Source organism: Globicephala melas, chromosome 6 (genome assembly GCF_963455315.2).
Source record: "Globicephala melas chromosome 6, mGloMel1.2, whole genome shotgun sequence".
Lineage (NCBI taxonomy): Eukaryota > Metazoa > Chordata > Mammalia > Artiodactyla > Delphinidae > Globicephala > Globicephala melas.
This window is the reverse complement of record NC_083319.1, coordinates 50273621-50561978: the sequence shown is the minus strand read 5'-3', so window position 1 is coordinate 50561978 and position 288358 is coordinate 50273621. Positions and strand designations below refer to the sequence as shown.

Here is a 288358-nt window from a genome sequence, read left to right as displayed (position 1 = left end):
GCCTTCCGACCTGATTCAGTCTGCCCTCTGTGCCTGATGTACAACTGTCATCCTGAGAACTTCCTTTACCTTTGTCTCCGGTATTGGCTCCCCTGCTTCATAGTTCTCAAATCTTCCTCTTTTGGGAATTGTTCCCTTGTTTTTGTGGAGCACATCCTCCAGTATCTTTTTGAGAAAAGCACTCGTGGGGAGCAAATTTTTTGAGTTCGTTTATGTCTGAAAATGTCTTTATGCTTAGCTCACTCACATAACAGTTTGGCAGGCTGTAGGATTTTATTATGGAAATAGTTTTCCTTTAGGTTTTTAAAGGCATTATTCCATTGCCTCAGGCTCCCCAGGTTTTTACTGAGAAGTTCAAAGTCATTCTGCTTCCTGATCCTTTATATGTGACCTATTGTTTTCCCAATATGAAAGTTTAAAGATCTTCACTTTGTCCTAATAAAGTATGTTGGAGTGGGTCTTATTTTTATTAATTGTAAGGTATATCCAATGGACCTTTTCACTCTGCACACTCATGTCTTTCAGGTCTAGGAAATTTTCTTTTTTTTCTTTTACTTTTTTTGTTTTGGTTTGGTTTTTTCCTTTTTTGTTTTGTTTTGTTTTTAGATCTAGGACATTTTCTTTTTTTTAATTGAAGTATAGTTGATTTACAACATTGAGTTGGTTTCAGGTGTACAGCACAGCGATTCAGCCATATATACACACACACACACACACACACATATACATGCACATTTTCAGATTCTTTTTCAGATTCTTTTCTCAGATTCTTATATTCAATATCTTATAATAATAGGTTATAAGATATTGAATATAGTTCCCTGTGCTATACAGTAAATCCTTGAGGTATTTTATATATAGTGGTGTGAATCTATTAATATCATATTCCTAATTTATCCCTCCTGACCCCTTTCCCCTTTGGTAAACATAAGTTTGTTTTCTATGTCTGTGAGTCTATTTCTATTTTACAAATAAGTTCGTTTGTATTTTTTTTTATATTTCATGTATAACTGATATCATATGGTATTTGTCTTTCTCTGTCTGACTTCACTTAGTATGATAATCTCTAGGTCCAAACATGTTGCCGCAAATGGCATTATTTCCTTTTTTATGGCTAAGTAATATTCCATTGCATATATGTTCTACATCTTCTTTATCCATTCATCTGTCGATGGACACTTAGGTTGCTTCCATGTCTTGGCTATTGTAAATAGTGCTGCTGTGAACACTGGGGTGCACATATCTTTTGAATTAAAGTTTTCATCTTTTCCAGGTAATATGCCCAGGAGTAGGATAGCTGGATCCTGTGGTAACTCTAGTTTTAGTTTTTTAAGGAACCTCCATACTCTTTGCCATCGCGCCTGCACCAATTTACATTCCCACCAACAGTGTAGGAAGATTTCGTTTCTAGGACATTTTCTTGATGATTTCCTTGCCTCTGTTTTCTCTCTTCTCTCTGTATTTCCTCATTTGAAAATCAGAACTGCTGGGCTGGCCTTCTGTGTTTCTCTTGTTTTTCTCTGTCTCCCATCTCTTTGTTTCTTTGCTCTGTTTTTGTGTGTGTGAGATTTCCTCAACTTTTCATCCAGCCCTATTACTGAGTCATTTCTACTATTGTATTTTTACTCCCCAAGACCTGTGTCTTGTCTTTATTGTTTTTTAGGTATCATATTCTTTTGTTTCATAGTTACAGTTACTTACCTGAGGATATGAGAGATAGTTGCGATGTGGATGTTTTGGCATTTTCTTCTCCATGCATGATCTCAGTTTCCCTCCAATTAGGTTTTTTTCCTGTATTTTCCATCTCTAGCTTTTAAAATAGTGACTTTTCTCAGATTTATGGTAATCTTCGGTTGTCTGTTCATACTTAAAAGGGTACCACTACGAGTCTATAGAAACAGAAAGTGGATTAGTTGTCACCTAGTGCTGAGGGAATTGGGGAAAATGGAGTGTCCTGCTCATAAGTACAATTTTCTTTTGGAGGTGATGAAAATCTTCTAATACTGGTTGCGGTGATAGTTGCACAACTCTGAATATACTAAAAACGTTGGATTATATACTTTAAATGGATCAATTGTATGGTGTGTGTATAATATCACAATAAAACCATTTCAGACAAAAAGTGGGACACTAACAAGATAATGAAAAGCTCCATGTGTGTGGCTGGGGCTTGTCATCTGTGGTTTTCACTGTACAGTGATCTGGCTGAATTGTTTACTTGGGGGAACCTCTGATAGTCGGTATCTTTCTCTTCTTGGGTTGATGAGATTCCCCAGGAACGACTCCACCAATCTCTCCAGCCTGGAGGATAAAGGCTGGCTGCCAGCATTCTGGGACCTGAGTGAGGGAAGAAGGCCGCCTCTGAATCGAGCAAGCTAACACCCACCTAATCTCCTCATTTCCAGAATGATCTCTAGCCCGCCATGGTGCCTGATGGCCCCTGGTCCAGAGACCCTCTATTCTACCCACTGTAGAGAATCAGTCTCCATTTGTGTGTGTTTGCATGTGTGCCAGGATTGAGAAAGGGCAGTTGCCCCATGGTAGGGAGTGGGAGAGATGATCTGCCTGCTTCTTTTTTTTTTTTTCGGCTGCATTGGGTCTTCATTTCTGTGCGCCCTTGGTTGTGGTGCACGGGCCTCTCACTGCGGCGTGCTGGCTTCAGTAATTGTGGCGAGTGGGCTTAGTTGCCCCGTGGCATGTGGGATCTTCCCGGACCAGGGAACGAACCAGTGTCCCCTGCATTGGCAGGCGGATTCTTAATCACTGAGCCACCAGGGAAGTCCCAATCTGCCTGCTTCTTAAACGTACTTATCTTAGTTGCCCCCCACCACATACACACACATATACACACTTTCAGAGACCCCTGGTGCTTCTGTTTCCTAAGCTTTGGGGGATTCTGTGAATCAGGTTGGCTCTAGGCTTTTTTTCTCAATTTCATGAGTTCCTATGGAGGAAGCAAAGGTGGAAATGTGTTTACACCATTTTTACCTGAACACAGATACAATTTTGCCTTCTCCAATTTTTCAGGAATGTAACAATATGTAGTATTGAGATTACTTTATTATTTAAAATTCTGATTTGGGGGAAAAAACATAGAATAAACTGTTGATTCTGGACAAAATACTCTTGTTTTATGCAGAATCCAAAGATTTGATGATATTTCTCTGCTATCAAAGGAGGATATATTATTTTTCATATGCAAATAGAAAAACCAATCCTCTCTGAATTCAGAGAACCAGTTAAGTGCATTCAAAATTATTAGGCTTGTGTTAAACTGATTTAAGATAAATAGATGAAGTAAGCTTCTCCTCAAATCATGAAGCATTTCTTTACCTTAGCAAGTGAGCAAGGTTCTCAAATTCTGACTGCCTCATAAAGATTAGATGGATTTTATTGTTAATTTTCCATAGATAAAATTAGATGTTTAATACTTGCCTTAAATACTCTCACGTTGTTATTTGATTTGAAGAGGATCATTCAGCCCATCTAGACTGAATCTGGAGCTCAGGGTATTAAAATGATGGAAAAGACACTGGCCAAGCTTACCATCCTCTATGATACTTGACCTTGAGGTCGGGGCTGACTTAATTCCTCTTTGCATTTCTGGTACCTAGAATTGTACTTGGTATCTAGTTAACATTTCTTGAAGCTTATCACGTGAATAAGAGAGGGCAACATTCATAGTCAAAAGCACAACTGTGTCATATATATTGACAACTTCAAGACAATTGTAAATTGTACCTCCAACTAAACATTTCAGTGTAATACAACCTTGGGCCAAGTTCTGCTTGATAATAACCATGATCTCTACTATTATCACAGTCTCTAAAACCTTACGATTCTGTTTCTCAACCTAAAATACCATCCTTTTACTTTTAAAAAGAACCTTTATCTTGCTGTATTGAAACTTATATTTAATTTAGATTATTATGCAAAACCACTTGACCTTTCCAAAGCATCACAGCCATTCAGGACTGACTACATAATTCGTGGGATCTCCTGCAAAATAAAAATGTGGGCCCCTTGTTCAAAAATTATTAATAGTTTCAGGATAGCAACTTCAGGGCATTAAACCAAACAAGCGGTCCCTCTAAGGATGACATGCTGACCATTTCTGGAAGGAGTATACTTCTGATGTTTCTTCCAATAAAAGTTTACTTTGGTTCAGTTGTTACAGGGCTGACACTCCCCTGCTCAGTGACCTTTCCTATGAGAGCAGTTGGGGCATTCATTATACAGTCTTTGCCTGAAACTCTGCATTTCAGATGCATGCTGGCGTTCAGTCACATAGCTATTACACTTCGGACTTCAGTTCCTTAGACTGCACACTTCCCACCGTGGGCGTTCAGTAATTGTTGGTGATAATTTTCAGGTGCTTCCTTTGTGCTCTGACAGTAGCTTTCCATGGGTGAAATTCTTCCAGCCAAATTAAAGTAAAATGCAAGATCTGATCCCCAGGGGGAAAAGAACTTGAATAAAAATATGTCTTCTATTTCTCAGCTCCTGGCAGTTGGTAGAGCTACTTATTTTCCCCCATCACACTTGTTTGTCAGTTCAGTGTGTCTGACCACCTGCTATTCATATCAGAAGGAAATGAAACCAATGGCATTTTTCTTTCCCAGTGGCAGTCTTGAAACTTCCTTCTCTTTTGCCAGTAAGCCATCATTCTTCTTAAGAGACTGCTTTTATACTCAGGCATGTCCGAGTATTGACTTGTTGGTTTTGAACCTTGAATCTGATAGGCACTTAGAAATGTATGCGGTTCCACCTTCACCCATAGGGGCACTTTACATGAACCCAGTGGACTAAATGTCTCTTAAGGGTTTACCAAAGGATGATTGTGATCCCGTTAAGAGAAGTAAAGGTCCTAAGGGAAGTAAAGAGCTAATATTTATTGATCACGAGTAAACATTCGATCTTTGCTATCTCGGAAGAGGGGCATGTATTAATATGTTGACTTTGGATAAATTGGCATCGCAGTTCTGTGGTTGCCTTGCTGTGAAGGATGCTCCCTTGGATCCGCCCCAAAATAAGCAGTACCTGACGCAGGGCTAGCCGGACTCCCCACACAGTGCAGGAAGCTGATGGGGCTGGCATGTGGAAGCAGGCTGAGAGCTCCCCTTCCCAAGGCAGAGAGTCAAAACCCATGCCTAGAAGTTACAAAGACACAATTGTTCTCTAGAAGGAAGAGTTTATAGTGTGGTTAGAGAAGAGATAGGCTACCTCTGAAAATGCTAAACCTCTCGCTGGAGCTGAATGACCATCTGGGAGAGCTGCTGGGGAGGGGAGAGAAATATCACGTGGCTTTCTTAGCTAGAACGCCTTTTGGTTTCCTTGTAACCTTGCAGTTCTGGGTTTCTCTTAAGGTAACTCCCAAGAGAAGAATGCTTGATTGTAACCAATACAGAGCCTTACGGGAGGAAAGTCTAACCCATCTTTGCCCTTTCTTATGAATAGGGAGAAGCCAGGCCAGCAAGCATGTGGCCTGAAATAGGCCTAGGGCTTACTCTGCACACACCTGGCATGGCATGCCTCCTTTGAGGAAGCTGTAACATTATATAGCCATAATTTGCAGTCTGGAGGGGTAAGCTAGCGTAGAGACTTTTGAATTAGAATGCCAGTCTGCCGTTCAGCAGCTACGTGACTTAACCTCCCAGGCCTCAATCTCCTCACCTGTGATAAGAGAATAATGATATCTTCCTATAAGATTATTGTGAGGATAAGATGAGAAAATATGTATGACTATCTAGTGCCTAGAATGTAACATGTACTCAAATATCCAGTTTTTTAGTAAGATAGCCCTTCAGACCTTCTTGTAGACACACTGCATGCTCAGTAGTATGCCCAACTAACACCATTAGAGGACGCCTGAACTCTCCTGGGTCCCCAAGGATGAATGATTCCATATTCTGTCTACATTACCGCAGGACCTCCAACCAGGAAGCTGGTTCCACCAGTGATAACCAGTGGATTGCTTCTAACTGGTGATAACCAGTGGACTGGTTCCAACCAGTGCCTGTGAAGATATGACTTGAAAGTACAAGGTGAAGTACAAAGGAGCAGAGAGTATCCCTGGAAAGGCTAATGTTGGAGCAGAGTTTACTTCACCGTTGCCACCTCTGATGGTCAGCCTAGTTCTGAAAGACCCAGCCTTTCAATGTGAATTAATACCATTCATGGGCTAGGAATGGTTTAAGGAAAGTAACCCAGTTCTGAACCCCTGTACAAAGTTTGTCCAATAAGTGAATGACGAAGTGAATGAGGTCAGTCTTCAACCTTTGAATTAACTGTAAAATGATGCCAGAGCTCAATATTTACTGAGGATTAGAAGATTCAACCTAGTCCCTCAGTGGTTCCATAGATAAGCCATCCAAAGATACAGATATCTATCCTTCTGTATTAAAAAAGAAAAAGTAATTGGTGTTCAAACAGCAAAACGACGGGGATATGTCAGAGGGCATGGGAGCCAACGGAAAGAATTCTCAACGGGTGAAACTGGAACAAGTCGAGCAATAAAATAACATAGTATTGAATTATAAACCAAAGAATAAATAAATATACAAGTCCATACTGATATTGCTGTGTGATTGAATAAATAAATAAATGGGGGAGAAGAAACAAATCTCCCATCAGAAGAATTCCAAATAATTATGTAGCTACCCTGCCCTCAAAGAGGTGGAGCCTAACTCCCCATCCCTTAAGTGTGAGCTCTACCTAGCAGCTTGCTTCCAAAGAACACAGTATGGGAAGGGAGGTAGGGGTAACTTTACAGTGAAGCAACCTGGTGTTTACCAGGCCAGGTAATCAAGGTTAACATCATCAGGGATCAGTCATGTTAATACTTTACACCCTTGATACGATATGATGAGAATGGTACTTTACCTCTGTGATCTTCCTCCCAAAAGCCTATCATTACTGTCTAACCATGAGAAAGACATCTGCCAAACCCAAATCGTGGGACATTCTACAAGACACCTAATAAGTACTCCTCAAAACTGTCAAGGTCTTCAAAAACAGGGAAAGTTTAAGAAACCGTCACAGTCTATAAGCTTATAGCCCAAGGAGATATGATGATTAAATGTAATGTGATATCCTGATGGGGTCCTGGAACAGAAAAAGAGCATTAAGGAAAACTTACAAAATCTAAATAGAGTATGGACTTTAGTTTTTTGTTGTTTTTTTTTAAGTGGTTGGTGTTTCTTCCCGCAAAGTGACATCACCAAAACCTACACGACAATCATTCATTATAACAGCATTTCTTATAATGTGAGTGTTGGGGATCACGTTTTAAAACTACCTGTGAGGCTTTACTTGAAATGCGGTGTACTCGGCATACGTGTTGTACACACAAGGACACAGGTAATCTGTTGAATGGTGTAGGTCTTTTTGCAGCCACACTTAACTGTGATTAACGTTTTATGCAGATTATATTTTAACCTGCCTTGGAACCTCGACCCATGTAAGGCTGGTATGGATACCTTTGGCTTTTATAGCTCAAATTTCCCAGTTTCCAGAATTTGGAGTTGGGTCAAAGAAATTTTCCATGCGTTTGTGTCCGGGGTAAGGAAAAGTTTCTTGCTTATATTTAACTGCCCATAGTTGACATACAGACAGCCGTAATTTCTCTATGTCCCAAATATAGGAAACCAGGCTGTGTCTCTCCTGAGGGAAAGGTACATGTAGTCAGACCATGTTCCATTCACTGCAGGCTTAGGAAACTTTACTCAGAGATCGTTGCCTTGGCAACACGTGTCATCGTCATCACTCTAAGGCACTCTTTTTACATCAACTCCAGCCTTTTCCACTGTCGAGGAGACAAAAATCAAAGCAAGAAAGGCGTATGATTTCTTTGATACTGGTTCTGTGCACACTATTGGCTTTTATATCTTGATACCGTTCCTCAAAAACAATCAGCCCATCTCTTCCTGAGAAAATGTTAATATTTTCTGTGAACTCATATGCTGTTTGCATTGATTTTGTTTTCATGACTGTCCCTGGATAAACGTGTGGAAGTTGGTCCAAGTTTCAGATGAGTCAAATGCAGTGTAGAAATAAACTACTTCCTCACTTATTGTAGCTGGTCTTTTTCATAGGGACCTGTATGCCACTTAATAAATTACCTCTCTCCTGTGAGATTATATAGTTCCTTGATGCCCCAATTGAAGAATTTTCTGTCAGCATCCTTATTTAGGGTGACAATAGTGGGTAAAATACATTGCTTTAGGAGAATAGAACGCCACAGGGCTGTGTTCTCAAATATTACGGCACATGTAACAATTCTGGAAATAATAATCAGATAGGGTTCTTTGCTTGCAAGCAAGAGAAGCTGACATTGCAACAGGAATAAAAGCTGGCATTACACTGGGAAAATAGCAGTTAGTTCACATAATGTAGAGAAAAGGCTAAACTGTCAAGTGAAGGGAAGAATATGAAATGTGACAGGGGATTCATTCATTCATTGAGCAATATTTGCTGAGCATCTACAATGTCCCAGGAACTCTGTCCATGGTGAGGATATAGCAGGGAATCTGTCATGCTCTTGCTTCCACTGAGCTTGCTTTCTGAGGATGTCAGACCCACAGACAGCTTCACATTTGCCTGCTGCTGGTGTTATTACTGAGCTCCTATAGTTTTCATCCATCATTCCTCCAAGATTCAGATCCCTTAGAGTGTCCAATGAGCATAGGTTAGTCAAAGACACCCTCACGGGGTGAGGTGCTGTCATGTACATTCTCCACAGGACCACATGGAATGAGGGAAGGCTAGTTCTCCAAAGGCTGAGTGGGCTGCCCTTACCAGCAGAGGAAAGGAGTGCTGGGTGGGCAAAAAGAGAAATCCACTCTAATTTAATACTACTACTGTGAAGAAAGCAATGAGCAGGCTCAGATGTGGCTTAGAATCCTGGCTAAGGCCACTTATAACTAAATAAGTATAACCTTGTGTATGTTTTCATAACCTCTCTAAAGGTCCCTTTTTTTTATCTGTATAAAAATAATCCCTACCTCATAGAATTGTGTTTTTTGTTGCTATTTTTCTCGGATGCCCTCTCAAGGCCCTTTACAATCACTACCCACTTCCTCCTTCCCAAACCTCACCACCCGCCTGACTTCTAATGCTGTTTGTTAGTTTTGCCTGATTTGGGACATTATATAAATAGAATCATACCATGTACTCTTTTGTATCCAGCTTCTTTGCTCCATATTATTATGTTTGTGGGTTTCATCCATGTTGTTTGGTGTGGCTATATTTATTAATTTTCATTGCTGAATAGTATCCATTGTGTACCAATATTTGTTTATTGATAATAGACATTTGTGTTGATTCTGGTTTAGGGCTACTATATAAAGCTCCTAAGGATATTCTCCTACATGACTTTTGGTATCACATGCATGCATTTTTAGGGGGTGTATACCTAGGATTGGAATTGCTGGGTCGATAAGTATGCTTTTCTTCAAATCGTTTTCACCGTACACTGCCCCCAGCAAAGTATAGCAGTTTTAGTTGCATCACAACCTTGCCAGTGCTTGGCATTATCATAGAATCATTTTGATGTTTAAATCTGGATCACATTTAATAGCCAGTTGAGAGCTTGTTGTGATAGTTGCTTAATAAAGTTGTATATTCACGCAGTTGTGAAATATACATAGCGTCTATAGATATTTCCCATGCTTTTCTAACAAATAATATTTCAGTACATTCTGCAGGTAAGGTTTTCATCTTAGCACGGAAGTCCTTACTGGGTTGGATAATGTGTTAGACAGTCCTTACTGGGTTGGACCCTTTTTTGCATGTGTTGATGGTAAAGCTTTGTTTGGTAAAGTGTCACATTCACTTCAAAGTGGGCATTCTGCCCCAGCTCCCAACTGTGTCTCATGAACGATGTTATTGGTGAAACTGCCAGGCACTGAATCTCTCTAAGCTGTTCACTGCTCTCTTCCCTGTTCAAAACCAAGACAGGCATCAGTCTTGCCTGGGTCGTGCTGGGGTTTTAATCTGCAGTGGCAGGTAGGGTAAGGGAGATCATACACTTACTAGCCTGCCAAACCTGGGTCTTCGGGCACAGTACTTAGCTTCTCAGGACCTCCTTTGCTTCAGGTATGAAACTGTGTTGATAATACCCACTTTGATAGGTTGGTAACATTGTAAATGAGATAATATATAGAAAGGGCCAGGTTCAGTGTCTCGATAAGGGGCAACTATTACTATTCTTAGGGGTGGTGGTTTTTGTGGTTGTTTAATCTCAGGCACGATATGCTTAAAAGTGCAGAATTTTTTAATTGGACAGTGTCGAAAAAGACCACAGACTCAGCATTTTAAAGTAAGACTTAGCCATTTGAAGAACTACACTGCCAGAGGTAGAAGAATACTCACCAGCCAAGGGGCTGGGACCACCATACCCTGTCTTCCTAACATATCAACATTATAAGATATCTTTTGTACCTGGGCATATCCTACACCTCCCACAACAGCCCCTTCTGGGAATTGCTTTATGAGCTACTAGAAAAGAGAGCCTTGTTCTCACAAGTAAACAAGCTTCAATAGGGAAAACTGAGAATACACATTTGAAAGAAGGTCAAGTGTACATTTGGAAACTAGAGGAATCACAGTGTGTGTTCACGAGAACAAAGAGGCGTGTGACATTGAAAATCTGTAAGAGGGTCTTAACGGTTGTTCAAGGGAGTTACATGGAGGATATATTTGTTGCGTTTTAATTTTTAATTCTATCATGGGACATGAAATGCTTTTGATTATGGAGGTTGACTTCCTCATTTAAAAAAACTGGCCATTATTTAGCCCAACACTTTTACTTTAAAAATTAGGAAACTAGGGACTTCCCTGGTGGGCAGTGGTTAAGAATCCGCCTGCCGGGCTTCCCTGGTGGCGCAGTGGTTGAGAGTCTGCCTGGCGATGCAGGGGACACGGGTTTGCGGCCCGGTCCGGGTAGATCCCGCATGCCGCGGAGCGGCTGGGCCCGTGAGCCATGGCCGCTGAGCCTGCGCGTCCGGAGCCTGTGCTCCGCAACGGGAGAGGCCACAACAGTGAGAGGCCCACGTACCGCCAAAAAAAAAACAAAAAAAACAAAAAATCCGCCTGCCAATGCGGAGTCGATCCCTGGTCCAGGAAGATCCCACATGCCACGGACCAACTAAGCCCGTGCGCCACAACTACTGAGCCTGCGCTCTAGAGCCCATGAGCCAGAACTACTGAAGCCCGTGTACCTAGAGCCCGTGCTCCGCAACAAGAGAAGCCACCGCAATGAGAAGCCCGTGCACCACAGAGAAGAATAGCCCCCGCTCGCCACAACTAGAGAAAGCCTGCACGCAGCAATGAAGTCCCCATGCAGCCAAAAATAAATAAATAAATATTTTTTAGAAAATAAATAAAAATTAGGAAACTAAGGTAAATAGAGGTGACATTACTTATTCAGCATCACTCAGCGCACAAGATAGGTAGTAGCAGAATCAAGAGCAGAATCTAGGTCCTTCAACTCTGAATCCAGTGACCTTTCCACTGATCCTTTCTTAAATATTATGAGGGTTGAGGCTGACTTTCCAAAACCATTGCCCGGTGAAGTCTAAATTTATTTAAAGGAGCATTTGTTTTCCCTGAAATTGTTTTTCACTGAAACTCTGTTCCATCTAGAATTATAGCCGGGGTTAATTATAGGTTGTCAAGACCAGATACTGTGTCAAGTCTTTTAGATGCTTATTCATTATGTACTTGGAACAGGACTGGCCTACGCTTTCACGATTACCGCTGGTGTTTGGTTGTTCCTGGCAATTAGTAGGAAATTGTCCTACACAGGCAGTATTGCATCAAGGGGATCATCTGAGATCATCTTTCCTGCAATGTGAAGAAAAGCGTTGGGTAAACAAAGTAGGTCATTAATACCAAGATAGATGAACTTTTGTTCATCCAAATGTTGTAGATTTTATTCCCTAAATATATATTATCTTCCCTACAAGAAGGTATACACTCTTTTCTAGCTCTCAGTTTGTAGAACTAAAAGGAGTGGGCTCTCACTCTTCAAAGTTGAAATGTTCATGCAATTGTATTTTTAATGTCTGTTGATTAAGAAATTGCATATGGATGTATAGATTTGATTATTCTGAAATCCCACCAGGCTCTATTGTTCACTGACTGGTAACATTTTTTTTTAACATCTTTATTGGAATATAATTGCTTTACAATGTTGTGTTAGTTTCTGCTGTATAACAAAGTGAATCAGATATATGTATACATATATCCCCATATCCCCTCCCTCTTCTGTCTCCCTCCCACCCTCCCTATCCCACCCCTCTAGGTGGTCACAAAGCATGACTGGTAACATTTTGCCAGCAGCCATAGTGATTCCGATGGAAGCAGCAACTCCAATAGATTGTGTCCAAAATGTCTCCTAAGGTTTTCCTTTAGCGTTTGTCCAGCTGTGTGCTGGAGCCCGCTCCTTCTGGCTCTTGAGAGTCAACTGTGAAATTTTGCAAGCCAGTTGTTAAGCACAGCCATTATTAGAAATTAAATTACATAAACTAACAACTAAATGAGTTATATTTTTTAAAAGATAATACTCAAAGGTCATCCCTTCCTAATTACTTCACTATATACCTACTGTTATTTGCCCTTGAGGTTGTTTATGTACACTGGATCTGTATCATGGGAATGCTAGGTAGTCTTCTATGGTGCATTCCATTCCAGCTCCTCATTCAGCGACATCACATTGGTAAACTGAAGCAGAAGTATTTATTCCACGGCAATTGTCAAGCGCTATAAGTCAGGGCTAGATTTATTGTTTTGTTAATCATCTCTTTTTAAACCTTCAGAGTGTGTCATATCTATAGCCATTGTATTGTCAATAGCATAACATATTGAGGAAGTAATTTTCCATTATTTGAAAACTGTTTTTCCACTCATCAGAAAAGTAGCTCATATCATTGACAAATGAGTGAAGTTCTGACGAGTGTCTTTATTTTATTTTTGTCTTATTAATGTAAAGGAAAATACCAACCAACATCATGTTAGAACTACACAGTCATCTGCTGCAATCATAAGTTGGCTGTGGAGGCAGTTCTACCAAACTCAACAAAAGCATTCTATGACAATCAATTGGTTATATGGAATTGACAGTAAAGACTATTGCATGTTTTATTATTTTTTGTATATTGTGTGCTACACATTCTTTGCCAGTAAAATTTATAGTAAACATATATATACACAGACATTTTTCCCAAAATTCTAGTTGTTAAACACTTCCCAGTACACCACTCCTTATATGCCACTGAAGTCCATAAAATGTCTCTTATAATTCTCTTCAGTGATAATATTAATAAGAGCTAAAATGTATTCAACACGAGCGACAGACTTTATAAGAGTTACGTCACTGAATCCTATATATATTGCTAGAGGCAAGGGGCCAACGAGGAGGTAAATTCAGGCACCTCCAGCTTTAGTGGAGAAGAGGATGTTCCAAGGGCAAGAAGCGTGGGAGACACTTGCATATAAATTACTCACGTCAGCCTTGTGTTAAACAAGGAAAGTTATCATATAGATAAAGAACAGTCTCAGAGAGATGGAGTAACTGCCTAAGTGGCAGCTACGTAACACTGGTTAGAAGGGGAAACCACGAGGGGAGAACCAAAGCTTTCAGGTGCCTCTTCCTAAATCAACTCACGTGTCGTATAACTACGTCATCTAAGGAAATGCTGTGGAGGGCTCTGAATGGTAAATACTTTGAGAACATTTTTATTAATAGCCATTGAGAAATTTTACATTAATAGGATGTAGACATGCATATGAAAGATAGGCATTATCCAAAATTAATAGCCTAAATCAAACTCCAAAAATGGATAATTTAGACTTCTCCAGAGTAGGTAGAATAAATGGGAAAGGGTATAATTTCAGTGACAACTTTTAAACATTAATATTTGTATTTACAGATTGCTAAGCACATTTACACATATCAAAGAGTCAGGTATGTGAACAGTGTAAAATAATGGGTAGCCTTTTTTATGGTGTTTTACAAAGTGCCTAATCATTTATTAGATGACTTATATGTTTTTTCTGGAAGGTAGGATTTCTTGAGCGTGACACCTGGTAAATGGCTACATATCTGACCCCAGTAAAGTCAATGGTATTCAGAGCTCCTGAACACCAGCCAGGTCCAGCCTACAGAACTGGACGCTGACCCCTGCAGGCACTCTCAACCGCAGCTGCAGAGCAGAGCCAGCATTGAACCTCGAAGGCATGGGGCAAGGCCCTTCAGCAGTGACCAACATCTTCCTCATGCTTTGCCAGGCTCCCCAGGATGGGCCGTTCTGGTCCTTAGTCATTCGTAGACGCATACCACACCATGTCTGGACTGCATGTCCCACTGCCTTACCATTCTGTTAAGCCAGTATTTCTTTTTTCTTTTTAGGTTTTAGTGTTTATTTATGACAACCTGATATATTAACTTGAATGCCTATGACCATTTCTCTAAAATACTAGTTTCCCAAAAATTACATAGGAAATAATACATATGCAAAGTTTTATCGTGCTGAATACATTTGGAACTTATATTTCCTGTTCTTATTTTGCATAGGTTATTACAAACTGTTCTCCCCCAGAACTCTTATTTTTACAGTATATACTTTTAATAAAAATGGCATATGTTTAAGGTGTAAAACATGATGAGTTGCTATACATAGTGAAATGGTTACTGTAGTCAAGCTGATTAATATATCCATCTCCTCACATAGTTACTTTTTTTTTTTTTTGAGACTAGGAATTGGTTTTATTAACTCGAAGTTAGCTTGTTTCTTCACTAGATTATGGACTCTTAAAGGTAGGGACTATGTTTTGTGTCTGTTTTAGTTGGTTTGGTTTGATTTTGTTTGTTTTTAAGATCTACTCTGTCTGCATCTTTCAGACACACAGTACAGTATTGTTAACTACAGTCACCATGCTGTCCATTCCATCCCCAGGACTTATTTTATCTTATAACTGGAAGTTTGTGTGTGTGTGTGTGTGTGTGTGTGCGCGCGCGTGCGTGCGTGCGTGCGTGTGTGTGTGTGTGTGTGTGGTGAGAGCACCTGAAATCTCCTCATGTAAATGAGATCATGCAGTATTTTTCTTCCTGTGTCTATAAGGCAGTATTTCTTAAACTACAGGTTCTAGAACCACCTGCTTCAGAAACAGCAAGTGGGTAAAAATTCAGCTTCCTGAGCCTGTGAATTCTAATGCATGGTTGTACGAGAACCACTATTGAAGCTAATGGGGTGTCCTGACTGTTGATTCTAAAGCACCTAGTTTTATTCCTTAACTTAAAAGAAGGGTTTTGGTGTATAAAAGGACCACTGCGAGAGAGAATTAAAGCTGAGCCATGATTTGGAAGCCAGAACAATTCCCAGTTCTTCTCAGAGATGCCAATACTCTATTCCCACCCATCTCAGCCAGCCACCTCCCATCCTTGGCAAACTAGGGCTCTGTGCGATTTCTCTCTCCTTAAGCTCCTTCTGTTCCTAATGACTCCAGACAGGGTGTTGACCTGTCCAGCAGAGACCAGTAGTTTCTGTGACATTTTCCGATTATTCCAGTCAGAGCTTATAATTAGTTTGGCCGTGGCCCGGCCACATGTGAGAAACCTTCAAGTCATTATGCACCTCTTTGAAGCTAGCAGGCCCACTAAAATTCAATTCTGCTAATGGTTTTCTGATAGCCCTGAACAGTGATAATTACAGTGTACATCTGTGAGAGCAAAGCTGCCTTGTAATCTGTTCTCGTATTATTTTTTTCCAGCAGCTTCTGCAGACTTGATAGTAATTTGGATTTTGAGTAAATGATGCCACTTATGTGCTGAGGTGGTCATTTCCACCCAGTGCATGTTTAGGACATTGACATGAGGAGGACCTGAGTGGAGTCCGAAAGCTAAGGCACAAACACTATCTGGATATTCCTGGTAGGCTCAACAAATGTTTGGGAGATTTTCCTGGAGTGCCTTACTTTTTAAAAACAGGAAATGTAGTGTTTAGCAAAGAAAAGGAATAGTACGTTTTTCAGGTACCCAAATTATAAATTTCCTGAAGGTTAAGTTTACTGATGTTATGGGCTAAGGAAAGGAAGGGAAAGTTAGTGAGCCCCAGCCCACTGGCCAAGGCAGGGTTTTCCTTTAAGCATTTATACCACCTGTACTAGTTTGCTGGGGTGGCCGTAACAAAGTACCACACGCCGGGTGGCTTGTCTCGCTGTTCAGGAGGCCAGGAATCTGAGATGTTGACGGCGCTGCTTCCTTCTGAGGACTGTGGGGATGAATCTGTTTCATGCTTGTCACCTGGCTTCTGGTGATTTCCTGGCAATCTTTGGCATTCCTTGGCGTACAGAGGCATCACCTGGTCTCTGCCTTTATCGTGACATGGCATTCTCCCTGTGTGCATGTCTGTGTTCAAATGTCCCCTTTTTATAACAACACTAGTCATACTGCAGTAGGGCCCACCCTACTCCAGTATGACCTCATCTTAACTAATTACATCTGCAATGACCCTATTCCCAAATAAGGTCACATTCTGAGGTACTGAGGGCTAAGTTGTCAAAATACAACTTTTAAGGGGATACAATTTAACCTAGAGCACCATCTCTCTCAATAAGGATTTCTTTTTCTGGAATCTTTTTCCCCAGTCCTGCTAGGAAGTAAGTGTAAAGAGATTGCAGAGTATCTGACTACAAACCACCATCCGTGGGAGTCATGTCATTGAGGTACAGTGTAGGGGGTAAGGGTGCTGTGGTTCGGAATTATTTGTTCACTTTATCTTAAACCCTTATTGGTTCCATTGGCTTACACAGCACGGGCATTTCCATTTCACTGTATTCCTGATAGGCTGCTCTGACCTCAGACTTGGTTTTCTGGGGAAGTTGAAAGAGGGCCAACTAGGCTAAGGATCAAAGCTTTTGAAAGCTGGAAGGACCTTTCCAAGTTCAAAGCCCTGATTTTTACAAAGGAGGAAACCGGGGCTCAGGGCAGTTAAACGGCTTACCCACACCACACACACCACACTTAGTGCCAAGTTAGTACCAGAAGTCAGCTACCCTGCCTCTTGTTCTAGCTTATTCTTCCACATACCATGGAGGCCATGGGTCCCCTGTGATTTAAAAGGTCCCAGTTCCTGTTGCCTTTGTGGTGCTTTTCTCTAGCTAGAGTACTGTTTTCAGTGCATGCCACTTATCTGAGGGTGTTTGCATGTTTATATTTGATAATAATGATATATATATAGTCATTTTCCTCTTTTTAACATCTATCATCTCACCAACTTTTTTGAAAGCTCCTTAAGCCAGTGACTCAGCCATGTGAGAACTGTTTACCAACTTATTTTTCACTTTCAGCACAGTACCTGGATGAAGTAGGCACTCAGTATACATTTGAATGGATGGCTTATAGTTTTGTGAGTAGAAAAGCAGATACTGTTTTTTCATGCAGACAGTTCATTGTTGAAATATAATTTGTGTACAGTAAAATGCACAAATTTTAAGCGTATAGTTTCGTAAATTTTGACAAAAATGTGTACACTCCATTAACCATCACCCAGATCGAGATAAAGAATATTCCCCTCATACCAGAAGTTCCCTTCTGTGCCTTCCTAGTCATGACCCCCCAAGGTCAAGGAGACATTCCCCTTTGTTTTCTCCTGGAAGCTGAATAGTTTTAGCTTTCACATTTTGTCTGTGATCCATCTCAAATTAATTTTTGTGTATGGGGGTATCAGAGTTCCTCTTGCTGTTCTCTAATATCTATTCCTGCCTGTCTTAAGTCAGATAATCAAGACTTATTTATAGTAATAGATTTGTCATTTGGAAACAGATTTATATATGTCCTTTTTTCTTTTATATCATTAAACCATTGTTGCTGGGGATATCTTAGGAACATAGCAAAGGGTGAATTTTTTGCAGTGGTTGGACACTTGAGGGAATATGTGTGGCATTGCTCCAGAGTCAGGCCTGGGTTCAAATCCAGTGCCACCATTTATTAACTGTGGTTAGATACGTTAGCCTTAAAACTCACATGTACAAAATAAATAGGAAGAGACCCAACCTAACAGGGCGATCTTTATTGTTTTAATCTTTATTGGAGCATAGTTGATTTACAGTGTGGTGTTAGTTTCAGGTGTACAGCAAAGTGAATCAGTTATACATACACATATATCCACTCTTTTTTTCTTTTAGATTCTTTTCCCATATAGACCATTACAGAGTACTGAGTAGAGTTCCCTGTGCTGTACAGTAGGTTCTTATTAGTCTATTTTATATATAGTACTGTGTATATGTCAATCCCAGTCTCCCAATTTATCCCTCCCCCAACCTTATCCCCCTGGTAACCATAAGTTTGTTTTCTACATCCAAGACTCTACTTCTGTTCTGTAAAGAAGTTTATTTGTACCTTTTTTTTTTTTAGATTCCACATATAAGTGATATCATATGACATTTGTCTTTCTCTGTCTGCCTTACCTCACTCAGTATTACAATCCATCCATGTTGCTGCAAATGGCATTATTTTGTTCTTTTTTATGGCTAATATTCCATTGTATGTATGTACCACATCTTCTTTATCCATTCCTCTGTTGATGGACATTTAAGTTGCTTCCACGTCCTGGCTATTGTAAATAGAGCTGCAATGAAAACTGGGGTGCCTGTATCTTTTCAAAGTACAGTTTTCTCCAGGTATATGCCCAGCAGTGGGATTGCTGGGTCGTATGGTAGTTCTAGTTTTAGTTTTTTTAAGGAACCTCCATACTGTTCTCCATAGTGGCTGTTCCAATTTACATTCCCACCAACAGTGTAGAAGGGTTCCCTTTTCTCTACACCCTCTCCAGCATTTATTGTTTGTAGATTTTTTGATGATGGCCATAGTGACCGGTGTGAGGTGATACCTCTTTGTAGTTTTGATTTGCATTTCTCTAATGATTAGTGATATTGAGCATCTTTTCATGTGCTTTTTTGGTCATCGTATCAGGAGGATCTTTGGTGATTAAATGAAATAATGTCTGTAATGCAATCATCACAGTATAAACATCACCGTCAATGAGGACTGCTAGCTTTATTTTTTTTCGATATCTTTATTGGAGTATAATTGCTTTACAATGGTGTGTTAGTTTCTGCTTTATAACAAAGTGAATCAGCTATACATACACATATATCCCCATATCTCCTCTCTCTTGCATCTCCCTCCCACCCTCCCTATCCCACCCCTCCAGGTGGTCACAAACCACCTAGCTGATCTTGCTGTGCTATGCGGCTGCTTCCCACTAGCTATCTGTTTTACGTTTGGTAGTGTATATATGTCCATGCCACTCTCTCACTTTGTCACGGCTTACCCTTCCCCCTCCCCATATCCTCAAGTCCATTCTCTAGTAGGTCTGTGTCTTTATTCCCATCTTACCCCTAGGTTCTTCATGACTTTTTTTTTTTTAACATCTTTATTGGAGTATAATTGCTTTACAATGGTGTGTTAGTTTCTGCTTTATAACGAAGTGAATCAGTTATGCATATACATATGTCCCCATATCTCTTCCCTCTTGCGTCTCCCTGCCTCCCACCCTCCCTATCCCACCCCTCTAGGTGGTCACAAAGCACCAAGCTGATCTCCCTGTGCTGTGCGGCTGCTTCCCACTAGCTATCTGTTTTATATTTGGTAGTATATATGTCCATGCCGCTCTCTCACTTCGTCCCAAATGTGTGTGGGAGGATGTTGAAAAGAAAAATAAATCTCCTAGAGATATATGGTGGAAAAGTTCCCTGAACTTGGATGGGGGTTCCTTTTTGAAAGCATTCTCCCTCCAGCCACCACCCACACACGTACACACGTTTTCCTCAGACGGAGGGCCCTGACCTCCTTCCTCTGCTTGCTTCTGAAGCTGCTGGTCGCAGGAGCTCAGTTGCTGCCAGCTCTCTCAGCAGCTGTGGCTTCCGGTCCCCAGAATTAATAGACCTGGCAGCACACTGTTTGCCTCTCTCTTCGCCTGCCAGTTCAAAGTGCTACTCTTTGTGTTCTGTCTACAACAGTGTTTGTGCCTCAGGTGTCACTTACGCAGGGAGAGACGAGGGTTAAACCCAAGTGTTAGACCCATAAGGCAGCCATTGCTCAATTCCAAAGAGAGAGCCTGCCGCTCTGCTTGCCTTTATTAGAAACAGGCAGCCTCCTTGTCTAAAAACAGCCAAAGTGGGAAAGCATGGAAGTGGCTGAAAAGGAGAGAAGACAGAAAGAAAGCATCAGATCTTTCTGAAAGCCTCCTATCTGGCAGGGTAAGTTAGGAAAGTGAGCGGTAAAGCATTCTGGATGCAGTGACCATGGCCAAGGGCTTCCCACTTCTCTGGGTCCATACTTGGCGGGAGGGGCGTGGTGGTGGTGGTGGGGGTCTTGCAGATGTGCCTGTACACTCAACCAAGGAGCTTGGCGTGAAGGAGATGCTCATCCTGGCACAGGCATGAGACTCGCTGCAGGCCGACACTATCCCAGCTGCAAATAGGCACCCTGGTGCCAGGGCTTCAGAACTCCAGACCCTAGAGCAGCCTCCACCCCCAAGCCACCCCAGCCAGAGGTGAGCTTTTCCAAGAGGGGCATGTGGCCTTGCCTTGATCATCACATCAGAAGTGCCTGAGTCATGCTGGGGTGGGCCTGCCCATACGCAGAGTGTGTCTCTAGGACTGAACAAGTATTTGTAGCCTTTAAGTGAGACTGGGCTATACTTGTCGATTTTCTCTGCAAGTAGAGCTTTCCTGTCCACATTTGTTATCATCAGTGTTCCGGTAGCTAAACTTAGACTAGCAGAAAAAGAATTCTTTCCAAAGTGTTATGATAAATCTGTCTATGCCAGCAGACCTCCTCAAACAAACACCCCCTCCCCCCACCCCCAGGAAACAAGCAGAGTCCCGGAGGTAGAAGTCATAGTGATACTGCAGGTAGTTTATACAGAAGAGCATTACCCTCTGTCTGCCTTTCTTTCACTTGCATGTTCTGGCTTGGTCCTCTCGATGGCCCTGGGAGGTGGGCTGGACGGGGACTGCCGTTCTCACTTTCAGAGGAGGAACCAGGACCTCAGGGTCATGACTTGCCCAGCGTTGTAACTCATAATCCGAGAAGCAGGGCTTGTCTTCAGGCCTCCACACTTAGTCCAGATGCTCCCTGGGTTTTACCCACATGGCATTCAGTCCATTTCTAAAGGGCAAAAACCTCCAACCATGAAGCAGACTAAAACGTGGTAGGAATTTGAGCAAAAGTTTAAAAAAAAAAAAAAAAACACACAGAGATTCCAGTTAACCTTGATGATGGGAACATTTTTCTTGCATGGCCCAGCAATCATGATTTTGAATCCAGAGAGGGAAATGTAACCCTAACACACTGTTGGCCAGGCATTAACAACATTTACATAGTCATAATAATATTAAACTCTGTGTATTGATTTTCTAATTTTAGAATCAGTCCATGGACAAGCAGGAAAAATTGGTTATAGCTACAAGATAAGAATAAAGGAATATAAGTATGACTAGCCAAGACAAAGTAAAGATTTTTAAAGATCTTTTTAAAGTGTATCTAATACAGAGTGAGAGAGGAAAGCAGGGACAAAGAGTAAATAATATGGGAAATTAAAGATATATGGTTTGTGGTTGATGGACTAGAAAAAGTTAAGTATATGATTTACAGTTACACAATAAATAAAATATAAATAGCAAATGTTGGGAGGAAGTACGAAGTAGGGGTAGGCAAACATCCTTTATATTGAATCAATAGATGCTGCCTTGAGTTGAGAATATATTTTATTCCCTGATTCATCAAAAGATATGAAGGGAACCACCAGAAGGGCTAAAAAGAGAAATGGTGAAAGGTGCCGCCTTTGGGGAGATGACTGGGGTGCAGGTGAGAGCAGGAGGTTGTTTATTTCATCATAAGTCATCTGTATTGTATGATACATTATGATGTTACTTTGACCAAAAAGAAATTAAGGCAGTGAGAGGATGACTTTCCAAAGACAGAAACTGTGCTTTTAAAAGACAAAAACCCTATGTTCTCTGAGCAAATGCCTTCAGGAGAATTAGCTATAAAACACTCATTAGGTCTGCAAACAGAAATCAGAGTGTTCCAGGCTACTAAATGACTGATGTCTGTTTTCAGCAGTCCAGCCAGGCTAATGCTCTCCAATGAAGCCAAACTAATGTTGCTGGTAACAGAAAGGAGCATTTTTGTAAATGACAGAGAAGCCTGCGTGGCATCAGAGAACCATTAATGTCAGCTCCCAGAGGGAGCTAGGAGGACAATAACATTCCCCCTCCTTGTACTGCTCTTACCTGTGACAAGTTTGTGATGTGTGCAGAGACCAGAGCACAGAGCAGCTGAAAAATATTGGCAGTTCCTCTGCTTTTACAAGGGAGGAACAGAACTAGATAGATTAACGGTTTCCTGAGCGCCTTGTTGCAAATTAGGTGCAATTAGCCCTCAGACAGTCTCAATTGAGGGAACTGTGGCAAAACTTGATGGTGCAGAACCCAGGCAGCCAGCCAGACTTTTAAACCCATTCACGTAAAATTGCTTCTAGACATGGATCTTCCCAAGCTGCAAGGCTGAGGAATGGCAGGCCCTCTGACTGGATCGCTGGGTTTGGAAGGCATTCTACCCAAGAGAGATGCTCTCACTTAAAAGTGACCCTTAAAACGGAATCTGGAAAACTCTCAGCCAGAGAAATTAGAAATTGATTCCAAATAGGCTTGTGCCCAGGAAATCAACAGTGAGTAAGAAAACAGGGCAATAGCAAGAATATTTCCCAGTGTCAGAACTGAAGAGAAATGAACATGAAATTGATCAGTGACATAAACATTTAAGTGAAAATCCCGTTTTAAAAAAATTTATTTATTTTTGGCTGCATTGGGTCTTCATTGCTGTGCGTGGGCTTTCTCTAGTTGAGGCGAGCGGGGGCTACTCTTCGTTGAAGTGCGTGGGCTTCTCATTGTGGTGGCTTCTCTTGTTGCCGAGCACGGGCTCTAGGCACACGGGCTTCAGTAGTTGTGGCACATGGGCTCAGTAGTTGTGGCTCGCAGGCTGTAGAGCACAGGCTCAGTAGTTGTGGCGCACCGGCTTAGTTGCTCCATGGCATGTGGGATCTTCCCGGACCAGAGATCGAACCCGTGTCCCCTGCATTGGCAGGCGGATTCTTAACCACTGCGCCACCAGGGAAGTCCCGAAAATCCCTTTTAGAACATATCTTACCTTTCTACTTGGGGCCTCTTCAAAGAAGGAGGAATTTGCTGTCAGCTAGGGATGCCTTTATTTAGGTTGGATGGTTTATTCTTACATTACCTCCCTACTCTTTTAATAATTGCTCTTCATTAATTTTTTAAGTAGCAATGACATACACATTCAAAGTATAGTATAAAGGTTCTTAAAGCCCAGATAATACTTTATGTCCTATGTGAATCATTTTCCTGTATAACCTTTACTAACCTCTTTGCTAAAAATAACATAACGGAATGTTAAACTGAAATATTTTTACTATCAGTTTCACCAGAGACCCAAAACAAAAGCAAGGTGTGAGACTGCAGGACATGCAAAGGAAGTGGTCAAAAACCGTTAGCTGACCACCACCTCCAGTCCCTAAAAGAAGTTAGAGAAGCCAAGAAGAGTTGGCAGTTTGAGTGTGATATTTGGAGAGAGCTGTCAGGGAGTGGGGGTGCCTGTCCCAGCCCAGGGAAAGGGACTTCAGTGGGGCTTCAGAGGGCTTGCTAGTGTGTCGCATGGAGTATAGGAGACCTGGATGTGTCCCCTAGTGTCTGACTCATGCCTGAGACCCCAAAATCTCCAATGGCAGAGCCCGGAAAGTACGCTGCTTGGAAATGGTCTATGCCACTCACTCACTTCTCTCCCTTCTGTGCTTTATTTTTCTCCTTGGTGCTTTTGACCAACATAATATGTGTTTTAGGTATTTTTCTCGTTATCTGTTCTCCTCAGTGCTATGTAAGTTCCATGAGGCAGAGATCTCTGTTTATTTTAATCTCTGCTGCATCCTGGCACCTAGAATACAATGTGCAACAATGGCTGTTTGTGTTGTACATTCGTTATCACTCATCACTCCAACAATCCTGCATGTTTGGTATTATTATTCTCATTTTACATGTGGGAAACTGGAGTTCAGAGGGGTTAAGAAACTCATCCAGTATCACACACACAGCTAAGAGGAAGAGCCAGAATTCAAAGCCAGTCATCTGATTCCAAAGTTCATGCTCTGCCTGGAATGCCTTATCTGCTCAGGTATCTGTTTCCCTAGGGTGTATTCTCATTCTTTCTTGGGCAGTAGGTAGGACCTAATCTAAGAGTTTTAGGGAAGTAAAATGCCAGTTCTGTACTCTGATCTCACTCAGTACATACTGAATAATGAAGATAACAAATATTTTTTAAAGATTAATCAACTGATTATATAGCTTTTGCTATTTTTTTTAACATCTTTATTGGAGTATAATTGCTTTACAATGGTGTGTTAGTTTCTGCTTTACAACAAAGTGAATCAGTTATACATATACATATATCCCCATATCTCTTCCCTCTTGCGTCTCCCTCCCTCCCACCCTCCCTATCCCACCCCTCTAGGTGGTCACAAACCACCTAGCTGGTCTCCCTGTGCCATGCAGCTGCTTCCCACTAGCTATCCACCCTACGTTTGGTAGTGTATATATGTCCATGCCACTCTCTCACTTTGTCACAGCTTACCCTTCCCCCTCCTCATATCCTCAAGTCCATGTTCTAGTAGGTCTGTGTCTTTATTCCCGTCCTAACCCTAGGCTCTTCATGACTTTTTTTTTTCTTAAATTCCATATATATGTGTTAGCATACAGTATTTGTTTTTCTCCTTCTGACTTACTTCACTCTGTATGACAGACTCCAGCTCCATCCACCTCACTACAAATAACTCAATTTTGTTTCTTTTTATGGCTGAGTAATATTCCATTGTATATAATGTCAGATTATTCTGAGTGCATTTAATGGGACTTTATAAATGCCTGATTATTTATATAGAGCTATATATTTATATGTCATTTTGTTTTAAGTATTAAAACATTGGAAGCTTAAATAGCTTTGTTGTTCTTGTGAACTATTAGATATTTATTATTTTTAATAATGAATATTAATTACTTTTTTAAACTGTGGTAAAATATACATAACTTAAAATTTACCATCTTAACCATCTTTAAGTGTACAGTTCAACAGTGTTAAGTACATTCACATTGTTGTGCAACCAATCTCCAGAACCTTTTCATCTTGCAAAACGGAAACTCTGTACCCATTAAACAACTCCCCATTTCCTCCCTCCCCTCAGCCCCCGCAACCACCCTTCTACTTTCTTATCTCTGTGCATTTGACTACTTACATGAGGAAGTAGGTGGAATGATACCACCTATAGGCTACTGTGAAAAATGCTGCTGTGAACATGGGTATATTAGTTTTAGGGTTACCATAACAAAGTACCACAGACTGAGTGGCTTGAACAACAGAAATGTATTTTCTCACAGTTCTGGAGGCTAGAGGTCTGAGATCACTGTGTCAGCAAGGTTGGTTTACTCTGAGGCCTCTCTGCTTGACTTGTAGACGGCCGTCTGCTCCCGCTATCTTCACAGGGTCTTTTCTCTGTCTGTGTCCTAATCTCCTCCCCTTCTTATAAGGACACCAGTCATATTGGATTAGAGCCACCCCAATGATCTCACTTAACCTTAATCACCTCTTTAAAGAGCCTATGTCCAAATACAGACACATTCTGAAGTACTGGGGGTTAAGAGTTCAAGATATAAATGGAGGGTTGGGGGAGGCACACATTCCAGCCCATAACACTGGGGGAACAGAAATGAGATTGCCGGCTCATATGGTAACTCTTAACTTTTTGAGAAAGATAGATATGTGGCTTAGAAAGCATACTCTACCTACTTACTTTTCCTCAAACCTTTCTGGCCATCATAACTCTTCTCAAACAGAAGATCTCCACAGCTCATATCAAGCTCACAACAATCCTGCATGTTTGGTATTATTATTCTCATTTATCCTCAGATCCTGCATTTGTTTATTATTATTCTCAAATCTTTATTAGTATTCTCAAATGTTTATTATTCTCAAATCCTGCATTTGTTTTTGCTGGTTTATATGATGATTTTCAAGCTCCCTAGGTACATTGGCCTCAGCTCCCTCAACTTCTGCAGTGGCAAATTTCTAAAATTTCATCACAGATGACCATAGAAAAAGTGTTTAATTGGAAAACAAAGTTTATATCCCAGCTCTATTCAACTGCAGTGTGACCTTGGGCGAATTACTGTGCCTCCTCAGGCCTTAAGTCCCCTCATCAGCGGAGTAGGGATGTTGGGCTGACACATACACAGAGGGGCCAGGCAGAGGTGATGCAGATGGGTAGAACAGGCCAGGTGTGACGCTGAAGAGAGCAGTGGGGACCCTGGGGAACCAGAAAGGACGTGCCGCAACCTCATCGCTACTCAGAAATGTGGGCTCAGAGTTGCCTGCTCTTCTCGTTTCTCATAAGAAGCTGTGGAAAACTGGGTTTGGTAGGAATTTCCTGTTTCTTAATTTAGCAATCATTCAAATTAAAAAAAATCTCCTTGGGCCCAAAACACACTTCTCCCAGCCAGACTGGGTCTGTGGGCCAGCAATCTGCACCTTCTAGGCAAAGCATCCTCCAGGATAAAGGTCCCCTTACCTCTGCTCGTGCTTCAGCAGCACTGGCCCTGTGACACTGCAGATGGTCAGGCTTCCCCAGCCTGCACGCAGCAGCTCTCCACCTCAGGCCTTGAAATCGCAGAGCCCAACTCTCTCATGTCAGGTCAACTAGAATTTTTTTCTCTATTAGGAAAAAGAAGATGTTTTCTGAATGACCGGCAAATAAATCGGGGGTTTATTCAAAACAGATAATTCTAAAATGTATGTAACCTAAAAATATCTATTCCATCACATTTCTGATATTTCTAATACTATGTACTGAGAGATCAAGCTTAGAATCATGACCCTTGGTGGGAATATACGTTGGTGCAGCCACTATGGAGAGCAGTATGGAGGTTCTTTAAAAAGCTAAAAATAGAGTTATGTGGTACATATGATTCAGCAGTCCCTCTCCTGGGCATATATCCAGAAAAGACAAAAACTCAGTTCGAAAAGATGCATGCAACAATGTTCATAGCAGCACTATTTACAATAGCCAGGACATGGAAGCAACCTAAATGTCCACTGACAGATGAATGGATAAAAAAGATGTGGTGTGTATATATGTGTATTATGTATGTATGTATGTATACACACACACACAATGCAATATTACTCAGCCATAAAAAGAATGAAATAATGCTATTTGCAGCAATATGGATGGACCTAGAGATTATCCTACTAAATGAAGTCAGACAAAGACAAATATCATATGATATCGCTTATATGTGGAATCTAAAATATGACACAAATGAACTTATCTACCAAACAGAAACAGACTCATAGACATAGAGAACAGACTTGTGGTTGCCAAAGGGGAGGGGGGGAGGGAGAGGGATGGACTGGGAGTTTGGGGTTGGTAGATGCAAACTATTACATTTAGAATGGATAAACAACAAGGTCCTGATATATAGCACAGAGAATTATATTCAATATCCTGTGATAAGACATAATGGAAAATAATATAAAAAAGAATGTGTATATGTGTATAACTGAGTCACTTTGCTGTACAGCAGAGATTGGTACAACATTGTAAAACAACTATTCTTCAATATAAAAAAAAGAATCATGACCCTTAGGTACCTCATGAAACTTTTTTAAAACTTTATTAATATATATTTCACATACTACAAAATTCACCCATTTACAGTATACAGTTTTGTGAGTTTAGTATATTCACAAAGTTGTGTAACTGTTACCAGAACCTAAATTTAGAGTGTTTTCAATGCTTTAAAAAGAAACCCCACACCCAATAGTAGTCACTCCCTATTGCCCCCTCACCCCTGCCCCTGGCAGCCACTAACCTCCTTCTATCTTATAGATTTGCTTCTTCCGTACCTTTCACCTAAATGGAATCATACCACATGTGGTCCTTTACGACCAGCTTCTTTCACTTAACCGTGTTTTCACGATTCACACATGTTGTTGCGTATATCAGCGCTTTGTTATTTTTTGTTGCAAAATAATATTCCATTGTATGAATTATTTATCCATTCATCAGTTGGTGGACATTTGGATTATTTTCACATGTTGGCTATTATGAGTAATGCTGCTGTGAACATTCATGTTCAAGTTTTTGTGTAGGCATATATTTTCATTTTCCTTACGTATATACCAAGGAGTGGAGTTGTTGGGTCATATGGTTTTGAAGATACACAAAACTGTTTTCCAAAGTAGCTGCATCATTTTACGTGCTCATCAGCAACGTAAGAGGGCTCTCACTTCTTCACATCCACCCCAACACTTTATCATCTGTCTTTTTTATTATAGCCGGCCTAGTGGGTGCGAAGTGGTATCTCATTGTGGTTTTGATTTGCATCCCCCTAATGAGTAATGATGTTGAGCATCTTTCCATGGGTTTATTGGCCTTTTGTATATCTTTTTTGGAGAAATGTCTATTCACATCCTTTGCTCATTTTTAATTGGGTTATTTGCCTTTTTGGTTTTTTACTGCAAGTGTTCTTTATATAATCTGGATATAAGTTCCTATGAGCCTCACTTCTGTCCCCCAAATTTAAGGATGCTCAGAATATTCTGCTTACTAAGATAGGAATTATTCTAATACATGTGAGAAACAGTGTAAATAACAGGAGGTTTGTGGGTTTTTTTAAATATGCTTGTTTGATTTTATCAAAGTTGGCCATATGCTACTGAGGAAATCTGGTATTTTTTTCTGTAATCATATTGTATCTTAGCTAAAAGAATCGATAAATGTACCTATTAAACCCCAAAGAATACTCTAATTTTTTTTTCTATTTTAATTTAGTCTTAACCATGCTAGTGGCTCACTCATCATCTCCAAAAATAAAACAAATATTAGATTGAAAAATAACTTGCAAAATGGATTTACTCTTAGGGAGGTGAACTCTGGATCACAAAAGGAAAAGAAAAAGAGAAGGATTACTTTTTGCTGTATTTTATGCTACATGTGGTGCTATTAAAAAATTAAATTTAAAAAGAAAAAGCACTTCTAGAATATTCTTGGTTATACCCTTAATCTTAGGATGGAAATCATTAAAAATCATAAGGAAAACCTTAGACAAAAAGAGGTAAACTTAGATTTGAATCTCATCAAATAAATTATATGTTTACAAAATAACCCAGAAGACAGTAGAGATTTTTTTAATTGTATCAAATGTGAACCATACATAATTTCCGACCACTTTGTTTCTTGCTTTGCTGTTTAAGTAGATAAAGCATTCATCTCTCTCATAAGGCTTAACCAGGCTGAACTGTTCTCTACACACGGGATTAGCAAGTGGCATCTTAGCAGTTAAAAGGCAAAAGCCAATTAAAACCCATCACTGCATCCTTGCTCTTGATCCAGAAAATAACCGGAGCAATGTTCATTACCACACAGTGCCTCTCCAAACAGCATCCCTTGAAACCTGATGGTTTACTTAACCCAAGAAATCTGTGAAGGTTTACAATATAAAGTCATCAGCTCAATGGAAAAAGGCCACATTCACCCTGCTCTTTAAAATCAATCAAAACAGACTCTGTTTCCCACATCGTATAACCCATCTTGGGTTTTTGAAAAGCAAGAGGACTTTTTACCTGTGTCCAGAATTTAAAGAGAAAATATATCAAGCCAAGGTGAAGCGGCTTTCATCTCTGAATGTCCACATTCTCAAATATCACCAAATGGAAGACCTATGGGAGATCCCCCCTTCTCATTCCTCTTACTACTAGTCTGGATTCTTACAATTTTGCATTATATGTTATATAAATGAACCTGATTTAATAAGATCCACACAATTCTTTTGACGATTTTTTTTAATATTGAAAACCTCAGAATTTCTATTTCATGTATCTTCAGTTAATAGGTAAACATGTACACAAGTAGAATTATGTGTAGTCCCCAGACTAGGGGAGGGCAATAGTCCTCAGTAGTCGCCTGTCCAGCTGGGAAGCTCAGACAGAAAGCCCAGAGGATGACTTAGATGGAGAGTTTTCAGTGGGGTGAGCTCAGAGCTCAGCCCGAAGGGGTGGCAGCCCTGGTGATGGGGAGTGAGCGAGGAGGCCAGTCTTCTGCACTCGGGCTCTCAGCCCTAGTGCCCGCTGCCAGGTTTGTCCCATGTGGCCAACAGCCAGCCCCCTAGCCCACCTCTTCTAATATCAACGTCACACTCTTCCACCATTGCTTGTAGATATTTTGTTCCTGCAAAGCCATCACGTGGAAATTTCCACAGGTTAAAAACATAACTAATTTTTATTTCAGTGGGGGAAAGATTGTACATTCCTTCCGTCCTTCCTTCCTTCAATCCTACAAGCCCAGGAGGTTGGGCTTTCACCAGCCCCCCATGCTCCTTTGAGAACCATGGATGTAATTGAACCTTTCATGCCAAAAAGAAAAAAAACAATAGAAATCATCACTGCTAATGAGGCACAAGGTTATCTTCTATAAACTAGCAAAGCATCAGTACTGTTGAGAGAAGAATTTAAACAGTGAGAGCTAACTGTTCAGAGTCAGAGATGATTGGTGGGCCTCTAAATTCCCAGCAGTCCACGCTCACAAGGCGTGGAGCCCACAGATCACCTTTCAGAAGTGTGAAGTGTCTCACGCGCTGAAGTAGACAGAGAAAAGGCACTGGCAGTAAAGCCAAATCCTTGAAACTCAAGTGAGCATCTCTCTAGGTATAACCATATTTCCTTCAAATGCCCTAAATTTGTTTTCTTGCCCCAAAGCTTTCCCACCTCAGCCACCACTTTGGAGAAGTCCTTTGATTTTTTTCTGAAGGTCACATGCTCATCATTCTTCTTTATTTTTCCAGTAAAGGGTTACCTTCCAGTTCAACCTTTACCTTGGAAGAGGGGACCATATACTTGGCTTCTGAGCCAAATGCTCTGGAAATGCAGGATGATAATGCCTCCGTGCTTGATGTCTATTTAGTAAGTAATTTCTGGTTTCTTCCCCTTCCCCTCCTGGTTTACAAATGGGCCTGGGCCATGGCTCACACAAGAACAAGTTCTGTGAGATCAGACATGCTTGGGTTTTAAAAGAAATAATAGCACCCTGTCACTTCTACAAATGGTGTGTCTTTTTACAAGCCATGTCGTCCCACAGTTCCTGTAGAACAGCACACAAAAGAGTATCTAGCATAAAATCCTAAATCACTGTATGTGACGAGAACAAATCCCCTACTGTTGAAGCCAAGTGGGGCGCCTCAGTGTCACTGCCCACAGAGTTATGTCTTCTTTTATTTATTTATTTATTTTGGGCTGTGTTGGGTCTTCGTTTCTGTGCAAGGGCTTTCTCTAGTTGTGGCAAGCGGGGGCCACTCTTCATCGCGGTGCGCGGGCCTCTCACTATTGTGGCCTCTCTTGTTGCGGAGCACAGGCTCCAGACGCGCAGGCTCAGTAGTTGTGACTCACGGGCTTAGTTGCTCCGCGGCATGTGGGATCCTCCCAGACCAGGGCTCAAACCTGTGTCCCCTGCATTAGCAGGCAGACTCTCAACCACTGCGCCACCAGGGAAGCCCGAGTTATGTCTTCTTTGACTCAACTGTATCCACTTGTGTGTGAATCTTCTTCGCCTTGGGCTTACTCCCTTGATAAATTGGTAGCCTAAGACGCACAGAACCAGGTTATGAGAAGAACCTGAATTCAGTGCCAAATGATCTTGACTCACTCCCTCCCTCAGTTGTCACCAGCTGTGTGATCTGGGCAGAAACTTCTCGTTACCGAATTAAGTCATATGGACTGTGCCCAGGCCCTACCTTGGCTAAGGCCCTCTGCCTCAGCTAGGAAACGTTCTTTTTCCATTCGGGTTCGTGTAGCCAAATAATGAAGCTGAGATCAATGCGGCACAAGCTTGATTCAATGGCCAAAAAATGGAGAAGTGAGAACTTAGTTCACAGATCAGCTTCTCACCCACGTGGTGAAAAGGATTGTATTTTAAAGAGTAAAGACAAAGGGAGGAGGAGTGAGGCTAATGGTGGAGAGGCATGTGCGTTAGTCCACCTGGGAAGGGGCAGGGCTTTTCGAGGGAGTGGGGTGCCACTCTCTTTTTATCCTTTTTTGGTCCTTAATCTCCGGTCGTGGCCACCAGTAGGTGTATCATTGAATTTGCTAATGTAGTAAAATCAGTGTATAGTGAGACTCAGGGTCTGTCGGAGGTCAGATTTGGCGCCATCTTGGTCCCTGCTGGTTCCATCTGATGTTTTTGTCTGTCTCTCCCTATAACTTCCTTTCTTATCTCCAGACCCTGTGACTTAAAGATTTATGTTAACTCCTGCCAAAGGTGGGGAGTTGGCGGGTTTTGAGCAAGGACCTGGTGCAGCTCTGGCAACACTCTACGTGTCCTTATCGGCCAAAGGAGGGAACTAACACCTGCCCTCCCTACCTCACAAGGCTGCTTGGAGGATTGTGAGTGATCACGTATGGGAACACCCTTTAGTGCGCCTCAAGCTGTCTGTGGAGGCTTAACTGAATTGTTAGCTGAGGCCCAGAAAGATACCCCGATGGTCTGGACTGCAAAAGAGGAGACTGAGTATTTTCCTTACAAAGTACATCTCACGCTCATTCTGCACGCCCCTTCCACCTGCACAGAGTCTCGTGAAACGGGCAAGTGCTGATTCCGAGTTTGCTACTTTTGAAAGCTTTGCCGAGCCTGAGCAAACACTCTCCGTCACTCTCCATGTGCAGGCTCGACCTTGGGCATCAACACCACTCGGTGCGTGTCTACAGCAGCACATCTCCACGCCCCCATCCTCTGCTTCCCCGTATCCCCTAGCCTCGCACTGTATCTCCTCAAGTGTACTCAGCAGGACATCAGCCCCAAAGTGCTACTCCTCAGCCCAAAGCCTTGCAGCGTCTTCCCACCTCTCCCAGCGCACCATCCAAAGTCCTCAAGGCCCTATGCCTGTCTGGTCTCCCCCGCCTCTCTAACCTCCTGCCTTACTCTGTGCTTGCAAACGCTGTTCCGGTCACACTGGCCTCCTGGGCATTCCTCCCACAGACCAAGCACATTTCTGCCTCAGGACCTTACTGTTTCCATCTGGACACTTTTTCTCAGCTGTCCCGTGCTTGCTTCCTCCCTCCCTTCAGGTCTCAGCCCAAACATCTCTTTCTCAGATGAGCTTTCCTTGATTCCCTGTATAAAAGAGCAACCTCCTCCCCACCAACCATTGTGAGAGGATTTTTTTGTTTTTACATCGTAAATATCCCAGTTGTGGTACACGGTCTTTTTGCACTGAACAATACTCCTCCCCACACTGCCTTCACTTTTTTAAAAAAGTAGGTTATGGGCTTCCCTGGTGGCGCAGTGGTTGAGAGTCCGCCTGCCGATGCAGGGGACGCAGGTTCGTGCCCCGGTTCGGGAAGATCCCACGTGCCGCAGAGCGGCTGGGCCCATGAGCCATGGCCGCTGAGCCTGCGCGTCCGGAGTCTGTGCTCCGCAGCGGGAGAGGCCGCAGCGGTGAGAGGCACGCATACCGCAAAAAACAAACAAACAAAAAAAGTAGGTTATACTGCAAAATCCTTGCAGAAGAGTTGGCTCCCCTCCACAACCACGAAGATAGGGAATTAACTAGGAAAAAATATACGGTATTTTTAAATTTTTCATCCGGAAGTAGAAATCAGGAAAGCTGAAAGACCAGGTGAAATCTCATCTTCCTGAGCTGAGGGCTCATGCCACTTGCGCGTATCTTTACAAAAAACCAGATTTGCACCAACCAGGGGCCTGTGATACTCCTGCGTGGAATGTAAAACCACAAGGTAGTTAAATGGCAATGCTGGCGCCTGTTCCTTATCTGTTATCCCCTATTCCTTTGGTAGAAAAGTTATCTTATTCATTGTTTTGGTTGTTCCTCCTTGGTACTATCAGTTTCATTTCTAAGAATGTTGCTATTTATTTGGTTTTATTAGTGTCTAACTTTATTGGGTTTTTTAAATGTCTATTTGAAATTGAAAAGCAAAGCACTTCAGAAAAGGATCATGCTTCCTCAGAAACCATAGGGAAAAGCCACAGCATTTAACTGTTGCTTGTATTGAGAGCATTTGAGGACCGATTAGAAATATCATGGGCCTTTAGAACCGAAAGAGATAGCGGTGGTGGTTAGCTGGCTTGTGTGGTCAGCTGAGCAGTCTTCCTAGCACAGCGTTTGTTGTGATTCAGAAGCATTGGAGGACAGGAGAGGAGAGGGAAGTCGGGCTGTAGGAGGGTAACAAGACAGTAGAAACTTTTCTCACCAAGCTTGGAGAAAAACTGATCTAGTTTCATCTTATTTTATAGCTAATAACAATAAGCTGTGAAATATTTTGGGCATTTTCTTTATTTTACTGGCGTATAGTTGATTTACAATATTGTGTTAATTTCTGCTGTATAGCAAAGTGATTCGGTTATACATATATACATTCTTTTTTATATTCTTTACCATTATGGTTTATCATAGGATATTGAATATAGCTCTCTGTGCTATACAGTAGGACCTTGTTGGTTATACATTCTCTATATAATAGTTTGCATCTGCTAATCCCAAGCTCCCAACCCATGCCTACCCCACCCCCCTTCCCCCTTGGCAACCACAAGTCTGTTTTCTATGTCTGAGTCTGTTTCTGTTTGGTAGATTTTGTGCTTTTATTTTGTTTTTTTATTGAAGTATAGTTGACTTACAATATATTATTTTAGCTTCAGGTAATTTGATACTTTTATAGATTATACTCCATATATATTGATAGTTATAAATACTGGCTGTATTCTACATTACATACATCCTTGTAACTTGTTTATTTTATACTTAGTAGTGTGTAACTCTAAATTCCCTTCACCTATCTTGCCCCTCTCGCCACCCCTCTCCCCTCTGGAACCAACAATTTGTTCTCTGTATTTATGAGTCTGGTTTTGTTTTGTTTTATTCATTCCTTTATTTTTTTAGATTCCACATACAAGTGAAAACATATAATATTTGTCTTTCTCTGTATGATTTATGTCACTAAGCATAATACCCTCCGGGTCAGTCCATGTTGTTGGAAAATTACAAAATTCTCATTCTTTTTTATGGCTGAGTAATATTCCATTGTGTGTGTGTGTGTGTGTGTGTGTGTGTGTGAGACATCTTCTTTATCCATTCATCTATTGATGGGCATTTAGGTTGCTTCCATAACTTGGCTATTGAAAATGATGCTGTAATGAACATAGGGGTGTGTATCTTTTTGAATTAGTGTTTTCATTTTTTTCTGGATATATACCTAGGAGTGGAATTGCTGAATCATATGGTAATTCTATTTTTAATTTTTTGAGGAATCTTCATACTGTTTTCCATAGTGGCTGTACCAATTTACATTTCCACCAACAGTGTACTAGGGTTCCCTTTTCTCTACATCCTCATAACACTCATTATTTGTTGTCTTTTTGATAATAGCCATTCTGACAGGTGTGAGGTGATATCTCACTGTGGTTTTGATTTGCATTTTAGTGATGTTGAGCATCTTTTCATGTGCCTGTTGGCCATCTGTATGTCTTCATTGGAAAAATGTTTGTTCAGGTCCTCTGCCTGTTTTTTAATCAGGCTGTTTATATATATAACGTTGAGTTATATGAGCTCTTTATACATTTTGGATATTGACCCATTATCAGACACATCATTTGCAAATATCTTCTCCCATTCAGTAGGTTGCCTTTTTGTAGCATAGGATTTTGAACAATAATTAGAATGGCCAATATGAGTGCTTACCATATGCAGGCACTATCCCAGTGCTCTTCTTACGCTAGCTCTTTCATTAAGGTGTGTGTTATATTTGTCTCCATTCATGCAGATAAGGAACCTGAGGCTTAACTGATCAGCTCTCAGAGCTAGTAAATGGCAGAGCCAAAATTCAAATCCAGCTCCTACCTACGCCCCCTATCACTGTAGTGTTAACCATGAAGCACCGTATCACTGTAGTTGTTACTGATTGATTGACGTGTCCATCTCATTGGAATCATGCTCCTCATGAAGGTGAGAGATGGATCCAAAAAAGAAGTGAGGGCTTCCCTGGTGGCGCAGTGGTTGAGAGTCCACCTGCCGAAGCAGGGGACGCGGGTTCGTGCCCCGGTCCGGGAAGATCCCACATGCCGCAGAGCGGCTGGGCCCGTGAGCCATGGCCACTAAGCCTGTGCGTCCGGAGCCTGTGCTCTGCAACAGGAGAGGCCACAACAGTGAGAAGCCCGCGTACCACAAAAAAAAAAAAAAAAAAAAAAAAAGAGTACTTTTTATAAAATTCCACTTTCATCTTGGTTTCCTTTCTATTTTTTCAAGTTTTAGTGCCATAGTTCTTAAACTTTTTAATCTCTGAATCCCTTTACATTCTAAAAATTGAGGATCCCAAATAGCTTTTGTGTGTGGGGGTTATATCTATCAATATTTTATATTTTTAAAATGCGAAAATTTTAAAATACTCATTCATTTAAAATAGTAACTATTAAAATGTTACATAAATTTTTATGAAAATAACTTTTCCAGGACAAAAATAAGCTTAGTGAGAAGAGTGGCATTATTTTTCTTTTTTGCAGTCCCTATTGTCTGAAGAAGCTGGATTCTCATATCAGCTTCTACCTACATTGGTCTGGCATGCTCTGGCACACGACTGTATTCAACTGGGCACCCATGAGAGGGAATGAGAATGAAAGGGTAAATCACATCTTAGTATTAATAGGAAAATAGTTTGACCTCATGGACCCCCCGAAATGGTCCCCCACACCATTGTTCCAGTACTTTAACTTAGTCGTTTCAACTCTTGCAGAATCAAATAAGACAAGAATTAATTAGAAATAGGCACCAGGATACTATGCTTATCTCTGCCTCTCATTAATCACTGACCTTGAATTAATCAACCTTTTTGGTCCTCAGTTTTCTCATCTATGAAATGGATCATTAAGTCACCTCTTAAGACCCCTTCTAGGTCTGACTGGCCATGACTTACTCTAAATTACAAGGAGTTGTAGAAATAAGGTTTTTCCCAGAAGAGCTATAGCTGTTTCTTCAAATTTCACTGTTTCATCACATATTCTACCATCAACCGTCACAGTATTTAATTTTTGTGGCAATGCATCTAGAAAGTTCTGCACCATTAACTTGTAATTCCAGGGTGTGTTTTCATGCTGGAGATTTTTATTTAGCATGCTCTTCCAATCTTAAAGGATACAGCTCATTGCCTTCCCTTCAATATTTTCATTTGCCTCCACACTGTGAAAGAGTGGATGGCAAAGAAAAGCATCAGAAGGGAAAACCAATCTTGCCTACACCTTTGTCTCTCCTTCCTCTTGACCTGATTAGAATCCTCTTAATCGCAGCCATCCTTACTGCAAGGGCAGTTGAAGGCTTCTGTGGTGACATTATATTGGGTGTTATAACCAAACATAGATTTCTCTTGTAATGTTTCTTCTCCTTTAAGAACTGGTAGTTGTAACTAATCCCCTAGTGCTACTGTTTGCATACGAATGGACAATACTGTTTATATCACTGTAATATATGATTTAAACTCAAGTGATTTATGCATACCAGATAACATATGAAATTTCCTTATTGAAGATCCACCCGCATTATGTGCATTATGTGCATATAAATTAGGACAGCTATCCTGCTTTTTCTGATAATTTGACATGAAATTAAAAGGACAGATTACCTTAAAAGGCTGCTAATTGTTCCAGCACCCTTATTGAAGCATTTGGTTCAGGTTCCATGTTCCTAGTTATTGCTTGGAAAAGGCCATTCACCTTCACGCTGTAGTTCCAGGCTATCTGATTCATTTTCAAATATTCAGATCATCGTGTTTTTGAAGATGATTTTATCCAATGACCAAAGCGGTGTTTCCATTGAGTTTTGAGTTGATGACACAGATTAGGGTATTTAAAAGACTACAGCAGAGAGAAGCAGGCTCTTGCTTTTAAATGGGCAATCATGCCATCTTCATAATAGGGCTAGATTCCACTTTTTGAATAGTCCGATATTCTAAGGCACTGATCACGACAGCTTATTTTTTCAGTTCCTCAGGCGACTCCTTTACCTGATGTAGAATGCAATTTGGTGTTAACGGAAAGAGGAACAAGCAACAAAGGCAGTGCAGCTGAAAAATGTCATGGGTGAGCGTGTCCTTTTTTTATGACTAGCTGAGAATGGATGGGTAAGTGGGAGATAATGGAATTGCTTTTTTAAATAATATAGACGTTTGAAAGAGGGCTGCCACATTTTCTCACTTCTGTTATTTAGGTCTTGAGGTTATGCCCTTTTCTTTTTACACTTTTCCATATTAACAGCCTCTCAATAATATGTCCTTTCATCCCGATATGCGTTTCTTGCAAGGTGGCTGAAGTACAGAAATAGCTGTGGGCAAAGAAACAGCTAAGCCATTTTTGTAGCCGTGCCGGTATTGGAGATCAGTGCTCTGATGTGCAGTTGCTGGACAGTTTTGTTATTAAATGTGTCTTTACGGTGCTTAATAATACTCTTTCATCGTGGGATGGAGGGTGGCAGAGAAGTGAAAATGATTGTGAATTAACAGCTTACCAGACTATTATGTATGAAAAAAAGCCCGAAAAAGAGAAGAAAAACACTTTGAATTAGCTCACGGGGGTCCTAGGAAATTCAGTGGAACTTTTTGGCAAGAGAAACTGCCTTTCTGGACTTGACTCTGCTGGCATGGACGTTAATGACTCGTATGTGAAGAATCGGGTCTCTTGAATCCCTCCTTGCATGAGCCAGCATTGGCTGCTGCCGAAGATGTTTATTTGAAACAGTGGCATTTCTATCGCTTCTCAGCAGAGAGCTACAGTCCCCACCAAACAAAGATGCTGCTCGAGTTTTTGGCAGATTTCAGTGAGACCAAAACAGGAAGAGAAGAAGCAAAGGCTGCCTTTGGGCTTGTAAGGCATTTCACCAGAATGCCATTTTCTTTCACCATATGACCACATCGTTGAGAAATGAAGAAATTTCAGAAATAACAAAATAGGGCCCTTTTTTTTATCTCTAGGAAGGCTTGACCCTCTTAAGTCACTGACCAAATAATATTTCTAAGACATGTGGAAAAGCTGAAAAAATGGATCCAACTTCCTGCACCCCGTGGCGCCTAGAGGGATTCCTGTCCTGCAACAAGAGTGATGCCAGCTTCAAGTTAATGAGGCAACCCGCTGGGCCGGATTAGGAGGTCACTGTCGGATTTTTTTCTTTTTTTTTAACAAACAGGATTAAACTGCTGTTTAAGGATTAGCTTAGGGAATTGGAGTTATAAACACATACTGGCTTTTCAGTTATATTAGGCCCACAGTTAACAATTAAATGACAGCATACAGGGCTATGGTAGATTCTTTTCTGTTTTGTCCTAGCTTTACAGTGAATCCTGGCCTCACAGGCCAGGTGATTTCCACCTTTCTCAAGGCCAGTTCTGCTCTTGCGCTTGGCTGGGTCTATTCATCCAGGCCCTCCTTGGGTGGCACCATTATTCTTCTTTCTTTACCTCCTAACACCAGCCTCTCTCTCCTTCCCCCGCTCCCTCCACACTTTGCTGCTTTTGTTTCTGATTTTGATTTCCATCTTCTCCATCGTCATAGGAAGCCAGTGTTTGTTTGCTAGGCTCCTGAGCCTTCAGAAAACACAAAAACAATTCACAAGGAACCAGATTAGGAACCAATGAGAACTTTAGGGAAAGCAAGTTTAAATCACACCTGTGGACCTTGTAGCCGGGCTGTCCTCCTTCATGCCATTCGCTCTCCTGGGACCTGAGAAGGAATGGGAAAATTGGGTAGAAGGGAGGATGCATAAATACTGTCCAGTTAGTAAAGAATAAGGCCTCCCCAAGTGTGATGGATGGTATGAGGATGACTAGGGAGTGGAGATGAGGGCCTGGCTTCCCTTTGGTTTGTCTTTGCCTGTGCTCCTAGGGCTGCCGTGACAAAGTACCCCAGGCTGGGAGGCTTAAACAACAGAAATTTGTCTCCCAGTCTGGAGGCCAGAAATCTGAGGTCAAGGTGTTGGCGGGGTCCTGGTACCTGTGAAGGCTCTAGGAGATGATCCTTCCTTGCTTCTTCCAACCTCTGGTGGTCCACGTGGTCCTCAGCATTGTTTGACTTGCAACACTAATCCCTGCCCCAGTTCACACTGCCTACCTGTGACTTTGTGCCTCTGTGTATCCTCTCTTCTTGTGAGAACACCAGTCACTGGATTTAGGGCCCACCGTAATCCAGGATGAACTCATCTTAACTAATTACATCTGCAAAGACCATATTTCTGAATAAGATCACATTGCAAAGGTTCCAGGTGTACGTGAATTTTCAGGGGACACTATTCAACTACACCGCCTTACCGAGGACATGTGACTTGCCGAGGACATGTGAAAGGGCACACACGCTCTTTACCACGCTTGGCCCCGTTTTTTCATTCACTTCCGGTCTCCCTGGCTTAGTCACTGTGAGGTTGGGTAGATGTTTCCAAATTATTGTGGACTCCTCGCAAAAGGGTGTCAGGTAAACGAATGTATTAACTGATACAGTCACCTGTTGGGGACATACTGTGTATTAGAAATAAAATCCCTGAGGGTGGACCAGGGCAATGGTATTTTTAAAAGCTCCCCACACATACAGGGCTGAGACCCAGTCAGCCTGTTGACAGGGTCCTTCAGCTCTGAGCATCCTATAATTCTTCTGTGCTAGATGAAAGGGAAATCTGTTATCACTTCCCTAAGGGCCCTCCTAAGATGGCTGGCCAGTTAGCTTTGCTTTACATCGGAGGAAAAATGAACTTGATTCTAAGGTGAACCTTAATCACATTCAAGTTTCTGAACTGGGCTTGGGACTGCGTTCCTGCAGCAGACCCTACTGCCACCTAGTGGTAGGAAGGCGCCTCTGACCAACCAGGATAAGGAGCTTTTGAGGTCCTTGAATTGAACGCTGCTATTAAGTGCGAGTGTGAGGCTCAGCGGGCTGTCTCCACTCCGTGTACTTTACGGTAGCCTCCCACTGCTGTGCACGCACGTTTGGCAGGGGCCCATCCTTCAAACGGCAAAGGCAGCTCCCTCAACCTTGCAAGTTGAACTAGAGGCTGCAATTACAATCAGGCACAGAAATGAAGGTGCTAATCTTCCCTAGGATCCCATCGTGCCCTTCTCATCCATTAAGGCCAGTTCCACTTGAGCCTCTTTGAAAAGGCCCTATGGCAGTTTGGGGATTCAACCCAGAAAATGCTTCTTTCTGCTGCTTAGGCAGCAACTTTAATGAAGTATCAAAAAATATGGAGTGAAAAAAACCTTTTCTTCACTTTCAATCTTTGACAGGTTGTCCCCTTACAGCCACTCCACCCCCCAGGTAACTGTAGCTTTGGTGGTAGCCCCCAGTGGAGGATAGGATTAAGTACAAAAAAATTCAAATATGGATCCTTATTTTTTTAAAAAAAACTTTCTAAATCCCAGTAATGGCTACTGTATTTGTTTCCTAGGGCTGCCATTACAAAATATCACAAACCGGGTGGCATAAACAACAGAAGTGTATTGTCTCACAGTTCTGGAAGCTAGAAGTCCGAGATCAAGGTGTTGGCAGGGTTGATTCCTTCTGAGGGCTGTAAGGGAAGCTTCCCTCCTTGGCTTGTTGATGGCCGTCTTCTCCCTGTGTCTTCCTTCTGTGTGTCTTGTCTCTGTGTCCAAATTTCCCCTTTTTATAAGCATACCAGTCCTATTGAATCAGAGCCTACCCTAAGGACCTTATTTTAACTTCCTTACTTCTGTAAAGACTGTATCTCCAAATAAGATCACATTCTGAAGTACTAGGGGTTAGAGCTTCAACATATGAATGCAGGGTGTCAGGGGCAGGCGGGTGGGTGGGGAGGCACAATTCAATCCATGCCGGCTACCGTGTGTTTTTGTAAAGAAAAATGGTACCAAGAAAAGTGCTGAGAGGGGCGTCTTGGTAGGGGTGCAGCTTCTGGTTCCTACACTCTAGCCTGTGGCTGGGGGCCTCTGGCATCTCACCCTTTCCTTCTACACAGGGAGAGAGAAGCCAGTGGCCTCATCCCAAGGCAGTGCTCCTTTTTGAACGAAACCAGTACCATATTCCTCTCCCTACACTACCCAGAGTGAATGTGGTTGCAGCCCCAGGGCTGCATGATATATTAGATAACAAGGTGACCGTTTGGATTTACAATTAGCAGAAGTCACTCTCATGCAGGGAAGTCCACTGTAGAATTGTCAGCCCACATAAATCACTGATTTCCTCCAGCTTTTCTTAGGTCTTTAGAAAACAAATTAATCAGGCAGGGAACTGTATTAAAATACTGCTGCTGCACTAACAGTTTTGAACTGAGAGGCCATAATCCTAAATACATCCCACGAGGCATCTGAAATCAGTGCCAGCTTTTTCTTGGGTCTGTTCTCCTCTTATCAGTAATCTATCTGCTGGTTGGTGTGGAACGCTTTGATAGGGCATTTGAAGGTTGGCAGGAGGCCTGGTGCTCCATGTGCTGCCAACACCTCAGAATTCAACAAACATTCTACCAGATAGGCACAACATGGTAGTTTTCATCCAAATTGCACATACTCTTCAAGGTTGTTCCAAGTCCCACCTTCTGCCTCAAGGCTTCTTTTTTTTCCTGTACGCGGGCCTCTCACTGCTGTGGCCTCTCCCATTGCGGAGCACAGGCTCCGGACGCGCAGGCTCAGCGGCCATGGCTCACGGGCCCAGCCGCTCTGCGGCATGTGGGCTCTTCCGGGACCGGGGCACAAACCCGTGTCCCCTGCATCGGCAGGCGGACTCTCAACCACTGCGCCACCAGGGAAGCCCCTCAAGGCTTCTTAATTAAGGTCCTGTAGTCTCTGGTTCTTGGGAAAGAATAATTTCACCACTGATTCTGAATCTAAATATTTTTTTAAGTGCAAAGGTAGGAAATTTAGACCTAAGTTTCCTTCCAGCTATAAAACCCCATAGCGGTGTGATTGGACTCCATATATATAGACTGTGTCCTGATTTCTGTAGCATTAGTGTTATGTATTTGTTCACCTCCTTAAAAAAAATGGTGCGCTTTTGGACACCAGCAACTGTTGTTCAAAGAGAAATCCCCTATTCCAATCTATTTCCAAGTGATTGTGCCTTGTGAAGTACCCCCAATATGAGGTAGATACGAATGTGATAAAAAGTAAATATAGAGCCTTATGTTAAAAAAAAAAAAAGGTTTCCAGAGAACATGGTGGCTGCTTGGTGTCTGAAGCATCTCTGGTGAGCCCAGAGATGGAGGGGACTCCAGACCCAAAGGGATGATTAGGGTGGGGCGTTGTGAAGCCTTTACATGTGTTTGTGGTGATGCTGTGAGTTTAGACTAAAATGAGGGGAGTGAGGCAGGATGAGCTGGTGCGCCCTCATGGCAACAGATAGAACACTGGCCAAAAGAACAATATGAACTAGAAAGGAAAACAGTGGGGCTGGGGAAAACGGGCTCAGTATAGGAAAAGGAAATAAGGGACTTGCCACCTACAATAGCCTGGAGAGAAATCAATATTTTCCTCAAGGGTATTTTGGCAAAGAATTTCAACTTGAATTCAAAATGAGGCTGCCCTTGGACACCAGAGAGGAAAAGATCCTGCTTCTGTGGGACCCTGGAGCTGAACTCTGAGGCAGTTGTAGTTTAAAAAGAACATTGCCCCCGAGGGTCAGGAGCTCATGGAACAAGGATACCCCAGGGACTATTTAGCGTGGTCATCTTAGCCAGTCTGACTGTCCTGAAGTTCTGCTTTGTTTCAGCTCTGTCCTTAAATCCCCTCACAGCACATTCCAGATATTATGAAATTCTATTGGCTAAATATGTCTTTTAAACAGTAGGTTGAGGGTATATATGTGTGTATATCTTTTAGGGAAAAGGTTGAAAAAAAGGGAGGGTTGGAAATGAGCCTAGAAATGAGACCTTGGAAGAGAAACTTCTCGTCTTTGATGCCCTCTGCACCTGGCTCTAAAAGTCAACTTAGACCCTCCAACTTAGCCCATCTTGAAGTGATCTATACTTTGGGGGTCCCCTGGGGCAATCTGGCTCCCAAAAAGTGCAGTCCACCCTCCCAGAGGGCTTTGTGGTTAGCAAACAAACTGCTTTTGCTTTGCTATGTTCCCTTATTTCTCTGGGTCTGTGTTTTAAATCATTTTATTGAAAAGGCTTTGAAGTCTTTGACCACATGTGTGCATTACTGTGTAGTTTCAATCACCGAATTAAGTACTTGAGTTTAAGTGGAAATAAAAATACAAGCCTCTCACACACCCACACACTTACTCACATATGTGGATAAACAATGCTAAGGATTAAGGCCACAGAAATACCTAAAACCTCTACTCCTTTCATGCCAACTGTTATCACACCTTTACCTTCAGGTCCCAGAATTTAAAATATATCATGCATTCTCAAAGCATCACATGCTTAGGAAGAGACACTGGCATCTGTGTGGATGTATGATCGCGTGCAGTCAGACTGGCTAAGGTGACCACACTAAAGAGTCCCTGGGGTATCCTTGTTCCATGAGCTCCTGACACTCAGGGGCAATGTTCTTTTAAAACACAGCAGTTGGGCTTCCCTGGTGGCACAGTGGTTGAGAGTCCACCTGCCGATGCAGGGGACACGGGTTCGTGCCCCGGAGCGGCTGGGCCCGTGAGCCATGGCCGCTGAGCCTGCGCGTCCGGAGCTTGTGTTCCGCATTGGGAGAGGCCACAGCAGTGAGAGGCCCGCATACAGAAAAAAAAAAACAAAACAGCAGTTATTAGGCATTGAGGGAACTTACCTCAACATAATAACAGCCATATATGGAAAACCCACAGCCAACATCGTTCTCCATGGTGAAAAACTGAAACCATTTCCTCTAAGATCACAAACAAGACAAGGTTGTCCCCTCTCACCACTATTATTTCAACATAGTTTTGGAAGTTTTAACCACAGCAATCAGAGAAGAAATAAAAGGAATCCAAATCGGAAAAGAAGTAAAAGCTGTCACTGTTTGCAGATGACATCGTATTATACGTAGAGAATCCTAAAGATGCTACCAGAAAACTACTAGAGCTAATCAATGAGTTTGGTAAAGTAGCAGGATACACAATTAATACACAGAAATCTCTTGCATTCCTATACACTAATGATGAAAAATCTGAAAGAGAAATTAAGGGAACACGCCCACTTAGCATTGCAACAAAAAGAATAAAATACCTAGGAATAAACCTACCTAGGGAGACAAAAGACCTGTATGCAGAAAACTATAAGACACTGATGAAAGAAATTAAAGATGATACAAACAGATGGAGAGATATACCATGGTCTTGGATTGGAAGAATCAACATTGTGAAAATGACTGTACTACCCAAAGAAATCTACAGATTCAATGCAATCCCTATCAATCTACCACTGGCATTTTTCACAGAACTAGAACAAAAAATTTCACAATTTGTATGGAAACACAAAAGACCCCGAATAGCCAAAGCAATCTTGAAAACGAAAAATGGAGCTGGAGGAATCAGGCTCCCAGACTTCAGACTATACTACAAAGCTGCAGTAATCAAGACAGTATGGTACTGGCACAAAAACAGAAACATACATCAATGGAACAGGATAGAAAGCCCAGAGATAAACCCACACACCTATGGTCACCTTATTTTTGATAAAGGAGGCAAGAATATACAATGGAGAAAAGACAGCCTTTTCAATAGGTGCTGGGAAAACTGGGCGCCTACATGTAAAGAATGAAATTAGAACACTCCCTAACACCATACACAAAAATAAACTCAGAATGGATTAAAGACCTAAATGTAAGGCCAGACACTATAAAACTCTTAGAGGAAAACATAGGCAGAACACTCTATGACATAAATCACAGCAAGATCCTTTTAGACCCACCTCCTAGACAAATGGAAATAAAAACAAAAATAAACAAATGGGACCTAATGAAACTGAAAAGCTCTTGCACAGCAAAGGAAACCATAAACAAGACGAAAAGACAACCCTCAGAATGGGAGAAAATATTTGCCAATGAAGCAACTAACAAAGGATTAATCTCCAAAATTTACATGGAGCTCATGCAGCTCAATATCAAAATAACAACTCAATCCAAAAATGGACAGAAGACCTAAATAGACATTTCTCCGAAGAAGATATACTGATTGCCAACAAACACATGAAAAGATGCTCAACACCACTAATCATTAGAGAAATGCAAATCAAAACTACAATGAGGTACCACCTCACACCGGTCAGAATGGCTATCATCAAAAATTCTGCAAACAGTAAATGCTGGAGAGAGTGTGGAGAAAAGGGAACCCTCTTGCACTACTGGTGGGAATGTAAATTGATACAGCCACTATGGAGTACGCAGGTTCCTTAAAAAACTAAAAATAGAATTACCATACGACCCAGCAATCCCACTACTGGGCATATTCCCTGAGAAAACCATAATTCAAAAAGAGTCATGTACCACAATGTTCATTACAGCTCTATTTACAATAGCCAGGACATGGAAGAAACCTAAATGTCCATCAACAGATGAATGGATAAAGAAGATGTGGCACATATATAGAACGGAATATTACTCAGCCATAAAAAGAAATGAAATTGAGGTATTTGTAGTGAGGTGGATGGACCTAGGGTCTGTAATACAGAGTGAAGTAAGTCAGAAAGAGAAAAACAAATTCCGTATGCTAACATATATATATATATGGAATCTAAACAAGAAAACAAATGATTCTGAAGAACCTAGGGGCAGGACAGAAATAAAGTCACATTGAAAATGGACTTGAGGACACGGGGAGGGGAAAGGGTAAGCTGGGACGAAGTGAGAGAGTAGCATGGACATATATACACTACCAAATGTAAAATAGATAGCTAGTGGGAAGCAGCCGCATAGCACAGGGAGGTCAGCTTGGTGCTTTGTGACCACCTAGAGGGGTGGGATAGGGAGGGTGGGAGGGAGACGCAAGAGGGAAGAGATATAGGGATATATGTATATTTATAGCCGATTCAATTTGTTATAAAGCAGACACTAACACACCATTGTAAAGCAGTTATACTCCAATAAAGATGTTTGAATAAATAAATAAACGAACAAACACACACAGCAGTTCAGTTGGTGATAGAACTGAAATGTTCTGCCATCCCTTACCTGAGATATGGCTAGGTTCTCTCGCCAAAGCACCAGTTCCCATTTCTGTTTCTAAATCCATCAGGTCAGGAGAGGGTTGAGTCTCAGCACCTCAGAAGTTGCTGGCGTTCAGGGCACTAACACCTGAAGAACCCATCTTCATGTTGGGGAGGTGGAGGGGATTCTACATGCACCATATTTTGAAGAATAAACTCAAGCTATGAGTTTCCTCCCAGGGTAGACAGACAGCTGACACCTTGTCTCTTCACTGATGGCTAATATAGGACTTGTGGATTATAATTTGAAGAAAGGAAAATTATTGCACTCTTAATACCAAATAATGGATAATAAAATTGCCTTCTGGAGCCAGCTCACTGTGGCCAAGTTTACAAGCAGGGAGATGCTGTGCTTTCAAGTTCCACAGAAGACTTAAAGACCTGTCAGGAAAAAAAAAAAAAAGACCTGTCAGGCCACCTCATTTTATTAGGGTTATAAATGGACACTTTCGGGTAACCAAACATGTCCTCCCAGGATTACAACATGGATATAGAATTGGCAGTTCTCACCCAACTTTGACATTCTTGTACCCTGGGGGTGAGAGTGCTTAACAAAGTTTATAGAAACTTCTACAAGACCCTCAGTTTTCAAAAAACTTGATTCCAACGGGACAAGAAATAAGATGATGGAGTAGAGGACTTGAGCTCACCTTCTCTCACAAAAACACCAAAATCGCAACTAACTGCTGAACAACCATCAACAAAAAAAGACTTGAATCTAGCAAAAAAGATATTCTACACCCAAAGACAAAGAAGAAGCTACAATGAGATGGTAGGAGGGGCACATTCACAATAAAATCAAATCCCATACTGGTGGGTGACCCACAAAAATAATTATATCACAGAGGTTCTCTCACAGGAGTGAGAGTTCTGAGCCTCATGGCAGGCTTCCCAGACTGGGGTTCTGGCATTGGGAAGAGGAGCCCCCAGAGCATTTGGCTTTGAAGGCCAGCAGAGCTTAAGTGCAGGAGCTCCACAGGACTGGGAGAAACAGACTCCACTCTTGGAAGGCATGCAGAGGTTTCACATGAACTGGGACCCAGGGCAAAGCACTGACTCCATAAGAGCCTGGGCCGGGTCTTGGAGGGTCTCCTGGGGATGTGGGGGTCGGCTGTGCTCACTGCAGGGGCAAGGACAATCGTGGTGCACGCCCCAGGGAATACTCATTGGCTTGAGTTCTCCTGGAGGTCGCCATTTTGGCACTGAGACGTGGCCCCACCCAACAGCCTGCAGGCTCCAATGCCGGAATGCCTCAGACCAAACAACAAACAGGGTGGGAACACAGCCCCACCCATCAGCAGACAGGCTGCCTAAAGTCATCCTGAGCCAACAGCCACCTGTAAACACACCCCTTGATGTGACCCTGCCCATTCAGAGGGACAAGACCCAGCTCCACCCACCAGTGGGCAGGCACCAGTCCCTCCCACCAAGAAGCCTGCACAAGCTTCTGGGCCAAATTCACACACCAGGGTGTAGACACCAGAACCAAGAAGAATTACAGTCCTGCAGCCTGAGGAACAGAGACCACAAACACAGAAAGTTAGACAAAATGAGACAGCAGGGAAATATGTGCCAGACGAAGGAACAAGATAAAACCCCAGAAGAACAACTAAGTGAAGTGGAGATAGGCAATCTACCTGAAAAATAATTCAGAGTAATGATAGTAAATAATGATTCAAGATCTCAGAAAAAGATTGGAGGCACAGACCAAGAGGATACAAGAAATGTTTAATAAAGAGCTAGAAGTTTAAAGAACAAAACAGATGAAAAATACAATAACTGAAATGAAAAATACACTAGAAGGAATCAATAGCAGAATAAAAGAGGCAGAAGAATGAATAAGTGAGCTGGAAGACAGAATGGTGAAAATCACTGCTTCAAAACAGAACAAAGAAAAAAGAATGAAAAGAAATGAGGACAGTCTCAGAGGCCTCTGGGACAACATTAAATGCACCAACATTTCTCCTTCTGGGACTCCTATAATGCGAGAGAAAGAGGGCCTGAGAAAATATTTGAAGAGATAATAGCCAACAACTTCCCTAACATGGGAAAGGAAACAGCCACCCAAGTCCAGGAAGCACAGAGTCCCACATAGGATAAACCCAAGGAGGAACGTGCCAAGACGCATATTAATCAAACTGACAAAAAGACAATGAGAAAGCATTGAAACCAACAAGGTAAAAGCAACAAATAATATACGAGGGAATCCCCATAAGGTTATCAGCTGGTTTTTCAGCAGAAACTCTGCAGGTCAGAAGGGAATGGCATGATGTTTTTAGAGTGACAAAAAGGAAAAACGTTCAACCAAGAATACTCTACCCACCAAGGCTCTTGTTCAGATTTGACAGAGAAATCAAAAGCTTTACAAGCAAAGGTAAGAGAATTCAGCACCACCAAACCAGCTTTACAACAAATACTAAAGGAACTTCTCTAGATGGAAAAGAAAAGGCCATGACTAGAAACAAGAAAATTACAAATGAAAAAGCTCACCGGTAAAGGCAATCATATGGTAAAGGTAGGAAATCATCCACACACAAATATTATATAAAAATCAGCAATCATGAGAAGAGAAGGTACAAGTGTAGCATATTGGAAATGCATTTAAAAATAAGAGACCAGCAACTGAAAACAGTCTTGTGTGGCTGTGGCTGTGGCTGTGGCTGTGGCTGTGGCTGTGGCTGTGGCTGTGGCTGTGGGTGTGTGTGTGTATAGACTGCTATATCAAAACCTCATGGTAACCACAAACCGAAAATCAACAATAGATACACAAAAAAGAAAAAGGAATCTAAACACAGCACTAAAGTTAGACATCAAATTACAAGAGAGGAGAACAAAAGAGGAAGGGAAGAAAAAGACCTACAAAAACAAATCCAAAACAATTAACAAGATGGCAGTCAGAACACACATATTGATAATTACCTGAAAAGTAAATGGATTAAATGCTCCAACCAAAAGACATAGACTGGCTGAATGGATACAAAAACAAGATCCATATATATTCTGTCTACAAGAGACCCACCTCAGATCTAGGGACACATGTAGACTGCAAGTGAGGGGATGGAAAAAGGTATTCCATGCACATGGAAATCAAAAGAAACCTAGAGTAGCAATACTCATATCAGACCAAAGAGACTTTAAAATAAAGCCTATTACAAGAAACAAAGAAGGACACTACAGAATGATCAAGAATCAATCCAAGAAGATATAACAATTGTAAATATATATGCACCCAACAAAGAAGCACCTCAATATATAAGGCAAATACTAACAGCCATAAAAGGAGAAATCAACAGTAACACAATAATAGTGGGGGACTTTAACACCCCACTTTCATCAATGGACAGATCAGCCAGACAGAAGATCAATAAGGAAACACAGGCCTTACACATTAAATCAGAGGGACTTAACCGATATTTATAGAACACTCGATCCAAACGCAGCAGAATACACATTCTTCTCAAGTGCACATGGAATGTTCTCCAGGATAAATCACATGCTGGGCCGCAAAGCAAGTCTCAGTAAATTTAAGAAAATTGAAGTTGTATCAAGTATCTTTTCTGACCACAACACTATGAGATTAGAAATCAACTACAAGAAAAAAACTAAAAAACACAAACACATGGAGCTTAAACAATATGCTACTAAACAACCAGTGGATCACTGAGGAAATGAAAAAATACCTAGAGACAAATGAAAATGAAAGCATGACTATCCAAAACCTAAGGGATGCAGCAAAAGCAGTTCTAAGAGGGAAGTTTATGGCAATACAATCTTAGGAAACAAGAAAAATCACAAACAACCTATTCTTACACATAAAGCAACTAGAGAAAGAGGAAAAAACAAACCCAAAAGGCAGTAGAAGGAAAGATATAAAGATCAGAGCATAAATAAATGAAACAGCAAAGATCAATGAAGCTAAAAGCTGGTTCCTTGAAAAGATAAACAAAGTTGACAAACCTTTAGCCAGACTCATCAAGAAAAAAAAGGGAGCAGACTCAAATCAATAAAATTAGAAATGAAAAAAGTTACAATTGACACCACAGAAACACAAAGGATAACAGACTACTACAAGCAACCATATGCTAATAAAATAGACAACCTAGAAGAAATGGACAAATTCTTAGAAAGGTACAATCTTCCAAGACAGAACCAGGAAGAAATAGAAAATATGAACAGTCCAGTCACAAGTAATGAGATTGAAACTGTGATTTTAAAACTTCCAACGAACAAAAGTCCAGAAGCAGCTGGCTTCATGGGTGAATTCTATCAAACATTTAGAGGAGACTTAAACCTATCCTTCTGAAACTATTCCAAAAAACTGCAGAGGAAGGAACACTCCCAAACTCAGGCCAACATCACCCTGATACCAAAACCAGTCAAAGGATACAACAACAACAACAACAAAAGAAAATTACAGGCCAATATCACTGATGCACATAGACGCAAAAATCCTCAACAAAATACTAGCAAACCGAATCCAACAATACATTAAAAGGATCATACACCATGATCAAGTGGGGTTTATCCCAGGGATGCAAGGATTCTTCAATATATGCAGATCAATCAGTGTGATACACCACGTTAACAAATTGAATAATAAAAATCATATGATCATCTAAATAGATGCAGAACAAGCTTTTGACAAAATTCAGTACTGGTTTCTGATTAAAAACTCTCCAGAAAGTGGGCATAAAGAGAACGTACCTCAACATAAGAAAAGCCATAGATGACAAACCCACAGCTAACATCATACTCAGTGGTGAAAAGCTGAAAGCATTTCCTCTAAGATCAGGAACAAGACAAGGATGTCCACTCTTGCCCCTTTTATTCAACAAAGTTTTGGAAGTCCTAGCCACAGTAATCAGAGAAGAAAAAGAAATAAAAGGAATCCAAATTGGAAAAGAAGAAGTAAAACTGTCACTGTTTGCAGATGACAGGATAGTATACACAGATAATCCTAAAGATGCTACCAGAAAACTACTAGAGCTCATCAATGAATTCGGTAAAGTGGCAGGATACAAAATTAATGCACAGAAATCTGTTGCATTTCTATACACTAGCAATGAAAGATCAGAAAGAGAAATTAAGGAAACAATCCCATTTACCTTAGCATCAAAAAGAATGAAATACCTAGGAATAAACCTACCTAAGGAGGCAGAAGACCTGTACTCTGAAAACTGTAAGATGCTGATGAAAGAAATTGAAGATGACACAAACAGCTGGAAAGATATACCATGTTTTTGGATTGGAAAAATCAATATTGTCAAAATGACTGTAATACCAAGGCAATCTACAGATTCAGTGCAATCCCTGTCAAATTGCCAATGGCATTTTTCACAGAACTAGAACAAAAAAAATCTTAAAATTTGTATGGAGACACAAGAGACCTCGAATAGCCAAAGCAATCTTGAGAAAGAAATATGGAGCTGGAGGCATCAGGCTCCCTGACTTCAGACTTTACTACAAAGCTGTAGTCATCACAACAATATGGTACTGGCACAAAAACAGAAATATAGCTCAATAGAACAGGATAGAAAGTAACAGTGTGAACATGTTTCAGATGAGAGTGAGCAGTCTCAACTATAAAACAACAAAAGGTACAACTCACAATAGGCTCAAATTACGAGATGTAATACTTTTAAACAGAATCCTCTTTGATATAGTTTCTTTCCTAATAATTTTCAGTCATTTCAAACTGTTTACTCAAGTATTTTCAGCCTCCAAATGAATGTGTTGGGCCACACAATCTCTGTGATCCCAACTGCAACCTTCTTAACTACTATTTTGGAGACACTACTATTGCCAGGCACTAAATGATATGTACAGAATTTGTGTATATCATGTATGTGTGTCTATTTGTACAGATACTATTTCCTCATAGAAAAGTTTATCACTTATAAAGTAGGGTTTATTACTCCCATTTAACAGATAAATAAGGTGCAAAGATGATTAACTAACTTGCATAATGTCCTGTAGCTGTAATAATTAGAGAGAATCAATAGATTTAAGCCATTGTGTCTGACTGACCATGGTACTGCTTCCCCGTATATATCTTGGTACAGCTGTCAGGGGTTGAATTAGCTGCCTCTGAGCTTAAGTGGCTACCATTTTAGGTCCAGTATTTGCTGGACATATTTTTTCCTCCCCAGCCACAGGGATAGTGTGTAAAAATGCACACAGCATTCATGAGTTCCAGACCATGTTCAAGTTGCTCTGATTGGCTTCAGGCCTGATATACCACAGCACATCCCCAAAGCCCTGTGCACTTGGAGGGCAGGAGTGTGTCTTAGCCTGCGCTGTTCCCTTCAGAGTCCCTAGCACTAAGCTGTGATGTGGTAAGCGCTTGATAGATCTTGGTGTAATTTACATGTTGCAGGTCCAGGGAAGCAGATGTTCCTCACTGCAAAAGAATCAATTCCAGACCTAATGCCCTCCCATTTCTACCTGCATGTTTTCCAGGCACAAGTCATTGGAAGAAAGAATGAACTTGTTCGCAATCATGAGGCGCCATTATAAATTGATGCGAAAACTTAGTCTTACATCTGCTTTCTTTTTTTCTCCCCCAGTAAGTGAAAATGGTGACCACATAAGCAGATGGATGAGGCAGGAACACGGTTGTGGGAGAGAAGTTTCTCCACTCCACAATTTCCCAAAGGAAACTGGGCTGAGCCCCACTACACACAGAGTCATCATCAACTGGACTTGGAGCCTGCGAGATGTCAGGGGAGCCTCGGCTGAGAGGCTGATCGGCAGATGTGATGTGAAAAATACCACACTCTTCTGTCATTTGCTGTTGCTTGCTGAACTGTGAAGAACTGCATGAACTCTATTTAAGCTGCTTTCTATACCATTGCCAATCACCTTTTTGGACTTGGAAGTGCTATTTTACTATTGACACTTGCATTGTTTCATTTTGCATGCATCCAGTGATTATCCATAAGCAACATATGTAATCTGCTTATATATTTTTAAAAAATCTATCCATGCAAAATGGTAACGTCTGAATTATGCTCTTTTTCAAAGTTATAATCAGCCCATGTCATTAAAAGTTTAAATTGGTTTCATATAAAGATCAGTGTAATAGGTCTGCATATACTTTATAGAAAATTAGCTTCTATAAAGATTTTTTCACTGTTTACTAGTGAAATGAGAAAAGCAAAGCTATTTATAAAAGGCCTTATGTCGTGTACATACATTGTCTTTGAAATATTTGTGATTTAGTTTATTGCTTGTAAAAGAGATTATATAATTTATTTAGTAAATACTATTGTAAACTATAGTTTTATTGAGAGAAATAAAATATTTTGTTCTCAATTGTGGTATTATATTAATTCAGGTGGTTTATGGTCTTTACATTTCTTTCTTTTGTTAATAAAAAAGAAGTAACTTAGATACCCATCATTTTTACATATTCTGGAATCCTAAATAAACTGACTCTCGTGATTGATGAAAATGGAGAGAAAATTACCCGGGCCCTGAGAAAAGACTCAATAGCAGATTCTGCTCAACTTGTTCAAGAGACTTTCCCAAATGTCCTGGTGTGTTAGTCAGCTTTCACTATGTTATGTTGTGGTGACAAACAATCCCCAAATCTCTGGATTGGGATCCAGAGCAACCCGTCTAGGACATGCCATGTTTATGGCAGAAGAAAAAATGTGATAGTGGAACCATGGGAGCTCATAAAGCTTCTGCTTAAACATGGTTTACAGAACTCACAATCCACTGACCAAAGCAAATGACATTGACAAGTCTGTCGTCAAAGTGTTGGGAAGTGTACTTTTCACATAGGCATAGACTCAGCAGAGAGGGGCAATGAATATTTAAGCAGTTAATACATCTATAGTATCACATGAGTGTCCCAAGCAGCAGCAGGTTAAGAGATTGCATAATCATACACTGCAGAAAAAATCATTAGAAAACAAAAAGACATTCCAGATGAGTAAGATGCTCAGTGTAAAATACTTCAAGTTAAAGCAAGCTGGTGCTCATAAACAAACATAATATTAGCTTTTGTAAATACAGCTTGGAGCCATGGTGACTCAGTATAAGTATTAATTTCATCTGCAGAGTTGGTGCTGGGAATTTATCCTGGGTTGGGCTGTCAATGGGAAATTTTACTGAAGTGGATCGTGGAGGATTCTTCGCCTCTCTCTGCCTGGTATCCATATGTGCTAGCAGATGCCCGATCTTACTATAGGGGTTTACTTAGCTGCAGTCCTGCTCTTCCCCCTCCCATTTGTATCCATTTATCTAAGCAGGGGTCCTTAAGCCCAGGACCCATTGATTCTTAGGAGGGTCACAGATGGATATTAATAGGGCCATGAAATAATATACACAAGTTGGGTATGCCTTTGTGTATATGGGGGCTTTTTTCATGAAGAGAAAGACAATAATTTCCATCAAATTCACAGTGGCTTTGACCCAAGAACTGTTGAGAACCACTATTTTAAGGCTTAACTCAAATGCTATTTCAATGCCATGAAGCTGTCCATGATGCCCAATCCTGTCTCCCCACCACGACCGTCACCCTTGACCAGTCTGCGGTCAACTCACCTGTCTCAGAAAACCTCAACACTTTGTACCTTCTTTTAAAAATTGAGGTATAATTTACATATAATAGAGTGCACAACTATTAATTGTATGGTGCAATGATGTTTTACATATATACACACACCCTTGTAAGCAGCACCTAGAACAAGAGATAGAGTATTTCCAGCTAACCTACAGGTTCTTTCATGCCCCCTCCCCATCAATACCTTTGGTAGGATTGATGCCTTCCCATCAATGCCCCAAAGGTAACCATTATTATTATTTCTATCATCATGGATTAGTTTTGCCAGTTCTTGAACTTCATATAGAGTAATAGAGTATGTCCTCTTTATCTAGCTTTTTGGTGTTATGTTGTTCAACACTGTATGAGAACCATTCATTTCATTGTATACAGTGAAAGCTCATTCTTTTTCATTGCTGAGTAGTATTCTGCCATATGATTATCCCACAATTTTCTACCCTACTGCTGACTGACATTTCGGTAGCTTCCAATTTGGGGCCATAAGCATGCGCACTGAAAGATAAATAATGAGTCCCTAGACCTCTTCCTCCACACAGTTCCTAGATGCATACAGCTTGACTTCTAGCACCCATACTGGGTGTGGAAGAATTTTCTCTGAAAAAACTATCACTACCAGGAAGTAGATGACCATACGCTAATTTGCCTAAGATAGTCTGAGTTTATGCCGGACACTCAGGCATGATAACAGTATATACTTTCCCTCTCAAAAATGTTCCACTTTTACCACAAATTATATAGTTACCTTACCGAGGGGGAAAGCTTAAAGGTAATAACACTGGAGATTTCCCTAACAACTGACTCAGCCAAGGCACCCTACAGTGAAGTTCCACTACACCCCCCACAGCCAGTGCTCACTCACATTTTAGTCCCCACTCAACGCACAGCCAACCAAATATCACAAGACATCTAAGGATATTCTCTAAAATGAGACTGAAATATACAAACAGAAAACTGCCGCTGGGGTAAACAAGGACTGCAAGAAGTAAACTTCAGAACAAAAATTACCATACATCTTCAAAGATAGTAAATTATACAGCATCCATGAAGCATGATCAGGATGCTGTGACAAAAATGAACATTCTTACAGATGGCCAAAAAGCACATCAAAAGATGCTCAACATTACTAATCATTAGAGAAATGCAAATCAAAACTGCAATGAGCTATCACCTCACACAGGGCAGAATGGCCATCATCAAAAAAATCTACAGGGCTTCCCTGGTGGTACAGTGGTTAAGAATCCTCCTGCCAATGCAGGGGACACAGGATCAAGCCCTGGTCTGGGAAGATCCCACATGCCACAGAGCAACTAAGCCCGTGTGCCACAACTACTGAGCCTGTGCTCTAGAGCCCGCGAGCCACAACTACTGAAGCCCGTGTGCCTAGAGACCGTGCTCTGCAACAAGAGAGGCCACCGCAATGAGAAGCCTGTGCACCGCAACAAAGAGTAGCCCACGCTCACCGCAACTAGAGAAAGCCCACGCGCAGCAACAAAGACCCAACGCAGCCAGAAATAATTAAATAAATTTTTTTAAAATACTTAAAAAAAATTTTTTTTAATCTACAAACAATGCTGGAGAGGGTGTGGAGAAAAGGGAGCCCTCCTATACTGTTGGTGAGAATGTAAATTGGTACAGCCACTGTGGAGAACAGTATGGAGGTTCCTTTAAAAACTAAAAATAGAACTACCATATGATCTAGCAATCCCACTCCTCAGCATATACCTGAAGAAAATCATAATTTGAAAAGATATATGCACCCCAATGTTCACTGTAGCACTATTTACAATAGCCAGGACATGGAAGCAACCTAAATGTCCATTGACAGAGGAATGGATAAAGATGTGGTATATATATATAATAGAATATTACTTATCCATAAAAAAGAACAAAATGATGCCATTTGCAGCAACATGAATGGACCTAGAGATTGTCAGACTGGGTGAAGTCAGTCAGACAGAGAAAGACAAATATCATCTGATATCGCTTATATGTGGAATCTAAAAAAAGGTTACAAGTGAACTTATTTACAAAACAGAAATAGAGTCACAGATGTAGCAAACAAACTTACAATTAACAGTGGGTAAGTGGGGGGAGGGATAAGTTGGGAAATTGGAATTGACATATACACACTACTATACATAAAATAGATAACTAATAAGGACCTAATTTATAGCACAGGAAACTCTACTCAATACTCTGTAACGGCTTATATGGGAAAAGAATCTAAAAAAGAGTGGCTATCCTTTACATCATGTTGGAGTTAGTATTTTTGAAAACTTTGGGGACAAGAATGTGGAGGTGATACACATCAAGTTAGAAAATGAAAAAAAGGAACACAGATGACCAATTCTTCCTCTCCCCATTTCTAACCTTATAAGAACCCATACTAATTTTTTATGTGCTAGCTTCTTTACATACAGTATATCATTTAATAGGCACAGTGGTCTTGAGCAAACATAATAACCTGTATTATATATAAATAATAGAATGTATAAAGCACCTCAAAAATTTTGTAATTAAAAAAATTAAAAATTGGATATGTGTATATGTATGGCTGATTCACTTTCCTGTACACGTGAAACTAACAAACACAACATTGTAAATCAACTATACTCCAATAAAAACTTTAATAGATAAATAAATAAATACAGGGAGTCTAGCCAACCTTAAGAGCCCACACTTCTAACTACTATACTATATAACCTTGTATATGTAGCAACCTACATATGTATATAACCTATATATGTTATATAACCTCATATATGAAGGTTCTATGCAGACAAAATGATCACTGTGACAAAGGGAGAGATTTATGCAGGGAAAACGTAGAAAACAAAAAAAGATAGTTGCACTTTATATAAGAACTTAGAGCTGCATGTGTTAAATGAGAATAAGAAAGTATGAAAACAGTAGGTGTTAAATAAAATTACAAGACTACATATTGAACTGATACATCTTGGCATGCTAATAAACCCATGGAAAAAGATCTAGGATTAACTAGGATTAGTGTAGCAGTTAAGAAAAATGAGATAGCATACCCAAATTTTTGCATAAGTAGATGGAATTAAATGCAAAAATAATCAGTAAGAATAGCATCTATGCATTGAAAACACATTCAAGGACATGTGTTATGCTTCACCAAACAAAACAAGGCATTTCCATAATGTAAGCATCACAGAGGCATTTATTTAGTCTGTTAGTAAATACTAACTAGGGATATCAATACTTATAGAATTTTCTTTTAATTTGTTTTATTTAAGTTAATTTTCTTATACATGAAACAAAAATTAAATTGTAACGTTCAAAATTTTTGTGCAGTGCATTTGCATTGCTAAATTTTATGGATCAAAATATTCCAGAAATCATACAAATTTAACTTTCTGTTTCCAGTTTTATAACAAAGAAAATGATAATTTATAATATTCATTGTTTGGGGCAGACAGATAATGATTTCAATATATATTTTAGTTTTTAAGTGATTAAATAAATATATGGAAAAAGAATGAACATTCTGAAAACATAAAAGAGCTCTTGGAAATTAAAAGCATGGTGGCAGAAATTAGGATCTAACTGAGAGAGTGGTTAGGAGATAAGATTCAAGATACATCCCAAAAAGATTAAAAATAGGTGAAACGAAATAAGAAAACTTGAAGACCATTCCACTAGAACCAATATCCAAATAATAGGACTTCCAGAAAGAGAAAATAGAGACAATGGATGTAAGAAAAGCCTCAAACAAATGTCAGGAAAATTTCCCAGAGCTAAAGGATGTGAGTTTCCAGATTGAAAGAGACTCTGAGCACCCAGAACAATGGATGAAAATGAACCTTACCATGCAATTTCAGACCACCAACGATGATGACAAGATTCTACAATCTTTCAGAGTAAAATTAATTTTATATAAAGGCTCAAGGCTCAAAATTGTATCAAATTTCTCAACAGCATACGGTAGCTAGAAACCAATGGAACTATGCCTTCAAAATTCTGAGAGAAAGGTATTGCTAACCTATAATTCTATACCCTGTGTATTAGTCAGTGTTCTCTAGAGAAACAGAATAGTAGAGACATAGACATGGATAACAGATTTATTTTAAGAAATTGGCTCAGACAACTGTGGGGAAAGACAATTCTGAATTTCACAGGGCAGGTTGTCAGGCTGGAAACTCAGGCATGGGTTAATAGAGCAATCCTGAGGCAGAATTTCTTCTTTTCGAGGACACTTCAGTTTTTGCTATAAGGCCTTCACTTGATTGGATCAGGCCCACACATGTTATTATGGGTAATCTCCTTTACTTAAAGTCAACAGATTAAAGATCTCAATTACATCTATAAAATTTTTTCACAGCAATACCTATATTAGTTTTTGATTAAATAACTGGGTGCTCTACCCTAGCCAAGTTGATACATAAAATTAATGATCACACCCTGGAAAACCAATTAAAAGTGAGGGTAGAATAAAATTATCTATGAAAAATTCATTTCCATCTTCCCTTTATCTAGAAACTCCCCAAAGATGCGTTTAACCAAAATGAGATAGTAAATCAAGAAACAGAAAGCCATGAAATAGAAGGCCATTGGATCCAGAAATCAAGAGATCCAACGCAAGAGGAAGGAATCGCCAGGATGAACATAAAGGGAAATCCCAACATGGCAACAATGGAGGAGATCTATAAATAAATCACTCCAGATTGGAGTAGGTCAGATGGCTCTAGACACAACTTCTCCAAGAAGGTAAAGATACCCAAAAGACTTATAAAGTAAGGACAGAAAATTAACTCTAGGTATACTGTATCTGAGCCTGGAGCAGGGGGCAAAGGGGTAGGGGTGGGGAAGGTTATTAACAGAAAAAAAAAAAACAAAACTGGTGAAATCTGAATAAAGTCTGAAATTTAGTTAATAGTATTATACAAAAGACAACACTGAGTTTGGAAAAATAATATTAGCATCTTATGTAAGTATGACTCAAGAGAAACTGGGTAAATGGTATATAGAAACTCTGTCCTCGGGAATGCCCTGGTAGTCCAGTGGTTAGGACTCGGTGTTTTCACTGCCACGGCCTGGGTTTGATCCCTGGTTGGAGAACTAAGATCCCACAAGCCATATGTGGTGCTGGGAACACTGGACAGCTACATGTAAAAGAATGAAATTAGAACACTCCCTAACACTATACACAATAGTAAACTCAAAATGGATTAAAGACCTAAATGTAAGACCAGTCACTATAAAACTCTTAGAGGAAAACATAGGAAGAACACTCTTTGAGATAAACCACAGCAAGATCCTTTTTGATCCACCTCCTAGAGAAATGGAAATAAAAGCACAAATAAACAAATGGGATCTAATGAAACTTAAAAGCTTTTGCACAGCAAAGGAAACCATAAACAAGACGAAAAGACAACCCTCAGCATGGGAGAAAATATTGGCAAACGAATCAACAGACAAAGGATTAATCTCCAAAATATACAAACAGCTCATGCAGCTCAATATCAAAAAATCAAACAACCCAATACAAAAATGGGCAGAAGACCTAAATAGACCTTTCTCCAAAGAAGACATACAGATGGCCAAGAGGCACATGAAAAGATGCTCAACATCACTAACTACTAGAGAAATGAAAATCAAAACTACAATGAGGTATCACCTCACACTGGTTAGACAGGGCATCATCAGAAAATATACAAACAATAAATGCTGGAGAGGGTGTGGTGAAAAGGGAACCCTCTTGCACTGTTGGTGGGAATGCAGATTGATACAGCCACTATGGAGAACAGTATGGAGGTTCCTGAAAAAACTAAAAATAGAATTACCATACGACCCAGCAATCCCACTACTGGGCATATACCCAGAGAAAACCATAATTCAAAAAGACACATTCACCCCAATATTCATTGCAGCAGTATTTACAATAGCCAGGTCATGGAAGCAACCTAAATGTCCATTGACAGATGAATGGATAAAGATGTGGAATATATATACAATGGAATATTACTCAGCCATAAAAAGGAACAAAATTAGGTCATTTGTAGAGACGTGGATGGACCTAGAGACTGGCATACAGAGTGAAGCAAGTCAGAAAGAGAAAAACAAATATCGTTTATTAACGCATATATGTGGAATCTAGAAAAGTGGTACAGATGAACCAGTTTGCAAGGAAGAAATAGACACACAGATGTAGAGAACAAATGTATGGACACCAAGGTAGGGGAAGGGGGAGTGGGATGAATTGGGAGATTGGGATTGACATATATACACTAATATGTATAAAATAGATAACTAATGAGAACCTGCTGTATAGCACAGGGAACTCTACTTCATTTTGCTGTACAGTAGAAACTAACACAACATTGTAAAACAACTATGCCCCAATTAAGAAAAAGAAGAAGAAAAAGAAAGAAACTCTGTTCTGTCTTTGCAAATTTTCTGTAAATCTGATATTATTTTCAAAGAAGTTTATTAAAACTGAAAAAGAAATGAGCAAGAGATTTAAACAGACACTTCAAAGAAAATATATGATTGGCAAATAAGAACAAGAAAAGATGCTCAACATCATCAGTCATTAGGGAAATGCAAATTAAAACTATAATGACATGCTACTACACATATATTAAGATGGCTAAATTTTTGTAATTGACAATATCAAGTGCTGATGAGAATGCAAGGCAATTCTAACTGCCATACTTTGCTGTTGGGAATGCAAATGGTACAGCCACTAGGGACAAATGTGTCAGTTTCTAATAAAAAACATACCCTTATCATATGACTCAGCAATTCAACTCCTGGTATTTACCTTAGAAAATTGAAAACTTAGGTTTGCATAAACATTTGTACATGGATGCTCATAACAGCTTTATTAACAATCACCAAAAACTGAAAACAACCCAAATGTCCCACAATGGGTGAATGGATAAACAAACTGTGGCTCATTCACACAATGAAATGATACACAGCGATAAAAAAGAAAAGAACTATTGACACACTCAAAAATATGGATGAATCTAAAAGGCATTATGCTGAGTGAAAGAACCTAGACTCTACAGGTCACTTACTGTATGAATTCATTTATATGACATTCTAGAAAAGGCAAAATGATGGGGTTAGAGAACAGGTCAGTGACTGCCAACTAAAATAGGGGAAGCATGAGGCAATTTGGAGGGCAAAAGAACTGTCCTCTATCTTGATTATGGTTGTGGTTACACAAAATTACATATGTGTTAAATCTCATAGAATTGTTCACCAAAAGAAAAAATTAAATTTTACCGTATGTAATTTTTTAACCAGTTAATTTTAAAACATACGTAAAATAGACTATTAAAACTCTTAGATGGCAGAAACTAACACACCATTGTAAAGCAATTATACCCCAATAAAGATGTTAAAAAACAAAACAAAACAAACTCTTAGATGTTGTCTCATGGTAACCACAAAGCAAAAACCTACAGTAGATACACAAATAATAAAGAGAAAGGAATCTAAATATACCACTTAGAAAATCATTAAATCACAAAAGAAGAGAGCAAAAGAAAGAAACAAAGGAAATATAAAACAGCCAGAAAACAATTTTTAAATGGCAATAAGTCTGTATCTATCAACAGTTACTTTAAATGTAAATGACCTAATTTCTCCAGTCAAAAGAGGTAGTATGGTTGAATGGATTAAAAAATGATAATAAGGCCCAACTATATGCTCCCTTTAAGAGACTCACTTCAACTCTAAGGATACACAGACTGAAAGTGAAAGATGAAAAGAAAAATATTCCATGCAAATGGAAACTGAAAGAAAGCTGGGGTAGCTATACTTATATCAGAAAAAAACATAGACTTTAAGATAAAGATTGTAATAAGAGACAAAGAAGGTTATCATGTGATGATAAAGGGGTCAATCCAACAAGAGGATACAACATTTGTAACTATTTATGCACCCAACATAGGACTACCTAAATATATAAAGTAAATATTAACACATTATTGACTGGGGGATTTTTGCAGAAACAAACACCTGTGGCCGTAATACGTCTCCAGCAAAAATGTGTTAACAGACCTAAAGGGAGAAATAGCAATACAATAATAGAAGAGCACTTCAACACCTCACTTTTATCGATGGGTAGATCATAAAGACAGAAAATCTATAAAGAAACACTGGACTTAAACTACATATAAGACCAGACAGACTTGACATTTTCAGATCATTCTATCCAAAAGCAGCAGAATACACATTTTTCTCAAGTGTACAGGGAACATTCTCCAAGATATGTCATATGTTAGGCCACAAAACAAGTCAATAATTTTAAGAAGATTGAAAAAAGTCATGCATCTTTCCTGACCACAATGGTATGAAAATAGAAATCAATGACAAGAAGAAAATTAGAAAATTCTCAAATACATGGAGATTAAACAACATGCTCCTGAACAACAAATGGGTCAAAGAAGAAATGAAGAGAAATCAAAAAAATATCTAGAGACAAATGAAAATGGAAATACAACATATCAAATCTTATGGCATGCAGCAAAAGCAGTTCTAAGAGAGAAATTCATAGTGATAAATGCCTACGTTAAGAAACAAGAAAGGGCTTCCCTGGTGGCTCAGTGGTGGAGAATCTGCCTGCCTGTGCAGGGGACACGGGTTTGAGCCCTGGTCTGGGAAGATCCCACATGCCGCGGAGCAACTAGGCCCATGAGCCACAACTACTGAGCCTGCGCGTCTGAAGCCTGTGCTCCGCAACAAGAGAGGCCACGATAGTGAGAGGTCCACGCACCGCGATGAAGAGTGGCCCCCCCTTGCCGCAACTAGAGAAAGCCCTCACACAGAAATGAAGACCCAACACAGTCAAAAATAATTAATTAATTAATTAATTTTAAAAAGAAACAAGAAAGAGGGACTTCCCTGGTTGCACAGTGGTTAAGAATCCGCCTGCCAATGCAGGGGACGTGGGTTCAAGTCCCGGTCCGGGAAGATCCCACAGGCTGCAGAGCAACTAAGCCTGTGCACCACAACTACTGAGCCTGCGCTCTAGAGCCCATGAGCCACAACTACTGAGCCTACGTGCCACAACTACTGAAGCCTGTGAACCTACAGCCCATGCTCTGCAACAAGAGAAGCCACCACAATGAGAAGCCTGCACACTGCAACGAAGAGTAGCCCCCACTTAGTGCAACTACAGAAAGCCCGTGAGCAGCAATGAAGACCCAGCACAGCCAAAAATAAATAGAAAAATAAATAAATTTATTTTAAACAAAAGAAACAAGAAAGACCTTAAACAACCTAACTATACATCTTAAGGAACTAGAAAATTAAAAACTAAGCCCAAGTTAGTAGTAGGAAGGCAATAACAAAGATCAGGGGGAAAAAAATGAATGAAATAGAGACAAGGAAGACAATAGAAAAGATCAATGAAAGCAAAAGCTGGTTTTCTGAAACAATAAACAAAGTAGACAAACCTTTAGTTCAACTTTCCAAGAAAAAAGAGGAGTCAAAAAAATAGATAAAATAGGAAATGAAAGGTATTACAACTGATACCACAGAAACACAAAGGATCATAAGAGACTAGTATGAACAATTGTATGCCAACAAATTCGACAACCTAGAAGAAATGGATAAATTGCTAGAAACCTACAACCTACCAAGACTGAATCATTAAGGAATAGAAAATATGAACAGACCAATTACTAAGAAGATTCAATCAGTATCCAAAAACTGCCCAACAAAAGTCCAGGCTTTCATTCGCTGGCTTCACTGGTGAATTTGACCAAACACTTAAAGAATTGATACCAATCCTTCCCAAACTTCCCAAATGTTAGCAAGGATGTGAAGAAAAGGGAACCCTTGAACACTGTTGGTGGGAATGTAAATTGGTGCAGCCACTATGGAAAACAGTATGGAGGTTGCTCAGAAAATTAAAAATAGAATTACCATATGATCCAGCAACTCCAATCCTGGTTATATATTCAGAAAAATCAAAAACACTAATTCAAAAATATACATACACCCCAATGTTCATAGAAGCATTATTTACAATAGCCAAAACATGGAAGCAACCCAAGTGCACATCAACATATGATTAGATTAAGAAGATGTGAGACATAAGATAGATAGATAGACACAGATATAGATATACAGATATAGATATATATCATGAAAAAGAATGAAATACTGCCATTTGTAGTAACATGGTTGGACCCAAAGATTATGCTTAGTCAAATAAGTCATACAGAAAAAGACAAATACCATATGATATCATTTATATGTGGAATCTAAAAAATAATACAAATGAATGTATATACAAAACAGAAACAGAGTCACAGACATAGAAAACAAACTTGTGGTTACCAAAGGGGAGAAAGAAGTGGGGAGGGACAAATTACGCATATGGGATAAACAGATACAAACTACTATATATAAAATAGATAAGCAACAAGGATTTACTGTATAGCACAGGAAACTATACCCATTATCTGTAATTACTTATAATGGAATATAATCTGATAAATATTGAATCACTATGCTGTACACCTGAAACACTGTATTTTAAAGCAACTATACTTCAAATTTAAAAAATCAAAAAAAGAAAAAAATCAAAGACAATGAAAGAATTCTGAAGAGAAGTTACATACAAGGGAAGTCCTGTAAGATTATTGGCAAATTTCTCCACAAAAGCTTTTTAGACCAGGAGATAATGGGATGATATATTCAAAATACTGAAGAAAAAAAACTGTGAACAAAAAAATCTATACCTAGTAAAACTGTCCTTCAAAAATAAAGGAGAGATAAAGACTTTCCCAAACAAACAAAAGCTGAGGGAGTTTATCCTCATTATACCTGTCTTATAAGAAATGCTAAAAGGGAGTCCTTTGAGTGGAAATAAAAGGACTTTAACATCATAAAAATTTAAGAAGGCAACCTAAAACTCACTAGTATGGTAAATATATAGTCAAAGTTAGATTCTATAATATTGTATGGTGGTGTGTAATTCACTTACTACTCTAATTTAAAAGTTAAAAAAATGTAAAAACCAACAAGGACCTACTGTATAGCACAGGGAACTCTGCTCAATATTATGGAGCAATCTAAATGGAAAAAGAATTTGAAAAAGGATAGATACATGGGGCTTCCCTAGTGGCGCAGTGGTTGAGAGTCCTCCTGCCGATGCAGGGGACACGGGTTCGTGCCCCGGTCCAGGAAGATCCCACATGCTGCGGAGCCGCTGGGCCCGTGAGCCATGGCCGCTGAGCCTGCGCGTCCGGAGCCTGTGCTCCGCAACGGGAGAGGCCACAACAGTGAGAGGCCTGTGTACCGCAAAAAAACAAACAAACAAACAAACAAAAAAAGGATGCATGTATATGTATAACTGAATCACTTTGCTGTACACCTGAAACTCTCACAAGATTGTTAATCAACTATACTCCAATATAAAATAAAAAGTTTAAAAAAAATGTAAAAATAACCATACCTACAACAGTCTGTAGTTAGTTATATAATAGAAAACAATATGATCATTAATGATCTAAAATGTGATGGGGAGGAGAAGTAAAATTGGAAAGTTAAGGAACTCTATTGAAGTTAAGTTTTTATCAGTTTAAAATAGGATGTTAGGGCTTCCCTGGTGGTGCAGTGGTTAAGAATCTGCCTGCCAATGCAGGGGACACAGGTCCGATCCCTGCTCTGTTGCGTGGGCTTCTCATTGCAGTGGCTTCTCTTGTTGCGGAGCACAGGTTCTAGGTACATGGGCTTCAGTAGTTGTGGCATGCAAGCTCAGTAGTTGTGGCTCACTGGCTCTAGAGTGCAGGCTCAGTAGTTGTGGCACACGGGCTTAGATGCTCCGCGGCATGTGGGATCTTCCCAGACCAGGTCCAGATGGCTTCACTGGTGTATTTTACCAACATTTAAGGAACTGATGCCAATACTTTTCAAACTCTCCCCCCAAAATCAAAGAGGTGGAAATACTCCCAAACTCATTTTATGAGGTCAACATCACCCTGATACCAAAGCCAGGAAAGGACACTACCAGAAAAGAAAACTATAGGCCAATATCCCTGGTGAATATAGATGCAAATATTCTCAGCAAACTACTAGCAAACTGAATTCAGCAGCGTATTAAAAGGATAATACACAATGATCAAGAGGGATTTACCCCTGGGATTGAAAGATTGTTCAACATACACAAAATCAGTGAGATAAATCACCATAATAGAATGAAAGAAACAAATCATATGATCATCTGAATAGACAGAGAAAATGCATTTCACAAAATTCTAAACCCTTTCATGATAAAAATTCTTGACAAATTAGGTATAGAAGAAATAGACCTCAACATAATAAAGACCATATATGACAAGGCCACAGCTAACATCATACTTGATATGGAAAGGTTAAAAGCTTTTCCTCTACATCAGGAATAGGACAAGGGTGCCCACTCTAACCACTCCTATTCAACATGGTACTGAAAGTCCTGTCCAGAGCAATCAGGCAAGAAATAGAAATAAAAGGCATCAGAATTCGAAAGGAAGAAGTAAAACTGTCTCTGTTTGCAGGTGACATGATTTTATATATAGAAAATCCTAATTATTACACCAAAAAAAAAAAAAACTGTTAGATCTAACCTACAAATTCAGTGAAGTTACAGGATACAAAACTAACCTACAAAAATTAGTAGCATTTCCATGCACTAATCACAAATTATCTTAAAAGGAAATTTTTTAATGATCCCATTTACAATAGCATCAAACAGAATAAAATAGAGACCCATCCAGCTGGTAACAGAATTCAGGTCACAGTGATTAGTTACCATAACAGGAGGAAAACCAAAGGTCAGGCAGTTCATTTCTGAAGAGACCAGAGCCCACAGCTAACCCCAGATGTTGAGCATGAGGTGGGGGCAGAGACAGCCCTTCTGACCAGCTGCAAAATAATCTCTGAAAAAGCTGGGTTCAAGATGGCAGGGTAGAAGGACATGCTCTCACTCCCTCTTTTGAGAACACCAGAATCAAAACTGCTGAACAATCATCGACAGGAAGACACTGGAACTCACCAAAAAAGATACCCCACATGCAAAGACAAAGGAGAAGCTACAATGAGATGGTAGGAGGGGGCACTATCAAAATAAAATCAAATCCCATAGCTGCTGGGTGGGTGACTCACAAACTGGAGAACACTTATACCACAGAAGTCCACCCACTGGAGTGAAGGTTCTGAGCCACACGTCAGGCTTCCCAACCTGGGGGTCTGGCAACAGGAGGAGGAATTCCTAGAGAATCAGACTTTGAAGGCTAGCGGGATTTGATTGCAGGACTTCAGCAGGACTGGGGGAAACAGAGATTCCACTTTTGGAGGGCACACACAAAGTAGTGTGAGCATTGGGACCCAGGGGAAGGAGCAGTGGCCCCATAGGAGACTGAACCAGGCCTACCTGCTAGTGTTGGAGGGTCACCTGCAGAGGTGGGGGGCAGCTGTGGCTCACCAAGGGACAAGAACACTGGCAGCAGAAGTTCTGGGAAGTACTCCTTGGAGTCAGCCCCCCCCAGAGTCCGCCATTAGCCCCACCAAAGAGCCCGGGTAGGCTCCAGTATTGGGTTGCCTCAGGCCAAACAACCAACAGGGGGGGAACACAGCCCCATCCATCAGCAAACAAGTGGATTAAAGTTTTACTGAGCTCTGCCCACCAGAGCAACAGCCAGTTCTACCCACCACCAGTCCCTCCCATCAGGAAACTTGCACAAGCCTATTAAATAGCCTCATCCAGCAGAGGGCAGACAGCAGAAGCAAGAAGAACTACAGTCCTGCAGCCTGGGAAATGAAAACCACATTCACAGAAAGACAAAATGAAAAGGCAGAGGGCTATGTACCAGATGAAGGAACAAGATAAAACCCCAGAAAAACAACTAAATGAAATGGAGATAGGCAAGCTTCCAGAAAAAGAATTCAGAATAATGGTAGTGAAGATGATCCAGGACCTCGGAAAAAGAATGGAGGCAAAGCTCGAGAAGATGCAAGAAATGTTTAACAAAGATCTAGAACAATTAAAGAAGAAATAGAGATGAACAATACAAAAACTGAAATGAAAAATACATTAGAAGGAATCAATAGCAGAATAACTGAGGCAGAAGAACGGATAAGTGACCTGGAAGACAGAATGGTGGAATTCACTGCTGTGGAACAGAATAAAGAAAAAAGAAGGAAAAGAAATTAAGACAGCATAAGAGACTTCTGGGACAACATTCAATGCAACAGTATTCGCATCATAGGGGTCACAGAAGGAGAAGAGAGAGAGAAAGGACCCAAGAAAATATTTGAAGAGATTATAGTCGAAAAATTCCTGAACATGGGAAAAGAAATAGCCACCCAAGTCCAGGAAGTGCAGAGAGTTGATACAGGATAAACCCAAAGGGAAACATACCGAGACACATAGTAATCAAATTGGCAAAAATTAAAGACAAAGAAAAATTACTGAAAGCAGCAAGGGAAAAATGACAAATAACATACAGGGGAACTCCCATAAAGATAATAGCTGATTTCTCAGCAAAAACTCTACAAGCCAGAAGGGAGTGGCATGATATACTTAAAGTGATGAAAGGGAAGAACCTACAACCAAGATTAGTCTACCCAGTTAGGATCTCATTCAGATTCAATGGAGAAATCAACAGCTTTACAGACAAGCAAAAGCTAAGAGAATTCAGCACCAGCAAACCACCTCTACAACAAAGGCTAAAGGAACTTCTTTAAGTGGGAAACATAATAGAAGAAAAGGACCTACAAAAACAAACCCAAAACAATTAAGAAAATGGTAATAGGAACATACATAATGATAATTACCTTAAATGTAAATGGATTAAATGCTCCAACCAAAAGACACAGGCTTGCTGAATGGATACAAAAACAAGGCGCATATATATGCTGTCTAAAAGAGACCCACCTCAGACCTAGGAACACATACAGACTGAAAGTGAGGGAATGGAAAAAGGTAGTCCATGCAAATGGAAATCAAAAGAAAGCTGGAGTAGCAATACTCATATCAGATAAAATAGATTTTAAAATAAAGAATGAAAAAATAAATAAATAAAATAAAGAATGTTACAAGAGACAAGAAAGGACACTACGTAATGATCAAGGGATCAATCCAAGAAGAAGATATAACAATTATAAATATATATGCACCCAACATAGGAGCACCTCAATACATAAGGCAACTGCTAACAGCTATAAAACAAGAAATCGAGAGTAACACAATAATAGTGGGGGACTTTAACACCTCACTTACACCAATGGACAGATCATCCAAACAGAAAATTAATAAGGAAACACAGCTTTAAATGACATGGTAGACCAGATAGATTTAATTGTTATTTATAGGACATTCCATCCAAAAACAGCAGATTACACTTTTTTCCCAACTGCACTCAGAACATTCTCCAGGATAGATCACATCTTGGGTGACAAATCAAGCCTCAGTAAATTTAAGAAAACTGAAATCATATCAAGCATCTTTTCTGACCACAACGCTATGAGATTAGAAATCAATTACAGGGAAAAAAACGTAAAAAACACAAACACATGGAGGCTAAACAATACGTTACTAAATAACGAAGAGATCACTGAAGAAATCAAAGAGGAAATCAAAAAAATACCTAGAGACAAATGACAATGAAAACACGATGACCCAAAACCTATGGGATGCAGCAAAAGGAGTTCTACGAGGGAAGTTTATAGCTATACAAGCCTACCTCAAGAAACAAGAAAAACCTCAAATAAACAATCTAATCTTACACCTAAAGGAACTAGAGAAAGAACAAACAAAACCCAAAGTTAGCAGAAGGAAAGAAATCATAAAGATCAGAGCAGAAAAAAATGAAATAGAAACAAAACAATAACAAAGATCAATAAAACTAAAAGATGGTTCTTTTTTTTTTTTTTTTTTTTTTTTGCAGTACGCGGGCCTCTCACTGTTGTGGCCTCTCCCATTGTGGAGCACAGGCTCCAGACGCGCAGGCTCAGTGGCCATGGCTCACGGGCCCAGCAGCTCCGTGGCATGTGGGATCTTCCCGGACCGGGGCACAAACCTGTGTCCCCTGCATTGGCAGGAGGACTCTCAACCACTGCACCACCAGGGAAGCCCTAAAAGCTAGTTCTTTGAGAAGTTAACCAAAATTGATAAACCATTATCCAGACTCATCAAGAAAAAGAGGGAGAAGACTCAAATCAATAAAGTTTGAAATGAAAAAGGAGAAGTTACAACAGACACCACAGAAATACAAAGCATACTAAGAGACGACTACAAGCAACTCTATGCCAATAAAATGGACAACCTGGAAGAAATGGAGAAATTCTTAGAAAAGCACAAGCATCCAAGACTGAACCCAGAAGAAATAGAAAATATGAACAGACCAATCACAAGTAATGAAATTGAAACTATGATTAAAAATCTTCCAACAAACAAAAGCCCAGGATCAGATGGCTTCACAGGAGAATTCTATCAAACATTTAGAGAAGAGTTAAGACCCATCCTTCTCAACCTCTTCCAAAAAATTGCAGAGGAAGGAAAACTCCCAAACTCATTCTATGAGGCCACCATCACCCTGATACCAAAACCAGACAAAGATATTACAAAAAAAGAAAATTACATACCAATATCACTGATGAATATACATGCAAAAATCCTCAACAAAATACTAGCAAACAGAATCCAACAACACATGAAAAGGACCATTCACCATGATCAAGTGGGATTTATCCCAAAGATGCAAGGATTCTTCAATATATGCAAATCAATCAATGTGATACACCATATTAACAAATTGAAGAATAAAAATATATGATCATCTCAATAGATGCAGAAAAAGCTTTTGACAAAATTCAACACCCGTTTATGATAAAAACTTTCCAGAAAGTGGGCATAGAGGGAACCTACTTCAACATAATAAAGGCCCTATACGACAAACCCACAGCAAACATCATTCTCAATGGTGAAAAACTAAAAGCATTTCCTCTAAGATCAGGAACAAGACAAGGATGTCCACTCTCACCACTATTATTCAACATAGTTTTGGAAGTCCTAGCCAAGACAATCAGAGAAGAAAAAGAAATAAAAGGAATACAAATTGGAAAAGAAGAAGTAAAACTGTCACTGTCTGCAGATGACATGATATTATATATAGAGAATCCTAAAGATGCCACCAGAAAACTACTAGAGCTAATCAATGAATTTGGCAAAGTGGCAGGATACAAAATTAATGCACAGACATCTCTTGCATTCCTATACACTAATGATGAAAAATCTGAAAGAGAAATTAAGGAAACACTCCCATTTACCATTGTAACAAAAAGAATAAAATACGTAGGAATAAACCCACCTAGGGAGACGAAAGACCTGTATGCAGAAAACTATAAGACACTGATGAAAGAAATTAAAGATGATACAATCAGATGGAGAGATATACCATGTTCTTCGATTGGAAGAATCAATATTGTGAAAATGATTATACTACCCAAAGCAATCTACAGATTCAATGCAATCCCTATCAAATTACCAATGGCATTTTTTACAGAACTAGAACAAAAAATCTTAAAATTTGTATGGAGACACAAAAGACCCCGAATACCCAAAGCAGTCTTGAGGGAAAAAAACAGAGCTGGAGGAATCAGACTCCCTGACTTCAGACTATACTACAAAGCTACAGTAATCAAAACAATATGGTGCTGGCACAAAACCAGAAATATAGATCAATGGTACAGGATAGAAAACCCAGAGATAAACCCATGCACCTATGGTCAACTAATCTATGACAAAGGAGGCAAGGGTATACAATGGAGAAAAGACAGCTTCTTTAATAAGTGATGCTGGGAAAACTGGACAGGTACATGTAAAAGAATAAAATTAGAACACTTCCTAACACCATACACAAAAATAAGCTCAAAATGGATTAGAGACCTAAATGTAAGACTGGGAACTATAGAACTCTTAGAGGAAAACATAGGAAGAACACTCTTTGACATAAATCACAGCAAGATATTTTTTGATCCACCTCCTAGAATAATGGAAATAAAAACAAAAATAAACAAATGGAACCTAATGAAACTTCAAAGCTTTTGCACAGCAAAGGAAACAATAAACAAGACAAAAAGACAACCCTCAGAATGGGAGAAAATATTTGCAAATGAATCATCAGACAAAGGATTAATCTCCAAAATATATAAACAGCTCAGGCAGCTCAATATTAAAAAAACAAACAACCCAATACAAAAATGGGCAGAAGACCTAAATAGACTTTCTCCAAAGAAGACATACAGATGGCCAAGAAGCACATGCAAAGCTGCTCAACATCACTAATTATTAGAGACATGCAAATCAAAACTACAATGAGGTATCACTTCACACCAGTTAGAATGGACATCATCAGAAAATCTACAAACAACAAATGCTGGAGAGAGTGTGGAGAAAAGGGAACCCTCTTGCACTGTTGGTGCAACATTCCCTCTGTTGGGAATGTAAATTAATACAGCCACTATGGAGAATAGTATGGAGGTTCCTTAAAGAACTAAAAATAGAATTACCATACGACCCAGCAATCCCGCTACTGGTCATATACCCAGAGAAAACCATAATTCAAAAAGACACATGCACCCCAGTTTTCATTGCAGCACTATTTACAATATCCAGGTAATGGAAACAACCTAAATGCCCATCGATAGACAAATGGATAAAGAAGAAGTGGTACATATATACAGTGGAATATTACTCAGCTAAAAAGGAATGAACTTGGGTCATTGGTTGAGACGTGGATGCATCTAGAGACTGTCATACAGAGTGAAGTAAGTCAGAAAGAGAAAAACAAATATCGTATATTAACATATGTGTGGAACCTAGAAAATGGTAGTGATGAACCAGTTTGCAGAGCAGCAAGTGAGACACAGAAGTAGGGAAAAAATGTATGTACATCAAGGGGGGAAAGAGGCAGGGGTGGGGGTTGTGGTGTGATGAATTGGGAGATTGGGATTGACATGTATATACTGATGTGTATAAAATGGATGACTAATAAGAAAATATAAATAAATTAAACATAAAAAAAGAACCTAGGGGCAGGACAGGAATAGAGATGCAGACGTAGAGAATGGACTTGAGGACACAGAGAGGGGGAAGGGTAAGCTGGGACAAAGTGAGAGAGTGCATGGACTTATATATACTACCAAATGTAAAATAGATAGGTAGTGGGGAGAAGCCTCTTAGCACGTGGAGATCAGCTCAGTGCTTAGTGACCACCTAGAGGGGTGGGGTGGGGTGGGGAGAGGGAGATGCAAGAGGGAGGAGATATGGGGATATATAAATAAATAAATATTTTAAACAAATAAAATACCTAGGAATAGATTGAACCAAGGAGGTAAAAGATCTCTACTCTGAAAACTACAAGACATTGATGAAAGAAATCAAAGGTGGCTCAAATAAATGGAAAGGTATCCCATGTTCATGGATGGGAAGGGTTAATATAGTTAAAGTGTCCATATTACCCAAATCCAAATGCAATCCCTATCAAGATTCCAATGGCATTTTTTTAAAGTGGAAAACACAATCCTAAAATTTATATGGAACCACAAAACCCTGAATAGCCAAAGCAATCCTGAGAAAGAAGAATAAAGCTGGAGGCATCATGCTTCCTGATTTCAAGCTATATTATAAAGCTGTAGTAATTAAAACAGTATGGTACTGGCACAAAAACAGACACATAGGCCAATGGAACAGAATCGAGAGCCCAAAAATAAACTCATGCATATATATTCAACTTGGACAAAGGAGCCAAGAATACTCTTTGGAGAAAGACAGTCTCTTCAATAATTGGTGCTGAGAAAACTGGATATTCATGTGTAAAAGAATGAAACTAGACCCCTGTCTTACACCACCCAAGAAAAGCTAACTCAAAATGGATCAAAGACTTAAGTATAATACCATAAAACTCCAAGAAAAAAAAACAGGGAAGGGCTTCCCTGGTGGCGCAGTGGTTGAGAGTCCGCCTGCTGATGCAGGGGATGCGGGTTCGTGCCCGGGAAGATCCCACATGCCGCGGAGCGGCTGGGCCCATGAGCCATGGCCTCTGAGCCTGCGCGTCCGGAGCCTGCGCTCCGCAACGGGAGAGGCCACAACAGTGAGAGGCCTGTGTACCGCAAAAAAAAAAACAAAAAAAATATGATTCAACGATCCCACTTCTGGGCATATATCCAGAGGAAATGAATACAGGATATCAAGGAGATATATGAACTCCCATGTTTATTGCAGCATTATTCACAATAGCCAAGGTAAGGAAACAACCTAAGATCCATCGATAGATGAACGGATTAAGAAGATGTGGTACATATATACAATGGAATACTGTTCAGCCATGAGAAAGAAAGAAATCTTGCTATTAGTGACAATATGAATTTGCCTTGAGGACATTATGCTAACTGAAATAAGTCAGAGAAAGATAAACACTGTGTGATATCACTAGCATGTGGAATCTAAAAAAGTCTAACTTGTAAAAACAGAGCGTAGAATGACGGCTACCAGAGGCTGGGGGTGGGGGGGATTGGGAAACAGTAGAGATGTTGTTTAGATGTACAAAATAATCCTGGAGATCTAATGTGCAATATAGTGATTAAACATAAAGATATTGTATTGTAGATAAACTTGATAAGAGACTAGATCTTAAGTATACCCACCACAAAAAAATTGATAATTATGTGACATGATAAAGGTATTAGCTAATGTTACACTTATTACCATTGTATCAAGTCAACATGTTGTATACCTGAAATTTACATAATCTCAATTATATCTCAATTAAAACAGTAAAAATTAAAAGCTTCTGTACAGCAAAGGAAACCATTAATAAAATGAAAAGGCAACCCACAGAATGGGAGAACACATTCGTAAATCATGTATCTGTTAAGAGATTAATATGCAAAATACATAAGGAACTCATACAAGTGAATAACCAAAAAAATCTGATTTTAAAAATGGGCAGAGGGGGCTTCCCTGGTGGTGCAGTGGTTGAGAGTCCGCCTGCCAATGCAGGGGATACGGGTTCGTGCCCCAGTCCGGGAAGATCCCACATGCCGTGGAGCAGCTGGGCCCGTGAGCCATGGCCGCTGAGCCTGCGCGTCCGGAGCCTGTGCTCCGCAATGGGAGAGGCCACAGCAGTGAGAGGCCCGCGTACCGCAAAAAAAAAAAAAAAAAAAAATTAAAAAAAAAAAAAATGGGCAGAGGAACTGAATAGTTATCTTCCAAAGATATACAAAAGGCCATCAGGTACATGAAAAGTTGCTCAACATCATTAATCATCAGGAAAATGAAAATCAAAACTACAATGAGATACCACCTCATACATGTTAGAATAGCTATTCTAAAAATACAAGTGATAACAAATGCTGGCAAGGATGTATGGAAAAGGGAACCCATGTTCATGGATCAGCGGAATTAATATTGTTTAAATAGCCATACTACCCAAAGCCATCTACAGATCCAACACAATCCCCATCAAAATAACAAAGGCATTCTTCACAGACATAGAAGAAACCATCCTAAATTTTGTGTGGAACAACAAAAGACCTTGAATAGCCAAAGCAATGCTGAGAAAAAAGAACAAAACCAGATGTATCACACTCTCTGATTTCAAACGACATTGCACAGCCATAGTAATAAAACAGTATAATATACACTGGCACAAAAATTGACATATAGACCCGTGGAAAAGAATAGAGAGCTCAGAATTCAATCCTGGCATATATGGTCAATTAATATTCAACAAGGGAGCCAAGAATACCCTATGGGGGAAAGGATAGTCTCTTCAACAAATGGTGCTAGAAAAACTGGAGAAATACATGCAGAACAATGAAATTGAACCCCTGTCTCACCTCAGTCACAAAAATTAACTCAAAATGGATCAAAGATTTAAACATAAGACTAGATACCATAAAACTCCTGTAGAAAACATAGGGAAGAAGCTCATCGATGTCGGTCTTGACAAGGATTTTTTGAACGTAACACCAAAAGCACAAACATCAAAAGCAAAAATTAACACATGGGACCACACCAAACACAAATCTTCTGCATAGCCAAGACACTACTAACAAAATGAAAAGGCAGCCTTCAGAATGGAAGAAAATTTTTGCAAGTCATATATTGGGTAAGGGTTAATATCCAAAATATATAAAGAACTAACATAATAACAACAACAAAAAAGCTTTTATTTTAAAATGGGCAGAAGAACTAAATAGTCATTTCTCCAAAGAGGCTGTCAAAATGGCCAACAGGCATATGAGAAGGTGCTCAACATCACTAATCATCAAAAACTGCAATTCAAAACAACTATAAGAGGGACTTCCCTAGCAGTGCAGTGGTTAAGACTCTGCACTTCCAATGCAGGAGGTGTGGGTTCGATCCCTGGTGGGGGAACTAAGATCCCACATGCTGCACGGTGTGGCCAAAAAAAAAAAAAAAAGGATCAGTTAACAAAACAACTCACCTCACACCTTTTAGAATGGCTATCATGAAGAAGACAAGTGACCACAGGTGCTGAAGAGGATGTGGTGAAAAGGAAACTCTTATACACTGTTGATGGGAATGTAAATTGGTCCAACCACTGTGGAAAACAATATGGAAGTTCCTCAAAAAATTAAAAATAGACCTACCACACAATCCAGCAATTCCAATACTCCTGGGAATATACCCAAAGGAAATGAAAACCCAAAGATGTGATATATACACAATGTAGTATTATTTAGCCATGAGAAAGGAGGATATCCGGCTTTCTTGTGACAACATGGATGGACCTTAAGCACATTTTGCTGAGTGAGATAAGCCAGACAGAGAAAGACAAGTAGATGTTACATAATATCACTTATATGTGGAATGTAAAAAAAAAAAAAGTAAACCAGTGGTTAACAGGGGATGGGGGGATACAGGGATAAGATTTAGGATGTTTAAGAGCACAAACTTGTAACGAGTACTAACATAGCCATAGAGAGTTAATGTAAAGTTTATTAAACATAGACAGTAATATTGTACTATAAGTATGTACTGTGAAATGGGTGGAAGGAACCAAAAGGTATAAACTTCCAGTTGTAAGATAAATACAATCTGGGGATGTAGTGTACAGCATGGTGACAAATATACAATATACTACAGTCAAATCTACAATACTATATTGTATATTTGAAAGTTGCAAGGAGATAGGATTTAAAAGTTCTGTCAAAAGGGAAAAAATGGTAACTGTGAGGTGATAGATATTAACATATAGTGATAATTATTTCAAAATATATATCAAACTATGTTGCATAGCTAAAACTAAAATGTTACATGTCAGTTACATCTCAATAAAAAATTAAAATTTTTAAATGTACATTATTTCCTTTCTTCTGCTTGCTTTGGGTTTAATGTGCTCTTCTTTTGGCTTCTTAAGATAGAAACTACGGTCACTGATCCGAAATCTTTTCTAATACAGACTTTTAGTGCTGTAAATTTTTTTCTAGATATTGTTTTAGTAGCATCTCATAAATTTTGATATGGGGTGATTTCTTTTTAATTCAGTTTGAAATATTTCCTGTTCCCTTTTGATTTCTTCTCTGATCCACAGGCTGCTTTTAAATGTATTATTTAGTTTGCAAATATTTGGGGACTTTAAGAATTTTCCTGTTGTTGAGTTCTAATTTAATTCCATTGTGATCAGAGAATATACTTTGTATGACATAATTCTTTCAAATTTATTGGGACTTATTTCATGGCCCAGAATATGGTTCATCTTGGTAGATGTTCCTTGAACACTTGAGAAGAATGTTTATTCTGCTGTTACTGGGTAGAATGTTCTATAAATGTCAATTAGGTCCGGTTGTTTGATAGTATTGTTCAGGTCTTCTATATTCTTATTGATTTCCTGTCTATTCTATGAATTATTAAAAACATACCATAGGAATTTATGAGAAGACAGAGTGTATAAGTGATGGGCCCTTCATCGCTCCCTCAGGTCACCATGTCAGAACACCCACCAGAAGAGACCCTTGACTGCCCTCCCCTGTCAATTCTATACAATAGATTGTATCCCCCATTGCAAACACCTAGCTAACAGACATGACCATTTATCATCTCATTTTCTCTTCATCCTGCCCTTTAAGTTTGACAGTCAGTTCTGCGTACCTGCAGTTCTGATTACACACCTGGGCTACATCACTTTTAGCTATGCTTTCACCTGGCCCTGCAGGCTGGAATGAAAATAAAGAGGAACTCCCAATTGCTTGACTCCAATTAGAAGGTTTCTACTGTAACTGTGAATTCTTTCCAGTTAACTCAGCAAGTGTTGGTTAAGCAAGTGTATATACTGCGTGCAATACCGGTTCTGAGCTTAGGTTTTAATCTTGGACCAATAAACGGGGATTGACTACATATTCAGTGAGGGTCTGATTGCAGGGGAGGCGAAGGAGGAAAGAACTAGTGTTGATAGCATGAGGAGCCCAACTTCCCCAAAAGGGAAACCCACATTCCCTCAAGAAGAACATAGCAGCCGGGGAACATTGCCCCTCCGCATTTTGGATCAAGGCAGTGCCTTGGCAGGTGGGACTTCTAAGTCTTCCCCACAGAATAATCTTAGAGACCCCCTCTTTGCTTTCAACACAGGCAACTGAATAAAATTCTGTCCATTTCTGATAATAATTACCTCCAGATTATTCAACAGAATTGATACGCAAAGAACAATTACTACTAAGTTGCCTTCTTAGCAGTAGTCCCATGCTTTGGAGGTGGGACAGTTGGTTGAGAAGCAGCCATGTGCCATTCAATGACAAGTTTATATGGCATTAGTCTCTGAAGTTCAATTAGAAAAACTGAACAGAGTCTAGAATGAGCACAGGCTGCATACAAGAAACAGCTCGATACTTTGTTTACAGGTCAGAACATTAAGTATTTAGTTGTCCCAGAGCCAGCACAGAATAATTACACTCAACATCTTTCCACTTTCCTTTCTTCTTTTCCTCATGGTCTTGGGGAGCAGGGGAGTCCTTAGCATGTTAAGGGGAATGGGGATCCCTCTGCAGTCATATAAATTCTTTCATTTGATGGGAAAAAATCAGAGAAGCAGGCCACGATGCGTCCAGAATGTCCTGCGTGGAGCCCAGTGAAGAGGGGAGAGACAGCCCTGCTTTGTGTGCTCATCTGAAGACAAGATAACCTTTCGCCCCCAAAATTGTTTAGTGGGAACACACCAGCTGATGCCCCCCTTTACTGCTTACGTAGCTGTTTCCAAACGACCAGTAGTATAAGAAGGCTTGTTATGAGTCAATTCTAACTTCCTCTCTATCTGTAAAATATTTTATGAGAAGAAAAGTATTCCCCCAGACTTCAAACAAGAAAAAAACCTGCAAATATCTATCTCCCCAAGAATTGCTTATGTAATACTGCATTTTCTGGTCCAGAGAGAGATACTTAACTGGATTTTGACAAACCAGCTTCTAGTTTGTTTCCTTCCTATTAGCAGAATAATGTAGAAGATCTTTGAACACCAGTTTCTATATCAGATTTATAAGCAGCAAGGATATCTATAAAATGTTGATTTTAAAATTGGCATGGCCTCTGTTATACGGAAAAAATATATTCGGGGAGTCAGGAAGTTTAGAAGATGGAGAAAGTTTACTGACAGTAACTTAACAAGTACTACATTACTTAACAAAAATCTTGGCAATCATCCATCCACCCACTGATACTATTGATGTTGCTCTATTATGGAAATGGGCTGAAAAACATGATAATCAGCATTGTAATATTGTTGGGATAAAGAAAGGGAGCGGTCCTAGAAATAGGCCCTACTTGTTTGCCTTAAAGTATTTCTTCTGATACAAAAGAAACTTAACAGTGGTTACCTCTGGGAAACAGCACTAGGAATTTAGGAAAATGTAGATTAGAAGGAGGGAAATTTTTACTTTTCATTTTATAAACTTCTGAACTGCTTAAATTAATGTTGCCCATGAATTACTTTACTTGTAAAAATACAAATGAGGTAGAGCTGTAAGTTTTGAAATGGTAAAGATCTGTAAATTAAGTGAAGTCAGTACATCATATTCATTTAAAAATAGTTATATTAATGTGTATATACATGTAAGTTTACATATATATTTACAGTACCTAAATGTACCAAAAATATCTATAAAAAACACCATAACTTGGTAGTACTTACCTCTGGGGATGAGAGTAAGATGAGGAGTAAGGTATTAGTCTACATTCCTCATTATTTGGCTTTTCACAAATGCATTTCCTAATGTTTATCTTTTTATTTATTTTTTTTATTTATTTATTTTTTGGCTGCATTGGGTCTTCATTGCTGCGCACAGGCTTTCTCTATTTGTGGTGAGCAGGGGCTACTCTTTGTTGCGGTGCACAGGTTTCTCATTGTGGTGGCTTCTCTTGTTGCAGAGCACGGGTTTTAGGCACGTGGGCTTCAGTAGTTGTGGCTCGTGGGCTCTCGAATGCAGGCTCAGTAGTTGTGGCGCATGGGCTTAGTTGCTCTGCGGCATGCGGGATCTTCCCGGACCAGTGCTTGAACCCGTGTCCCCTGCATCAGCAGGTGGATTCTTAACCACTGCACCACCAGGGAAGTCCCCATAATGTTTAAATTAATAAGATGAGGACAGTTTTTATAAAATCTTTTTTCCTCTCCTTGGAAGTTCTTCTCCTTCTCCTAGTAACAGCACCCTGCTGGACCTGCACCTATCCCATTTCGTCTGTTTCTGGTGGGTTTCCAACCACAGGCTCCACCCACCTGAGTTAAAGTCAGGGGTGAGCACATGACCCAAGATAGGCCAACCAGCTCATCTCACTCAGGAATTTGAATCTTGAGCAGAAACACATGGGGATTGGAGGTACTTGTAAATGAGTCATCCAAAGACAGCGTCTTAAAAGGCTACCCATGTGTATCTGAGGCTGTGAATCAGCAAGTTTCCTGGGCTCCTATCCTCCTTACTTCTGGTTTATCAATTCTTCATTTCTGTGTCCTTTCAGTAAATTCCTTAAAAAAAAAAAAAAAAAAAAAGCAAATGGAGAGAGAGTAACAAATTTATTGAAAATAATAATAAATTCAGGATTTATTATTTAACCATTGAGTCCATGGTTCCTATAAGACATTCAGGTGGAAATGTCTAATAGACTGTTGGAAATATGGGCTTGGAACTCAGCAGAGAATAAGAATTCTTGGCAGAGATTTAAGAGGTATGAGTGTGCAAGCCAAAGTAAGTGATTCAAGAGAGACAAGACAGCAGTCAAGGATGGGATTGTGGGAAATACCTCCACCTGAGGAGGGGGGAAGGAATATCAGAACTGCCATTTGCCCACCATCGTTAATACCACCATAATACCATGGTATCTGGGGAGGCCCGCCATACTCAGTCCTGAGACCTTGAAGATGATTTTTTGTGCATACCTACCCACTGGGCATTGTCACATGGTTGCAATGTGACTGCACGTGCATGACATATAGTCATTATCATATAACATATAGACAGTATACCCAGGTGACTGAATAAGAAATTGTACCCAGGACAAGATGTTAAATCAGATAGTGTGGACCATGAAAAGAGGCTTCGCACCCATTTAAGGTAAAACAACATATGAGTTTCTCAGGGACCTCTTCTGCCATCACCATAAAAACCCACATTTCATGACAGAGTTGGGGCCCTCAAGAGAAATAAAACAGGAGAGCATCTAATGTTTTCCTTTGGAGGTCCCATCCAGGGCACCTGACACCTGGTGATCTAGCACCCCTGCCAATGAACGCTAGAAAAGGCCCAGGTGGAGCAGATCACTCATAACAGCCTCCTGCCGAAACATGCCCTTAGAAATGAGAGGTCACAAACTAATGGTCGTCAAGCCCAGTAGTTCTGAACCTTAACTGCACTTTGGAATCACCTGGGACATTTTGAAAAATACTGATGACTCATCCTGCCTCCCAAGATTCTGACTTAATTGGCTGGGGGTGTGATTTGGTATCAGCACTTTTAAAAGCTCCCCAGGTGACCCTAACCTGCAGCCAAGGTTTAGAACCCCGAATGAGCCCGTAAATGTTTTGTTTGACTTGCATTATACTGACCTATACAGTATTTTTAAATTATTTTTCAAAAATTAAAAATTAGTCAATTTTCATAGAAAACAAACTTATGATTACCAAAGGGGAAAGAGTGGGGGGATAAATTAGGAGTATGGGATTAACAGATACACACTAGTATACATAAACAACAAGGATTTACTGTATAACACAGGGAACTATATTCAATATCTTATAATAACTATAATGGAAAATAATCTGAAAAAATATATATATATATAATTGAATCACTTTGCTGTACACCTGAAACTAACACAATATTCTAAATCAACTATACTCCAATTAAAAAAAGGAAAAAAAGTCAATTTTATATACCCAAATCACCCAAGATGGTGGTCTTCTGTTGGAATATCTGTACACAGTAGGCCTGCATTCCCAAGGGATGTTATTCAGCCGTCCTGAGTTGCAGCCACACCTTATATAAACATTTTCTCTGCGTTCCACAATCCTCCCCAGCCCACCCCACTATCACCACAGCACAGAGCCCATGACAGTTGCTGCTTATCATCCTGCTTGTGCTGTGGGTTTTTCACATCAGTGTTGAGAAAAGTGAAATCGTGCTTATGCGTGTGTCTCCAGCAGCACAGGAAACAGAAAGGCACTCCAAGATGGCCATGTGTTCCATAGGGCCTGCTGCTCATTTCCAGTAACTGCCTGGCCCCTACAGCATTTGGGTGTGTGCCCTACATTGAAATCTCTGTTTTCCCAGCAGGAGAACCAACGTGCCTCATAGCCTATGGAGCAAAAACCTGAGAAGTGAGAGATCCCACCTCTCATTATCTTAATAATTAGATACCTCTCTAATACAAAAGGAAGTTACATAAAAACAGTAAGAAAGGAGGAGCACGCAATGGCACCAGAGAGCAAGTTCCAGAATTAAGGAAATGCAGGAAGTTTATATCCTTTATAGGGGACACAGGGGGCTGGAGCCGAACCTGACCTGTGAGGGGAGAATGGGGAGCTGCTATTTAACAGGTATAAGTGTCCCCTACGCAAGATAAGTTCTAGAGACCTTCTGTGCCTATAGTTAACAATACTGTATCGTGAGACTTCCCTGGCAGTCCAGTGGTTAAGACTCTGCGCTCCCAATGCAGGGGGCGTGGGAGCGATCCCTGGTTGGGGAACTAAGATCCCGCATGCCACACAGCACGGCCAAAAATAAAAAAATATATATATAAAAAATATATATATACTGTATCGTGCGCTTAAACTTTGTCAAGAGGGTAGATCTCCTGTTAAATGTTCTTACAAGATTTCAGGAACTATGAACCTGGAGTGGGACAGACCTTCATCCTCGTGAATACTGGAGCCAGCCTTTGACAATCCAGAGGTGAAATAGAGGGACGCCTGTGGCCCGGGGGCCAGAGGGCTCAATCAATGTCAATATTTAGGAATGATTTGGAGGACAAGAGATAAAACAAGGAAGGGAAAGGGCGTACGTGTTACATCACAAGCCCGGCCTGAAAAGAGCAAAGTAGAGGTGCAAGATCATGAGACCTTAAGGACCCAAGTGTGAGTCCCAGCTCAGACACTTCCCAGCTGGAGGATTTGGGCCTATGAATTAGCCTCTGAGCCTTGGTCTGTAATGCAGACAATAATGGTACACTCAGTATGGCTGTTAGGAGAATTAGGTGAGAGAGTAGACATAAACTCCTTAGCACAGGGCCTAGTGATGGTAGCCATGCAGAAAGTACATTCAGTCTACGTTCTCAACTCTAGAGCACTGAGGAAAAGGCTTCCTCTGAGCTCTGGTCCAGGGTCTCACGTGAAGTTGTAGTCTGTTGGCAAACCCCTTTCCTCACTGGCTTTTGACTGGGTAACTCAGCTCCTGGCCATGTAGGCCTCTTCGTATGCTGCCTGACTGTCCACCAGTTTCCCCTAGAGTGAGTGATCAGAAAGTGAGTCCAAGAAGCAAGTCACAGTCTTCTAAGACCTAATCTCAGGCATGACATTCCATCACTTCTGCCACATCCTATCGCTCACACAGACTAACCCTGGTACAATGCGGTACAATGTGGAAGGAACCACACGAGAGTGTGAATACCAGGGGGGATCCTTGGAGGGCCATCTGGGTCTGGCCACTACACTTCCTGTCCGTCTTCCTTGCTTTATTTTTCTCCATACCACCTATCACCAACTGACACATTATTTAACTTATTTGGTTTAGCGTCAGTTTCTCCACAATAGAATACAAGACGGAAGAGATTTTTGCCTGTTTTGCTCACCGTTGTATCATCAGCCCCTAAAACAGTGCCGGGACACAGTGGGGCTTCATTAAACGTTTGTTAAATGGTGAATAGTGGGCCACCCAGCTGCACCATTTCTACAAGAAATGAGCCTGAGTTCCCACCCAGGACATCACTGCTCATAGGTCCTACCCCCACTTCTTAAAAAAATTCTAGTACGTGATTCTCACAATTTTATTCGTGAGGCAGTTGAAATCCAGGGAGATTAAGGGTCTTCTTGCCCAGGGTCAGCAAATGGCGCTGTGGATCTAGGACCAGTTGCCTTGCCCTTGACCTGAGCACTCCCCGTCTCCCAGGGCCTACCTACAGCCCGGTGCAGCATATGACCTTGCTGACAAGTCATGATTCACACAGGTTGGTTCACTAATATGATAATTCAGAGTGCTTCCTATAATTAATAGCTTGTGTATATTAGTTCGTATGGCTTCCACTCAGGTAGCGAGGTACTGCGGGAATGAGAAGCGGAGCTAAAGAGCTTGGAGAGAAGGCGCTCACCAAGTGCTCTGACTCAGTTCTCCTTTTCCCGGGAGGTAGTGTCATTTCACTCCAGAGAGAGCCTTAAGCCCAGGCTGCACCCGTCGGTGTTCTATACTTGGGGAATGGGGAGCAGTTGTCCCCACAGATGGGAGAGGGTTCTATCACCTCAGGATGAACCAGTTCTGAACCACTACCCCATGCAAAAAAAAAAAAGATTACCACACATTTAGCAGCTTAAAAAAAAAGAAAAGAAAAAGAAGACAGAAACCATAACATAACCCCTTCCCCAGTCCCAGGGCCCCATGCGCGCGGGCCCCTTTGCTGGACGATGGAGTCCCGGGGTGTCCCACGGAGGGAGCTGGGCTAGTCTGAGAGTGGCTTCCTAGGTAATCCCTTGTCTCCTCCTTCAGGGAGGGGGCCTGGGACCACAAAAGCCCCTTTCCCCTCAAATCCTACCAAAGTATTAAAATATGTTAACAATACACACGTATGGTAGGGAGGGATAAATTAGAAGATTGGGATTGACATATACACACTACTATATATAAAATAGATAACTAATAAGGACCTACTCTATAAGTACAGGGAACTCTTTTCAATACTCTGTAATGGTCTAAATGGGAAAAGAATCTAAAAAAGAGTGGATATATGTATATGTATAACTGATTCACTTTGCTATACACCTGAAACTAACACAACATTGTAAATCAACTACACTCCAATAAAAATTTTAAAAAAACCACACACACACATAAATTCAATTCAGTTGATCAACAAGCTCACCTCCGAAAACCAGAAGTGCAAGGATAGCAACAAAGATGCCCGTTACACTTCCATATGGAATTCCTGCCCCCTACTGTGGTACCCTGATTGCCTAAGCCAGAGGAGAGAGGAACAGGCAGGGCCAGAGTCCTCGCAGAAAGCAATGGAGGGGTTGACAACAGCATCAGGTTAGGGGGAGGAGAGAGGGCAACACCACGATGGCCAAGGGTAAAGAAGGGTGGGTACCCAGCCACTCCCCGTTCCTCACCTAAGTCTCGCCAAGACGACCCCACTCCTCTGCCCCACCTGCAGCAGTGAGGAGAGGTGCCCAGATCGGCTGCCGGGCCCTGGCTTCTCAGTGATCCGTACGGGCCTGCCATCTCCTGAAGTGGGGACTGGATGTCTGTGCTCCACCAGCCAAAGTGGTCCCAGGGGAGCTCTCAGCCCTCTGGGGCCACAGGTGTGTGGACATGGCCAATCATGGGCCTAGTGCATGACAAGGGTTAGATGATGTCTTTGTTTTGCACATACAGTTTCACTTAATCACACAAAACTCTGAGGTAAAGGTGTGTTGCTTGGTTTTACAGCTAAAGAAACAGAAACTCAGGTTAAACAACAGACCAAAGTCATACCAATAGGGAGGGGCAGAAATATGAATACTGTTAATGACAGTTATCTAAAACTTGGAAGTCAGGCAAAAAGATGGCTTTGGGCCTTTGATTCAAAGTTATACTAGGACTGTGGTTCTCAACTAGGGACAGTTTTGCCCACCTACCACCAAGGAACATTTGGCAAGAAGCATTTTGTCTAGAAGCATTTTGATTGTTACAAGTGGACGGGGGAGCAGATCCTACTACCGTCTACCGGGTAGAGGTCAGGGATGCTGCTAAACATCTCATGAGGCACAGGACGGCCCACACAACACAGAATCGGCCAGTCCAAAATGGCGATAGTTCCACTGATGACAAACTCTGCTCTAGGACAATGTGACAAAGTCTGACTTGTTACTTGGTATTTATTAGGTCTCAAGAACGTCAACTTGTAGAAGACTGATAAGACGCAAACGGTTCTTGGGACTTCCCTGGTGGTCCAGTGGCTAAGACTCTGTGCTCCCAATGCAGGGGGCCTGGGTTCGATGCCTGGTCAGGGAACTAGTTCCCACACGCCGCAACTAAGAGTACGCATGCCACAAGTAAAAAAAAAAAAAAGATCCCGGATGCCACAACAAAGGTCCTGCATGCTGCCATTAAACTAAGACCCGGCACAGCCAAATAAATAAATATTTAAAAAAAAAAAAGATGCAAACGATTCTTGTCTAGGAAGGTACCCGGAAGGTTCTAGTTTTACAGACCTGAAGGACACTCACCTGTCGTGGCTCTAACTTAGCAATCTCACTCCAGCACTCTCATTATCACTGTCCATATAGCTCAGTCTCTTCCATCCTCTTTTTTTTTTTTTTTTTTTTTGCGGTACGCAGGCCTCTCGCCGCTGCGGCCCCTCCCGTCGCGGAGCACAGGCTCCGGACGCGCAGGCTGAGCGGCCACGGCTCACGGGCCCAGCCTCTCCGCGGGATATGGGATCCTCCCAGACCGGGGAACGGACCCGCGTCCCCTGCATCGGCAGGCGGACCCCCAACCACTGTGCCACCAGGGAAGCCCTCTTCCATCCTCTTTGAAACCACCTTTGCCTTCCTGCTGGTTCTCTCTTGTACTTCTCTAGGGCTGCCATAACAGAATACCACAGACTGGGTGGCTTGAATGACAGAAATTTATTTTCTCACAGTTCTGGAGCCTAGAAGTCCAAGATCAAGGTGCCAAAGGGGTGGCTTCCTCGGAGGCCCCCCTCCCTGGCTGGTAGACGGCTGCCCTCTTGCTGCCTCACATCGTCTTTTCTCTGTTCCTGTGCAACGCAGGTGTTCCTTCCTCTTCTTATAAAGACAACAGTTATATTGGATTAGGGCCCCACCTTTGTGACCCCATGTAACCTTAATTATCTCTTTAAGAGTTCTATCTCCAAATATAGTTACATTCTAAAGGACTGGAGGTTAGGATTTCATCCTATGAATTTGGGGGGAATGCAATTTAGTCCATAACACCTCTCCACTTAATCTTTGACACATGCTCAGTACATATTTGTATGAGAATTATGTTTTTAACTTTTTAAAAAATTATTCTTTGCAAATATATCTAAGTCCACAGAGTCTACATGTTTCTGCTATACCAGTTTGAGGGCTATTGTTACACTAACAAAAATTCAACAAGAGGACTCTCCCAAAGTGATATTTCAGATACATCGTATGCTTCTCTCTTCCTGTCCTCTCAACAAGACTCCATTAAGAGGTTTTTGTACAGTGAGAGTCCTCTGCCTGAAGCTTTCCTAATCTGTCAGATCAAGGATCAAACACTATGACACATGTCCCCAAGGGATCCTGCAGGGACTCTCTCAGCAAATAAATCCAAACCTCCTTTTTTCTGTCCACTGAAAGTTTCCATATTTAGCATATATTTAAATAATTCACATGTTTCTGTTTATTGTCGAAAACATTTTAGATTTATTGATCGATTAATTTGTTGAATAGCTTATGAACTCAATCTACAGTAAATTCAAGGTCATGTATCAACTTGCATTCCAGAGCTGGGATTCAGATTCTGGCCCCATAATCAGTCTCCTGGGACTTACGGCTAGTTCTCATTCCTCCTTATAGAAAAATTTGCCCCTGGCAAATGTCAGAAAAGAACATCCTTGGTAATTTCTCTTATCAATCGATCCAAGCAAACACAATGGGCTTGCTTCTCCCCAGAGCTGAAGTCACCTCCTGGCAGGAAGTTAAGTGTTAGGCTCTGAGTCAGGGCACTGAGCTGAAGCTGAAAGCCAAGCAAGAATGAGTGAGATTTGGAGACGAAAGTTTTTATCACCTGTGGTGGACTGGGAGAGCACGTATTTTGGGCACCCTGGAAAGCTTTCCCATCCGCCTTCATCTGGCAATATGCCCACGCCCCCTGGCATGACCAATCACATCACCCCATCCCCTTAGCAACAGTGATTGCTCCAAGGGGTAGTAGGTACCTGACCCCAGCAGAACCAATCAGAGCCCTTCCCTGGGACTGATACAGGCACACCTTGGGATATTACAGGTTCGGTTCCAGACCACCTCAATAAAGTGAATATCCTAATAAAGAGAGTCACACAAATTTTTTGGTTTCCCAGTGCATATAAAAGTTGTGTTTGCACTATACTATAGTCTATTAAGTGTGTAATTTGCATTACATGTTAAAAAAAAACAAGGTACATACCTTAATTAAAAGTACTTTATTGCTAAAAAATGCTATCATCTGAGCCCTCATCAAGTTGTAATCTTCTTGTGGTAGTAACGCAAAAGATCGCTGATCACAGTCAACATAACAAATATAATAATAATAATAAAAGTTTGAAATATCTCAAGAATTACCAAAATGTGACACAGGGACACGAAGTGAGCAAATGCTGTTGGGAAAATGGCTCTGGGAAAGTTGCTCGACACACAGGGCTGCCACAAACCTTCTCTTTGTAAAAAATGCAATATTTGTGAAGTATTATACAATAAAGCGAAAGGCAATAAAATGAGGTCTGCCTGTATATGGAAACTAGTGAAACTATTGTTGTCTAAGATTGTAGGGTCAGAGCACTGAGTCAGAAATCCAGAAGCCTGGGTTCTAGTCCCATTCCAATCATGGGCACATCACTTAAGTTCTCTGGGCCTCCATTTCCTCATCTGAAAATTAGGGGCAAGTCGGAGAGGACCATTATAGCACCTACCACACACACACCTATGAACACAACACTTTCCTTTGGCCCAAGAAGAGTGCATTTCAGTAAGAAACCTGGTTTTCTTTTCCAGCAAGAAGGATACAGAAAGGTTTGCTGTGGGAAATCAGAAGAAATGTTATCCCAAGGCAGGTGGGGCCGCTTGGCTGTTTTCACCACCTGGGCTGCTCTCTTCCCCGCAACCCATCTCAAGACCCTCTGGGCAGAAGGCTTTGCTGGCAGTCAGCCAACTCCTCGAATTCTGACGTGCTCTGAGATCATCAGACATTGCGCCGTATCAAGCAAACTCACTTTCAAACACGCACAGTCGGAGGAGACCTGCCAACTCGTCAGACAAGGCCAGTCCTCAACCCCTCCTCCAATCACAACTCAGTCAGATGATTCCAATTCCTAAGTGACCCAGAATATCAGAGAAAGTATCCAGGCCATCAGACATCTTGGAATGTAAGTTCCATGAGAGCAAGAATTTTTGTTTATTTTGTTTATCACCGTATCTCCAGCACTAGAACAGTGTGTAGGCACTCAATAAATACCTGACTGAATAAATTCTGACAGCCCAAGAGGTTCTGTGATTAGCTCAGGTTTGCCCAAGCAGGGTCAGAGTTGAGCCTAGAATTCAGGGACAGAGAAATAAAAGAGAATAACAACTGTCAAGGTCTAACTATATGCAGATAATCATTTTTTTTAATGTATTCCTTATTTAATTTTTTTTGCGGTACTCGGGCCTCTCACTGTTGTGGCCTCTCCCGTTGCGGAGCACAGGCTCCGGACGCGCAGGCTCAGAGGCCATGGCTCACGGGCCCAGCCGCTCCGCGGCACGTGGGATCTCCCCGGACCGGGGCACGAACCCATGTCCCCTACATCGGCAGGCAGACTCTCAACCACTGCGCCACCAGGGAAGCTCCTTATTTCATTTAAATTCTTACTACACTATGTGGTGGATACCACTATCATCCTCGTTCTACAGATGACGCTTAGGCAGCAGGTCACACAGCAGCACTGCTCATCCATTCCTTCATTTGGCAAATAGTTACTGAGCACCTGCTGTTTACCTGGCACCACATCCAGCAGGAGGATACAACAGTGAACAGGACACACGTGGAGCTGCTATTCTAGTGTGGGAGACATCCAGTGAGCAAGCAAGACACAGACAATATACTTGCCAGTTAGGATACATGCTACAAAGGAAATCAATGGAGGGAGGTGACGGAGAGAGACCGGAGTGGAGGGAAAGGTCTCCGTTAGGTACATTGTTCAGAGTGGGGCTCCTTAAGGAGGGAACATGCAACCTGAGGCCTGAAAGATGAGAAGGGTCCCCCTGGGATGAGCTGGAGAAAGAGCGTCCAGCAAGAAGAGCAAGTGCAAAGGCCTGAGGGACAGAAGGGCGTGGCGAGTGGAAGCACTAGAAAGGGGAGCGGGTGGAATGGTGAGGAGGGGGTCCAGGATGAGTTCCAGGGGTAAGCAGAGGTCAGATCTCTTTCCCCAGGAAAACGTAGAGATGCCGTCCTTCTCCATACACTTTCTTAGAATCTTTCTGGAGCTTGTTCTCCATCGAAACAAGGAAGTAACCCCAGAAGAGGGAAGGCATGGAATTCAGATGGGGAGTTCCAGGATGGAATTGTGCCCTGAGCCTAAAGAATATCATTCCAGGGCTTCCCTGGTGGTGCAGTGGTTGAGAGTCCGCTTGCCGATGCAGGGGACACGGGTTCGTGCCCCGGTCTGGGAAGATCCCACATGCCACGGAGCGGCTGGGCCCGTGAGCCATGGCTGCTGAGCCTGCGCGTCCGGAGCCTATGCTCCGCAACAGGAGAGGCCACAACAGTGAGAGGCCCGCGTACCGCAAAAAAAAAAAAAAAAAAAAAAATGAATATCATTCCAGGTTGGAGCAGGAGGGAGGAGCCTCCCAAGAGAGGGGTTTCTGCAGGACAGGACATTCCAGGGATTTCACACAATCCTGGGGAAGCTGAGGAATGTAAGAATACAGTCAAGGCAGACAACACAAGTTGGGGGAAGGCAATTAAAACTCCATGAAAAATATCTAACTGTCCATGAAAGAAAATGTATCAAATATAAATATTGGGTGTGCCATGGATAGTATTTGCATAGTAATAATTTATTTATTCAACAAATATTGAATATTTATTGAGGACCTTCTATATGCCAGGCCCTTATCTGGCTCTAGGGACATATCAGGGAACAAAAACAGGCAAGCTGCTTCCTCTCATGTAACTTGTATTCTCGTTGGGTAGACTCATGTATTTAAAAAAGAATGAGGGACTTCCCTGGTGGCACAGTGGTTAAGAATCCCCCTGCCAATGCAGGGGACATGGGTTCGATCCCTGGTCCGGGAAGATCCCACATGCCATGCAGCAACTAAGCCCGTGCACCACAACGACTGAGGCTGTGCTCTAGAGCTCGCATGCCGCAACTACTGAGCCCATGCGCTGCAACTACTGAGCCCATGCACTGCAACTACTGAAGCCCACGCGCTCTAGGGCCCGCATGCTGCAACTACTGAGCCTGCATGCTGCAACTACTGAAGCCTGTGCGCCCAGAGCCTGTGCTCCACAACAAGAGAAGCCACCACAATGAGAAGCCCGCACACCACAACGAAGAGTAACCCCCCCGCTCACCGCAACTAGAAAAAGCCTGTGCACAGCAACGAAGATCCAACGCAGCCAATAAATAAGTAAATAAAAAATATTTTAAAATTAAAAAGAATGAGATTGGTTTTGCCTTGCATCCTTGTTCAACAGACCAAATATATACACCTACTGCATTGTGTGGAAGAATGTTCACTACACATTTACCGTAGAAAACATATTCCAAGGGGTGATTTCTTGCTCTCTTTGAGTACGTTTTTTCAAATCTCCTAACTTTTTATAAAACATAGATCATTTGTGCAAAACACTAAATCATTGTTTTGGGAAAAAAAGAATGCCTTAAGAGAGGCATTCTTACACTGCCTTCTGTGCGAACAAACAGCTCGCTGTGGTGGGAGGTGAAAGACCAGGTATGAGGCCGTTGCACTTATCCAAGCAAGAGAATGGTTTTAAACAGGGACCAAAAAAAAAAAACTGGGCAGATTTGGTATACATTTTGGAGGTAGAATTGACAGAACTCATTGAGGGGTTGAGTGTGGGGACTGAGGGAAAGGAAGGTGGAGGTGGGAGGGTGACAACCCAGGTTACTGCCCAGAACCATTCAGTGTCTGAAGATAATACTCACTGAGACGGTATAGACTGGAGAAATTTCAGATTCGGGGTAAGACTATTTATTTATTTATTTACTTATTTCTTTTCAGGGGTAAGATTTTAAAAATCCATTCACTGGGTCTTAAAAGTTTTGAGACTCCAAGTAAAATACAAACAAACATCTCGAGGATGACATTACTCTGTAAATCTCTACTGGCCAGTATCAGTTAATTCCATACTATTCCTTGGCAGTGAGACCCAAGATAATAAAGGCATTCCTAGAGGAATAAGAGGCCAACAAAGAAGAACATCATTCACTTTTTCTTTCATTCATTCACTCACCAATAGAGTGTCTTATTTAGCTAAATAAGGAAAGTCACAGTGACATCACAGCCTGTGGAAACACAGAGGAGGGTGCCTAAGACACACTTGTGAGAACAGAGAGTTGGTTTCAGCAAAGACTGTGGAAAGGGTCACATCTGACATCTAAGTTGAATCCTAGAGGAAAAGAAGGAGATAGCCACATGTTCTAGTTATCATGACTGTTGAACAAATTACCCCTAAACATACTGGCTTAAACCCATGCCCATATCTTTTATGCTCACAGATGCTGTGGGTCTGGAATTCAGACAAGGCACAATGGGGATAGCTTGTTTCTCTTCCATGGTGTCTGGGGCCTCGGCTGGAAGGCTCTAAGGCTGGGGCTGGCATTATCTGAAGGCTGGTTCGCTCACTTGTCTAGTGGTTGATGCTGGCTGTGGACTGGGGGCCTCAATTCCTCTCTATGTAGTCTCTGCTTGGGCTAGTTTGGATTTTCTCAAAATAGGATGGCTGGTCCCCTGAGCAAGAATTCCAAAACGATGGAGTTAGGAGAAACCTATATCCTTTTCATGACCTAATCTTGGAAGTCACCCAGCATCACTTCTGAGGAGTGTCAAAGACTTTGGAGTCCATGTGAGATGAAATAAATATTTGTGTGGCGCTCTTTGAGAAATCCAATCTTCCACACCAGGCAAAGAGATGGAAAACTAAGGAACAACATGAGGGATGACCCAGAAGGGAAAGAAAGCATTGCTGGTTCTGGGAACTGTGAGTAGTGTGTGAAGGCAAAGATGTCTAGCTGCCTCCTAATATCCATTCACCCCACCCCCCAAATTTTTTTTGGTAGTTCCCTGACCAGGAATCAAACCCATGCTCCCTGCATTGGGAGTGCAGAGTCTTAACCACTGGACCATCAGGGAAGTCCCATCCCCTTTTTTTAAATTTACTTTTTAATTGAAGTATAGATGATTTACAATGCTATGTTAATTTCTGCTGTACAGCAAAGTGACCCAGTTATACACATATACACATTCTTTTTTATATTCTTTTCCATTATGGTTTATCCCAGGATATTGAATAAAGTTCCCTGTGCTATACAGTAGGACCTTGTTGTCCATCCGTTCTATATGTAATAGTTTGCATCACATAACCCCAAACTCCCAGTCCATCCCTCCCCCATTCTCCCCTTTTTTTTAATAACAGGATTTCCAAATTTTAGTTGGACACATTGGCTGCTCAGCTAAATGACTCCATTTCCTGGCCTCCCTTGCAGCTAAGTAAGGTCACATGATTAATTTCTAGCCTATGAGATGCAAGTGAAAGTATTAGGTGAAAATTCCAGAATGTGTCTTTTGAAGGGAGAGGATGCATTTCCCTCCACCCTGCTGCCTAGAATACACGTGTGATGGCTGATATACTGGCAACTATTCTGGACTGTGAGGACAAGGTCCACACCCCAGATAACAGATTGGAGAGCCGGAAGGATGCCTAATAACTTTGTTGAGCTGCCCAAGAAACCTGGATGCCAGTTTCTCAACATCTTTGGATGTGAAAGAGAAATAAACTTCTAAATTGTTTAAAACATTATTTTCTTGTTCTCTGATATACTCAACAAAATCTAATCCTAATTGGTATACTCAGATTACCCGGAGAGTAGGGTACACAAAAGGGAGTGGAAAAAGCACTTATCTTTTTTTTTTAATCTTTATTATAGTATAATTGCTTTACAATGGTGTGTTAGTTTCTGCTTTATAACAAAGTGAATCAGTTATACATATACACATGTTCCCATATCTCTTCCCTCTTGCGTCTCCCTCCCTCCCACCCTCCCTATCCCACCCCTCCAGGTGGTCACAAAGCACGGAGCTGATCTCCCTGTGCTATGTGGCTGCTTCCCACTAGCTAAGAGCACTTATCTTGATGGTGGTGAAAGGGAACTAACAGGAGTGCTATGGTTAGATTAACATTTTAGATTTAGAAAGATAACCTCGTGACACCAGCTTAATTCACAATTTTGCCCAAGATGTACCCTACTGCAGTGGTTCTCAAACCTCAAGGTGCTTCAGATTTCCCTGGAGGGCTTATTAAAACACAGATTGCTGGGCCCTACTCGTAGAGTTTCTGATGGGTAGGTCTGAATAGGACTTGAGAATTTGCCTTTCTAACAAGTTCTCAGGTGCTGCCAAAGTTGCTGGTCTGCATATTTTGCAAATCACTGTCCTAGAATACATCTCATCAAAGTACCCTAAGGGCCGACAATGTGAGTTCCAGGGAAATTCTCCCCCTCTTCTCAACCAGATAGGCATTGGGGTTGCCACACACCACCTCCTAGCACCTGCCTTTAGGGGGAGGCAACCTAGTGAGCAGGGGAAAGGCACTGGTACCTACAGGGTCCCTCCACATCTCTGCACATCCATGGGGGGGGGGGGGTGGCTGCAGCCTCTTACCAGGTGTGCCCAATTGCCTTTGATCACCTCCCAGAATCTGGAGAAGAACAGATTCTTGGGAGACCTTAATATTCTCTGCTCTGCTATTCCAAGCCTGTTTCCTTGGCTGAAAAGACAGGGCAGTGATTTCAACTTTGCAGGCAGTTGGAGCAGGTACTGAGGCGCTTTCTATGCCAGAACATGCTAAGCATGCTGGTTAATAATAATTCAACTCTCTAAGGAATCATGTTCTGAGTGTGTGAGGAAGGGCCTCACTGTTAGTGCCACGGGTCTGGGGCCGAGGCCAACAACCAACACACTTCTCTTTGCCTCCAGTGGATTCTACCAGTGTGGCTTTAGTGAGTGCTTCTCAGACTTGGCACCATTGGCGTTTTGGACTAGATGATTCTGTGTTGTGGGTGTCCTTCCTGTTCATAGCAGGATGTCTAACAGCATCCCTGGGCTCTACCTACTAGATGCCAGTAGGGCACACACACCCTACCCCGGCCTAGTTGTGACAATCAAAAGTATCTCCAGGGCTTCCCTGGTGGCTCAGTGGTTAAGAATCCGCCTGCCAATGCAGGGGACACGCGTTCGAGCCCTGGTCCGGGAAGATCCCACCTGCTGTGGAACAACTAAGCCCGTGCGTCACAACTACTGAGCCTGCCCTCTGGAGCCCGCGAGCCACAACTGCTGAGGCCCGCGTGCCTAAAGCCCGTGCTCCACAAGAGAAGCCACTGCAATGAGAAGCCCGCGCACCGCAACGAAGAGTAGCCCCTGCTCACCGCAACTAGAGAAAGCCCATGCCCAGCAACGAAGACCCAACACAGTCAAAAATAAATAAATTAATAAAATTTATATTAAAAAAAACAGTATCTCCAGACACTTTACAAGGGGGAAATGGTTTCTCCATGCCTAACATCTACATAACAGGCGCTCAATAAAGTGCTGCTTAGAATTACCTGAATGCAGGAAAATGTCTCCCAACCAAAAGAATGAACTGTCAGAGAGCCAGTCAGATCCCACCTCCTTTACCCTGTTTTTCAAGGCCCTGTACAAATGCCCCTTCCTCCATGAAGACTTCCCTGACTGCCCCCACCCCTAGTTGTATATACTCTCCCATGCAACACTGACACCCATTTAACACTTGTCATTGTCCTAAGTATTTATACGTGTGTCTTATCTACTCTATTCACAAAGTACCAAGGTGGCTTTGGTAGAATTTTAACACTTTCTATCTCCTCTTCTCACTATCTTACCCATAAAGATGATATTCTCTAGTACACATATTTGACATTTTCTAAAGCATATTAAAATACGAAAGAACTTTCACAGTTCGTATTCCTTTGCACTACACTACCTAAGTAAAATTTTATTTTAAAATGTATTAACAACTTAGTATTTATTGTGGACTTAATAGGATCCAGGGCCTGTCCAAGAAAACTTCACATAGATTAACTCATTTTATCCTTATAACAACCCTGTTAAGTAGAAACTTGTATACCCCATTTTACAGATGAGGCACAGAGAGGTTAATTAACTTGCCCACTGGCCACACAGGTAGGAAGTGGGCAGGGGACGTATTTAAATCAGGCAGTCTCCTGTCCGCAATCTCCTAACTGCTGTAACCTATACTGGCGGCCAAGCAGCTTCAGGACCCCCACCCGTTCACAGCAAAACTGCAGCTCCCAAAGCCTTTTGTATAGAATTCGTCAGCAGCGGGTCACTAAGCTGAAGTCTCTGGAGTCAGGGACCTTGGTTACGCATTCACTATGTTGCCCAAGGGGTAAGCCCCCTGCTTTGCACGAAACAGGTTCTCTATTTTTGTTAAATGCAGAAATAGAGCAACGCATGGAAGTTCTTACTGAAGTCTACCTTCTGCTCGTTTCCCAAGCCTGCAGAAAAGGGAAGCTTGCGACTGCAGCTGCAACCCGTGACCACCAGGCGGCGCCCGGCGTCCCCGGAGCAGGAGGCGGAGCGGCCGCAGATCGGGAGGAGCATGTGGACGCTAGGGCGCCGAGTGGCTGCCAGCCTCTTGCCCCGCTCGGCGCCCCCGGGCTCTGCCCAGGCCCGCGCCGGGGCCCCGCGGCCAACGAAGGACTCCCGGCTCTACGGCTGCCGGGGCCTGCGCACCGGGACCGCCGCGGCCGGCACACCCAGCCAGCCCGTGAGTATCCGCACGGGCAGCCGCACGGGCCGCACGCCGGCGTAGCGAGGCCGCGCACGCCGGGCACGCGCACCCGCTCCAGCTCCCGCGGGGCCGCGCTCAGGCGGGGGAAGGGCGGCGGCGCCCGCCGTGCATTCCCCAGTCTCCGTTTCTCCCGGTTACAGTTGCACTGGCTTCCGCTTTCTGGTGAGAAGACAGAGATCGTATCATGCAGTGCAACTGCGGGAACCGCGCGGGCAAGGGCAGGGAAGGCGGGCGGGCATCGGCTCTTAGGGACCTGTGGTGGCTCTAAGCTTGTAAATTCTCTTTGCGATAACTTTAATAATATATGCCAGGTACTATAATATACATGGGCTTTTATGAACGAAACGCTTTCAGCGAGCGAGGTAAAGATGTCAAAGTTGTGGAGCACAGTAGCTAGAGCAGCAGGGCTTTTGGATCGGACCTGGGTTCCAAACTCTGGCCCCTGGACTCAGCAGAGCTCGGGGACGTCGGGGGATCCCAGAACCTCTCTGAGGCCTGTCTTCTTTTTCTCTGAAGGGGAGAGTACCCATTTTGCCGAGCTGGCATGCAGTTTAATTAACACATATAAAGCCTTCAGCACTTAATTGCACTTATCTTCCCTCGCGGGGATACAAAGAAATACCTGACCCGGTTACTCCACGACTTGAAAGGAGGAAGCCCAAAGAAAGGCTGTGGGGTTGAGAAGGTTACACCGGAGGATGGAGGTGATGTTTAATCAGGGTCTGAAGACGGCAGGGGGCGGTGAGGGGCTCTCAGAGCAGAGAACGGCGTGGATAAAGGCCGGGAAAGTGGGCAACGATCAACTCTGAGTGGTTGGTCCGCTGGATGGATTGTGGATGGTGAAGGAGGCAGGTGAAATCCAACCCAAATTGTTCACGGAGCTCCGGAATTTGGACTTTAGGCCTACACCTCCTGTTGACGTGTGTTATTTGACCCTGTTTGAAGAAGCACTGGGATTGGTGGTCAACACTCAAAGCTGGAATCACGGATTTCCCCCTCTTCTCAGGAAAACTAGGTAGTTATGGCCATGCTGGTCCCACGATCCCCTTCTGCAGTTTATTACTCTGATCCTTCTGTGCTACTCTCACCTGGAGCTGCCCTGACGTGCCCTTCCACGCCTGCCTGTGTCCTCAGCAGTTTTTAATTTAGGAGAGTGACAAGATATGGTGTGGTCTTTTGGACGGTACCTAGTGGCTGTTAAGGGCTGTTGATTCAGAGGCGCACCCGGGAGGTGGGCACTTGGCACATACTGGGATTTGGGCCACTGGGAAATGCTAGGTGGTTAACAACCTAGGCTACCCATTGGGCCCCTTTTTCCATAGTTAATCAGGTTGGTTTCACCTGTCTCTTCCGCAGTTCCCTTGCACATCTTCAGTACTTGTGGAGTTGGGTGGATGATAGTGGCAACTGGGATCACGATCCTGTTTCATTTTTTTAAGGCCTTAACTGTCCTCAGGTTGATCCCTTGGACTCCATGTGGGTCCTGATGACTTCTGACCCAAGATCGTTTGGGGAGTTCATTTGGGGACCCTTTTCTCCGGCTTTATTTTCTCTACCCGCTGCTTCTACTTCCACAGCAGAAATAGAATGGGAGCCACCTGTGCAATAAGTTTTCTAGTAGTTACAGTGTGAAAGTAGAAACAGGTGAAGTTAATTTCAACAATACATTTACGTGACCTAGTATAGCCAAAATGTGACCATGTCAACAGGTAATCAAGACTGAAGGATCATTACTGAGATAGTTCACATTCCCTCTTTGTACTCATTCTTCCAAATCCAGTATGGATTTCATACTTCCATCCCTTGTCCATCAGATGTTAAACTGAGGTTATTGTGGAAATACTTGATCTATATTTAGATTTTATAAAATTCACAACTGAAAAAGTAAATTCACACACTTGAGTTGTCCCAAACATATTTTAAATTTTCCAGTAACCTTATTGAGTATCAGTTTTAAACTAAAATTAAGTGAAGTTTAAAATCCAGTTCCTCAGTCACACCAGCCATGTTTCAAGTGCCCAGTGGCCACGTGTGTCTAGCGGCTACTGTGTGCACAGCTTTGGAGGTGAGCACATGTAGCTTCTGATTGTCAGGCCTCAGTGCCGGCTGCTCAGCAGAACCCAAAATCCACAGAAATGCCTTGCAAGCCTGCAGCTCACAGCCCTCCACTGCCTGCCTTATTCACCCCGAGGCTTGGAGAAGACCCTGCTTCCAGCAGGCAGCCTCCGACCTTAATAATAAGAGAGTGTGACAGTGACAGGGTCTCTAACCTTTCCCCTTTAATGCTGGAGGCAGCTCCAAGGAGGAGACACCTAGGTGCCACTGCTCTTAAACAACTTCAGAAGCTCCTACTGCAGCCACTTCTGCATACCTCGGAAGGCGTTTAGGCATCTATTAATTTTTCTAGAGGGACACGATCATCACTTATGACCCCATGGCCTTTGCCTGGGTGGGTTATGCCCTACTTCACTCTAAATTCATTGTTATTGTCTTCCACAGACAGTATACATGACTCTATATGTTGAGTCTATACACAAAAGGGTATTTAAAATATCCATGGGCTTCCCTGGTGGCGCAGTGGTTAAGAATCCGCCTGCCAATGCAGGGGGCACGGGTTCGAGCCCTGGTCCGGGAAGATCCCACATGCCGCGTAACAGCCAAGCCCGTGCGCCACAACTACTGAGCCTGAGCTCTAGAGCCCGTGAGCCACAACTACTGAGCCTGAGCTCTAGAGCCCGTGAGCCACATCTACTGAGCCTGAGCTCTACAGCCCGTGTGCCCCAACTACTGAAGCCCACACGCCTAGAGCCCGTGCTCCGCAGCAAGAGAAGCCACTGCGATGAGAAGCCCGCACACCGCAACAGAGTAGCCCCTGCTCGCCGCAACTAGAGAAAGCCTGCGTGCAGCAACAAAGACCCAATGCAGCCAAAAATAAATAATAATAAAATATTTTAAAAAATACATCCGTATTGTTTAAAGATTAATAACAAACTCCCATGTTCCCACCACTAGGTTAAGAAATTGAATATGAAGTGTTCCAGGGACTTCCCTGGTGGCCCAGTGGTTAAGAATCCACCTTCCAATGCAGGGGATGTGGGTTCGATCCCTGGTTGGGGAACTAAGATCCCACATGCCTCAGGGCAACTAAGCCCGTGCACCACAACTACTGAGCCAGCGTGCCGCAACTACTGAGTCTGCACGCTCTGGAGCCCACACACAACTAGAGAGAAGCCTCTGTGCTGCAATGAAAGATCCCGCATGCCGCAACGAAGATCCCACGAGCCACATCTAAGACCTGACGCAGCCAAATAAATAAATAAATATTTTTTTAAAAAATACAATATTGAGTGTTCCATGAAGGCCTGGTGCGCTTTCCGTTACAGCCTGGTCCTCCCTGAGAGGACTCTGCTATCCTGAATTCTGTCAGGCATCCCCTTCTCAGAGTTTCACCTCCTGTGTATGTCTCCCTAAAGCATGTAGCATTCGTTTAAAAAAACCATTTTGCTGTATTTATTCTGCTGTGCCGTACTCCTCGTGATCAATGTCGTTGTGATCAGTGTTTGAGACTCAGCGACACTGATGCACCCAGTTGTCATTTATTTGCTTTGTCTGCTGTATAGTAGCCGTTGGGTGAGTCTGTCACACCTTGTCCAGGCTCCTCCCGTCACATCCGGTTGAGTCCAGTGAGCTGCTCTTACAGTGGTGCTGCACTGGGCGTGCCCGTGCGTGGACAGAACCTCCTCTTGGGTGAAGTCCTCAGACTGGCATTGCTGAGCGAGGGGCCAGCAGATATCCCACTCACTAGATACCAAGAGTGGTCGTGCCAGTTTGTCCTCCCCAGCAGCGGACGAGAGCTGATTCTCTCTTCAGGCTTGTGGTTTGACAGGGCCCAGGAGACCGAGGGGACGCTAGGGTGAAGGCTGGCCTCCCTGCCGACCACCAGGCCAGGCCTTAGTTGAGTCGTGTGGTTCCAGGGCCTGAACTTGAGTCTGTGGGCCCAAGAACCACCTAGTACCTCCTCCGGTGTCTCCCATGAGCCAGCCCTGTGCTGCGCTCACGGAGTCACTGAACCCTGGAGACTCGAGTAAGTAGACCCGCACGAGACACATAGTCCGATGGCTCCAGGTGACGTGGCCGCAGGAAGGGTGCCCCTGGGGGGCTCCCCACCGTGAAATCCACCTGCCTCCCTTGGGCAAGGGCCGGATTTTGCCTCTCTGACCTCCTACCTCTTCACACTTCCGTTGACATGCTTCCAAATGGAAATCGATGGAACCCTCAGGCCCCGGGTTTGGGATATTGATGTCCTATTGTTGGATCCTCATAACCAGTCTGCGAGGCCAGTACCATGATCCCTACCTTCCGAGGAGGAAGCAGAGCTTGGGAGGGTTAAGCAGTTACCCAGGGAATGTTAGATAGGGAAAGCAGGTGAGAGACAAGGCAGGGAGTCTTCGGCCACTGTCCTCTTGTGATTCCACACAGCTGAATGGAGTCTTCTACTCTGGCTGTGAAGGACTACCTTGCTTTTAGACCAGCCCTCCCGCCAGACCATCGAAGATGTAAAATTAAAAGACAAAAACAGCTGTGTGAAGGTAGCAGCGAGACTGAGACAGCTAGGATCTGAGGGGCCAGGATCCCGGAGAGAAGGGAACTTGACTGAGGGGAGCCCTGCATTCTCAAACCCCTCCGCTCCGTGTCTGTATCATTCCCAGGATGTGATTCTTTCCTTTGGGGCCCAGACCTTGGGTCCAGACAGCGCGGGTTCCAATCCCAGCTCTCCCACTTTGTGTGTTTGTGTGACTCTGGGCAAGTTACCCTTCTGTGCCTCAGTTTCCTCATCTGTAAAATACAGATACAGTCGATCCTCCTTATTCCTGCATCCTCTACTTGTGAATTCACCTACTCACTAACATGTATTTCTATCCCCAAAATCGATACTCAGGGCACTTTTGTGGTCATTTTCGAACGTGTACAGAGCAGCAAAAAATGTGAGTCACCTCCACTCACATGTCCCTGGCTGAGGTCAGACAAAGTGCCACTCTGTCCACTTCTCAGCTCCCACACTGGAAACAAGGGTCCTGTTCACAGTCTATCTGGTGGCGCGTTTTTCACATTTTCGTGACTTTCGTTTATAATTTCACTGTTTAAAGTGGCCCGCAAGCATCGTGCTGAAGTGCTGTCTAGTGTTCCTCTGTGCAAGAAGGCTGTGATGGGCCTTAGGGAGAAAATACGTGGAAAGGGAGAAAATGGGCCTTAGGGAGAAAATAAGCTCCATCCAAAGCGTGAGTTCTCGCACTGTTGGCTGTGAGTTCAGTGTCAAGGAATCAACAATATATATTAAACAAGGCACGTTTGAACAGAAACACGTAAAACAAGGTTATGCATTGATCATTTGGTGGACACGTGACCAGAGGCTCGCAGGAACCTCTCCATATTTCCCTTAGTAACTTGCTAATCCAGTGTTTGGGGTAACTTTATAGGACATCACTGTCGTGAATAGTACTTCCCTCATTGGAATGTAATGAGGACTGAGTCCCTTTGTCTGAAGTCTGAGGACGCTACCCCGCTGATGGTGAACACTCTAGAATGTGCTGTGGCGATACTGTGCTTATCACAGCCGCTCTCTCACTTCTCCCTTCTGAGCCAACGTTTTTAAACGGCCATCCGCGTTCCGCACCCCCATTTCCTCCGCTCACTTCTCAGCCTCCTCCTTTCTCAGCTTGCCCAGGGCCCTGATGGCTCAAGAGAGTAACCACAGCCTCTGCCCCCTTCTCTTAGTGGCAGCCACGTGCTCTGTGGAGAAGGTGAACCTTGCCACCAACCTCAGGAAGCCGCTCGGTGCCTTCCTGGGATGAGGTCCAGCAGCCCACCTCTCCATCACTCCCCTGCCGTCTCCGCTCGGCTGTACCACTTCTCCCTCCGTCCAGACCTCCGTCCCCTCCACCATCTCTCTGGCTGGTCCGCCTGCCTGGCAGTCATCAGCTCAGACCCCAGTCCTCAGAGCCGGGCTCCAGGGCGCTCAGCAGTTACGTATTGAAAGAAATCAGGGGGTCACGGTGTCCCCTGCAGATCGTGTTAGTGAGATCGGTCACATAGCACTGGAGGCACAGCCTGTCTTCTGCACACCTGCTCTCTGTTGTCGCTCACTTTAGTCACATTCTAAGAACGTTGCTGACACTTCCTACCGCACCCCCAACCCCCCTCTGCCCCCCCCACGCTAACTGCCCCAGCCCCATCCGGAGCGGTGCTGCCAGCAGCACCTCCCGTGGTGGTGGGTGTGTCCTGTCTGTGCCACGAGCCACATGATGCCACGGGACACCCGAAACGTGGCCCATGGGACCGAGGAACTGACTTTTAAATTTTTATATTATTCAATAACTTTACATTTAAATAGCTGCCTGTGGCTTGTGGCTACCGAGTTGGACAGCACAGGCTTAGCGAGAGCCCGGGAGAGCACAGTTTGATGCACTAAAAGAAGGCGAAACAACTTCCTGAGAAAGATACACTCCGAAGCACTTGAACCTCGTCAGTCCCGAACGTAGTAGTGATATTCAAACTGTGCCTTAATGGACTGTACGTTGTAAAATGGTAACGTTCTTCTTCACTTTGGCTTTTAGAGTCTGAGCCTCTGCTGCCTCAACCAGATCCTGAATGTCAAAAAGCAGTGGGTCTATTGGATGAATTTGAGGACAACGGGAACTTTGGGTGACGCTGGGTGAGATAAACACCTTCCACATCAGAGATCTCTTCCTCCCTCTCCCTCTCTCTCAATATACAGCATATGCACACATACACGTACTTTTTTTTCCTTTTCTCTTACCTTTTTTAACAACGACAACAAAAAAAATAAAGAAAACCAAAACCCATCCCATAGCAACCCATCCCATCTGTTTTCTCCCTAAGCAGCAGCATTCATAAGCGTCTTTCCACATCACTACTTACCCACCGCATTATTATTATTATTATTTTTATTTTTTTCGGTACGCGGGCCTCTCACTGTTGTGGCCTCTCCCACTGCGGAGCACAGGCTCCGGACGTGCAGGCTCAGAGGCCATGGCTCACGGGCCCAGCCACTCCGCGGGATGTGGGATCTTCCCAGACCGGGGCACGAACCCGTGTCCCCTGCATCGGCAGGTGGACTCTCAACCACTGCGCCACCAGGGAAGCCCCCCACCGCATTATATTTAATGAAATAGTATTAAGTTTTATGGATGTACCATAATTCATTTAACCCATCCCCTATTGCTGGACATTTAGGTTGTTTCCAGAGTTTTGTTATTATTCTCTTTGACAACTTAGTAGTTAGGGCAGGCCAAACTTCTGTAACAAGTAGACCCCAAACTGCAATGGCTCCAACCAGGAGAGGTTCGTGTCCCCCCTCTCTGTCGGTGGGGGGTGGCCAGACCTCTGTGAAATGATTCAGGGAGCCGGGCTCCTTCCACCTTCCTATCGCCTATCAGCAACTTACTGTCCTCTGCAGGTCGAGGCCAGGTCACCCTTCCAGATTCCACTCCACAGAAAGGGACAAGAGCATGGAAGGTCTGGAGGTGACATCTGTCCCTCACTCACATTTTAGCAGGAAGGACTTAGACTGGGGGCCCCAGCTAACAGCTGGGGAGGCCAGGAAATGTAGCCTAGCGGGTGCCTGGAGGGAGGACGCAGTGGGTTCTGGGAAAAGCTGCCAGGCATCGCTGCAGCCCACTGCCCCGCACCTGTATCTGCAGGGACTCTCCTTCCACACACACCCCCAGGCTGCAACCACAGGATCATGCAGTCACTCATCCACCTCGAAGGCCGAGGTGTCCAGCGGCACTGGGACAGCCTCTGCCCTGGCTCTGGGGGACTCCCGTCTATGAAACCCTGGTTGGAGGCTCTTCCTTGTCTGTCACTCCCCATGGCTGCAGGGGAGGCAGGCGGTGGGACCTGTGACCTCCTTGGGCAGACTCTCTGCTACTGTCTCCCAGTCCCTCCAAGCAGTCCTCTGAGGTTGGGTGGGACCTTTGCAGGAAGCCCCAAGTCCAGCTTCCTTCTTCAGGGTCTACTTCTGGCCTCTGGGAAGCACACCTTCGACCTGCCGTGCTAAGGACAGCCCACTTCTGCCATGGCCCCCTGTCATCGACAGGTAGCACCTGTCAAGCTCTTGACTTTGGACTTTATGCCTGAGTCAGGGGTGCCTTTATGTTCCCCAAGCTCCTCCAGGCACATGTCAACCTCTCCTGGTTCTCTCCAGATCCCCCGTCCGTCAGCTGTAGCCGAGGAGACGGAGAGGGAAACATCCAGCACAGCCCCACCGCAGGCCCCCCACTCGCCATGTCCTGATCAGCCCTGTAGCCTTCCCCACATTGTGCCCTTGAGGTGGGGAATGGGCTGGGTGGGGGAGGGGCCATACTGCAAACCTCTGTCTTGCACTGACTGACTGGCAGCCACTGGTGTCTTCCTGGGGCCACTTAGAAACTCTCAGATGATGGAGCTGTCCAAGACGCCTCCTGTAACCTACAGACATGTCCTCGCCTGGGCGCAGAAGCTCATACAGGGAGGTTTATAGCGATTTTCTTTGTCGTAATTTACATACCATAAATTCCACCATTTTAAAATGTACCATTCAGTGGTTTTTAGTGTCCTCAGAAGGTTGTGCAACTTTCACCACTGTCTAATTCCGGAACATTTTCATCACGCCAAAAAGAGACCCCATAACCATTCGTAATCACTCCCCATTCCTCCCTCCCCCAGCCCCTGGCAACCACTAATTTACTTTCTGTCTCTATGGATTTATAGCAATTAAAAAAAATTAAAGATAGTACCTATACAGGAATGTCTCCAAGTTAGCAGTATACAGCTTGATAAATTTTCAAAAACCGAAGATACCATGTAACTCAAGAAATGCTTCGAGAAATAGAATGTTAGTTACCAGCCCCTTAAAAAGCCTTCTGCTCACTTCGGGTTATGAACCCCTCCCTGCCCCAGAGTAGCACCATTCTGATTTCCAATAGCATGGGTTAGTTTTGCCTGTTTTTTAACTTTATATAAATGATACCATCAAATATAAATATGTCTCTATGTGGCTTCTTTCAGTCACCATCAAAAGAAGTGTTTCGTCCATATTGTTATATTTACAGACAATTCTGTTTTGCACTGTAGTATTCCATTTTATGAATATATCACATTTACCTATGGTATTTCCTATGGATACTTGGACAGTCTCCAGTTTGGGCTGCTGCATAGTTCTGCTATGAACATTCTAGCATGGTGCATGTCTCTTGGTGAACTTGGGTATGCTTTTTCTTTTCTTTCTTTTTTTTTAGAGCAATTGCAATATTTATTAAGTATCAAATTGTATTATACAATTCTATATTTCTGTCATCTGAATTATTCTTTTCAAATCGAAATTGGTTTTGGTCTTTTCACTGCTAAGGAAATTTATATTTGGGTATGCATTTCTGTTGCGTAAATGCCCAAGAGTGGAATTGATGGGTCATAGGATATGAATATATTCAATTTTAGTAGAAGTATCAACAGTGTTCCAAAGTGATTGTCCAATTTACTTGCCCGTCAGCAGTATCTGAAAGCTCTGGTTACTGTACTTCCTGGCCAACTCTTCATATTATCTGTCTCTTTCATTTTAACCATTCTGGTGGTATCTCAATGTGATTTTTTAATTTGCATTTTCCTGAAGATTAACCAAGTTGAGCCCCTTTTCATACGTTCATTGGCCATTTGGATATCTTTTTTTTTTTTAATGAAATCTGTTCAAGTATTTTGCCCATTTTTCTATTGGATTTTCTTTTCTTATTGATTTCTACGAGTTCTTTACCTGTTCTAGATATGTCCTTTTTCAGATATATAGAATAAAGATATTTTCTCCCACTTTGTGGTTTGCCCAACAAATTTTAACAACAAAAGCAATGGAAGCAACCTCAGTGTCCTGCTGAAGGGGACAAACTGAATGAACAATGTAAGATAAAATACTATGAAAACTGTATGTGCTAATATGGAACAATTTCCAAGACATATGAAAGGAAAACTGCAAGGTGCTTCATTGATATATTTAAAAGATCGCTCATCATAGCTGACTCTGGGATGGGGGCTGCCTATTTGGGAAGAAAGGCTTACTTCTCTGTAAACCCTTTGATGCTGTTTCAATTTTTACTCGGTATATGTTAGATATTTTCCATCGATTTAAAAAATCTAAGTAAAAAATAAATGTGTCCATCGATGTTAATAGAACGGAGCGGTTTGCTGATTGCATGATCGGGGTTGTTTCTGTTCCCCTCACAGCCCTCTGGACGATACCACCTATGAAAGACTGGTCGAGGAGACGCTGGACTCCTTAGCAGAGTTTTTTGAAGACCTTGCAGACAAACCTTACACATGTGAAGACTATGATGTCTCCTTTGCGGTACCTATTTGCTTCTTTTCATTCTTCTGTATCCTCCCTAGGAATTTCAGCTAAGATAAAGAATTCCTCTCCAGCAGTATGCGGTTATGGATGGGACCAAAAGACTGGGGTTCTGGTGTCAGCCCTGCATCACCAGGCTTGTGACCTTGGGCAAGTCACTCAGCCTCTCTGAGCCTCACGTTTGCCTAAAAATACAGATTCTCCAGCTTCACTCAATACCTGTGAAGATGAATCAGGGAGGGACCCAGGCATGTGTTTGTGTAGCAAGACGCCTCTCATCGTGCAGGCAGGCTAGTTCCTAAGCGGGGTGAGAGATTGCCCGAGATGTATTCAGACTAGACATGGGCCCCACTCCTGGAAATTCTCATACAGTGGTCAGGGTACAGTCCTAGGAAGCATGTTTTTGAAAAGCTCACCTGAGGTTCTAATGAGCATCCCTGGGTCTCATCCCTAGGGATTTTTATTAATCAAATAAAAATCGGTCTAGGGTGTGGCTCAGGCCAGGCTTTGGGGTTTTTAAAGTTTTTAGAGTAACTCCTCAGAGGATTCTAATGCAGCTGGGTGAGAACCCCAGGGCTGGATGAAATTTAAGCCCCAAATCCTAGAAGCCAGGGCAGTGCTGGTGTGTATCAACTGGCCACCAGGTGGCAGACTTGAACAAGGGTCTGCCTTTGGGTTTAGAATTATTGCTTAGGCCTTAGGGAGCAGCTCTTTTTTGCCAGTGGGAGCACATCCCCTGCAGAGGTTAACCCTCTTGACAGCAATTAATTAATACCAGAAAATGTCATGAAGAGTGCATTTGGGATTAAATCATGGAATTATTTAGGACAACCAGCTGTCAGGCTAAAGCAATAGAAATGGTATTGGATATTGCTGTTGGGGGCACTGGATAGAAAAGGACTCCATCAGATGGGCAGGTGTCAAGCCTAGTTGTAAGGACAGTAAGGGCCTTGGTGGTAACGAGGCAAGAAACGATTGAATGCCTTCCAGGTGGATTCGTTGGTCGCTGTCAGCAGCAGAAATGTCCCGGCGGGGCTGTAGACGTGCTTATGCAGGCAGCCTCAGAAGACAGGGCTACTTGGGAACCATTACAGACTGGCCTCCGGAACTTGACCGTCTGTGGGATGATTAGAGCTGGGGAAGTTACAGGTCTCCTCTACCCCAGCCTCCTTACCAGGCTCTGTAACTATGGGGAAACCAAGGCTCAGGCTAAACTCTGCCACACATGCAAAGCTTTAGGTACATGCCACAGAAACAGTCACACCACCTGTTCTTACAGGATTAATGAAGCCCCTGCTTGACTCAAACGCTTTGCGTGAATGTTTCATTAGAGGCAAAGGTGCCAGTGTTGTAGCGGCTGGATTCTGCTTACCTCACTAAGGCAGGCAACAAAAGCTTCTGCTCAGTGGTGGGTCAGGACCTTACCTACCTTCAGAGTGTCTCTCTGAAGAGTGATTCAGCTGCTACACTTTCCAGAGTCTAAAACCCATTCTTGCAAGGGAAGAGGCACCTGAGTTTTTCTAGCCAATCCATACACTGTACATTGAGTACCATTCTACTCACTAGGGAAGAAGTATTTCTAGCAAATCATTGCCAAGTAGGAAAATCTCTAGTGTAGGTGTAGAAGGCTAATGGCATATAGTAGCTCCCTCTGTAGTTTGGACTTCTAAGTACTTTGAAATGCTATCTACCCTCAGGTGTGAATTCCTGATTAGAGTCCTTCAGGTGCTAGCAAACTCATGTATTTCACATATAAGATAAATCAGTTGAAATTACATTATAGACAGCAGAACACCTGTAACACCATTACTTGAGCTTGGCTGGAGTGCAGTCTTTCTGTGCCCTCAGGGTCCAGCTGGATGTCACCTCCTCTCTGCAGCCCTCCTAGATGCTCCAGGCAGACACCACCCTGCCCTCCTTGCCCAGCACTCTGAGGATGATCACCCTGTGTTGTAACTGTCTCTTTACACATCAGTTCCCACAGCTACACTGAGCTGGACAGCTGGAACACTGCTCATTCCTGGTCTCCCAATGCCTGGAACATTGCTAAGTACTTAGCAGGGACTTAACGAATGTCGATTCACCATGTAAATGAAATGAGGCGCACCTACTTTTCCAGAACATGCTTTCATTGATGCCACTCAGCACTTAGTGCTGTTTTATCCACTTGCTACTGGCCAAATAGGCAAATGAAAGGAATTCTCTAGATACACCCAGGCCACGTTTCTTCACTTTCCTCCTGTGGACTGGGAGACGTGAGCAGCTTCTTGGCTGCTGTGTGGTCCATCAAGTGGGGCGGGTCGCGGTGGATGTCAGTGTCTGGGTCCAGGCCTCGCTGCTCACTGGTAATGGTTATCAGAAGGAGCTGCCTACGAGAGCCCAAGCCCCTCCCATCACCAGGCAACCACAGAGTCCGCTACACTTGATGCGTGAGAAGCACCACACTATTTAGAGAGTTACCTCCAAACTGCCCTCGTTTTTCTTCCAGGCAGAGCCCTGGCCTCTTAGACACTTTAACGAGAATTTGCTTGCCGCCATGTCCTTCGTTCACTGAGTTGTCTGTATATTATTGCCATAGAGCAGAGGTTTCTTAACCACTTGGCGATCAGGACACCCTGTGAGAATCTGACTGCTCTCCCAAGAAAAACATCCCTGCATACCTATGAGAGCTGTATGCGAGCTGTATGCAGACCCCTGAAGACCAGCTCTGGGTCCTAGGTCACACACCCCAGCTCAGAGTTAGCATTTTATTGGATATGGTGACAGAGGGCCTGGCCTAGCGTCCTGCGTTTGTATTTTCTTTCCGAGAGCGCTTCAGTGAACTATCTGCGAGGGCAGGTCCTTCAGCTGTAAAGGAGAGGTGACAGTAACCTCTACTTCCCCGGGTGTATCTTAGGATTCAGTGAAACAATGCAGGTAAAAGTGCTTTATATTCATTATTCTTATTCCTTAAGGGGAAGTCAGCATCTGTTTTAGGAGTGTGGGAAGCCACAGGCACGTATGTGAAATCCCGACTCAACATGCCATTCCCCTATGTGCCTGTTTCTGCAAATGAGCTGGTGACAACAGAGCCTGAGCCTCGCTATTTTTGCTTCCACTGATACTGCCTGTCGGGAATCAAGCCTCACCAGCTGTGGCCAGGGTCTCTTCCAACTGGTCAGTGCCTGGGTCTCAGCAGCTGCTAAGTATTGCCTCTCTCTCCCGCACTGCCCTGCATTAAAGTCTACCCACTCTCTCCAAGTAGATACTCAGATTGCCCGATAAGGAATAACACTAATGGACAAAAAACTCTCTTTATTTGGTCTACTTGAAGACAGTTGCAAAAGCTTTAAGAACTCCTGGGAAACCAGTAAGACAGCTAGTTTCCCTTCTCTTGCCACTTTCCCTTGGAAACAGCTTCTGGCTCTGTGGGGAAAAACGTCGAATTACACACCACGAACAAGAGGGGGCGTGGTTGAGTGTTGCCTTACATAACCTTGCCCTTCACGTGGTATGTGTGTGTTATCACAGTGCCCGGTTATCAGCCACTCAGTTCACTCATCCACAGTTTTTTTCTAATTCAGTGATATTTTGTACAAATACTGAAAGCGCTAGGATGAAAAGACAGATCTGCTCTCAAGGTGCTTATAGTAGTGGAGCGAAGGGGCAGGTGACCAGCAAACAAGCTAGCAGCTCAGACGCAGTGAGGAAAGCACAGAAGCTGTGGGGACATGCACGGGTCATGGTCCCAGCTGAGGGGCGTCAGGGGAACCTTCCCAGAAGCACCTCAGCCCCTCGCCCTCGCACTGTCTCTGAAGGAGGCAGAGCAGATATTGTCCCAAGGAGACGACACAGCTGATGGGGCTTAACGCACATCCCTAGACTTGGCCCCCTGCCTTTTCCGCTGCATCACGCACCTCCCAGGTGTAGGGTCAATGCACGTTGGAGCATTTAAGGGCCACAAGTAGGTCACATTAGGAGAAATTATGTCTTGATTCTCTGGGCCTCATATCATATGGAAAAATAAGCCATAAACTATATATGGAGGGGGGGAAGGAGTGACTGCTGATACGTACAGGGTTTCTTTGGGGGGTGACGGAAATAGTCTGGAATTAGACAGTGGGGATGTTTGCACACTTTATGAAAATACTTTGTGGAATGCTAAAAACTACTAAATTATACAGTTGTAAGAAATTTTTAAATAAATGAAAGGTAGTCCTAACAAAATAGTACACGTGGGTTTCAAGAAAAAATGTTTTAAAAAGCAAACTTATGTATACTGTGATCCTAGCCCTGCATTTAAAAACTGCAGCCGATACCTGAGAGTAAACAGCTCATGTCGCTGATTAATGGGATTGAGAGAGCGCTTCGTGTTATGGAAACAACAGCATCTTATGGACCCGAGCAGACCTGCATTTAAGATCAGCCCTGCCGTTACTAAGTTTTCTTTATTACCCTGTCCCTCTGTTGTCCTCATCTATAAATTGGGATAATGATTCCTACCTCCATGGTTATGGTCACGGAGGAAGCAGTTTTACACAAAGTGCAAAGCACAGTGCCTGGCACAGAGTAGGTACTGAAAAACAGTAGATGCTATTTTTATTGATGTTTGCATTTTATTTATACCACCTGTATTTATTATACCACCTGTATGCCTCTATAATTTTGCTACGTTTCTTTTTTAATCAGAAAAAACATTTAAAAAATAACCCAATAGTGTCCTCCCCATCCCATGCCTATGAGTTATATTATTATTGGCACTTTCTCCGCCATGTTTTGTTTGTTGTTTATTTTTTTCCATACCGCTTGTGGGTCCTAGTTCCCCGACCGGCGAGCAGTGGAACCTGGGCGACCTGCAGTGGAAGCACGGAGTCCTAACCACTGTACCACCAGGGAATTCCCTCCACCTTTTCAACAGCTCTTTGTGTTTACAAACCAAACACAAAACTTTTTCTAAGAACCACCAAACACAAAACTTTTTCTAAGAACTTTTTCCTTGGTGGACAGCGGCTCTGAGAGGCACAGAGAAAGGCTGCCTGTCTGCGGGCCGTGCAGGGGATGGGGGGCAGCGAGGCTCCCCGTTCACCAGCTCAGCCGTGTAGCTGTTTCTTTAATATCCTGCGCATTCTAGAGAGACCTCAGGCCTTGGGAGTAAAGGGCTCCTTTGTTGAAAGAGGGTTTTCAAATTTAAATGAGCATTTATTGGGCAAAGGTGGACCAGCCAGTCTTTTGACGAATTCAAGGCTCCTGTAGAGGAAAATAAAGCTGGAGAGGGGTATCTGAGAAGCTTGTGAGCTTGGGAAGGGTCTGGGAATAAGAACCCTAGTCTGGAGTGTCAGCCTTCTGCTGGCAGAGCTCAGGCTACTGCTCTTCTGAGACCAGCAAAGCAGGTGGTTTGATTATTTCCTTCTCTCTTGCCTTTTTTCCTTTCTTCGGTCATGAACTTGGCCTGCCCGATGTTTGTGCTGACTGGGACGTCGGTAGAGTTGGTGTCTCCATTTTTTTTTTTTTTTTTTTTTTTTTTTTTGCGGTTCGCGGGCCTCTCACCGTTGTGGCCTCTCCCGTTGCGGAGCACAGGCTCCGGACGCGCAGGCTCAGCGGCCATGGCTCACGGGCCCAGCCTTTCCACGGCATGTGGGATCTTCCCGGACCAGGGCACGAACCCGCGTCCCCTGCATCGGCAGGCGGACTCTCAACCACTGCGCCACCAGGGAAGCCCAGTGTGTCTCTATTTTTTAATGTCTCTAGTATGTTCTGGCCGGTATTTGAGGAACCAAGGCACCAATAAGGATGTGGATCCTTTCGTTTGCCAGCTGCAATACCTCTGACTAGTCACTTAACTAAGGATATTCTCACCTTGCCCACCTCATAGGAAACGAGGAAAAGCACTGATTTTTAAGTGTCATCGTGATTAATCATAGTCTGATTCTGAGAGTAGCGCTCTTTCTGCGTTACCTCCTAATTCCAAACACTAAATTAAAGACAGTTCTTTACGGTGTATGTTGCGTACCTGTATAAATGCAAAGTGTTGAGATATAACAAAATAGGAGGCGATTATGACACAGTGATAACTCTGTCTTGTTTTATTTTCTTCATGCTTTTTCCATCTGATGCACCAGAGTGGTGTTTTAACAGTTAAACTGGGTGGAGATCTAGGAACGTACGTGATCAACAAGCAGACCCCAAACAAGCAAATCTGGTTGTCTTCACCATCCAGGTATGTTCAGAAGTCAAAATCTCTCATTGTTCAGCTTGCTTGAAACAAGACTTTGTGGACCATTTAAGAAGGGTCACCCTCATGTGTTAGCAGCTGTGTAAGTGAACCTTTTCTGATGTTTCACAGCATGTCTCACGCTCAGTAGGAAAGTTTACTGTGGTTCTATCACTTCTTGTCTGGTGATTCTGTGGCTCTAAAAGCAGATAGTGGGACGTTAACAAGACGCCAAGTGAAAAATTTTCGGAGCCCACCTTGACAGTTTTTCTCTACTCAATCATTGCCATGCCTTTGAAAAAGCCACTTTTGCTTTTACAGCATCTGAATAAGTTGCCCTTTGTCTTCAAAGTTTGTCCTCTGGTTCATTTTGAGCATCTCAGTTAAAGGCCAGTTTAATTCCATTTGCGGAACAGGGCTGTGTACTCTGTGGAGGTGGGAAGGTGTTTTAAACAGCCCTTCTAGGGCTTTTCACCCCTCCTGCCTTTTCCATTGATGTGCTTTCAATCTAGCGGAATAAAAGATTGTATTGGAGACGGTCTGTACTGCGTCTCAAGGCCTGAGAACATGCAGGGAGAGAGGGTCCCTCATCCCTCTAGCTGCTGTTGAAGTGGTTGTAAGACAGTAAAAGAGACGCCCACAAAAAGCTCTCAGACCAGCCTTCCTGGTCACTCATTAGCACTTCCAAAGAGAACGCGCTGTGAATTGGGAAAGGCCCAGATATAACCAGCATGGAAGTCTTTGAAAGCCCCACGGTTTTTGCATCAAAACAAAGAAAGTATTTAACTCTTCTCCTGCCCCAGTGTTGACATCACTTTTAGTCAGTTAATATTATACTGTTTATGGTGCTGTGTGGTTCTTCATTCAAAATAAATAAAGCATTAGGCCTCCTTCATCCCAGCCTCGTCTAGGAAGTATGTTACAATTCAAGAAAAACAACTCCAAGGAATCACTTGTCATTTCTAGCGAGGCCCTTATTCACAGATGGTCTTGCTTTTAGATCCAGGTAATTTACTTGAAGTTTGGCAGGGGCCGGGGGGTTACCCTGGGAGGGCCTAATTAGCCTGTTCTCTTTGGCCTCAAACAGTTGCCCTGACCCTAACTGCGGCCATGCACAAGGGCTGCAGTCTTGTCCTTCATCTCAGAGGAACTGGCTGGATCAGCTCCAATCCAGCCATCAGCTTCGGGAATCAGTGGCTTTGTAAAGAGCAGGCAGGGCACCAGAACCAGCTGTGATGGCTCCACTAACAGAATTCCCTCGTGTTGCATCTTGAGACAGAAAAAGTCCTTATAGCATTTGGACACACCTACCAGCAATAGGATCCTACCGCAGGCATGTTTAGAAAAATCTACTGCTGGATAATAAGAAATTCTGAGAAATTCCAAGTTTTGTTGTTTTTTTAAAATCTGTAATTCATGATGGGAATCTGGAAAGAAAATCTGCCGAGCAGCCATTTACTGTCATGGATACTACGTTCCTCAGAGAAAGAATTTATGTTCCACTCAATTTTTCACGCTGGTCCAAAATAATCCTTCCTAGGGCTGCATTTCTGATATTTGGGAGGCTTTTTCATCGACAGCGTTTCAGGTCAGAGGACACAGTGGCCTTCCCCCATCACCTTGCTTGAGGAGATTGTAGGGTGGAATCAAGGAGAGGTCTGGGTGGACAGCTGGGCGTCCGAGGCAGCGTGGAGGGGCCTGGAGGTTCTCACACTTGCCTGGCACCCCGGCAGCAAATCGGAGTCCAGGGCCAAGGGAACGTTCTCTGGATTTGATCCAGGTTATTATGCCTTTACGTGTTCAGCTATTTGTGCATAGTAAACAAAAGTCCAGTGCTTTTGGTTTGTCCCCATTATCATTATCCCCATTGTTAAGTTAAGTGTTCAAACCCCTGCCTTTGGTGGATAATACAGAAATCCTTGATGTTTTCCTAACCCCCCAAAGATGCTTCCCGTCTAAGCTTTCCTCGTCCCTGGCAAACCCGTCCCAGTCTTGGACTTTGGAAGAGCTCCCCTGAGTGTGCAGGTGGACTCAGGGGCCCCTTCCTTCCTGTGGACTCTCAGCATCCTCTGCTCCTTTGTCCATCAAGGCGTCATCATGTAGCACCATTAGCTGCTGGCACTGATCTCTGGTGGCCTCGGCCTGCAGCGGCTTGAAGCAGGATTTCGGTTCCTGGCCGGAGATTGAGGTCAGGCAGTGGCAGTGAGAGCACTGAATCCTAGCCACTAGACCACCAGGGACCAGTGGCTAATGACGAGGTCCTGGCCCATCAGCTGTGTAGAAATGAATTTCCACATAGAGACGGAAAGTAGTGAAGCAAGTAAAGTGTTATTAGGAGGAAAAAGAGTACAGTACGTGTGGATAGACACACTTGCGGGCTCAGAGAGAGTCGCGCCCTTGTGGTAGTTTGAATCACTTTTATGGAGCATTTCTTCCACGTTTCCTTTAACCGATCATCTTGCTTTGCCTGGTTCTGAGGCCATATTTGGTATATCTCAGGGTCCTCCCCTGTGTACATGTGCATCTCTTAGCCAAGATGGATTCTAGCGAAGAGGCCTATGGGTAGTTGACATCACTTACTATGGGGTGGCGCCCCCTCCCTTTTGACTTGCAAGGAGCCTTTCTCTGCATGTGTAGTTGGGAAGGTCTCCTTGACTTTGAGAATGAGGGATATGCGGCCTTTTGTCTCTTATCAGGGCAGGGCTCAGCTCTTCTCCCAACTGTCCTGCTATTGATACTTTGGAGTTTCTGTCCACAGGGAACGAACTCCAGGTGCTTACCCTGAGGCCTATCTATCTCCTGCCTCAGCACGTGTTCCCCCCACTCCCCACCCCCGCTCCACTAGGCCCAGAGGAGGTGGAATTAATGGGCACACTCTGTGTCCATCTGGAATAATAAGACACGGCGAAACCTAGCCACACCTGGGTCCACACAAACACAGCGTTCCCAGCATGAAGTGCACGTACGGCTTGTGTTCACTAGATGAGCTTGAGATGGATGGACTAGCCCATCAAACTCTCACCTTCATGGACTTAAAATTGAATTAAGAAAACTATTTTTTAAAATAATAATACAGATGGTTGCCAGGGGCTGGGGAGAGGAGTGAATAGGGAGTAACTGCTTAATGGATATGGAATTTCCTGTGGGTGATGAAAATGTTTTGAAACTAGATAGAGGTAGTGGTTGCCCAGTGTTATGAATGTACTAAAATGATAATAATAATGTAGGTAAGGGACAAATCATGTCAGTGGTACATGAATGGCCATCATCTAAAAGACACTGCTGTGATATTTCAGGTATCATATGTGAGTTAGGAGAAGCAAAAGATCAGAAAGTTTTACACGGAGACTCATCAATAGGGCTGAAATATTTTCAGGTCTTGAGAGGTGTTCTGTGAATCGTACCAGAGGATAATTGTGTAGCTGCTTTTTTTTTAATTGGAGTATAGTTGATTTACAATGTTTTGTTAGTTTCAGGTGTACAGCAAAGTGATTCAGTTATATTAAATAGACCCTAAGAGGAGAAGTCAAATACATGGCTTGTTAAGTATTACTTTCTAGACCTGCACTGCAGTCATTCAATTTCTTGGTGAGAGTTTCTTCTGAAGGGCTGTCCCCATGGACTTACTCTGACTGTGTTTTGTCCTGCAGTGGCCCCAAGCGTTACGACTGGACCGGGAGAAACTGGGTGTACTCCCACGACGGTGTGTCCCTCCACGAGCTGCTGGCCACAGAGCTGACTCAAGCCTTAAAAACCAAACTGGACTTATCTTCTCTGGCCTACTCTGGAAAAGGCACCTGCTGCCCAGCCTAATGCTAAAGACATGGGAAGCTCTAAAGCCAAGACCCCAGCTTCGTTCTGCAGCTGAATGGCTAGTTCTTTTCCATTCCTGCTTTTGAGGACAGCTGCATTATGTGTAACGGCTCTGTGAAAAGACCGTGTCGCCTCCTGCCCTGCCCCTGAGTTCAGATTTTTAATTTCCGTAGGTTTCTTTGGATTTATTATCTGATTTCCTCCCTCACGTGATAGCCCTTATCTTTCGTAATGTCTGTATACCCATACCTTTAATATATAACCTCACAACAGAGAAAAAGAGGAAGGACAAATTCCAGGAGGAGAAATGAATTGGCTTCACCATTCATTCTCTGGAAGACTTACTACAAAAACTGCATGAAGAGCGGCTGGCCAAGCTTGCCATCCCATCTCAAAATGAGACTCATTAAAGGGAAGCCTAATACATTCCTACTTCTCTTGAAAGCGTAAACACTTCTGAGCCCAGTGGCAACTCGGGAATTCTGAAACCAAAGACCCTTTTCTGTTTGTGCTTTGTGACTGCCAGGGTGTGGCCCGCATGGGGTGACACAGGGAGATGCGGTGCCGTGTCTTCCATATGTGCATGTATATGTACGCACACATTTACATGTGTGTGTACATACATATTTTTTAAATTTAAGGGTCAGTATAGAATAAGCTATTGCAACACTGGTCTGTGGATGCAAAAAATCTCCCAAAAGCCATCTCTGTAAGCTCATGGATATAGTATAATAAATGAGGTCATGGAGCTGACGAGGTGCTTGGTAAATTGTGAAAGGCCACGTAAATGAAAAGATGTTGGTGTTAATGAAAGGAACCCCGGTTTTACACTTGGCCCAGCCCAAAAGTAGTTGTCTGTCTCTGGGCAAGTTTCTCGAACTCCCTGGACCTCTGTTTCCCTGTGTTAACAGAAAGGGTTAAACTGGATAGAATATAGTCGATTCCCAATTTAGACATTTAGTGGTCCTGTCAGGCAACTTAACAGGCCAGCTTTAATTCCCTCTAGTAGAGGAGATGACAGTGAACAGTTTTTTTTAAGCTATAGAGTAAGTATATGGTTTTGAGTTTTGTTCTGCTTGAATTTCAGTTGAATTCGTGTTCAAATAATCATCTTTTATTGTGCCATTACTGTGCTAAGCCTGGGCTGTAGGCTGAATGCTAAGGTGTTGATCCTAACCCCCAATCACAGCCCTCATAAGTGAGATTAGTGCCCTTATAAGAGAGACCCCAGAGAGCTCCCTCATCCCTTTCACCATGTGAGGACACAGCGAGAAGACAGCTGTCTATGAACCAGGAAGCAGGCCTTCACCAGACACCCAGTCTGCTGGGGTCTTGATCTTGGACTTCCCAGCCTCCAGAGCTATGAGAAATAAATTTCTGTTTATAAGCCATCCAGTCTCTGGTATTCTGTTACAGCAGCCCTGATGGACTATGCAGCCTGCTATACCGTATGACCTCGTTTGCATTGTTACTGACCTGCATTTTACACATGAAGAAACCAGGGCTCAGGAACATTAAAACTCGCCCAAAGTTAGGCTCCTGTTCTGCTACTTCCTTACTAAAGCAAGATTTTTTAGTGACTAGTCTATGCAAATCTATAACAAAGGCTTTTGCAGTAGGAAAACCAAAAACACATTCCACTGTGGAAAAAAAACTCTTAACAATAGAATATAAACAAATGCTAAACGAGTATTTAAAATATAGTCCTTTTTCAAAAATAAATTATTTTTTAGTCCAGTAGAAATTTTTAAGTGGGGTAGGTCAGTACTAGTGAAAAAAATAAATCGTGTGTGTGTATATGTATTTCTTGCTTCTAATGAAAGTTCCGTTGTCCCTCATTTACCTAGAACTCAGTTAAGTGGTGCGCTCTCCTATATGGGACACAACATAAAATTTAAAGAAGTATTTAATTGGGCTGTGGTAACATGAAAATGGAAATTAGGGACTGTGCTCTTAATCTTTTCCTTGTGCAGCCTTTCAGGCCTACTTACTTGTATTTACGTACAATTCTAACTGGTTTAATTATTTAGATTCTAAGACCCTGGGAGATTCCCATTTAAGGCAGCAAAAAGACTGCAAGCACAAACAGCAGCTGGGGGAGGAATAAAAATCATGCTCTGACAAACTGGAAAAGCAGCACGGTGTGCAGCCAGTGCCCCCCATACCTCGGACCCTGGGAGCATCATCTCATCTCTGGTATCACCCGTATTAAGGACGAATTCTCAGGAAAACATTGTAAATGTTCAGTATTATTTAGCATAATAATGTTAACGGGGCAAGAAAATATATTACATAATTTTAGAAAGCTTTCTATTATGTTTCGCTTCCTGAGTGGATAGACCCTTTGCCACTAGAAAATAAAACTACCCAGAATGATTTATTTACCTCTGTGAAGATACAGAAAAGCACTGGGGTATGTAAAAGAGAGCCTGAATTTTGGGGGTTTTTTTTTTTTTAATCAGAGTTTTAAAAATTTGATCCAAACTCTGCCACTTAACTTGTTTGTTGACACTAGCCTCAGTTTTCTTGTCTGTAAAGTGGAGAACCTAACCTGTGGTACGTGGGCCATGAGCAAAGCAAACACATGACAAATACTATCACGTGTGCAGCATAATTTCATATTCAGATTTGGGATTTTCCCCCAAAGTATGATTTATGACATCCTCTACTCAACCTCAAACTTAGTCAAAACACTTATTTTGGTTATCTTGGTGATGGATTCTGATTCCCTGGAAGAATTTTTCTTGCCCCTTAACAGTACTTGTATTTTACTCCATCTTCTTCATAGCTTCTAAAACTAATAAGCCAACCTTATGTTTGACAGTTTGTATTAAATAATAGGTTTATAATAGGTTTCTCAAGCTATACCTGACTCGATATTCCAATAAACCTCATTGCTACTTCTGAAGAAAGACCCCTGTTCATACATGTAAAGTCTGTGTGGATTGGCTATACACGGTTGCCAAGGAAAGCGGACTTTATACCTCCAAGGTACATGCTAAGATTAAAGTAATTTTAGGGGCTTCCTTGGTGGCCGAGTGGTTGAGAGTCCACCTGCTGATGTAGGGGACGCGGGTTCATGCCCCGGTCCGGGAGGATCCCACATGCCGCGGAGCGGCTGGGCCCGTGAGCCATGGCTGCTGAGCCCGTGAGTCCAGAGCCTGTGCTCCGCATCGGGAGAGGCCACAACGGTGAGAGGCCCGCGCACCGCAAAAAAAAAAAGTAATTTTAGGTCATGTCCAGTTGAATTCTTGGCATGGATTTATCTTTTGCAAATGAAAACAGCTACATACCAGAAAAAGAAGGAGGGGCACGGGTATGAAATTTCATATAAATTTACCCTGCTGTTCAAAACTATGACTTCATGACTGTCTTTCTGTGTATACTACTATTAGAGTAAGAAATGGCTTCAGATCCTTGGCTTGACTTAATTAACCATGACATTTTAAAGATCCCAATTAGTGGCGCCTGGGAATTTATAAAACTGAGCTGACTTATATCCTGATGTTTGCTAGAGAAACAATCTGAGCTCACCTGGTCCATTTTCTCTGGATGTATTATTTAAGATAAAATGTTTCAGCTCTCAACACACTGGGTATAGAGGGAATATACCTCAACATAACAAAGGCCATATATGACAAGCCCATAGCTAACATATTCAAGAGTGAAACGCTAAGAGCTTTCCCTCTAAGATCAGGAGAAACACAAGGATGCCCACTCTCTCCACTTTTATTCAACATAATATTAGAAGTCCTAGCCAGAGCAATTAGGCAAGAAAAAAAGAAAAGGCATCGGAATCAGAAAGGAAGAAGTAAAGCTGTCACTATTTGCAGATGGCATGATATTATAGATACAAAACCCTAAAGGCTCCACCAAAAAACCGTTAGAACTAATAAACCATTTCAGTAAAGCTGCAGGATACAAAATCAATATGAAAAAATCAGTTGTGTTTCTAAACACCAACAATGAACTATCAGAAAGAGAAATTAAGAAAGCAATCCCATTTACAATTGCATCAAAAAGAAATAAAATGCTTAGGAATAAACTGAATCAAGAAGGTGAATGATCTGTATACTGAGAACTTTTAGACATTGATGAAAGAAATTGAAGGAAATACACATACATGAAAAGGTATTTTATGTTCATGGATTGGATGAATTAATATTGTTAAAATGTCTACAGTACTCAAAGTGACCTACAGGTTCAATGCAATTCCTATAAAAATTCCAATGGCGTTTTTCACAGAAATAGAATAAACAATCCCAAAATTTGTGTGGAACTACAAAAGACCCTGAATAGCCAAAGCAATCTTGAGAAAGAAGAACAAAGCAAGAGGCATAACACTTCCTAATTTCAAACTGTACTACAAGGCAATCAAAACAGTATGGTATTGACGTAACTGAGACACATAGATCAATGGAACATAATTGAGAGCCCAGAAATAAACCACCACATATTTGGCCAATTAATTTACAACCAAGGAGCCAAGAATATACAATAGGAAAAGGATAGTCTCTTAAATAAATGGTATTGCAAAACCTGGACAGCCACATGCAGAAGAATGAAAGTACACCATACACCAAAAAAAGAATGAAAGTCTTACACCACACAAAACAACTCAAAATGGATTAAATAACTGAACCTAAGACCTCAAACTATAAGACTCCTAGAAGAAACATAGGCAGTAAGCTCCTTGACATGAGTCTTGGTGATGATTTTTTTGGATTTGACACTAAAAGAAAAGGTAACAAAAGTAAAAAAACAAATGGGACATCAAACTAAAAAGCTTCTACACAGCAAAGGAGAAGAAAATATTTGCAAACCACTTATCTGATAAGGGGTTCATATCCAAAATATACAAGGCACTCATACAACTCAATAGCAAAAAGTAAATAATGCAATTAAAAATTGGCAAAGGACTTAAGTAGACATTTTTCCAAAGAAGGCATGAAAATGACCACAAGGTCCATGAAAAGGTGCTCAACATACTAATCATCATAAAAATGAATATTAAAACCACAATGAGATATCACACCTGTTAGAAGGGCTCTCATCAGAAAGACGAGATAACAGAGGCTGGTGAGTATGTCAAGAAAAGGAATTCCTTGTACACTACTGGTGAGACTGTAAATTGGTACAGTCACCATGGAAAACAGTATGGAGGTGCCTCAAGAAATTAAAAATAGAATTACCACATGATCTAGCAATCCTACTTTTGGGGATATATCCAAAGGAAACAAAACTAGTATCTCAAAGAAATCTATGCCCTTTATACTCATTGCAGCGTTATTTACAATAGCCAAGATACAGAAACAACCTCAGGGTCTGTTGATAGACGAATGGATAAAAAAAATGTGAGACATATCTATAGCTGTATCTTTACTTAGATATAGGTATAATGAAATATTTAGCAGCCTTAAGAAAAGAAGAAAATCTTGTCATTTTCAACAATATGGATAAACCTGGAGGGCATTACACTAAGTAAAATAAGCCATACAGAGAAAGACAAATACTGCATGGTATCACTTATATGTGAAATCTAAAAATAAATAAATGAATACATAAGTTTTTTTTTAAAAGTCAAACTCATAGAAACAGTAGAAAAGTGGTTGCCAGGGACTGCGGGGTAGGAGAAATGGCATGATATTGGTAAAATGGTAGAAACTTTCAGCAATTAAAAAAAAATAGAATGTTTCTATTCTTATATAAGAGAGATAATAATCCAGAACCAGAGAGTTTAAGCCAATAAACCAGAACAGATTTTTTGAGCTGTCTACTGAAAACTTATTTAAACTGTTGAGGAAAACACCTGTACCCAACAGGAAAATGGGCTCACAAAGACTTTCTGCTGCTCTAAAAAGAAAAGTCAAGCCCATTGAGGCTCTATCCAGTTAGAAATATTAGTGCAAGACAAACCTCTATTTCCACTTGTGTTTCTGTGATATGTGGGAGCATTGGTAATGCCACATCTTGACCCCAAAGTTTTTTGCTCCAATTTCTGCCATGTTAAGTGGAAAAGTAGTTAAATTATATAGAAAGATAAAAGAGTACACTGCCCAGTTACATTAACTTCCTACCCCTTCCTTCAATGCTGAGATTTTTCCAAAAAGAAAGTGAATGAAATAAAACCAGAAGAGAAATAAAAGTTTAAAATCTCCAAGGTTCAAAAGTAATAGAAGTAAATGAATTTAGGGTCAGGGTTGCTGTGTAAGGCTGCCCAGGCTGTGCACTGCACAACTCTCAACATTACTATTTATGAAGATTACAACAACCACAATGTGATGTGAATGGTGTCACCTAGAGCTGTGCAAACTGTTCACAGCATATCCACCTGATCCTGCTGGAATTCATTTTGCCAGTTTATCAGCAATTCTCCTCAAATGCTTCACCAAACATTCCTAAAATCTGCCCTCCTACCCACCCCCAATTCAGGTCTACATCATTTCTTACCTGTATTATTGCAGAAGCTTTCTTGCTTCCACCTCCCTCCCTTTTTTTTTTTTTTAGCTCATCACCCATGCTGCCTTCAGAGTGAGCTTCCAAAAGTATAAATATGATCTTTACCCTATAAAACCTTAGCAGGACCAGGTCAGACAAGACCAAGTATCATAGCATAAAAAGTGAACTTCTCTGACCTAACCCTGCACTGACACCACAGTATAATTAAGCTTTTCTCACCCTTCGCTCTCAACATTTGGCTACAAGTCCAAATCCCCAGCTCCCTAAAGACTCTATGCTGTTTCATGTGGTTCTGAGACTTGGCCAGCATTGAATCCATTTTTGTCCTTATTACCCACTTTTCTGCCTCGGGCATTCGTTTTACCTGAAAAATGTTCTCAGCACAACCTTGCTGACCCCTCCTGCACTCAGCCTCTTAACCTGGACACCCTTGATTGTTCCATAATCTCACAGCACCTCATGTTTCTCCTTCCCAGCACTGATGGCAAAGGGAATTCACTACTCTAGAATTTTTCACTTCTCCTGGACTATACACTCCAAGAGGACAGAACTTCATCTCCCCCGTTTACTGCTGTAGCTCCAGCATCTAGCAGTTCCTTGCATACAATAAGAGCTCCATAAATGTCAAATAAATGTGTTGTAATTATGTGTTTACCAGTACAGCCCAAGTAAAGTTCAAATAAACCCAGCTCCTGAAGTGTTAACAAGAAATATAACTTTTACAGAAAAATGGTTGGGGGGGGGTGTCAATTGAGGGTGTAGAGGAGGGGAGAAATCCTTTTCCTCTACCCATTTTAGATTGTTCAGCTGGGGGGGGGCTATAAATTAGACTGGCAAGAGACAAATTAAGGGGAGAAAAACAAACAGAAGTTTATTAACATGTGCATTGCACATGCATTCACAGGTATTGAGTACTAAGTATTGAGTAGCTCAAATGGGTGGTTGGAATTTGGGTTTAATATACCAACTTAGGTTAAACGAAGGCAAAAGGGTTTTGGGTGGCTTTTGAGCATGTAAGGGAAGTAATGGGAAAGTGACCAGGGGAAGTATGATAAACAAGGGTTGTTTAGTAATGTTTGTTATGCAGATTTAAGTTGCTGCCCTCTCCACTGGTAAGAACTGTTAAGAGTCCTCCTCTTCCTGGCAAAGGGGAGGGAGATAGCTCTACAAATGGAAATTTCCTTTATAAATGTAAATTTCCGAGGAGGGGAGTAGGAGGGCATGGAGCTCTCCTCCTACCATCAAAAATACATCTACAGGGCTTCCCTGGTGGCGCAGTGGTTGAGAGTCCGCCTGCAGATGCAGGGGACACAAGTTCATGCCCCGGTCCGGGAAGATCCCACATACCGCAGAGTGGCTGGGCCCGTGAGCCATGGCCGCTGAGCCTGCGCGTCCGGAGCCTGTGCTCCACAACGGGAGAGGCCACAGCAGGGAGAGGCCCGCATACCAAAAAAACAAAACAAAACAAAATTTACTAGATAAGAGTTCAAAGCATTAGTAATAAGAATGCTAACTGTATTAGGGAAAAGAACAGATGAACACAGTGAGAACACTAACAAGGAACTAGAAAATGAAAAAAAAAGAACCAGTCAAAACTGAAGAATACAATAACTGACATGAAAAACACACTAGAAGAAATTAATAGGAGGCTAGGTGATACAGAAGAATGTATAAGTTATCTGGAAGATAGAATAATGGAAATAATCCAGTCAGAACAAAAACAACCCCACAGATTTTTAAAAATGAGAATAGTTTAAGGGACTTCTGGGACAACATGAAGCATACCAACATTCACATTATAGGAATCACAGAAGGAGAAGACCCAGAGAAAAGGATCGAAAATGTATTTGATGAAATTATGGCTGAAAACTTCCTGAACAGGAAGAAGATATCCATGTACAGGAAGCACAGAGGGTCCCAAACAAGGTGAACCCAAACAGACCCACACAAAAATATATCATAATTAAAATGGCAAACGTTGAGGATAAAGAGAAAAATTCTAAAGGCAACAAGAGAAAAGCTAAAGACTCATATACAAGGAAACTCCCACAAGGCTATTAACTGATTTGTCTGCAGAAACTCTGCAGGCCAGAAGGGAGTGGCATGATTTATTTAAAGTGCTGTATGGGGAAATTCTGCAACCTAGGACACCCTACACAGCAAGATAATTATTTAGAATTAAAGGAGAAATAAGGAACTTCTCAGACAAGAAAAAACGAAAAGATTTCATCAATACTAAACCTATCCTAAAAGAAATGTTAGAGGGTCTCCTGTAAGTGGAAAAGAAAAGGCTATAACAAGAGTGAGAGTCAATAGGAAAGGAAAAATCTCACTAGTAAAGGCACATATACAGTAAAGTCTGTAGATCAACAACCTAAATAAGGTATTACAAAGACTAAAAGACAAAAAAATTGTAAAATCAACTATAACTACAATAAACAGTGAAAGGATAATATGAAAATATAAAATATGACAGCAAAAACACAAAATGTGGCAGAGGGGAGTAAAAAAACGGTAGATCTAGGGCTTCCCTGGTGGCGCAGTGGTTGAGAGTCTGCCTGCTGATGCAGGGGACACGGGTTCGTGCCCCGGTCTGGGAAGATCCCACATGTCACGGAGCGGCTGGGCCCATGAGCCATGGCCGCTGAGCCTGCGTGTCCAGAGCCTGTATTCTGCAACGGGAGAGGCCACAACAGTGAGAGGCCTGTGTACCGCCAAAAAAAAAAAAAAGGTAGATCTTTTGGGATGTGTTTGAACTTAAATGACTACCAGTTTAAAACAAGTAGACAAAGTTATAGGTCAACATATACAAAGCATATGGTAACCAATAATCAAAAACCTACAATAGATATACAAAAACTAGAGAGCATACCACTGTAGCAAATAATCAAGCCACAAGGGAAGAAACTAAAAGAAGGACAGAGAAGAACTATAAAAAGAACCAGAAAACAAGTAACAAAATGGCAATAAGTAAATACCTATCAATAATCTCTTTAAATGTTAATGGACTAAATGCTCCAATCAAAAGACATAGAGTGGCTGATTGGATAAAAAAACATGACTCATCCATTTGCTGCTTACAAGAGATTCACTTCAGAGCTAAAGACACCAAGAGACTGAAAGTAAGAGGATGGAAAAAGATATTTCATGCAAATGAAAATGACAAGGAAGCATAGGTAGCAATACTCATATCAGACAAAATAGACTTTAAAATAAAGTCTATAACAAGTAACAAAGAAAGGCATTATATAATGATAAAGGGATCCATACAAGAAGAGGATATGATGCTTGTTAACATATGTGTACCTAATATAGGAGCACCTAAACATATAAAGCAAGTATTAACAACCATAATAGAAGAGATTGACAATAATACAATAATAGTAGGGGATTTTTAATACCCCACTTACATCAATGGACAAATAACCCAGACAGAAAACCAATAAAGAAATAGTAATCTTAAATGCCTCATTAGATCAGCTGAACTTAATAGATATCTTCCAAAAAACAGCAGAATACATTCTTTTCAAATGCACAAGGAACATTCTCCAGGATAGATCATATGCTATGTCACAAAACAAGTCTGAACAAATTTAAGAGGATAGAAATTATATCAAGAAATATTTCTGACCACAATAGTATGAAACTAGAAACCAATTACAGGAAGAAAAGTGGGAAAAACACAAACACATGGAGACTAAACAACATGATACTAAAAAATCAATGAGTCAATGAAGAAATTAAAGAGGAAATCTGAAAATACCTTGAGACAAATGAAAATAAAAACACAACTTTCCAAAATCTATGGGACGCAGCAAAAGCAGTTCCAAGAGGGACATTTATAGCTATATAGGCCTACATCAAGAAACAAGAAAAATATCAAAAAGCAGCCTAACCTACTATCTAAAGGAATTAGAAAGAGAAGAACAAACAAATCTGAAAGTCAGCAGAAAGAAGGAAATAATAAAGATCAGAGAGAAAATAAATAAAATAGAGATCCAAAAACATTAGAAAAGATCAATGGGGCCTCCCTGGTGGTGCAATGGTTAAGAATTAGCCTGCCAATGCAGGGAACACGGGTTCAAGCCCTGGTCCAGAAAGATCCCACATGCTGTGGAGCAACTAAGCCCATGCCCCACAACTACTGAGACTGCACTCTGGAGCCCGTGAGCCACAACTACTGAGCCCGTGTGCCACACCTACTAAAGCCTGCACACCTAGAGCCCATGCTCTGCAACAAGAGAAGCCACCACAATAAGAAGCCCACGCACCACAACGAAGAGCAGCCCCTGCTCACAACTAGAGAAAGCCCGTGTGCAGCAATGAAGACCCAACGCAGCCAAAAATAAATGAATAAATTTATTTTTTTAAAAAAAATCAATGAAACCAAGAGCTGGGTTTTTGAAAAGATAAACAAAACTGATAAGCCTTTAGCTATGCTTATCAAGAAAAAAAGACAGAAGACTCAAATAAACAAAATAAAAAATTAAAGAGGAGAAATTTTTAAAAAGACAAGATATCACAGAGATATAAAAAATCATAAGAGAATACTACAAATAGTTGTATGCCAATAAATTGGATAATCTAGAAGAGATGGAGAAATATTTAGAAAAATACAGCCTTTGGGACTTCCCTGGTGGTCCAGTGGTAAAGAATCTGCCTTACAATGCAGGGGATGTGGGTTCCATCCCTGGTCAGGGAACTAAGATCCCACATGTCGTGGGGCAACTAAGCCCGCATGCCACAACTACTGAGCTCACATGCCTCAACTAGAGCCCACGTGCTGCAAACTACAGAGCCCACGCACCCTGGAGCCTGCGCGCCACAACTAGAGAGAGAAAATCCGCACGCCACAGCTAGAGAGAAGCCCACGCACCACAACAAAGAGCCCGCACACTGCAACGAAAGATCCCGCATGCCCCAACACCCAATGCAGCCAAAGAAAAAATAAAAATTTAAAAATACAGCCTTTAAGACTGAATCATGAAGTAATACACAATCTGAACAAAATGATCACTAGTAGTAAAATTGAATTTGTAAAAATCCCAGCATACAAAAGTTCAGGACTTGATGGCTTCACAAGGAATTTACCAAACATATAAAGAAGAGCTAATGCCTATCCTTCTCAAACCATTCCAAACATTGAAGAGGAGGAGACACTCCCAAATTCATCCTACAAGGTCACCATTACCCTGATACCAAAACCACAAAAAGACACTAAAAAAAAAAAAAAAGTACAAGCCAATATCTCTGATGAATATAGACGCAAAAATACTCAACACAATATTAGCAAACAATACATAAAAAGGATCACACACCATGATCAAGTGAGATTTCCAGGGATGCAGAGTGGTTCAATATCCACAAATCAATCAATGTGATATACCACTTTAACAAAAGGAAGGATAAAAATCACATGATCATCTCAATAAATGCAGAAAAAGCATTTGACAAAATTCAACATCCATTCATGATAAAAACTCTCATCAAAGTTGGTATTGGGGGCTTCCCTGGTGGTGCAGTGGTTGAGAGTCCGCCTGCCGATGCAGGGGACATGGGTTCATGCCCCGGTCCAGGAAGATCCCACATGCCGCAGAGCGGCTGGGCCCGTGAGCCATGGCCGCTGAGCCTGCGCATCCGGAGCCTGTGCTCCGCAACAGGAGAGGCCACAGCAGTGAGAGGCCTGCGTACCGCAAAAAAAAAAAAAAAAATTTGGTATTGGGAACATATCTCAACATGATAAATGCCATTAATGACAAACCCACAGCTAACATCATACTCAGTGAAGAGCTGAAAGCATTTCCTCTAAAATCAGGAATAAGACAAGGATGCCCACTCTCACCACTTCTATTTAACATAGTATTGGAAGTCCTAGCCACAGTAATCAGATAAGAAAAAGTAAAAGGCATCCAAATTGCAAGGGAAGAAGTAAAACTATCACTATGCAAATGACATGATACTATATATAAAACCCTAAAGTTGCCACCAAAAAAACTATTAGAACTAATAAACAACTTCAGTAAAGTCATAGGATACAAGATTAATGTACAGAAATCTGTAGCTTTTCTATACATTAATAATGAACTGTCAGAAGGAGAATTCAAGAAAACAATCCCATTTACAATTGTTTTGAAAGGAATAAAATACCAAGGAATAAATTTAACCAAGGAGGTGAAAGATCTATACCCTGAAAACTGTAAAACACTGATGAGAGAAATTGAAGATGATACAAAGAAATGGCAAGATGTTCCATATTCATGAATCGGAAGAATATTTTTTTAATGTACATACTACCCAAAGCAATCTACAGATCTAATGCACTCCCTATCAAAATACCCATGACATTTTTCACAGAACTAGAACAAAAAATCTTAGAATTTATATGTAACCACAAAAGACCCCAAATAGCCAAAGCAATCTTGAGAAAAAAGAACAAAGCTGGAGGTATCACACTCCCTGACTTCAGACTATACTATAAAACTATAGTAATCAAAATAGTATGGTACTGGCACAAAAACAAACCCATAGATCAATGAAACAGAATAGAGAGCCCAGAAATAAGCCCATGCTCCTATGGTCAATTAACCTATGACAGTGGAGGCAAGAATATACAATGGAGAAAAAACAGTCAATCCCTGGTGGGGGAACTAAGATCCTGCAAGCTGCACGCTGCCAAAAAAAAAAAAGGTGGGCAGGAGTGTTTGCATAAAACCTAAGCACATTCTCCTATATACTATAAATCATCTCTAGATTACTTATAATACCTAATACAATGTAAATGGTATGTAAATAGTTGTCAGCTCCCAGCAAATTCAAGTTTTGTTTCTTAGAAATTTCTGGAATTTGGGGGGGGGATTTTTTTTTTTCTTGCCAAGCCATGCGGTATGAGGCATCTTAGTTCTCCGACCACGGATTGAACCCATGCCCCCTGCAGTGGAAGCGCAGAATCCTAACCACTAGACCATCAAGGAATTCCCCAGAGAAGAATATTTTCTATTCACGGTTGGCTGAACAAACGGATGCTGGACCCGTGGATGCAAACAGCTGAATATATAGTTATTTATCATAAACTGTGTCATTAACATTAATAGGTCATGAGCTTATTATTATTTCTAAATTAATGAATATTTTGAATATTAAATTAATAAGTACATAAAAATTTCTCAGTTTTAATTTTAAATATGGGACTTCCCTGGTGGCACAGTGGTTAAGAATCTGCCTACCAGTGCAGGGAACACAGGTTCAAGCCCTGGTCCAGGAAGATCCTACATGCCGCACAGCAAATGAGCCCGTGTGCCACAACTGCTGAGTCTGCGCTCTAGAGCCCGAGAGCCACAACTACTCAAGCCTGTGCACCTGGAGCCCGTGCTTCACGACGGGAGAGGCCACCGCAGTAAGCCCACGCACCGCAACAAAGAGTAGCCCCCGCTCACCGCAACTAAAGAAAGCCCGCGGTGCAGCAACGAAGACCCAATGCAGCCAAAAATAAATATATAAAAAAAAATTTTTAATTTTTAAATATGGTAAAAATGAATAGATACAGTACACACAAACAAAAGCTCTTTGGAATCCTCGATAACTATTTTTGTTAATAGACTTACCCAGGCCCCCTGCATTGGGAGCACAGAGTCTTATCCACTGTGCCACCAGGGAAGTCCCTAGAGCAGTTTTAGTTTTACAGCCAAACTGAGCAGAAAGTAGAAATTTCCCATAGGCCCCCTGACCTCACACATGCACAGCCTCCCCTATGATCAATATCCCCCCGAGACTGATACATGTGCTGTAATTGATGAACCTACATTGACACATCATAATCACCCAAAGTGCATAGTTTACATTAGTTCTCTGTCTTGGTGGTGTACATTCTAGTTTTTTGGACAAAATGTATAATGACATGTATCCATTATTATACTGAAGAAATTGAAGACCTGACAACCTAAAGTATGCTGCTTTGGCATACTGACTATTTTGAGCTGAAGGCACTTGGAAAAACAGCAAATGCAGGGAGAGGCTTTCTCTGAACTCCCCTTATCTGTCACCTCCTTTGGAGGCAAAAGAAATTCACTTGTCATGAATCTCCTCCCAGGTAATTTCACAACCAGGAAAGATTGGATTTTCTCACACTCAGACAAATTTTGTTACAAATTATTGCTGGCAAGGAAATTTTTTCCTTCTAGTTTCTTCTGGCTGCTCTAAGAATTAAACTGACAGGAGACAGGCTAACAGGGGAAAAGTCAAACAGAAGTTTAATAACATCTGCACATGGGAGACACCCAGGAAAACTGTGTAACTTGCCAAAATGGCCAAAACCCTCCCCTTAAAATACCATCTACAGGTAAAGACACAAAGGATGTTGGCGGTAGTGTTTTGGGACTTCAAAGTGGAGGAAGACAATTCACATGGAGATGGAAAAGCCAGTGTTTGGTAAACAAGTGTTTGCTGGGGGCCAAGCACAGACAATGAGACAGAGGGGATTTTCAGCACCAACTGCTACGTTCCTCTTTGTCTACCATGCCTGATTCATGTAATACTATAGATATCTGCGGTGATAGTTCATTTCCTGGAACAGGCTCTCTGTATAAATTATTTTAGGCAGTTAGGGGGAAATGTCAAAGGTTCTTCCTGAGGTTTTGGGGCCACGTTTGTTTTCAGCTTGAAATAATTCCCATGCCAAAGGGACATATTTGGGGTGGCAAATTTTGCTCCCCTACATTTTCATATCTCCCATCTATTCTTCTAAGGGCCCATTCATCCTTTCTAAATATTATTTACCTTTCTCTAAACAGCCTACATCCCCCAATAAAGATGTTATAAAAACTCTCAAATATCACTGCTTTTGGTGGTATTCTCTTTTCTTCCTGTGATGTCCCCGTGCATATATTAAAAATTAATACATTTGTATACCTTTTCTCCTGTTAATCTGCCTGTTGTAAGTTTATTTCATAGACCCAGCTCTTGAACATAGGATGATAGAAGGAAAGTCCTCCCCCCGCCCCATAACTGTATCATACAGAGTAGTGTCCTAAAAGTGCTCTGTGCTCTGTCTCTATAACCGTTAAGAGTATAAGAGATCCTGAGATTTTTTAAGTTTGGGAATCACTTCGCCATCCTATCTCACTAGAGATCCGCAGTCCCACCCAGGTTTCCTGAATTTGTGGAATTGCTGTGAGACTCCAATTTTAGACCCTCAAAGGCCTCTCACAGCATCTCCTAGCTGTTGTCCAAGAACCCTCTCCGCATTTGGGCTTCCTAATTTTTCCCCCCTTTTAAAGGCCTTTTTTCATTCAATTCTGTGGTATGTCACCTGCAGGGTCCTGCTTCTTCCAGATCTGACAGCCAGTCCTTTGAAACCCCAAAGGACACATAGGGCACAGGGGCATGGAGGAGGGGAGAAAGTGAAGAGTCTTTTCATTCATCTGCCCTCAGGGTGTGCTATCCACAAGATAATGGGACCTGACTCCTTTCTCCTAACTGAGTTGTGCCCAACCCTGGTGGGGAGGAAGCAGGAATCAGAAACGTGAACCCTGCCTCCCGCTCTGGGTTGGAGGTCTCTGGATGGGTAGCGGGCTCTACCCTGCTATATGCCCTGACATTGCTTCCAGTGCGGACTTCCTGCCTCTGTAGGCTCATGGTGGGAAAAGCCAGAGCAACTCTGGTAGGGGGTGTCTTGCAGAGCTTTTAGCAAGAATTAGTAAGGGGAAAGTTGAAAGACTGCAGGATGCCGTAAAAACATCACAGTAGACACCTTTCCAGACACTCACTGGAATGTAAATGGGGCTCAGCCTCCATCCCATCACAGCTGCCCTGGTCTCATCTTTGTGGTTCACGGCACTATATGACTGTAGAAGAACTCCAGCTCTGGTCTGGCTGCTCTTTTCCTCCCTCAGGATTTTTCACCAATGTTTACAAAACTTTTGCTCAAACTACCCCAAGCTCAAGGTAAAAAATGCAACCCATACAAAAAGGTAAAGTCATCTGACTCTCAGGGAGAGTTCTGTTCACTAAGCAAACTCCTGGACGAACTCCAGGGGCAGAGCAGAGATCTGCATCTCTGACCAACTCCTCAGGGGGATTCTTATGTAAACTGCAATCTGAGAGCAGAAGGAGAGAAATTAAGGGTTTTAGAGATGCTAAGAGCAGTTATTTGGAAACCATAGAATAAGGTGGCTTCTGAAAAGGAGGAGAATCCAGACCTTTCTTTCTGCTCTGAGAGAAGCCTGAAAAGAGCAATTATTGCCTGGAGAAGTAGCCAACTCAGGTGGAAGGAAGTAACGTGGGCTGGGAAGGGAGGGAGGAAGTTGGAAGCAGGGATTATTAACATCCCCTGCCTCACCCCCATGGCTTCCCTGGTGGCGCAGTGGTTAAGAATCCGCCTGCCAATGCAGGGGACGCGGGTTTGAGCCCTGGTCCGGAAAGATCCCTCATGCCATGGAGCAACTAAGCCCCTGTTCCGCAACTACTGAGCCTGCACTCTAGAGCCCTTGAGCCACAACTACTGAAACCCGCGCACCTAGAGCCCATGCTCTGCAAGGAGAAGCCACCGCAGTGAGAAGCCTGCGCACTGCAATGAAGAGTAGCCCCCGTTCTCCGCAACTAGAGAAAGCCCGCACACAGCAACGAAGACCCAACACAGACAAAAATAAATAAATAAAATGTATATTAAAAAAAAAAGAAAGCATTCACGGCTGCGTTTGGCTGCAATCCTATAAATACATTCTTCTCTCAGATCGGACACATGAGTATAGAAGACTGGCCATTAAAAAGATAAACAGTATTAATAATATTAATAATCATGATTGCCAGTAGTGTTGAAATTTTCTGGAACCCTTTCCTGAGTTGCCTAATGCCCAGAGAAGGAAAATAACAGTGTTTAGTAGACATGAATTATAGGATCAGTGCACGTAGCTATCAGCGCACATAGATGATGAACCAAGGCTTGTAAGTTGGTTTCATTTTGGTCTAATTACATGTTTGTGGTGTGTGTGTGTTTAATTTCACTTTTTTTTTTGCCTCTGACTCTTCCTGATTTAAAAAAAAAAAAAAAACAGAACACAGGGCTTCCCTGGTGGCACAGTGGTTAAGAATCTGCCTGCCAATGCAGGGGACATGGGTTCGTGCCCTGGTCTGGGAGGATCCCAAATGCCGCGGAGCAACTAGGCCCATGAGCCACAACTACTGAGCCTGCGCGTCTGGAGCCTGTGTTCTGCAACGGGAGAGGCCGCGACAGTGAGAGGCCCGGGCACCGCGATGAAGAGTGGCCCCCACTCGCTGCAGCTGGAGAAAGCCCTCGCATAGCAATGAAGACCCAACACAGCCAAAAATTAATTAATTAATTAATTTAAAAAAAAACAACTTTAAAATGGTAGGAAGTGACATACACCCTTGATGGATCTGTATTTATGTTAAAATATTGGCTTAGTAAATTTAACTGAGAAGAGGAAACTGTTAAAGGCAGTGTTTCTGCCTTTATTTAATGATTCCTTTGTTCAACTGACTTTTATTGATTGCTCATTTGATCCAAGCCACGTGCTAGGATACAAAGGTCAGTGAAGGCATTGCCTCCTCTCAAGGAAGTCATGGTCTCCTGGAAGAAATAGAAAAGTAAACGAATAAAATGCATTGTGAAAAGAGTGCATACTATAGGCATACAGAGACCACCTTATATTTGTCCAAGAATATGTAAGACTGCTTTTTAAAGTTATAAAAGGAAAAAAAATTAAAAATAAAATTATAAAAGATACTACATTGTACCAACAGTCCAGCACCTTGTTTTTTTTTCTTTGATTGACTGATTGTTTTAATTCAAGTAGTTGATTTTGTGTGTGTGTGCGCGCACGCGTGCATGCTTTGTTTTTCACTGTACAATATTCCCTGGAGATCGTTCTACTGTAAAGAAAAAAATGTTGCCTGCCATTCCAGTTTTATAGGATCAAGCCATTATCCACTGCAGTGCACCTTGTGGGAATTCAGAATAGAGAAAAACAGGAAGCATTCTGTGCTTTGGATATACCAGCCCCTAGATAGTTAAGATACATAACTAAGGAAATTTTTCAATGACCCCAGATTCTTGCATGTTTCCATACATAGAAAAGCACTAAAAAAGAACGAAATAATGCTATTTGCAGTAACATGGATGCAACTAGAGATTATCATACTAAGTGAAGGAAGTCAGAAACAGAAAGACAAATACCATATCACTTATACGTGGTATCTAAAATATGACACAAATTAACCTATCTACAAAACAGAAACAGACTCATGGACATAGAGAACAGACTTGTGGTTGCCAAGGAGGAGGGGATTGGGGGAGGGATGGAGTGAGAGGTTGGGGTTAGCAGATATACGCCATTATACATAGAATGGATAAACAACAGGTCCTACTGTATAGCACAGAGAACTATATTCAATATCCTGTGATAAACCATAATGGAAAAGGATATTTAAAAAAACAGAATGTATATATGTGTATAACTGAATCAATTTGCTGTGTAGCAGAAATTAACATAACATTGTCAATCAACTATACTTCAATACAAAGAAAGAAAGAAGGAAGAAAAGAACGAAAGAAAGAACTTGAGATGTCTGTTCAACAATATTTTTCTGCTTGACTACATGTTTTTCTCAGCAAAAAAAGTTCGTATATATCCTGGGTCCTCCCTTCCAGTTTCAGAACAGTTTCCCCAGGCTATATTCCTCAGTAAGACACTGAAAAATTCTACTTACAGCTCTTACATAGTGCGTTTTTTTCAAGAGGACGCTACCGAGTAGCTGTGCATTTTTGAATAGATCCTCTGGCCCTAGGTGAGTGGTGGGTAGGAGGAAATGGGACAGTGGAGACTGAACCAGGGAGGAGAGTTAGCCACGGTGGGGCTGTTGCATTTTCATGGTTTGATGCCTGGTTGGGAGTGGAAGGCATCCGGGCTGGTACTCCATGTAACGGGCACTTCACTCACCCTCTTGCATTACTTTACGGTTTCTCTAGTGGAAGAGGAAAGTGGTGTAACTGCTAGGGTAAAACTGAAAAGCTATTCTATTTATGCTGCAGATATGGTGGGCTAAGTGCTGTGCTGGTGTTCAATAATTATTGTGGTAAATACAGTTTACTGTAAGGCTTAAGATCTAGGTAAGTCCATAGGAGGATGTTAAACATATATAATTCTTTTTTTGTGGCGGGGGGGGCAGCACGCCATGTGGCATATGGGATCTTAGTTCCCCGCCAGGAATCAAACCCGTGTCCCCTGCAGTGGAAGCGTGGAGTCTTAACCACTGGACCGCCAGGGAAGTCCTGATCTCATCTTAATGTAACTACCTCTGCAATGACCCTACTTTCAAATAGGTTTACATTCTGAGGTACTAGGGGTTAGGGTTTCAATATATTTGGGGTCGGGGGGAGACACACTTCAACCTATCACAACCCCTCCCCCAATATCTAAACAACCCTAATTAATAAATCTTCACTCAATGTTTCAGACATATAGGAGTTCTAAAACTTCAATCTGTCTTAAAGATTTTGCCATATACATTTGTAACTGAAGCATTAAATAAATAAAAATTTGCCAATTGTAGAATCCTCTGGCTCAGTTTAAAAATGCTTTGTTAGAATTATTTCTGGGTGGTGAGAATTGGGGGTAAATTTTAATTTACTTGTACTTCCCTGTATTGCATTGTTTTCAAATAGTCATATCATTTTTACATTTTGACAACGATGCATCTAGATTTTCAGAGAAATGAAGAAACCCATGTTACCCTGTTTGCACTGAAAGGATAATGGCTGGGAGATGAGCCGATGGGAAAAAATGGGACTCGTGCAAAATAAGGTAGAACACGACCAGGAAAGTCACAGTGAGGCCAGGCGTGGGAAGGGCAAGTAAGCTTGGAAAGGAAACTTAGAGATTCTCCATTCCAGCATCTACCCAAGTGAGTCCCAGGGGTTTATGGGAATAAAAGAATTCTGTGGCCAAGGAAATCTGGGACACCCAGCACTTCTCTCCCTCTTGAAAAGTTACAATGCATACATCTGAGAAGTGCCGCAGTGCAGAAACCTGTCCGGCCCAGAATTTCCCAGATATCTGGATTCAAAACCCTTTTTGGGAAAACCTATTAAATCTATTAGAACTGGCATTTTACTCTGCTCTAGTCCACCTCTCCCATTTTATACATTAGAAAATCGAGGCCCAGAGAGGTGAACCGATGTCACACAACTAGTCAGAGGCAGAGCGGGGACAAAATTCCAGAATTTGTCCCCATACCCGCTCTTTCCTGAATTTCTTCCTGCTCAGGGTTGGTGAAGTTCTGTCGGGAATGCTGAAGAAGAGAAAGATGAGTAGGACATCTCTATCGGATTTAGGAAAGGAGGAGTCAAGCTGGAGCTAGAGTAATAGAAGTGTATTTGTTTCAAATGGTTGTTGAGTTTTTGTTTGTTTTGCTACCTATCATAATTCTCAAGTAACTTAAATTTTTTTTAATGTTTATTCCCTTAGTTCATACTCCAGAAATCAGTCAAGTTTTATGCATGAGTTTTGCAGCTTGCACATTGGTTCCCCAACTTAACTCCATCTAATCTTCCACTGGTCCCTGGTTGGACTCTCCCATGAGAAAGATGTCTGTGGTGACATGACCAGACCATGGGGTTTCCTGCAGGTCAACACGGATCTCTCCCTCCACGCTGCCTCAAAGGTAGAGGCTGACAAAGCTCTGCTTTCCACGGTTTCAGGATCCGCTCATCAGAAGCCCTTTTGCTCCTCTGATGAGATACAGTAAACATCTGCCCCGGTGACTCCCTCGGAAACTCCACCAGGCCTAAGGGCTCAGTCGGGTGGACGCAGACAGGGCTGTCTCTTCTCTCTGCTAGTGAAGTCTGTGTGTTCTGGCATCACCGTGCCCCGGCAGGACACAGCCACCAGCATCCATGCCTGAAGCTGACGGACAGCAGCCTCATACAGGGTCTAGCTGTGGAGAATTGTAATGTCCTGGAGGCACACATGACTAGAAGCCAATTCTGACAGGCGCGCTTTGAGCACCTATTGTGTACACTGCCACCCTCCTCTCAAAGTTTACAGTCTGGTCATGAAGAGACGCAGAGACATACAGGACCTTGATCGAAACCCAAAATCGTGCTTGATGAGAGGCTTAAAATACCAGATGAACTCAAGGAAGTCGGCAACTGCTTCTTGTCGTGGTCCGAACGTGGGGTGGAAAAGAATTTCCAGACACAAGCCAGAATGTAAAGAAGATAGAACTTATTAGAGGGAAGGGTCACTGCCAGAGCAGCGGGCCGACTCCCAAGTAGTCTGGGAGAGTCGAGCCCAAATAATGTGCCATTGATCGATCTTTATAGCCAGAAAACAAAAGAATGGTCCGAGGTGAACATTTTGTTTACTGATTGGTCGAGGCACATATATCTTTCTTCTGTAGGGTGGGAGTGGGACAGGCCAGATGCATTTCATTATTTGGGACAGGTCCCTTCGCCCAGGTGGGCTCAGGAATTTCGTAACCATCGCAACTTGGTAGGGAGAGCGATTAAGAGTCCGGTAGGGGGTGTAACACTGAAACCTTTCCAGGCAGGGCTGTCCTTTGTCCTTGAAGCATCACTGTCCTTGGAGCGCCACACTTTTGATTGGGAGGAGAGGGTCTTGAAGGATGAGCACAACTGTGGCAGGTGGAGAGGGGAAAGGGGTACAAAGGGGTCAGCTGGAGGGGGAAGTGGGACGTTCTGGATACAGGGGAGGTTTGAGCAGAAGGAAGCGGGGAAGAACACGGGTGTGATAAAGTGAGGAGAAAAGGATACTCTTGCTGGGGTGTGGGCAGCACGGTGTGGGAGAGGAACTAATTCCTTCTAAGTTTTTCTGGCTGGTCTGAGAATTAAATTAACATGAGTCAGATTAACAAAAGAAAAATCAAACAAAAGTCTAATAACATCTATACATGGGATAAAGCCAGGAAAACTAACTCGCCAAAATAGCCAAAACCCTCCCCTTAAATATCATCTTCAGCTAAAGACAAAAGAGGATATCGGGGGTAGTGGTTTGGGACATAATGCACATGAAGATGGAAAAGCAAATGTCTGGTAAATAAATGTCTGCCGGCCGTGCAGAGACAATGGGACACAGAGTGGACTCTAATCGCTAGGCCCTGCCTCTCCACCACACCTAGCCCATCATCTTTGCAGATGTCTCTGGTGATAGCTCTATTCCAGGAACAGGCTTTCTTTTTTGAATTTTTGAATTTAATTTTTTATACAGCAGGTTCTTATTAGCTATCCATCTTATACATATTAATGTATATATGTCAATCCCAATCTCCCAATTCATCCCACCACCACCTCCCCTCCCCCCATCACTTTCCCCGCTTGGTGTCCATACGTTTTTTCTCTACATCTGTGTCTCTATTTCTGCCCTGCAAACCGGTTCATCTCTACCATTTTTCTAGTAGGAACAGGCTTTTTATGAGAATTCACTTAGGCAGTTAAGGGGAAGGTAAGAAGAAAAACTTCCTGAGTTTTCCAGCCTAAATTAATCCTCATGCCAAAGAGGTATCTGGGGTAGCAAATTTTGCTCCCCTACAATGGGGTGGAGAGGAGATGGAAAAAGACAGGTAGGGTCTAGACTGTAGAGGCCATGAATCTATCGCCAAGAAGTTGGATTACACTCCTGTATCCCTACTCCATGAAGTGATATGGGGGAAGGAGAGACATTCTTATAAATTATACGGCTGTATTAATTATTATACTGGGACTGTTACCTTCAAAGAAATTAAAATGTCATGCCATCTATTAAATTTGGACCTTCTACTACAGTTAGTAAAAAGCCACAGCTGGTTGGGGGAATTTTTTGTTGCTGTTATTCATAGTGTTGGTTTGCTTATGACCTAGTATCTTTGTTAACTCTTACATGAGACTTTGACAGGCAGAGAAACTAGGGTGTTATTTCTCAGAGATGATCTAGGTAACATTCTGTGGTTATCACTTGTTATTTCTTCTTCTCCTTTTAGAAATAGTATTTGTGTTTCTTCTAAACATGCAGAATTTGAGAGCACGGGAATAGTAAGATCAGATCTATGTTTTAAAAAGAAAACCCAGGTAATTCTAGGGTCAATGTCTAAACTGGATTGGATTAGAAGGAGAGAAGCTAGAGATGGGAATACTAGTTTCAGACCTAGCTTGCTAGTTTGCTTTTATTCACTCACTCAGAAAATCTTTAGGAGTATCTACAATGTGCCAGGCACTTTCTGGGCAACACAAATAAAGGAGTGAATGGACTTCCCTGGAGGGCCAGTGGTTAAGACTCAGTGCTCCCAATGCAGAGGGCATGGGTTCGATCCGTGGTCGGAGAACTAAGATCCTGCATGCTTCATGGTGTGGCCAAAAAAAAAAAAAAGGAGTGAAGAAAACAAATGAAGCATCAGCTCTCCTGGATCTTCCATTCATCTGGGGGAGTATAGATAATAGACATATGAATCTACAGTGTTGGGTATTGATGTGCTAAGAAGGAAAAAGAAACAGGTGAGAAAGATGAAGTGTGCTGGGTGGAGCTATTTTTCTTCCTTTTTGTCTTTTTTTTCCTTTCTCATTGTGGTAAAAATGTCCATAACATAAAATTTACCATGTTAACCATTTTAAAGTTACAATTCAGTGGCATTAAGTACACTCACATTGTTGTATAACTGAGACAGGAGGGAAGGGGGCAGGGCACAACCTTTAAAAGAATGACAGCTGTTGGGGATACAATATAAACTGGTTACAACCAACTAGGTCCAAGATGGCAGGAGATGCAACTTCCAGTAGACTTTGAGCCTCATTATACGCTAACTGTAATACATCAACACGCTAAATGACACACCCACCAGCGCCATGACAGTTCCAAGGCTAACCATAAAGGGCCAAAAGTGGGCCGTGGCCCAATTCCTGGGAAATCCCCACCCCTTCCACAAAATAGTTGGAATAATGCTCTCACTCGTTAGCTTATGAAATTACCCAGCCCATAAAAACTAACCACCCCCATATTTCGGGGCCGCTCTTGCCTTTTGAGACAGACCGCATTCTGTCTATGGAATGTGTATCTCTGTGAATAAAGTCACTTCTTACCTATCACTTTGTCTCTCACTGAATTCCTTCTGCATTGAGACATAAAGAACCTGAGCTTCATTAAGTCCTGAGACTAGGTTTGCAAGATTTTAATTAAAAGACCATGGGGAAAAAAAAGACCATGGGGGGCTTCCCTGGTGGCACAGTGGTTAACAATCCACCTGCCAATGCAGGGGACACGGATTCGAGCCCTGGTCGGGGAAGATCCCACATGCCCGGAGCAACTAAGCCCCTGCGCCACAACTACTGAGCCTGCGCTCTAGAGCCTTTGAGCCACAGCTACTAAAGCCAGTGCACCTAGAGCCTGTGCTCCGCAGCAAGAGAAGCCACCTCAATAAGAAGCCCGCGCACCGCAAGGAAGAGTAGACCCTTCTCGCAGCAACTAGAGAAAGCCCCCGCGCAGCAACGAAGACCCAACGCAGCCAAAAATAAATAAAGTTTAAAATAAATAAATAAAAGACAGTGGGTTCAAGTCCCAGCCCATGGGTTCAAGTCCCAATCTGAGTTGTGAGGTTTCACAACTATAACCACCATCCATCTCCAGAACTGTCTTGGGTGGAGCTCTTTTTGCTAGAGTAGTTGAAGACTTCTCTAATACACTAGCATCTGAGTAGCAGCCTCAACGAAGTGAGAACAAGCTTTGTGCACAGCTTAGGTTAGTGTGTTCCACATCCTGGAAACAGTTAAGACGACATCAATAGCCCAGGTGAGAGTTGATATAATAAGGTTTGGTGTACGTAAAACCGCACCTCCAGAGCACAAAGAAGAAGGGACTTGGGAGTCACTTTTCTCCTGGAAGTAATGCATTGAGCAGAGATGTCAACCCAGATCCATGAAGAGACAGACAATTCAGTGCTAAGCACAAGCTCTTTAATCATGAAGAGGACCTTCGTATTTTTCCTGGGCTCCTGCATCAAAGAGCATATGGTGGTTGTGAATACAATTTATGAGGCTGTGAAGTTTACTGAGTTTCCTTTTTGAGTTATAGAACTTTCTTCCATCAGATATGATTGAGGTGTCATGAGTTTCCTATGGAATGTCCTTTAGCTTGTTGGTACAAGTTTCCCCTGTGCAGGAGCAATTAATCATACATTATTGAGTACATTCCATTTTTCTAGGTACAGAGGAAAACAGGGACATGCCTATGTCTCCTCTACTTGGTCATCAGAAATACCTCTAGACCTTAATCTGTTCAGCTAACCTAATAATTTGTCATCCATGAAACCTTCATATGTTCTGCATTCTGCATTCGATTCTTCCTGTTCAATGAAAGATCCAAATCATGATTTCTGACTTAGGTGGATATTTGAAAGATTAACTTGCTGTGCTAATATCATACAGGAGTCACAACACCAAGCCTTGTGCCACAGTCACATAAAGAAAATTAAGGGATGCACAAAAGAAATTGAACATGTTGTCCTCCTTTGAGTTGCCCTTCAAATTTGCTTTCTTTGGAAACTTGCACAGAAACTTAAATATGTTTGCCCAAGGTGGGTGCTTGTTTTCTTACTGATATGAAAAGCAGTAAGAGGAAATGGAGTTGTTTTGCCTGTAAGGAGGAGCAATCCTTGTAAACAGAGGCCGAGTCAGTGAAAATTCACAGTGTAAGAATCTGGGGGTATGTAGGGACTTCCCTGGCGGTCCAGTGGTTAAGATCCCCCCTTCCAATGAAGGGGGTACAGGTTCGATCCCTGGTCGGGGAGCTAAGATTCCCACCTGTCTTGGGGCCAAGAAACCAAAACAGAAGCAACATTGTAACAAATTCAATAAAGACTTTAAAAATGGTCCACATCAAAAAAAAAAAAAAAAAAAGAATTTGGGGGTGTGTATAATGAGTTTGCAAAATTTTCTACAGGGCTGATACAGCGTGCAATAGTTAGGGTTACATATATTGTGTGTTTGGGCAGGGAAAGCAGAGACTCTACAGTTTATAAAGAAGCTGCAAGTACAACGTGATGTGTTGAATAACCCATCACTAACTACATATCTCCCTGGGGTTTAATTTTACAAGTTCATAATCCTTTATCTGAAACTCTTGGGCCACGTGTTTTGGAATTCAAAATTTTTTTTTCAGAAATGTGGTGTATATATTACATAGCATTACGTGATACTTCCAGCAGAGTCTGGAATTATTTAAACCCATCGATATATTCCCAGTGAAATGTATGATTATTTGTACTAGGTAGAATAAATAAGGATCATAAACAGACTTACATCAACAGTTCAGGTCAGATTCTGCTGCCAAATTAGTTTGAGCACCAAACCTTTGGTTTCAGAGGCAAAACTCTGAAGTTTCAGAATTGTGGCTAAGGGATTGTAGATTTATATGCCCTTTCTCTGTGTAATTCTGAAAAGCAAGCAATTGCTTGAACCAATCTTATGAGTAGCTAGGATGCTATGAATCAACAATCTGGGTCTGGGCAGGAAGGAATTACTCAACACCACATCCTTCTACACGCTGCGGATGTGTCTGTAACAGGAGGTCTTTTGTTGGGGGGTATTTGGTATACATCAGTGGGACCTGAAAACACACAAGTAAGAACTAATAGACATATGCAGGGCGCTTTTTTCTGGCTCACCAGAAGGCAGAAACCCAATGAATCATATCCCGCTAGGCAGGTGCGGGCAACAGACAACTGATATCTCCCAAGTGTATCTGAAAGGATCTTATTACCTAAGATGCTAAGGGGGGTTGTTGCCTTGTTGCCTTGGCAACCATAGGTAAGGATAATGAAGTCAGCTCATTTTAGTCACTCTTCAGTTCTCAATACACTTTCTCGCAGACGTGGCTGCCTAACAGTTGCCAGACCTGCACTCAGGACATATTTCTTCTCCTGCAAGATTCACGCGGCACCTGTGGCTGCTCTATCCCTGGGCGTGCTCGCGGACCATGCTCTCCAAACAGGCCACGCGCTGGACAGCCTCTGGTTTCTGTCTCCTGGGTTTCAGATTAGCTAGCCCAACGCAAAGCAACCTGGACAATGCGGGTCGTAGGATGGCTTGGGAGCCAGGTGAGTAGCTTTTCATTTTTTCCTCACTGTGGGTATTTCCTAGTGAAGGAACATATAGAACTTTCTTGACAGGAGCCTTTACTCATATCAAGTCAAGAAATTAATATTTTACTTTTGACTTATTATTCAATAAGGAAAGCATACCTTGATGAGGAGACTAATTTTTCAACTCAACACATTATTTTTTATTTTTGGCTGCATTGGGTCTTCGTTGTTGCATGTGGGCTTTCCCTAGTTGCGGCGAACGGGGGCTCCTCTTAATTGCGGTGCGCGGGCTTCTCATTGCGGTGGCTTCTCTTGTTGCGGAGCACGGGCTCTAGGCATGTGGGCTTCAGTAGTTGTGACTCACGGGCCCTAGAGCGCAGGCTCAGTAGTTGTGGTGCACGGGCTTAGTTGCTTCACAGCATGTGGGATCTTCCCGGACCAGGGATTGAACCCGTGTCACCTGCATTGGCAGGCGGACTCTTAACCACTGCACCACCAGGGAAGTCCTTATGAATATGTTGAGCACATATTATGTGTCACTGTGCCAGGTGTAAGCAGTATCTGCAAAAAGTTGAGAGGCTAGAGTAAGTGTGTATGGGTATGTGTGACTGTGGAACTAGGAATAGCCTTAGGAGCTACGTTTGGCTTATGTAAGCACAAAAGCTTACAGGAAAGCTCATAGGCAGACTCAGCTGGTGCAGGCTTTTGCCTGCCCTATACACTAGATGTCTGAAGGTGGAGGAACGGTCTTGGACCCATGAAGATCAAAACCACAGGCAGAGGGCTTCCCTGCTGGCACAGTGGTTGAGAATCTGCCTGCCAATGCAGCGGACATGGGTTCGAGTCCTGGTCCAGGAAGATCCCACATGCCGCAGAGCAACTAAGCCCGTGCGCCACAACTACTGAGCTTGTGCTCTAGAGCCTGCGAGCCACAACTACTGAAATCCGCGCACCTAGAGCCCGTGCTCCGCAACAAGAGAAGCCACCGCAATGAGAAGCCTGCGCACCGCAATGAAGAGTAGCCCCGCTCCCCGCAGCTAGAGAAACACCACGCACAGCAACGAAGACCCAATGCAGCCAATAATAAATAAGTTAATAAATAAATAAATTTATTTAAAAAAAAAACACAGGCAAAGATGGCAGAGCAGAAAGAATGGAAAAACATTGTCCCCTGTGTTGTTGTTGGGTTTTTCTTGTCCCCTGCTTTAATCTTAGAATTGCTTTACAAAAACAAACAAACAAACAAAAAACCCGAACTGTTTACCTCCAGATATTTCATGATGTGAAACAAAATAAAGGCCTATCTTGTTTGGCCACTGTGGTTGAGATTCTGTTATCTATAGCCAATTATAATCCTGATACAATGTTCTTCTAGAGTTTTTCCTCTGTGTATGTAGATACATAAATTCTAACACTAACAACAATCTATGAAGCAGGTAATATTAGCCTTATTTTTAAAAGGGAAAACAGGTTCAGGTAAATCCAGGGAGCTTACCTCAGTCACTCAACTGGAAAGTTACCACACTGGGATGTATGCCCAGGTCTGGGGGACTCCAATACCCAATGTTCTTTCTCCTGTACCGTGTGCCTCTCTCTAGAGTTCCTGGACTCGCAGAGGAAGACACCCCTCCAAGTCTCTCTTTTTTTTTTTTTTTAGTGGTACGCGGGCCTCTCACTGTTGTGGCCTCTCCCGTTGCGGAGCACAGGCTCCGGACGCGCAGGCTCAGCGGCCATGGCTCACGGGCCCAGCCGCTCCGCGGCATGTGGGATCCTCCCGGACCGGGGCACAAACCCACGTCCCCTGCATCGTCAGGCGGACTCTCAACCACTGCGCCACCAGGGAAGCCCTGTTGTGTTTTTAAATTGTGGCTATTGACTTAAGCAGAAGAATCCCTCAATCAATTAACATGCTTATATAACATCAGTTTAGGGTCACAGGCATTCTATGCCAAATAAATACTCATTAAAATGTGAGCCCATAATTTTGGTCATGTCCCTAACACCCCTACTATTATCCGATGCATAATAAGCACAGGTGCAATTCGACTGCATCTCAGCCTCTAACTTCTATGATTGATCTATACATGTAAATATTAGTTGTAATTATTACAAAACTATTAGTTTATTGTTTAAAGCTTTTTGAGCATCACAAGAAAAATGATTTTTACACAAAACACTATAAATAATCACATCCTTGTTTTTCTACTAAGTTGTTCAATGAATTTATCCATATCTATATATATTTCTATCTCCCTGGAAATTCCAGCCCCAGGGAAAGTATGCTTTTCATGCATATTTAAAATTAATATTCAACAGAAGCTTAACTAAAACTAGAGACAAGACAAAGTACTATATTTTTATGAGCTGTTTGTCAAAGTCCAAATAATTAACATTGTTGAATGTCATAAGGCAGGCAGTGTGCCACTTACTTGAACTGATATTTTCTTAGAGAAACTTCCAAAGCTTTGGCCATAGGAACTATGAATCTAGAAGTACCTCCTGGCTCTAAACAGAGAATCGTAAATTGGATGACTTAAGATGTCATGCCAAAGCAGAGCGACTACAGAGGGTGTTAAAGGGGATCAAAGGAATCTTCAACCCAGTGATTGCTGAGCATGGCTCTTGACTTGCTTCTCAACACTGTGACTGCCAGCCACACATGGGGTGTTTACCTGCCCCGTTCCTGCCTTTGCCCAGGGAGAAGGTGGGGCTGCTGCCTGCTGTGGCCCCATGGAGGAGGGCCTTGGCCCAGGAGCAGCCCTGCTCTCAGGTGTGTCTGGGGATGAGGCCAGGGTAAGGACTGTTGAAAGAGCACTTAGCAGTCCTTTGACCCATGCAGTCATGGCCTGTTTCTCGGAGCTGCAGCTGGCCTCATTCAATCTTCAGAGAGCACTAGAGCCCCATGACCACGACCTCCCACCAAGTCCCCCTCAAGACAGATGTGCTCCATCCCCCTAGGATCACGGCAAGTGTCAGTCAGAAGATGGCTGGCAGGTTTTCTAGTCCACCCCATGCATTTCATTTTACTTTTGCTTTTAATTAAATTCAAAACAGTACCCCAAAAATGAAGGTCTGTCTTCACCACCATTCACCTCTCCCCCTAAATCACAGCTTCTCTCACTCACTTTTCCAGTTGACCACCGTTGCCAAGATGCAGAGCATCCTTCCAGCCCTTTTTCTACTCATTTGCATATAGATGTGCATGTATTTATTGCATAAGCAGGTTCATACCATACGTGTTGTTCTGTGACTTGCCCTTTTTTTTTTTAGCAACGTGTCTTGAAGAACTTTGCATATTGGCTCATATAGATTAGCTCACTGCTTTTTTTTTTTTTTTTTTGCGGTACGCGGGCCTCTCACTGCTGCGGCCTCTCCCGCTGCAGAGCACAGGCTCCAGACGCGCAGGCTCAGCGGCCATGGCTCACGGGCCCAGCTGCTCCGCGGCATGTGGGATCCTCCCAGACCGGGGCACGCACCCGTGTCCCCTGCATCGGCAGGCGGACTCTCAACCACTGCGCCACCAGGGAAGCCCCTAGCTCACTGCTTTTAACTGATGGAGACCGCTCCTCAGTCGGTCAGCAGAAACAGCTTAAAAAGTTGTGACCCCCAAATCAGACAAAGCCAAGAAAGACGTCAGAATTCAATTCAATCCCCCTCCCTCAATTTTTATACAGGAAAAAAATCAAACATACAAAATAGTGGAAAGACTGGTATAGGAAACACACACATACGCTCCACTAGATTCAACAACTGTTACCACTTTCATTGGCTGTCATTTTAATATCTGCTAGAGTTGTTTGGTTCTAAGTTGAGAGGTATATGGAAAGAAGCAGGATTCATTAAGTCCCAAGGTCTTAAGAATTAGGAAGAAAAGACATTTACAAATTGTAAGAGCCAAAGAAATATAAAACCTTCTCAGGTGCGTGGAAGGTGCACATTTCTATGAGCAGAAGAATTAGTAACCTAGGGATGTGGGCTAGAAGGCTACCCCTTCTTGAAATTCTGGAGTGACTGGCATAAGCATAAATGATATTTAGTGAGCTCCACCCAGCTGCATTTTTCTGGTAGCTATGCATCTCTGACATACTTAGGCAAAGTATGGGATGATATATGTATTTATCCCCAAAGACGGGATGATATATGTATTTCCTTGATGAGTGAAAAGAAGAATCACTCTTTTTGCCTGCAAATTCTGATGGTCTGAAATGGTCTGAAATCTTTTTCTTGAAGTTCACTAAGAAAGTAATCATCTGCCTAGAGGGTGGGCATCCTTTGATGCAAAGGAAAACTTAAAATCAAATATAGAAATGGAATATTATACAGGAATAAAATTGGATGAAATATAGCTATACTCAAGAAGCTGAATAAATCTTAGAAACATAATTTGCAGTGAAAAACAGCTGGTTGCAGAAGACTACATACAGTGTGATTCTATTCTTATAAAGCTCAAAAACTAGCAAATCCAAACAATATATTGTTTAGGAAGATGTACATGTCTTGGTAAAAAAAAATTTTTTTCATGAATGCATAAATTAGGATAGTGATTACCTTGAAATGGATGGGGGGGTGAGTAGGATTTGCAAGCATGTGGCATAATCAAAAACACTGGTAATGTTCTATCTTTTTTAAAAAAATTTTTTGGCTGCATTGGGTCTTCGTTGCCGTGCATGGGCTTTCTCTAGTTGCGTAGAGCGGGAGCTACTCTTTGTTGCAGTGTGTGGGCTTCTCATCGTGGTGGCTTCTCTTATGGCGGAGCATGGGCTCTAGTGCATGGGTTTCAGTAGTTGCGGCACGTGGGTTCAGTAGTTGTGGCTCGTGGGCCCTAGAGCACAGGCTCAGTAGTTGTGGCTCACGGGCTTAGTTGCTCCGTGGCATGTGGGATCTTCCCGGACCAGGGCTTGAACCCATGTCCCCTGCATTGGCAGGCAGATTCTTAACCACTGCGCCACCAGGGAAGTCCAGGTAATGTTCTATTGATTAACAGTGTGGTGGATTCCTGTATTCATTTTATTATATGCTCCCAAGCTTACATAGATGGTACTTATATTATTTTGTATGTATCAAATATAACATAATAAAATTTTGTAGGTGAAAATAAAAGCTAGACTTACAAGATAGAATAATAAAAATGTGTAAAATTAAAGCCTAAAGAAGAATTAGGGTTTGGGATCTGTAACTTTAATTAACTGGATACTCATTTTGTAACCAAAGCAAACCTCTGAATAGTTCATACAAAAAACTACCCTGAAAGGTACCAAAATACATTTAGCACATCATCCAGATGTACCATTGTTTATCTAGCCATTCTTTTAGTGGCATTTAATTTTAATTTTTTGCTATTCTAACACAGAGGAATAAGCATTCTTAAATATATTTCTTTCAATATGTGTGTAAATATTTGTGGGGTATCTATGTATCTAGAAATGGAGCTACCAGGTCAAAGAGTGAAAGACTGAAGTTTACACTCAAGGAAATTAAATATAAATTTGTGGCCTGGGTGGTGGGGCATTGCAGAGAGAATTGGAGGAAGATGGCCCAAAGGTAAACTTCCAGTTATATTATTATAAGATATTATAAGATAAATATTATAGCATAAATAAATACTAGGGATGTAATGTACAACATGCTAACTATAGCTAACACTGCTGTATGATATACAGAAAAGTTAAAAGGGTAAATCCTAAGAGTTCTCATCACAAGGAGAACACTTTTTTCCCTTTTTATTGTATCAATATTCACGATGGATATCAATATCCATGATGATGGATTTTAGCTGAACCTGTTGTGGTAATCATTTCCCAATATGTGTAAATGAAACCATCATGCTCTATGCCTTAAACTTATACAGTCATGTATGATGATTATTCCTCAATAAAACTGGAAAAAATACAAAACTCAGGATCATACAGGCAGCAAGTAGCAAAGTCAAAACTAGAAACAAGGCTCTTTCTGGGGCTCGATAATGCAGCTATTGCCCGTAAAGAAAACACCTATCTCACCAAGGCAAGTGCCCCACTTTAGACTGTGATTTGACCCTTTCCCCATCCTGTCTGTCCAGCCTACAGGTGAAGCACAGTATTGATTTCAGAACCTCAGGACACAGAATACAAGAGCTCCCTGTCACGAGAGGCAGCAGAATAGGGCTTTGTCTCCTGGGAAGGCAAGACGGTTTCTATGGGACTGACTTGGTGTCAGTGGTGGGAAGGGAACCTCTGCTGAGTTCTGAGTCAGAACCCAGAGTTCTTGTCCCATTTTTCAGAGTACTGTCCCTGTGGTCCATGGAAGTGTCTTTTTTTATTTCTAAGAGCAGATTTTGCAATGTTTAGTCTTCAGAGTGGAAATATTTATTACTGAATATGCTGAAAATGCTGTTTTGCTGATTACAGGAAAGCACAAAGGCATACATAAAGCCTATAACCAGAATGAAAAGAGTGGGTGGGAAAGACAAAGAGAATGTCAGTTACCAGCTGTGCCAGCCAGAGTCCCTTTCTTCCCACCTGAACACATTCAAAGAAAATCCAGAATCCAAGTCTTCTCTGAAATGTTCATTTCATTTCAGATACAGAAAGAAATTAAACAGGTGTTTTATTTTGTGTGTGTCTGTATATGTGTGTGTGTGTGTGTGTGTGTGTGTATGGCACCCAAACACATGTAGTAGCAACACCAACTCCATACAGTAGATTAAATCAGTGGCATGTGATTAAAATATTTAAAAAATTTCCCTAAAATTTTACTAACTTAGGGACTATCAAGTTTCCCCAAATATCTCGCCATTTTGAATCAGGCCCCAAACAAGAAATACATGTTGTATTTTATTGGTATCACTTAAGTCTTTTAATCTATATGTTTCTTACCTCATCATTTTTAATGCCTTGCTACTTTTTGAGGAAACTGGGTCATTTGTCTTTTCGAGTTTCTCACATTCTGGATTTTGTTGATCATGCCCCCTAGTAGCATTAACACATTCCTCTATTCCAGTAGTTCCTCTAAACTGGTAGTTGGATCTAGAGCTTGATCAGATTCAGGTTTGCTCTTTTTTGGCAAGAATGTGTCATTTGCAGTGTTGATATGATATTTCTATCATATTGCACATAATGTCTGGTGATCTTTTCTATGAGATTGGTGGCCATTGATGACCATTGCCTTGATCCATGATTTTATAGGGTTTTGGAAAATACTGATATTCTTATTTATTTGCTAGAATAATTTCCTCATCAACTATTTAGTTACCCTGAGATACAGGATGTACAGGTCTTAGCTTGGGTTTCCCAGGAAGCAGAGTTCTTGAGACATGGGCTTTATTGGAAGCATGGTCCTAGGGAAAGAAGTGAGGGGTGGGGGAAGCCGAGAGAGCCAATTCAAGCCCGGTAGGCTGCGGCTTCAAGCACCTGATTGGTTGATTCTTTGTGACTTGATTTCTGAGAAGTGATATAGAACTGAGTTTCAGGACACTTCGTCCTGGGAGAAAAGGAAGGAATATTTATTTATCAGCTTCTATCCCCCACTGGTCTTAGGTTAGACCACGAAACATTAACTCACGCACCCCTCAGGGTGGTGTATGCATAGGCACCTAGATAGTTTCCATGGATCCCCACACTGGCATTAACAGGGAAGTGCTGGGGTAGAAGGTAGGAGATGAGGTTATTTGGGTTGTTCCTGTATGAAGGTGGAAAGAGCCCACGTAGAACTTACTGCTGCAGCAATGGCTGCAATAAGAGACAGGTGAGGCAAAGAAGATCTGAAGTGGTACATATGAAGTGTTAGATACAGTCCAGAAGACGCAGGTAAAATGTGTAATTCTCTCTTGCAATTTACCAGCTTTCAAAATAATGAATTAGTTCTACTGCATCTGCAAAGCTAACCAATCAGGTTTTTTTACCCCATTTTTAAGTATCCTTGTGAATCATGGAGATATACATATTTGATATGTCTCAATTCATTGCAGTTACTTTCCTTACTGATGCTCAAATTTATCCCACTTTAGCCAGTGGGTGCTTCTACAGGTTGGCCTCCGCTTCCATTTCATGTGAACCTATTCGTTTTTGATAGCTTCCTTGCTTCCTGAATTGACAAGATGCTCCAGTCTTATTTTGGGTACTTCTTACCTTTAAACTAAAATAAATCACTTCTCCAAGTAGGTCTAGTTCCTTTTAGGGAAAAATGCTATTTAGAGACTACAATCTGGGATCTAAGAGTGCTTACTCCTACTAGGTTGGTCACTGTTTGGTGGACATTTTGAGTAAAAGACCTTGGAAAAACATTTTTTAAGTATATCATGAGTTCTAAATGATAATTTCAATTCAAATTTAATATCGCTTAACTTGATTTTGTATTTATCTCTTTTATTCTGAAAAACATTGATTCTTAAAAACACTAACATAAATTACTAATAACATTGTGATTACTGAAAAGCTGTTTCTGTTTTGTTTTTTAACATTCTCTTCATCCTTAGGGTATATTCCTAAGGGATGTAGGGTCAAATAATTGTGTTTTAAAGTCACCTCACATAATTTCCCTTTACGTGGTTAAGCCATCAACTCGATACTACATTCATTAGTTGCATTTTGCTTTTTAAATTTTTGATTTAATTTTTCATAATTATGTAAAATTGACATCATTCCAAAGTCAAAACTACAAAATCAGATATAGTCAGAGAAGTCTAGCCTCTTTCCTTGTACCTTCCATCTTGTTTCATCTCTCCCAAATAAGTAACCATTTAATAATTTATCTTTCCATTTAAAAAATACATAAGCAAATGTATCTATGTGTTCCTGCTTTCTTAGATAAACAGTAAGACACTATTTACACCTTTATTCATCTTGCCAGCACTATGTTTCTGACAAACTACTGCTCATCTTTTTAAAAACTGTACTGTCCTCTAGGCTCAATCTACTCACTTCTTGGAATAACTTGTTGATATGTACTCCCCCCCCCAAAGTCTAAACTAAATGAACTTTAGTTTTACTTATTCCATTACTTCTGGCAAACATTTGTGTCAGGAAGAGGGAAGGGGGGCTTGGCAATCATAAACAAAGCTGTCTTGAATGAACGAGGGTATGATCTTACCAGGATTTTTTTTTGGTAGTAAAATACACAACATAAAATTGACCATTCAAACCATTTTTAAGCACACAATTCAGGAGCATTAAGTACATTCACATAGTTGTGCAACCAACACCGCCATCCATCTCTACAACTGTTTCATCATCCCAAGTGGAAACTGCACCCATTAAACAATAAGTCCCCATAACCTTCCCAGGATTTTTAACAAGACTAAATGGAAGAGGCACCTGCTTGCCAGTTGCAAGCTTGGGTCCTAGGAGGATTCTGCCCTCCCAGCGGAGCAGAGATTCCCGTGGTGACTAAGCCAGCCCTCGGGTTAACGCTCCCGCCCTCACCTATTGTCCCAGCGGGAGGAACCGGTATTTCCGGATTGGGGCCTCAGACCCTGTGATCCGGCTAAGGGTGAGGTTGGTGGAGGAGGGGAACGGAAGCTGATCATATAAGTTAACTTTCCACCAAAATAATTAACCTGCCTTCCCATCCCACCCACCCCCCCACCCCCCCCGCCAATACCACCAGTCAAACACCCACATGGTCCACAACGATCCTCCCGTAGTTTTTGAAAGGGGAACGACGCTCACCCCTTCCTTGCTCACACCCCTGGAAGGGATCGAAAAGCCGACCAGGTCACGAAGAAAGAAGGCAGCACAGCGAATTCCGCTTGCCCTTCGGGGGGAAGAAAGCTCACCGGCAGTTTTACAGAGAAGGAAAGAGGCAGGGGAGTGGGCGCGCGGGCTGGAGTGACCAAGCGGTCCCTGCGGCCGCAGCCCCTACCCCAACGCTGGGTGGCGTGTGTGAGCCACCCTCTGTCCTTCCCAGTACCCCAAAGTAGCACTGCAATAAACTACATTTCTCCTCCGGCTCGCGCGCTAGGCACCCTCGGGGGCTCGAAATAAGCAGGTGACAGCCGCTGCCCACCCTCGTCTCCTCCAAGCCGCCGCTCTCTGGCTCACCGCCGCCCCGATCCCCCTGCCCCCACCCTGGATTTTTTTTTTTTTCTTTCTCCCAAACCTCCAAACAGGAAATAGCTTGAGTCACAATAATACACAGGAGCAGCGGCCGAGGCCACTCGCGCCCGCCCATTCGCTGGGCCGCCTCCAGCACTCCGGCTCCGCGAGGCGCCACCGGCGACGCGCGCGGGGAGCGCAGAGAACACCGGCCCAGCAGCCGGCGCCGCGTCGGAGGCTCGCCAGGCGCCCATCAGAGCCGCCTTCGCCCTGCCCCCGACTCCGCCGACTGCGGCCGCCACCCGCCTCCAGGCGAGTACCCTCCTCCCGGTCGCTCGCTGGCCACTGAGCGCCCGCAGGCGTCCCGGCGCTGCCCTCCGCGAGGCCGGAGAAAAGCCGCCCCAGGCGCAGCCTCCACGCTCCAGCAGCGCCCGGGATATCTCCCTCCGGTCCCGACTCTGGCGGGGGAGGGCTTTGCGGGCTGCGGCGGGGCGCTTGCCCCCTGGTCCTTCATGGGGGCGGAGGTGGGGGGCAGCGTGAGTAAATGCTCTGTCACCCCATGCCCCTGTGGATTCGGGCTGGACTTTATTGGGCATTGATTATTTTCCCTTTCTGGGGATGCTTAACTGACTTTTGCCTCCCCATCTTGGGGACCATTCTGGAAGTGGGTTTGGGCGCGCAGCTGGGGCAGCTACAGGTGACTGGGAGCCACCTTCTTTTTCCTACCTGGCCTGGAGCCTTCTCCCCCAAGGGATGGGAGCTGTTTCACTTTCTGTTGATCTTCTCTTGAACCAGATTCAAAGGGCCTCTGAGTTTCTGTCGGCGCAGTCAGCGTTTGCAGTATCTGGAGGAGGCAGGATCTGGTGGCTTGGATTTACGCGGGCCGAGGGGGGCGCTGGGTAGTTGAGAGCAGGTGGGCGCCGCCTGGGCTGCCGGCGGAGTCTCAGCCGCGGAGCCTGGAAAGTGCGCACACCTGAGAACCCCGGAGATGCTTGTCAGCCCACGCAGCCCGGGAGCCGAGATCTGTGCTCCCAGCTCGGCAGAGTTTGAGGGAACTTTTTTTTTTTTTTTTTTCACTTTCTGACCCATTTGTAAGGAAGGGGCCGAGCTTCTCAACATGCTGGGTGTTGTCAGTCTTCAAGGGCTACATTGTGAGGTTCTTCTATAGGGAACTCAGTCAAAACTGAGTTGGACATCTTTATGTTGGATAAAGGCCACTGAATTCCAGGCATTCTTCGAGGTTGAGAAGGGTGTTTTCAAGACTGTTTTGAAGTCGGCTTGAGGGCTTTCTGCGAAACTGCCGCTGTCAATTATCCTTATCAGCTGCGGCTGCTTGCTAGTCCCGGGGTGAGTGGGTTCTCTTAGAAGGCTCCATTCAGTCAGGCCTTCTATCCAAGTTTCTCAGCGCACTTTTACAAACTGTGGTTGGGAGGTAAGTTAAGTCCTTAGCCAATTTTTCTGAAACACATGATCAACCCTCCACGTTTCCCGGTGAGGGAACCGTGGTTCTAAAGGGTTAGATTGATAGGGTGACTGTCTTTACGTCAAACGCGCTGGGGCCTTGCGGCTTTGAGTGAGGTTCAAGGTCCAGCAACAGCGATATCACCTGAGGGCCTGTTAAAAATACAGGACTTCACGCCTGCCAATGCAGGGGACACGGGTTCGTGCCCCGGTCCGGGAAGATCCCACATGCCGCGGAGCGGCTGGGCCCGTGAGCCATGGCCGCTGAGCCTGCGCGTCCGGAGCCTGTGCTCCGCAACGGGAGAGGCCAAAACAGTGAGAGGCCTGCGTACCGCAAAAAAATAATAATAATAATTTTTAAAAATACAGGACTTCAGACCTACCCAGAACTGCTCAATCAAGGTCCCCAGGGGACCCTTTGCATATTAAGGCTTGAGACTGGCAGAGGGTTATGTTGGGGTGAAGTTTTTTGTCCAGTTTGAAGAAGTGATTTACATTTCCCTACATGTCCACCCAGTCCTACATTTGAGCCTTCGTTTTGCCAGACCAGGAGAAACACAGTACAGCTTTGTGGGTCACAGCACCTCCACCCCAGGTGCCAGGCTCCTTAAGCCTTTGGGTTTTTTGTTTCTAGGTACTTTGATTCTTTCATCGTTATTATTGTGATAAAATACACACAACATAAAATTTGTCATTTTAACCATTTTTTTTCTTTTTTTCCTGCCCCTCTAGGCGTCTTGTGGGATCTTATTTCCCCCACCAGGGATTGAGCCAGGCCCTCAGTAATAAAAGCGCAGAGTCCTAACCACCATTTTTTTTTTTGTGGTACGCGGGCCTCTCACTATTGTGGCCTCTCCCGTTGCGGAGCACAGGCTCCAGACGCGCAGGCTCAGCGGCCATGGCTCACGGGCCCAGCCGCTCCGCGGCATGTGGGATCTTCCCGGACCGGGGCACAAACCCGTGTCCCCTGCATCAGCAGGCAGACTCTCAACCACTGCGCCACTAGGGAAGCCCCCTAACCACCATTTTTAAGAGTACAATTCAGTGGCGTTAAGTACAGTCACAATGTTGTGCAACCATCACCACTATCCTTTTCCAGAACTTTTTCATCGTCCCAAACAGAAACTCTGTACCCATTAAAGAATACCCTATTCCCCGCTCTTCCCAGCCCCTGAGTTTCCGGATACTGTTAATGACATTTTCTGTAGGGTACAGAAAAGGTTGAACAGGAATGTAAAGTAAAACTAAAATCATCTTCTCAGAATATTAATAAACGTTTGGAAATTCCTGGGTCACTGGCCTGGTGGACTTGGCATTTTAACTCCAGATTCTTAAAGTGCATGTGCTTTCTTTTAATGGAGACAACCTGAAACTATGAGGGCTTCCTCTTTGGTCTGGTTGAAAAGGAATGGAACTACCCAGGGCTCAATCTGCACTAATTAACTAGGTGCAGATGACTGGTAAAATCTCTGTGCTTCTTTTAACTGGCTTTATTTTAGGGGTCGTGTTTACATTGAGTTTAGCATTTTGTTTTTGTTTTTTAATACTGATCCAAACTCATTGTTGAAAGTAGTTGAAAGAAAGCTTAAGAAAAAGTGTTGTTGCTGGCGTATATATAGGAGGAAGAAAGATTTGAAATAATTTTCTAAAAGACCCCAATCTATTTTGTTACTGCTTTAATGTTAAGTGAGTCTAATGGTCCAAGAACATTATTTCTGGTTGTAAAACTGTTTGTATAATTTAGAAAAGCTTTGTTGTTGTTGTTTCAATTGAAGTATAGTTGATTTACAATGCATTAATTTCAGGTGTACAGCAAAGTGATTCACTTACACACATATGTATATCCTTAAGATTCTTTCCCATTAGAGGTTATTACAAGACATTGAATACAGTTCACTGTGCCATACAGTAGGTCTTTGTTGTTTATTTATTTTGTAGATAGTAGTGTGTATCTGTTAATCCCAAACTCCTAATTTATAGAAAGCTTTGTAATACTGAAAGTAATCTGCTTGCATCTGCTCAAAATTATCCAGGTTGTGGTTTGAGGACATGCTTTTCAGTGAGAACAGAAATGTGAATTGGCAAGCTAATAAAAATGGTTTCATTCATGATCTAACAAAGGCATTGTTATAGATCAAGAATGTGGTTCAGAATACATAAGTGATCAGAGATATTGGGAAGATTTAATAAGTAGCTGAATAGTGGCAGATCCTTAAAATTCTTCCCAAATTCTTTTTTCTCTAAGACCCTTGACTTTTCTTGTCTTATGACTTTCATCAGAATGAGTCTGTCACCTTGTAGGAAGGAACTTAGAGCTCCCTTTGATTGAAAAGTCCCTTTGAAATGATGAATGAAGATAATTCAGATAGGCAAGATTTGGCAGAAAATTCTCCTTTTTCATGATATTCTTGCATTCACAAAATTTCAGAATATTATTATTATGGTAATGCAAAGAGAAAATGTTTCCCCTCCTCCACTGTGTTCTCTTCGAAATAGCAATATAGTTCAGTGTTTTATTTGGTGAACAAATGCTATTTTGTAGTCCACACAGGAGAAAACATTCCTAGAAAGTGTTTGGTGAATGGATTTATCAGTAATTCAGTGATGCCTGGAGAATCACTTGGGGAGTTTAGTAAAAATGGAACCTCTCCAACTACTCCAGACCTTCTCTGAGTGAGACTCCGTGCATTGGAATCTGTAGGTTTTAATAACACCTTGGGTGATTCCGATATATAATTAGGTTTGGGAGTCACACACACATGCAAACTAAGATATTGAGAAATTAATCTGAAAGTACAAGAGAACACAATTTTCTATTAAACATGAAATAAAATTAATGATGAATTCTTCCTTAAAATTAGGTAGTCATTGTTTCAGTTTGGCAAATTGAATAAACACTTTTTGATGTTGGTCTTCATTCTTGAGATCTGAGGTTCAGAATCCTGAATGTGCAGAAAAACCCACTGGTCTCCCTAAGGTATCAAGGTATTAGACTATTTGATCCAGCATCAATGAACTTTTGTCGAGTGCCCATTTTGAATCGGGCATTTTCATATATATTCTCAATAAATCTTTACAATGACTTTGAGAGAGGTGTTTCTTTTTTTATAATATTACAGATGAGAAGACTGAAGCCAACCTGGGCCTTCCTACTGTAGAATATGGTCTTTTCCATGGTCCTTCCATGTAGAATAATAAATCCCTGCCTACTAACTCCCTTTCACCTCCAAGAAACTATGTATTCATTAATTCTTTTTTTTTAATTTATTTATTTATTTATTTATGGCTGTGTTGGGTCCTCAGTGTTGTGCGCGGGCTTTCTCTAGATACGGTGAGTAGGGTCTACTCTTCACTGCGGTGCGCTGGCTTCTCATTGTGGCTTCTCTTGTTGTGGAACCCCGGGCTCTAGGCGCGCAGACTTCAGTAGTTGTGGCACGTGGGCTCAGTAGTTGTGGCTTGCGGGCTCTAGAGTGCAGGCTCAGTAGTTGTGGTACATAGGCTTAATTGCCCCGCAGCATGTGGGAATCTTCCCAGACCAGGGATTGAACCTGTGTCACCTGCATTGGCATGCGGATTCTTAACCACTGCGCCACCAGGGAAGTCCTCATTAATTCTTCATTCAAATCTTTTGGAACATCAGGTACTAGCTGCTCTAGGCTTTGAAGCAAATAAAAAATGAGCCCAAACTGAAATAAATTCCAAAAGAGCAAAGGAGTCGACAGCAAAGTGTTCTTTCCATGGTACCACAAGACCTCTCATGAGTGATCAATTAGACTATACGTGGCTTGAATGTAGCATTAGCATAGCTAGTCCAGCTCCCAGAAAAAGCATTGGGCGTTCTCCTTACTGAGACCGGTCAGCAGTACCATCTCTGCATATCAACCTGATGGTATTTACGAGGCACCCCAAGATGCTACACAGTGCGGAAGAAAGGGCACAGAATTCAGGTGCAAAAGAACTGAGACTTACCCTGACCAGCTGACTGAGCGGGAATAAACCTCATAAACTTGGAGCCACTGTGTTCCTAAATGTAAAATTAGGGAAATAATTATCTCCCCCTAAGATTATGGTAAGGACTCAGAAAGACCTTTTTTATAAAAATGCTTGTAAACTGTAAAATGATAATAAAAATGTCTTACCTTCATTTGGGAGAAATTTACAACGCAAAGGAGACAGAAGAAGCCACACATCTGAGGTACCTCACACATTTTACTTAACTGAGTTTGTTTGTAATTCTCTTCTAGCTTCTAGGTCATTCTTTAAAAAACAGTCTTATTGAGATGTAATTCACGTGCCATACAATTCATCCATAAAGTGTGCAATTTATTGATTTTGAGTATATTCACAGAGTTGTGCAGCCATCACCAGAATCAATTTCAGGACCTTTTTGTTGCCCTAAAAAGGACACCACCCCTTCGTGAAGCCCTTCCACCCCTTAGCTGGCACCTTCTAATCCCCTACTTCCCCCACCTTAAGCAACCACTAATCTACTTTCTGTCTATAGATTTGCCTATTCTGGACATTTGATATAAATGGAATTATACAATATGTAGTCCTATGTTTCTGGCTTCTTTCATTTAGCATAATGTTTTCAAGATTTATCTACATTGCAGCATGTATCAGAGTTTTCTTCTTTTTATTGCCAAATAATGTTCCATTGTGTTTATCACATTGTGTTTATCCGTTCATCTGTTGATTGACATTTGGGTTGTTTCTACTTTTTGCCTATTATGAATAATACTGCTGTGAACATTCATGTTTTTATGTGGGCATATTTTTTCATGTCTTTGGGGTACATACCTACAAGTGAAAAACATATCTAACTCTATATTTAACATTTTCAGGAACTGCCAGACTTTTCCAGAGTAGGTGCACCAGTTTACTATCTCATCAGCAATGTGTGAGAGTTTCAATTTCTACACATCCAAATCAGTCTTTTTTATTTTAGCCATCCTAGTTGGTGTGAAGTAGTTTTTTGTGTGTGTGTGTCTTTTTTTGCGTTACGTGGGCCTCTCACCGCTGTGGCCTCCCCCGTTGCGGAGCACAGGCTCCGGACGCGCAGGCTCAGCGGCCATGGCTCACGGGCCCAGCCGCTCCGCAGCATGTGGGATCTTCCCGGACCGGGGCACGAACCCGTGTCCCCTGCATCGGCAGGTGGACTCTCAACCACTGTACCACCAGGGAAGCCCGTGAAGTAATTTTAATTCACACTCCTCTGATGCCTTATGATGTTAAACATTTTTTCATGAGCTTATTTATTAAGCCATTCTTTCCTGACCTTTTTATAAATCCTCTTCTAGGGGAACACTAGGTAGAGGAAGAGGAAAATCAATTTTGAATAAATTCCCTAGTTTCAATGGTTTAGAAAAATACTAAAAATGTAAATTGAGCCCTTTGCTCTTTCAAAATTTATTTTGGTTTTGGCTCATCTTTTCATTTGCCTTGGGGCCTAGTACATGTAGTACCTGATGTTCCAAAGGGTTTGAGTGAAGAATTAATACATAGATTCTTGGAGGCGAAGGGGAGTAAGTAGGCAGGGACTTTTCTTCTATATGCTGATTTAATGCGCACCAAAAAACCGTGCACCTCTCAAATGTTAATAAACCAAAAAATATGCTTATGCTGATGGTGGACATTTTATTATTTATTTGTTTGTTTGACTGCACAGGGTCTTAGTTGCGGCACGCGGGATCTTCATTGCTCCGTGCGGGATCTTTTAGTTGTGGCATGTGGGACCTAGTTCCCTGACCAGGGATCGAACCCGGGTCCCCTGCATTGGGAGCACAGAGTCTTAGCCACCTGACCACCAGGGAAGTCCCGATGGTGGATATTTTAAACACTTGAACAAAAATATCGTTTGATATTTTGTTGGTTAACATCTGTCCATTCTACTTATTAAAATATGTAAGAATATACTTTACAAATCATATTAATAAATTGTTGATATCTTTTATTAGGGTACTCTCTTTTTTTTTTTTTTTTTGCGGTACGCGGGCCTCTCACTGTTGTGGCCTCTCCCGTTGCGGAGCACAGGCTCCGGACGCGCAGGCTCAGCGGCCATGGCTCACGGGCCCAGCCGCTCCGCGGCATGTGGGATCCTCCCGGACCGGGGCACAAACCCATGTCCCCTGCATTGGCAGGCGGACTGTCAACACTGCGCCACCAGGGAAGCCCTATTAGGGTACTCTTGATTTTATTTGCAAGTACCCCCAACAGGAGGGTAGGCTGATGGACATTTTGATGTGAGTTTGTACATTTTTGTTCTTTCCCAAGCTGCATGGCAGTGTTTTTTCTCTATAGCCGTATGGAGAATCATCTTCATGTTCTACAGTTACAAATCAATCCTGAATTTTTAAAATACCTATTAGCATTTTTAGAGGCCCACTCTATTGAACTTGGGTTGTGCTGTTTGGATCTTGTATTACTGGCAGCTGTAGGGAGCAGTAAGAGAAACAGGGAAATCATCTGGATTTAGAAAACGAAAATCACTTCCATTTGAAAATTAAGACAGCCTTAGAATAAGCAAATGAAAGTGTGTGGTTCAGTGGTCCTAACACATTGGGCTGTGTCTGAATCACCTAGAAGTTTGTTAAGACCCACATTACTGACCCCCTGAGTTTGGTTTCTGAGTCAGTCAGTCTGGGGTGGGGGCCAGAGAATCTGCATCTCTAGCAAGTACCCAGGTGATGCTGATGCTGCTGGTCTGGGGGCCTCACTTAGAGAACCAGTGGATTGGAGGCATTTGGAAGGGTAGGACCAGAGCAAGAGTGAGGGAGGGGACAAGGCTACAGGTGAGCTCACGGATCCCGTGTGTACAGGAGCTTAGTAGAGCTGAGGAAGTAGATATGACCCAGGCTGGGCTGGGAACTGGGACATAGGGATTCTGTGGGGAGGGGTGGCTGGAAGAGAAGCCTCTGAGATGGGGGAGAGGTGGGGAGAGAATTCTGAGGAGACAAAGGCCAGTGAGGCCCCCCACTGTAAACAGGGGACTGAGGACACGCCTCTTCAGGACACGCCTCCATGTAAACAGGGGACTGAGGACACGCCTCTTCACCACTTCTAGGAAGGCCAGCATTACCAGGTAGTGGGATAGGCTGCTTGGGGACAGGGCCAAGTGTGGACTTGCCTTCATAAGATAAGGCGTCCTTAGGCCACAGTCCTGGAGTCGTGACTGGCCCTCTCCCTCTTGCCTGTTACCATGAATCATAGTCAACCTAGAACCCAAGGAGCTTTGTAAGCCAGAGCAGGAGTCCTTTGTGCAGGTAGTGGCCATCGAGTTTTAGTTTTCTTCCTTTCACACCTTTGCCTGCTCAGCTTAATGGCTTAAAAAATCTGTGCTACCAGGTGTCTAGTCTCCTTAGCATAACTTGGCATAAGCCTATTCTGAGGGTGGGTGCTGACAGTCAATGCTGTGAAGGTCAGAAGGTTTGCTACAGAAAAGAAATCCAGGAAGGGCGGCGGCCCACTGCTATTGGGTCCTGTGAAGTTGAGCTGTGTCCCACCCTCCCTGCAGTTTCACAGACGTGAGACAAACATCTCCTAATTTTATTTCATATTTTTCTGAAAGGAATCCTCATTGTACCTGAGGATATAAAGCACTTCTCCTGGGCTTTGGAACAAGGCCAAAACCTGCCCCGCAGTGTTCTGTGTTACCATCTGGGGGCACCTGCTGTCAGCAGAGGGAGAGGGCTTAGCATCAGTGGGTGTTATCCCTGCCCAGCTCTGCCTGTGACTTGCTGCTGAGCTCAGGAGCTGAGTAACCACCGCCTACTTTAGACTCACCTTTGTGTCCTCTATCCCACTCAGCGAGTTGCACAATTTTACATGCCTGTGGGCCCAGGGTGTGCAATTCCTCTGGTAATGGTCGGAACTGCACAGGAGGTATTTCTCAGTCCTGCTTCTGGGAGAGATTGTATCTCGGGATACTTAAGGTCACCTCCAGTTTCAGTGATTCACTAGGAAGACTCACAGGCTTAGCATATAGTCATAGCCACCTCTATGATTATTACAGTGAAGGCAAAAGTACACGATCACAATCTGAGAACACCGGGCGCAAGCTTCCAAGTATCTTCTCCCAGTAGAGCTACGCGGGACAGGCTTAATTCCGATAGACCACATGTGTGAAATGTTGCCAGCCAGGGAAGTTCATTAAAGACTCAGTACCCAGGGTATTTTTTCTGGGGACTTATTATTGTTGGCACCCTCTGCAGAGCATGTACCAAAAGTTCAGATGCCCAGAAGGAAAGCAGATGTTTAGCCTAAACCGCATTATTTGTGTACAGAGTTTAGGGACAGTGGACAACTTTAATCAGTCCTGAGAACGGTGGGAGATGCCTCAGACCCAAGTTCCCTGACACCGTTCAAGGGCCAGTCTTGGAAGCAGGCCTCTCAAAGGATGTTAAGGCTTTTGTGCTCAGATGGGGACGAGGATGGAAAGCAAGGACGGTGGCAGAAGCCCTTGCACTTGGAGGAGGGGTCCGTCCATGCAGCTTCAGAGGCTGGTTCTGTAGGAGTTTTTCTCCCTTTGACCAAAGCGGCAGAGGGTAGAAGTGAACTTGGGTTTTGCACTTAGATCTTGGCTTTAGGAGGGTAATAGGGACTCCTTCACTTCAGGGACAGAGAAGGGTGAGAGGGCACATTGGCAAAGAGTTCAAAGCCCTGTTCATTCATGTGTTCATTCATTCTCAGCATGCCCCATTGATGCCATACTCTGCCAGGCCCTGTGGCAGCTGCTAGGGGTACAGTGGTCAACAGAGCGAAGTCTCTGCTGTCATGGGATCCTAGAGGGAGACAAATCAGTAAAGAGGCAATTCCATTTCATTATGATGGGGACACACCAAGGGCCCCAGGGCACCTACCCAGGCTTAGTGGGTGTCAGAAAGTATGAATTTTGTCATCAGACCAACCTGGGTAGGAATCCCACCTCCACTGCTTCTTACCAGCTTGGACCCGGGAAAGTTAACCTGGGCGTCTGGTGCCTGAGTTTCTTCATCTGAAAACAGGGAGAATTTCCATCCACCTCTTAAGGTCCTTGTGAGAATTAAACAAGGTAATGCCTGTGGGGAGCCCTTATCTCGGTGGCTGGCACAGAGGACATGTTCACTATGTAATGGTTCAACCACATCTAGGCAAGGGGAAGGTGTGTTAGCAGGAGGGGCTGGCATCTGCCATACCTGCTGTGTGCAGAGCCTAAGGTCAGAAGGCATCTCTAGCCCTGAGTTCACAGGTGCACCTCAGGCTTCCTTCCTGCCAGCTCATCCTACTAACCGATCTGAGAACATTCTTCGCTGTTTTGCTTTTCTGACTCTTGGGGATATTTTTTCCTCTGCCTGGGATGCCTCAGCTGCTTTTGTCCGCCTCAGGAATGCCTACTCATATTATTAAGACCTAACTCAAGTACATTTTCTGTGAAGAGTTTCCCAAGCCAAGCCCCTTGGGCAGGATTGTCCCCTCTTTCCTTTGTCCCACCCCTGTTCCATGGTCACTCGCCTCCCTACTGCAGTGTGCTGGGTTGCAGTTACTTGTTGCTCCATTCGACTGGATGGCTCTGGAGGGCAGGGACAGTTTCGTATTTTTCGTAGGTACAACATCCATGAGAGTGTTGGATAGGGAGCAGTTCAGTGGTTGTCCCAGGAGTGAATGAATGAATGGAGTATCGGGTTGGACTTAGAAAACCCAACAGGAGATGGATGCAATGTCAGCCAAATAGGTATCTGCCTTCAGAGCAGAGCTTACAGTCTAGTGGGGGAGATAGATAGTACACAGGTATAATGAGAGAAGCGACACAAGGGAAACAGAGTCTGGCCCAGCAGCAGGTGCAAGGGGAGCGGGAACAGAGAGAAAGGGGCGGTCCAAATGTTGATGCCCTGGGCAGTGTGAGGTTATCTTCTGGATATCTTCTGGAGCGTGGATGGCATTGGAGGCTGGAAGGACTGCTCAGCAGGGAGCCGCCCCAGGAGAGCCAAGAGTCCTCCCGTTGGGGATGGAGAGGTGGATCAAAGGATACCAGCACCTCAGCTGCCAAAGGGCAGGAGATCTAAGTGGACACTTGGAAGGTTGAAGTGGTCCACTTGGGAGCATGGAAAACTGGGGTTGAGGAACACAGGGTTGATTGAGGAAGCGGCTCCCGGTGAGCTGAACAACCTGTGGGCTGGATCCCCAGCCTTATTCTGCTCAGGCTTCCATAACAAATTACTGCAGCCTGGGGGGCTTAAACAACAGACATTTGTTTCTCACATTTCTGGCGGCTGGAAGTCTGAGATCGGGGTGCCAGCATGGTCCGGTTCTGGGTGAGGGTTGTCTTCCTAGCTTGAAAAAGGCAACCTTCTCACTGTGTGCTCCCATGGCCTTTCTTAAGTGCATGCGTGTGGAGAGAGAGCCATCTCTCTCCATCTTCTTATGAGGGCGCTTATCCCATCATGAGGATCCTACCTTCATGACATAACCTAAACCTAATTTACCTCCCAACACCCCACCTCCGATTACCGTCATGCTAGGGGTTAGGGCTTCGATTGATGCATTTTGGGAGAACACAAACATTTAGTCCATAATAACCTGGGCCAATAAATATTTGCTGAGTAAATAATAATCATGGCTAGCACTTAGATAGCACCTCAGATGGTTAAGGCCCTAAGTGTTTTGCATATACTTATTCAATTTAACTTTCACACAACTTTAATAGGTAGGTGCCATTTTTATCCTCTATATACAGATGAGGAAACTGAGGCCCTGGAGAGGTATAGAGGCTTGACCAGGTCACACAGCTAATTAAATGTGAAGCTGGGATTCAAACCCAGGCAGTCTGGTTCTAGAGAGCAGGGTTTTAACCATTACACCCTATTGCCTCTTAGGAAGTAAACCCTAATATTATTGGGTATCTGTCATACGCTGATGCCTCTTAGGAAGTAAACCCTAATATTATTGGGTATTTATCATACGGTGATTCCTGAGAGAGGAGAGATGCTGCAGATACAAGGTTGAGTATGACATCATATCTACCTTCTAGGCCATCATAGAATGCTGAGAGAGACAGAGCTGTGATTTTTGAAGACAACTGAAATATATTGAGGCCAACAAGGAGCTTTGTTTCACCTTTCTTTTGTAACTGTAGTACATAGCACCATTGACAGAGGCAAGTGTTTTGCTATTTCAGATGTATCTGATGGCTGAAGTGCTCACAAAATTATATATATATTGTTTAGGGAATAGTGGGCTGACTCATCAAATTAAAACTGACTATTTTTACTAGAGTTTCTAAAGTACTGATAATAATTAAATGATGGTAACACATATCCTAAAATTTATAACACTATCAAGATACAATTTGAGAAAAAGTAGAACCACTGATACGAAAAAGTTTTTTTAACTAAAAATAAATATAGGTAATTTAGAAATATTTTACAGGAAAATTTAAAACAAAATGACTTTAAAAACCTTGTGGTGTTTCAGGATCTTGACTATTAGGGAAGCTCGTGTATATGTGGAAGCTCAGTAAACCCAGGAGGTAACTAACTCACTTTTATTGTCTGGATGGGGGTGTCCGGGGGAAAGCCCAGCCCATGAGGAGGAGAAGGACAGTGACCCCTAGGTGGGAAGCCAGCTTGGTGATGGTTGTGGAGAGGCAGAGCTTCCTGGAGAACGAGAAGGAAGAGGATGTCTTCTTGCCACAAACTCCACATTTGGATCCACTGGAAATAGCGGATTTGGGAAAGAGGAGGTGAGGGAAGAGGAAAGCCTGCAGTCAAGAGGCGGTTAGAGGGTAGGGGTGAGATATCCTTCTGTCTCAGAGGAAGCAGCACTTCTTCTAGGGATCAGGAAGCAGATGTTCTGTCTGAATCCTCAGCTGCGTGGAGGTCCACTCAAGAAGGCACTAGAACAGAGTAGGAAAGGGTCAGACCTGGGCTTGAATATCGGCTCTGCCACGTAGGAGCCGTGTGATCTAGGGCAGGTTTCTCAACTCTAAGCCTTAGTTTTCTCTTTGTAAAAGGGAGTCAATAATATTGCCTTCTCCCTGAATTGCTGTGGTTCAAGTTTCATTGCTCTTACGGTTATTTTTTTGTCTCAAGTCTGCACCCTTCTGTCTTGAGAGGAGGGGGTTTTGTCTAGCCTCCCACACTCCTCCAATGATCATAAGCTCCTTTTGAAGGAATAGAATTTGGCTTGAGAAGAACACGGGGTCACTGTAGCTTTTCTTCCAGGTCTCCAGCTACTCACCGTCACAGCTCAGCCTGTTATTTGCTTCAGACCTTTCCTCCTCTGGCTCTGCCTCAACAGGCAATATCCCAACAGGCTGTATTTCTTTCTTGTGAAGGAGTCATATCATCTCATTTCCTCTCTCCTGAAGGTTTGGGGCTGCACTTTCACTCGAGGCTTGTTCAATCTGACATCACTAAGATGACCTGTTAAGTCTGCTTTTCTGTTCTCTTCTTCTGCAACATTGGTGTAAATTGATTTTTCTCTCCATCTTGGGTGGTGAGATGCATGCTTGGTTTTGGAACATTAGTCAGTTTCCTCCTGGATCTTCATGCCTGGTCATCAACATTATTGCCATCCCCTGATTCCAATTTATTACCCCGTTCTCTTCTCCAAGAGAAGGTAATTTTTTTAAAAAAATTTATTGAGATATAGTTGATTTACAATGCTGTGTTATTTATATATACATGTATGTATGTATATATACTTTTAAAGATTCTTTTCCATTATAGATTATTATAAGATACTGAGTATAGTTCCCTGTGCTATACAGTAGGTCCTTGTTTTTTATCTATTTTATATACTTTATAGTAGTGTAAATATGTTAATCCCAAACTCCTAATTTATCCCTCTCCTCCCCCCACTCCCACTTCCCCTTTGGTAACCATAAGTTTGTTTTCTGTGTCTGTGAGGGGAAGCTGATCTTCAGTCGTCAGTCCCACCAGACACTTGATCTAACTCCCCACACAAGCCCTAGAGTGCCGTCTGGAGATCCCAAGTCTTTCTCAGTTGCTCATAATAGTTTTATATGGGATTTAACTTCTTCCTCTTTTATTTTATTGGATTCAGCTTCCAGAGAACAGATCCTTCTCACAGCATCAGACATTGGCTCATCTTGAACGTGATGCATTTTCTTTTCCCAGTTGATTTGCTATAAAGCACATAGGCTGGACCAAATCACAGGCTGGACGTGTCCAGGCAACTAGCTTCTTCTGGGCTTTTATCTTTTTCATCTCAGTTGATGAGGACTTTCCTTTTTTTTTTTTTTTTCCAAGTTTAGGTAGCATTATGGATTGAATTGTATCCCCCCACCACCCAAATTCACATGTTGAAGTCCTAACCCCAGTACTTCAGAATGTGACCTTATTTGGAGATAAGGTCTTAACAGAAGTAATCAAGTAAAACTGAATTCATTAGGGTGGGCCCTAATCTAGTATCACTTGTGTCCTTATAAGAAGAGGAAATTTGGACACAGACACGTAGAGTGAAGATGATGTAAAGACATGGGGAGAAGGTGGCCATCTATAAGCCAAGTAGAGAGCCCTGCCTCATGGGCCTCAGAACTTTGATCTTGGACTTCCAGCCTCCAGAACTGTGAGATAATAGATTTCTGTTATTTAAGGCACCAGTCTGTGGTACTTTGTTACGTCAGCCCTCGCAAACTAATACAGTCAGAATAAGAAATTCTGCCTGGAACCAAGAGAGATGTTAACACAGCAGCTGTCATGCACAGTCCACCATCTCCCACTGATGTCCGAGGAGAGCGAGACAGGGGTTCACATCATCAGATTCTTCTGCCTTGAACTCTGAAGTGTCTCCTGGGTTTGCCAAAAGTACAGCTTTGGGGCAGAATGAGGCTCCTCCGGGGGGCCCCGCGCTGAGGCTCTGTGGCCAGCTCGGCCACAACACTGTGATCACTAAACAGGCTCTGCCTGGAACCAAACCTGTGTCTGACACCCAGGCAGACCACCGCTGAGGTGGATTGGGGTGGAAGCCAAACCCACCAACACTGCCCCAGACTCCTTCTTAACCTTTAATTAATCTTCTCCTTCCATGGCCCAGAGGACCCACGCTATCCTCTGCACATGCCTAAACACATAATTTAAGTTCATTGCGGTTCTACTGTTTTTTTCTTTTTTTAAAATTAATTAATTAATTTATTTTTGGCTGTGTTGGGTCTTCGTTGCTGCGCACGGGCTTTCTCTAGTTGCAGCGAGTGGGGGTCACCCTTCATTGCGGTACGTGGGCTTCTCACTGCGGTGGCTGCAGAGCATGGGCTCTAGGCGTGCGGGCTTCAGTAGTTGTGGCTTGCAGGCTCTAGAGCTCAGCCTCAGTAGTTGTGGTGCACGGGCTTAGTTGCTCTGCGGCGGCATGTGGGATCTTCCTGGACCGGGGCTCGAACCCGCGTCTCCTGCATTGGCAGGCGGATTCGTAACCACTGCACCACCGGGGAAGCCCTGTGGTTCCACTGTTGAGAGATTAAACAGAAAGTATTTGAGAGAGAGCAGAAGTAACCTAGCCAGGTCTAGGTGGTTCAACCAAGAAGAGCTTTCTGGAAAAAATGAAGACGTAACTAGCAAGTAAAAGAATATAACACACACACATGACATATATTTTATGCTGGACATTACATGTGCTAAGTGCTTTACAAGTAAAAACTGATTTAGTTTTTTTTTTTAATTTTCCCTGTTTATTTCTTTTTTTCCCCTCCAGTTTTATTGAGGTATAATTGACATACAGCACTGTATAAGTTTAATGTATACAGCATAATGTTTTGACTTACATACATCATGAAATGATTATTACAAGTTTAATGAACATCTGTCATTTCATATAGATACAAAATTAAAGAAATAGAAAAAAAAATCTTTTGTGATGAGTGCTTTTAGAATATACTCTCTTAATGACTTTCATATGTAACATACAGCAGTGTTAATTATATTTATCATGTTGTACATTACATCCCTAGGACTTATTGATCTTATAACTGGAAGTTTGACCTTTTGACCACCTTCATCCATTTCCCCCTCCCTCTACCCCCACCTCTGGTAACGACATATCTAATTTCTTTTCCTATGAGTTTGTTTGTCTGTTTGTTTTTGAAGTATAACTGACCTACAGTGCTGTGCTAGCTCCTGGTGTACAACATAGTGATTTGGTATTTCTGTACATTTCAAACTGAACACCACAATATGTCTAATTATGATATGTCACCATACAAAGATATTACACAGTTATTAACTATATTCCCCATACTGTACATTTCATACCCATGACTCATTTATTTTGCAACCTGAAGTGTGTGCGCCTGATTTAGTTTTTAAAACAGCCCTATGAGGTCAGCCCCACTTTACAGATGATGAAATTGAGGCAAAGAAACATTAAGTGACTTGTCCAAGGTCACACAGCTAGTTAGTGGTAGAGCTGGACTTCAGTCCTGGGCAGTGTCGTGCCACAGTTCATGCTAAGGAGGTTGGGGGTGGGTGTCAGCAGGTGGGATGTGGGATTATGTGAACTACTTCTCTCTAGCCACTGGCCACAGACTGCTGGATCTCAACACTTCACACCTTGTGTAGTCCCTACCAAGTTCCAGAGACTCTGTCCCTTTCCCAAAGTTGCAGAGCAGAGGTGACTGATATCCCCTAACCCAATGAATGGCCAAGCCCTTTGTGACTTAAACCAGCTCCTGTCAGTGTTCTAAATTCTGTGCAATGCCACTGCTCATCTGCTCCCAGGCAAGAGACCTGCCAGAATCCTACAACTCTACGTTCAGAGTAGAAATGTAACATGAACACAGTTTCTACCAACAGTAATAAGGAGTGAATTTCCCTCACATAAGGAGTTGAAAGTTTTTTATTTCTTAGGAATGAGGGTACTTACAGGATTACTATGTATTCAAGTTATTTGGGAGGTACAGTCAAGTGATTTTAATTTTGGCTTTTAATTATTCAGTAGCAGAGATTAAAAATTTGTGAAATATGGTAAGGGAGAACTTCCCCAGTTGGTGAGTACCACCTGAGCTGGGCCCCTTTCCTCTGCTCCCTGTAGCAGGCCCAGAGACCCTACTTTCTCTTTTTGATGGTTTCCATCATTCACTTCAGCCCCTAGGTTCCTGTACCCTTCAGTCAGTCTCCCTATTTTCCCCACAAAATCACTCATCCTTGGGCTTTTCTGTAGCTGCAGGGGAGGGTCAGAAGTTTGTAAGTACTCCTTGTGCTTGCCTGCAAAGAAATGAGGAGTAAGGAAGGTTTCTTACAGAGGTATTAGGAATGGAAAAAGAAGGACAGACGGGAGAGATGGAAGGAAGGGAGGGAGATGATATCCACTGACTACAAATACATCATCTCATTTATTATTTAAAGCCACCTCTGCAGTGTGGTCTTCTTGCAGCTTTACAGATAAAGAAATAGGTTCAGAAGGGTCAAGTAACTTGTTCAAGGTCACATGGTGTTAAACAGCAGAGGTGGGATTCAAATCAAGTCTTCCCATTTAAACTCAGCTCTCTTTCCCTGTGTCACGGGTTTGGTATGACTTGGCACTCCAGGGATGGGTGAGGATGGCTTCAAGGTCTCATGCCAGCAGAGCCAGGAAAAGGCAAGAAGCAACTGCTGCTGGGGGCTGGGCAGTGGGTTCCTTCAGGTAGATATTGGGTTGGATGGGAGGACAGGGTTGAAAGGACAGATTTGGTGACATCCAGTTGAAGGTAATAGTATAAACCCAGTAGTGAGTGCATTTTGAGACTGGCGATGAAGAGAGAAAACTAGTATGAGATGACCGGGGGTTGGCGGGGGTGGGGGGGAGAAATGGGGGGGGTGTTAAATCTAGGAGATCCGCAACTAATCTTGAACTCTTTGTAATTCTCTTACACCACGTAGTCTGTTTTTCTTACAGTGTTCTAGTGGCTCATCTGAGTAGCAAACATGTAAAGATGTATTCTATATGAAGCTACGGGGGACGGGGTGTGGGGATGAAATTATGCCTAAAGTCATATAATTTATCTTATGTGCAGTGGAGTTAAAAAAAAAAAAGGACTGTTTCCCCGACTCTTGTACTTTTAGTTAAGGCTTTTTTCAGCTCTCTGAAAAGCAGACCACACCCTGTATAACAGCCTGTTTGGGACATTAGTTCATTTCCATTTTTATACTTCTAAACACAGGAACAGTTAGAATACCCCGTGAAGAAGGATGTCCACTGTTTTCCTCCCACAGAAATAAGTAGAAATAATCAGTTCAAAGAGAAGGTCAGTCTTATCTGTGAATTTTTATATTCAATTTTGATTATTCAGAAAGAGAACTTGAGCATCCTGACTTAAAAGTTTTATGGATCATGTATATTTAACAATTTTTTTAAAATAAATAAGTGATTTTTAAATCAGATAGTTGTAGTTATAAAGAATTTCTAGAACTCTAGAAATTGGAATTAACCAAGTAAATGAATATTTCCGAAGATGTTATAGAATTACAAAGAAAATAGCCTTATAATTACATATCTGGATGGAGTAATTTGGTTAGATTAATTTTTTTCTGTATTATTGTCCTCATGTGCTATTATGAGGGAGTTCATACAAAGATGACAGTTTTTAAAAATGAATAAATAAATTAGAAAACTGAACAATCTTATTTGTGGAAGAAAAGCAAATTCTTTCTAATTACTTGCTAAAGCAGAATTTTTTTCCTAGTGAAAGACCCAATTTTAATCTTGTGTGACATCATCATAGATAAGAATCACTTTGTAAGAATTATTACGTTAAATGCATCAGAAATTCCTACAGAAAATGAAACTCTAATATATGCCTTTTATAAAGTATTGTCACTTTCACTGTAGTAAAACAGCTTCCAACGGATAACAAGTTGAGCTTGATTTTTGTTGTTGGTAACTCAGACTTCATTTCTTGTGTGAGAGGGTTGTGTCATTTCTTGTTTGAGAGGGTTGTGTAGTCATTTTTATCACACATCATTAGAAATACAATTTGTTAGAACAAAGACTGTTGTATAAGTATCATTACATCGTCCTGTATGATTAAATGAGGGCTGTATTGGAGCTTTTTCTGGCAGTGGCAGCTGTAGCCAACCAAGTTCAGCCTATAAAAGAATTCCTGTGACTAACTGGTACTAATTGTTTGTAGAACAACCAGTGGGAGTAGTATCACGCATGCTATGGAAATGGAATATTCCAAGATCAAATGGTTTGTCCCTTGTTTTCACCACTTACTTGTGGTCAGATTATATTACAGTATCCATGGGAGATTCATTCCAGGACCCCCAAGGATACCAAAACCCAGAGATGCTCAAGTCCCTTATATAAAATGGCATAGTATTTGCTTACAACCTACACACATTCTCCTGTATACTTTAAATCATCTCTCAATTACTTATAATATCTAATATAGTGTAAATGCTACATAAATAGCTGTAAATACAATGTAATTGCTATGTAACTAGTTGTGAGTACTATGTAAATAAACAGTTGCCAGAGCTAGGCGAACTCAAGTTTTGCTTTTTGAAACTTTCTGGAATCCTCCCCCCCAACGTTGGTTTTATCTGTGGATAGTAATCCTCAAATGTGGAGGGCCAACTGTAATTATATAATCGGGCCAAGTGAAGCGGGGGCTTTTAGTCTGTTGCTGGTTTTGGAAGATAACTTGGTGTTCATCTGTTCAGGCCTCTAATAAAGAGGGAAATTGAGGCTTAGAGAGCAGTTGAAGTGTTAAGTTACCGACCTGGAAACTTTTTTTGCTCACACACACACACCCCATCAGATTTTTAAGCATACTCTATAATATATATGAGTATATTACTTTATAAATTATATATTTTGGGGACTTCGGGAACTAAGATCCTGCATACCTCGAGGCGCAGCCAAAAAAAAAAAGATATACTTTTATGTAATTTAAAATATACAGTAAGTTCCCTACATATGAACCTTCACATTGTGAACTTTCAAAGATGCGAATGTTCATTCCCATGCCCAGTCAGGTAAGTTCGTTCCCGTGTCTAGCGTACATTGTCACATGCAGCTCGCCCTCCGTCTCCTATCGCTGACGATCCCTCAGCTCTACCATCTCCCACCTCCTCTCCCTCCTCCTGTCAGTAACCCTTCTTGCCTGTTCACTTGATGCCAGCCCCTGTATGCCAGCTGTTGTACTGTACTACTGTACTTTTCAAGGTACTGTACTGTAAGATTAAAAATGTTTTCTTTATTTTTTGTTTGTTTTTTATGTATTAGTTGTGTGAAAAGTATTATAAACCTATTACAGTACAGTACTATATAGCCGATTATGTTAGTTGGGTACCTAGGCTAACTCTGCTGGACTCATGAAGAAATTGGACTTACAAATGCGCTCTTGGAACGGAACTCGTTCATATGTAGGGGACTTAACTGTATTAGTCCCTGAAGTAAACATTACAAATATTTAATAACATAAATGCTTAAACTAAAATTTTAATAGAGAAGAGACAAAAAAAATAGATGGTTTAATATTTTCTTCCCACACCCCAAAGATTGTTGGTATATGCACCCTACTTTGGAGACCACTGATTTAGGTCCCTTAAGTTAAAAAAAGAAAAAGAAAAAGAAAAAAGAAACTTGCTGTTAAGGAAAGAGAGAGACTGTGGAAGAAGAATTCAAGATTTGGGGGGATGTGGAAGGGTTTGCGACACTTATTCACTGTGAATATCTAGGTTAGTCAGAAGTATTACAGGACGACTCTCTTTGATTTTACTTCCCTTCTGTATATGAGTTTGTTTAGACAAGGAGCACTACAACTCGTATTGCAGTAAAAAGAGAAGAAGAGAAAATAGCTTGAAGAAGTGGTCAGGGAGGCGTATAAATCAGAACCCTTTCAGAGTGACAAAAACTCAACTAAAACTAAATTTCACAAAAATCAATTTATTATCTTAATAAAAGTGTACCTAGGATCTCCTAGGATGACGGTTATCTTAGGCATAGCTGGATCGAGAAACTCAAATGATGTCATCACATTTCCCCTGGTACTGTTTCTCAGCAGCTAGTGGAGAGCCCTTTCCACCTGGTGGGCAACATGATTGCTAGCAGCCCTAACCTCCTATCAGCCCTGGTTACCAACTCCAGTGGAGAGAGGGCATTTCTCTCTGAATGTCTTATTTTCAGCCCAGGGAGGGCTGGTCTACCCAGGCTGGGTCATGTGGACTCTGACCCATTAGGTGGGCCATATGATGGACCATCCACCTTTACCCCATGAAAAGAGGGTAAGAAAAGTCCTTACAGCTGAGAGGAGACATTTATAAAAAAGGGAGAGGGGTTTGATTCTGAATATCTCCAAATAGTTATTATTTCCATGCTAGCAGAGCTCACCTCTGTTGGGTTTTAGAGGTATTTAAAGATATTTTAAAAAAAAACAGAATTGTTTCTCTATTAATTAATCTTTGCTTTGCAGTTGACTCAAGCAAAAAGTTTATAGCATTTAGAAATGCATTGCCATAAATGACAACTGGAACTCCTTTTTCAGTGTCAAGAGCAGCCTTGAGAGAGGTATTTATAGAAGGAGCAGATCTGCTTCTGATTTTAGTTCACCCAGAGGCATGCAGGCATTTTGGACCAATTACTATTTTATTACTAGACCTTGAGATAAATCACATCCTGTGCCGTTAGTACTTGAAGGATTAGTGGCTTCAAGGATTTATGTGTGGATTAATTGGGGATTGTACGTTAGATTGCCGTGTTTAAAACCACCGTCATCCTGCAAATCATTTTCATTAGTGCTTTATTCAAAATTCTCTAGCCTTATATAATACTGACGTTGCAAGGAAGTTTCTTTATTTATTCGTGGTTTGGCCATGGCCTCTCCCCCATGCCTTACCCCCTACAGTGGAGTGTAATAGCTCTGCCTAGGGGTATGCTGAGCATCTAAAAGCAGAGCAGCTTCTGGTATTGCAAAGATTACTTCATCTGCTTCAGCGGAACAGTGCCCAAAATTTACTTGACCTTGTACTGAAAGAGACAACATGAGGTACAAGAAATATATGGCTATTCTGGAAGCAGCAGTTGGTATCACCCCACTTAACAAAAGAGAACTTCTACCTGAGAGCAGAAGACACGTGAACCTTTGGCAGCACCCCGGGTAAGCAGCGGAGACCAGAAGATGCTTTGTGTGTTTCTGGGGCCTAGATGGAAGAAAGTGTCATCCCTGTCATAAGGGTAATAGATGTTGAGTTCTTCGCTGAGAACTTGTTTCTTTCTTTGCTTTTCTTTTTGTGTAGTTAGCCTCCCATTTATTTGTTTAGTTCTTATCAGCATTTTAAATAACATTGCTCCCCAAAGCAATTTATACACTTTATCTCATTTATCATATTCATTTTCTAAGCACACTACCTTTTTATGGCTAAAGTTAAATTCCATTTCAAGTTCCATCTGAGCTGATTCCAAATTTGTGTCACCTCAGCAAATGAGAACTTGTTTCTTCCTGGCAGATATGGCCTTCCCAGACTGAATTAAAATAGTCAGTAATGAAATTCATGGAAATAATACTCTAAGAAAATTCCTGGTCTAGCAGTCAAGAAGATGAAGTAATGGGTGTGTCTAGAGCCCATTTTTACATTCAGATATTTTAATTTCATGATTTTGAAATTTTTTTTACACGGTCTATAAACGTAGCAGTTCTTAAAGATGAAGTAAATTGTGACTTATTTTTTTTCCTACAATGCAAGTATTTTTCTGACTGAAATGTACATGCAGACTATGTTTCAGGTAAACACTTCTCTTGAAACAGAAGTCTTTGCTTCACATCTCTTTTTATAGCCCCACTGATTTACCATGTTGAAGAAGCGTTTCTGAATGGTTAAGAGGCCTCAATCCTGACTTTATTCTCTGAAGTCCTTCATCCATGTCTTTTATATGTTGAGAAGTGTAACTGAAGGTGTCTGTATGGTACACAGTATTTTTTTTTTTTAAGAAGATGTTGGGGGTAGGAGTTTATTAATTAGTTTATTTATTTTTGCTGTGTTGCAGCTTCGTTTCCGTGCGAGGGCTTTCTCTAGTTGTGGCAAGCGGGGGCCGCTCTTCATCGAGGTGCGCGTGCCTCTCACTGTGGCGGCCTCTCTTGTTGCGGAGCACAGGCTCCAGACGCACAGGCTCAGTAGTTGTGGCTCACGGGCCTAGTTGCTCCGCGGCACGTGGGATCCTTCCAGACCAGGGCTCGAACCCATGTCCCCTGCATTAGCAGGCAGACTCCCAACCACTGCTCCACCAGGGAAGCCCCGGTACACAGTATTTTTAAAGACCAAATTCAATTTTTAAACCGAACAAGCCACACATTGCCACTCAAGGACCAGCTTGAGGCATCTGTCTAGCTAATGATATTTCTTTTTAAAAAATAGAAAGTCACTAGCTCATTTTATCATATAAACAACAGATATTCAGAAAAATAAGGAAGAAAAAAATCATCCGTAGTCCCATCTTCCTGAAAGGATTACTATAATCATTTAGGTCAGTAGTTCTCAAGGGAGGGGGTGCAGTGGCAGGAATTGTCCCCTAAAGGATATTTGGCAATGTCTGGTCACAGTTCTGGTTGTTCCAGCCCTTGGGGGTTGGATGTGGAATTGGTATCTAGTGGGTAGAGGCCAGGGATGCTGCCCAACATCCTACAATGGACAGGACGGCCCCCGCCCCCCACAATAAAGAATTATCCAGTAAAAAAATGTCCATGCTACTGCTGTTGAGACACTTCATTTAGGTAGATTGTCTTCGAATCTAAAAGGTAGTTTTTATTGGAAATAAATTAGGTATTTCTTTGGGAAGTTTCAGAGATGCTTTAGAATGGAATCCCGAGGCGGCATGATGACAAGGATGACTTTGCTGTTGTCTTGAAAGTCAAAGGAAGTGAGTATATGTGCAGAGGGTGCAAGAGGTATAGAGTGACCCTAGGAGAGGCATTGTGGGTCAGTGTTTAGTGATGACTATGGAAAACATGTAATGACCAAAATGTGATTCCTCAAGTAGCCGCTAGAGATTGGGCATACCTTAGCCCGGCCCTTTGTCCCAGAATGGCAGAAATTTAGAGCTGGGAGGACCTTTTGTAAGGGGTGGCAAACAAGTTTCATAAGTCAGGCCAAAGCCTGCTGATGGGTGGATGACTTAGAGGGTCAAGTCAGGGAGGATCCCCAGGCCACGTATGGAATATTGTGAATAATGAGGGATGTTTGTTCTGGACATATAATATGGAGAATTGGGAAGCTGCAATACACATGGCTTATATCTTTACCATTCCTTAATTCTAATTTGGTCTTCGAATTTTACGAGTGTGAAACAGCCTCATCTGAAGTCATCATGATCAAGGGCTTGGCCCTCACAGACAGCAGCTGGATGTTCTTAGTTTCTGGCTCAGGATCATTCATTAAGGGATTAACCCTAAACAAACACACATGATTCAGATGTGTAAATTGATTGCCACATTCTTTATTTCTTTTTGGAGATAACCTTTTCCAGCCCTCAGGATGAGTAAGTACCCTAGGTAGAACCACCTCTGGTTCTCCTCAATTCCCAAGTCTAGCCAAACAGAAGTCAAATTATTCATTCCAAAGTGATCCTTAATAAGGGAAGTTGAGTGTTCCTTTTTTTTTTTTTCTTAAGAGAACATTCCTTTAAACCTGATGAAATAGCACTGCATCACAGGTCAAGATCTTCCCTATATCTGTAAAACTTTGAGTTCCTTGAATATATACATGGACAAAAGAGTATTTTGCTGACTCTCATGTTTTGTTTGCTGACTCTCTTATCACCTCACACAGCCTTCCTGTGGACATATAAATATCCCTTGCTGACCTTGTAGTAAACTCTCCTTTCCCGGTATCCTAGGACGGATTATCTCCTTCTGATTAATTTACTTAATGAGTTCTAAATCCTTCAGAGGCACCTTGATATCTTATTTCTCACCCTTTAATGTGCATATGAATCACTCTGTTAAGTGCAGATTCTAATTCTGCAGATGTGTTGGGGCCTGAGAGTCTGCATTTTAATATGCTTCCAGGTGATACTGTCAGTTCAGGTGATGCCCACCCAGTGGATGGTCCAGATGTTGCTGATGCTTCCGTCTTGCACCACACTTGGAGGAACAAGCATCTAGAGAGGCACTTTCCATGATATCCTACTTGTTCTCTCTTGACCTCAGAGTTCTCTGATCTTCCTGAAAACTTTTTGTCCCAATACCTTCCCTTCCTGCTGCTGTTAGACATCTCAGTGGGAAGAAGCTAGGTGGTTGGCTGTGCTGCTACAGAGGGAAATCTGCCCACCAGCATTCATACTGGAGATTTCTGTTGAGCTGGTTGACTGAATAGTGGGGCCAGTATTTCTTCCAAGAGTTCTATCCCTTTCATTCTTTTCAAGAAATATTCCAGTTGCTTCAACTTACATATAATACTGCATAGTATTTAAGAGCAGCTCCTTTTGTGTTTCAAAACATAATTGGAAGTCAGGTCATGATTGAGTTTTCAAACCTCGAGGAATTCTTTCACCACCAACCCCCTCCTCTCTTTAGTACTTTTGTCTTGCTGTCTGCAAACAGGCCTGTGCTGGGGCTTCTACTCTGCAAAATGTAATCACATGATAGGCCAAAACTGGCTGAACCAACCAATTGACTGTACGTTGCAAGTTTATTGAAGCACAGATTGGATGTCTTACACATGTGTCTATTGACCCTAATGCCCGGCAAATGACAGGTGCACAGCAAATATTTTGCCAGTGCTTGGTTTTAGCATAGACACAAATGAAAAAAAATTTTTTTTTAAAAGAATTGACATCCATTTACAAAACTACTGAGCCACTTATGGATTTCCCTTTTATTTTATTTATTTATTTTTTTTGTGGTACGCGGGCCTCTCAGTGTTGTGGCCTCTCCCGTTGCAGAGCACAGGCTCCAGACGCGCAGGCTCTGGACACACAGGCCCAGCGGCCGTGGCTAACGGACCTAGCCACTCCGCGGCATGTGGGATCCTCCCAGACCGGGGCACGAACCCGTGTCCCCTGCATCGGCAGGCGGACTCTCAACCACTGCGCCACCAGGGAAGCCCTGGATTTCCCTTTTAAAATTTTGTGAAGTTTTCCAGCACTAACTCATGTTACCTGACAAAATATTTGCATATTGAACACCAAGAGTATTATTTAGGTTTTTCTTCCAAGCTTATTACTGACAAGGTAGCCCTAGTCAATACTAGTGTATTTCAGAAATGGCTGATTGTTATTGGTGGTTCCTGTACATGTCAAAAACATCAGGCAATATCATAAAAGAAAGTTAAAATCAGGATGTTCTCAAAATTCAGAAAACTGATTTAATTCGAAAGCAAGCCATTTCAATAAAAGCAGCAAACTCTCTTTGGAACTGACACCTGTAGGAAAATTTCATATTAAGGCCAAAAGCATAACCAAGCCCATCTTGATCTGCTGGGCATGTATTTATCGTGGGAAGTAATAATAGAAACCATATATGGGCTGGGCTGTAATCCTGTTGCTTGCTTTGTAGGATATCCAGATGGCTCTGCTTTAGCCTGGGCTCACATTTCCTGCTGATCCTTGGAGAAGGGAAATGTGTCCCCTGCCTGTACAAATAGAATGGACACTATCTCTTATTTCTGTTGCATTGTGTAGGGAGTGTTTTGCACAGATGCCACAATATCACTTTGTCTAGCAAACAGAAGAGTATGTCCAGAACTGGTGAGAAGCCACATTCCTCCTCCCACTGTCAGGGCTCTCTGCGATGCCCCACGTGAGGCTGCCGGGGCCCAGGCCCAGCCCAGAAATGAACTTGCCTCCTTGCGTTGTGTGAAAGGCACATGCAGGATTCAGAAAAATGTCCAGAAGGGGTTTTCTTGGATTTCCCTGGGCTGAGGGGTAAAAAGAAAAACGTATTTGCCATCTTTTCTGATTCGTGGCAACCCACACATAAATATATAGAGACTAGCCAGTATTGTAATTATCTTTTAGTTGAAAATGTTTTCTCTATTGTATATTTTTAAATGGTAAATTTTATATTAAGTGTATTTTACCGCAATTTTAAAAAAGTTTTCTCTAGATGTTTTCTCACCTGCTGGGTACTTTTTTTTTAACCTGAAAAGTAAATTCTTATAAGAGCTTGGTCCTCAGGTGGATTCATGGTGCCCAACTTCACGTGATTACTCATTTTTTTCCACTTTTTGAAGACTGGAAACATTAGGGGCAGCAATTTCACTCAGAGATATATTTCCAAGAGAAATGAAAACTAGGTCCATATACACATTTGTGCATAATAGCTAAAAAGTAGAAACAACAAACCAAATGTCCATCATCTGTAAAGTAGATAAGTATGATATATCCATACAGTGGAGTGAAGCTCTGACACAGGCTACAATGCAGATGCAACTTGGAAGCCTTAATGCTAAGTGAAAGAAGCCAGTCACAAAAGGTCACGTATTGTATGAGTTCATTTGTATGGAATCTCCAGAAGGGGTAACTATATAGAAACCCAAATTAGATTGGTGGTTGCCTAGGGCTAGGGTGGGGGAAGGGAGGGAATTGGAGGATTAGGCAGTGATATCTGAGGGGTCCTGGGTTTCTTTCTTGAAGTAATGAAAATATTCTAACATAGATTGTGGTTATGGTTGCACAAGTCTGGGAATATATTAAAAGCCATACTATAAATGGGTAAATTGTACAGAATGTGAACTTCAGTGCATTTCGAAGATCTTGCCAAGCTGGGCATGACTGTGCCGGATTTTTAACAACACTGTCTTTTTCAGGGTGCGAAGTACCACATTATTATCATCTCCCTGTGAGTGGGACTGGCACCCCAGCTGCACCTCCGGGCACAAGTGCTCCAGGAAACACAGACTAGTGCCGGTTGACAGCCTGCTTTACCAGGTACTTGCTTTTTTTGTCTCTCATCAGCCTAGTTACTGGCTTTCCTCCACCAAAAGTGTGATGTAAATTATGTCACATCCTGGAAGTCAAGGCCACCATTTTTGATGTTGCTGATAGTGAAACTGTTTAATATCCAGGAAAATTTAATTGTAATGGCCTATTTCCCAAAGAACAGAAAGATCTTACCCGCATTTATGATCTGAATGGATAGGTAATTTTGGGCGAATGCCAGCTGAGGTGCTTCCTGCTAAAGCATGTAAGTCCAACCCCCGTAGTTCAGAATAAATGCCTAGCAAGGTATTTTGAGGTCTAGGGTTATAGGTCATTTTGGTAGGTCACGTTTGTTCTATTAGCTTTGAGGTAGCTGAATTATATAACAGTGGTAAGCACTTTGCTGAAAATAAAAAAGACATCAGTCACACTGGCTTCTAGAGATTAATTATGTACAGGCTTTTAGCAAAATAGGTGAGTATTACCTATTTACTGATTCAATTTTAAGTACGAATTAAATGGGATTTACAAGGTATTAAATTTTATTTTGACAGATGCTGGGATGTATTTGTTCTTAGTTACACTTACCACTGATTATAGGCGTGACCATGGATGGCTGGAATGGGGTTAGAATTTTTTCCGTGTGCTTGTTTCATAATTCCTGTCTGTTGAAGCTCGAGGACCCTGCTGGGGTGGATTCCAACTGCATGTCAGCATTGGAGTTTAGTGGAGTGTGAATAGCAGCTGTTCAAATCCTAGGGTTCCTGCCTTCCGACTCTGTGATCTTGGCACATCTTAATATCTGAGAGCCCCAGATCTGTAAAAAGGGAGGGTTAGGGAATTCCCTGGTGGTCCAGTGGGTAGGACGCTGCGCTTTCACTGCTGAGGGCATGGGTTCAATCCCTGGTCAGGGAACTAAGATCCCCCAAGCCGTGCAGAGCAGCCAAAAAAAAAAAGGGAGTGTTAACCTGAAGCTGAATGAGTTAACATACAGCAAGCACTGGGCAAAAACCAAGGCCTTTCTTGGAGTCTAGTTGTCCAAATGGGGACACTTGCGTGGGGAAGTCCTTAGTGTCCACTGAACTGACAGGGCTGGGAGTGGATTTTGTTTACTGAGATGTTCTCTGTGGAGCTCGTAAAGGTTCCAAACATAAGACAGATGCTTGCCCAGACCCCGGAAGTGGTTTTCCTGAAAGTAGATTTCTAGGTAGGATCTGTTGCTTTAGTCAAATGACTTACAGGGGCGGCATGGAGTATGGCAGAGGGGCTGGAGCCGGCATTGTCTTTGGAGGGAAGGATCTTTCTGACTCAGGCAAGCCCTTTCTGATAAATATCTCCCTGGTCTGATTCCCTACACTAGTGACCACATTCCCTTCAACATCAGTTTGTTTTCCCAAGTCAGCGTCTTATTCCAAAGCTCTTTCATGTGTAAACACTGAAGCTTGGGTTTCTGGGTAAATTAGCCTCAGGTGAGCTTGTGTGGTGAGGTTCTTTTTTTCCCCACATGGCTATAGTTTCAAATCCAGCAAACATTTATTAAGAGCCTTTTATTTGCCAGGCACTGGGCAAGGTGTTTTCACCCATCTTGTTTATCCTCAGAACATTCCTGAGGAGCTATTGCCAGCTCCCTCTTGCAAAAAGGAAACTGAGATTCAAAGATTTTAAATGGTTTCCCCAAGATCGCATAGCCTCTGATTCCTAAGTTCAGTGAGATTCCTATAGTAGCAGCTGTTTTCTATACTAACTTTACAGAGCTTGAAGACTTAACTCCTGAACTAGGATAGTAACAGGCTTTTCTCAAGGGCCAGTTCCGATCGATTGATAGTGGCTGCCTGGAGCGAAGGAATCCTAGATGCTGTCCACGTTTGTTGAGCAAGAATGTTGTGATCCATGAGCAATGTCTGGTATGGGCGGAGGAGGGTCCCTGTAGAGCACACTCTTGACCTGAGGTTTCTGATCATCAGCTTCTACCTGCGGCTGTCCTCCTTTACAGTCTTGGAGGCTCTGGAGAGCACTATTTGCCTGGCGCTTGTTTGTTGCTACTTTAAGGGGCTTTGGTGTTCACTTTCCTGATGTGGCAAAATCACCTTTGCCTCTTTGCTCTCAGGAAGGATGCTAAGAGTCTGGGCAGAGACTCACTTCCTAGATACGGATTCTCACTGTTAGGTAATTTAGATACTTTAGAGTTATTACCAGCTCATCCCATAATATGGGCATAGAAAAGTGAGTTGAAGGTAAACATTAAAAACGTCTGTGCCCCTGGGAGCCCCTCTGCAGTGCCCTCTCCCCTGGGGGCGCCTCATCAGTAGGGGTACCTGGGGAGCTCACACCAGAAGCCCAAGCTCTTCATGTGGAACTGAAGACACTCATCACAGTAGCTCTAACTTTAACTGCATCAAAATCACCTGGAGGGCTTGTTAAAACCACAGATTCCGGGGTCTCACCCCCCAGAATTGCAGCTTCAGTCAGTCTGGGGTGAGGCCCAGGAATTTGAATTTCTAACAAGTTCCCATTCAGGCTCATACTTCTGCTTTCCCAACCATGCTTTGAGAACCACTAACTTGGACGGTACTTTTTTTTTTTTTTTAATTAATTTTATGGCTGTGTTGGGTCTTCATCGCTGCAGACGGGCTTTCTCTTGTTGCGGCAAGCGGGGGCTACTCTTTGTTGCGGTGCGCAGGCTTCTCATTGTGGTGGCTTCTCTTGCTACGGAGCACGGGCTCTAGGCATGTGGGCTTCAGTAGTTGTGGCTCACGGGCTCTAGAGCACAGGCTCAGTAGTTGTGGTGCACGGGCTTAGTTGCTCCATGGCATGTAGGATCTTCCCAGACCAGGGATCGAACCCGTGTACCCTGCATTGGCAGGTGGATTCTTAACCACTGGCGCCACCAGGAAAGTCCCTGGACAGTACTTTTAACAGCTGCTGTAGAGCATGGTTTGTTTATAGGTGGTGTGTGGCCAGTTTCCCTACCTGTGGTGAAGGGTTTCTTTCCACAAACATTTAATGAGCGCCTCACACAGCACTGCCTGAGGGAGATTTAGAGGAACGTAAAGGCTTGTCCATCTGGGAGTCTAATTTGGGATCATTAATTACATTGCTGTGTGAAAAGGGCTGCTCTCACCCTGTACTATAAGCAGAAGGCCTGAGGCAGTGATTATGTGACAGGAGGCCTCCTGGGGGAGGTGATATTGGAGAGGAACCTGAGGAGGGAAAGTCGTTGGCCAGGTATACAAAGAGGGGAAAAGAAATGCGGGGAGCCGGACTGTGCATCAGAGGCCTGGAGACGCTGCACTGAGTGAGAAGAAACGTAGTTTGTGGTGAGAATTCCATTGTAATTCTGATAGGAAGTGAAGTATCAACCTACAGTAATAAAGGTGGAAGCTTTTTGTTTATTGGGGTGCTTATTACAGTGTACTTGGTACTGCACTGAGTGTTTTACCTACATGTCTTCATTTAATTCTCATACCCACCCTATGAGGTGTAGGTCCAACTGTCATCTTGATTTGTATTAGTTTCCTAGGACTGCAGTAAAAATAAAATATCGCAGACTGAGTGGTGTAAACAACAGAAAGTATTGTCTCGCAGTTTGGGAGGCTAGAGGTCTGAAATCAAGTTGTTGGCAGGGTTGGTTCGTTCTGAGAGTTATGAGGGAAGGATCTGTTCCAGGCCTCTCTCCTTAGCTTGTCGGAGGTCATCTTCCCTCTCTATGTGTCTGTCTCTGTGTCCAAATTTAACCTTTTTATAAGGATACCAGTCATACTTGATTAGGACCCACCGTAAAGACCTCACTTCAACTTGGTTACCTCTTTACAGACCCTGTCTCCAAATAATATCATATTCTGAGGTAATGAGGGCTAGAACTTCAACATGTGAATTTGAGGAAACACGATACAACTCATTACACCATTTTACAGATGCAGAAATGGAAACTTAGAGGGTTTAGATAAGCTGACCAAATCACACAACCATTGGGTCCAACCATGTAAACTTGCCATTTTTATAGCTCAGAAACAGTTGAATAGTGGCGATGTCATACTTTAAACCTAAGAAGTAGCAGAACTGGGGCTTGTCGAAACCCAGGTCTGATTCACCTTGTGCTCTTTCACCCAGTGCTTCAATTTGTTTACTAGCTTTTCCTTTTTTTCTGCTGTTTCCTCATGGTTCACTGGGAAAAGCAGTGGTGTGGAGATTAGGATACCAAGCCACTAGCTTGTTTGTTTCTGGTTCTTGAGTTTCTGGATGAGATACTCTTATATTACAGTTTTCTATACTGCCTGTTTAAGGAGAGTGGTCAGAAATTGAGTATGTGAAATTTAACATTCACTGCTAGTAAAATGTTAAATACCTATACATACACAGGTTATCTGAGTATAGATGTTCTATTCTTTTTTCTGTAAGAAGGGAATTACACCCCACCTTTTTTTTTTTAACATCTTTCTTGGAGTAAAATTGCTTTACAATGGTGTGTTAGTTTCTGCTGTATAACAAAGTGAATCACCTATACATAAACGTATATCCCCATATCTCCTCCCTCTTGTGTCTCCCTCCCACCTTCCCTATCCCACCCCTCTAGGTGGTCAAAAAGCACCGAGCTGATCTCCCTGTGCTATGTGGCTGCTTCCCACTAGCTATCTATTTTACATTTGGTAGTGTATATATGTCCACGCCACTCTCTCACTTTGGCCCAGCTTACCCTTCCCCCTCCCCATGTCCTCAAGTCCATTCTCTACGTCTGCGTCTTTATTCCTGTGCTGCCCCTAGGTTGATTAGAACCACATTTTTTTTAGATTCCATATATGTGTGTTAGCATATGGTATTTGTTTTTCTCTTTCTGACTTACTTCACTCTGTATGACTACTTCACTCTGTATGACAGTCCCTAGGTCCATCCACCTCACTACAAATAACTCAATTTCGTTTCTTTTTATGGCTGAGTAATATTCCGTTGTATGTATGTGCCACATCTTCTTTATCCATTCATCTGTCAATGGACACTTAGGTTGCTTCCATGGCCTGGCTATTGTAAATAGAGCTGCAATGAACATTTTGGTACATGACTCTTTTTGAATTACGGTTTTCTCAGGGTATATGCCCAGTAGTGGCATTGCTGGGTCATATGGTAGTTTTATTTTTAGTTTTTTAAAGAACGTCCAAACTGTTCTCCTAGTGGTTGTATCAATTTACATTCCCATCAACAGTGCAAGAGGGTTCCCTTTTCTCCACACGCTCTCCAGCATTTATTGTTTGTAGATTTTTTGATGATGGCCATTCTGACCAATGTGACGTGATACCTCATTGTAGTTTTGATTTGCATTTCTCTAATGATTACTGACCTTGAGCATCCTTTCATTTGTTTGTTGGTAATCTGTATATCTTCTTTGGAGAAACGTCTATTAGGTCTTCTGCCCATTTTTGGATTGGGTTGTTTGTTTTTTTGATATTGAGCTGCATGAACTGCCTGTATATTTTGGAGATTAATCCTTTGTCAGTTGCTTTGTTTGCAGAAATTTTCTCCCATTCTGAGGGTTGTCTTTTCGTCTTGTTTATTGTTTCCTTTGCCATGCAAAAGCTTTTAAGCTTCATTAGGTCCCATTTGTTTATTTTTGTTTTTATTTCCACTACTCTAAGAGGTAGGTCAAAAAGGATGTTGCTGTGATTTATGTCATAGAGTGTTCTGCCTTTGTTTTCCTCTAAGAGTTTTATAGTGTCTGGCCTTACATTTTGAGTTTATTTTTGTGTATGGTGTTAACGAGTGTTCTAATTTCATTCTTTTACATGTAGCTGTCCAGTTTTCCCAGCATCACTTATTGAAGAGGCTGTCTTTTCTCCATTGTATATTCTTGCCTCCTTTGTTTATCTCTGGGCTTTCTATCCTGTTCCAATGATCTGTATTTCTGTTTCTTTGCCAGTACCATACTGTCTTGATTACTGTAGCTTTGTAGTATAGTGTGAAGTCAGTGAAACCGATCCCTCCAGCTCTGTTTTTCTTTCCCAAGATTGCTTTGGCTATTCAGGGTCTTTTGTGTTTCCATACAAATTGTGAAATTTTTTGTTCTAGTTCTGTGAAAAATGCCATTGGTAGTTTGATAGGGATTGCATTGAATCTGTAGATTGCTTTGGGTAGTATAGTCATTTTCACAATGTTGATTCTTCCAATCCAAGAACATGGTATATCTCTCCATCTGTTTCTATCATCTTTAATTTCTTTCAGCAGTGTCTTATAGTTTTCTGCATACAGGTCTTTTGTCTCCTTAGGTAGGTTTATTCCTAGGTATTTTATTCTTTTTGTTGCAGTGGTAAATGGGAGTGTTTCCTTAATTTCTCTTTCAGATTTTTCATCATTAGTGTATAGGAATGCAAGAGATTTCTGTGCATTAATTTTGTATCCTACTACTTTACCAAATTCATTGATTAGCTCTAGTAGTTTTCTGGTAGCATCTTTAGGATTCTCTATGTATACTATCATGTCATCTGCAAACAGTGACAGCTTTACTTCTTCTTTTCCAATTTGGATTCCTTTTATTTCTTTTTCTTCTCTGATTGCTGTGGCTAAAACTTCCAAAACTATGTTGAATAATAGTGGTGAGAGTGGACAACCTTTTCTTGTTCCTGATCTTAGTGGGAATGGTCAGTTTTTCACCATTGAGAACGATGTTGGCTGTGGGTTTGTCATATATGGCCTTTATTATGTTGAGGTAAGTTCCCTTTATGCCTACTTTCTGGAGAGTTTTTATCATAAATTTGTCAAAAGCTTTTTCTGCATGTATTGAGTTGATCATATGGTGTTTCTTCTTCAATTTGTTAATATGGTTTATCACATTGATTGGTTTGCATATATTGAAGAATCCTTGCATTCCTGGGATTAACCCCACTTGATCATGGTGTATGATCCTTTTAATGTGCTGTTGGATTTTTTTTGTTAATGTTTTGTTAAGGATTTTTGCATCTATGTTCATCAGTGATATTGGTCTGTAGTTTTTTCGTGACATCTTTGTCTGGTTTTGGTATCAGGGTGATGATGGCCTCATAGAATAAGTTTGGGAGTGTTCCTCCCTCTGCTATATTTTGGCAGAGGTTGAGAAGGATAGGTGTTAGCTCTTCTCTAAATGTTTGATAGAATTCACCTGTGAAGCCATCTGGTCCTGGGCTTTTGTTTGTTGGAAGATTTTTAATCACAGTTTCAACTTCAGCGCTTGTGATTGGTCTGTTTATATTTTCTATTTCTTCCTGGTTCAGTCTCTGGAGGTTGTGCTTTTCTAAGAATTTGTCCATTTCTTCCAGATTGTCCATTTTATTGGCTCTTAGTTGCTTGTAGTAATCTCTCATGATCCTTTGTATTTCTGCAGTGTCAGTTGTTTCTTCTCCTTTTTTATTTCTAATTCTATTGATTTGAGTCTTCTCCCTTTTTTTCTTGATGATTCTGGCTAGTGGTTTATCAATTTTGTTTATCTTCTCAAAGAACCAGCTTTTAGTTTTATTGATCTTAGCTATTGTTTCCTTCATTTCTTTTTCATTTATTTCTGATCTGATCTTTATGATTTCTTTCCTTCTGCTAACTTTGGGGGGGGTTTGTTCTTCTTTCTCTAATTGCTTTAGGTATAAAGTTAGGTTGTTTATTTGAGATGTTTCTTGTTTCTTGAGGTAGGATTATATTGCTATAAACTTCCCTCTTAGAACTGCTTTTGCTGCATCCCATAGGTTTTGGGTTGTCATGTTTTCATTGTCATTTGTTTTTAGGTATTTTTTGATTTCCTGTTTGATTTCTTCAGTGATCTCTTGGTTATTTAGTATTGTATTGTTTAACCTCCATGTGTTTTTATTTTTCACAGATTTTTTCCTGTAATTGATATCTAGTCTGATAGCATTGCAGTCAGAAAAGATACTTGATATGATTTCAGTTTTCTTAAATTTACCAAGGCTTGATTTGTGACCCAAGATATGATCTTTCCTGGAGAATGTTCCATGAGCACTTGAGAAGAATGTGTATTCTGTTGTTTTTGGATGGAATGTCCTATAAATATCAATTAAGTCCATCTTGTTTAATGTGTCATTTAAAGCTTGTGTTTCCTTATTTATTTTCATTTTGGATGATCTGTCCATTGGTGACAGTGGGGTGTTAAAGTCCTTTACTATGATTGTGTTACTGTCCATTTCCCCTTTTATGGCTGTTAGTATTTGCTTTATGTATTGAGGTGCTCCTATGTTGGGTGCATAAATATTTACAATTGTTATATCTTCTTCTTGGATTGATTCCTTGATCATTATGTAGTGTCCTTCTTTGCCTATTGTAATAGTCTTTATTTTAAAGTCTCTTTTGTCTGACATGAGAATTGCTACTCCAGCTTTCTTTTGATTTCCATTTGCATGGAATATCTTTTTCCATCCCCTCACTTTCAGTCTGTACGTGTCCCTAGATCTGAAGTGGGTTTCTTGTAGACAGCATATATACAAGTCTTGTTTTTGTATACATTCAGCCAGTCTGTGTTTTGGTTGGAGCATTTAATTCATTTACATTTAAGGTAGTTATCGATATGTGTGTTCCTATTACCATTTTCTTAATTGTTTTGGGTTTGTTATTGTAGGTCTTTTCCTCCTCTTGTGCTTCCTGCCTAGAGAGGTTACTTAATCATTTGTTGTAGAGCTGGTTTGGTGGTGCTGAATTCTCTTAGCTTTTGCTTGTCTGTAAATGTTTTAATTTCTCTGTCGAATCTGAATGAGATCCTTGCTGGGTAGAGTAATCTTAGTTGTAGGTTTTTCTCTTTCATCACTTTAAATATGTCCTTTCACTCCCTTCTGGCTTGCAGAGTTTCTGCTGAAAGATCAGCTGTTAAACTTATGGGGATTCCCTTGTATGTTATTTGTTGTTTTTCCCTTGCTGCTTTTAATATGTTTTCCTTGTATTTAATTTTTGATAGTTTGATTAATATGTGTCTTGGTGTGTTTCTCCTTGGATTTATCCTGTATGGGACTCTCTGTGCTTCCTGGACTTGATTGACTATTTCTTTTCCCATATTAGAGAAGTTTTCAACTATAATATCTTCAAATATTTTTTCAGTCCCTTTCTTTTTCTCTTTTTCTTCTGGAACCACTATAATTCGAATGTTGGTGCCTTTAATGTTGTCCCGGAGGTCTGTGAGACTGTCCTAAATTCTTTTCATTCTTTTTTCTTTATTCTGCTCTGTGCTAGTTATTTCCACTATTTTATCTTCCAGGTCACTTATCCGTTCTTCTGCCTCAGTTATTCTGCTATTGATTCCTTCTAGAGAATTTTTAATTTCCTTTATTGTGTTGTTCATCACTGTTTGTTTCCTCTTTAGTTCTTCTATGTCCTTCTTAAACATTTCTTATATTTTCTCCATTCTGTTTCCAAGATTTTGGATGTCTTTACTATCATTGCTCTGAATTCTTTTTCAGGTAGACTGCCTATTTCTTCTTCATTTGTTTGGTCTGGTGGGTTTTTACCTTGCTCTTTCATCTGCTGTGTATTTCTCTGTCTTCTCATTTTGCTTTACTTACTGTGTTTGGGGTCTCCTTTTCACAGGCTGCAGTTTCGTAGTTCCTGTTGTTTTTGGTGTCTGCCCTCAGTGAGTAAGGTTGGTTCAGTGGGTTGTGTAGGCTTCCTGGTAGAGGGTACTGGTGCCTGTGTTCTGGTGGATGAGGTTGGATCTTGTCTTTCTGGTGGGCAGGACCACACCCGGTGGTGTGTCTTGGGGTGTCTGTGAACTTATTATGAGTTTAGGCAGCCGCTCTGCTAATGGGTGGGGTTGTGTTCCTGTCTTGCTAGTTGTTTGGCATAGGGTGTCCAGCACTGTAGCTTGCCGGTCGTTGAGTGGAGATGGGTCTTAGCGTTGAGATGGAGATCTCTGGGAGAGCTTTCACCATTTGATATTACATGGGGCCGGGAGGTCTCTGGTGGCCCAATGTCGTGAACTGGGCTCTCCCACTTCAGAGGCTCAGGCCTGACACCTGGCTCAAGCACAAAAACTGTCAGCCACCCGCCTGGTTGGTGGGAGGAGTCTTGGTCAAAAGCAGATTCTGGGGAATTCCCTGGCCCAGTGGTTAAGACTCCGTGCTTTCACTGCAAGGGGCACGAGTTCGATCCCTGATTGAGAAACTGTGGCAGGCACCTGACACTTGAGAGAGCAGAAGGGTTTAAAGTCAGAAGAAGTGGATGAAGTGATGCCTCAGTCACATGCTGGTTGTGGAACCCAGGCACAGCCCAAATCTCCCTCAGCCTGTTTCTCACATTAATGGAAATTTGGAAGAAGTTGATTCCAGTCCTCATGGATGAGTTTGAGGGGTTCAAGACTTCAGTGGAGGAAGTACCTCCACTCAGTCCAAGGGCTGTTACAACGTTGTTGGGCTTCGCCTGTCACTTGTGGCTGGTGCACCTCCTTCCTGGCCCTCAGCTGAGCTGGAAGCAGACACGAGATGTTCTATTCTTAATTTCCATCTCAAACCAGCCTAAATGTTTTAAGCAACGTGCACTTGTATTATAAATACATTTTCTTGGAATTATTTCAGCATTCTGAGATTCAGGCAACTTAATTGTCTAGCTGTAGAGATTTCAGACAAATAGTTTTGTCAGTACCCAAAGAATAATTCCGTACTTTCTTCTCTAAGTATTTAAAATGAAAGAGCATTGCTCCAAATACGTAGATACAAAGACTTTGTCATTTTAGGAATTTAAGCAAACTTTCATTGTGACAAATTGGTGTACCATTGAAGTGGAAGAAAAATAAAAATATGAAGTGTTTATTTTTGAATGTGTTAGTTACAGTCTACCATGTTTTCCAAACAAAAATTAGAGTGCATTGTTCACTTATGAAATCAGCAAGACAGAGAGGTGGCCATTGGCCTATCACTGGAATCTGAGATGTCTGGACATTTTAAGTACAGCACATAGATGAGTAATATTCCATCTAGGTTCTGAAACATAAATTTAATTATACTCCTGCATGTTTTAGAGAGCCCAGGGCCCAACAATTCAAAGATGACTAGGGGCTTGTGAACCCAGAGCCCCACCTCTCTCTTACTTTTCACAGCCACGTTTCTTAAATGGAATCTCTGTACTTATCACCCTTTTTCCTCCCCACCACCTGCCTCTCTCTTCAGCAGTTCATCCTCCACCTATTCCAGACACGCAGGGATCCAGTAACTGGCTTTAGGTACCCTCTAGGCTAAGCACAGCACTGCCTAAGAAAATTTTCATGGACAAGGGCTCTTCCGTGGCTGAGATGTGCAATTGAATTTTCAATCAGCAGTTACATTGTCTGTGTGTGTGCTGCCTTTATTGTGCTCCTGGTGCTGTGGCTGTGTGGGGAAGGCTGGAGTAAGCTTATTTTATGATTCCCATTATAATAAAATAATGCAATTAGCTTCTGGTTGGGAGGAGTGTCATCACTGGAGCCCTGATTTTGGTATTTCACGTTTTCATTAGTTCAGTGGTTGGTGACAGTGATTTTCATTTCAGCCAAAATTTTGATTCATTTAGAGGTAATGTGATTGTAGGGCGAGATTAGACAAAATACCCTGGGCGGGAATTCCCTGTTGCTTGCTTCTCTCCATTACTCTAGGAATGTGAGAAATTACCTTGATGCAGTCTTAGCCTCCAAGAACACTGCCAGGCAAGCTCTCCCAGAGATTATGAGACAGAAAGGCTCAGACACCAAAGTCGGGTGTTGCAGTCACACGATTTATTCAATTTGAAAACATGCAGTGAGAAGCAAGGGAAAAGATTCGAACACTTTAACATAGTTAGGTTAGGATATTAATAGGGTGAAAGGTCCATACGCTGGAACCTGTGCTTGCAATCTTTATATGTCCTGTCTCTGTGCGGTGTCAGCTTTCCCCAGTGACGGCGTGGTCACAAAGACCAGACCTGTTGTTGAACAAGGGGTCTTAACAGATAAAAGGTGTCTGAAGCCAGCATAGGCTTGCTCCATCGGAGGGACACAGGGCAAGTATACCTGGCCAATAGCTGTAGCTCACTAGTAATTTGTCTGCATTTTAGGACAGAGTATACATGGGGCCAGAATTGGACATAATGGGTGTCACCAATGGGTGATCAAGTTAGGATGATTTAGCTGTCAATATGGAGGCAACATGAGCTGGGCTTTATTATGTATCATTAATATTTTATTAGATAGGGAATATTATTAACAATAATATAGTTATAAAATGTATTATTACATTATATTATATCTAAATAAATACAATTGTAAATTAGATATTATTACACTTATTAATATTTTATTCAATATGAATATTTACAATTTACTTTGTCCTTCCATCAGAACCCTTCTATTTATAAGTAACATTCTTATTTGTTTCATTCTTTTCATCTATATTTAACATAAAAAACACTCCATTTATTTTTTTAACATATCTTACACGTTACTAACATACTATGTACACTATAAACATCTTTTTTTAAAAAAATATATTTATTTATTTAGGCTGCACCATGTCTTAGTTGCATGCGGACTTCTTAGTTGTAGCATGCGAACTCTTAGTTGTGGCATGCATGTGGGATCTACTTCCCTGACCAGGGATCAAACCTGGGCCCCCTGCATTGGGAGCGCAGAGTCTTACCCACTGGACCAGCAGGGAAGTCCTGTACACTATACACATCTTATGAATTGTGCCTGAGTCTTACAAGCTACTTGTTTTCTCATTGTCTATGGAAAATCTTAAGAGTTTCATCCATCTGATTTTTACTTCGTCCTCTATACCAGTTTTTAAAAGAACTTTTAAGTATTTATTCAGCAAATTATGGTATGTTCATACAAATGGAATATTATGCAGCTAGAAAAATGATAATATAGATCTATATTGCCATGAAAAAATTAGTCAAACGATATTCCTATGTAGAAATAACAGGTAGCAAAAGAGCGTGTCTAGTATAGTCCCAGGTATATAACGTTATGTATGATATCTACATGCTTACCTGTGCATAGAGGTACCTGGAAGGATGCTCATCGAATTATTAACAGTAGTTTGCTCTGGATGATGACACTTTAGTTGCATTTTACTGTTTTTTGTGTGATCTACTGTATGGCTTGTGTAAATAAACAAGTATCATTTATTTAAAAATAACTGAAATCCAAACATATGTGTATATATAAATACGTATGCAAATCAGCATACCAAGAGGATTATAAGATCAGACCCTTTCGTTTGTAAACCAAAGACGTTTCGCAAGTAGAGAATTATTTTCTGACCTTGGAAATGTTTTACCTCGCTTCAAAATGGTAACCTTCCTGTCTTGGGCCAGAGAATTGTAACCATGTCCCTTTAGCAGAATGTCCTAAACCTCCCTGATGATAAGGCTCACCCTGGTGGGTACCTGCTGAAAATGTAAATTTCCCCAGGGCCCTTCTCAGATCCACCGAATCAGTATCTCAGGGAGGGACCTGGGATGCCTCAGGTGATTCTTATCATCAGGAAAATTTAGGAAGCTGTTCTTATAGAAACAAATGCTATGAGCCATGTTTCAAGCTTTAGAGCCATGTTTCAAGCTTTATCGAATGCCTCTTGGAAGTGCCTTTCCCTGGCCCAGCTTCCTTTGTTTTAAGAGGCCTGCACTGTTTTGCGTGGCTGCCCTGGAAAACTGTTTGCAGCTCTTTTCTAAGGCCCCTTTCAGGTCTGAGGATTCTTTGACAGTCAAGGAGACACTTCAACAATTTCAATCTGTGTCTATCAGGGTACTGAGATCTTAGGGCTAGAGGATTCTGTTGATAATTTTTTTAAAAGAAATTCAGGTGTTGCCAGGGACCCCTCTGGTCTTCCTGGAGGACCTGTGTATCACGTGGACAGTCCCCTGGGCCTCTCTCACCTTAGATTCCCTCCTTTGCATGGGAGATGAGGGCATTTTTCCTTAAAAAGGAAAAGTATTACCTTATTAAAGTGTTTTTCTTAAGGAACTTATTCTGGGAGAGGGACCGCTGGAATTCTTAGCACCAGAATCATATTTGAATTGAGAATTCTAATTCCTGGCTCACCTAGCTGGAGTCAAATGACATTTGCGGCATTTACCTTTCTAATATTGTAGAGGAAGATTTTCACAAATATTCCCCAGCATTGTTTGTTCGGTTGTTGTGTCAGCAAAACCCCTCTTAAGTTCTGTTAAAAGGAGCCAAAAGGAAAACAACAATAATAACAACCAAAGACTTACCTCTACCCCAACTGTGTGCAATTGTTTTATTGCTGTAGAGGCGAGGGGCCAGAGAGCAGTGATGAGAATGGGCTTTGAGTCCAGTAGGTCTGGAGTCTTACCCACCATCTACTCGGTGATGACCTTGGGCAGGCTGTTTTCCTCCGGGAAGTTTGGTTTCCTCATCTTAAAGTAGGGCAATGATGCCAACTATACAGGGGGATGCGAGGATTTACATTAAATCAGTTAAAGTAGTGTTTGAAAGATTTTGCGGCACACAATGTGCATTTAATCAATTACTTTCTATCCAGGTTTTTTTTGTTTTTTAATGGAGTAAGGTTAACAAGCGGCACCTGTCCCCGAAGAGTGTGGATTTTATATACTCTGCAATGTAAATAGTAGTGAAATAATAAAAAAAAATATCAAAACGCAGAGCACAGTGCCTCTAGGACCCAGGGCACCTTGCCAGGAGGGGAGGGTTCCCCCACAGGCAGAGTGCTCTCTCTAGCAGGGTCTGTCCAGATGAGACCATACCCCAGAAAGTGCTTTTAGGATCTCCAGGTTTGGAGTTGGATTATGCTTTATCTCAACTCCCTGTTAATCAGGCTGAGTACACCTTGCCTTGCCTGCCAGCCTGAGCACTCCCAGACCAGCCCCATAAGTCTCCTAGAAGCCTGCCCACTGACAGCCTTGCACCCCAAGGTCAGCCCAGACCACAGCCACCTCCTTCCAGCCAGAACTGCCCCCCGTATCGCCAGTCTGGGGCCTCCTCAGACGTATAATCCATGCAGCTGACTCTGAGTTGCACAGCTAATTCTTTTGACAACTTTGTGGCCAGATGAACCCATGGCCAAGTTCTTACCCAGGGCGGGGCGGGTATGGGGGATGCTGGGGTTTGGAGTTTGTGCCACTGGCAGGGAGAGGAGAGGCGAATAGAAGGCAGCATTCCCCCAACTGAGAACTTTCTCTCCCCGTTAAGTCTGATTCCTGATGTGTTCATCCTTTTTGCTCTTACTCTAACCCTTTTCATCATAGTGATGATAGCAGCAATGCCAACATGTTACCAATGGTGGTAATAATGATGATGATGTTTAAAAAGAGGGGGCCCTTTCTTGGGCTGTTCTCCCTTCCTGCTGTTGTTCCTCTCTGGTCTTCACTTCCCCTAAACAAACCTGCTACCGCCCCCCCACCCCCACCCCTTTCATACCCCTGCACTGGGCTCTCTGAAACCCTTGATTCACAGTAAATGAAACACTCAGCTGGACTCCACCTCCTTGCTTTAATTTAGACTTGGCTTTCTCCTGAGGGCATTGCTTCCTGATAACTACCTCGGGATGCTTCCTACTTTAGATGGAAAGAGAAATCTAAGCAGGAGCTGGCTCTGTGGTCCAGGCAGAGAAGCTCCAACAAAGGCTCTGGGGCAGAAATGAGTTTGGCAGGGTCTCAAGAGCAACAACTACAAAGAAAGGCCAGTGTAGCTCCAGGAAGTGAGGTTGGGAGTCTGCAGCCTGAGCTGTGCTTGGAGAACGCAGCAGGGTCCACTCATGTAGGAGGTGGAGGCTGCCTTAGCTCAGGCTGCTATAACAGAACACCACGGAAAGGGTGGCTTAAACGACAGACATTTACTTCTCACAGTTCTGGTGGCTGAGAAGTCCAAGATCAAGGTGCTGGCAGACTTGGTTCTTAGTGAGGGCCCTCTTGCTGGCTTGTGGACGGCCACCTTGTCGCTGTGTGCTTACAGGGCCATTCCTAGGTGCACGCACGTGGAGTTAGCAAACTTTGAAAGTGAGCAAGCATAACATTAAATAAAGAAAGGTGAAGGCATGAGGGGCAGAGCAAAACTTTGAATGTCTCTCTCCTGGATGTTCTTTTAGGGGCTGTGGGTGGCTGCTTGTGGAAGAAGGAGTCCTTTAAGTGAATATGCACAGTTATTGGTATGGTCCTTTGACTTGGAAAGTTAAGGGGATGCCGGGCCTTGTCTCCTGAAAAGTGCCCTTTCCTCAGGCGGAGTTTTAACCCGTCAGCACTTCAGTCGTACATGTACTTGAGCAATTCTTGTGCCTTGTCATCGTTTGTTTACATGTCTTTCTCTTCATGCTGTGAGCAAGCCCCCTGTTTTATATTGCCTTTATCTTCTGTATACCTACCCCAGGGTACATGCTAGGCATTCAAGAAACACTTATTCACCAGCTCGGTGCTTTGTGATCGCCTGGAGGGGTGGGATAGGGAGGGTGGGAGGGAGGGAGACGCAAGAGGGAAGAGATATGGGAACATATGTAAAAAATAAAAAATAAAAAAAAGAGAAACACTTATTGAAGAAGAGTGTCTTTATAATTCTAATCTGCCATCCAGTGTGCAGGCCAATTAAATTGCTCAGTTAGCCTGGACCTTTTCATGTCAGGTTCCTTTGCTCCCATTTAATCATACTTTATAATCATGTTGCAAATATGTATGTAAGCGCGCGTGTGTGTGTGTATCCCCAAATCTTAACATTCTTGAGGAAATCTAATTAAAAGTGTTTAGTTTATTACATTTATTTGAGGTCTTCTGACTATAATTTAAGGATCTTACACTGTAATACATAATGACAAGTGTTGAACAATTATCTATTGCACAAACAATAACTACAATTTAAAAAGAAAAATACACACAATCCTATCCATTCATCAAACCATGTTCTCATATAGTTTCCAATTCTTTTCTTTTGTAATTTCTTGGTTATTGCCATCAGGATAGATACTTTTTTTTTTTTTTTGGCTGCACTGCATGGCTTGCGGGATCTTAGTTCCCCAACCAAGGATCAAACCCGTGCCCCTTGTAATGAAAGCGTGGAGTCTTAACCACTGGACTGCCAGGAAAGTCCCAGACTTCTTTATATAATTTTAAATGATGGCTTGCTATGCCAATTAAGTTGATTTGCTGTAATTTAATAGCCTTCCATCCTTGAACATTGATGGTTTCCACCTTGTGTTATTATAAATAGGCATACAATGAAGTGCTGTCCCACCTTCCAGTCACCCTCTGTCATCTAACTTCCAGTCCCATCTTGCCATTGAAACAGCGCTGGCCAGGATGAGCAGTGGTCCTCTTCCTGGTGAATGTCTTCTGTTGTTATCTTAGTTGAACTCCTCGAAGTTCCATGTTGGCTATTCTTCCCTTCTTGAAATTCATTCTTCTCTTGACTTTTTGGACACCTTGCACTAGAGGATTTTTTCCTTCCCCCAGAGGATTTTTTCCTTCCCCTTCTGGCAGTTCCTCTTTTATCTCTACTCTGAGGACTTAAGCTTGCCCCTTAAATATTGGCATTCCCAGGGATGGGTTCTATCCTTCTTCTTCTTCTGCCTCAGTCTTCATCACTTCTCTGAAAAGTCTCTTTATCTCCCATGACTTCAGCTTTCTTGATACATTGGTGATTTCCAAATCTCTTCCTCCACCTCAGATCTCTCTACGCAAACACTCATCAATACCTGGCATATAGTAGATACTTGAGCATCTCCACCTGGAGAACGCGTAGTCCTCAAAACCCAATCAGTCCTTAATCGAATTCACCATCCTTCCTCAAGCCCCTCTCAACATCTGCTCCCACTCCTGTGTTTCCTATTTTGGCAAAAGGCACCGTCATCGACTTAGTTAAGCCAGAAACCTAAGAGTCACCGTAGACTTACTTCCCTCTTCCTTACCTCGCATCTGGTCAGGCAGGCACTCAGTCTGCTGATGATACTTCCTTAATTTCTCTTGAAGTGGCTCCTTTTGTCTAACTTCATAGCCGCATCATCTCTCACCTGCATTCCCACAAAAATCCTTTTTTTTTTTTTTTTTTTTTGCTGGTCTTGTCATTCTTACTGATGCCCCTCCCCACCACTGCCACCCAACTCATCCATCTTCCAAGAAGCTGACAGAGTGATCTTCATAAAATGCCAGTCTAATCCCTCTTCTATTGTGTCACAGTAGAACACTGCCCTTGCTTGTCTGGACAGCCTTACTTCCTGGCACCTCAAGAGCAAGCCCATGGTCTTCCTTCCTTGTTTCTCTACTTGTTATTTATTGCCTTCATCTGGAAAGTTCTTGCCCCTCTTTTTGTCTCACAAACTCATTCCTGCCTGTCCTTTAGAATGTGTAAGCTACCTCATTTCTGGAAAGCCTTCCCTAAACTCCATACCCCTAGTCTGGTGAGGAACACCTCTCCTGAAAGCCCCCAGACTACCCTGAGTCTGCCAGGAATGTCAACACTTACGTGGTTTCTTATAATTTACTGATTGTCTACTACAATAAACTGACTCTCTGAGGATAGAGCCTAAGTCTTTTATGAGGGGGTTCAGACTTGACAGAAGATGTTTGGTAATTACTTGTTGGATAGAAGGTCTTCAGAGAAAAAAATTCTAGGAGTGGGGTTCACATGTGCACGCCCACATGTGAAAAATATGTACTACTATAACTTGTTTTTCCAAAGAGTTGTATTGATTTATACTGCCACCAGCAATGCTACTGTATCAATTGAATCACTTTTTTTCAACATCTGAGTCAGAACTATGTATTGTGCCAAAATATTTGTATTTCTACTGTAAAAGTATGTCATCATTTGGAGTAGTGTGATGCAATAGAACTTTCTGCAATGATGGAAATATTCTATATCTACACTGTCCAATGTAACCACTAGCCACATGTGGCTACTGATTGAGCACTGGAAATGTGACTAATGTGACTAAGAAACTGAATTTTTTGTTTCCTTTAATTTCAGTTAATTTTTAAAAATAAATTTATTTTATTTATTTATTTTTGGTTGCATTGGGTCTTCGTTGCTGTGCGCGGGCTTTCTCTACTTGCGGCGAGTGGGGGCTACTCTTTCTTGTGGTGCAGGGGCTTCTCATTGCAGTAACTTCTCTAGTTGTGTAGCTCAGGCTCTAGGCGGTGGGCCTCAGCAGTTGTGGCACACAGGCTCAGTAGTTGTGGCTCGCGGGCTCTAGAGCGCAGGCTCAGTAGCTGTGGCGCACGGGGCTTAGTTGCTCCGCGGCACGTGGGATCTTCCCAGACCAGGGCTCAAACCCATGTCCCCTGCGTTGGCAGGCAGATTCTTAACCACTGCACCACCAGGGAAGCCCTAATTTTAGTTAATTTAAATGTATTCAATAGTCACATGTGGCAAGTGGTTATCATATTGGACTGTAGAACTCTAGAGAGAAAAAGGAAATCACTCAGCAGATATAATTGCTACATTCTGGGTTCCTTTGTTCCTCTTTAAATGCTTAGTGGTGTAAGCTCATGTCACTAAGGTGTGACCAGTTCACAAATGCTGCCATTGTTATTATTTGTCCGAACCGCCTAATTTGGGAAACATTTTTTAAAAATGGCTCTTTCATCAGGAGAGTAACACCTTACATCAGGAATACAGCCAAAACGTCTAATTCTGGAGACTTGAAGGAAAATGGGAAATGTTACTCACAGTGCTTTTTATTCAGAGGTAGGCACTTAGCCATTCCAAAGGAGGCCAGAAGCCTCACACTTTCAGAGAGGCATCTGCTGTACTTGTTTTTCCACATAAACTGCCAAACTTGTTTTGATTAGGCAGGAAGTGAAGCAACTTTTCAGGGAGAGAGCCCGGCATCTGTATCTTGTCAGCTGGTCAGATCAGACCTTTTACCTTTTACCTTCTTGTGAGTGTAGGCCGAGTTTCGCTTTTCAACTTAAGAGCAGGATGGGCCATACTTTTTTCTCTTACAACATGGTTTCCTTAAGATTTCAAATCCACCATTATATTTTTAATCAGTGTACCTGTTTTGATTCTCCAAATAATTTACATGCCCTTAAAATAAGGAAACGTTTATTTATCGTGCACAATTCTTTATACATAGAGGACTCTAAAACGAATAAATGTACTGAGTTGAATTCGATGAATCCTGCCTGATAAGCATTTGTGACCTACTTTTTTAAAGAAAGCCTTTGAAAAGCTGGTGATGGGAGAGGAGTTTTAATCGCTTTACTGGAGTTATTGGAAATGTGCCAAAGAGATAACCTGGAGTGCATTTTTCTCAAAAGTCGTGTTTTAAACGTAGGGGTACAGTGTGTGTGTGTGTGTGTGTGTGTGTGTGTCTGTGTGTGTGTGTGTGTGTGTGTGTGTGTGTGTCTGTGTGTGTGTGTCCTCTAGGCAGGACAGAAAAAACTTTTCGGTTTCTGCAAACCTCTCCAGAAAGGGTTCGTACAGGATGCGCACGCGACCTTGAGGGAAGAACCCGTGGACAAACAGGCCGCCCAGGGCTCGCTGCTACACGCAAACTTGCAGCGCTCCCCCGGCGGGCGCCCGGAGCCGGACCTGCTGCTCGCAGAGCTCGCCGCGGAGCGAACCATCAGGTCCGCCGGTGGGGGGGTTGGGTGTCGGGGCCGCGGGACGCTCTGTCCTCAGGATCCCCCTGCTGCTGCCGCCCTCCTTCGTCCCCGGCCGGGAGTCGCGCGTGACACGGCCCTCTGCGGGCCCCTCGAGGGTGCGGCGCCGGCGAACCCTCCCCCGGGTCGCGCGGGGGTGGTAGCGGCCCGTTTGAGAGTTTCCCGGGCCAGGCGGCGGGCGCCGAGGCGCTGCCTCGGGCCGGGGGCGGGCCGACGCCGCGACGAGGGGGGAGGGACAAAGGGGTGGGTTCCCGCGGGCCGGCACCTGGCTAAAACCCGGCCGCGGGTCGGAGGACTGACCTGACGCCCAGAGGAGAAGGAGGAGGTGGAGCCGGGTCCTGGACCTGCGCGACCACGCGGGACCCTCGCCTGAAGATGCCGGTGCGAGGAGACCGCGGGTTTCCACCCCGGCGGGAGATGTCAGGTTGGCTCCAAGTAAGTGCCCTCTTGCGTCCCGCTTGGTTGGGAGAAGGGTCGCGAGGACGGGGCATGGGAGCGCGTGGTGGGCTTCCCAGATGCGCATTAGGTGGCTGGGATTCTCCCATCCGGAGGTGGGGTTGAGGGCAGGGACTAGGTTTCACCGGACAGGGGTGGTGGCTCGTGGCCTCCAGGGCTCCTGGACCCTTTTCTCTGTTCTCTAAAGTCACTTGGATTTCAGGTTAAGTCGGAAGTAGGGAAGACTGTCTTGAACTCTGTCTTGGATTGGTGCTACTTCGGAGGCATCTCGTTGTTCCTGTTGTGTCGCCTGCCCTATGCCTTTGTGTTTTCCTTCTCGGTTTCAAACCGCACTCTCTACTTGATGCAAAATTACAGGCGTGTGTGTGTGAGACAAACTGACAACTCTCTGGAGACCAGAATCCTCTCTTTCCCTTTTAATCAGTTGCCTCTGCAATACAAGTAAAAATTATTTGCAATAGGGAATGGATATGTACTCTGGTATTATCTTACCTGTCACCAGTTCTTTTTCTTTTGTGTCTTCATTTGTAAAGTTTCTGCTTTACACAGTAGTTTATTTTAAGTTATAAATAATCAGGGTTTTGACTGCAGGGTTTTAACATTCTTGAAATGTGGATGAACTTGGGAGGGAATACTCCAGGGCTTAGTAATGGAAAGGAATACAGCCTCCCACCTCTATTTTAGCTTCAGTTCTTAGGCAGCGCTGCTTCCTTGGCAGCTGTCTGGCCTGAGTAATGGTTGTGGTTTCCCTGCAGTTCCCAGCGTAGACTCATCCCATCCTAGAAATTGCCCTCCCTCCCCCTCCCTCCCCCCTCCCTCCCCCTCCCTCCCCCCTCCCTCCCCCTCCCTCCCCCCTCCCTCCCTCCTCCCTCCCTCCTCCCTCCGTCCCTCCCTCAGCTAGGGGAATCGCAGCAGAGAAGAGCCCCTTTTCCTCAGATCTCTAGGTGGTCTGAGCTGGGTGCGCTGACAGTCACCTTGGGAAAACAGGTCCACCTGTGTCAGGGTTATTCCTGGGAGAGACAGTCTACATGCAAACCTTGGAAGTGGACCATTTTCATTTTAAGTGAGGAGTTACTAGTAGTGATTGCATTTGTGGCAAAGTGCCATTTAATATCTTGCCTGAGAGAATGAAATATGGTTATTCAATAAATTTTCATGAACAACTTCACTTCAGTGTGGGAAATACAAATGTTAAGAGTGTGCCTCTACCACACTGTCTTGTTGGGGAAGAATGCAAATAATTAAGACTCTGATGCATTCCAATTAGAAGCAGGAACAGGATACTGTAGTTTCCCCTCTCCGGGGAGACTAGAGAAGGAGGGTGCTTTAGTAAGGCAACAGTGGCTTTTGAGGTGTTTCTTGAGCTTTTTCAGAGCTGCTGTCAGAGATTGATGAAGGGAGATTGTTTTCCCCCTGAGTTGCTGCTGCAGCTTTTTCAGGACCACGCAGCTGATAACTTAATGAGCACCCACTTGTGCCGGTCCACTGTGAACAGGTGGGGTACAAGATAAGCAAGACTCAACTTCTGCTGTCAAGAGTCTGTTCGATCTGAAAAGTTTAGATGTTTTTTAAGACTCTGCAAACTCTCTCTGCTGGGATACCTGCGGCTTACAGAGGGAGTATGCGATACAGATGCACACTCTGCAATACAGAAATGCAACAAAGTGTGGGTTTGTTCCGTGCACACTCCCTTCAGGGTTTCTTTTTGGGAAGAAAGTTTGCCTTTGAACAGATACCTTACACGGTAAGCCAGTCTAGAAAATGGGGCTAATAACGCGTCTCATAAGACGAGGACTGAGTGAAATGACATAGGGTGCCTGGCTAGTGGATGCTAAGTAGACAGTAGCTAGTAGTCATCCCTCAGTATCCTGGGATGGGGGGAAGAATGGTTCTGGGACCCCCCTCAGATACCAAAATCCAAGGATGCTCAAAGCCCTTTATATAAAATGGTGTAGTATTTTCCTATAACCTAAGGGCATCCTCCTGTACACTTTAAATCCTCTCTAGGTTACTTACAGTACTGGATACAATGGAAATATTATAGAAATAGTTGTAAATACAATGTAAATGCTGTGTAAATAGTTGCCGGTGTGTGGCAAATTCAAGTTTTGCTTTTTGGAACTTTCTGGAATTTTTTTCCCCCGCTGTATATTTTTGATCCACAGTTGGTTGAATCCTTGCATATGGAGGGCCAACTGTAATAAGAACCAAAACAGGTGCTGAAAACTCTTAAGTGCTGGGCTCTGGGTTACTAAGCACAAAAAGGAGGTACCAGGTATGTTAGGGCAGTTGCTGAGGGAAAGAGCAAGAGATGCGCACACTCTCTTGAAAGGCTTTAAATGCCAGGAAGAGAACTTTAAGAAAAAGAAAAAGTCCCAGAAATCCCTAATGTATTAATGACTTGACTTTTCCTATAAAGAAGTGAACCAGTTTCCCAGTAAACAGGGCTACCCCCAACACCCTACACAGGGAATATTACTCTTTTGGGGGCTCTCGTATGCATAAGACCCAAAATTTTTTAGCATCACCCCCTGGGGAATTCCATTTGCAAGGGTTTCTGCCTACATTTGTTTAACTTTTAATCTGATTCTTTGTACATTGGCAAAAGGTCACAGCCAGACATTGCTCTTATGCTGGAGAAATGCCTGGGAATTCGAGGGAAATGATAAAATTCCTCCAGTGACTTTTTTTTTTTTTTTTTTTTTTTTTTGCGGTATGCGGGCCTCTCACTGTTGTGGCCTCTCCCGTTGCGGAGCACAGGCTCCGGACGCGCAGGCTCAGCGGCCATGGCTCACGGGCCCAGCCACTCCGCGGCATGTGGGATCCTCCCGGACCAGGGCATGAACCCGTGTCCCCTGCATCGGCAGGCAGACTCCCAACCACTGCACCACCAGGGAATCCCCCTACAGTGACTTTTGAGCTTAGCAAGGTTTTCTCTTCTGAAGGCTTTCTTTTTAGGAGACAGAAAAGTTTTTGAAACTAGGCGGGGCCCCTGTAGTCCTGTGTACTGTCATATGTTCCGTAGTTAAAAGTTATGCAGATTTGGCTGGGGTGTGTCATGAGGTGTGGGAGGGGCTGGTGGGGTGAAGATTCAGGAAGGGTTAGTAATCGCGCTGAAACTTTCAACATACCTCTTCCAAGAATATGAGCCATCCGGGAATTCCTTGCCTAATCCCTAAAACAAATCCCGTTGAGGAGCTGTGGCTGCAGATTAGTTTATCGAGGTTGAGAGCTGACACCCTATCAAATGCCTCATTGGTCAGACTCTAAGCAGTAATGGGGGCCAACAAGTGCTGGCTGGAATGGCCTTGGACCAGCCAGCCTTGGTATTGAGAGGCATTTTCCATTGAAAATTGGGTGGGTGCGGCAGAATGATTATCTCATATGTTTTACTGAGTTGTTTCTTCATCCTAAATCGAAGGGGCAGGGTCAGAAACATACAGTCAGACAGAAGTCAGATTCAACACCTATTTAGTGGGTTAAAAACTTTGATGTTTTACATGGACTTTTTTTTTTAATTTATTCATTTATTTATTTTTGGCCGTGTTGGATCTTTGTTGCTACGCATGGGCTTTCTCTAGTTGTGGTGAGCGGGGGCTATTCTTCACTGGGCTGCATGGACTTCTCATCGCGGTGGCTTCACTTGTTGCAGAGCACAGGCTCTAGGCGCGTGGCCTTCAGTAGTTGTGGTGCGCAGGCTCAGTAGTTGCGGCATGTGGGCTCTAGAGCAGAGGCTCAATAGTTGTGGTGCACGGGCTTACTTGCTTCGCGGCATGTGGGATCCTCCCGGACGAGGGCTCGAACCTGTGTCCCCTGCATTGGCAGGTGGATTCTTAACCACTGTGCCACCAGGGAAGTCCCTACATGGGCTTTTTTAAGGTTAAAAAAGAAATGTTCCCTAAAACGATTTAGAACCTACTTCGTCCCCACAAGAATTTTCATGACGACCCTTGTGAGAGAAAGCTCGTATAGCTAGCAAATTTATGAGGGTCTGAGGTGGCATTCCCATTAAAAATTTTGCAAAACCTGTATAACAGCAATGGAGAAAAGTTATCAGGCACTCAGTCCTAACATCCGGTATTGGCAATAGCTAGTTCCAGGTCTGAAGGTTACCTAGGAAAGCAGTCGATTAACTTTGTACACTGCCTATGGCACCGTGTGAGGAAGAGAGTTCTGAGTTGGAAAGTACCTGCTTCCGCTTTTGCAGCTTGATTAGAAAATGCCCTTCTTGGAACTTAGCATCTGACTGCTAGAGCCTGGGCAGGCCTGCATGGGCCTTCCCATGACGGTGACTGTTTCATTCGGGTTTTTTAAGGGGGCTCGCGCCTCCATCATCCAAAGCTGTGTCAGTCTCGATAACCTGTGAACTCAAAAGGGAGACTCAGGACTGTCATACTGAAAAAATGCCTATTAAATTAAACATTTTCTCTGCCTTTTTTGCTGCCTTCAAAACAGTGTTGTTTCCAAAGTGTGCTGTGCAGACAGATTTACAGGTGGCACAGGGAGGGACATAGCCCATTCTTTAATTACTGTGCATGACCCTTGTAGTTCAGGACTAAAAAACATAAAGCCGGTCACCAAACTCATTTATTTCATGGATAGATTGCTTAGAATGAGGCAAAAATAAGTATGAAATAAAACGGTGAGTTCGACTTAAGAAAAATAGTAAATTATCAGGATGAGTGGTATGAGAATAAGGCCAAAACTGTGAAGACAGCCCTTGAAATCTGAGATTTGGAAAATACTCTCAAAATACGAGTGTGACGCTTAAGTATGGAGAGCTAGGTGTACCTCAACCACACCTTAAGGAAAGTCGGACACAGAATGGCCCAGAAAAGCCAGGAAAGTTGAATTTGATGGACTTTGTGTCTTAATATGTGCATCTTGCTCTTGTCCACCCAGTTCTCTTTTCTGTTGCTCCAGACAGTGTATTCGTGAAGCTATTTAATGTCTTCCCTAAGTCTCATTCCTTTCTTTGCTTCCCGCAAGCCATTCTGCAATTTTAAGGTCTGTTGGTGTGACATTTGTGGTAGGATAGAGTGAAAAGGGGGAAATGCTTTGGCACTCCTGGGGGACATCACTCTGTTACCAAGCGTATCTCAGTCACCATCCGTCAGCGCCTAAGAATACAGAGACCCAGGCAGCCTCACATGTAATGCATCTAACTCTTTAAAAATGGAGCTTTTATTGGGTCTGCAGAATAGGCTTTAACAAGGATTGTTGTAGGAATTGGAAGTCTTGAGGTAGGAAAAAAGAAACCCTGCCGTGACCTGGAGAAATGAGCAATTGAAGTTCATGTTCATGATAGGTGAATAAAACCACAATAGAAAACACTTTGCTTCAGTCAGCAGAATCCCTAATTGTATGTGTGTGCATACTCTTTATGAGAAGTCCTAGGCTTTCAATTAGTAACTTTAGTCATTTAAAATCACTACAGATATTTGTTTAGTGCCCCTGCCAAATGGTTAAAGTTAAATCAGGTCTTTAACCTTAAAAACATAATGCAGCTTTTCTTAGTCACTTATACACCATTGTGTGTTGCAAACCATAGCAGTATAAATTTCTGTAATAATGAATGTTTATTTTTACTTTCAAACTAAATATTTAGCCTGATTAGAATATTCATAGATTAGAGGTTCTATTTGTGTTTCTCTTTCCCCATCATTGTGTGTGAGTGTTGAGGGGTTGGAGAGTTTGGAGGGTGGCAGGAACGGTAATAGTGGTGAAAGACCCTTGATAGATCCTTTGAGAGTAAGATATTTGTTGGGTGTTACATAGGAAGCTCTACTGACCCCAGAATTTCAAATTATACCATTAATTATGGCAAAGACTTCATGTCACATCCTTGAATACAAATGTTTACTGAATTTTACCCATATGCATATGTAAACATGGATTTCAGAGTTAATATGATAATTATTATTTGTATTGTAGACTTTACTCAGCCAACACAATATATACATTATGTTCACAAGAGAAAATGACATCATCTTTGAAAACTAATTATAGTATGCTTCATCTGACACCCGATATAAGCAAGGGACTAAATATATAGCTATATATTTATAGTTAGTGACAATATAGTTAGTGACAAGTCAGAGGCATTTAGAGAGAATATATGTAATACATTGTGGGAGAGAATTATTGGGATAGTTTGCTGGTCGGTAAGAGTTATTAGGCTGTAATTAATAGATAATGATTAGAATCCAGTTGTATCTTTGCCATTGTATGTGTTAGAAAAACCTTTCATAGAGATGAGAGGACACTGCAGATACTCTAGACTTTGTCACTTAGTTGAAGTTGAACCGGGGAAATACTGCATTCTAGTCATCAGTAGGATTTACTGACCTTCTCTTCTAAGACTTGTAGCTTCTTGGAGCTTTGTTCTTCGGAGGAGGAAATAATGTTCCAAGTGTAGCTGTTTGTTTCCATTCGCTGAGAGCCATTTCTTATAAGGGAAGTGTTCCAAGTCCTAGGCTGTGGGGTTCCTTCTCTGCCTCCTCTTGCCCGGAGCACCTGAGAGCCTGGGTGGCGGGGAGAAGGGGTGATGTACCTGTGTGAGGCAAGTAGCCCGTTCTCAATCCTAGGAAGGCTGTTGCCAAACATATCTAGCAAAGCAGAATGAAATTCTTTGAAGGAGTTAGTATTAGCAAAGCTCGTCCGGACTTCCCTGGTGGCGCAGTGGTTAAGAATCCACCTGCCAATGCAGGGGACACGGGTTCGAGCCCTGATCCAGGAAGATCCCACATGCCGTGGAGCAACTAGGCCTGTGCGCCGTAACTACTGAGCCTGCACTGTAGAGCCCACGAGCCATAACTACTGAAGCCCGCGCGTCTAGAGCCCGTGCTCCACAAGAGCAGCCACCGCAATGAGAAGCTCACGCACTGCAATGAAGAGTAGCCCCTGCTCCCCGCAGCTAGAGAAAGCCCGCGCACAGCAACGAAGACCCAACGCAGCCAGAAATAAATAAAAGTAACGATTTTAAAAACCCGATCTTTAAAAAAAACAAAAAACAAAAAACTCGTCATTTCTGCTTTTGAAAAGAATGAATAGTTTAGAAGAAACTTCCTGGTGAGCTCATTTTTAGAAGTCCAGTTTCTCCCTTACCCTTCTTCACTCGGGCTGAATCATTTGCCTCCTGGCCTGTGACAGGTTAGCGTGCACATGCCAGTGTTTATTCGAGCCCTTATCACATCTGCCACATGCCAGTCATTTCCCGTCAGCCGTGAGCCCCTCCCTGGTCTGAGTCATCTTGGTCACCCCAGAAGCTGACAGGGCACCAAGCACATGCACTAAGTGTTGACCTCATTGTACTGACTTGATCAGAAGGCTTGTTGCATAAACTAGTAAGAATTGAAGACATCGAGAACTTAGAAAAGTGGATTCCTGACATTGATATAGTGAGTGGATGATAGTTTGTCCATAAGAAAAAAAAAGGTGTAGAATTTTATACAGACCCTTTCTTTAATGGTGTATAAGCTGTTCTACGAATTAGCTTGGTGACTTGAGCTAAGGCGTGTAATTCTAGTTCTCAGTTTCTTTATAGGGAAATGAATAATTATATTTGATCAACTCTGAAGTCTTTTACAGTGCTTAAGATTCTGAGTGTTTGGTATAAAGCCTAGAGAATATTCTAGGTAATTTCTGTTGATTCATGCCATCTTTAAGTGCTTCCACACTCCTTAAACAACTTGTGTGTTTTCTTTCTCTCTGTTTTCTCTTTTAAGAAGAGAGCCAATGCATTCTGTCTGCAAAGCAACTTCCAAAGAGTGGCTGTCTTGTTTAGCTCATGAAGTGATGGAAAGATCTATTATTCAGTTGCAGCTTAAATAATGTACCAGCTCAGTGGGTGCTGAATTCTCTTCCTCACTCTGCAGCCCCAAGCCAGCAACTGCAGCCATCTCCCAGGGCTTCCTGAGAATCGTTCTTTCTCCTTCCTCTTTCCCTCCATCCTTCCTAGTAAAAGCTGCATCCTGGGAGCCTCCAGCACCCCTCCTTTCCCCATGGACTCCTCTCCCAGGGACCGCATTGCCTGTAACACGAGCACGGAAGGTAAGGCAGGCCTGCCACTGGGAAGCCTTTCTGATTTGTTCTTCACAAATGCGCTGAAGACGGGCCTCCTGGTGACTGTCGCAAGACCTCATTCACTGTTACTGACTGATGTGAAGTCACTCGCCAGCAGCCATGTTTCAGGGTTACCTCAGGCACATCAAAGTTTTTCTGCCTAAGTTCAGGGAGAGCACTTCGCCTGCCTCGGCCCGGTCTGTTTAGTGTCTGGGTGAGTTTTGAGAGGGGAGAGAGATTTGTGGCATCTCAGACACCCATTGAAATTTTCCAGAAATGGAACTGGAAACATTTGTGCTTTTCCTTCTGGCGTTATTGTTAAGTGTCTAAAAACAGTCAGGTGGCGACACATTGCAATGAAGAGGCAACGAGTTCATTTTGAACATCGGTGGCCTTCTTTCTAGCAGAACCTAATTTGGATTTTAATCAAAGGTCTGGGAGAAGTATTTGGTCTGCTTATACTGCTTAAGCGCACAGTTTGCAGATGTCTTTACTCAAGAGTCAGGAAGAGGCAGGAAGGGTAGACTCAATTTACCAAAGAACTGAGGTGAAAAACATTTGCCTGAAACTGAGAAAAATTTTTCTATGGGAACAGTGGTATCCTGGGTCTGTCCTCCAAAGCCTGCTTACTCACAATGGAGCTTTTTCTATATTATTATTTTTAATTTTTAAATTGAAGTATAATTTACAGACAGTAAAATGTACAACTCTCAAGTGGAGAGCTTGATTTTTTTTTATTGTAGTAAAACACAATAAGATCCACTATTTTAACCATTTTTTTTTCTTTTAACGTCTTTATTGGAGTATAAGCTTTACAATGGTGTGTTGGTTTCTGCTGTATAACAAAGTGAATCAGCTATACGCGTACGTATATCCCCCATCCCCTCCCTCCCAACCTTATTTTAACCATTCTAAGTGTGCCCTCAGTGGCATTTCATTGTGGCAATTAATTGCAGCCACCACCACTATCCAGTTGCAGAGCCAGATGAACTTTTACGTGAATGTATTCACCTGTGTGATTACCACCTAGATCAAAAAATAGAACTTTCCATCACTCCAGAAGGTTCTCTCGTCACTTTTCCAACTGTTCACCACCCCACCCACAAGGGAACCTCTCTTCTGACATCTCTCACCATCCTATAGCCTTGCTTCACCTTGAGAGGATCTGTATAAATGAAATCAGCATTTGGTGTCTGGTTTCTTTCCTCAGAGTAACCTTTGTGTTGTTACACAATTCAGTACTTTTCTTTTATTGCTGAGTAGTAAATACTCCATTTGTATGAATTTACCAGTTTTGTTTATCCATCTTTTGTTGACGGATATTTGGGTTGTAGTCAGGTTTTTGTTTTGTTTCTATTATGGACGAAGCTGCTATGAAAATCACCTATAGCTTGTTCTGTGGGCTTACGCACCCATTTCTTTTGTGTAAATTCCTGGGAGTAGAATTGCTGGATCATGGGTTGGAGATAGGCTTACCTTTCACTCTGTGTGTTTAACTTTCATTTTGTGATGTTGAAGTCAGGCAGACCTGGGTGTGAATTCTTCTTGTCCTGCCTGCTTACTTGCTTGGCCTTAGGCAATTTACTTTTCTCAGGTTTGGTTTTCTCAGCTGTGAAATGGACACTACAGACCCTCTGGGTCAGGGTTCCGTGAAGAAAACAGACATCATTCTAGCTAGTTCAAGGAGAATGAAACTTAATGGAGAGAATTAGGTGCCTACAGAGCAGAAGGGCCCATTGCTAGTCTCTGATTTGCCCCCTAGAAAGTTAGAAAGCTGCTGCTGCCCTGAGCCAGGACCTCCAAACAACCCTGTTACTGTCTCAGCCTCTGTAGCCCAGAGGAGGCTGAAATGATAGGGAGCTTGGAGGTAACTGCAAAGCTCAGGTCTGGGAAATCAGTTTTTGCCTATGACTGCTGCTACAGGAAAATGAGAACAAATGGCATCTGCTTCCCTTCATCCTTTTAGATCTTAAATAAATACTTGCACCTCATTGGTACCCTGTTGGCAAAGGGATTGGGGGCTTCTGGTCTCTGGGACTAGGGGAAGCTGAGTGCCAGCAAACAAAAGGCATAGATGCCTCCTGGGGTTGCAGTGGCAATTTAATGGCAGTGGTTATAATTTACTTGTATCATCATTATTACTGAGGACTGCTTTCTATAATTCGTGTTCAGAATTATAGAAATCAGTCCTTTGACTTTATAATCACCTGCTGGAGTGTGGATGCTACCATAAGTCCTACCTGTCACATAAGGTATTGTTTCTCTGAAGGGCCTCAGATTCTCAACTGCTCTGTGATTCTTGGTACTTTTCTATATGAGTAAGCTTGAGAAATTATAGTTTGCTAGCCTACAAGTTAATACAGACTGAGAAGTAACTTGATTCTAAGAGCTGCTGCTTTTACGTATAACTTTATGAAACTTAATGAGTATTTTCTTTTTGAAGTCATTTTGATTTATTTGTTTTTATTTTAATTTTTAAAAAATTTTATTGAGGGCTTCCCTGGTGGCGCAGTGGTTGAGAGTCCGCCTGCCGATGCAGGGGACACGGGTTCGTGCCCCGGTCCGGGAGGGTCCCACATGCTGCGGAGCGGCTGGGCCCGTGCGCCATGGCCGCTGAGCCTGCTCGTCCGGAGCCTGTGCTCCGCAACGGGAGAGGCCACAACAGTGAGAGGCCCGCGTACCGCCAAAAAAAAAAAAAAAAAGTTGATTTACAGTGTCGTGTGAGTTTCAGGTGTACAGCAAGGTGATTCTGTTATACATATATATAAATATATATACTCTTTTTTAATATTCTCTTCCTTATAGGTTATTATAAGATAGTGAGTATTCCCTGTGCTATACAGTAGATCCTTGTTGGTTATCTGTTTTATATATAGTAGTGTGTATGTTTTAATCCCAAACTCCTAATTTATCCCTCCCCTGATTTGTTAGTTTTTAATAAAGTAAAAGGTGATATATAAATCCGGTTTATAGATGGGCTGAAGAGAATGTCCCCTTTTCCTCCCTCTGTCTTATCTTTTGACAAGTTAAATGGTAAGAGATTCAATCTTTATCCTATTTTGTGCCTCAAATCTCATGCTGACAGCACGTTCTAGTCTACCAAAACATTGGCAATAGTGTCTGTCCTACTTCTACTTATTTGTGAAGTATGAGCCGTAATGTATTGTTCTTGAAACATTTAAAAATATAGCCTCAATTTTGGCAAAATCCTCCCTATAATGATGTCTCATATGGAAAGAACTGAGTTTTTCTTATTTTAGAATGTCTGTGAATCTTCTCTCTCATTCGAATAATTTTCCCTATGACCCTGACTGATTAGGGACCTTACTATTATTGCTTTCAGGAAAGTAGCTAGAAGCAGACTGGCCAAGCAATTTATTGATTAATATTTTATTTTAGGCTTCTATCTACAGTGCTACTTCTGAAGACTCCTTTCAGAGCAATTTGAAGCGATAAGGAAAGCATATATTCTAAGGGCCAAGATAAGCATGAACAGTAACTTCATTTCAGCCACTTGTTTAGCAGTTAGAGTGAGCTGGTTCTGTGCGAAGCTTGCTTAAATTTGAATGTGCTAGAAATATATTGACAGAATCTCCTGTTTTATCTCTTTTTCGCCAGACTTATCCAGTCGGCCAGGACTAACAATGGATGTCCAAACAGTTTACAGTGGCTAATACAATGCACAAAGGTTTTCTTTGTTTGGAGAGTGGAAAATAGAGCTGAAGGGGAGCTTCTTAAGGGCACTGACCTAATTCACTCCTTCAACAAAAATGATTGGTTATAAACATGTAGGTATTTCTGATCCAGGTGCCTATAAATATTTCAGCTAGTAGTGTTACAGCCTGAGGAAGGGCCGTGTGGTGCTGCTTTGTGTATTTTTGTAAAATAGCTTTATTTTTATTTGACAATATCCTTTAAAATTAAGGAAAAAAAAAAAGTCAAGTTCTGGCATGAGCTGATATTCCACAGAAGCTAGGGAATTAAGAAAGGCTGCTGGCATTGCATCATCACCCTCCTCAGTCCTTGAAACCTCATATTTGGGGACTGGTTAGTCATCTGCTTTTTAAAGATAAAGTTCCTCTATAAAATGTGGGGAAACAGAGCTTGGTTAAAATTAAAATTAGTTTGGGCATTGCTAAATTTTCTGAATTTCTTAAATTTCGTGGTTGTGATTTACTTTGTCCAGAAATCATACATCGGTGATGGTTTTGCTGTTTATTACCACAGAATATTTGCAGGCAGTATGCACTGTCTTAAAGAATCTCTCTCACTTATTAATAGAACAGGAGCCAAGGAGAGTACACATGTCACTGGGCAGGGGTGGGGCGAGGAAGCTCACTTGGCTTTAGCTGTAGTAATAAGCTCCAAGGAACAATGGCATTGTTGTTCTCAGTTGTCTTTGAGTGTGATTGGATGATCACATATAAATGTTGGCCTGATTGGATTATATCCCAGTAATGAACTGTCCTGAGAAAACAGCAGTCACATATCACTCCAGTCACCAGATTTGTCCTTTTGGCTTTATCTACGGGATAGTGATTTATGTAGCCAAGTGCCCTGGCAACTGGGGTGCTGTCATGTCCGTCTGTCTGTCTCTTTCATCTCTTCCAACTTGGGTATGTTGGCTCTATTTGTGTAGTCTGCTACATTGGATAGGTTATTATCTTCCTGAGAAGCCACGTAAGCTTTTTGATTGGGTTGAGCTTAGTCAAAACGAATGCTTGGAAAACAGTGAACTGCCAAAAAAAAAAAAAAAAGTCCTCAATTAGATGTAAACTTCATTGCATGTGTTTATCCTTTCGGAAGAGCAGTGTGTTTTTCACGAGGCCTGGATTCTGCCTAGTGTTGGGAGGAGGGTCACTTTTAATGTGGGGGGTTGATTGTGAGTTCTCAAGGGCAGGTCTGATTCTTGGCATTACCAGTCCAGGCATAGAATAGTTACTCATTAAATGAAGGACGGTGAAAGGAAGAGAATGGAGACGGTAAGTCCTAAAAAACTGAAACGAGATTGGCCTGGGTATGTTTTCTCTTGCCTTGCTGTGTTCCCCCCTACCTGCCCCTCCCCCAAAAAAGCACTTTGTAGGTAGCTTGGAGACTGAAGCTGCAACATTCCATTCCATTATTGGACCAACAAATGTAAAATATGCATTAATGGAGTTTGTAGAAGGGCTCTGAAGCTGTGTCCTTGATTTTTGCCAATAGGGGTGTGTTGGGGGTTGGCTCACTCAGCTCAGTTCCCAAGTGTCCATCAGAACTCCTGATGTCTCTGTAAAATGCCTAATTGTGAGGGGGCCCAGGACACAAAGTAAGATGCAGTCAGACCTTTCTGTAGTGAAGTGGTTGATGCAGTGTTAGACCCTTGGTACAGATCTCACTGAACCCTCCCAACCAATTGGGGGTAGGTGTTAAAACCCGACTTTTTTTTTTTTTTTTTTTGCGCGGGCCTCTCACTGTGTGGCCTCTCCCGTTGGCGGAGCACAGGCTCCAGACGCGCAGGCTCAGCGGCCATGGCTCACGGGCCCAGCTGCTCCGTGGCATGTGGGATCTTCCTGGACCAGGGCACAAACCCGCGTCCCCCGCATCGGCAGGCGGACTCTCAACCACTGCGCCACCAGGGAAGCCCCTAAAACACGATTTTATAGGTGAGGACACCGAGGCTCAGAAATGTTAAGTAACTCGTCCAGCATCACATAGTTTGTACGACAGGGAGGGAATTTGAGCCAAGGTCCCTTTAATTTGAAACCTATAGGTGCTTTCAACTCCCAGCCTCTGCTTTTCAGAATCATATGACCAGAGAAATAAGAGGGAGAAGCTAACGGCCCTCTGTTGATTTGAAGGATTTTACACATTATCACTGAAAGTATACAGAAATTTTTCCTTCAGGGAATCATGAGTCACAATGAAATATCAGTGTTTTTAAGAGATGTTTTCATTCTTCAGTGACCCATGTGTGTCCATTACCGTAGGATGCCCCAAAGACGCTAAGGTGTGTAAGACACAGCTTTATGGGGAAGTAGATTTCATAGACAACTAGTTAAAATCATAATTTTGTTACAGAAATATTAAGACTGTCTTGTCAAGTGAGAGAGAGTCCACTGTCTTCAAGTCCACAGCCTCTAGTTAGAAATGACTGTGTAATCCCATCCCACAGAAAACAACAATTGTAATTAATGTCAAGAAAAACTGGTTGTGGCTACAAAGCGTCTGGATTGTGGAATTCGAAAGAATGTTCATCTTTGATGTGCTGTGTTTGTGAACTTGCCTGTTAAGGATCAGAATTCCATCAGGAGTTTCATCAGGGTCAAAGTACATCTTTTAAAAAAACACCGAGAGGTGTAGGTTACCAGGCACTCACACTTTAGTGGGAAGTAAGTCATCTTTTTCTGATATCTAGCTGAGACTGAAAGCATTGATACAGTGAGAGTTTGGGTTGGGGATAAAGGTAGAGAGGGAATTTGGGAGCCAGAACATTTTGCTGATGGAGCAGACGTTGTGTGTTGGGAGTTCACCTTTGAATGCTTTGGGGTAGGAGGACCTTGAAAGCCAGAGCAACCAGCAAGGGGTAGAAAGAGCTAGAAAGGCTCCAGATATAAACTTTGTTTCTTCCTGTTCCCCCTGGAGTCTTATTAAGGGTGCTTTTGTCTTTTCCTCATTGCCTCACTGCATGGCTTTCTTCTCCCAGGATCCAGAATTGATGAGTTTGATGAGCTTCCATGGACCGTCTAATAAGGTTCACACAATTAGAAATGCTGATTCTTGGTTCTAAGTTCAGCCCTGACACAAGCTGGATATATAGAATTCTGACCAGATTCTAATTCTGACCAGATTCTAAGTCAGACTTCATGGTGGGCAATGGAAACTTCTAGTGTTTTCACGTTCTCTTTAAATTTGTCTTGGGTTGTGGGTGCCGCACCCTTACTGTCTTTTTGTGAGGGTACACAGACAGCAGCCCAGCTTGAGGTCGGGAGCAAAGGTTTTTACTTCTCTGTGTCCAACACATCTCCTCATTCTTGCCCAATAAGCGTGTTGATAACGCGCCTCCCTGTAGTTAATCATCCACTTGGAGGATTATCTGAAGCAAGATTCTGATCTCAGGCCAGTTTCCCCTGTGGTATGTGATTGGAAATTGTGAACAAGTTCAGATTTTTTAGGTAAAATATAACCAGAGAAGTTAAGTTGCTACCAAAACCAAGTGCACTTCACTTTGTTTTGTTTTGCTTTTTAAAAAGTTTTTGGCTGCATTGGGTCTTAATTGCGGCACGCGGGATCTTTCTCTGTTGAGGCATGCATGGGATCTTTCGTTGCAGCGCTTGTGCTTCTCTCTAGTCGTGGCTTGCGGGTTTTCTCTCTCTAGTTGTGGTGCACAGGCTTCAGGGCGCGTGGGCTCCGTAGTTTGCGACACGCGGGCTCTCTCTTTGAGGCGCTCGAGCTCAGTAGTTGTGCGTGGGCTTAGCTGCCCCCGCGGCACATGGGATCTTAGTCCCCGACCAGGATGGAACACGCGTCCCCTGCACTAGAAGGTGGATTCTTTACCACTGGACCACCAGGGAAGTCCCGAGTTCACTTTGAATTGACCTAACTTTTGTATTATGTACCAACTAAAAACTTATGCCTTATTAATTAAAAAAAGAAAAGAGGGCTTCCCTGGTAGCTCAGTGGTTGAGAGTCCGCCTGCCGATGCAGGGGACACGGGTTCGTGCCCCGGTCCAGGAAGATCCCACGTGCCGAGGAGCAGCTGGGCCCCTGAGCCATGGCCGCTGAGCCTGCGCATCCGGAGCCTGTGCTCCGCAACGGGAGAGGCCACAACAGGGAGAGGCCCGCGTACCACAAAAATAAATAAAAAAAGAAGAAGAAAAGAAAGAAAGAAGCAAACAAAACAGGATTATCCCCAAATAGTGACTGGGTGCTGAGTATAATTCTAAGGCTTGTTGAGGATAGAAGTGAAAACCAAGGTGAAGGAAAGCAGGAATCAAGAAGTGTGTGCACCTCCCTGTGTGCTGCTTGTGAGCACCTCGCTGGCTAAACGTGGTGCCTTGCTTGGTGAACAGACACCTGCACATCTATTACTAGTCAGTTATTAAATTTTGCATAAGTGTGGAGTAGGGGTTGGCACACTGTAGCCGGCTGCCTGCTTGGGTGGTTTTTTGGGTTTTTTCCTGCCTGGTAGCTAAGAATTGTTCTTACCTTTTTTTAATGGTTACATTTTAAGTTGCTATATAAGTATCTATTTAATATCCTCTACTTGCAAAGCCTAAAATATATACTATGTGGCCCTTTAAATAAATGTTTGCTGGGCACTAGTTTAGAACTTCCAGAAGCAGGATGCTTGGTTTCTAGGCAGTTTTTCTGCCATCTGGGTATAGGTATGTCAGATGCTGACTTATGAAAGGTTCTGGCTTTATGAGGACACTCTTGTCCAAGGTCCCCCTTGGCTATGGGAAAGCCAGATGCAGAAGAGTGTGGATCTTAGCACTGAAGGGCTGGTTTGCTTCTGGTTTCAGTCTTGGAAGGTGACTGGTAACAGGCCAGTCGAGAAATTATGAGTGTAGACTTCCTCTGGTTAAGCAGTAACTTAAGTACAAGAAAGTGTGGAGAAAGTATATGTCAAAGCTCATTTTGGTTTTAAGATGTTGAAAGGCCATAAAACTGAGATGTCCCTCTACGATAAAATATGTGTCTGTGTTTTGGATTTTCTTATTTATGCTCTGCATTTCCAGCTTTGGAACAGATAATGTTTGTCGCATTTCTAAGTTGTTGGCTATTTCATTTCCAAACAATTCATTCTTTCCTGTGGCTGGCTGGCGGGCTGGCGGGCGGGCGGGCGGGCGGGGCGGGGGGGGGGGGGTTTGTGGGGGAGACTTCAAAGATATGCTAAACCACCATCATGGTCAAAGTCGTGAAGAAATGTAACGCAGAAGAGGAATTAATGTCGTTTTTCCAACTCAGGGGATTTGGAAAGGCTTGAAGCTGATAGATCAGTGACTGATACCCCAGTTCAGTACACATTCACTGCCATTGTTCTCTAGACTATTCCAGGCCTTTCTGTATCCTAAAAAAGGCAACCTTTGAGAGTGGGGACTGTGTTCTATGTTGATAGGCCTTTGTTTTCAAAGCCTGAGTCATAGTAGATACTTAAATGCTGAATGACTAAATGCTATCTATTTCCAAAATCTTTTATTAAATGTGTATCATACTGCCTTTTTTTAGAGTGAGATTAATTTAATATAGGAAGTACTCTTCATTTGTGTGAAACTTTCTGGTTTGTAAAAACTTCCACATAGGGCTTCCCTGGTGGCGCAGTGGTTGAGAGTCTGCCTGCCGATGCAGGGGACATGGGTTCGTGCCCCGGTCCGGGAAGATCCCACATGCCGCGGAGCGGCTGGGCCCATGAGCCATGGCCACTGAGCCTGCGCGTCCAGAGCCTGTGCTCCGCAACGGGAGAGGCCACAACAGAGAGGCCCGCGTACCGCAAAAAAAAAAAACAAAAAAACCCCAAAAAAACTTCCACATCAAATTCCACTTGATCTTCTCAAGAACCCTATGAGGTGGGTATTAACACCTGAGACGTTCAGCAAACTTAGAGGTTTTACAGCTGCTTGATGACAAACCGAGAACTCATCCACTGACAAACTAGAACAGCTGGAGAGAGCTCAGCGTGTTGTGCTGTTGTCTGGACCCTGCCTGGCCCCAGCCCTCCGGGGAAGCAGAAGCCTGAGTCTTCTGGCAAATGCAGTAGAAGTCCTTACCTGAATTTTCTTTCAATAGACAGGTTTTGGTTGTTGCCTTTCTTCAGACGAGCACTCTTTTTTTTTTTTTTGGCCGTGTCTCGGGTCTTGTGGGATCTTAGTTCCCTGACCAGGGATTGAAACCTGGGCCCTCAGCAGTGAAAGCACTGAGTCTTAACCACTGGACCTCCTCCAGGGAATTCCCCCTGATGAGCAGTCTTGATGGTGCAGTTTGTTGCCTTGGTCCTTTGGCTTATTTTGGTGTCTGCATCCATTTCTCAGAATGCCTGGTGAACATTCCTGTTTCCTGCCCTGATAGCAGTTTCTTGCCCACTCCTAAATTATGTACTTGCAGAGGTGGCTTTGGAACTTGGCTTAGAAATTATGGTTTGCTTTATTCTTTCCTCACAGTATAAGGGGATCTTGACTGGGGCTTAAACCCTTGGGTGGGCCCTGGGGTTCAGCTGCCCTGAGAAAGCCGTTACTGCCCTGGGAATTCAGTGCACCTCTCCCTTACTTCCTTCTTCCCACCTCTTGTACCCAGTAATCTACTGGGGCTATTGACCTAGGCTTAGATTTCTTCCCTGCTTCTCAGTAAAATGAGGAATTTGGACTCAAATATATAAGACTACAAATCCACTTGTGCCATTGATCTGCCTCAGACTTTTACTTACTTTACTCATAAATGAGACCAAGATCCTTACTGAGACCCAGGCTCCCCCATCTGCCTCCCTCTTTGTGCCTCAGACGTGGTGGTGGTCTCTCGTCTTGTCCTCCCTCAGTGGGTTGCATTCCCTATTTCCACGGGGTCACTAAGAAGGAAAGCCTTCCCTGATGTCCCTGGAGAGGCCAGTTCTTCCTATTCTAGACCTTTCTGTACTTGCCCTTTAAAGCTCGTGTCACAGTTTTAGTTCTACAGTTGCTGACAGGCTCCTTGATTTACAGTTGGGCCCCCATTAGCCTGTAAGCTCCATGAAGGCAGGACCTTGTTTATTTTCCTCACTGTTTAATCTCTAGTGCTCAGTACAAAGCCTGGCATGAAAAAGGTGTTTAATAAATATTTATTGAATGAACCAGTGAATGGACTCCACATTCTACGTGAAACTCTAAATCCTGTAACTTTTTCTCCTGGAATATGTTCCACCATACCAATTAGGTCCTTCGATTAACAATTAGAAAGTGCTGTCTTCTACATTCCAGATGGTTTAAATTGCTTTGACTATCCCACAACCAGAGCAGGGTCAAAAACCTCATAGGATGTTAATTGATTGTAATATCTAGTAACTTTTTAAAAAATATTAATGAGTGACAAATGAAAGTATAATTTTCCTCTTTTAGTTTTCTCCCTCGAGTTGCAAATGTACCTTGCCTCTTATAAAAGCTATAATGGTGGGGTTTTATTGTAATTTTTAAAGTTTGTTTCTAATCTCCCCGAATTACGTTTTGAAGTTTTAAAGTTGAAACAGCAATCTTTTTTAGTTCTGCATCATTGCGCCACCTAGTGGGTTATATGTCTGTTACTATGCGGTGGCCTTTGCTGATTTCCTAATAACCACAAATTCCACAAAAGGGAAATGTTGGGTGCCTTTTTATGCTTTAAGATCACATACAATTTCTGCCAACAATTTATGTTACTAGGCATAGACATGTTTTTTGAGAGGAGCTTAACATTGTTTAATTCAGAATTTAAAAAATAATATTGACTTATATCTGAAATTTCCCATGTCACCAATAAAGGAAAACAGTGGCAAAGAGTGGGGACAGGAGGGTGTCCTACACATTTTTTTATGGACTGTCCATTCAACTCAGTTTATATAATAATGCCATACAAGATACTAGATCAAAGAATGTGGTCCCTTTCTAAGTTTAGCAATAAGGCTGTTTCAAACATCTGAACTTTTTCTTTCAATTTTGTCATGAGAAGAAAAAATTAGAAGCCTAACTATTTAGGTACAACTTGCTTCCATTTCATCTGCTCTGTTTTCTTATTAAGTCAAAATCAGTAGTAAAGCTTGCTGATGTGCATTTTCATTATTTTTAATAACTTGCTTGGGCTCCCACCTTTCGTTGGTGTGGGAGCTGGATGTAGGAAACCTCACCTTTCCCCTTCCTGTCTCTAGTCTTTGCTGTCCCCTCCCCTGAATGGAGTGTATTCTTGAATAACCAGGTGGGTCTTTGTTTTCCTCCGTTGATTCCCTGAGATACAGTGCACACTCATTATTCTGAATGTACCGTGCAAGTACACATTCCATTGTCAAGTTTATGATATTTAAAATGTACAACAAATATACAACTCAACAACAACAACAAAAAACCCAATCAAAAAATGGCAGAAGACCTAAATAGACATTTCTCCAAAGAAGAAATACAGAAGGCCAATAGGCACATGAAAAGATTCTCAACATCGCTAATTATTAGAGAAATGCAAATCAAAACTACAATGAGGTATCACCTCACAACAGTCAGAATGGCCATCATTAAAATGTCTACAAATAGCAGATGCTGGAGGGGGTGTGGAGAAAGGGAACCCTCCTACACTGTTGGTGGGAATGTAGGTTGGTGCAGCCATTGTGGAAAATAGTATGGAGGTTCCTCAGAAAACTAAAAATATATAGAATTACCGTATGATCCAGCAATCCCACTCCTGGGCATATATCCAGACAAAACTATAATTCAAAAAGATACATGCACCCCTACGTTCATAGCAGCAGTATTCACAATAGCCAAGACACGGAAACAACCGAAACGTCCACGGACAGATGAATGGATAAAGAAGATGTGGTACATATGTACAGTAGAATACTACGCAGCCATTAAAAGAACAAATGCCATTTGCAGCAACATGGATGCAACTAGAGATTATCATACTAAGTGAAGTCATTCAGAAAGAGAAAGACAAATACCCTATGATATCACTTACATGCAGAATCTAAAATATGATACAAACGAACCTATCTATGAAACAGAAACAGAATCACAGACATAAAGAACAGACGGGTGGTTGCACAGGGAGAGGGGGTTGAAGGAGGGATGGAGTGAGAGGGTGGGGTTAGCAGATGTAAGCTATTATATATAGAATGGATAAATAGCAGGGTCTGACTGTATAGCACAGAGAACTTATATTCAGTATCCTATGATAGACCATAATGGGAAAGTAAATTTTAAAAAGTATATATATATGTATAACTGAATCACTTTGCTGTGCAGCAGTAATTAACACAACACTGTAGACCAACTACTTCAATTAAAAAATTAAAAATAATAAAATGTATAACAAATACTTAGGCAGTTAAAGCCATAAATTATAAACTTTTAAATCTCATCCATAGATTAACGATTTAATAGAAAATTATTGTGTCTCTTACTGAGAGCTAGTTAAATTAGAGTTTTCAAAGGGTCATTTTCTAAGTTTTATCGATGTGCCTACAGAAGGAGTTCAAAATACTCTTTGCCCCACAATCTCTTCCTTTTCTTGCAGGAAAAGTTTTAAAAGAATACCAGAAAGATCTTTAAAGTATGGAAACAAGCACTGCTTCTGTAAATAAGTAGTGTTTTGTTCTCAAAATGACATTTGACTCATCTTGATACAGTACTGTAAATTGCTAGAACTTGATTTAAAAGTAATAGGTCAGGGCTTCCCTGGTGGCGCAGTGGTTGAGAGTCCGCCTGTCGATGCAGGGGACACGGGTTCGTGCCCCGGTCCGGGAGGATCCCACATACCGCGGAGCGGCTGGGCCCGTGGGCCATAGCCGCTGGGCCCGCGTGTCTGGAGCCTGTGCTCCGCAATGGGAGAGGCCGCAGCAGTGAGAGGCCCACGTACCACAAAAAAAAAAAAAAAAAAAGTAATAGGTCAGTACACATGAAAAGGCTTAGAAATGAGTATGCTCTTTAATTCAGAAATACTGCAAATTATGGGGGGAGTGGCTACATGCACAACAGTGGCTGCCATAGTATTTGTTATGTAGCAAAAAATTGGAAACAGCATTAAAGGATTGCTAGGGATATGGCTAATTATTTACTAAATGTGGCTGTTTACAGTTAATTTAAATTAAAAGTTAGACATTCAGTTGTTTAATTGCAGTAGCCACATTTCAAGTGCTCAGTAGCCGCAAGTGGCTAGTGGTTACCATATTGGACAGCACAGCTACAGAAAGAACACTGTCATCATGGTGCAAAGTTCTGTTGCGGACCCGTGCTTCTCCATCTTTAATGTGCACATTAATCACGGGGGGCTCTTGTTAAGATGCATATTATTATCCACAGGTCCAAGGAAGGGCTTGAGATACAGCATTTCTATGAGGCTCTCAGGTGTTGGCAATACAGTATCTAAAGGTGAGGTTCTTTATGTGCCTGCATTTATTCCCCAATTCTCAGGGGAAAGGCATGTCTTTGAGGCTCAGGACTCTGTCTATAGGCTTCCTAATTTTCTGGGGATTAACCAGGCACACTGAAATATGGCAGAAGCGTCATGTTGCTCCCTTTTTTTAAAAAAATTATTTATTTATTTTTGGCTGCATTGGGTCTTTGCTGCTGCACACAGGCTTTCTCTAGTTGCCGCGAGCGGGGGCTACTCTTGGTTGCGGTGCGCGGGCTTCTCATTGCGGTGGCTTCTCTTGTTGCAGAGCACGGGCTCTAGGCGCGCAGGCTTCAGTAGTTGTAGCTTGCAGGCTCAGTAGTCGTGGCTCATGGGCTCTAGAGCAGAGGCTCAGCAGTTGTGGCGCACGGGCTTAGTTACTCCGCGGCATGTGGGATCTTCCCCGACCAGGGCTGGAAACCATGTCCCCTGCATTGGCAGGCGGATGCTTAAACCACTGCGCCACCAGGGAAGCCCCGTGTTGCTCCTTTCTGTGTGAGCTATCCTCTGATGGTGCCTTGGGTCTGGGAGGGACAGTTGACCTTGGGTATTTAATACAGGGCCAATCCTGCTGGCAGGATTTAGCTGAGCACACTAATTGGTTTTCTAACCTGCCTTTGGACAAAGCAGTTTATATACCTTGGTACCAGCATGGGTGGTGGTTTGTATATGTTTGTTTTTTTAAGTAAAGCTATATTTTAAAGTTTATGGGCTTAGATTTAAAATCATAGAGTAGACAGGGCTGTGTCTGTGTTGCCAAATGAGCTCCTTTTTTGGCTTATTAATGGCTTCTTTGTGATTACAAATAAGAATGGCCTGTTAAATTATAATTATACTTTGTAACTTGGTGTAGCAGAACTGTGAACATAGAGGTCTTAAATGTAATTATCTGTTGATGGTGTGTTTTTGTTTTTGCCTCATATCTTACTAAAATTGAACTTATGCAGATCCGGATTCAGATCATGACCATCCACTTACTAGCTGTGGAGTTCTGTGCGAGTCCCTTAATATCTCAGGATATGTACATATATGTATATATATAAAAACATATATATATGTATATAAAAATGGGTTCCAGGACCCAAGGTGGATACCAAATTTCAGGGATGCTCAAGTAAGTCCCTTATATAAAATGCCATAGTATTTGCACGTAACCCAGGCAGTTCCTCCTGTATACTTTCAGTTATCACTAGATTACTTATAATATCTAATAATATAATGTAAATGCTATGTAAATAGTTGCTTGCATGTGGCAAATTGAAGGTTTTTTTGTTTTGTTTTTTTATTACAGTATTCATATTTTATTTTTCTTTAGTGAAAAGATACTGGAAGTACAGAAATATAGCATCACTGTGAAGAAATCCTTTTTTTTAATTTTTATTTTATATTGGGGTATAGTTAATTTACAATGTTGTGTTAGTTTCAGGTGTACAGCAAAGTGGTTGTACATATACACATACGTATATCCATTCTTTTTCAGATTCTTTTCCCATGTAGGTTATTACAGAATATTGAGTAGAGTTCCCTGTGCTATAGAGTAGGTCCTTGTTGATTATCTATTTTATATATAGTCATGTTTATATGTTAATCCCAAACTCCTAATTTATCCCTCCCCCCCCAAAGTTTTGCTTTTTGGAACTTTCTGAAATTTTTTTTTCTTAATATATTTTCAATCCATGGTTGGTTGAATCTGCAGAACCTGCAGATACAGAGGCCAACTGTAATATGCATTAAGGTTCCTCCATGTCTTTTCATGGCTCCATAGCTCATTTCTTTTTAGCACTGAATAATATTTCCTTTGTCTGGAGGTGCCACAGTTTATTTATCCATTCACCTACAAGAGGGACGTCTTGGTTGCTTCCAAGTTTGGGCAGTTATGAATAAAGCTGCTAAAAACCACATGCAGATTTTCGTGTGAACATAAACTTTCATCTCCTTTGGTTAAATACCAAGGAACATGATTGCTAGATCGTATGGTAAGAGTATGTTTAGTTTTTTTAAGAGCCTACCAAACTGTCTTTCACAGTGGCTGCACCATTTTGCATTCTCACAAACAGTGAACGAGAGGTCCCATTGGTCCACATCCTCACCAGCATTTGGTGTTGTCATTGTTCAGATTTGGATCATTCTAATACGTATGTAGTGGTGTCTCATTGTCACTTAAATTTGCATTTCCTCGACGACGTGGAGCATCTTTTCATATGATTATTTGGCATGTGTGTATATCTTCTTGGTGAGGTATCTGTTGAAGTCTTTGGCTCATTTTTTAATCCAATAGTTTGTTTCCTTATTGTTGAGTTTTAGGAGTTCTTTTGTATATTTTGGATAACAGTCCTTTATCAGATGTGTGTTTTGCAAATATTTTCTCCCAGTCAGTGGTCTGTCTTCTCATTCTCTTGACATTGTCTTTCACAGAGAAGAAGTTTTTAATTTTAATTGAAGCTTCTTAATTCCTTGTTTTGTGGATCATCAGGCCTTTATGTTTTCATATGTAAAAAGGGAGGAATTTTATAGTTTTTGGAAGGATCAGTGGTCAAGAGCCATAAAGCATTTAGCACAGTGTCTGGCACGTTGTGACATTCAGTTAATAATGGTGTATGTCATGCCCCCTCATTTAATCGTGTTTTCACAGGGGCACGGCCATTAGGGAACTTATACCTAACTGGTTATTGAAAGAGCCAGAAATGAAACAAAATAAAGTCCGGCCCTATTCCCTTCCTGCACTCTCTTCTTACCAAGTCACTGAGGAAGAGTTACTGAGCTGGATTGACTGAACCCAGGCCAACTGCTTGAAAGTGACCATCATGCTTTTTAAGATGTTCTGAGTTGTCAGAGTGATTGGATCCGTTGCAGGTCTGGTGCCCAAGCACCAACAACTATGGCTTTTTTTTTTTTTTTTGGTTGGTTGGTTGGTTGGTTGGTTGGTTTCAAGGCCAGGGACCAGTCATCACTCATGGATAGGTTCTGAAAGGCACAATCGCTGTATAGTGAAAGGCAATGTACTTCAGTCGAAAGGATACAGGCTTTGTAGCCACACTGACAAGGGTTAGAATCTATCCTCTGCCACCTTTAACTTGTATAACCTCAAACAAGTTACTTTATTTCTCTGACTTCAGTCTTCTTTTCTGTAAAATGAGTCCAATAATTATGATAATGATAATAGCTGAAAGTGGCAGAGCATTGGTTGTGTGTGCAGCACCACCCTGAGTTCTGTACATGAACTACCTTATTAAATTCTCACAACAACTCTAGGGGAGTGGGTCTTGTGACTACCGCTGCTTTACAGATGGGGGAAACTGAGGCAAGGAGAAGTTAAGTAATGGAAGTGGTGGAGCAAGGATTAGAATCCCCACTTTCTGGGAATTCCCTGGCAGTCCAGTGGTTAGGTCTCCGCCCTCTCACTGCTGAGGGTCCAGCTTCAATCCCTGGTAGATCCCGTAAGCCACTAAGATCCCGTAAGCGCAGCCAAAAAAGAAAAAAAAGAATCCCCACTTTCTGACTGCAGAATCCACGATGCATTCTTTAAATTTAAAAAAAAAAAGCTGTATTGATATAGTTCACAAAATAAAAGTATACAATTCAGTGGTTTTTAGTATATTTACAGAGTTGTGCAACCAACACCATATCAATTTTAGAACATCTTTATCACCCCAAAGAGGAAACCCTATACGCATTTAGCCAGTCACCCCGCATTTCTCCCCGTATTCCCCTGTTCCTAGGCAACCACTAGTCTACGTTTGGTTTCTATGGATTTGCCTCTTCTGGACATTTTACATAAATGCAATCATAATATTTTGTGATTTCTCAAAATATTATGCATCTGGCTTCTTTAATAATGTTTTCAAGGTTTATCCTTGTTGGAGCATGTATTGGTATTTCTTTCCTTAATAGGCTGAATAATAGTCGATTCTATGCATATACCACACTTTGTTTACCCATTTATTATTTGATGGACATTTGAATGGTTTCCACTTTTCTGCTGTGATAAGTAGTGCTGCTGTGAGCGTCTGTGTACAGGTGTTTGTGTGGACATATATTTTCATTTCCCTTGGCTTCCATATGTGTTCTTATTGTAGTTAATCATACTCTGGGAGAGTATGATTTCTTCTGGGAGAAAGAAAACAGTTTCTTACTTGGGAGTGGTCACCTTACATTGCTGCTGCAGAACTAATGGTGGAGACCTTTACGGAGAGTGGTAATTGTGTGATGGCAGTGGGCAAGGCTCTTCACAAGCATTACTCCATTCAGTCCTCACAACAATTATAATAGGGTAGGGATTTTGAGCCCATTTTATAGACGAGGCAACTGAGCCTCAACAAGCAAACTGCTCAAGGTCACAGAGCTTGTAGAGTGTGTGAGAGATGAACTTGGACCCAGGCATGTGCAGTGACCTACAGGGCTATTCCCACCATGTTATGTGGCTGCCATTGTCAGGGGTATTTATGACAACCCCACCTCCCCATTGAAGGTTTACTGGCCTGGATTTTACAGTGTTGTTGTGGGAGTTTGCTTCATTTCACCCTGTGAAACAGATGATGATATACTTGTTTTCACCAAGTGGCAATGGAATTGAGTGGGTGCCCAAGGTCATGGATCAGTTGGGAGGGGCAGAGTCTTGGCTGGAAGTGTCTTCCTGGGAGCCTGGGTTCATTGCTTTGTGCCTTTCAGCACAGCTGCTTTCAAAACTGCAGATTGCATCCCTAGGAATACTGTCATCCTCTCCCAGTTCTCTATTATTATTTCCTTAAATATGCACTGAAATTTTACCTTAGGTAGATACTCTGGTACCCAGCAGCAATAACTCCAGAATCTAATCCTGTGAATTCTGTTGAGCTATCAAGAATCCCTCTTTAAACTTGTGTGTAGCTTTTTTCTTTAACCCTGGTCACACCCAGGCTGTGTCCGCTGTGAGTGGTGTGCTATAAGCACACCGTGCGCACTAGCTGTTCCCTGTCAGCGCTCACCTTCGTGAGTTGTGAAGGGAGGGTAAGGAGCTAGTGGTGACATTGTAATCGCATTTGAACATGAAATACTTATGGAATAAACTATGAAAGATTTTTTTTGGGAAACCAAGAATTACATAAGGGGTTGTTTAACTCACTGCTTACTAGTTTACTGCTACCAGGAAGGGTTTGGTTTTGAAGAGACACAGGCAGGTGCCTTGAAGCCAAAGACTTGGTTTATAATTTTTAAAACTACTCATTTTAGGAAGAGCAGTTTTTTGCCTTTTCTAGGGAAAAGGGGTTCCTGTGTACTTATTTGATGGGTGTTTCACAACTGGGTCTGGTGAAGAGAATTTTGACTAATTCACAGCCATTGAAATAAGACCAATTTCCTGGGGGAAGGGTGGGGGGAGGGTGAAACACAAAAGCCCTGTGATCAGCTAGAGGTAGGTGGGCTATGGTTTGCCCACCCATCCTGAGGCTGGCTGGCTGTTTGTTTATACTGTCTCTTGAGATGCCTTCTAAAATGACATACTGGACACAGCATAAAAACACCATAGGGGGCTTCCCTGGTGGCGCAGTGGTTGAGAGTTGGCCTGCCGATGCAGGGGACGCGGGTTCGTGCCCCGGTCCGGGAAGATCCCACGTGCTGCGGAGCGGCTGGGCCCGTGAGCCATGGCCGCTGAGCCTGCTCGTCCGGAGCCTGTGCTCCGCAACGGGAGAGGCCACAACAGTGAGAGGCCCGCGTACCAAAAACAAAACAAAAACAAAAACACCATAGGAATCCTGGTGCAGGTAACCATTAGCCCAGTTTATCCTGGTGGTGGTCTCCCAAGATTTCATGTCTGCTCTATAGGGCCTCCTGGGAACCTTGATGATTTCACTTTGTGCTCCTTCTGTCTTACTTGCTTTCTTCCTCTCTCCTTTTATTTCCTTCCTTATGAGGTGTCCACATAATATTTATTAAGGGCTTAGTGTGTGCAAAGCACACATCACATTCTACACATAGAAAAGGAATCAAATCTGGGGTGGGGCTCCAGCCTCACATCCGTATCTGACAGCGTTAACTGTGTGAATTAGGGCTTCAGCTTTCCTGTTTGTAGAATGGAGACAGTCGTAGCTAACTCACAGGGTTGTGGGCATCAGTGACAAACTGAGAGCCATGGGCGAGGTGCCTGCTGAGTGTTAATGGCTTCCTTCCGTTCCAGTTCCCATAGCCGTCTGGTCTCCTGTTTCCAGGATGGCTGTGTGTTTTAAGACTCCCAAGCTGTAATTAAGTTATTTAACACATCTGTCCGTGCTGAGGACGTAGCATCCCATGTGTGTTATTAAACAGCTTACTTCCCAGCCACACCGAGTGCTTGCAGTGTCTTGCACACACCTTACAGATTATCCCTCCTGCTCCGCAGTTCCCTCCCCAAGTCATCCACCCACCCGACAAGTTAGTCATCTTGCAGCACTGAGCTCGCGTAGAACGCAGGAGGGCCCCCCCTGCCACTGGGGCACACTTCCATCCACTGCAGACCTCCCATCCCGGTTAATAACACTCATTCATGCCATCAATTTCACATTGTATATACCTGCCATTACTTCAGGGGTCGCCTTGCTCCAGCCCCATGTAGCCTTTTTTCTTTCATGATTATAAGCTTGTTTCTCACCTCGTGACCTTTGCATCTGCTGTTCCCTCTCCTTGGAGAGAGGTCCAGGTTTTCTTATGATTCATTCTTTCCAATGTCGCATCCCATGGCATTTACTGCTACTGGAGATTATAATATATGTTTACTTGTCTGTTATCTCCGTTAAAATCCTCCCGGTGAGGGGAGGACACTGGGTTGTATTCCCCCCAGCATCTACAGCAGTGTCTGACACGTGCTGGGTTCTTGGGGAATATTCGTTGAATGAATGAGCCTTGTATATTCGTCTGCTGTTGTAGTTGCATTGACTTGTGATTACTGTTTATGTGTCCCAGTTCCCCACTGGACTGTAACTGCCTGAGGGTGATGATGTAGGGTAATTTTTCTTTTATCCACAGGGCGGGTGTCTAGTTGCTCGGTAGATGTTTCTCGCATATGTGACTATGGAAGTTAGGAATCTTGGAAAAGGTAAATCCCTAAACTATTGAGATCTTCTCATGGCAGCAGCTGTTCACCACAAAGTGTCCTTTTGATGCCACTGGTAGAATAGCTGCTCATCAGAACAGGCTGCAGGGGTTCTGATGGCCTTTTCACTAGCGGCCCCTCCTGCCTTTCTTTTTTCAGGGTCTTTGCCCTGTGCTGTTCTCTGGGTCCTGCACAACCCCACCCCATCCCCAATTGTATTCACTCTACAGACCTCATCTCAATGTCCCTTGCTCATGAGAAACACCTCCCACTCCCCACTCAGCCAGGTAGGTCAGGTGCTAGCTGCTGTCAGACTTCCTGAAGGCAGCGCTGTGTATGATTTGATCTTCATTTGATCCTCAAGGTCTGGCATATTGTACTTGGTAAATATTTGTTGAATGAATGAGTAAAGAATTAGTATATGTGCACACCTCCATTCATAGCAACATTATTCACAATAGCCAAGAGGTGAGAGGAACCCAAGTGTCCATTGGTGGATGAATAAATAAAATACGGCATATGTATACAGTGGAATATTATTCAGCCTTAAAAAGGAAGGAGAGGCTGACACATGTTACAAGGATGAACCTTGAGGACATTATGCTAAATGAAATAAACCAGAGCAAAAAAGTCAAATACTGTATGATTTCACTTACATGAGATATTCAGAGTAAATTCGTGGGAACAGAAAGTAGAATAGTGGTTGCCAGGGACTGAGAGGAGAAGGAATGAGGAGTTGTTCAATGGGTATAGAGTTTCAGTTTTGCCAGATGAAAAAGTTCTGGAGATTGGCAACAAGAAAGTTCTGGAGATTCACAGCAACGTGAACGGACCTAACACTACTGAACTGAACACTTAGAAATGGTTAAGATGATACATTTTATGTTATGCAGTTTTTTTAGCACAATTTTTAAAAAAGAGTGAGCGATGGCAGAGACTGTGACTTTTGGAAATCATAGAAGAAGAATCTGGAATTTGTAACTTGTGGGATGCCTATGAGTTCTAGGCAATATGCATAAATGTAAGGGAAAGAAGTGTTTATTTCCTCATCGGGGAAGCAGGAGTGTTTACTAAGGACAGTCACAGTAAAGGAGTGAGCTGCTTTGTGCCCTCTGTCCTTGCTTCTCTGCGCCTGGGGCCCTGGGCTGGTCCTGGCTGGTCAGCCGGGGTCGCGTCCTGAGAATCCCCTCGGCTTCTAAGGGTCCTGCTTCAGTGGGACTCCTTTGTCCTCCCTGCCCTGCCCAGTGTAAGATTTGAAACAAACTTTCATTCATTTCCTATCCTATTTTGCTGTCCCAACACTTCTGAAGGACTTACTCTTGTAGAGTCCAAGGGAAGGACGTGAACGTGTTCGAGTGCCCGTTCAGCAGTGCACTTTGTAGGGAAAGGTTGCCTCATCCCAGGCTGACATTCGCCCTCCAAGGTGTAGGTGTGTTATCCCCATTTCGTGAAGGAGACAGATTATCCCAGGCCCACAGCTAAGTGACGGAACAGAGATTGCCCCCAGGTCGTCTGCCTTTAAAACTCACGTCCTTGCGTCTGCTTCAAGTTGCTTCCTATATGGTCTGCATCTCGTGGTCCACATTTACTTCACATCTCAACCTTAAATAAGTCAGGGGGCTCACTCTCACTCGCTCTGGCCCATTGGTGTCACATACACTGTGGTAGTGAAAAGGACCCCCAGCTCCCTGAGACCATGCTTCCAAAATCCCAAGCCCAACTTTCAAACCCCCGGTATCCCATACAGTCTTCCTCAGCTGTTCAGAAACCCAAAATGTGCTTTTCCACCCCACCCCCACAAGTGGTAAAGACAGAGAGAGAAATGGATAGCAGGGCGCTTTGTTATTCTTTTATCTTCGAAATTTACAGAAAGGGGAGAGAGAGGAAGAAGCTCTGCTTCGTGAGAGTTCTGTCCCTGCGGTGGCTCTGAGCTGCACCAGCAGCCCAAGTACAGATTTATGTATCTCCAAGGATGAGCAACTTCTTATCTTCATGCCTTTTAATTTTCTAGGTAACAGTAGCAATTCCATTCTTCTGAAACATTACCAGTAGCTGTTCAGCCAGTTTATGCTTTTCTTGTGTGTGTGTGTGTGTGTGTGTGTGTGTGTGTGTGTGTGTGTGTGTGTGTGTTCGTAGGTGTGTGTATGGGAGTATCTATGTAAATAAAACTTCTCTACGTGTCTCTAGAATGCCCTACTTACTTAATAATTTCTACTTGGATATTGAATCATTCTGCATGTCTAAAAGGAATATTTACTCCAGTTCTCTGGTTCCCTGGCACAGGAGAGAGGGAGGAAAAGAAAGCTAAAAGAGCGGTGCAAATCCAGACTGCTTTCTTTTCTCCTCACAAGTGGTGCTTTTCAAAGCGTTTGGCGTCCCTGCTGTAGGGATGTGTCACTGAGAGATGACAACAGGATTTGCTGGCAATGTGGGCCACTATTGTATCTGCCTTACGTAACCACGTGGAGTGATGGCAATGGGTGAGCAGCCTGGGATGTAGGCAGTGGTCTGGTTGCTTAACCTCCAGGGGCCATGAAGACCACTCAGGTCCTCCAGAGGATGTGGATCCAGGCTGTTAAAAAGTTGGGGAGATTGAAAGTCCATGTGAGTCCCTCTATAAGCTCTCCCCCTTTTCTTTCCTGACCTTTCTTTTGTGGGAAGTTGGGTGGGGGGAGCCTTCTCACAGTGGTTCCTTTTTCCTTTGCTTTATTTGTGCTTCTGGCAGCTTTCAGTAACATTGTGAGATGCAGATTGTAGTCATTGGTGGGTTTTTAAAATACTTGTATTATTTTTAGCAGACGTATGCAAAACTGATAGCCTCTTATGGGGTTTCTGAATCAAAGGCTGCTGTTTTCCATGTGTTGGGAATCTGCAAGCGCGGTGTTGCTTCCTGGGGGTAACTTAATAGCTTGCCTATTAGATGTTTGTTTGTATTTGGGTAATTGTAATTTCTTGTTTGGGGAAAAAACTTTTTGCTTCCTTATCCTGCAGAAATGTATATTCTTATTCTTTTTAAAAATACTCATATCTCAGATTCTAAATGATAGAAAAAAAGCTTTTCCCTTGTTCTTTTTTTCCTTTTATAGTTTGAACATCTGTAGCACTATAACATGTGTAAGTGTTTACTTTTATGGTGGGTGGGATTTTTATCAAACATGTACCTTATGGGCAGATGTTGATCAAGCTTTAGCTTTGGCTCTGACCCTCCATCACTGGGAAGCAACAATTTGTAGACAAAAAGCTTAAAGATTTCCTGTTGGGGCAGTGAAGACTTTTGGTGTTTGCCTTCTGGTTGGTTTTTAACACGTTTCCATATTCTTTATGTAAAATATGGGATTTACCTGTTTGGCCAAGATTTTTCAAAGGAAAGAAACTTTATAACAACTAGAGAATATTTTTTAAAAGATCGAATAACTGTTTGTGTTTGTCCCTTTCTCATTCTGCATGTAAATACCTTACTGCTAACACAGTGTTTTATTTATGGTAAAAAAAAAAAAAATTGGCCCCCTTTTATCTTCCTGTGTTGTCTAGGAATGAGTCATTACAATTTTGTGGGGGTGTTTATTCACACTACTTACAGGAAAAGTGAAAGTGATGCGGGGAAGCAGAGGTCCTCCTGCTGCTGGAATGTTGACTCTTGGGGTGAAAAGGAGACTTGGCATCTTCTGCAGCCTGCTGCTCCCTCAGAGCTAGCCTCTCCTCCACCTCGCCTGCCTTCATGCATCTCTCAAATTACTGCTACGATCCCCACCCTGCCCTCCTCCAGTCCAAACGGTCACACTTTCTTCTGCTCTTTGGCTTTGCAAAGTCTGTACTGCATTAACAAATATTTGGTATGAGGTCCTTGGGCCGGGAATCATTGAGTACCCTTTGTTCACTCATGAACCCGCCCCACTTTCCCCTCTGCTTTTTGTTTTGTTTTTTTGGGGGGGGCGGGGGCACGCGGACCTCTCACTGTTGTGGCCTCTCCCGTTGCGGAGCGTAGGCTCCGGACGCGCAGGCTCAGCGGCCATGGCTCACGGGCCCAGCCGCTCCGCGGCATGTGGGATCTTCCCGGACCAGGGCACGAACCCGCGTCCCCTGCATCGGCAGGCGGGCTCTCAACCACTGCGCCACCACGGAAGCCCTCCCCTCTGCTTTTTAACTTACAAAATGTTTGGTACATATCAGAGAATTACGTGTCTAAATCATAAGCATAATTATAAAATATACCCATGAGTCCATCACACATACCCATGGACCCTCCACCAAAATGGACCCAAGGTCCCTTCTCACTCCTCTGCCTCACCCCAGGTCACGTACACATACATGCACACAAACATCTCTAAACAAAAGATTGGTTTTGTTTGATTTTTTTCCATTGTAATAGAAAATGCATAACATAAAACTTATCGTTTTAGTCATTCTTAAGTGTACAAGGCTATATTAAGAATATTCACATTTTTATGAAACAGTATTTGCTCTTTGAATTATATAAAACTGATAGCACACTCTAAATTCTTCTGGGATGTTTTTCACTCCATATGATGTTTGAGATGCATCTGTGTTGTAGATGTGTGGCTCTAGTTTATTTTCATTGCAGTATAACATTGCATTTTAATAGTATATCACAATTTATTTGTCACTTTTGCTCTTGAGAGACCGTTTGGGTTGTCTCCAGGTTTGGGCTGTTGAAACATTGCTGCTGTGAATACTCTCTATGTGGATCTATGTGCACATACTGGCACATTGTTCTCGGGCCCCTGCGCAGGAGAGGAATCACTGCGTTGTGAATACGCGTACCTTTACTCTGATATGTGTGTGCTTGTAAAGCTCTCCAAAGGCTAAGCAGCTCCCTGCCAGCATTCATGCAGTCTAAATATTGACAGCAATTCTCTGATCTCTGCACAGCCCAGCACAGGTTGGGTGGGGCCCAAGCCCGTTGGCCCAGTTCGAAAGGCCTGATCTCAGCTGTCAGCTGAGTTGCTGCACGCCAGTAGGCTGTCCCCGGCCATGTACCCGGAGCTGATTTTCTGGGGAATATGTGTGATTGTGTGGGGTGTCTGTGTTTCTGGAAAGATAGTATATAGTTGAGGCAGACTTTCAGTGATTGGCTTTTCGGGGCACACCTGTGGTTGGTAAGCTCTACATGGGCTTTGGCTGTTTTTTTTTACCAGTGTAGTCCAGGTGCCACAAACCACATGCTTGGCACATAATGGATACTCAGTAAATATTTTTGACTGAGTGAGTGAGTGAATAAGTGAATGAATGAATGAATGAATAAAGGATTTTCTCTGAGACTTTGTAAAAAGTCACAGCTTTGTGGGCTAAATACAGCATGGTGTACTTTTAATTCTCAAAGGCACTATTAAAATTTATTTTACTCTAATTTCCTCACCTTTAAAATTAAGATTTAAAATTTATCACTTAATATAATCTGAGCAGTTTCATGACAAGTTGGTGAAGTCTTTGGCACCTGGCAAGGTCTGATTGATTAAAAATTTGATTCAGTCCTGTTGGCATGGTAGTGGTAAGGGATTCATCCTTTCTCTGCCAAATCGAATTTAAATTACTACTGCAGGCAGCACAGGAATGCTTAAAGACAGTATAATCTTATTAAGGAAGAACAGTGAATTTCAAAAGCCAGGTGCTTGGACGACATTTTGAAAATAAATTTTGTAGTAATGCACTTATTTTGCTAAATGATAAAAAATTTTAAATCCAAAACTTTTAAAGGAGAGTTTGCTGTTTTTATTTTTGACATTTATTCTAAAAGCACTGAACTCATAAAAATATTCTCTGCCATACCACAACTCTTGGGGAGATTTAATATTTTTTGGTATTTACTCTTCCAGTCTTTTCCCTGTATGCTTATAAAAATAAATATATCAGGGAAATAAAAAACAGAAACAAACTGATGTTTTGTGTCTTGATTTTTCCCCTCAACAGACATTTAAGTATAGATATGTATATATGTAACCACTCTGTTGTTGGACATTTCACTGATTATTAAAAATTATAAGCAGCTGTAAACAAATTTATATGTATATCTTTGTGCACTTGTGCAAATATTTCTGTAGAATAAATTCCTAGAAGTGGAATTGATTGATCAAACGGTATGTAGATTTTACATTTTGAGACATATTAATAATTTGCCCCCTGGAGGGTTTATACCAGTTTATATTCCCACTGCTTCTACCAACAGCAGGCAAACCTGAAAATATAAAACGAATTCTCGGGTTTCCCTGGTGGCGCAGTGGTTGAGAGTCCACCTGCCGATGCAGGGGACGCGGGTTCATGCCCCGGTCCGGGAGCGGCTGGGCCCGTGAGCCATGGCCGCTGGGCCTGCGCGTCCGGAGCCTGTGCTCCGTAACGGGAGAGGCCACAACAGTGAGAGGCCCGCGTACAGCAAAAAAAAACAAAACAAAAAAACCAACGAATTCTCTCTTTCTAATTGAAAACACAGGCATCATAAAGAAAAAACTTTAAAAATGGACAGAAGTTAAATGAGTATTTCAGTGCCTATGTATTTCATTGTGTTGATTCATTTAATCTAAATATCACTCTCTTTTTGGACATTGTGCTCCCCTCCACCCTATAGCACTGCCCAATCCTAGGGGTCATTGTCATGGTACTGGTTCTTTTCTGATGACTTTTAAATACATTTTTGGGGCAGGGTACTGTGTGCTGTTTTTCTTAATATACGGGAGTATAGCTATATTCAAAGAGGAGTTGGCAACTATTTATTTTACCACAACTTACAGAGTAATTCACTTTGTTGAAATTTGTCAGCTTTAAGGTACAGTAAAGAGCAGAGAAGAAACTTGGAAAACATACATGCTAGTAAGGTCACTTCCGGGTGATAGTGGATTGGTTGTACAAAAGCCACTTTGAAAACCGAAGGGGGCAAGAAGTTAGGAGGTATTCTCTGGAAATGGAAAGAGATGCTCAGTTCTGATCAGCTGGGTTTCTGCTTACTATTTCCCTTTAAGAAAAAATCCTTTTTTTGTTGTTTTAAATTTACTTATTTACGTATTTTTTTAAGTCACAATTTTTTAAAAAAATAAATTTATTTATTTATTTTTGGCCGTGTTGGGTCCTCGCGGCTGCGCGTGGTCCTTCTCTAGTTGTGGAGAGCGGGGGCCACTCCCCATTGTGGTGCGCAGGCTTCTCATTGTGGTGGCCTCTCTTGTGGTGGAGCACGGGCTCCAGGCTTGTGGGCCTCAGCAGCCGTGGCGCCCGGGCCCAGCTGCTCCGCGGCACGCGGGATCCTCCCTGACCAGGGCCCGAACCCGCGACCCCTGCATTGGCAGGCGGACTCCCAACCACTGCACTACCAGGGAAGCCCTATTTATGTTTTGTTTTGTTTTGGGTTTTTTTTTTTAAAGAATGAGAGTATATCTGTTTGCAACTCTAGATAAGGGCTTTTATCATGACAGTGTTTTGGAGTGGTGATAGTAAAAAAGCTCAACACTTAGTATTCCAGTCGTTCTTTTTTTTTTTCTTTTTGGCCGTGCTGCACGGCATGTGGGATCTTAGCTCCCTGAGGAGTGATCGAACCCGTGGTCCCTGCATTTGATGTGCAGAGTCTTAACCACTGGACTGCCAGAGAAGTCCCTAATATTTCATTCTTCTTAGGGTACATCTCTCCCTATGTTTTTCTCTAATTTTCTAGTATTGTTAAGTTTGCCATTTCATTCAAGGAGAGTATATTTGAAAATATAATAGGTAGTATAATGTTCCTAAAAAATACCCACTCTTTGGTGTATAGAATGTGTGAGCTGGCCTTTCTATGGAGACATTTTGAATTATAGTTTTATTTCTAACATTGAAATGTTTGTGTTTTTAATCAAATTGGTTTTAATTTTTCTAAAACAGGCCCCAGGCATGGAGGAGTTGATATGGGAACAATACACTGTGACCCTACAGAAGGTGAGTACTACACATGTCATATCTGCTACAGTCTGTTCTTGAGTTTACAGATCATAGATCTTTTTTTTTTAATTGAAGTATAGTTGATTTACAGTGTTTCAGGTATACAGCAAAGTGATTCATTAAACACACACACACACACACACACACACACACACACACACACACACACTTTTTCAGATTCCTTTCCATTATAGGTTACTACAAGATATTGAATATAGTTCCCTGTGCTGTTCAGTAGGACCTTTATCTGTTTATATATAGTTGTGTGTTATCTGTTAATTCCAAATTCTTAATTTATCCCTCCCTCCCCTTTTCCCTTTGGTAACCATAAGTTTATTTTCTATGTCTGTGTATCTGTTTCAAGTTTGTAAATAAGTTCATTTGTATCATTTTTAGATTCCACATATAAGTGGTATCATATGATATTTGTCTTTCTCTGTCTGACTTCATTTAGTGTGATAATCTCTAGGTCCATCCATGTAGCTGCAAATGGCATTATTTCATTCTTTTTTATGGCTGAGTAATATTCCATTGTATATGTATACCACAACAGATCATGGATCTTATTTATTTTTACACAAACACAGTTATTGCATTAATAAGGATTTGCATGTTGTTATTTTTTTGGCTAAGGTCTGTATAGTATAGAAAATTATAGAGGTTAATTAATGTATTGAGGTTAATTAATGTATTCATCTGTCTCCAGATAGAATAGTTTATGAAAAAAGAGGGGAAAGGAAGGGAGGAATGGAAATAATCTGTTCCGTTTAAGGACGTTGAGGTAGCTTCTACAACTTTTGTAATTTTAATTATAGCATTTGTAACTTATTCCCTCAGTGAGTTTTAAGTCCAAACTGAAAAAACGTTTTTTTTAATTTAAAAAAAATGTTTTTTGGCTGTGCCGCACACATGAGGGGTCTTAGTTCCCTGACCAGGGAATGAACCCGTGCCCCTGCAGTGGAAGCTTGGAGTCCTAACCACTGGACCGCCGGGGAGTTCCCCAGACTAATTTTAAAATGTTAGTTTAGCACTCAGGAGACATGGGTTGTAGTCTTTGTCTCACTCCTGATTATATTAATAGGTTCCGAATTAATCAGATTTTAAACAACAGCCCCCTCCCCACAGTGGGGTTGAAAGTAGAAGTAAGATCACATGGAAGTGTATTTTACTTAATTTTTAAAGGTATTTCACAGGTATTGCCCCTCTTGATTAAATTAATTAGGTAATACAAAGAGCTTCTAGTACTTGGAATCCAGCACATAATCACTGCTTAATAAATGTTAGCTCTGTTCCTTTTTATTCTGACAGCAGAGTTTGAGGTGGGCAGGATAGGTGCTAGCCCCACTCGAAACGAGCGCAGCCACCAAGAGTTTTAAGTGACTTGCGTGCGGTTGAGTCAAGCTAGACATGCACTCGTGATCCCAAAGGCTTATTCCATCAAGCTGCCTTGGTCAGCATCTAACTTTTCCTGGGCCCTGCATGGCTCTTTCTCCACTCTGAGTCTCTCCAGTCTCTGTCACCTCTTAGATGGATTGTAAGTTCCTCAAAGGGAGAGTTTTCCTTTGACCGTCACAACCATGAACTTCAACCCTTGACTTCAGTGCAAATTTGGTTCTTGAATAAATGTGTATTAAATCGATCCAGGTAGAAAAACACAGATTGGTGCTCAAGTGCTGAAACTTCTGGAGCAGTAATCATGATTTCTTCAGTTGAGCGGCTTCCCCCTTTAGGTCTTATTTTTCACCTCTTGTCATCTTCTGACTCTTCTCTCTGCCCTTCCACCACATACCATTTGAGTTTGGACCCCGAACTGGCAAAGGTGAGAAACATTTTTGGCCTGGTATAGAGGTTGGAGCTCTCCCTGTGTAAAACCAGGTACCAGGGGATAACACTGCCAAATTCAAAGCCGTGTGATTAATGAACAACAAGCCAGCTTGTCTGTGTTGCTGTTTGTTATCGATTGCCACAGTGGGCCCCACGTGGGAACTTATCTTGAGGTGAGGGTTCTTTCATTCTCTGAGAAGATTTTTACGTAATGAAACCTGTATTTAGTGTGATAGTCACATACATGCCCCGTGATCTGGATGAAATCCGGGAGCTTAGCTTTTTTAAACACCGAAATGAGTTGGGATTCTCTATTATTTGGGTTCACTGTGATACATTTCTCTATTAATCTTGAATCTAATTAATCTGTATTTCCATCTTATATGCATGTAGAAAAGAATTTAATGCTTTGCTCTCTCATGAGATCTCAAAACTAAGTTCATCTTCGGATTTTATCTTTAGAATCCATTTCCTTCTTTTTGACCCTATATGAAAGTGAAACCACTAGCTCCCCTAACTTGGAAGTTAAAGGTATTCTTTAAATATATGGTTTTAGCATAGATTCAGTTGTGACCAGCCCATCTGGCTCAGGCCTGGATATGAGAACAGGTATGATTGGTGAATCCAATAACACATCCTTATTTGGACAGAAGATGTAATTTCCCATCCCCTGCCAGCTTCTAGTGATAACTCCAGTCTGTGCTATCAATCTTGTCCAGCTTTCACAAGGCTGTTTCTTTTAGATAAGGAATTTCCCTTTATAAACCTGTCAGCTAACCATGATGACGCTGTACTCTGTTTCTCACTTGTTTCTCTAAGCCTTCTGTTCCTGAGCTGTCTCCGGTTATTGGTTTGACCTTTATTTTATCGAATGCTTGTAATAAATCCTGAAAACCACTTATAGAAGGATTTTATTTTAATTTTTCTCTTAACCCCAATGAACAGGATTCCAAGAGAGGATTTGGAATTGCAGTGTCCGGAGGCAGAGACAACCCACACTTTGAAAATGGGGAGACATCAATCGTCATTTCTGACGTGCTCCCGGGTGGGCCCGCCGATGGGCTGCTTCAGTGAGTGTCCTTACTCCCTGCCCCCAACCCCTGCCAGCCCACTGGTTGGCCCTAGACAGGGGGCTTTGAGTGGTGTGCACTTTTAAAATTCAAAAAGAAAAGAAAATTTTATATATGTATATTGAAAAGTCTTCAGGCAGTAATGGAGACCATAACACACTATGTTTTAACAATCCCCAAACCTTTGGGAATATCCAGACTTTGAATAGAGGAAAGCAATAATTTCCACAGGAAGATGGTTATAACTATCTATCATAACTCTCATTCCTGGGTTTAGGAATCATTTATGAACATCGAGTGTAAAATTGGCAGGCTCTTTTTTTCCCCTAATGCCTACCCACACTGTCTATATTTATTTTCATTTTTATTCGTTAAGAATGAGGATAGTCTGCTTAATGATTATCTAATTGGTAAGAGGGATGTAGAAATTGGAAAAATTTACCAGATGAAAACCCAAGTTTTCCAACTGCCAGGCTTCTGGTCTGAAGAGCAAATGCCATTGGAAAAGGTGCATGTCTGAGTCCCCTTAGGATAATTTCTCAGGGCAGAATCTAAAGTTAATTACACAGCTGCCTTGGCCACATGGCTCCAAAATTTAGCTTCTGTTGGCATTTCATCTCCATGGTCCTCTCCAAGTTAGTATTCTTTCATACAGAGAGCATGGTAGAATTTTTACATGATTTTTTTTTGATGAGACAAAGTAAGAGTTAGGGTTCTGTGACCTCAAAATTTCTTTAAGAATCTGAGGCGAGCTCTTGATTTCATCCCCTCCAAAACACAAGTGAATATCAGCCTCCTTTGGGGAGATCTGTAGACTTGCTGAAGCTCACCGTTTACCATGGGTAAGGAGGCCCTGACACACAAGTTCCACTTGTGCTCAAACCTTGCTGCTATCCAGTGCCTCCTGGAGGGACCCCGTGGGTTTGGGTCCTTCTCCCCAGGTGGTTTGCAGGAGACACTGTCCACAGTGGGCTGAGTGGCTCCTGGGTTCCTTCCTCAGAAGAGCTCAGACCAAGTTGATGGATTAAGCCTCAGGAGTCATTAGACGCTGAGCCCTTTAAGAAGCATTTTGGGTCAATCCGCCACTTTTATTTGTTCCTAAATAAGTGATTCAGAGGGATGAGATGGGAGTTTTTCACATTCCGTTTTTCTGTTTTATTTGCAGAGAAAATGACAGGGTGGTCATGGTTAACGGCACCCCCATGGAAGGCGTACTCCATTCATTTGCTGTTCAGCAGCTGAGGAAAAGTGGGAAGATCGCTGCCATTGTACGTTCTGGGTTTGTTTTCAGCTCGCCTCGGTAGGACTTTGTTTTTATGCCCAGAAGAAAATGACTACTTGCTCTTCAGCCCTATTAGGGACCACTATTTCCATATCCTTAGTACTTTGGGAGAGTGATGTTAAGGGTGATGTAAAGATGTACGTGAGGGATGCCTCCCTGCCGTCTCCTTATCCTACTCTTGACTTAAGATCAGTGCTTCTCTTGTCTGAGTGAATTTGCCTTGAGCCAGGTTAAACAATTATTCCCTAAGAGAATTAAATAGATTGAGAACAATGGTAAAACAGCATTCATTTAGAGACTAAATTATGAGCTCAGAAACTCATTTGTAAAGGCCCTCACAGGATCTGTTCTATCTTCATAAACTCCTGTTTCTTAGGAGATACTGGCAATCTGTACCATTCACTCATTTATTAGCTCACTCAGTCATTCAGCAAACATTGGTTGAAAATTACCTGAAGCAGGTCTGAGCTGCAAGGAGTGTTCACTCCAGTGGGGCAAGTGGACACACTAAGCGAGAATTGGAACACAGTGTGTTAGGGGCAGTGCTGGGGGGGATGCATTGGGTGTGTGGTATTTAACTTTTTTTTCAACTTTATATTATGAAAATTTTTCAAACAAAAAGAAAAGTTCAAAGATTAGTATAATCAACACATATATCTTCTACAATGTTAATATTCTGCCATATTCACTTGATTTTTCTTTATGTATGTATATAAAGACATACTTGTGTTTTTTTTTTTTTTTTTTTTGCGGTACGCGGGCCTCTCACTGTTGTGGCCTCTCCCGTTGCGGAGCACAGGCTCTGGACGCGCAGGCTTAGCGGCCATGGCTCACGGGCCCAGCCGCTCCATGGCATGTGGGATCTTCCCAGACCGGGACACGAACCCGTGTCCCCTGCATCGGCAGGCAGACTCTCAACCACTGCGCCACCAGGGAAGCCCAGACATACATACTTTTAGTGAAACGTTTGAGGGGAAGTTGCAGACATGACAGTTTAATCCTTCTTACTTCTCAAGTCTCCTAAATAAAGACATTCATCTGCATAATTATACTACTATTATCCTATTTAAGAAAAGTAGCTACAGGCTCTATGGCAGGGCTAATGGCGGTCTCTGGGAGGGCTCACGAAAATGAGTACTTCCCAGAACTGCTGCTGCCAGTGCCCTTGTCCCCATGGTGAGCCTCAGCTGCCTGCCACCTCTGCAGGAGACCCTCCAACATTAGCAGGCAAATGAAGATAAGACATTGTCAGCCAATCTAAAATACCTTTCCTTGGGAATTTTGGTCTTTCAGGCTACCAGTTTGGTTCTAACAATGTGTTATTCTAGGACTTGAAAAGAGGAGGGGCCTCGTTATCTATCATCTACAGCTGTGGCTGTTGCTGAACTTTTGAAAACAATGGCCTGCATTTTATTAGTCTACAAAGACAGCAAATGTAGTCTAAGAGCACTGAATTGAATACTACATGGTGAAATTCTTAACAAACCTATGGAAACGCCTAAACTTGCTATTCCATCAGGGATATATACTCTTCAGAATTATTTACTCTCTGTGGCACTGTCAAATCTAGACGCAGCTACTTATCAGGTCACATATCAGTTGAAAATTCTTAGGACTGCATTATTTTCTGTTGTCGATGCTTAGTAAAAAAAATTAGGTGTGTACCAGTGGCTCTCCCTAGTAATTTTGATGACAGGAGTTGTTTTTGTACAGTGGCCCTCAGATTCTCAAGCGCTTAATTCTTTTTCTTTTAATTTTTTATAAATTTATTTATTTAGTTTTGGCTGCGTTGGGTCTTCGTTGCTGCACACGGGCTTTCTCTAGTTGCAGCGAGCGGGGGCTTCTCTTCGTTGTGGCGTGCAGGCTTCTCATCACGGTGGCTTCTCTTGTTGTGGAGCACGGGCTCTAGGCACACGGGCTTCCGTAGTTGTGGCACGCGAGCTCAGTAGTTGTGGCACGCGGGCTCTAGAGCGCAGGCTCAGTAGTTGTGGCGCACGGGCTTAGTTGCTCTGCGGCATGTGGGATCTTCCCGGACCAGGGCTTGAACCCGTGTCCCCTGCATTGGCAGGTGGATTCTTAACCACTGAGCCGCCATCGAAGCCCCACAAGCGCTTAATTCTAAGGAACTTTCACCTGGCTCACAATTCGTAGGCCTCATGGCAGTTCGCACAGCATGTTTTTCAAGTGGCTTTGCTGGGTTTTAGTTTGAGAAAATCTTAAAAGAAACCAAACAATCAGTGTGGGTAAGAAACATCCAGCTTGGTTTTGGGGGGAGTATATTTGGGTTAATGGGTGTATATGTTTATGAAGGAGAACTGGAATCAAAGAATGGATTTTTTCAGGGGTATAAGCAGCTGACATGGATAGTTGTTGTTCAGGCACTGGGAGGCCTTGTAATAGCTGCTGTGATTAAGTATGCGGATAACATTTTAAACGGATTTGCAACCTCTTTGTGAACAGTATTATCAACACTGATATCTTATTTTTGACTACAAGATTTCGTACCAACCAGTGTCTTTTCCCTTGGAGCCATCCTTGTAATAAGAGCTACTTTCCTATATGGTTATGATCCTAAACCTGCAGGAAATCCCACTAAAGCATAGTGGTAATACTATCGTTACCTGGTTTTTCACATTGGCGCACTGGGAGTCTCTACATTAATTCTGAACAGAGGACTTCTACAGATTCTAAGAAAAAATCACCATGCTGAGTCTGATTATAATGTTCAAATGGTTTGAAAATATACAAGTTTAGGGAAAAAATACATGTATATGTATCAAAATGCCCATTGCATCTAGAAATCAAAACTTGAAAGTATTTCCAGGGAGTAGAATAATTATCAGAGGAAACTTGAAATCTGAGTTTAAAAAGATTTTGTTTTTGATTGCTGCAGAAATAACCTATGCACTCTTTGTTGCACGAGCACACAACAAATGTCAGACATCAATTTTGCAAATTAGATATATTTAATTTTATTAAATGTTTTTTATCTTACTCTTTCTGTACAGATATATCAAATAACATGGATATTCAAAGTTTGAAAATTATAATTACGTATAATTTTGCACATATAAAGCTGTGAAGAAATAGAAGTATGATTTGAAAAACATTCTCATGTATCTCAGATTTTTATATTTATACTGAAGATTACTAAACAAAGGATTGCTATATGTTGCAGATGTTCAAATGCATAAAAATTGATAAAGTAACATTCTGGGTCTGACTTGTCAGAATAAAATTCATATTTAACTTTAATATAAAGAAATATACACATCTGTTTCTCTATCCACATTTTAAGATCTTTTAGTGCTTCAAAACTGCTGGAAGCAATCCAGTTGTTCCTGTGCTAGATTAGCCAGTGACTTTTACACTAATGGAGTTTTGTCCTTAATCTCTTAATTGTATTTCTTTTCTGTAAATCAGATAAATACTTGTTATTACTTTAAAATTAAAAAAAGAAAAGTAATAATAACTCTACAATATCATTTAATATACAGTCCATACCCTAAGATGACTTTGGTAGATTTTTCTTCCCCATCCAGGATCCAATCAAAGTTCACTCATCACATTTGGTCCTAATCACTTTAGTCCATTTTAATCTTTTTTTTTAAAGAGACAGCCTTTATTTTTAGGATTTTTACATTGAAGACTTCAAAAAGTGGTAGGTTTTTAGAACTTATTGACCTGTATTTAAATGGAACTGTTGACAAAGATTCACCAGAAATAATCTGAACAAGCGGGAAAATAGTTAATGCTCCTGAAATCTACTAAAGTAATTCCAGGACATATGGTTTATCCAACATAACAATACCTCTAAATGCTGTCACTGATATGAAACTTGACTGCTTCTTTTCTAAACATACAGTGGTATAATTAACAATATTCAATCACTTCTGTTCTTTCCTGAATATATAAAAATTAAAATATCAATTAAAAAACTAATATATTCTTGTCTTTAAATGTTTCTTACAGATACAGTTTCAATATTTTCGTTCAATAGTGGTGTGGTTTAAGAGACTTTTCATTCACAAGTCAAACAACAGTCCACCCAAAGTGAACTGACAGTCTATAGGCTCATAGTGCAAATAAAGAGTTCGGGAATTCGGCAACTAAAATACAAAACATAAAATTCTTAGAAGATACATGCAGTAAGCTCTGCTAAGCAGCTGGCCACAGAACCAGAACATTTGGTAATTTTCCTGGTGATGTCAATGGGACTCCAGAGGTTTCCAAACTCGAACTCTCAGGCTTTGTATTTTGCTTTCCCAGTTTCGCTAATGACACAAACATGATTCAAATCCCTGAAGTACTCATTGTAGTCAAGGGCATATCCTACAACAAACTTGTCTGTAATTTCAAATCCAACAAAGTTTGGTCTATATCCAACACTTTGAGGGGTCCTTTTCACCAGCAAGCTTGCAGCCTTGACCATCTTTGGATTATGCTGCTTGACCAAGGAAAGCAAGGTTTGCCTTGTTTTGCCAGTGTCAGTTATATCTTCAACAGTCAAGACATTCTTTCCAGTTAAAGTTGAGAGATCATCTCCACCAATTACTTTTTTTTTAACATTCTTATTGGAGTATAATTGCTTTACAATGGTGTGTTAGTTTCTGCTGTATAACAAAGTGAATCAGCTATACGTATACATATATCCCCATATCTCCTCCCTCTTGCGTCTCCCTCCCTCCCACCCTCCCTATCCCACCCCTCTAGGTGGTCACAAAGCAGCGAGCTGATCTCCCTGTGCTATGCGGCTGCTTCCTACTAGCTATCGGTTTTACATTTTCCACCAATTACTTTTACCTCACCTGTTGACTGGTCATTACAGTAGCTCTTCAGTCTGATAAAATCTAGGCATAGGTATAGATCTATCACTATTTCTGTTCAGTGCTTGGATGTAATCCAGCAGGTCAGCAAAGAATTTATAGCCCCCCTTGAGCACACAGAGGGCCACGATGTGATGGCCTCCCATCTCCATCACATTCTCAAGCCAGCTGTTCGGTCCTGTCCATATTTAGTCCATGAAGAATAAACACCTTTTCCAAATCCTCAGCATAATGATTAGGTCTACAGAATAAATCTAGGTCATAACCTGGTGCATCATCACTAATCACGACTCTGGGGCTGCGGGTCGCCATAGCGGAGCCGACTGGTGCGCGGGCTGAGGGCAGTCTCGGGAGGAGAAGCCGGCGGCGGGTCCGAACAGGAGGCGGAGGGCGGGAGGCTGCGCGGCGCGGGAAAGCGGAGTGGTCCGCCCGAGCGCTCTTCGCTGCCTCCACTCAGCGCCCTCGTCGGTCCATTTTAATCTTAAAGGATCCCTCTTTTACCTCCTCTCTCCCCTTACCTGCCTCCCACCTCTTTTGAATGACATTGACTTTTAGATGAACCTACGCACTTGTGTACAGAATGTCTCACTTTCTGGATTTTCATTTTTGTAACTTAGTGATTTAAATCCCTTTGGTGCTTTTCACACTTTGAGTAGAAGCAGATTTTGGAGGCACTGTGCTCAGAGTTTTATACTTATTGTCTTATTTTATCCTTGACCCCCCTGAGGGGGTCCTCATTTTCCAGATGAGGACCCTGAGGCTTAGCAACTGGGTGGGGACACAAGAGTTTTACTGGAAGGAGAACCCGGGCTCTTAACCACTGCATTCTCTATGTTTGGTTGTGATTGTCTTGCGTCCCCACTGTTTGTTTTGTGACAGGTGGTCAAGAGGCCCCGGAAGGTCCAGCTGGCCCCGCCGCAGGGCAGCCCTCCCGTCCACGAGCATGACCGGGCTTTCGAGCTGATGGACGAATTTGATGGCAGAAGCGCGCGCAGCGGGTACAGCGAGAGGAGCCGGCCCAGCAGCCGCGGAGAGTGCAGCCGCAGCTGGGAGGACAGCCTGGAGAGGGGTCGTCCCCACGACCGGGCGCGCAGCCGGGAGTGGGACCGGAGCCGCGGCCGGAGCCTGGAGCGGGGCCTGGACCACGACGACGACTACTACTACCGGCGAGCCCGAGAGCGCAGCCGTGGCCGCAGCCTCGAGCGGGGCCTGGACCACGACGACGATGACTACCGGCGAGCCCGGGAGAGGAGCCGCGGCCGGAGCATTGACCCGACCTACGATCGCGCCTACAGCCCGGAGCGGGAGTATGGCCGCAGGGCCCAGCCCGATGCCCGGTACGGGACGTCCTGGAGCCGCAGCCGCGAGCACCTCCACTCCCGCAGCCCCAGCCCCGAGCCGCGGGGACAGCTGGACTCGGACAGGCCCATCGGGATCCTTCTGATGAAAAGCAAAGCAAATGAAGGTAGTCATGCTTGATGAAGATAAAGCACTATAATAGCTAACTCTTACGTGGAATCTGCTGTGTGCCAAGCACTGACCTAATAAATGCTTTGCACAGATTAGCTCATTTTGTCCTCACCACCACCCCCTGTGGGAGTTAGTCATATCTTCATTTTATAGACAAGGAAACTAGTGGCACAGAAAAGTTCATTGACTTGCACAAAGTTGTATCATGACTAAGCCAGGTGGTGGAAATCTGGCTTTAAACTAATAGGCCAGTGGTTCTCAGAGCAGCATAAATATCACCTGGACGCTTATTAGAAATGTAGATTCTCAGGCCCCAGACCAGCCCCCACTGAATCAGAAGCACTGGGGTGGCCCCTGGGGTCTCTGTGTTAACAGGCTCTCTTGGTGAACCCAGTGTAGCTTAAACTGTTGAAACCACAGTAGGGGACAATACTCCAGGTAATCTTGATTGAGTTTTTGCTCTATGCCAGGGCCCTCTGTGGAATAAATACTTTCTAATTTAATCCTCACCAGAAGCCTTTGTGGTAGGTAGGAGACTTCATTCCTCTTTTACAGGTGGGTATAGCAAGGTGCAGAGAGGTTTTTGGTGTGTCCACAGATGAGGCAGGCTCTGGCCCAGGCTGCCCGTCCCATGTTGCGTGCCTGGAGCAGTTGCATACGCTTAAGCACATCCAGATTAACTAAACCCCTTTGTGGCAGCTGGACAAGCAAGTAGCACTTGCAGTGAGGTGAGGCTTCTGCAACTCAGAGATGGGAGGTGACATGCCCACATCTTGAAGCTGGTAAGTAAGTGGTGGAGTTGGAGCTCAAACTTCATCTCTTGGAAATAGATGATAGGAAACAAGTAGGTGAATGAACAGGGATTTAGAGCCCCATGTTGAGCTATTCCCTGCATTGATTTTTAGCTTCCAACTTTTTGAATTCCTGGTAACATCTTTTATCTCTGCATGTTCTCTAATTGTCCTCCTTCAAAGAGGAAAAAAGATAAGAGTACCCAAGAGGGCAAAGTGAAAGACCTCTTGCTTTTTAGGTTGGGAATTTGCATTTTAAAGAGCCTATCAGATGAGAGGGTTTGTTTTCTTTAGTTCTTCTAGAGGAGCTTAAAGAGTTGAGTTATACAATTGGGTATCTATTGAAAGGATATTGAGGTAACTGCAAGGATGCGAATAATGGGATACTGGAGCCCAGGTCCAGAAAACAAAGGTGAAAGTTGAGATGGTACTATCTCTGAGGAATGTGAATCTTGGGAGATTTAAGAATTCTAGAAAATCTTTATAACCATGGATAATGACGTATTAATTCATCAACCCCCAAGAATTGCAGAGTAAAAACCATTCTGCTTCCAGATTGTGGACCGTAGAGAAGTTTTGAGAAAGATAACTTGACACAAGGCCTCCTTCACAGAAGGCTGATGCACGTCCGGTAGGACTTGCACCCAGATTCTTGAGTTCCCCGTTGCAGTGCTTTTCAGTATTTTCCTCCCCCTCTCTCTCCTCTTCCCCTTCTTCCTCTTTCTCCTTCTCTTCCCCCCCCTCCTCCTGCCACAGAAAGAACCACATCTTGCAAATAATCGTGGAGGCACCAATATGTGAAAAACTTGGCCAAGTGTTTCACGGAACGGTACTTAACTCTGAGTGATGATTTTTGAGAGGTTCTCTTACATTAAATTAAAAGATACTGGTCCCAACTCACTAAATTGATTTCAAGACTCACTCATGAGTTGTGACCCACAATTAAAAAGATGTTTGTCCTAAGAAACTGCCCACATCATGCCTGGTCTTAGTAATACTAGTAAGGAACAGAGAGGGCTCATGCCCCTTTGCTGATGCGCCATTTTACTGTTTCTGGGCCATTTTGCTTTTTAAACTTAGAATTCAGTGTTTGCTTGTTTGTTTTTTCCAAAGTTCTGCTTTTTAAAAGATTTTTTAAGCCACCTTTTGCTAAGATGACACGGTAGTTTAGCTATCACTGGCTAGAGTTGCATAAGAATTAATCTTTACAAATATCTGGCTGCAGGCAAAACCTACATTTGATTAAGAAAAATAGGATCCATTCACATGGCCAGCTTTTACATGTTTCATGGGCATCAGATAGCCTTGCTGGTAAAAGTCTTCGAAGCTGGCCAACTGACTTTTTTTCCTCATTTGAGAGGTGCCCACAAACATACCAATAGCAACCTATTTGTAATTTTACAATAAGAGTGCAGTTTTTAAGAGGATGGAGGAATTGTTGACACGTGAGAAAGAAGTCATTGCTCAAGTTTGTCTCAACCTTCTGTCCTGGGCTGTGAGGCTGTTTAACCTGTAAGGAATTGCCATCCCTGAAGAAAATGCTCTCTGTCTTACCTTTATTCTTTCTTGAGTATCAGCTCCCTAAAGGGCAGGGATGGACCTTAACAGCTTTAATCCTTGTGGTAAGATCTGAATCTAACTTACTATAAGTCACTTAAAACTTCTCTTTAAATCTACTTCTAAGTGGCAGAAAGTTACTTTATTTTGAATTGATAAGATTTTTTTTTTATTGGAGTATAATTGCTTTACAATGTTGTGTTAGTTTCTGCCGCACAGTGCGGTGAATCAGCCATATGCATACACACATCCCCTCCCTCTTGGACCTCCCTCCCACCCCCCATCCCACCCAACTAGGCCATCACAGAGCACCAAACTGAGCTCCCTGTGCTATACAGCAGGTTCCTACTAGCTATCTGTTTTATACATTGTAGTGTATATATGTCAAACCTGATCTCCCAATTCATCCCACCCTCCCCTTCCCCACCGTGTCCACACATCCGTTCCGAGTCTGCCTTTCTATGCCTGCCCTGCAAATAGGTTCATCCGTACCATTTTTCTAGATTCCACAAATATGCGTTAATATACGATACTTATTTTTCTGTTTCTGACTTCACTGAGTCCATAACAATAATAATAAAATTTGAGTGTGCCTCTTTTCAAACCTGCTAGGTTTAGGTAGCTTCCTAAAATAACCAAAATTCATCCTTAAAGTGTGTATTTTTACATGTTTAATAAGTAAAATCAGAATAGTCTGAATAGTATTTAAAATATTTTCAAATGTACATACTTAGTAAATACAGTGGTTTTTCTTGAGAACAATGCAAAGTCCATAAATCCCCAGAGCTGTGCCAGTTTTAGTTGAATACTTTATTTGTTGCTTTGCTGGCTTATCTACCCCTTTTCTTCACACAGTGACATTTTTTCAGTGCCAAATCCCACACAATCTAAATTGTTACAGATAGAGGGTTTGCTATTTGTGGTACTTTCCTGTAGGCAACTGTATTGTCAGTAGAACACGCCTGTTAAGATGTACTGAATTGTTTTTTTTTCTCCCCAACATTTTGTTTTGAAAAGTGTTAATTTTGTGGCAAATAACTCAAATAGCCTTCACCTAGTTTTACCAATTGTTAACATTTTGCCACATTTGTTTTATTTCTCCTTTTTTTCCCTTTCTCCCTCCCCCGTCTTCCTCCCCTACCGCATCTCTCTGTCTCTAAATGGTGTTTTGGAACCACTTAAAGGTAAGTTGCAGGCAAAATGACCCTTTACCCCTAAATATTTCAGCAGGTATCTCCCAAGGATAGAAACATTGCCCTTCATAACCATAATGCCATTATTACTCTTAAGAAAGTTAGCATTAATATGCCTTTTAATATATTATAGTGCAGTTTATTTTGAAGTTGCTCCAAAGTAATGTAATCCACCCCTACCCCCCACCTCTACCCCATATTGGATTGAGGATCTAGTGAAGTTTCACGCAGTGCATTTGGTTTTTATGTCTCTTTTAATCTAGAACAGTCCCTCTGCCTCTTTTTCTTTTTTTTTTAATGACATCGACTGTTTTGACAAGTGAAGGCCGGTGGGCTTACAGACTGTCTCACATGCAAAATTAATTTTGCGTACATATTTTTAAATCATCCTAAAAGCCAGCCTTAGTTTTCTGAACACGTTGATGAAATCTGTGTTTGTGTGTGTGTTTGTCTTCTAGAGTATGGTCTCCGGCTCGGGAGTCAGATCTTCATAAAGGAAATGACCGGAACAGGTCTAGCATCTAAAGATGGCAACCTGCATGAAGGAGACATAATTCTCAAGGTGGGTGGGTTCATGCTCAGCTTCCTAGTCTGTATTTCCGCATTCAAGTGCCAAGTCAGTGAAACTTTGTTGAGATAGGAGTCAATAATAAGACAAAGCCTGGAAGGGCAGCAGAGAGATCATTTTTATCAGGAAAACCAGACTTGGAGATTTGTAATAGTGTAGTGTCAGTTAAAAACAAAAATCTTGGGGGTTCCCTGGTGCAGTGGTAAAGAATCCGCCCACCAGTGCAGGGGACACGGGTTCGAGCCCTGGTCTGGGACGATCCCACATGCCGCAGAGCAACTAAGCCTGTGCGCCACAACTACTGAGTCTGCGCTCTTGAGCCCAGGAGCCACAACTACTGAAGCCCGTGTGCCTAGAGCCCATGCTCCGCAACAAGAGAAGCCACCTCAGTGAGAAGCCCGCGCACCACAACAAAGACCCGACACAGCCAAAAATAAAATAAATTAAAATAAATTTTAAAAAAATCTCAGCAAAGTCTTTCTTCTTCCCTGTTTATTAAAAGTTTAAGCTCCTGTTCTCTAAACGAAGGAAAGATGAGAGGGCAAGTTGGTGGTATATGAATGCTGAATATTTAATCGTTTTTGTAAACCTCTCTAGTCAGGAAACATGTTCCAGTAGTAAACCAAACCATCGTCTTGAGCTTGGAAGTTAAATAAATTAGCAGAGTAACTTAAGTACACTACAGCTTTCTCAGGCCTGTGTTTGGGTTCCAGGCATGTGGGGTTATATTTAATTTAAAGGATAATTCATTTTTATTCAGTCAGTCATCCTAAAGCCCACGTCTGTTTGAGTAACTGAGCAAAGCCCTTAACTTTTTAGAAGAGGAAAATAAGAATTTTCTGTTTTGCTGTGGGTAGTTGTATTGCATGGAACATTACTGTTCTTCATAAACACAGATAAATGGAACCGTAACTGAGAACATGTCTTTAACGGATGCCCGAAAACTGATAGAAAAGTCAAGAGGAAAACTCCAGCTCGTGGTGTTGAGGGACAGCAAGCAGACGCTCATCAACATCCCCTCGTTAAATGACAGCGACTCAGAAATAGAAGGTAAAGAAAGGGGAGGCTGTGAGCTGAGCTGGAGGAGAGGAAGACTGTTGCTTCTGCATTGTCATCTCTATCTAGCATAGCCATTCACCTGGAAGTTAAATTTCTAACAGAAAGCCTCTCTTTTAAACTTTAATTCCAGGTTTGGTTGTTATTTTCTTATTAAAGGGTCTGTTGAAATTAGGATTCCAGTATGAAATTCTGGTGTACTTGTGAATCCCTGCGGACTCTGAGGCCATTGAAAACAAAACTTGTTAGTAAAAAAATGTATGTGGGAGTGGTTCACAGAACTAACCACTTACATTTGTAAATTGCTCATTCTTGTGCTTTATCATGTGATTTTTTTTAAGTGACTGTTAATATTTCCAACAAAGAGAAGACAATGTAGAGGATAGTTAAAACTGGTAGACACTATAATAGACTCAATCAGAATGGATGAATAGTCTGGTATTCATTGGTTAGCAATCTGTGTCACCTCTTCTCTTATGAAGCTATAGTCGTTTCTTTTTTTTTAATTTGAATATGAATTTTACATAAGATAACATTTATTTATGTGGTCTCTCTTCATTAATTTCCACAGCCAAATCCAACTTCTTGTCCTTCAAAATGGTCTTGTGTCTTCTTAGCCCTTTACTTTTTGGCGGGGCGGGGGGCTCTCGGGCATGTCTTTATTATTTATTTTTATTTTTTTAATTGAAGTATAGTTGACATACAGTACATACGATAACATTTTAACCATGTAAAAACTACCAATAAAAATAAATAGGCATGCTATTTCCTACTTAATCATCTAGTATTGGCTTTGTGCAGAAAAGTTTAGAAAATATTAAGTTCTCAAGTTTAGAAATGGACTTGTTGATCTTTAAAAGAATTACTTTATAAAACCTTAAAACTTGGTTTAATTTCTATTATATACAATGTCTAATCAGGTGGTTACTGCTCTGAATACAGGAAAACACGTAGAGCACAGGAAGTAATGCCAGGGTGCTAGGAGCTTACGGGTTATTTCCTTGTTACTCCAAGTGTGCTGCTTAGCCCACTAGCAGCATCGTGTCATCCAGGAGCTTGACGGAATTGCAGAATCTCGGGCCCAGCCCAGAAGAGTTGCATTCTAACAAGATCCCAGGTGATATGTACGCACATTAAAGTTTCAGAAGCACTGGTCTATGTGCACACTCAAAATGAGTGTGTGTGTGTGTGTGTGTGTACCTGTGTATATACACTAATATAGATTCACACATACACACACACATATATATATTCCCATCATTGGATTTTGTCTCTTCAGTGTCAGCTTTGATGGAAAGTATGATGAAAGAGGAACATAAAATTCTGGATTTAGAGCCCTCTTTGTTAATTAATGCCTTTCCTTTCAAACGATCAGATTCTTTTTTTTTTTTCAACGAAAGACTCAGACTAATAGCACATTTACTGCCTGCCCTCTCTTCCATTTCCCCTGTTTCCTTGCCCAGAGAATAGAATAATTTCTGGCACAGGTCTCAAATGTTTTATTAAGAAGTCTTTTCTTATTTTTGAAATCAGATATCTCAGAAATAGAGTCAAACCAATCATTTTCTCCGGAGGACAGACGACAGCAGTATTCCGATTATGATTATCATTCCTCGAATGAAAAGCTGAAGGAAAGACCAAAGTAAGATGATGAGTATTTTCCCTCGCCCACATCCCTGTGAGTGTACGCACATATGTATTTGCAAATCTGTCACATGATGAGACGTTAACATGACGTGTGCTTAAGTTCAAGAGAGGACACGCATAGCAGATGGTCCAGGATGGGCGCCACACCCACTCCCTTTAAGTCCACTGGAGATATTGCAGCTGCAGTGAGCGCAGAACCCAGCAAGGAACCCACATACCAAGAGGAAGCCCCAGGTGAGGCTCATTTTAAACAGTCATGTTCAGGTGTCAGTGCTTGGTAATTCCAGAAGGTGGCTGGAAAGAGAGAGAGAAATTATTTTAAAATCATTTTTATATATGGAAGAGGCACTCCTGTCTCATTTAATATTGAGAAAAATACAAAGAATAACAGCTCTTTCTGTGTGCCAACAGATTGGTCACCTTTTGTTATGTTTCATTAGTCATGGTCCTTTTGTCTCCCATCCCTGATCCCAACCTGAACTGTTATCTGCTCACAACACTTCTGACACCAACTGTGTGGGTTTTGTCCTCTGCCCAACTACCAGTTATCGAATTCTCCAGACACCGACCGGGTGTCGTACAGTTCAATTCAGTTCTGTCACTGACTACCCAAGTTCGTGCAGACCCCACAGGTTAAGGGCTCCGTCTCACAAGATGCCCCCACTACAGGCGCCAGTCACGAGTCCCGGGTTGCCGCCTTCACTTCCGACCAACCAGCTCTAAACTGGGGGTTCCCGTGACTCTTTCCTCAAGTTTGATAATTTGCTAGAATGACTCACAGAACTCAGGAAAGCACTTTATTTACTATTACTTTTTTTTTTTTTTTTTAATACAAGATACAATTTAGGAAGAGCCAAATGGAAGAGCTGCATAGGGCAATGTCTGGGGAGAGGGTGGAGAGCTTTCCTGCCCTCTCCAGGCACATCACCCTCCCAGCACCTCAATATTTTCACCCACCCTGAAGCATTCTGAATCCCCTTGTTTATGGGGGCTTTGTCATGTGCATGGCTTTCTCTTCCTGGTGACCAGCCCCATCCTGAGGCTCTCCAGGAGTCATCTCTTTAGAACAAAGGATGCTCCCATCACCCAGGAAATTGCAAGGGATGTAGGACCTCTGTGTCAGGAACTGGCCTCAAAGATGGAACATTAGAGCAAAAGATACTCCTGGCACCCCTTTTACTCCAGAGATGAAAGGGACTTTAGGATCTCTGAGGGTGGGGAAGAGACCAAATACATACTTCTAATTATGTCACAGTCACATTTTGTCAAATTTGATTAGTTGAAGTCCTTTTATGTCCCATTTCTGATCTCAACTCCATTCCCTACCCCTGCCCCCAACCCCATAAAATTATCATGATTTAAATGCATAAATATTTATCCATGGAAAAAAAACAGCATTATTACATGGCTTTTAAGTTACTTAAAAAATGCTACCTGCTTGTAAACGTGATTATGCATCTTGGATTTTAAAGGTTCATTTTCTTCTCACTTCTTTTGAGAAATCATTGACACCTACTAATGCCTCAAACTTAAACTTAAGACATTTTTGTTTGATGTGATGACATATGTAGCATAGGGTACAGACTTGAATTTTTTGTGGATTTTGTGATCTTTATATTTAGAGACAAGACAAAGCCTGTTAGTCCAGGTCGGTAATGATGTTTTTTAATCCACAGTTCCTCCACCAAAACCAGCCCCAAGAACTGTTCTTCGTCCAAGTCCTGAAGATTTAGCAATATATGGGTATGTATTTCAGTCTTTCTTGCTTTCCCCCTTTCTTCCTCCACACAGCTCTATCTCCTTAATGGAAATTTGGAAGAATGGTTTTCTTAAACTTTAGATGGTGATTTTGCATATAATTAGCTGCCCTTTAACCAACCCCTATTGCTACTGTTTGTGAGAAAGAGAAATCATTTGTAGGACGAGTAAAATGTGGAAGTGAGTGAATGTTAACTTTGTCTGCTTGCCTGGCTAGTTTTCCAGATATTATTTTGAATACTTGAGTTTGCCAGGTCAAGAACGCCCACATGGATGAAGTATTGCTTAATTATGGTGCCTCTGTAGGGGCTATAGTGACAGGTGATCCTGGCATGTGGAGGGAGGGGAGAAGTGATACAGTGCTCTGCACTTGACAGTGAGAACCCCTGCTTCCAAGCAGTGGCCTCTGGATTCGGATCCTGCTTCCCTGGACCCAGGCTGTGTCTCCATTTGACAGGATCCCTATGGGGTCAGCAGGCTTTCCTTTGAAAGAATCCTGAAGTAGGAATCAGATGGCCTTGATTTTTGCTCTAATCCTGCCCATTATTTGCTTTTAATCTTGAATGAGTGTACTTAAACATTCTCTATTTCTGTTCTTCACTGGTAAAGTGGCCTACTGATATTCATCTCACAGCCCCAAGGAAGATAAAATTATAGATTATGTGAGAAAAATGAGAGAGAGCTTTTTTCTTTTTTTTTTTTTTTTTGTGGTACGCGGGCCTCCCACTGCCGTGGCCTCTCCCGTTGCGGAGCACAGGCTCCGGACACGCAGGCTCAGCGGCCATGGCTCACGGGCCCAGCCGCTCCACGGCATGTGGGATCTTTCCGGACCAGGGCACGAACCCGTGTCCCCTGCGTCGGCAGGTGGACCCCCAACCACTGCGCTACCAGGGAAGCCCCGAGAGAGATATTTTAAAAGGGTAAATCACTCTATAGATAGAAATAAATTAAATTGCTCACTGCTAATGTTGGTTTTCCTTTACCCCGCCCCCAACCCCCCCCCCCAAAAAATCTCCCATCTTTCTTTCCTGAAACGGAACCCATTGCAGCCCCAATACCAAAATGGTGAGGTTCAAGAAGGGAGACAGTGTGGGCCTCCGGTTGGCCGGTGGCAATGATGTCGGGATATTTGTGGCCGGCATTCAAGAGGGTACCTCAGCGGAGCAAGAAGGTCTTCAAGAAGGGGACCAGATTCTGAAGGTAGGAAATCCCAGCCCTGTTTCTAAATGTTACTGGGGAAGAGTGGGGTTTTCTGGAGGGTCTTACATAAGGGACAGGAAAGTGGTCCAGCTTGTGAAAATAGACCAACTGCAGGTTTGTTGCTGCCAAGCATCAGGTCTCTGTTTCCTTCGAATGGGTCCTGTCTCCTAGTCCTGGAACCCAAAACTCATCCCTATGTCTGTGGGACTTTATAGTGTTCAAGACCCTCACAAAGATTTTTATTAGTTTGATTAACAAAAAAATGGAGACTTCAGCTAAAGGGCTAGGTAGAAGAGCTTTCAAAAGATCCTGCTAATGGTTGGGTTTTAGTTGATGCCCCTGCTTGGTTGTCACTCTTCAGGCCGTGTGCTGGAACTGAACAAAGGTGGGTATTGGCATCAGATCATCTGATTTGAATCCTGTCCCAGCTTCATATGAGTCTGTGGCCTTGGCTTCGGCTGTGAGACTCGGGTTTCTGTATCTGTTCAATGGGGATAAGCATACCTGCCTCGCAGGCACCCTGGGAACATTAGAACAGATGATACTCGCAAGGCGCCCAGCAGAGTTCTTGGCACAGAGTAGGAAAGTCAGTGTCTGTTCTTTATCCTGTTGGAAACTAACGAGTTGCTGCCATTCAGTGTGTTACTTACATCTAAAATTGTCCAGGAAGGAGAATCCCTGGTTAATCAAATATTGGTACTTTTCAATTTACTATATATATGTTTGTATAATCTATTGGTTTAAAAAAAAGGATAACCAACTCATCTCTGACATTTTATCATGTATTTTCCACTGACTTCAGTATTAACTTCAGGAACACTGAGTACCTTGTGACTATAAAAATACAGAATGCTGGGGAATTGTCTACACCAGAATTTCTGCTTCTGTAAACTTGCATTTCTTATGCGTACTAGGTGGTCTGGTAAGAGCGTCTAGCCTCAGAGGAGAGGGGAGAAAAGCAGAATTCCCAAAGGAAGCAGGCAGAGCACAAAAAGAGGTGGTCCTTTTCCTTCTTGGCCCTTGGCCTCGTGGTGGTAGTTCAGATTTCATTTCTGGAGCCGATGAAGAGCAAACCTTGACCTTGAGCTTTGCTGAAGCTTTCCAGTGACATTCTAGACCCTCTTCGGCTCTGGACAGGATCCTAGAAGACTAAGTGTACCTGAGTGAACCTCAGGGTACCACATGATCCTAGGAAATAGCACTTACCAAGTGCTACCGATAAGAGCCCCGTTTGAGTGCCAGCTTATACCAATTTACTCGTGGGCTGATGCCAAAGAAGAAAAAGCGTGTTTCCTAACTGATGTGGGACCGTAGGAAGTCAGGTAGGAATTTGGAAACTTTTGCTCACAAAGGTTCAAGGATGACATATTTTTGTACCCTGTGGGGAAAAGGATTTTTAGAATTTTCATGAAAAAAAATAGTAAATTCACTTAGGGGCTTGACAGACCTCTCTAAGTCGTCAAAATGAGAGTCACTCCCATGTGTAAAAGTCGTGATACACAATGTTTTCTACTTGAGAAAGTGTCTTGTTTCCTGTTACCACCTTGGCGACAAGGAAGAAACTGTGGGAACCAGCTTCTTTTTTTTTTTTTTTTTTTTGCGGTACTCCAGCCTCTCACTGTTGTAGCCTCTCCCACTGCGGAGCACAGGCTCCGGACGCGCGGGCCCAGCTGCTCCGCGGCATGTGGGATCTTCCCAGACCGGGGCACGAACCCGTGTCCCCTGCATTGGCAGGCGGACTCTCAACCACTGCGCCACCAGGGAAGCCCAGGAACCAGCTTCTTTTGCAGTAGTCTCATCTGGAGGTCAGGCAGTAGATGGTCCTCATTCTTGGGTGTGTGGAAATTTTCTGTTGACTACAAAAGGAGCCCTCAATTCTTCAAAGGGGTGAAAAAGATTGAGCTCACCTACTGGGGCAGAGAAGTTGCGACACAGCCTTAGCGTAGCTGACACAGAATCCTCTTCAGGCTCACAGCAGACACAGCTAGACCGTGTAGACTACTAAATAGATAATGGAAGAGGATATTTATTGGGGAGGGCTGTACAACCTAACCAAAGTGCTGTCTTGGCCTTTTTTCCTTTAATTTGTTTCAGCACTCCTTTTCATGGTCAAATTGAATATATCAGGGTACAATGTACATACAGTAAGCACTTTACTCTGCTGTGGGTTTTTTAAGTGCAGCTCTTCCTTTTGTAAAGGTGACAGCTTGACATGTGGAACGAAAAAGTGAGTGTGCTGTGGCGAACTATGTGCCTTGTAACTAACAGGAGTGCACGTGCTTTAGTGCTTGGCTTACCTATCTCTTTGCTTATTTTTTTACCTGGTATGATTGTCATTTCTCTTTCAGAAACTATTAGAGGAAGGGAAAGAGAAAAAAAAGCTCCTAAGTTTGGTTATTAACCATGTGGATTTTAGCTACCATGTGTTGCTTTAATTTTGACCATTATAGTTTTTGGCTTGACAGAAGGTCAGTCTCTGAATAGAGGAGGACAGAGGGACCTTCAAGGTCTTCCCCCATGCCCTGTGGCCCTATCTTATTTAAATAAACAAATGCAAGCATGTACAGTGCATATAAAAACATACACGTGGCCACATATAGACACAGATGTAGATCTGCAGATGGTGCATAAGAAAGGATTAATTACCAAAGCGTGAATATCCCTAATTCAGGGACAGAGAGATGGGAATGAGCTGTCTTAAGTGCTATAAATATTGTTTCAATGGAAAAGTTGACGTGATTGGTTTAGTAAATCACTCTATTTTAAACGCACCAAGTAAATTTTAATCTCATGCCTATTTTCACTTAATGGTAAATTCCAACCTTAATTAAATTAGACTCAATTAATGATTTTTTTCAGTAGTAAGGCATTACTCTTTGATTAAAGGATTCTACAAGTCCTCAGTGACTGAAGAAAATATTTCAGAGGAATTCTGTATCTTCACTTCTGTAATACATTATCAAAATATTAGGTACTTTAAAATCATTTTTACATTTTACTTATGTGTAATTATTCTGTTTTAAAGTGGTTTTCAAGGTACAAGACAAAGATGTCAAAATGTCTTTTTCTTTGTCCCACTTTTCAGTTTTACCTGCTTTCTAACTTGTCTTCTGAGCGCTATTTACAGTGTACCCTACTCAGTGGGGAATAAATGTGAACTTCTTGCCCATTATGTATCAGAAGCTTAAACTAAAAGCCTATAGATTAGGCTAATGGTCTGCCACCTAAGACTAATGTTCTTCAATTTCAGGTGCTAGAAGCTGTAAGAGAAAGGTGGATTTGGTCGGAATCCTTCTTTGCAGGCTTTTATTTGAATCAATTTGAAGAGTATTAGTGCCTTAAGCTGGGCCAGCACGCTCATTTACCACAGACCCCACCACTCCTTACTGCATTACAGTAATTGGATTTGTACCTTCCTGGCCACCTCTACAGGAGATTCAAAGAAGAGAGGGAAGCAGACACAGCTACAAGAAATTCTAACCTGATCCAGTGATGAGTCCTTGGTGGAATGGCATAGTCCTAAGGGGTGTGCAGTGTGGGGAGGCAGGAGGATATGGTGGTACCCACAGCCCAGGCCGGGTGCTAGGAGTCCCTGGGTAGGGCACGAAGGACTTCTTTACATCTGAGGTTTGCTGTGGGCAGGCCCTGATGAAAACAAACAGATCAAAAGCAGGTGGCACCTTTTTGAAAACAACTTATTTCTTCTTGTTTTGTTTTTTCTGTTTGCCCCTCCGATCAGGTGAACACACAGGATTTCAGAGGGCTCGTTCGGGAGGATGCCGTTCTCTACCTGTTAGAAATCCCCAAAGGCGAAATGGTGACCATTTTAGCTCAGAGCCGAGCTGATGGTGAGCAAGTTTGGTTATGAGTTTAGTGGGCGGTAGGAGAGGGAGGTAGCTTGGGAGCACAACAGGAAAATCTGGGTATTAAAATATCGAAGTGGATCCTGACACCTGATCTCTAGGTCGTAGGTATGTGGAAAGAATTCGGATACCATTTAACTTTCTATACACATGTTTTCTGTGCACCTACTGAAAGAATTTCACTAGTTGTGTGATTTTGGAGTAAAACTGCTTTTCTGGACAGAGATCCATCCTTAATTACTGCCTGAAGTTATTATTGAGTTTTTCCATGACAGATGGAAAGGGCCACACCTGCTGGTCAGCTCTCATATTAACCCGTATCAGTCTGACAAGTTGCTTCACCTTTCCAAGCTTTATTGTTCTCATCTGTAAAATGGGGGTTAATAGAATCTTCTTGTCTGCTTCAGCTAGTACAGTTGATTGGCAACTGTATTAAGGTTCTCCAGAGAAATGGAACCAATAGGATGTGTATGTGTGTGTGTGTGTGTATATATGTATATCTTTCTATACATAGAAAGAGAGAGACAGAGACAGAAACAGGCAGACAGAGAAAGGGAGAAAGTGAGCTATTTATTGATACTGTGAGGAATTGGCTTACATGATTATGGAGGCTGGCAGGTTCCAAGATCTTCAGGGTGAGTTGGTGAGCTGGAGACCCAAAGAGAGCCAATGGTTTAGTTCCAGTCCAAGTCCAAAGACCTGAGAACCAAGAGAACCAATGGTGTAGTTGCTGTCCAAAGGCGGACTGGCTCAAGATCCAGGAAGAGCCAGTGTATCTGTTTGAGTCTGAAGGCAGGAGAAAAGCTGACGTCCCACTTTGAAAGGAAGAAGGGTTCATTTTTCTCTTACTCGGGGGACGGTTTACCTTTTTGTTGTGTTCAAGCCTTCAATGGACTGGCTGAAGCCCACCCAAACCAGGGAGGGCAATTGGCTTTACTCAGTCTGCCCGAGTTAAATGTTAATCTCATCCAGAAACACCCTCATAGACACACCTAGAATCTGGGCACCCCATGGCCCAGTCAAGTCGATGCATAAAATTAACCATCACAGCAACTCGTGAACTTAGTTACTTGTCCTTCTTCCTGTTTGAACTATGGTTCCCGTGGGGCCTGTGTGCTGAGTTCGCTAAATGCAAAGAAAGTAAAGAGGGTGACCAGAGTTCAGAGAGCTGATAACTCTTCCAGAAAAGACCTCTGGCCAAGCTGAGTACCACATGCAATGATGCTTTTGTCTTTCAGTGTATAGAGACATACTGGCTTGTGGCAGAGGGGATTCGTTTTTTATAAGAAGCCACTTTGAATGTGAGAAAGAAACTCCACAGAGCCTGGCTTTCACCAGAGGGGAGGTCTTCCGTGTGGTAGATACGCTGTACGATGGGAAACTGGGCCACTGGCTGGCCGTGAGGATTGGAAATGAATTGGAGAAAGGCTTAATCCCCAACAAAAGCAGGTATCTTGAGACTGCACACTCCCACGCAACCCCTTTAAGCCTTCCTCCCACAAGTAAACAACACCTCCCCCCGCCAAAGGAAGCCCCATATAACTTCATCATTTGTCATCACAGCCTCTCCCATCATCCATTTCTTGTGTATGAGGAGACCTTGGAGATAACTGCGGGTTTGGTTGCAGACCACCGCAGTGAAACGAATATCGCAGTGAAGCAAGTCACACAAATTTTTTGGTTTACCAGTGCATACAGAAGTTATGTTTATATTTTACTGCAGTCTATTAAGTGTGCAATAGCATTATGTGTAAAAAGAAAATGTACATACCCTAATTAAAAATTCTTTATTGCCAAAAAGTGCTAACCATCATCTGAACCTTCAGTTAGCCATAGTGTTTTTGCTGGTGGAGGGTTTGAAATTTTGAGAGAATTCCCGAACTATGACACAGAGGCACAAAGCGAGCAAGTGCTGTTGGGAAAATGGTACCGATAGATAGACTTGCTCGACGCAGGGTTGCCACAAATCTTTAATTTGTAAAAAAAAAAAAAACGCAATATCTGCAAAGCACAATAAAGAGAAGTACAGTAAGACAGGGTGTGTCTTATATCAGCCTAAACAGAACAAACCATGTCATCATGTTTGTTACTGAGCTATTTCCGCTGGATTTTATGTGCACCTAGCCTTTCTCTGCCTCCGTCCAGAAGAGGAAGGCCCTGTGTTTCTCACCCCGTGCAACTTGCTCATTGTCAGGCTGCACCTCTAATCTAAGTCCATGAGTGACATTGACTGAATTTGATTAGTGACCCACACATTTGCGCATTTCCTGGCTTTAGACCTTTACTTCCCCTGGTTTCTTCTCTCAGAGCAGAACAGATGGCCAGCGTTCAGACTGCCCAGAGAGACAGCAGTGGGGACAGGGCAGACTTCTGGAGGATGCGCGGCCAGAGGTCGGGCGTGAAGAAGAACCTACGGAAGAGTCGGGAAGACCTGACGGCCGTTGTGTCAGTCAGCACCAAGTTCCCGGCTTACGAAAGGGTTTTGCTTCGAGAAGGTGTGAAAGCCAAGTGGGCCAGGAAATAATCCGACTGGGCTCAGAGCCTGTTTTTCTTTGTTTTTTAACTTTAATGATCACAATCCAACTTATCTGTATCCCTTAGGCCAAGCCAGCTTACAGATTGGAATCATGTTTAAACATGAAATAAGACTTACAAAAAAGTGAGCTGTGCCAACTGGTAGTTCTACAATCTCAGTTATTTTTTTTTAATACTACCATTCAGAAGTTTTTATATATTCTGTAGAGCAAAGCTTATCTTTAGTAATAGTGGGAGGAGTGAACTATAATAAAAGAGGGAGCTCTTTTATTTTTCAGAAAAGAGCTAGTCTGAATTGGAGGTGGGAGAACACACAATTTCTTTCATTTAGTTGTGTTATCAATATATAAAATACTTTTGCTTCTTAACAGCTAAGGACATGTAGATATCTTCATGGCTTTTTTTTAAATTGAAGTATAGTTGCTGTACAATATTATATGTTACAGGTGTACCATATGGTGATTCATAATTTTTAAAGGTTATACTTCATTTGTAGTTACTATAAGATATTGGCTATATTCCTCATGTTGTACAATATATCCTTCTAGCTTATTTTATACCTAATTTCATGGCTTTTCTTATCTCATTTCAGCTGGTTTCAAGAGACCTGTGGTCTTATTTGGCCCCATAGCAGATATAGCCCTGGAGAAGTTGGCAAATGAGTTGCCTGACCTGTTCCAAACTGCTAGTAAGTCTGTCAGTGATATTTTTTTCTCCACCAATTTTTATTTTGAAAGATATCTAACATACAGAAAAAATAATTAACACCCACATACCCTTCATCTGGGGTCACTGTCAACAGGTAACGTTTTGCCATCTACACTCTTTCCCCCATAGACACACACATGCATACACACAGACACACACACAAATTTTTATAATTTCTGCTGCACTGTTTGAAAGTTTAAGTTGCAGGCATTATAACAGTTCCTACCTCTGTGAATCTCCTAATTCTCCTCCTATACAACCACAATACCATTATCACAGCCAAGAAATTTAACATTGATACAATAATTTTATTTAGTATATAGTCCTTTATTCAAATTTCCTTCATTTATCCCAATTATGTCTTTCATAGCTTGTTGCTACTGTTTTTTTTAAATTCAGAACGCAACCAAGGAGCATGCAGTACTTTTGATTTTTATGTCTTTCTGGTCTCCTCCTTTTTCTAAATTAGTTTGTAATGTGATATTTTGAACAGTCCAAGCCATTTGTCTCATAGGATGTTCCCTGTTGGCCTGGCCTGTTTCCCCTGGTTAGATTTTGGTTAAACAGGTAGTGTGGGTCCTTCCCATTGCCTCTCATTAGGAGACAGCGAATGTTAGCTGTCCCATCCTTGCTGATGCTAGGTTGGTGTACTTGGTTGTTACTGGTTTCTAAAATTTTATTCAGTCCCTCCCCCGCCCTTTTTCTTTTTTTGCTTTTGCAGAAACAGAACCAAGAGACGCGGGATCTGAGAAATCCTCCGGGGTGGTGCGGTTAAATACCGTGAGGCAAATTATTGAACAGGTGAGGAAATTCACCAGAAGGCCATGCTGTCAGAAAGAATTGGGTCATGGATTGCTGCAGTCTTTTCAAGAATAGAATCTATATTTTTAATAATTATTAACTGTTAATGATAAAAGCTGACTATAAACATAAGCTGTTTCAGTATGTGGAAACCAGCTGATGTTCTGTGGCACTGATATGTTGGTTCTCTCTGAGTTCTAAGCATTATACCAAATAACCTGTTAATCCATTTTCTCAGAAGTTCTCATAGATTGGTAATATTAAAGTGGAGGGTAACATTTTCTGCTTTTTGATTTAAATTGGTACATTTTATCTGATGCAGCCTTTACTTATCAATACAAACTCGTTGATGCTATGTGGCTTTACATATTCACTCACATGCCCATTTATGTAACTTTTTCCCATTTCTAACAGGAAAAGCATGCGCTCCTGGATGTGACTCCTAAAGCCGTGGACCTGTTGAATTATACTCAGTGGTTCCCGATTGTGATTTTTTTCAACCCAGACTCTAGACAAGGTGTCAAAACCATGAGACAGAGGTTGAATCCGTCATCCAACAAAAGTTCTCGGAAGTTATTCGACCAAGCCAACAAGCTTAAAAAAACTTGTGCACATCTTTTCACAGGTAAGTGAAATGCAGAATGTAGTCTCTTTGCTCAAAAGTGAGAAATAGAGAGTTGTAGAATGGAAGGAATAGGAAAATAATCAGAATGGAGAATAGTAATCTGAAATTCTATTCATGACTCCTTGAAAAGTCGCTAATCCTATAAAGTGAGTATACTAGACTCCTGGCGTTTGTACATTTAGCTTTGTAATTTTGACTATTTGAAAATGATCATAAAGATCCATAATACACAATACCTGGTCATTTTGATGAGGCTCAAATTTCGGGGTGGGACTACGAAGCTAGTGATTAAGCCTGGTGTAGCACCAAGTACCCATATCTGTTATGGATTGTGTCATGGTTCTCTGCTTACCATCCATGCATGTGCTGACTTACAAGGTGATCAGAACTTGGTTTCATTATTTTAAAATGTCCTTGAAATAGAAACTTGAACACTCTGGATATTAGATGATATTAAGGATTTATTACTCCTATTTTTAAGATGAAAATGATATTGTGGTTATGGGTTTTTTTAAGAGTTCTTATTTTTTACGCATATATGCTAAATAAAATATTTATGGATGACCTAATATCATGTCTGGGATTTGCTTAAATAATCTTAAGTGAGACTATAGGCCAGACTGGCCAAGAGTTGATAGTTGTTGGGTGACGTGTACATGGGAGTTTGTTAAACTGTTCTCTTCACTTTTGTGTATGTCTACAATTTTCCATAATAGAATTGTTAAAAATATTTATTTATTTGGTTGCACTGGGTCTTAGTTGCGGCTCATGGGCTCCTTAGTTGCAGCTTCAAGCCTCCTTAGTTGTGGCACATGGGCTCTTTGGTTGCAGCAGGTGGGCTCCTTAGTTGTGGCACATGGGCTCCTTAGTTGTGGCATGCATGTGGGATCTAGTTCCCTGACGAGGGATCAAAACCGGGCCCCCTGCATTGGGAGTGCGGAGTCTTATCCACTCTGCCACCAGGGAAGTCCCATAGAATATTTTTTAAAGTTCCTGAAATGAAGACCTGCTGCCTACTGCTACTGTTATTCATGAAAATAAAATGATTTAAGAATGTGACCTGTTTTAGTAACTGAATACGTGCACTATCTATGAAAATGACTAGTTCTGTGAATGTGGTATAATTAAGGGTCTAACAGGGTGGCATGAAGTTTTTGGTCATGTAGTTTTGTGGGAGCAACATGAGGAGACTGTGTGGATGTAATTAATATCCTTAGGATAATGATAGCTCTTTTGAGTTCAGTGCCAGTCATCACCAACCTGTGTCATTTTTAGCTTATCTGACACTGGGAAGGGGAGGGGAGGGGGTGAATGATTGATGAATGTCCACATTAGACCCTATTTTACTCTTACTGGCTTTTCTTGTTAAAGAGTGAGATGCACTCCTTACCACTATGGTGACGTGCTCTAACTAAGAGGTAGGTAATCTAGCCAAATGCAAAGAAGGGAATGGTGTGTCATAAACTGGGTTTTTGTGAATGTAGCGTCTTAAGAGCTTGTGCTTTTGGTATGTTCATATATAATCTTTCCTCTGTTGTTTTTACTACTACTACTATAATTATTATTATCATCATTACTATTTTTGCGGTACGCGGGCCTCTCACTGTCGTGGCCTCTCCCGTTGCGGAGCCGTGCAGGCTCAGCGGCCATGGCTCATGGGCCCAGCTGCTCCGCGGCATGTGGGATCTTCCTGGACCGGGGCACGAACCCGTGTCCCCTGCATCGGCAGGTGGACTCTCAACCACTGCGCCACCAGGGAAGCCCGCCATCATTACTATTTTTATTATAGCTATGGCTAACAGTGGTACAGACTTTCATGTGTACTGTCTTATTAGGCCATAGGAAAGGCCAGGTGATTTCCACAAGGTCACACATTAGTGTATGGCTAAGCCCAGACTAACACTGTAGTGTCTCTGACTGTGGGTCCAATATTCTATATACTTTACAGCACAGATGTATTATCCTAATGCTGAAAGGGGTCATATAGTGCTGTTTCTCCATTTAATAGATAAGTTGCCCATTGAACTGAGGTCCATATGATTGCGACTAAGCTAATCAGGAAGTTGAAGGTTTGGGGATAACTAAAGTTGGAGGCTGTGACTCTGTGAGTGTCCAATTTCATCTAGAACTTGGAGGTGATCCACTGTCAGCATAGGTTGCCAACCTTCGGTATGGAATTATTTGGTCATCAGGATGGATGGAGCAGGGTGCCAGGTAACTTATCAAAAGGCCCCAGTTGTCTGTGAGATGGCCTTTCGCAGCAATCTTCCAGACTTCTAAGTTTAACTCTTGAGAGCTGTGTGAATGGCCCCACTGAGCGCTTTCTATGCCTCGTGTCTCACTCAGCCTGGCCAGGCTGTGATTTGATTGTGTGCACCATGGCCAAAATCCAAGGTTTTTTTATTATTTTAAATTTATGTCATTTTAATGAATTAATAATTGGGAAAGATAGAGCTACTATGATGAACAGTAATTCAAAATCAAGGCTTATGTTGCAGGTGGTCTCACCAGGCTCAATATCCTTCTTTTTTCCTTGTTGCACAGTAACAAGAAAATCTTGTTTCCCGCAGGTGATTATTTAATTATGATGGTATGAAAATGGCTCTTCTTGAAGTTACTGTGTAGTAAACGTGATTGAGTAGAAGAACTGAAGATTTGTAAACTGTTAGTGTGTTGGTAAATTGTTAGTATTTCAGATATAGGACAAATCAGGGCTTAGTATGATAATAATAGTGAGTGGTTACAGGAAAAGCTAACATTGCTAGTGCTTGTTGATTTACATTTTTTGTACTGTTATACTTATTGTTATGTCTTGGTCATTTTTGAAAGTTATAATTTATTTTATAAATTATTTCGTCTTTTGTTTTTTTACATATGTCCATTACTATTTTTACAATATAATAAATGCCTTTTACCTAAAAACTAAAAAAATTAAAATGGCTCTTCTTGCAAACTCAAGATACTTCTTAATTAAGTGGAGATGACCAGGGAAACTTCATTCTGAGATTTGCCCCAAAGCAAATTAACTTGTCAATGTAAATTAAAATATTAGGCTGCCCAACCCTCCCCCCTCATTTAAAAAAGTTTATTTGAGAATACATTTGCATGCATATGTTGCAAAAATTATTTTTTAAAACCTGAAGTTGAAGTTACATGCTTTCTTGGAATTCCTGAAGCACTCAGTTCATGGTTTAAATACCACGGAAATGGAATTATGGACTTAGAGACCCACACAGGGCCACCCTTTGTATGAAACTGTGGGATTTTTAAAGTACCAAAGGATAGCACTTTTATCAGTTTTCTAAGATTTCATTAATGTGAAATTTGTATAATTCAGTCCTGAGATTTTGGAAATGCTAAACAAATGCTATTAGTGATACTATTTTACGCTTTTTAAAAATCTTTATAGGGCTTCCCTGGTGGCGCAGTGGCTGAGAGTCTGCCTGCTGATGCAGGGGACGCGGGTTCGTGCCCCGGTCCGGGAAGATCCCACATGCCGCGGAGCGGCTGGGCCCATGAGCCATGGCCGCTGAGCCTGCGCATCCGGAGCCTGTGCTCCGCAACGGGAGAGGCCACAAGAGTGAGAGTCCCACGTACCGCAAAAAAAAAAAAAAAAAGTCTTTATAAACGTTACACATTGTAAAAGAAATTTTCTATGCCATAATATAGTGTTTGAGAAAGCCTGGGGAGAGGAGTGAATCATGTACTAGTCAAAAGTACCCAAACCGCAGGAGGTAGTTCTTGGTTTCCCAAGGACACGTAGGGTCTTGTGAGGGCCACAGGAAGCAGATGGAAGTTGCCACACTCCCTGGCCGGGCACTTCAGTTGATGCTTGTCCATTTAGAGAGGGTCCCTGCCACATGAATAGCTTTACTGAAATTTAATTTATATACGCTATAATTCGCCCACTTAAACTGTACAGTTTAGTAGTTTTTAGTATATTCAAAGATGTATAGCCCTCAGCACCATCAATTTTTGAACTTTTCCATCACCCAGAAGAGAAACTTCACACCCATTACAGTCACTCCCGATTTCTCCCCAGCCCTCCAGCCTCACATGTCACCTTTTGCTGTTGTTCTCGGTGCTCCCCAACCTCGTTGGGTAGAGAAGGAGAAGAAGCACCGAGCGCACTTGTGCGGGGGCTGGGAAGGGATGCCCCTAGAATCCCAGGACTCCCACCCGCGAGGGAGGCTGAGTGAAGCTCCTTTCAATATTTCACTTTCTGGCGTTCTATCCAAGGGAACATGGGTCTAGTCCAGAGGTTGGGAACAACAGGAATTAACCAGTATTTCTTGTAGTCAAAGAATCTGAAAAAGTTAAGGAGCAGAAGCCAATGGTAAACCAAAGGAACTTGATTTCAAGTGAAGGGAAGCATCATAGCTGTGCACCCACCTGTTAAAGAGAGGTCAGGTGCATGAGTTGGATGTTACCAACTTAGTCGGAAATTACATTTTTATGGGGCTTAGGAAATTAGTTACTGTAAAGCTCTTTTTTTTTTCATATACTTGACTCAATGTGGGTTCAATAAGAGGTTTCTGACTTTTTTCACTTTATCAGGGGGCATGAACATATTTTCTGCATTTCACAAATGCCCCTTTTTTTTAGCGGTACGCGGGCCTCTCACTGTTGTGGCCTCTCCCGTTGCGGAGCACAGGCTCCGGACGCGCAGGCTCAGCGGCCATGGCTCACGGGCCCAGCCTCTCCACGGCATGTGGGATCTTCCTGGACCGGGGCACGACCCGCGTCCCCTGCATCAGCAGGCGGACTCTCAACCACTGCGCAACCAGGGAAGCCCCACAAATGCCCCTTTTAACTTTAGGTTTTCCTCATGATAAATACAAACTGTACTCATCTCAGACAGCTCCAACATAAAGCTTTAAAAGGCAGCTGAATGTTCTCACTTAGTGCAAATCACCCATTTTTTCTATATGCCTGATCTCACTTCTGTTACCAAGAGGACAATAATCTTTTTAAAATACCATGATAAGGATACAGAAGTCCAAGGAATCAAGGTTAATTTTCCTTGAGTTGTCCAAGGTATCGGTTTATTCTAATGCTGTAAATAATTAATAACCAAGGAAACTGTACGCTCATTCAGGATTTTCCAAGGTCAGCATTAGGACTCTTTAAATGAAAGAATGCTATACATTACTAGGAAGAAAACCTGAAGCATAATTGCTTACGAAATTTGCTTACTGGTTCTTTGTGGCTCTTTACCAAGAATTATGCAGACTTCAGGATAGGTGGGACAGGCTGCCAAACAACTTTTATCAACAAGTTCCCATTTTCTTTTGGGTGCCACATAATGCAATACCCCTTAATTACAGGCCATGGTGTGATATAGTTTTTAAAAATCCTAATTTACCTTCAGTTTGTTCATTTTAGGCCCAATTTTTTTTTTTTTTTTTTTTGCGGTACGCGGGCCTCTCACTGCTGTGGCCTCTCCCGTTGCGGAGCACAGGCTCCGGACGTGCAGGGTCAGCGGCCATGGCTCATGGGCCCAGCCGCTCCGCGGCATGTGGGATCTTCCCAGACAGGGGCACGAACCCGTGTCCCCTGCATCGGCAGGCGGACTCTCAACCACTGCGCCACCAGGGCAGCCCTAGGCCCAATTTTGATTATCTGGTTTATCCCCATTAGGTCCATGAATACATATTGCTGAAGAACAATCACATGTGTTTTACTTGGTTGGTATTTTATACCGGTGCTCTAAATTCATGTTTGTCATGCCGTGGCCAAGACCATAGACTCTAAAAGCAAACTTCTGAGTTTGTATCGAGGCTTTTCCACTGGCTTGGTGCAAGGCCTTGGGCTAGTTACTTTCACTACCGTGCTTCAGTTTCTCACCTGTAAAACAGGGATAATAGCAATACCCACCTTGTGAGGTTTGTTAAAGCATGAAATGAGCTAATCCATGTAAGGTATTTGGAAAACTACTTGGTCAATCATAGTAAGTGCCGTTACATAAGACATACTTTGTTCTGAATAGAAAATGTATGTTCTGTAAATACACACCTGTACAGTTTGGTTAATCTATGTCTATATTCTAAAATGTTTAATCCTATCAAAATGATATTCATTTAAATGTTATCTTTAGGTTTTTATTGGAGATAACATGTACCTTGGTATATGTTTTTCTCACTTATAATGTTCCTGTCTACGTATTGCTCTTTAAAACACAGCATATTTATATTTGGTTCAGATGTGTTAATTTTGCCCCTGAAAACACACTGTTTAAAAACACATTTGGGAAAAAAAAAAAAAAAACACATTTGGGAGTTTCCTGGTAGTCTAGTGGTTAGTATTTGGCGCTTTCACTGCCGTGGCCTGGCTTCAGTCCCTGGTTGGGGAACTGAGATCCCACAAGCCGTATGGCGAGGTCAAAATGAAAACAACAGATTTTTTTAAGGTAGCTTTTCTGAAAAATAGACATTCTTTAAAGAAATTAATCCATTTTTAGCTTTATAACATCCACCTGTAATGTAAACTCCAACGGCCAGTCGGTAATAGGTTTTTTTTTAATATAAATTTGTTTATTTATTTTTATTTTTGGCTGTGTTGTGTCTTCATTGCTGTGCACAGGCTTTCTCTAGTTGTGGTGCGCGGGGGATACTCTTCGTTGCGGTGCGCGGGCTTCTCATTGCGGTAGCTTCTCTTGTTGCAGAGCATGGGCTCTAGGTGCGCGGGCTCAGCAGCTGTGGCACGTGGACGTGACTCGCAGGCTCTAGAGCGCAGGCTCAGTAGTTGTGGCGCAAGGGCTTAGCTGCTCCGCAGCATGTGGTATCTTCCTGGACCAGGGCTCAAACCCGTGTCCCCCTGCATTGGCAGGACGATTCTTAACCACTGCGCCACCAGGGAAGCCCCAAGATAGTAATGGTTTTAATTACATTCGACTAAAGGGATTTACTGTTCACATATTTGTAAACACTTTCTCTTTCATCAGCCAGAATTTTAACTTAAATATGAAAGTTAGGATAAATTATGTCCAGTGGGATTTCTGATAAAAATTTCTCTGGAAATTGAGGCACACCTTTTGGTTTGCATTTCTATAGCTACAATCAACCTAAATTCAGCCAACGATAGCTGGTTTGGCAGCCTGAAGGACACGATTCAGCATCAGCAAGGAGAAGCAGTTTGGGTCTCCGAAGGAAAGGTATGTGGCACAGATACTCTGCTATGAGGTGAGAGTCCGCGTTCTGAGTTTTTTCTCCAGAGGGTAGTGAATGTAGTAAAACCATGCCCATTTCAAGTGATCCCAACATGTGCATCAGTAGTTCGAAAATTTATAAATTCTCTGAAAAAGTAATAAAATGAAGGGACGTTTACAAGAAAAGCAGAATGGGATATATGCAGCCCTACATTCACTTCCCTTTTGCTTTTAACGTAGTAACTAGTGTTTTGTTCCAAGCACACTAATCAGAGCTTACAAGACCTTGTGTTGAGCTCCACAGCTTATTATGAAGGACTTGGGAAACAGAGTAGAGAGGTGAGGTTGAGCTATGTGGAGAACACGGTTAACAATTAATAGAAAGAAGAAAAGCTAATGGAGTTTGAATCATTGGCTTAGAAAGAAGTCTGGCAGAGAATGTGTCCTAGGGATTTGAGTAGGTGATGGGAGAGCACTGGGTCCTTGTATAGGCGCCTAACCTTGGCTCGCGTCTCATCTGTGGAGGCAGTTTACACGCAGCCCTACTTCAGGGAGGAAACAAAGAAACTATAGAATTCCCTGTGGTTCTAGGAGCCTTTGGTGCTGGTATTCTGTGGTCCCGCTGAATTGAGGTAGTGTGTGAGACGTTAGAGGTACGATGTTTGTTGCAGAAGTGCCTCCATTACCGATTAGATGGTTGAGCCTAGTCTTGCCCTTTGGGAACTGCGTGTTTAGTCAGAGTATCTAGTAGCATCTACTGAGTGCTTATACCCACTATGGCTTTGTGCTAGCCTCTGTGGTGAGAACACGTCGAACGGGACATAGCTTCTGCCCTCAAGGATTTGAGAATCTCATGGATGAGCGGCGAGGTGTGCAGCTCAAGGCAGCGTGTACTATTGGTAGGAGACAAATACAACAGAGACAGCTGGAGGAGAGCCAAATTCTGGAAGAAAGTGCAACAGTCTGAGGAAGCCTGGCTCAGTAGTGGTATATAGGACGGATGGTGGCAAGGAGAGATAGGGCGGAGGGTTCCTAGTCTGAGTCTCTGCACAAAAATTAACACAGTAATTTAAAGCCAAGTGATTCCAGGAGGATAAAGGTGACTTCCCTTTCTAGAACAAGTCAAGGTTTCCGTCACTTGGCTGTGCCCTTGGGAATTTTCTTGAGTCCTCACTCCCAGGAGCCATGTCAGATCCCACTGACCCTCCAAAACAAATTCCTCTAGATGGAAGGGATGGATGATGACCCCGAAGACCGCATGTCCTACTTAACCGCCATGGGCGCGGACTATCTGAGTTGCGACAGCCGCCTCATCAGTGACTTTGAAGACACCGACGGCGAAGGAGGTGCCTACACTGACAATGAGCTGGATGAGCCAGCTGAGGAGCCGCTGGTGTCTTCCATCACCCGCTCCTCGGAGCCGGTGCAGCACGAGGAGGTGAGGCGAGGAGGCCATGGGCTGCCCGGCCCTGGGCAGGAAAAGGAGGTTCTGGCGTTTCACTTGAATTCCTCCGGCCAGCTGTTTATTCAGGGTGCTGTGGCAAGTATTCCTAAGGGTTGGAGTGGATGATGTCTAGGGAGCCTCTCATTCCAAGCCAGTGCCTGTATGATTGTGGATGTGGTCCATGGGGGAGTGGGACAGGAACTAAGCGCCGGGAGAGGTTGAGTGATCAGCATTCGTCACACAGATGCTGTCGGGCATGACGTCATGATATCGGGCCAGCTGTCCAAATTACAAATGGGACATTATTTTTAAATACAGTATTGTTATATTTACTTGTAACCTTTGATTAGGTCTCTCTCTGTACTCTTAGGTATCCGTGCTTTTTCTTCTCCACCCTACCTTTAACCTTTCTAATCTTGCAAAAACTCCTGTTTCCCCATCAGTTTCCTTCTCTCTTGTATTTCAATTTTTTAATTGAGTTCGCTGATTAATGATATGTCTGATCTCATGTACTATGCATCCACTGACCAGCGAATAGACAGCTTCTGTGATCCTAGGAATCACATTGCCAGCACTAAGGATCAGAGCGATTATTAGTTACACCTCAGAGAACATTGGGATCATTGCCTTTGTAGACAAGACGCTTCATATATTTGGATAATTATTACTGTGGACTTCTCTTTAGCAGTTTAGCTCACTTCAATGAATGGTTTTATTTACGAAGTATAAGTACCAAAAATACAAGTTGAAAGGAGGAGCAACTCACCATGACAAATTAGTATATACTGCTGGACAAGTGGTAAAGAATAAATTAACTCATGAATGTCTGCAGATACAGCTGAGCTAATGCTTTAAAATGTTAACAGCTGTTAGTGACAAAAGAGATTTTAGACTTTAGGAAGACCTTTTGTTTTCGTACTTTAAAGGGAGAGATGCAGCTAGTTTTGGAAAAATGTATCTTAAGCACTTGCTAATGGGAGAATATGCCTGGTACCTGCCTTTTTAGTAAAGAAGCACTGGGTCAGTAGCTCAACTTATGCAAGTTACGAACCTTAACGTCTGAATTCCCACAAGTTTGAAGAACTCCAGCAAAGCAGACCAGTGCTCTCTTCTTTCTGCTGGGATGTTCTTGTTATGAATGAACCTTTATGTCTTGTAGAGCATAAGGAAACCTAGCCCAGAGCCAGGAGCTCAGATGAGGAGGGCTGCTAGCAGAGATCAACTTAGGGACAATAGCCCGCCCCCGGCGTTCAAGCCAGAGCCGCCCCAGGTACGTGGCTGGGAAGCCCAGGATGGGAAGGAGAAGGAAGCGTATGCCCCTGGAGCTCCTCGCATAGCCAGGGAGGAGCACGCACAATAATATGGTATTGGATTATGTTTTTGACTTACCAGGTTCTCTATTAGAGCCTATCTTTTGGCCTTTTGGGTGAAACCAAAAATTAGGAAAAGGTGAAATAGTAGAATGGAAAGGCAGTTTTAGAAGAACATATAATTTTAGGACTATTAGTGTTTGTTTCCTTTTGTTTTGGCTTATTTGTTTATTTATGTAGAAAGAATAAATGTTTGATAAATACTGCATGCCCAGAATCACCTGTCTTAGAATCTGTTTTTCTTCTTCTGTCCAATTAAATTTTTCTGCCCATGATCTGATTTAGATGCACCTGAAAAATCCTTCCTGGTGACGTGCTAAAGAAAACAATCACCACCATTGTTGACAATGCATCTCATTAGGAGGACCATTTAATTTATTTTTTAAATAAACCATTGTCCAGAACAGAATCGGTGCGAGGACACATGGGCGTATGTCATACGATGGTTTACCCCTCTCTGAATCAAAGCTATGACTCTAGGCTTTTCCTTATAACCCAATAAAATTTCTCTCTCTAACTCAATACTTTAGATAAGAAGAAAGTAATAATTGATTGGGCTTTCAGAAGTAATTGGTGACCTCCTAAAATAGAACAGTGAAAATTGACAAGCAGGCCTAGGTTGGAAGTATGAAGAAAAAGTGGCCATCAGCGTGATATGCTCCCTCTCTACTCCCCACCCCAGTCTCCTGCACCTCTGGCTGGACCTCCGGGCCGGGCACGCACCCTCCGCGTGGTGTGAACTCGGGAGCCACTATTCCATCCTGAAGCCTGACTTGTTCTGAGATCTTCTCCAAAATTCTGATCTCCTCTAGTACAAAGTGAGGTCTGATCCACCTCTAGCACTTGCGGGCCTCCTAGCACGTCCCAGCACCCTCTTGCTTTCCTGAGCACTTAATTCTCTTCTGTAGGGAGTGAGGTAGGGCTCCGGATGCCAGATCAGTGGCCGTGTGCCTTGCCGTATTTGATTCCTTGTCGGAATGGAATTTGTTGACCACCTTTGGAAACTGATCAGGAAATGGAGTGTATTAAATCACTAATAGAGATTTGAAAATAAACCGAAAGCTCACGGTTAAAACTATGTCATTGCTCTCTGCAGGCCAAAACCCAAAACAAAGAAGAATCCTTTGACTTCTCTAGATCCTATGAATACAAGTCAAACCCCTCAGCTGTTGCCGGTAATGAAATTCCCGGGACATCTACCAAAGGATGTCCACCTCCTATTGCAGCAAAACCCGCCTTTGGACGGCCTATACTGAAGCCGTCCACTCCCGTCCCTCCCCCAGAGAGTGAGGAGGTGGGAGAAAGCAGTGAGGAGCAGGACAGCGCCCCCAAGTCTGTCCTGGGCAAAGTAAAAATATTTGAGAAGATGGATCACAAGGCGAGATTACAGAGAATGCAAGAGCTCCAAGAAGCGCAGAATGCAAGGGTAATTCTTTTTCAACCACTAGGTCATCTTAGCGTGTCATCAGTAAGAATTTTAAAGAAGTTTCATTGCAGTATAATGATTTGCAGTCCTTTTGCCCCTGCGACAAACATGAAAGGATGTTCACACGCATGATACAAAGGCACATCCTGTATGTGTGTCATTTCCAGGTGGCCAGCTATCAGCGCATCCTTTTTTCTTCCAGTCAAGAAAACCTAACATTGTAGGTGAATAGGATTCTGCCCTTCATACTTCAGAACTTTTTATCAGGTTCTAGAATGGGGAAGTGTGACAAGAGAGAATTAATGGCCTCTTTGAAATTGTTTTTTGTTAAAACAGTTGATAACTGAGTTTTAATTTGCTCCCAGATTTGCCATAGAAACTCTGCACACCTTGGGTGCTAAAATTGAAAGGCCCGTAGATTGTCCTTTTTGATACTGTTTGAATTTTTGTGCCATGTGCACAAAAGCCTTTCAGAAGCCAGAGAAGAATTTAAGCATATTCTGCCCAGTGGTTATGGGAGTTTTTTTTCATTTACGTTTGTCACAACAATGGCAGTGCTTCTGAGCCTTTTTCTGATTTTCTTTTTTGTTTTTTTGGTGGCGGGGGCAGGAGAAGGAAGGATTTATTACTCACCGTAAGTAAGGAGAACACTGGGGATCTTTTCCCAAAGTAACGTCTCCCGAACTGCAAAACTGGGGAGGTTTTAAACTAAGGGTACGTGCATATTCATCAGGGGGCTTGAGTAGAGAATTCAGCATAGAATTGGGGCAGAGCTTGACAGAGTCCAAGCTTTAGCTGATTGAAGTCAGGAGGGTCAACGTCATCGTTCCATCCTCCACCTGGCTGGGGGCCTGGTGTCAAGACTTACTGAAGCTCATTTTTTTTTTTAACATCTTTATTGGAGTATAATTGCTTTCCAGTGGTGTGTTAGTTTCTGCTTTATGACAAAGTGAATCAGCTATACATATACATACATCCCCGTATCTCCTCCCTCTTGCATCTCCCTCCCACGCTCCCTATCCCACCCCTCGAGGTGGTCACAAAGCACCGAGCGAAGCTCGGGTTCTTTGTGTCTCATCTCAGGAAGAATTCAGTGAGAGATAAAGTGATAGATACAAAGTGGATTTATTTAGAGGTACACATTCCATAGACAGGACACTTCGTCTCAACAGGCAAGAGTGGCCCTGGGAGAAACACACTCCACAGAGTGTGGGCCATCTCAGAAGGCAAGAGACCTCTTTTTTCTTTTCTTTCTTTTTTTTTTGGTGGTAAAGTATACATAAAACTTACCATTTTAACCGTTTGCAAGTGTTCAGGGGCATTCAGTGTATTCACATTGCTGTGAACTACCTCCACCAGTCGTCTCCAGAATTTTGTCATCCTCCTCAGCTGAAGCTCTGTATATGTCAATATTAATGACCCCCACCACCTCCTTCCCCAGTCCCTTAACCAGCATTCTACTGTCTGTCTCCATGAATTTCACAGCTTAGGAGCCTCATATAAGTGGAATCATACAGTATTTGTCTTTTTGTGACTGGCCTATTTCCCATAGCATAGTGTCCTGAAGGTTCAACCATATTGTAGCATGCGGCAGAATTTCATTAGTTTTAAACATTTTTCCTATTTGACGTATACCACTAGGCATCACATACAACCCTAGAAGCTAGAGATTTGCTTCTCTTTTTCCTCTTCTCCTTGAAATGGGATTGGAAAATGGAACCAGCAGGGAATGAGCAAGCTGACTGTCTAGTCATTCATCCCTTCCCTCTTTTTTTTCTTGATCACCACAGATTGAAATTGCTCAGAAGCATCCTGATATCTATGCAGTTCCAATCAAAACACCCAAGCCGGAGCCCGGCCCACCCCAGTACGCAAGGTAAGAGCTGCTTGGAAGGTATAGGTCTAAAAAAGGGGCTTGTCTAGGACTTGGATGCCTAAGAAAGAATTTTTTTCACCTACATTTCAAAGTAACAAGAAGGTTTGTTTTTTTTCCTGGTCAACTGTTTGCTTATTCAGTCAAATTAATTGTAAAGATCATAGAGTCAAAATTTTATGATAGTGTTGATCGTGTGCTAAAACTGACACGGTGTAATCATTGACATTCCAAGTCAGTGCCATTAGACCCATTGGAGCACAGATGTGTTAAATTATGTTCAGATAGCACATGAGCAAAATTCCTGGGGCTTAGATGCCAATTGTTTCATTGCTAATATTTTCGAGCTCTTAGCCAAGCTCATTAATTCCTTTGCGTCACCTAGCAAAGTCAGGCCACTTGTTCTGAGCTGTGGTCTGAAGGGAAGGTGACATCAATCGACCGGTGTTGGTAAGATGCTTTATGTTGAAAGTGCTACATAAGCGCTAGTAATTATCACAGTGTCTTCCTGTTGAGGTTTTACGCTGGATCATTTCCTGCTTCTGAGAATAGGAAACAAAAGAAAACAATCACATTTTCTTGCAGCCATTCTGACTGGAAACTGGAGTCTAGTTTTAACGCGCAACAGAAAACTAGAGGCAGATTTCTTCTTTGCCAGTTGAACTGTGGCACAGCCTACCAAGTGGCCCCTGGAAACAGAGGGGATTTGGTATAATTGACTGAAACTGGCAAAGAACTTGCTCTGCTTGTGAGCTTTTAGCCAGTGAGCTTAAGAAGGCACCCACATCCGGCTGGAGAGTTCTTAGGTCAGGGGGAGCACGTGACCAGCTTCCCCACTCGCTGCTCAAGTGGGCATTGGCCTTGTTATTCCCGTCCTCACTCCTACCACTCTGGGAACCTGGAGCCGGGCCAGGAGTGCCCTGGCTTGTCAGCAGAGTGTGACTCAGGTGAGCCAGCCGTCCTGGGCAGTTGACCACTGCATGCATCACGGGCGGGGAGGCCCGAGATTTCGGCTTCATGTAACCCTCTCACTTTGTTAGTTCCAGGCCCCCCGAGCCGCAGAAAGGCCCTGCCAGACTTTATCAGGATCCCAGAGGAGGTTATGGCAGTGACGCCGAGGAGGAAGAATACCGGCAGCAGCTGTCGGAACACTCCAAACGCAATTATTACGGCCAGCCTTCCCGATACCGGGACACGGAATTATAGATGCCCGAGGATTGACTCTTGGGTGCCCCGCTGCCGCCCACTCAGAGCAGCATTCCCACCAGCCGTGGGAGGATGGTTCTTTGCAGTTTTGATGCACTGTGGAGATGTAGGGGCACTTCCTGGGGAGCCCAGGAGACTGAGTCTGGGGAGCTTATGGCTTTTGGCTCAGAATTAAGAGAAACACTACCGTCTGATACTGTTACCTGCTTCAGTGGACCAAAATCTGTATTAATTCTGTTTGCGTATTTTTAACATATATATTAAGAAATGATAACTATTTTTCCTCATTAATAGCTGCTTTCCAGGACCGTTTCAATGAAAGACAGAATGTGAAAAAACTAAATAAAAATACTATGTGACTCAAATTGAATTCAAAGAAGTAGTTTATTACAACTATGTAAGTGCCTTTGATGAGAAGTGTCTTAAATTTTCTTCTTTTGAAGCTTTATGCAAAGCCATAATGGACTAAAACATTTTGATTAAATTTTTATACCAGTCTAAGAGCTATGGTTTTCTCTGTACCGTGTCATCTTTTCAAGACATTTGTCTTTGTAATATTTTCCATAAATTCTGACTGTATATATAATAGCTATACTTGGTAGTGCTAAATAGCTTGAAGTCCAAGAAGTTGGTATAGAAATATTTTTGTCTGTCTGTTTAAAACCATGTGTTCCACAAAAGCAGATACTTGAGAAAAACACATTCCCAAAATTGTGTGTATTGACTGCAGTCAGTTTTATAATTTAATAAAAAGGAGGACATTGTAATCAAGGTGCTTTGTGGTGGATTTCTACACTACTTCCTACTTTTTAGGGCAGCTTTTATTTCAATTACTGATCATAAAAGTGAGGACATGCTCATCGCTGAACATCGGAAAATAGAGACATATGAAAAAGAAAATAAAAATTACTTATAGCCCCATCCCTCAGACAATTTTGGTGCATTTCCTCCAATTATATATTTGTGGATGTCCGTGTGTGTAATAGCTGGGTGTACACTGTGCAGTTCTCTTTCCTGCTTTTTCTGTTTGAACGTTTCAGGTAGGTAAAACTTGCGCAACATCATTGTTAATAACTGCAGAATAATAATACATGCCGTGACCGCTGCTGCATAAGTAGATAGTTCTACTAGTGTTGGCCGTTTCGATTATTTCCTATTTTTTGCTTCTTTTTACAGGAGATGCACCTTTTTATATATAATCCATTTTTGTATATCAATGATCAGCATTCCAGTCCTCTTCTTTAGGTGGGTACTCAGAAATGGAATTACTGAGTAAAAGCAGAGAACATTTTTAAGACTCTTGATGTTTACTGCCAAATTGCTTCCTAGAAAAGTTGCATCCGTTTATACTCCTGCATTCACTCTTAAAGGCTAAAATATGTTTAGAATTTTTAAAAAACAGAC

General features: G+C 42.4%; 3 protein-coding genes and 2 pseudogenes across 14 annotated transcripts in view; 4 read left to right on the top strand and 1 right to left on the bottom strand.

The window, feature by feature from the left end:
- Window positions 1–54624, top strand: part of PIP5K1B (phosphatidylinositol-4-phosphate 5-kinase type 1 beta) — a 328734-nt gene extending 274110 nt beyond the window's left edge. For 3 of the 5 annotated variants that reach the window (XR_009564323.2, XR_009564324.2, XR_011377538.1), the window contains 3 exons: window positions 30973–31090; window positions 38165–38261; window positions 53877–54624. Coding sequence is in view for 2 of the 5 variants with exons in the window: in XM_030877050.3 (XP_030732910.1) it covers window positions 30973–31090; window positions 53877–53879 (121 nt within the window). In the remaining 3 variants the exon portion in view is untranslated. The remainder of the gene's footprint in view (window positions 1–30972; window positions 31091–38164; window positions 38262–53876) is intronic. The other 2 variants (XM_030877050.3, XM_030877052.3) reach the window with 2 other exon arrangements.
- Window positions 54625–99164: 44540 nt separating this feature from the next.
- FXN (frataxin) lies at window positions 99165–121184 on the top strand. Its single transcript, XM_030877047.2, has 5 exons — window positions 99165–99373; window positions 106012–106109; window positions 109670–109790; window positions 115889–115986; window positions 119631–121184. The coding sequence occupies exons 1-5, from the start codon at window positions 99206–99208 to the stop codon at window positions 119791–119793; spliced, it is 648 nt and encodes a 215-aa protein (XP_030732907.1). The 5' UTR covers window positions 99165–99205; the 3' UTR covers window positions 119794–121184.
- Window positions 121185–157500: 36316 nt separating this feature from the next.
- On the top strand, window positions 157501–287721 carry TJP2 (tight junction protein 2). 8 transcript variants are annotated; one of them, XM_030877045.3, is made up of 24 exons: window positions 157501–157652; window positions 185516–185636; window positions 243658–243711; window positions 246484–246608; window positions 247774–247876; window positions 253596–254181; window positions 258186–258289; window positions 259192–259345; window positions 260885–260993; window positions 261099–261232; window positions 262675–262741; window positions 263806–263956; window positions 267696–267804; window positions 269058–269268; window positions 270127–270314; window positions 270947–271042; window positions 271784–271863; window positions 272278–272488; window positions 279541–279641; window positions 280861–281073; window positions 282239–282349; window positions 283546–283875; window positions 285666–285751; window positions 286789–287721. In XM_030877045.3, exons 3-24 carry the CDS (start codon window positions 243667–243669, stop codon window positions 286952–286954), a joined length of 3480 nt encoding a protein of 1159 aa, XP_030732905.1. In that variant the 5' UTR covers window positions 157501–157652; window positions 185516–185636; window positions 243658–243666; the 3' UTR covers window positions 286955–287721. The 8 variants fall into 8 exon arrangements, with proteins under 8 accessions (XP_030732905.1, XP_030732903.1, XP_060156852.1 ...); XM_030877043.3 differs by lacking the exons at window positions 157501–157652; window positions 185516–185636 and adding an exon at window positions 206421–206594; XM_060300866.2 differs by lacking the exons at window positions 157501–157652; window positions 185516–185636 and adding an exon at window positions 238246–238404.
- Window positions 248993–250431, top strand: LOC115863896 (UDP-N-acetylglucosamine transporter-like; annotated as a pseudogene).
- Window positions 252134–253028, bottom strand: LOC115863838 (hypoxanthine-guanine phosphoribosyltransferase-like; annotated as a pseudogene).
- Window positions 287722–288358: the final 637 nt, after the last annotated feature.

What these genes read in the sequence shown, in the direction of transcription:
- FXN (XM_030877047.2), top strand. Translation starts at nt 99,206, where the DNA reads ATGTGGACGCTAGGGCGCCGAGTGGCTGCCAGCCTCTTGCCCCGCTCG. An exon ending in ACTATGATGTCTCCTTTGCG is followed by an intron (nt 109,791 to 115,888) that starts GTACCTATTTGC and finishes CTGATGCACCAG; the next exon opens with AGTGGTGTTTTAACAGTTAA. An exon ending in TGGTTGTCTTCACCATCCAG is followed by an intron (nt 115,987 to 119,630) that starts GTATGTTCAGAA and finishes TTTGTCCTGCAG; the next exon opens with TGGCCCCAAGCGTTACGACT.
- TJP2 (XM_060300866.2), top strand. Translation starts at nt 238,333, where the DNA reads ATGAAGACCACTCAGGTCCTCCAGAGGATGTGGATCCAGGCTGTTAAA. An exon ending in AGCCGGTGCAGCACGAGGAG is followed by an intron (nt 281,074 to 282,238) that starts GTGAGGCGAGGA and finishes TATGTCTTGTAG; the next exon opens with AGCATAAGGAAACCTAGCCC. An exon ending in TCAAGCCAGAGCCGCCCCAG is followed by an intron (nt 282,350 to 283,545) that starts GTACGTGGCTGG and finishes TGCTCTCTGCAG; the next exon opens with GCCAAAACCCAAAACAAAGA.